The sequence below is a fragment of the Aspergillus sclerotioniger genome, assembly GCF_003184525.1.
Source record: "Aspergillus sclerotioniger CBS 115572 chromosome Unknown BO94scaffold_19, whole genome shotgun sequence".
Classification (NCBI taxonomy): Eukaryota; Fungi; Ascomycota; class Eurotiomycetes; order Eurotiales; family Aspergillaceae; genus Aspergillus; species Aspergillus sclerotioniger.
In genome coordinates, this window is record NW_020291009.1 from 226277 (window position 1) to 479090 (window position 252814).

General features: G+C 52.1%; 94 protein-coding genes and 1 non-coding gene across 95 annotated transcripts in view; 47 read left to right on the top strand and 48 right to left on the bottom strand.

Moving 5' to 3' along the window:
- Positions 1-5420: 5420 nt before the first annotated feature.
- Positions 5421-8068, top strand: BO94DRAFT_557799 (putative nuclear localization protein; the record flags this gene model as incomplete). The annotated part of the gene is made up of 3 exons (XM_025613958.1): positions 5421-5523; positions 5829-5942; positions 6147-8068. The coding sequence occupies 3 exons, from the start codon at positions 5421-5423 to the stop codon at positions 8066-8068; spliced, it is 2139 nt and encodes a 712-aa protein (XP_025465911.1).
- A 920-nt stretch (positions 8069-8988) lies between these two features.
- Positions 8989-10460, bottom strand: BO94DRAFT_536607 (histidine phosphatase family protein). Its single transcript, XM_025612051.1, has 3 exons — positions 10173-10460; positions 9877-10092; positions 8989-9804 (listed from the first exon to the last, which is right to left on the bottom strand). Exons 1-3 carry the CDS (start codon positions 10305-10307, stop codon positions 9079-9081), a joined length of 1077 nt encoding a protein of 358 aa, XP_025465912.1. The 5' UTR covers positions 10308-10460; the 3' UTR covers positions 8989-9078.
- Positions 10461-10475: 15 nt separating this feature from the next.
- Positions 10476-11015, top strand: BO94DRAFT_119129 (uncharacterized protein). Its single transcript, XM_025605564.1, has one exon. The coding sequence runs from the start codon at positions 10645-10647 to the stop codon at positions 10924-10926; it is 282 nt and encodes a 93-aa protein (XP_025465913.1). The 5' UTR covers positions 10476-10644; the 3' UTR covers positions 10927-11015.
- On the bottom strand, positions 11016-13426 carry BO94DRAFT_119128 (homeobox domain-containing protein). The gene is made up of 2 exons (XM_025605563.1): positions 12973-13426; positions 11016-12911 (listed from the first exon to the last, which is right to left on the bottom strand). The coding sequence occupies exons 1-2, from the start codon at positions 13300-13302 to the stop codon at positions 11106-11108; spliced, it is 2136 nt and encodes a 711-aa protein (XP_025465914.1). The 5' UTR covers positions 13303-13426; the 3' UTR covers positions 11016-11105.
- Positions 13427-14089, bottom strand: BO94DRAFT_119127 (uncharacterized protein). The gene has a single exon (XM_025605562.1). The coding sequence runs from the start codon at positions 14041-14043 to the stop codon at positions 13552-13554; it is 492 nt and encodes a 163-aa protein (XP_025465915.1). The 5' UTR covers positions 14044-14089; the 3' UTR covers positions 13427-13551.
- Positions 14090-14970: 881 nt separating this feature from the next.
- BO94DRAFT_119358 (uncharacterized protein) lies at positions 14971-15684 on the top strand. Its single transcript, XM_025605566.1, has 2 exons — positions 14971-15279; positions 15381-15684. The coding sequence occupies exons 1-2, from the start codon at positions 15138-15140 to the stop codon at positions 15602-15604; spliced, it is 366 nt and encodes a 121-aa protein (XP_025465916.1). The 5' UTR covers positions 14971-15137; the 3' UTR covers positions 15605-15684.
- Positions 15685-17681: 1997 nt separating this feature from the next.
- BO94DRAFT_119345 (uncharacterized protein) lies at positions 17682-18117 on the top strand. The gene has a single exon (XM_025605565.1). The coding sequence runs from the start codon at positions 17806-17808 to the stop codon at positions 18061-18063; it is 258 nt and encodes an 85-aa protein (XP_025465917.1). The 5' UTR covers positions 17682-17805; the 3' UTR covers positions 18064-18117.
- A 3154-nt stretch (positions 18118-21271) lies between these two features.
- Positions 21272-22576, bottom strand: BO94DRAFT_536612 (HAD family hydrolase). Its single transcript, XM_025612052.1, has 4 exons — positions 22459-22576; positions 22365-22386; positions 22188-22297; positions 21272-22056 (listed from the first exon to the last, which is right to left on the bottom strand). The coding sequence occupies exons 1-4, from the start codon at positions 22556-22558 to the stop codon at positions 21575-21577; spliced, it is 714 nt and encodes a 237-aa protein (XP_025465918.1). The 5' UTR covers positions 22559-22576; the 3' UTR covers positions 21272-21574.
- Positions 22577-22934: 358 nt separating this feature from the next.
- BO94DRAFT_519732 (putative GTP binding protein) lies at positions 22935-24825 on the top strand. Its single transcript, XM_025610085.1, has 3 exons — positions 22935-23008; positions 23059-23153; positions 23219-24825. Exons 1-3 carry the CDS (start codon positions 22996-22998, stop codon positions 24731-24733), a joined length of 1623 nt encoding a protein of 540 aa, XP_025465919.1. The 5' UTR covers positions 22935-22995; the 3' UTR covers positions 24734-24825.
- A 218-nt stretch (positions 24826-25043) lies between these two features.
- On the top strand, positions 25044-26591 carry cbfA (putative CBF/NF-Y family transcription factor). The gene is made up of 3 exons (XM_025612053.1): positions 25044-25548; positions 25698-25831; positions 26006-26591. Exons 1-3 carry the CDS (start codon positions 25381-25383, stop codon positions 26535-26537), a joined length of 834 nt encoding a protein of 277 aa, XP_025465920.1. The 5' UTR covers positions 25044-25380; the 3' UTR covers positions 26538-26591.
- A 300-nt stretch (positions 26592-26891) lies between these two features.
- BO94DRAFT_119445 (putative SIR2 family histone deacetylase (Hst4)) lies at positions 26892-29207 on the bottom strand. Its single transcript, XM_025605567.1, has 2 exons — positions 28481-29207; positions 26892-28397 (listed from the first exon to the last, which is right to left on the bottom strand). The coding sequence occupies exons 1-2, from the start codon at positions 28887-28889 to the stop codon at positions 27028-27030; spliced, it is 1779 nt and encodes a 592-aa protein (XP_025465921.1). The 5' UTR covers positions 28890-29207; the 3' UTR covers positions 26892-27027.
- A 2235-nt stretch (positions 29208-31442) lies between these two features.
- BO94DRAFT_625518 (mediator of RNA polymerase II transcription subunit 16) lies at positions 31443-35020 on the top strand. The gene is made up of 9 exons (XM_025617291.1): positions 31443-31843; positions 31909-32251; positions 32301-33014; positions 33064-33283; positions 33338-33457; positions 33508-33618; positions 33672-33938; positions 33996-34127; positions 34184-35020. Exons 1-9 carry the CDS (start codon positions 31698-31700, stop codon positions 34894-34896), a joined length of 2766 nt encoding a protein of 921 aa, XP_025465922.1. The 5' UTR covers positions 31443-31697; the 3' UTR covers positions 34897-35020.
- A 32-nt stretch (positions 35021-35052) lies between these two features.
- Positions 35053-36298, bottom strand: BO94DRAFT_536618 (60S ribosomal protein uL29). The gene is made up of 4 exons (XM_025612054.1): positions 36279-36298; positions 36054-36193; positions 35541-35766; positions 35053-35429 (listed from the first exon to the last, which is right to left on the bottom strand). Exons 1-4 carry the CDS (start codon positions 36279-36281, stop codon positions 35424-35426), a joined length of 375 nt encoding a protein of 124 aa, XP_025465923.1. The 5' UTR covers positions 36282-36298; the 3' UTR covers positions 35053-35423.
- Positions 36299-36706: 408 nt separating this feature from the next.
- On the top strand, positions 36707-37505 carry BO94DRAFT_557808 (putative vesicle transport v-SNARE protein Gos1; the record flags this gene model as incomplete). Its single annotated transcript, XM_025613959.1, has 3 exons — positions 36707-36772; positions 36834-36947; positions 37002-37505. The coding sequence occupies 3 exons, from the start codon at positions 36707-36709 to the stop codon at positions 37503-37505; spliced, it is 684 nt and encodes a 227-aa protein (XP_025465924.1).
- BO94DRAFT_536620 (mitochondrial ATPase complex subunit ATP10) lies at positions 37364-39014 on the bottom strand. The gene is made up of 2 exons (XM_025612055.1): positions 38530-39014; positions 37364-38458 (listed from the first exon to the last, which is right to left on the bottom strand). Exons 1-2 carry the CDS (start codon positions 38973-38975, stop codon positions 37768-37770), a joined length of 1137 nt encoding a protein of 378 aa, XP_025465925.1. The 5' UTR covers positions 38976-39014; the 3' UTR covers positions 37364-37767.
- Positions 39015-39840: 826 nt separating this feature from the next.
- On the top strand, positions 39841-40451 carry BO94DRAFT_536622 (uncharacterized protein). The gene has a single exon (XM_025612056.1). The coding sequence runs from the start codon at positions 39956-39958 to the stop codon at positions 40361-40363; it is 408 nt and encodes a 135-aa protein (XP_025465926.1). The 5' UTR covers positions 39841-39955; the 3' UTR covers positions 40364-40451.
- BO94DRAFT_536623 (type-X family DNA polymerase) lies at positions 40404-41943 on the top strand (the record flags this gene model as incomplete). Its single annotated transcript, XM_025612057.1, has 1 exon — positions 40404-41943. The coding sequence occupies one exon, from the start codon at positions 40407-40409 to the stop codon at positions 41565-41567; it is 1161 nt and encodes a 386-aa protein (XP_025465927.1). The 3' UTR covers positions 41568-41943.
- Positions 41944-42283: 340 nt separating this feature from the next.
- Positions 42284-45715, top strand: BO94DRAFT_536624 (uncharacterized protein). The gene is made up of 7 exons (XM_025612058.1): positions 42284-43205; positions 43313-43836; positions 43891-44002; positions 44051-44418; positions 44470-44859; positions 44913-45102; positions 45155-45715. Exons 1-7 carry the CDS (start codon positions 42707-42709, stop codon positions 45262-45264), a joined length of 2193 nt encoding a protein of 730 aa, XP_025465928.1. The 5' UTR covers positions 42284-42706; the 3' UTR covers positions 45265-45715.
- Positions 45716-46370: 655 nt separating this feature from the next.
- Positions 46371-47923, bottom strand: BO94DRAFT_547639 (uncharacterized protein; the record flags this gene model as incomplete). Its single annotated transcript, XM_025613341.1, has 3 exons — positions 46371-47601; positions 47681-47865; positions 47921-47923. 3 exons carry the CDS (start codon positions 47921-47923, stop codon positions 46371-46373), a joined length of 1419 nt encoding a protein of 472 aa, XP_025465929.1.
- Positions 47924-48270: 347 nt separating this feature from the next.
- Positions 48271-49286, bottom strand: BO94DRAFT_495336 (uncharacterized protein). Its single transcript, XM_025609258.1, has 3 exons — positions 49241-49286; positions 48699-49171; positions 48271-48630 (listed from the first exon to the last, which is right to left on the bottom strand). The coding sequence occupies exons 2-3, from the start codon at positions 48899-48901 to the stop codon at positions 48534-48536; spliced, it is 300 nt and encodes a 99-aa protein (XP_025465930.1). The 5' UTR covers positions 48902-49171; positions 49241-49286; the 3' UTR covers positions 48271-48533.
- A 136-nt stretch (positions 49287-49422) lies between these two features.
- On the bottom strand, positions 49423-52680 carry BO94DRAFT_495339 (uncharacterized protein). Its single transcript, XM_025609259.1, has 3 exons — positions 51554-52680; positions 50064-51489; positions 49423-50012 (listed from the first exon to the last, which is right to left on the bottom strand). Exons 1-3 carry the CDS (start codon positions 52289-52291, stop codon positions 49570-49572), a joined length of 2607 nt encoding a protein of 868 aa, XP_025465931.1. The 5' UTR covers positions 52292-52680; the 3' UTR covers positions 49423-49569.
- A 1144-nt stretch (positions 52681-53824) lies between these two features.
- BO94DRAFT_519759 (uncharacterized protein) lies at positions 53825-56344 on the bottom strand. Its single transcript, XM_025610086.1, has 2 exons — positions 55846-56344; positions 53825-55775 (listed from the first exon to the last, which is right to left on the bottom strand). Exons 1-2 carry the CDS (start codon positions 56207-56209, stop codon positions 54067-54069), a joined length of 2073 nt encoding a protein of 690 aa, XP_025465932.1. The 5' UTR covers positions 56210-56344; the 3' UTR covers positions 53825-54066.
- Positions 56345-56511: 167 nt separating this feature from the next.
- Positions 56512-58033, bottom strand: BO94DRAFT_536628 (uncharacterized protein). Its single transcript, XM_025612059.1, has 4 exons — positions 57514-58033; positions 57428-57456; positions 57212-57349; positions 56512-57145 (listed from the first exon to the last, which is right to left on the bottom strand). The coding sequence occupies exons 1-4, from the start codon at positions 57686-57688 to the stop codon at positions 56771-56773; spliced, it is 717 nt and encodes a 238-aa protein (XP_025465933.1). The 5' UTR covers positions 57689-58033; the 3' UTR covers positions 56512-56770.
- A 1196-nt stretch (positions 58034-59229) lies between these two features.
- On the top strand, positions 59230-59728 carry BO94DRAFT_599612 (uncharacterized protein; the record flags this gene model as incomplete). The annotated part of the gene is made up of 1 exon (XM_025616328.1): positions 59230-59728. The coding sequence occupies one exon, from the start codon at positions 59230-59232 to the stop codon at positions 59710-59712; it is 483 nt and encodes a 160-aa protein (XP_025465934.1). The 3' UTR covers positions 59713-59728.
- Positions 59729-60117: 389 nt separating this feature from the next.
- On the top strand, positions 60118-60682 carry BO94DRAFT_119776 (uncharacterized protein). Its single transcript, XM_025605568.1, has one exon. The coding sequence runs from the start codon at positions 60260-60262 to the stop codon at positions 60548-60550; it is 291 nt and encodes a 96-aa protein (XP_025465935.1). The 5' UTR covers positions 60118-60259; the 3' UTR covers positions 60551-60682.
- Positions 60683-60935: 253 nt separating this feature from the next.
- BO94DRAFT_567061 (uncharacterized protein) lies at positions 60936-62021 on the top strand (the record flags this gene model as incomplete). The annotated part of the gene is made up of 3 exons (XM_025614605.1): positions 60936-61113; positions 61284-61791; positions 61843-62021. The coding sequence occupies exons 1-3, from the start codon at positions 61069-61071 to the stop codon at positions 62019-62021; spliced, it is 732 nt and encodes a 243-aa protein (XP_025465936.1). The 5' UTR covers positions 60936-61068.
- Positions 62022-64355: 2334 nt separating this feature from the next.
- On the top strand, positions 64356-68689 carry BO94DRAFT_576369 (nucleoporin Nup120/160). Its single transcript, XM_025615131.1, has 3 exons — positions 64356-65090; positions 65166-67307; positions 67359-68689. Exons 1-3 carry the CDS (start codon positions 64451-64453, stop codon positions 68552-68554), a joined length of 3978 nt encoding a protein of 1325 aa, XP_025465937.1. The 5' UTR covers positions 64356-64450; the 3' UTR covers positions 68555-68689.
- A 963-nt stretch (positions 68690-69652) lies between these two features.
- Positions 69653-75170, bottom strand: abcB (putative ABC multidrug transporter). Its single transcript, XM_025614606.1, has 15 exons — positions 74893-75170; positions 74193-74730; positions 73907-74133; positions 73572-73851; positions 73274-73507; positions 72424-73214; positions 72201-72363; positions 71798-72142; positions 71621-71744; positions 71491-71562; positions 71327-71442; positions 70649-71267; positions 70504-70584; positions 70071-70445; positions 69653-70008 (listed from the first exon to the last, which is right to left on the bottom strand). The coding sequence occupies exons 1-15, from the start codon at positions 75124-75126 to the stop codon at positions 69768-69770; spliced, it is 4440 nt and encodes a 1479-aa protein (XP_025465938.1). The 5' UTR covers positions 75127-75170; the 3' UTR covers positions 69653-69767.
- A 5475-nt stretch (positions 75171-80645) lies between these two features.
- On the top strand, positions 80646-99958 carry nrps1 (nonribosomal peptide synthase Pes1; the record flags this gene model as incomplete). Its single annotated transcript, XM_025613342.1, has 8 exons — positions 80646-81143; positions 81262-81678; positions 81741-82043; positions 82109-94460; positions 94518-94897; positions 94961-95621; positions 95672-97293; positions 97346-99958. The coding sequence occupies 8 exons, from the start codon at positions 80646-80648 to the stop codon at positions 99956-99958; spliced, it is 18846 nt and encodes a 6281-aa protein (XP_025465939.1).
- A 425-nt stretch (positions 99959-100383) lies between these two features.
- BO94DRAFT_625532 (Zn(II)2Cys6 transcription factor) lies at positions 100384-103022 on the top strand (the record flags this gene model as incomplete). Its single annotated transcript, XM_025617292.1, has 8 exons — positions 100384-100430; positions 100482-100527; positions 100586-100929; positions 100978-101527; positions 101575-101613; positions 101667-101735; positions 101786-102027; positions 102073-103022. 8 exons carry the CDS (start codon positions 100384-100386, stop codon positions 102635-102637), a joined length of 1902 nt encoding a protein of 633 aa, XP_025465940.1. The 3' UTR covers positions 102638-103022.
- On the top strand, positions 102904-104157 carry BO94DRAFT_557821 (cystathionine beta-lyase; the record flags this gene model as incomplete). Its single annotated transcript, XM_025613960.1, has 3 exons — positions 102904-103080; positions 103138-103932; positions 103972-104157. The coding sequence occupies 3 exons, from the start codon at positions 102904-102906 to the stop codon at positions 104155-104157; spliced, it is 1158 nt and encodes a 385-aa protein (XP_025465941.1).
- A 465-nt stretch (positions 104158-104622) lies between these two features.
- Positions 104623-106994, bottom strand: BO94DRAFT_536635 (MFS transporter). Its single transcript, XM_025612060.1, has 4 exons — positions 106420-106994; positions 106345-106366; positions 106197-106288; positions 104623-106146 (listed from the first exon to the last, which is right to left on the bottom strand). Exons 1-4 carry the CDS (start codon positions 106766-106768, stop codon positions 104960-104962), a joined length of 1650 nt encoding a protein of 549 aa, XP_025465942.1. The 5' UTR covers positions 106769-106994; the 3' UTR covers positions 104623-104959.
- Positions 106995-107118: 124 nt separating this feature from the next.
- On the top strand, positions 107119-107531 carry BO94DRAFT_587056 (uncharacterized protein; the record flags this gene model as incomplete). The annotated part of the gene is made up of 2 exons (XM_025615798.1): positions 107119-107320; positions 107386-107531. The coding sequence occupies 2 exons, from the start codon at positions 107119-107121 to the stop codon at positions 107529-107531; spliced, it is 348 nt and encodes a 115-aa protein (XP_025465943.1).
- Positions 107463-110446, bottom strand: BO94DRAFT_536637 (TTC39/IML2 family protein). The gene is made up of 6 exons (XM_025612061.1): positions 109911-110446; positions 109816-109833; positions 109656-109732; positions 109503-109569; positions 108450-109453; positions 107463-108398 (listed from the first exon to the last, which is right to left on the bottom strand). Exons 1-6 carry the CDS (start codon positions 109999-110001, stop codon positions 107562-107564), a joined length of 2094 nt encoding a protein of 697 aa, XP_025465944.1. The 5' UTR covers positions 110002-110446; the 3' UTR covers positions 107463-107561.
- Positions 110447-110608: 162 nt separating this feature from the next.
- On the top strand, positions 110609-111199 carry BO94DRAFT_625536 (proteasome regulatory particle lid subunit SEM1; the record flags this gene model as incomplete). The annotated part of the gene is made up of 2 exons (XM_025617293.1): positions 110609-110927; positions 111039-111199. Exons 1-2 carry the CDS (start codon positions 110813-110815, stop codon positions 111197-111199), a joined length of 276 nt encoding a protein of 91 aa, XP_025465945.1. The 5' UTR covers positions 110609-110812.
- Positions 111200-111797: 598 nt separating this feature from the next.
- On the bottom strand, positions 111798-113800 carry pgkA (phosphoglycerate kinase pgkA). Its single transcript, XM_025605570.1, has 4 exons — positions 113535-113800; positions 113320-113399; positions 112804-113224; positions 111798-112736 (listed from the first exon to the last, which is right to left on the bottom strand). Exons 2-4 carry the CDS (start codon positions 113383-113385, stop codon positions 111970-111972), a joined length of 1254 nt encoding a protein of 417 aa, XP_025465946.1. The 5' UTR covers positions 113386-113399; positions 113535-113800; the 3' UTR covers positions 111798-111969.
- A 299-nt stretch (positions 113801-114099) lies between these two features.
- On the bottom strand, positions 114100-115234 carry BO94DRAFT_469673 (Mpv17/PMP22 family protein; the record flags this gene model as incomplete). Its single annotated transcript, XM_025608297.1, has 6 exons — positions 114100-114171; positions 114225-114391; positions 114450-114789; positions 114863-114888; positions 114956-115046; positions 115169-115234. The coding sequence occupies 6 exons, from the start codon at positions 115232-115234 to the stop codon at positions 114100-114102; spliced, it is 762 nt and encodes a 253-aa protein (XP_025465947.1).
- Positions 115235-115807: 573 nt separating this feature from the next.
- BO94DRAFT_536643 (TRAPP trafficking subunit Trs65 domain-containing protein) lies at positions 115808-118025 on the bottom strand. Its single transcript, XM_025612062.1, has 4 exons — positions 117739-118025; positions 117407-117676; positions 116230-117355; positions 115808-116163 (listed from the first exon to the last, which is right to left on the bottom strand). The coding sequence occupies exons 1-4, from the start codon at positions 117911-117913 to the stop codon at positions 115974-115976; spliced, it is 1761 nt and encodes a 586-aa protein (XP_025465948.1). The 5' UTR covers positions 117914-118025; the 3' UTR covers positions 115808-115973.
- Positions 118026-118188: 163 nt separating this feature from the next.
- On the top strand, positions 118189-120921 carry BO94DRAFT_495377 (snoRNA-splicing protein PRP40). The gene is made up of 4 exons (XM_025609260.1): positions 118189-118365; positions 118427-118581; positions 118640-119696; positions 119755-120921. The coding sequence occupies exons 1-4, from the start codon at positions 118225-118227 to the stop codon at positions 120793-120795; spliced, it is 2394 nt and encodes a 797-aa protein (XP_025465949.1). The 5' UTR covers positions 118189-118224; the 3' UTR covers positions 120796-120921.
- A 964-nt stretch (positions 120922-121885) lies between these two features.
- On the bottom strand, positions 121886-124104 carry BO94DRAFT_120277 (ABC transporter family protein). Its single transcript, XM_025605571.1, has 5 exons — positions 123692-124104; positions 123476-123637; positions 123326-123422; positions 122193-123264; positions 121886-122120 (listed from the first exon to the last, which is right to left on the bottom strand). The coding sequence occupies exons 1-5, from the start codon at positions 123855-123857 to the stop codon at positions 122097-122099; spliced, it is 1521 nt and encodes a 506-aa protein (XP_025465950.1). The 5' UTR covers positions 123858-124104; the 3' UTR covers positions 121886-122096.
- Positions 124105-124914: 810 nt separating this feature from the next.
- Positions 124915-125549, top strand: BO94DRAFT_567078 (uncharacterized protein; the record flags this gene model as incomplete). The annotated part of the gene is made up of 2 exons (XM_025614607.1): positions 124915-125061; positions 125489-125549. Coding segments are annotated over 2 exons (154 nt in total), but the record flags the coding sequence as incomplete, so codon positions are not given.
- On the top strand, positions 125497-130084 carry BO94DRAFT_469720 (chromatin-remodeling ATPase CHD1; the record flags this gene model as incomplete). The annotated part of the gene is made up of 2 exons (XM_025608300.1): positions 125497-129917; positions 129976-130084. 2 exons carry the CDS (start codon positions 125497-125499, stop codon positions 130082-130084), a joined length of 4530 nt encoding a protein of 1509 aa, XP_025465952.1.
- A 687-nt stretch (positions 130085-130771) lies between these two features.
- Positions 130772-132551, bottom strand: BO94DRAFT_495384 (C2H2-type zinc finger protein). The gene is made up of 2 exons (XM_025609261.1): positions 131910-132551; positions 130772-131826 (listed from the first exon to the last, which is right to left on the bottom strand). The coding sequence occupies exons 1-2, from the start codon at positions 132439-132441 to the stop codon at positions 131201-131203; spliced, it is 1158 nt and encodes a 385-aa protein (XP_025465953.1). The 5' UTR covers positions 132442-132551; the 3' UTR covers positions 130772-131200.
- Positions 132552-132977: 426 nt separating this feature from the next.
- BO94DRAFT_536649 (aldo/keto reductase family protein) lies at positions 132978-134535 on the bottom strand. Its single transcript, XM_025612063.1, has 3 exons — positions 134201-134535; positions 133712-134144; positions 132978-133646 (listed from the first exon to the last, which is right to left on the bottom strand). Exons 1-3 carry the CDS (start codon positions 134250-134252, stop codon positions 133166-133168), a joined length of 966 nt encoding a protein of 321 aa, XP_025465954.1. The 5' UTR covers positions 134253-134535; the 3' UTR covers positions 132978-133165.
- Positions 134536-134556: 21 nt separating this feature from the next.
- Positions 134557-135823, bottom strand: BO94DRAFT_120351 (uncharacterized protein). Its single transcript, XM_025605572.1, has 2 exons — positions 135331-135823; positions 134557-135277 (listed from the first exon to the last, which is right to left on the bottom strand). The coding sequence occupies exons 1-2, from the start codon at positions 135472-135474 to the stop codon at positions 134861-134863; spliced, it is 561 nt and encodes a 186-aa protein (XP_025465955.1). The 5' UTR covers positions 135475-135823; the 3' UTR covers positions 134557-134860.
- Positions 135824-136089: 266 nt separating this feature from the next.
- On the bottom strand, positions 136090-137264 carry BO94DRAFT_120384 (uncharacterized protein). The gene is made up of 4 exons (XM_025605573.1): positions 136966-137264; positions 136507-136736; positions 136238-136457; positions 136090-136130 (listed from the first exon to the last, which is right to left on the bottom strand). Exons 1-3 carry the CDS (start codon positions 137068-137070, stop codon positions 136340-136342), a joined length of 453 nt encoding a protein of 150 aa, XP_025465956.1. The 5' UTR covers positions 137071-137264; the 3' UTR covers positions 136090-136130; positions 136238-136339.
- A 3923-nt stretch (positions 137265-141187) lies between these two features.
- BO94DRAFT_120451 (uncharacterized protein) lies at positions 141188-141788 on the top strand. The gene is made up of 2 exons (XM_025605574.1): positions 141188-141691; positions 141758-141788. Exon 1 carries the CDS (start codon positions 141356-141358, stop codon positions 141671-141673), a length of 318 nt encoding a protein of 105 aa, XP_025465957.1. The 5' UTR covers positions 141188-141355; the 3' UTR covers positions 141674-141691; positions 141758-141788.
- Positions 141789-145925: 4137 nt separating this feature from the next.
- Positions 145926-147303, top strand: BO94DRAFT_120463 (C2H2-type zinc finger protein). Its single transcript, XM_025605575.1, has 2 exons — positions 145926-146089; positions 146261-147303. Exon 2 carries the CDS (start codon positions 146285-146287, stop codon positions 147122-147124), a length of 840 nt encoding a protein of 279 aa, XP_025465958.1. The 5' UTR covers positions 145926-146089; positions 146261-146284; the 3' UTR covers positions 147125-147303.
- A 660-nt stretch (positions 147304-147963) lies between these two features.
- On the top strand, positions 147964-150523 carry BO94DRAFT_495394 (uncharacterized protein). Its single transcript, XM_025609262.1, has 2 exons — positions 147964-148680; positions 148733-150523. The coding sequence occupies exons 1-2, from the start codon at positions 148350-148352 to the stop codon at positions 150220-150222; spliced, it is 1821 nt and encodes a 606-aa protein (XP_025465959.1). The 5' UTR covers positions 147964-148349; the 3' UTR covers positions 150223-150523.
- A 641-nt stretch (positions 150524-151164) lies between these two features.
- On the bottom strand, positions 151165-153431 carry BO94DRAFT_625549 (uncharacterized protein; the record flags this gene model as incomplete). The annotated part of the gene is made up of 3 exons (XM_025617294.1): positions 151910-153431; positions 151718-151862; positions 151165-151646 (listed from the first exon to the last, which is right to left on the bottom strand). The coding sequence occupies exons 1-3, from the start codon at positions 153275-153277 to the stop codon at positions 151165-151167; spliced, it is 1995 nt and encodes a 664-aa protein (XP_025465960.1). The 5' UTR covers positions 153278-153431.
- Positions 153432-157513: 4082 nt separating this feature from the next.
- BO94DRAFT_599666 (Hsp70 family protein) lies at positions 157514-159380 on the bottom strand (the record flags this gene model as incomplete). The annotated part of the gene is made up of 8 exons (XM_025616329.1): positions 157514-157716; positions 157746-157921; positions 157981-158432; positions 158479-158565; positions 158617-158661; positions 158730-158867; positions 158955-159280; positions 159332-159380. The coding sequence occupies 8 exons, from the start codon at positions 159378-159380 to the stop codon at positions 157514-157516; spliced, it is 1476 nt and encodes a 491-aa protein (XP_025465961.1).
- Positions 159381-159914: 534 nt separating this feature from the next.
- Positions 159915-161500, top strand: BO94DRAFT_576386 (uncharacterized protein; the record flags this gene model as incomplete). Its single annotated transcript, XM_025615132.1, has 3 exons — positions 159915-159935; positions 160009-160594; positions 160650-161500. 3 exons carry the CDS (start codon positions 159915-159917, stop codon positions 161498-161500), a joined length of 1458 nt encoding a protein of 485 aa, XP_025465962.1.
- A 2108-nt stretch (positions 161501-163608) lies between these two features.
- BO94DRAFT_599672 (uncharacterized protein) lies at positions 163609-165007 on the bottom strand (the record flags this gene model as incomplete). Its single annotated transcript, XM_025616330.1, has 6 exons — positions 163609-163853; positions 163913-164021; positions 164086-164167; positions 164316-164416; positions 164470-164713; positions 164877-165007. 6 exons carry the CDS (start codon positions 165005-165007, stop codon positions 163639-163641), a joined length of 882 nt encoding a protein of 293 aa, XP_025465963.1. The 3' UTR covers positions 163609-163638.
- Positions 165008-165164: 157 nt separating this feature from the next.
- BO94DRAFT_587076 (uncharacterized protein) lies at positions 165165-165920 on the top strand (the record flags this gene model as incomplete). The annotated part of the gene is made up of 2 exons (XM_025615799.1): positions 165165-165185; positions 165255-165920. The coding sequence occupies 2 exons, from the start codon at positions 165165-165167 to the stop codon at positions 165918-165920; spliced, it is 687 nt and encodes a 228-aa protein (XP_025465964.1).
- An 861-nt stretch (positions 165921-166781) lies between these two features.
- Positions 166782-166854, bottom strand: BO94DRAFT_t196. Its single transcript has one exon. It is a non-coding gene; the product is annotated as a tRNA-Phe (tRNA).
- A 279-nt stretch (positions 166855-167133) lies between these two features.
- clf1 (putative cell cycle control protein (Cwf4)) lies at positions 167134-169538 on the bottom strand. Its single transcript, XM_025612064.1, has 2 exons — positions 167555-169538; positions 167134-167497 (listed from the first exon to the last, which is right to left on the bottom strand). The coding sequence occupies exons 1-2, from the start codon at positions 169343-169345 to the stop codon at positions 167255-167257; spliced, it is 2034 nt and encodes a 677-aa protein (XP_025465965.1). The 5' UTR covers positions 169346-169538; the 3' UTR covers positions 167134-167254.
- A 144-nt stretch (positions 169539-169682) lies between these two features.
- On the top strand, positions 169683-171412 carry BO94DRAFT_536658 (U4/U6-U5 snRNP complex subunit PRP31). The gene has a single exon (XM_025612065.1). It carries the CDS (start codon positions 169736-169738, stop codon positions 171296-171298), a length of 1563 nt encoding a protein of 520 aa, XP_025465966.1. The 5' UTR covers positions 169683-169735; the 3' UTR covers positions 171299-171412.
- On the bottom strand, positions 171334-171885 carry BO94DRAFT_120563 (uncharacterized protein). The gene has a single exon (XM_025605576.1). It carries the CDS (start codon positions 171654-171656, stop codon positions 171369-171371), a length of 288 nt encoding a protein of 95 aa, XP_025465967.1. The 5' UTR covers positions 171657-171885; the 3' UTR covers positions 171334-171368.
- A 229-nt stretch (positions 171886-172114) lies between these two features.
- On the top strand, positions 172115-172903 carry BO94DRAFT_469342 (uncharacterized protein; the record flags this gene model as incomplete). Its single annotated transcript, XM_025608287.1, has 2 exons — positions 172115-172679; positions 172734-172903. The coding sequence occupies 2 exons, from the start codon at positions 172115-172117 to the stop codon at positions 172901-172903; spliced, it is 735 nt and encodes a 244-aa protein (XP_025465968.1).
- A 387-nt stretch (positions 172904-173290) lies between these two features.
- BO94DRAFT_120596 (uncharacterized protein) lies at positions 173291-174583 on the top strand. The gene is made up of 4 exons (XM_025605577.1): positions 173291-174002; positions 174053-174267; positions 174312-174404; positions 174455-174583. Exons 1-4 carry the CDS (start codon positions 173375-173377, stop codon positions 174491-174493), a joined length of 975 nt encoding a protein of 324 aa, XP_025465969.1. The 5' UTR covers positions 173291-173374; the 3' UTR covers positions 174494-174583.
- Positions 174584-174593: 10 nt separating this feature from the next.
- On the bottom strand, positions 174594-174897 carry BO94DRAFT_587081 (uncharacterized protein; the record flags this gene model as incomplete). The annotated part of the gene is made up of 3 exons (XM_025615800.1): positions 174594-174621; positions 174666-174715; positions 174760-174897. The coding sequence occupies 3 exons, from the start codon at positions 174895-174897 to the stop codon at positions 174594-174596; spliced, it is 216 nt and encodes a 71-aa protein (XP_025465970.1).
- An 844-nt stretch (positions 174898-175741) lies between these two features.
- BO94DRAFT_469141 (adenosylhomocysteinase) lies at positions 175742-177275 on the top strand (the record flags this gene model as incomplete). Its single annotated transcript, XM_025608284.1, has 5 exons — positions 175742-175780; positions 175827-175959; positions 176008-176134; positions 176183-176784; positions 176836-177275. 5 exons carry the CDS (start codon positions 175742-175744, stop codon positions 177273-177275), a joined length of 1341 nt encoding a protein of 446 aa, XP_025465971.1.
- Positions 177276-177481: 206 nt separating this feature from the next.
- Positions 177482-178923, bottom strand: BO94DRAFT_536662 (Tm-1-like ATP-binding domain-containing protein). Its single transcript, XM_025612066.1, has 2 exons — positions 177630-178923; positions 177482-177555 (listed from the first exon to the last, which is right to left on the bottom strand). Exons 1-2 carry the CDS (start codon positions 178914-178916, stop codon positions 177529-177531), a joined length of 1314 nt encoding a protein of 437 aa, XP_025465972.1. The 5' UTR covers positions 178917-178923; the 3' UTR covers positions 177482-177528.
- A 423-nt stretch (positions 178924-179346) lies between these two features.
- BO94DRAFT_519833 (TIM-barrel enzyme family protein) lies at positions 179347-180541 on the top strand. Its single transcript, XM_025610087.1, has 3 exons — positions 179347-179529; positions 179581-179726; positions 179788-180541. Exons 1-3 carry the CDS (start codon positions 179442-179444, stop codon positions 180394-180396), a joined length of 843 nt encoding a protein of 280 aa, XP_025465973.1. The 5' UTR covers positions 179347-179441; the 3' UTR covers positions 180397-180541.
- Positions 180542-180609: 68 nt separating this feature from the next.
- Positions 180610-181581, top strand: BO94DRAFT_495420 (SDR family NAD(P)-dependent oxidoreductase; the record flags this gene model as incomplete). The annotated part of the gene is made up of 2 exons (XM_025609263.1): positions 180610-180661; positions 180728-181581. 2 exons carry the CDS (start codon positions 180610-180612, stop codon positions 181579-181581), a joined length of 906 nt encoding a protein of 301 aa, XP_025465974.1.
- A 3060-nt stretch (positions 181582-184641) lies between these two features.
- BO94DRAFT_625562 (Zn(II)2Cys6 transcription factor) lies at positions 184642-186924 on the top strand. The gene is made up of 4 exons (XM_025617295.1): positions 184642-184772; positions 184827-184927; positions 184972-186381; positions 186462-186924. Exons 1-4 carry the CDS (start codon positions 184698-184700, stop codon positions 186721-186723), a joined length of 1848 nt encoding a protein of 615 aa, XP_025465975.1. The 5' UTR covers positions 184642-184697; the 3' UTR covers positions 186724-186924.
- A 2137-nt stretch (positions 186925-189061) lies between these two features.
- On the bottom strand, positions 189062-190903 carry BO94DRAFT_557848 (glycoside hydrolase family 43 protein; the record flags this gene model as incomplete). Its single annotated transcript, XM_025613961.1, has 3 exons — positions 189062-189216; positions 189265-190781; positions 190887-190903. 3 exons carry the CDS (start codon positions 190901-190903, stop codon positions 189062-189064), a joined length of 1689 nt encoding a protein of 562 aa, XP_025465976.1.
- An 84-nt stretch (positions 190904-190987) lies between these two features.
- Positions 190988-191874, bottom strand: BO94DRAFT_536665 (uncharacterized protein). Its single transcript, XM_025612067.1, has one exon. It carries the CDS (start codon positions 191605-191607, stop codon positions 191407-191409), a length of 201 nt encoding a protein of 66 aa, XP_025465977.1. The 5' UTR covers positions 191608-191874; the 3' UTR covers positions 190988-191406.
- Positions 191821-192384, bottom strand: BO94DRAFT_587088 (uncharacterized protein; the record flags this gene model as incomplete). Its single annotated transcript, XM_025615801.1, has 2 exons — positions 191821-191993; positions 192234-192384. 2 exons carry the CDS (start codon positions 192382-192384, stop codon positions 191821-191823), a joined length of 324 nt encoding a protein of 107 aa, XP_025465978.1.
- A 733-nt stretch (positions 192385-193117) lies between these two features.
- BO94DRAFT_625565 (uncharacterized protein) lies at positions 193118-194001 on the top strand (the record flags this gene model as incomplete). Its single annotated transcript, XM_025617296.1, has 2 exons — positions 193118-193586; positions 193671-194001. The coding sequence occupies exons 1-2, from the start codon at positions 193318-193320 to the stop codon at positions 193999-194001; spliced, it is 600 nt and encodes a 199-aa protein (XP_025465979.1). The 5' UTR covers positions 193118-193317.
- Positions 194002-194276: 275 nt separating this feature from the next.
- On the bottom strand, positions 194277-196207 carry BO94DRAFT_469654 (C2H2-type zinc finger protein; the record flags this gene model as incomplete). The annotated part of the gene is made up of 6 exons (XM_025608296.1): positions 194277-194383; positions 194423-194485; positions 194532-194559; positions 194611-194687; positions 194729-194869; positions 194914-196207. 6 exons carry the CDS (start codon positions 196205-196207, stop codon positions 194277-194279), a joined length of 1710 nt encoding a protein of 569 aa, XP_025465980.1.
- Positions 196208-197332: 1125 nt separating this feature from the next.
- BO94DRAFT_536667 (uncharacterized protein) lies at positions 197333-198548 on the top strand. The gene is made up of 2 exons (XM_025612068.1): positions 197333-198020; positions 198197-198548. The coding sequence occupies exons 1-2, from the start codon at positions 197775-197777 to the stop codon at positions 198356-198358; spliced, it is 408 nt and encodes a 135-aa protein (XP_025465981.1). The 5' UTR covers positions 197333-197774; the 3' UTR covers positions 198359-198548.
- An 18-nt stretch (positions 198549-198566) lies between these two features.
- Positions 198567-202355, bottom strand: BO94DRAFT_587092 (DEAD/DEAH box RNA helicase; the record flags this gene model as incomplete). Its single annotated transcript, XM_025615802.1, has 5 exons — positions 198567-198841; positions 198904-201318; positions 201373-201796; positions 201850-202149; positions 202212-202355. 5 exons carry the CDS (start codon positions 202353-202355, stop codon positions 198567-198569), a joined length of 3558 nt encoding a protein of 1185 aa, XP_025465982.1.
- A 295-nt stretch (positions 202356-202650) lies between these two features.
- On the top strand, positions 202651-204175 carry BO94DRAFT_536669 (HMG box protein). Its single transcript, XM_025612069.1, has 3 exons — positions 202651-203410; positions 203469-203771; positions 203822-204175. The coding sequence occupies exons 1-3, from the start codon at positions 202814-202816 to the stop codon at positions 203924-203926; spliced, it is 1005 nt and encodes a 334-aa protein (XP_025465983.1). The 5' UTR covers positions 202651-202813; the 3' UTR covers positions 203927-204175.
- Positions 204176-207006: 2831 nt separating this feature from the next.
- Positions 207007-214080, top strand: BO94DRAFT_557852 (uncharacterized protein; the record flags this gene model as incomplete). The annotated part of the gene is made up of 6 exons (XM_025613962.1): positions 207007-207210; positions 207290-208168; positions 208224-211628; positions 211692-212508; positions 212557-212678; positions 212731-214080. 6 exons carry the CDS (start codon positions 207007-207009, stop codon positions 214078-214080), a joined length of 6777 nt encoding a protein of 2258 aa, XP_025465984.1.
- A 212-nt stretch (positions 214081-214292) lies between these two features.
- On the bottom strand, positions 214293-215484 carry BO94DRAFT_469532 (putative mitochondrial carrier protein; the record flags this gene model as incomplete). Its single annotated transcript, XM_025608291.1, has 3 exons — positions 214293-215113; positions 215200-215389; positions 215458-215484. 3 exons carry the CDS (start codon positions 215482-215484, stop codon positions 214293-214295), a joined length of 1038 nt encoding a protein of 345 aa, XP_025465985.1.
- Positions 215485-215592: 108 nt separating this feature from the next.
- Positions 215593-217043, bottom strand: BO94DRAFT_536672 (putative eukaryotic translation initiation factor 3 subunit EifCh). Its single transcript, XM_025612070.1, has 4 exons — positions 216987-217043; positions 216897-216936; positions 216361-216830; positions 215593-216310 (listed from the first exon to the last, which is right to left on the bottom strand). Exons 1-4 carry the CDS (start codon positions 216992-216994, stop codon positions 215731-215733), a joined length of 1098 nt encoding a protein of 365 aa, XP_025465986.1. The 5' UTR covers positions 216995-217043; the 3' UTR covers positions 215593-215730.
- Positions 217044-217249: 206 nt separating this feature from the next.
- On the top strand, positions 217250-218617 carry BO94DRAFT_536673 (uncharacterized protein). Its single transcript, XM_025612071.1, has one exon. The coding sequence runs from the start codon at positions 217548-217550 to the stop codon at positions 218184-218186; it is 639 nt and encodes a 212-aa protein (XP_025465987.1). The 5' UTR covers positions 217250-217547; the 3' UTR covers positions 218187-218617.
- Positions 218618-220743: 2126 nt separating this feature from the next.
- On the top strand, positions 220744-221921 carry BO94DRAFT_599724 (arylformamidase; the record flags this gene model as incomplete). Its single annotated transcript, XM_025616331.1, has 3 exons — positions 220744-221064; positions 221142-221786; positions 221810-221921. Exons 1-3 carry the CDS (start codon positions 220961-220963, stop codon positions 221919-221921), a joined length of 861 nt encoding a protein of 286 aa, XP_025465988.1. The 5' UTR covers positions 220744-220960.
- On the bottom strand, positions 221909-223906 carry BO94DRAFT_536674 (casein kinase II subunit beta family protein). Its single transcript, XM_025612072.1, has 3 exons — positions 223540-223906; positions 222881-223126; positions 221909-222831 (listed from the first exon to the last, which is right to left on the bottom strand). Exons 1-3 carry the CDS (start codon positions 223594-223596, stop codon positions 222331-222333), a joined length of 804 nt encoding a protein of 267 aa, XP_025465989.1. The 5' UTR covers positions 223597-223906; the 3' UTR covers positions 221909-222330.
- A 369-nt stretch (positions 223907-224275) lies between these two features.
- Positions 224276-225725, bottom strand: cbhC (putative cellobiohydrolase; the record flags this gene model as incomplete). The annotated part of the gene is made up of 6 exons (XM_025615803.1): positions 224276-224320; positions 224371-224612; positions 224658-224915; positions 224967-225104; positions 225151-225404; positions 225460-225725. 6 exons carry the CDS (start codon positions 225723-225725, stop codon positions 224276-224278), a joined length of 1203 nt encoding a protein of 400 aa, XP_025465990.1.
- Positions 225726-226524: 799 nt separating this feature from the next.
- On the bottom strand, positions 226525-227940 carry BO94DRAFT_547689 (uncharacterized protein; the record flags this gene model as incomplete). Its single annotated transcript, XM_025613343.1, has 2 exons — positions 226525-227839; positions 227888-227940. 2 exons carry the CDS (start codon positions 227938-227940, stop codon positions 226525-226527), a joined length of 1368 nt encoding a protein of 455 aa, XP_025465991.1.
- A 480-nt stretch (positions 227941-228420) lies between these two features.
- Positions 228421-229674, bottom strand: gcy1 (putative glycerol dehydrogenase Gcy1). The gene is made up of 4 exons (XM_025612073.1): positions 229589-229674; positions 229354-229482; positions 229033-229281; positions 228421-228979 (listed from the first exon to the last, which is right to left on the bottom strand). The coding sequence occupies exons 1-4, from the start codon at positions 229609-229611 to the stop codon at positions 228484-228486; spliced, it is 897 nt and encodes a 298-aa protein (XP_025465992.1). The 5' UTR covers positions 229612-229674; the 3' UTR covers positions 228421-228483.
- Positions 229675-230249: 575 nt separating this feature from the next.
- On the top strand, positions 230250-231532 carry BO94DRAFT_599746 (NEFA-interacting nuclear protein NIP30; the record flags this gene model as incomplete). The annotated part of the gene is made up of 2 exons (XM_025616332.1): positions 230250-230881; positions 230976-231532. Exons 1-2 carry the CDS (start codon positions 230716-230718, stop codon positions 231530-231532), a joined length of 723 nt encoding a protein of 240 aa, XP_025465993.1. The 5' UTR covers positions 230250-230715.
- Positions 231533-231784: 252 nt separating this feature from the next.
- BO94DRAFT_536679 (MFS monocarboxylate transporter) lies at positions 231785-233791 on the bottom strand. The gene is made up of 3 exons (XM_025612074.1): positions 232756-233791; positions 232507-232706; positions 231785-232457 (listed from the first exon to the last, which is right to left on the bottom strand). Exons 1-3 carry the CDS (start codon positions 233330-233332, stop codon positions 231945-231947), a joined length of 1290 nt encoding a protein of 429 aa, XP_025465994.1. The 5' UTR covers positions 233333-233791; the 3' UTR covers positions 231785-231944.
- Positions 233792-234103: 312 nt separating this feature from the next.
- Positions 234104-235951, bottom strand: BO94DRAFT_469633 (sugar porter family MFS transporter; the record flags this gene model as incomplete). The annotated part of the gene is made up of 7 exons (XM_025608294.1): positions 234104-234773; positions 234836-235092; positions 235139-235382; positions 235437-235628; positions 235688-235763; positions 235821-235866; positions 235925-235951. 7 exons carry the CDS (start codon positions 235949-235951, stop codon positions 234104-234106), a joined length of 1512 nt encoding a protein of 503 aa, XP_025465995.1.
- A 235-nt stretch (positions 235952-236186) lies between these two features.
- Positions 236187-236446, bottom strand: BO94DRAFT_536683 (uncharacterized protein). Its single transcript, XM_025612075.1, has one exon. It carries the CDS (start codon positions 236429-236431, stop codon positions 236201-236203), a length of 231 nt encoding a protein of 76 aa, XP_025465996.1. The 5' UTR covers positions 236432-236446; the 3' UTR covers positions 236187-236200.
- On the top strand, positions 236264-238739 carry BO94DRAFT_121154 (alpha-N-arabinofuranosidase). The gene is made up of 8 exons (XM_025605578.1): positions 236264-236542; positions 236657-236807; positions 236874-237068; positions 237211-237323; positions 237373-237387; positions 237443-237531; positions 237583-237682; positions 237730-238739. Exons 1-8 carry the CDS (start codon positions 236530-236532, stop codon positions 238626-238628), a joined length of 1575 nt encoding a protein of 524 aa, XP_025465997.1. The 5' UTR covers positions 236264-236529; the 3' UTR covers positions 238629-238739.
- A 145-nt stretch (positions 238740-238884) lies between these two features.
- BO94DRAFT_625582 (uncharacterized protein) lies at positions 238885-239382 on the bottom strand. Its single transcript, XM_025617297.1, has 3 exons — positions 239201-239382; positions 239035-239117; positions 238885-238969 (listed from the first exon to the last, which is right to left on the bottom strand). The coding sequence occupies exons 1-3, from the start codon at positions 239306-239308 to the stop codon at positions 238915-238917; spliced, it is 246 nt and encodes an 81-aa protein (XP_025465998.1). The 5' UTR covers positions 239309-239382; the 3' UTR covers positions 238885-238914.
- A 627-nt stretch (positions 239383-240009) lies between these two features.
- On the top strand, positions 240010-241217 carry BO94DRAFT_557864 (uncharacterized protein; the record flags this gene model as incomplete). Its single annotated transcript, XM_025613963.1, has 2 exons — positions 240010-240042; positions 240312-241217. 2 exons carry the CDS (start codon positions 240010-240012, stop codon positions 241215-241217), a joined length of 939 nt encoding a protein of 312 aa, XP_025465999.1.
- Positions 241218-241797: 580 nt separating this feature from the next.
- Positions 241798-246455, bottom strand: BO94DRAFT_495473 (putative VPS9 domain protein). Its single transcript, XM_025609264.1, has 3 exons — positions 246095-246455; positions 245772-246021; positions 241798-245715 (listed from the first exon to the last, which is right to left on the bottom strand). The coding sequence occupies exons 1-3, from the start codon at positions 246170-246172 to the stop codon at positions 242126-242128; spliced, it is 3918 nt and encodes a 1305-aa protein (XP_025466000.1). The 5' UTR covers positions 246173-246455; the 3' UTR covers positions 241798-242125.
- A 336-nt stretch (positions 246456-246791) lies between these two features.
- BO94DRAFT_536687 (mitochondrial 37S ribosomal protein uS11m) lies at positions 246792-248000 on the bottom strand. The gene has a single exon (XM_025612076.1). The coding sequence runs from the start codon at positions 247640-247642 to the stop codon at positions 246938-246940; it is 705 nt and encodes a 234-aa protein (XP_025466001.1). The 5' UTR covers positions 247643-248000; the 3' UTR covers positions 246792-246937.
- On the top strand, positions 247946-249871 carry tim44 (protein translocase subunit TIM44). Its single transcript, XM_025605580.1, has 2 exons — positions 247946-249001; positions 249060-249871. Exons 1-2 carry the CDS (start codon positions 248118-248120, stop codon positions 249733-249735), a joined length of 1560 nt encoding a protein of 519 aa, XP_025466002.1. The 5' UTR covers positions 247946-248117; the 3' UTR covers positions 249736-249871.
- Positions 249872-250318: 447 nt separating this feature from the next.
- On the top strand, positions 250319-251583 carry BO94DRAFT_121694 (uncharacterized protein). The gene has a single exon (XM_025605579.1). The coding sequence runs from the start codon at positions 250473-250475 to the stop codon at positions 251535-251537; it is 1065 nt and encodes a 354-aa protein (XP_025466003.1). The 5' UTR covers positions 250319-250472; the 3' UTR covers positions 251538-251583.
- A 185-nt stretch (positions 251584-251768) lies between these two features.
- The window catches only part of BO94DRAFT_625587 (RIC1 family protein), a 3549-nt gene continuing 2503 nt past the window's right edge, over positions 251769-252814 (top strand). Inside the window, exons 1-2 of the mRNA XM_025617298.1 lie at positions 251769-252186; positions 252240-252814. The exon at positions 252240-252814 is cut by the window's right edge and continues 820 nt beyond it. Of these exons, the coding sequence (XP_025466004.1) occupies positions 251926-252186; positions 252240-252814 (836 nt within the window). The 5' untranslated portion in view covers positions 251769-251925. The remainder of the gene's footprint in view (positions 252187-252239) is intronic.

Here is a 252814-nt window from a genome sequence, read left to right on the forward strand (position 1 = left end):
CTTTATTCCTGTTATTACTAGTCATACAACTAGAGAATTTTGTTTTTTAATTCTTAACAGCCATAGCAGCCATCTTATACCTTAATTCAACCAGATATACAGTGAAAATAATATTATTTCTATCTGTATGCCTGCACATTCATCATATCTACTATAGTCTCTAGATATTGACTACTTCTCACCTTTAAAGCAGGCGTACGGCAGCTTAGTAGAGAAGCAGACACGCTTAGAAATTAACTATATTAACAAGCTTGATTTTCTAGAGGCCTTTCCACAAGCTCGCAAACACGCTTTTTAAATAGATACTATTCAGAATAGCTTTATAGGTGCTGGCCTAGTTCCATTCAATCTAGACAGAATACTCAGTCAGCTGAATATTTAGCTAAAGACCCCTACGCCACTAAGCAGTTAATCAACCAATACAGCTCCAAAAACGTCTTATACAACTAGGCAGCTTGAAAAGCAGGCATCTACTGTGAAGCAGCTACTTAGAGCATGTACGTAGAGTCCTTCATCTTCACTAGAAACACAGTTTGATAAGCTTATTAAAGATCATGAATTATATCTTAATAAGCTTATTCTTGCACGCGAAGAAATCCACGAATTACGTACTTCTAATGTAAAGAAGCTTCAAAAAAGGAAATGCTCTACTAGAAAGCTAGCTCTTACAGAGGGACCAGCTATTCAGGAAGGCCTAGAGCAGTTCCAGCATGAGAACGAGGTTAATGAAGCTCAAAATACGCTTCCCCTAGATCCTGTACTTCCTGCAGATAGGCCACGCGTACGAGCGCCCCCGCGCTGCAGCGATTACCATATTCTAGAACATAGGCGATTATAATGTCCTAAACGAGTTCCTAATTAATTTTTAGATAGAAATGCAATTATTTTGTTGATAATGGCCCTAGAATTTCACCTGTATATAAAAATCGGGTAGAGGTGCGGCGCTCGCTTACCGGATACGTTATATCTCATCATATTGGCCATTGTGTTGTTATTCTTTTTATCCCGCGTAGGCAGAAGCCTTCTAGCTAGTCATGTTACTATCGCCTCGCAGACAATCAAGAACTGAACTTGCTGGCGGTTATTTCATAAAAAACTAAGCGTAGAGAGGAGAGCTAACTATACTAACACACTGTAAAATAAAGTCCTCCTGGCAACACTAGTCCTAAGAAAGAAAGCGGTATTGCAGGTGTACTGGCAGAACCCATTAACCTTACAATCACACTATACCAAACTCACCTTTCAGCCTTTTTCATCAGATGCCACGCTAGCAGTCGTGACAAGTCATACCAGTATCACTCGTTTTCTTCGGCTTCATGTCCTAACATATTGTGTGGTGATATGATGTGATGGCTGGTTTTATGGCTGATTTTCTTTTGAGTCAGTGGTTTCATTGTTTACTTACTGAATGGATGGATCAATGATAGAATGGAATGAATTGGGGTTATTTGGTATGGTTGTGGTGGTGGGTTTCTGGATTGGGATGGATCAGATGTGGTGGTGGAGGGGTTGGTTAGTAGTAGCAAAAACAACTGATAGGATCTCTGCTTTGGCGATAAGGCCATTCATTCATTGACTATCATGCCATGAAGAAGATACCTAGGTTGACCTGCAAAGTATGTATCCACTGGTACGTAACAAAGGTAATGAAATACCCGACGCACGGTCCCTGATCGACGCTAGTGCCCGCGCTCGTGACCTCTCTCGTTCCCCAAAGCCCGCTGTCATCTGCCCCGGTGACTCCGTTCAACTTCTGGTCCCCCATCAAATGATGAATGAATCCCTAGGAATGATCCCTCTGTCTCAGCACGGAAGGACTGGATTCCTGGGGTCGATCCGTTCTCTCAATGGGGTATTTTTCAGATGTAACCGTTGTGGTCGGAGATGACTGGTCATCATCATCCGCCTGGGATGCTTCCGATTGCATTCTGCATGGCCGGCGCACCCGTTCGTTGCCTTTTTCCTGATCACGCAGGAGTTCATGGACACAGCAGCAGCACCAACAGCAGCACCAGCACTATCTACTGGCCCTCGTCCTTGCCATCGCCCTCAGCATGGAGCTTAAAAAGCTTTCGTCCCGGTCGCACAAGCCTAAATATAAACTTGTTGCAGGCAGGGTTTCCCCCCTTTCGTTGGGGGCTGCTGGCCTGGCTGCCTCGTTGGAGAGGTTTATCCGGATATCTATCTATCTAGTGCTCCGTACTGTGTACGTCTGTCTGCATTGTAAATGTGAGGACATTCGAATGGGGCTTAGAGCCATCCACGGTTGATCGCCACGAGAAAGGACCCCTCTTTCATTCATCGGAGGAGTCATGAGGCGAGATACCAGGCAGTGACAATACCGGACGGGACGGTACAGGGCTGGCGAGAGTCAATCAAAAGCGAGGAGAAACGCCTGTCTGCTGATGGCCCTCAATCGGGAATGGCGCCGGATTCTTCCCAGAGACCGACGCCCAAACAGGAAACTCATTCTCCCTCGTAGATCTGGTATACAGCTCGACAAGACGACAAGACAACAAGAGGTCCAGTCTGGAGCTCCCCGTATGCGAAGTACAATCATCATCAGGACTGGAATGGGTACTGCTTGTCCTGAGGTCTGACTGACTACGGACTACTACTCACTACTCACTAATCACTACTGGCCTGGTGGATCTTCATCGTCCATCATCCAGAAGGTGAGGTACCGACCCAAGTCGCTGTATACATATACACAACATATTCCTTTTGCTTCTCCTCTCCTCTCTTCTGCCCCTCTCCCACCCTTCTGTTGTCGCGCTCAAGCACCCTCGCCCCCATTCTACGAAGCAACCCTCCAAATTCCCGCCCAGGACAGGCGTGCACGCAGGGTTCTGATCTACTAGTAAGTCCAGAGTAATGAGCCATGGTCGGGGTTTGGTTTGCAGACACCCAGAAGGCTTGACCCCTTCTTCGTCTAACCTCGGGAAAAACCTGCAGCATCGAAGCTAGTCGGCCTGGAACTAACCCAGGAGCAGGCCCGAATCCTTCAACGACGGCTGCTGCTGACGATTGGCAGCCCGGATGATAGCAGAGAATAACTCCTCGATCATTCGTCCACGGCATCTCTTCTCGACACTAGGGGCCGGCCTGTTCGGATAATTTTCATGTGCTTTCTAGAGTCCGGCCAATCAGTCCAGGGCAAGCCACTCCCGCCATCCCCGGAAAGCAGCTTGATAGTTAATTCACTGCACTGGCCTGCTACCGTGCTATCTTGCCTCGTGTGCTCTGCTCCGTGCACCACATCCAGTCCAGAATAGTCAGAAACCGTTGCCGTGCAAAACTGGGAAAATCAACCCCAGAAGCACTGAGGCCCGGGCTGCGGAACGCCATCACCGACGCCCCATTTTGCTCCTCGCTCTCGGCCCCAACGGCGGCTCTCTCCGGCTCTCGATCCAAGGATTGCCCCGCTGTGGTTCTGGTCCCCTTGACATTGATTGCCTTTTTGCTCTAGGCTGTTAGACAGCAGCAGCAGCAGGATTCCTCTCATCTGCTCAGGCGTCCTGCATCCCTTCTCCCGTTTCACCTTCAGCAGGGTGGTTTCGGAGGCCATCTCTAATTGGAGGATCATATACCCTCAAGCTCTTATAGGACATTCCCCGGTCGCGATTCCACCATCGAGGGCTGGTCCGCGCCATCGATCGCGATCTGCTGCTGACGCTACCGTTATCACCGGCGGCAGACGGGATCAGTAGTCATTAATAGCTGCTCCCCTTTCATTATTCCATTGCGTACTCGATCCGCCCAAGCCAACTCCGATTCGTCTGCGTCGCGAGTATTTTGGGTGAGTCTGAAGATTCCTAGGTAGTCTTCATTTTGCGAAACAGGCCGCTGCAGCTGCCACAAATTCGGAGGATCGGGGCCAGGGCTCCTGGAGTAGGCGTGCAGGGGTCCAATCCACTGTCGCCTGGACTATCTTCCGACTAAGTTGCTTGGTCCTTCGGACGTGCGTCCGCGCTACCCGGCCATCCACATGCCGGACGCATCACGAATAAGTAGTATCTGTGATCAGCTAACGAGATTGAGCCTGAGTCTGGGAGAACGGAAGTTGGTTTGAAGACGACGACGACGCATCGATCGTCGTAGTCTCGAAGTTTCGTGAAGGTTCTAAAACGCGACGTAAGTCCAGGTTCTGTTTTTGTTTTTACTTTTCTATTTTGGGGTGGTGGTGTTGTTACCCCCTTTCCAGTCATCGTCCTCACCTCCCTCCCCAGCTGCAGCTGTTGTGTTTCGCTGTATTGCTGTGAAGATCGTGACCCGAGCAGACACAGCCAATCAGCAGGCGTGTGGCGGCGCCTCCCGCCTTCCCCTCCTATCGCCCGTCCTTGCCTTCCCCCCTCCTCCTCGCGCTCCTCCGTCGAATCGACCAACTCCCTTTCACACCCCCCCTCTGCTCGAACTAAATCCTTCTTTCGCTTTTCCTTTCATCATCCATCCTCTCCATCTCTCTCCTGTCACCCTGTGTTTCCATTTCCTGGTGCGCCCCCCTCCCCCCCTTCCCTTCCAGTCCTGTCTCCAACTTTCGTCCCCACCCCACTGCCTGTCCTCCGTCGTGGTTCTAACCCAATAATCCATCGATCTTACCTTGCACACGCACGCACACATACACATAGTCACATACACCTTCCCCCCCCTCCCCCCAGACAGGCCGACACACAGGCGGCCGGTCACACATAGCCTAACCCCCCGTCAACGGTCCCCACTGATCGGTTCCCTCGGCGGCACGCTGTGAATCATCCACTGCCCGTCTCCCTGTCTTCAGCATAGTACCGGCTGTGCTGCTCGGGCTATCACTGGGTGACTCTGCTTCTGCAGACAGGGAACCTTGGGAAAGCGATCGATCTTGGGCAGGGTACTGCCTCATGTGGCGGCGACCGTCCTGGCCATTCACTTCCTCACCAGCCACACTGGTGGTCTGCACTTCCCTTGCTACCTCTTTCTACCTATCGCTACTAGTACTTCTTGTGAATTTTGATTTTACTTGATTGGATTTTTTCCCCTCTCCTCCCTGGTCGTCAATCGTCAATCCTGTCTGGATTCTGCCCACCCATCAGTGGCCTGGTAGCCTCCTCACCGCCCTGGGGAAGCTGACTTCGCCGTCCCCAACCATCACCACCCCAGTCTGCAAAGCACCGATTTGCTCAAACCTTTCCGCTGATCCGCTTCCTGCCACCTACCAGTCCAACTACCACTGCAGGCGAGCCGTGGTCCGTCCGCGTTCAACTGTCCGAGGATCACTTGCATCGTCGCATCGTCGCTGCTTCGCCCTCCTGTCTTGCTGCAGTAGCCAACCAGGTCGCCATCCTTCCCCCGTTTTGGCATTCTGATCCCCTTCGCGTTCCTCTGACGCGCCCGCGGCCTTGCGACGGTGCCCTCAACCTTTCCCCGTCCTGCCTTGGCCCGCCATGTATAGCACCTCCCAATCCTCCGTTCCCGCCCCGATGAATGGCATCGGAGGGGAACTGGTCGATGGGTCTGGGACAATCAATCCCGCTGCCTTGAACAATGGTATGTAATTGATTCCCCTCCCTCCCTCACTTCTTTGTCCGCCTTTGCGTCACCGCTCGCTTGTTTAGTTTTTCACTTCTCTTCTGCCGACATCACCCCTCCCCCTTGTCTTCTTCTTCTTCTTTTCTATTTTATATTTTTTTGGTTTCTCAACTCTCGATTTTTTCTATCGTCGCGCTCGGTAGCGATGGGGCTTGTCCGTCGCCGCCTATGGAGGTCATAACAAACTTCTTCTACTCTCCTGCTTGTCCATCGCGACAGCCTCCAAACTGACGGCCTTCTATTAGTCGCCGTTGTACTTCCAGCCCCTCTTTATGGTGGAATTGCAACCCCAACGAGTATAGCTCCTCGTGGTGTCAAGCGAAGTCGAACCCCAGACCAGCGCGGGAATGCACGCGCGGATGGAGACCATGACGACGGTATGTGTGCGTCGGAGTCCTCTTAACGATTCGCTTCGTGGAATTCCGGAAGCTATGGGGGTTCTTTGCAGTCGCGTTCCTCGCGCGTTCTTGTTGCTGTTTTTGGCTTGCGCGCTTTGTCCTTGTTGCTTTTTCTTACACGTGCATTTGAATTCTACCAAAGGATTATTATGGCTGACGCGTGGACCTTTCCGGTGAAAACAGCAGATGAACAGGGCCGTCGGAAACGAGGCCGTCCCCCAAAGACTCCGCGACCATCAACAACGAACACTAGCGATCAAACTCCCTCGTCCAATATTCACCTTCATACGCCCCGTTTGCAGACCCAGCCTCTTCCGTCGCCAGCTACAGTTAACGTGTCACCGCCGCAGGCCTCTCCGCCGGATAAAACCACACCTACCAAGTCCACTCTCGTCAAGGCCCTCCCCACCGTCAGGGATCATACGACGGATCAGCTAAATGAAGAGGGTGATGAATACATCCCCAAGGAATTCGACGAGGCCGGCGAGAAGAAGGTCGATGCCATGGGCTACCTTCAAGGGGGCCGAGAGTATAAATGTCGCACGTTTCGTGTTCCCCTCCGTGGCACGAAACTGTTCATGCTTGCGACCGAATGCGCGAGGGTATTGGGGTATCGCGATTCGTACCTTTTGTTTAACAAGAACCGGTCTTTACACAAGATAATCGCCACTCAGATTGAGAAGGACGACCTCATTCAGCAAGACATCCTTCCGTACTCCTATCGTTCTCGTCAGATCGCCATCGTGACCGCCAAGTCAATGTTTCGTCAATTCGGTAGCCGGGTGATTGTGAATGGGCGGCGCGTGCGCGACGATTACTGGGAGAGCAAAGCACGTAAACAGGGGTTTACAGAGGAAGATCTGGCTGGCGAGAAACGACCAGGTGGCTCCAAGGCCCGGGATGCAGCGGCAGCAGAAGCTGCCGGCGCAGCGAGCTTTCTGCCTGCCCTGGCTCATGGCGATGTCATCTACAGCAACGCACTGGAGGCCGTACCAAATAGCTTGCCTCTTGGCCCCCCGTCATCGGTTTCTCTCGCGCCGCCCCTCCCCATGATTCACATGGCCACTACTACCGACGATCCTCGACTCCGGGAGTATAACAGCATGCCTCGCCCTCGTCAGGAATTAACAGGCCAGCCTTATCAGGACCGCTCGCAACCGAGCTCTGCCGCTGAAATCCTAAATCAGGCTTCGCATACGGCTGACTTCAATAAAATCCTAACGTCACAACGTAGTTATCGCCAGAAAGGGCTGGAAGAATTTTATGCGAAACAGCGGGAGATCCCCGTCTCCGCAGCGCAATCACAGCCGGGCCAGCTCGATTCGACGCCGTCTGTGTCTCAGCCCTTGCAGTCTCCGCAGATACCTCCAACTGGGATGATGAACTCGGCCCAGTCGCAGCAGGCGATGCTTCCCCATCAAGCGCCGATCATGCCCGGCCAGTCCGGGTTCCAGCCACCGGCGGCCCACCAACAACCACCTGTTGCGCCATCGCCCGTTCGGGGGGTGCCCCCAGTTCGCCCTGAACTGATGCATCAGAGGTCGAACCCTGCCTTGGCTGCAGGGACACCACAGCCGCCTGGTCCCTATGGATATCCACCTCAGTCGCAACAAATGTGGGGTCAACCACCACCTCAACCCCAACCATCTCCACTATCTGCCGCTGGCCCTCAGGGTGTCGGAATGCCGCAGTTCGCACCACAGTTGCATGCGCAACAGTCACCCTCTCCGCTCGCTCACTCCATGCCGCAGCAGCAACATTCTCAGTCACCTCGGAATCAGCCTCGCCCTTCAGCACCCCCGATGCCGCAGCCTTTTCCGATGCACCCCCAACAGGCTCCCCAACAACAACCCATGGCGACGATGGGGTATCCCGGTGTCACGGCGGCACCGTATCCAGCTGTGCCTGCCGCCAGAGGCATGTACCCTTCGACGCAAGGCCCGGGGGGGCAACAGTTCATGGCAGGCACTCCCCAGCAGCCAGGTATGGCCATGGGGATGAGCGCCGGCGGTGCCATGCCAGGATGGCCGCCCGCTGGTCCAATGCAGCCCGGTCATCCGCAGCCTGGTCAGTCTGGAACCCCACTAGGGTGGTCAGGCTATTGAACATGAAGTGAACGAGACGAAATCCTTGGTGGCGGCGTTGTCAAAATTCGGCGTTTTCGGGAATGGGAGTCGAACTGATGATGATGCTGTTGATCTATGGAAAAGAGACGCGCCCGCTCAACGTTATCTTGATCTTCGTTCTTATACTGTGGATCTTAACTGTTTTTGTTTTGCGATCGGCTATCTTTCGCATTTTCCCGTCATACCCTTTTCATTGATGCTGTATATTATCCTTGGTCCAAGGATGATGGCTAATGATAATCTGCACGCGTTTTCTTCTTATACCCTCTGTTATACCCGGTCAGTTATGCATGCCTTATCCATTGATGTTTCTCTTGTCTATTTCTTGACGTCTTTGTTTTGCGCGGTCCTGAAGAATTTCTGGGACCGAATCTGCAGTTACGAGTGTTGAGATTGTGCATTTTTCATATGTCCATGATAGAGGGACGGTCAGATGGTATGGCGGTGAATGTTTCGTTCTGTCTGGGCCGGCGTCTTCAGCCCCTTTAAAGTTCTCATTCTTCCGTGTCTTCCAAGCACTTCGAGCATTGCTGTTAGCTGCACACTCTACTCTCTTATGACCCTTTGCCGTTTATTTCTGGGTACCATCACTATTACTCCTGGCTTTGCACACAGATCTTGTCCAGTTTCTATTGTGATACTCTCGATGTTGTCTTTGTGTCTACAATATGCAGATCAAACACGGTTGCACACCCCGGGGGCTCCTAATTTGACCAATCCCCTCGCCAGCCACCTTGCTCTTTTACCCCTTCACGCGTGAGTCGCATCCCCACTACAGTAGTCGAAGCGTTCTGTCTCCTGTTGGTCTGCTTCAAAACTCCTTTCGGCTACGGCTTTTGCTGCCGGCGTTCCCACTCGGATATACCAGAATGCCCTCTAAGAATACGGGACCGGATTGGGCCGGTTGTAACAATGAATATCTATATACACTTTGGAATTATCGGATTATACAATCTCCCGTGCATTGGAGATGCCCCCACGTCATCCCCTTAGTACGCGTTGGTCACGAGCGGAGTAGTGACCGGCGCCGCCGAGGACGCACACACGCAGGAAGCGACAGACGTGACTGGGGGCGCCGTGCAATGGGCACTCGTGCTCCACGCAGTGGAAGTAGGAATGGGTTCGGGCTCACGGATAGTCTCCGCGCGGACCAGAACCGGAATAACAGCACCCGTCGACAGGCTAAACGTCCGGTGGCCGATGACTCGCAGAATGGACGAAATCTCACCCGAGTGACTCGTCACGGAGACAAAGCGACCCGACTTCTTCGAATCCTTGAAAACAGAGTCCAGCGCATCCTTGCTCCGAACATCCTGCGCAGCGCTGGTCTCTCCCGTCACACCGTTCCAGAGCTCATCCTCCTCGGTGAAGCCCTGTTCGATGGGCCAGCTGGGGAACAAATCATGGATGTAGGTGCGATTTCCACGATTGTCGCAGGTGTGGATGCTTATGCCCTCGCGGAAGAATTCCTTGATGAGAGGCTGGAAGGGAGCGCTGTCAGTGGGGTACCGCAGGCCAGTGAAGGTGATGTTTGCGGTGCGCAGGGCGCGGGTCAACGGGCTGACAAAATAGCTGTCTGGTGTGTGGATGCGCTGGGAGTCGATCTCTGTTTGCCAGAAATTATGGGCTACTTCAGCTTGCTCGACGCCTGCGGTGGTCAGGTCGGCATCACACCAGGTGGCAGTACCGTTGCCGTCTAGGAGGGACCAGTAGCACTGGGAGATGGGTGAGTGATGTGGGTTGGGTACAGGTGAGGGGGAAGGAGAGGGGGGGAGTTGTAAACTTACGTTCCATGCAGGTGTGCCGTAGTAATCTTCGGCGGCATTGTGCCAGCCTTCACCGTGGCGGCCTAAGAAGAGAACTTTGTAATCTACATTGGATGGGGCTTGGTGATTCAGCTCGACGACTTGGCGGTAAAAGCGTTCCCATTGGGTGAGGTCATGGTGGTGGTGCTTCTTGTCTGCAGGATAGGTCCGGTTGATGAGTCCGAAGTTGGTGGCCGTCTGGATGGTAGGATGGTCGTCGATGATTAGCGGTCACATGTATGGATCCGTTGGCGTGCAGGGAATGGGTGGTGACTTACGAAATCAAAGGTGGACGCATCGGTGGACTCCTCATCCTGCAGGAAATAGCCGGTGACGGTGGTATAGTTGATGTAGGACGCCTGCGTGGTAGCTGCAAGAGCCAGCGCAAGAGGCGCAACACTGGAGAGCTTCATGGTGGGCAAGCAGTCACCGGACCTGGCAAGGATTGAGGATGCTTCCAACTGGGCGTGACATCAGGAGAACATGGCTGAATGGCCACGTTATATAGCCCGACGGTGGACTCGGACGCCATCTTGGCAGTGGAAGAGCAGGGCATCTGCAGACCCTCCGGAGGCCTACCAGCGCTGCACGTGCAACGGTCGGCGGAGAAGCTAGCCGGCCTAGCCAGCCGACGGACAACCAAATTGATTAGCAGGTAATTAATCCTTTCAGGTTCCAAAAATCTCCAGTGGATAAAAACGGGAGACGTGGTGATGCTTTCCTCAGTCATCGCCCATCGCCCCCTATTATATGTATTACAGTAAGTATGTGGTGGTGGTGATGGTGGTGGTAGTAGTAGTAGTAGGTATGTGTCCAAAAACAGTGCCTCCAGTAAGTCCAAGACAAGAAAAAATCCAAGCAGCCGCTTCCCAAAGCCCACATGCTATATCCAAAAAGAAGTATTCAACAAATCAAGCCCAAACCTGGGGGGAACCGAATCGCAGACCGGGGGCAGACGCCAAGAAAGAGACACCGACACGAATGCATGAAAACAACACGAGCCCTGGGGATATATATCGGAGTCCCACGTGAAGCAACACAGATAATGCCAAGAAGAGCAATGTCCACACAGAATATTAGACCGCGGTTGAGAAGCCGTGGATGGATAAGAAGGCAGAGTGGTTAAATTACAGGCCCACCGAGAAACATTTGACTGGCGAAAGGAATGTTACGTGCGCAAACCAGATTTTTGTGGCGTTCCTGCGTGGTTTTCAAAAGTCGTTCGGGGTTTGGTTGTTGGTGAAGGTATAAGCTTTAGGCTTCTGTGACGGAAGCTGCTGTGCAACAAATCGGTGAGCTTCCTGCTGCTCCGGAAACTCATAGATGTGGAACTCGGTATGCTTCGAATCGCCGCTGAAGGCGGCCGAAGTCGACATATCAACGTCACTGGTTGGGTAGACCAGGGAGGGAGACCCGGTCACAGGCACATGGTCGGCCCCATGTTCCATAGCCTGCTCATACGACATAGCCGACAAATCCGCCTGTGGAAGTTGGCAGGGGCTCTGGAAGGATGCTTCCGGAGATGGCATTGACGTGGCATCAGTCCAACTCCTGCCCGTCAGGGGACCATCACATGCAGCGTAATCAGCAAATGACGTGTAATGAGCAGGCGCAGACATCGGAGGAGCGACACCCTGGTAGGGGTAGGAAGAGAGGACATCCACGGCCAAGGGAGTAGCCGGAGGTGATGCGATATTTATCTGCATCGGCTGTGTGGTAGGAAACAATTGGCTGGATGGTTGTGCCGACAGACAGTACCCACCATCGCTAGGAGTAGTCGGGAGCAGGTGGTGCAGATCCTCCGGGGTCAAGGGTGTTGGCGGCGCCAAACCCCCTGTCGTAACAGCGGGTTGTAGCATGGATGTTATGTCAGCTTTGGAGCCCAGAGCCCCGGCTTCAGCGAAAGTAGACAAATTGAGAGGTGAACGTTGAGCCGCCGACGCCTTTCTCACACCCGCGTAGCGGGAGTTGAGGCCCTGTGCAGACTTGGATTGTCTCACGCCATGGCCGGCGCTGTAACTCGGAAGCCTTGTAGTAGGCGACATGGTGGATGAACCCGCTAGCATGGAAGACGATCTCGAGGTGCCGATGGCAGCCGGCCTCGGGCGCTTTCTGCGGGCTGCGAGGTCAAGTTCCTTGCCATGCTCTTTCCAGGAGGACTGGTCGCTTCCATTCACAAGCTGCGAGATGCTGTGAGGGGTATTAATGCCAATTCCTTCAAGCGTATCAGCCAGTTCATCAGACGAGCCTCGCCTAGACAGTGACAGCTCTTGCTGCAGAGGATATTGCACAGCATTATAAGAAACCTCAGCATCGCTGGCCGAACGGTAGTCAGAGAGGGGCTTTGTCGATGCATGAATATGGTGCGTCCAATCCTCGCTCTGTGAGTGGTGAAACTGCACACTGTGCATGGAGTCGTGGGCGGCATTATCGTGCTGAGTGCCGTCCAGACCAGGTATAGTCATCGACTCCCCCGCGGTCACATACCCAAGGGCATCGTGGGGGCTTTGCGACGACGTCCAGGAGATAGTATTTTGAGAGAAGGAAGTACTGAGGTCTCCCTGCCCATGTCTGCTACTATCGTGGCTGCTGCATCGGTTGTTGCCTGAGAATGTTGTCGTCGGAGATACTGATCCATCCACACTGGGTGACTGGCTGTTTTCACCATCCTGGCCATATCGATCACGGGCAGCAACAGCAGCATTCAACGCTCTTTGCAGGGAAGCAAAGGTCGCCTCGCGTGCGGACTCGCTTCTCGTCTTCTGGTGCTTAGAGCGGGAGGATGAAGGGGCCGGAGTTTTTGTCCGCTCACCAGCGTTCTCCACTGATTGTTTGGGGGTATCTTTATCGGTCTCATCTTTCGAATCTTTGGCGTCCTCCTTCGTTTCTGGGCTCTCCGAGGACTCTGACTTGCCTCGAGCGGCTTCTTCAGCCTCAGCCTTGGCCTTCTGCATCCTCTCGAACTCCTCTTGCCTTTTCTGTTGCTTGGCCTTTGCTCGGCGATTCTGGAACCAGTTCTGCAGACATCATTAGTGGACTGTACACAGGGTATCCCGTGTGGGTCAGAGTGTAACTCACAGCAACTCGTGGCAGACTCAGGTTGGTCTGAGCGGCCAATTGGCGCTTGACGTTGCTACTGGGTTTGGGGTGAGCCTGAAATTGGGCCTCCAAGGTCTCGACTTGTTCTTTCGTCAATCTTGGCCGGGAAAGGTTCTCTGCATATTCTTCGTAGTCCATGATGGGTTGGTGGTAGAAGTCGACCATGTCAAACGGCGGGTGAGGGTAAAGGTAGCCATCCATTGGATGTATCATAGAAGGATGGGCCATTGTCGGGTCAAAGGCAACCGGTTGTTCCATCGGGACGGCCGCATGGCCGGTGAATGCGTAAGGATGGTGGAGGTAATTCATGGTGATGGTCGGAGATTCAGAGGTGTCACAGAGAGAGGAGAGAGAGAAGGGGGAGGAGAGAGTAGGAACTGTCGATGCGGTGCGGTGCGGTGAGGTGCGGTGAGATGTAGTGATAGGGGATTCGAGGTACTGGACAAGTTGCTGCCAACAAGCCGCAGCAGTGATGAGGCAACTCTAGACCATTGAACGATTGGATCGCTGAGGGTTGCTTGGACTCAAAGCCAGGAGGAGGGGCGGGAAGATAAGGACTTAAAGCAGGAGGAGGAGGGAAGGGATTAAGGCGGCGGTAGGGAATGATGGGACTGAAGTAGGTATACTTGCAGCCAAGTGGAGTTCACAGGGAAAAAAGGAAATGCGATGTAGCAATGAGAGTGAGAGGAAAGAAAGAGGAGGGGAACGAAAGGCAGGATCAAGGAAGGTATAAGTCCGACAACAAGGCCGAATAGGACAACACAGAAAAGGAAAAAGAAGGAACGACTGGACTAAGCTGACAGGGAAAAAGCAAGAAAAAGGGAAAATAGTAGAGAGTGGACGAAAAGGGAAAAGGAGAGTAGGAGGTGAAGGAGAGGATGAGGAAAAACAGACAGACAGAGAGAGTGACTGAGTGAGAAAGAGGGAAAGGACAAAAGGGAAAAAAACAAAAAAAGAAGAGAGGACCCAGAACCTGAAGGATTGACAGTCAGTAACAGACAGTGTGAGGGTTGAGGGACTGGATTTCGGGGGGGCTCGCTGCTCGCCCATTGGCTGCTGCCGGATGGAGAGAGATTGGCGGCGGCAGCCTGCCCGGCAAGAAGGTGTGGAGGGCGCCGCGCTGATTGGTGATCGCCGCCCGGAACTGGCTGGAGGAGGATTTGGCCTGGACGGTTTGGTATCAGGGCCGTATCCATGGCCCAGTCTTTCGTTACGGACAGTCCCGTCAGGTTGGGCGACTCCCCGTGTCGTCGTCGGCGCTTCGGCTTTTCGTTTGGACAAGTGCCCTTCACACTGTCCTTCGGCGCGGTAGATATGATCCTTCGGATTGGTTCCATCAGCCCTTGAGACGGGTCCTCTGTGTTGGTCGCTCTTTTTTTTTCCCCTTCTCTCGTTGACCCCTCTTCCGAAGTGACCTCCATGTTCCCCTCGTCACCCTCGCGGGAGACACATAGTACAGAACTCAGTAGGTACCTACCCTTTCGGTCCTAGACCAGTTTCGGGGAACCAAACCGTTACCAGGTACCGTATTGAGCACCCAAGGCATCGACCACCCAAAAATATTGGCCGACGAAGTGGGCTTTCTGGTGCTTCCGCCCGAGCGGTTCTAGGGGGTGGCGGCCTGGGCTCACACAGTCAGTCGGCTGGCGGGCGGGCACTGAGTACGTACTACTAACTTGGGACTACGGACTTAAAATAACCCCAAACTGAAATACTTGTGTGGCTAGTGGGCTTTGGAGCTGAAGAGGGGGTGATGTGGGTGTATACCTATTCCTACCTAGAGGTTGAGTTATGGATAGCTACTAGGTACCTAGCAGTACTGTATGGTAGTACCGACTTACTAAGGAGCGTGTAGTGTCAGGCCAGGCGTACTACTTACGCCATACCTTATCTTCGTACCAAGATAAATCCCAGATCCTTTCGATTGGGGGGGGGGGGGGGCGCTTGATGGTGCAGTGGTGCGGTGGCGCGGCGGTGACTGATTCTCCTCTTTGGCTTGGAGGCATGCCTGTATGTACTCCATATGATCGTATGTACGTCCGACGGGTCCGCAATGCATCCTGTGCCTCAGAGTGAGCTCAATTGCTTTTTCCTCATTGTCGTCAGACCCGTCAGGGTGGTACTGCTGGCCAAAAGTTCGTTTTATGTTTATTCTGGGTTGTGGAAACACTCTGTTTACGTTTTCCTCTTTTCGTCCAGGACAGTGTAGCGCTTTTGTTTTTCTGATCAAACTTTGTTTTTCGGTTCTACCCATTCATTCTCTCTCTTGTGCTTTATGCCCATCAGGTTTGTTTTTTCCGTTCTTCTGCAGCTCAACCTTCCAACAATGTTCCATAATCCATGTGTATACCTACAGATACATACTCCGTACTAATATGTAATGAAAGGTCCACCGCAGTTTGCCCTGAAGGACCGCCCTGGAGAAATGGATGGATACCATTGGTCGATGCGGGTCAGCCTCCCCCCTCCCGCACAAAAGACTTCGTCGTTCGTCCGAATGCCAGCGCTTCCCAGCCAAGCGAGGACTGGACCCCGGCAATGGCTTGAACGGGGGCAATTAAGCTCGACTGACAACTCAGTTGACAGTCTCGCATACTTTCATGAACCATGATTCCAAACGAGACTGAAGCTGCGACTTGGGTCGACCCGGTCCCTGCTACGGACTTCGTCAGTTCCTGCATTAGCGCCACCAACTTCCAGAGAGCCGATTTTAGCTCTTCCCAGGGGGAAGGTTCCGTTTGGGAGGATCCGGGCAGTCGACGGCCCCGAGTATGGCCCAAGACACGCCGTCGGCAATAGTGGTGTTGTTGTTGTTGTTGTTTCTTCTTCGCAGTCCGCGCTCTTTCCTGGGGGAGGCCCAGGGGAGCGGGTTCTCCCACGCGGACGGAGTATCTAAGCTCTGCAGCATATCTAGCATCTTGTCTGGCTGTGAAAGCTCCCTCCAGCTCTCATCCTCCATCGCTCATCACGGTCGACGGGGACCGCGCTATCGGTGGGGCTGCGGTGACGGTGGAAGCTCGGGTTGCGCCTGGAGAGAAGGTTGAGGAAAAGCTGGGTCAGTATGGATCGCAGTGGCCAGTAACCATGTCTCACACGGTGTCGGTGCCAGACCGGGGAGCGCATGGCCACATCCTACTGGGCCATCCACTTGCCAGCGATCACGGGGACTGGAGGAGGGTCGCGAACCATCCAATGAAGGTTGGGAAGAAGATTCACCGTACATATTCTGGATCCGGTTAGCGCCAGCGGTCCGAAGATCCCCAGCTTCCGATTGATAGTCCGTCCTTCTTACCCGCCGGTTCCAACGACTCTTCACCACTCCCAGTCCCACGGGACTCCTGGTCCATCGGTATCTCTCTTTCTCCCTCTTTAGTCTCTAGTCTCTCCTATCTTAATCTCGCAGTCGCAGCGTGGCACGTCCTGGGGAACTGGGGCATGGTCATGACCATGACGTGATCAGGTCACACCCCCACCGCCTGGCAATTAGCGCGAATACCATCACAATCGTACTTTGCTCCTCAAGATACGCGAGACAAAGAGAGGTGAAGCGGGGAACGCGCTCCGGCCAGCCGAGCAAAGTCAGTTCTGCCTCAACTTCCTCCATACCAGACATACCAGGTGCACTGGCCTTTAATTCCCGTATGAGCGTACGCCGTACCGGTAACTCAATTGGCACGGATCTCTGAAAATGCCTGTCATCCTTTTTCCGCCAGGTTCTTGGGATTCCTGGATCTGCGAATCCTCGATAGATTTTTTTTCTTCGAAAAAAAAATGAGAAAGAAAAAGAACAAGACCAGTGAAAAGACAAGAGCCAAACCAGAAAAAAAGAAAGCAATAAAAATCAAATAAGAATGGAGTGGGGGGAACAGGCGATTCTAAACCGCGACGGATGCAAAAGCGTGGCAGCAGCTCAGCCAAGGCCCACAAAATCCAATAGTCGACAGATCCTCGTCGATCCGCCTCAGGGATCTGTCGATTGTCGAACATTTCCTACCTTTCCTTTTTCTTCCAATGCTCTCGGGATCCGACGATGAGGACTCCTTCAAGCAACCCCACTCGCGACGCCCTACACGCTTAGGAACGCTCAGCAATACCCGCCATTCGTCCTAATGGGTTTCTGGCTTCTGTCAACTCAGGCCGCAATCGGCGCTAACCATGATGCAGTCACAAGCTCTCGCGCCAAGTCACGAGATGACGCAGCAGCGATCTGCAATCTTCTCCCATGCAGCAGGCAAAGGACCGGGGTCATTAACGCCATGTTAGGGGGGTCCGGGTCTGACGCTATCATATGCGTTTCCTACAGGTCTGGACGGGCAACGAGAGCTGTTAAGCCGATATACATTTGCATGCACGCATGCATGGGTATGCCTCTGGCTCTTCTGTGAGTCTATTTCCTTCGTTTTCGCTACCACCATGCACCTGCCCTGAATCCATTGACAGTCGGCGGACGTTCGGCAACAATGCCTCAGGTAGGTGCTTCAGTCTGGCAGGTCCACAGCCTAAGTTCCAGAGGATTTACCGCCTGACTACGTGCCGTGGGGAACGATGGTTATCTGAGGACTGAGTGGAACCGGAAAGGGGGAGGGGGCCAAACAATGGGGTATGCCGTACGGAGTTTCGGGCAGTGCTAAAGTACTACGTCGACGACTCCGTACACGGAGTAATACTGGCCCTTGTGGACAAAGTACTCCATCCTGATGGTCATCGACCAGCTATCTTCCTAGCCCTCCTTCGAGGACCTGCCAGGGTAAAAGGGATTCCCACCCTACCAGACACGAAAATGCACCGGGTGCCTCTGGTTCACGTGTATGTATGCAACACCTTAAAAACAGCTTAAAGCACAGGGAGCCGGGAGCACCCTGCCACAATTGTCCACCTAGCAGGAATGGCGTTGCAAGTGATGGGTTCATGTCGAGTAACCTGACAGGCCCTCAACCAAGCTCAGACCAATCAGCACAGGTATTCCATCATGGATCACATCTCAGGGCTAGAGAGCAGGTGTGCATCCATAGTCCAAGCACAAATCCCCCCCCTCCCCAATACCCAGTTATCGACATGGATGGTTTCTAAAAGCAACACGACGTAGAGGGATCTGACTGCCTACGCTGGCCCCCTGTGAGGATCCACTGGCACCCGCACGGATCGCCTCGATAGCGATCCGCATAGGCTGATTGGATCTCAGCGAGGCCGTTGTCGCCCGAGTGATGGGGATCTCAAATATTGGACCCTGGGAAAGGAAACAAGCAAAGAAAGGCACAGAACGCAAAGGAAAGGGAAAAAGCAAGAAAAATCCCCGATGATCCTCGGTGCATGGGAGTGATGGTTTGTGATACCTGGGCAGCAGATGGAGGGTGCACCAGGAAGAGGCCGCCAGAGGCCCCCCCTGAAAGCCTCACCAGTGGGAGCCGAGCTGCTGGACCGGGGCCCCGATCCGCCATGGCATGGGATCCCTGTCTGGGTATAAGGTTGACTTGGCACTGGGGGATCCTCCTCTACTGCTCGTAAACTTCCCTGCTTACATACCATCCGACTCCATCCGCCCATCCCCCTGGGTCTGATCATTCCCGTCCATCCCGTCCATCAGCCCTCCGGTTGTCACCTCTGGTCGGGATGTTGTCCAGTGGGCGCGATGGGCTGCTGCCAACCATCGCCATGTCATGGGCTCGAGCTTAGGGGTGCAACCCAGCCGCGCCATGCATATGTGGATCTACCTTGGCGAGATTGTCATGGCTCTTTTGCTCCGTAGTTACACTCACTCCTAACTACCTACCTACCTACCTATCAATTAAACAGACTTACTCCGGCCGACATTCAGCTGGGTCGCGCCACGCCACAGGAATGGGGGGAGGATGTGGCGGTGCCTTCTTGGACTTCAGCCACATGTCGATCTTCACCTGACTTGTGATGGCCTCAGGCCCGCCGCCGGATGGCCAGGGAAAGTCTGCCAGTGCAGTCTGAGCATCACCACCGGACTTGCAGGACTTGGAGAGACGTGACTCCAGATGAATGCCTCTGTGTGGTCGGAACCAGGATGCTTCACCGCGATTTGTCACGCCGCAACAATAGGGTCCCGGATTGATAGGCTCGCAGCACCGTGATCTGCCTCCCTATTCCAAGTTTCTAACCCTTTTTAACTCCGTGACTGTGCGACGGTGCTCAACGCTCAGGGCGGCTAACTTCCCTGACGAGTCCTTCGTCGTATTCCATCTTCCAGCTCGAACCAGGGCTGAAGGGGTGTGACGACTTCGGTTGCTGTACAAGAGATCACATCGTTGCTGCCTGAACGCCTCTGCTGCAGCGATGGCCAGTCCACTCCCCACCTCCTCTCGTCATCGTCTGATAATCACATCGTCCGTCTCTGATTGCCTAGTGATACAGCGTAATACCCCATAAGCATCCGGAGCCACAAGTTTCGCTTCCATGGAAGGGGAAAAAAAAGGCACGGAGACGACAGGGAAAGAAAAGAGGCGAACCCACCACCACTCACGCCCGGAAGGCCTGCTTCATCCCTTGCATAGGGCGTCAGACGCAGCTTGAGGGGGGCCCAGATGCGCCGCGCTGGGCCACGGACGAGCTCGACTCGATCTCCGGCGCCAAAGTAGCAGGGATCGCGCCGATCGAAGTTCGCCTTCGCCGTCAAGTCGACACGTCTCTTTTCCAGAACCTGATCGCCCCCTTCCCTCAACGAGGCGATTCTCTCGGGTCTGCGATGCGCAAAGGATTCCCTCCACTATTGCGGGTTTTCTTTTTCGTTCCCTTCCCCCTGGAATCTGCAATTGTGCTCGCTCGTGTCCTCCGAACGGCGGCCGATGGATGGGCCGTCCCTCCCTATGCACACATACTGTAGGTACTCCATCAATCTGGCACAATCCGTTTGTTTCGTTGTTGTTTCGCCTCGTCGCTCGCCCCGTCATTTGGACCGTGTGTTTCGGCCACCTACGTACGTCCTGATGTGCAGACGTACGGAGTAGCGTCCAGAGTCTAAGTATACCCACTGCAGCCGCCACTATGCAATAAGTCCAGCGCTGCCATGACCCTTCTCGCTACCATTCCTCCGTTCCGCCCCGGGACCAGGCCCCCGGAGAAAGCACTCCTACCTCCATCACCCCAATCGGCTGGGACTGACGATTTGCGCACCTCCGAGTTGTCGGTGAGCGCCCGTCGGTGACCTCAACAGCCAGCCGTTTAACTTAATCGTCTGATATATTGTGCTCGGCTTTCCGAAAATGCCTCAGCGGATGCGATCTGTCACGACAGGGCGAGAGAGCGGTATTGGTTGAGTTTGTTTGGAGATCGGCCGGTGTAGGATACTTTCCTAGGGCTGCCCCGACCCGGTCTATCGTACCTACCTACTAGCAACCAACTTGCATTCGAGCTCTAACTATCTCCCCAGTCTCCGTACCTACCGGGTTGTTTCTCCATGGCCTAAAAAGCAACTCCAATGATCTGCTCTGCTTCACCGCTAGCATGGGCCTTTGCGTTTGGTCCGGAAGTCCGCACTGTAGGTACGCTTCCTACCTACTTTCTGTCTCATACTTACAGGAACTATGTACCTCTGGATGGGGACTACCTGCAGAGAGCATCCAGTTCTCCACGCTATACGGACTACGGAGTATGGAGTATGGAGTACTCCATGGGCAAATCGTAGTCTATCACTTTCACCCCGGGTTTACCGTTCCAGTGACCGGTGTGGTATCTACTAATCACCTACCTCATATCTCCTCCACATCTATCTATCTCGATCACCACCTTAGTACCTACCTACTACGTACCTTCCCACCTAGACAAATACCCACATCCATAGTTATAGAAATACAGGAAATAACTACATCATACCCCCTTCCTCCCCACAACCTATAGCTATACCAGACTTCTTCCTATATATCCGAGCAACCAAGTACTCATCGCCTCCCACTCACCCACAATGAAGAGTCTCGGTACTCGACAGATAACTTTCAGTCTAAGTCAATTACCCCAATCCACTTAAACTAAGTAAATAAGTAATGAAAATCTCTCACACATCTTAGATCTTCATTTTGTGTTTGCGTAGGTGGGGAGTGGGTGGCATTAGTGGCATGCAAGGATTGGTGGGTGTGGATGTGGATGTGAGTGTAGGTAGGTTTGGGTGTTGCTGGTGTGTCATATTCTTTCTTACTTCCTTGATTACTTCGTTCTTGGTTGTGGGTAGGTTATGATCATGTTGACGGGGAAATGGAGATGGAGGTGAATGTGGAGGTGAAGGTTGCGCTATTCTATCTATCTATCTTAGAGGCAAGTAGGGTAGGTATGGTTGGAGGTATCTGTCTATGTACAACTGAGTGTATGTCTGTCTGTCTCTCTATCTAGGGACGTCATGAACTCTGATCCCATTACTGTGACCTGCACACAATAAAGGGATCAGACCAGATGGAAATGAAAATAAGGAAAGGGCAAGATGTAAAAGAAAGCAAGAAATGGAATAGTCAAAAAGATGGAAAGCAAAAGCTGCCCGCAATCTATTGCGGTCCAAGCTTTCGTCGGTTTCCAGGAACCTAGTAGGTCACCCCTTGTAGATACCCGACTCGCATCGCGCGCTCCGTGTTTATTGGAAGGCGTTGCGGATCTCCAGCTGGATCTGGCCGTCCACTACGCCCTTGATGCTGATGCTTCTCAGATCTTCCACGATCCAGTCCGCTCCGGCTTCCTGGAGCTGCGCGAGCGAGTGGGTGGTCGTGAGCGCAATGACCTTGAACCCGGCCGCCTTGCCAGCCCTGATGCCCGACGGCGCATCCTCTAGAACTACCAAAGACGAGGAATGCTCCAGACCCAGGCGCGTCCGACCCAGCAGATAGCAGCGGGGGTCAGGCTTGCCCAGCTCGACGTCCTCGGCCACCACCAAGACCTTGGGGTGGGCGAGGTTCAGCACGCCCAGCCAGCCATCCACCAGCGCGCGCGTCCCAGATGTCACCACGCCCCAACGAGCACCGGCGTCGTCCAACGCTGACATGAAATACCTAGCACCAGGGATTTCGACGGCGTCTGACCCGTATTCCTTGGGAATGCGACCCTCGATGTAGCTGACATCTGGCAGTTGGGAAAGCAACCCGTCAGTGTGTTGTTTATGATGACGATGACGATGATGTGGGTTTCAGGTTGAACTTTCGCAATCGAACTGCAGGCTGGTGTGTCCGTGTGGGAGGAGGGGGATCACTTACACTCCCAATTGGCCTTCTTCGGGTCGTACAGCTGAATCGTGTCAATGCTTCGGCGGCCATGAGAGGTGGCCAGGATAGTCTTGGGGTCCACACCCAGCTCTGCGCCGATTCTGCGATTCAGGATTAGGACTGAGGGTGCTTCGTTACACGGGTGGTGTGGTGATGGTGGGGACACACTTGTGCCAATGTTTCACGATGGCTAAAGATCAGATGTCAGTGGACCTATTTTTGGCATGGTTGCAGGAGGGGAAGAGTGGAGGGGGGGACTGACCATCGGTCGAGTCGACGATGGTGCCGTCGAAGTCGGAGAGGAGCCCATCAAAGGTGTGGACTTGGGGAGGGGCAGAAAAGGAGCCGGCTGGTCTAGACATGATAACGGCGGGGTGTAGGACAGAATTATAGCCAAAGTGGGGGAAGTGTAAACGCGAGGCAAAAACCGGGTCAGAGAGGAGGGGGTAGCGGCAGTAGTTAGATGTAAGGAGTGGACACAGTCAGCAAACGCAGGCAGCAAAGGAGGGACAGGCGAAGGAGGGGAAGTGTTCACGGCGAGCGATTAAGACGAATGGCAGCACGCGATGAGCATCATCGGTGCCTCGTCCCCCGGTCAGGCACTCAGGCCTTCAAACAGCAAGGCACCAAGGCACCAAGGCATAAATACCCCTCGGAGATCGGCCCAACATGTCTCCGGTTATCTTAGCGCCTTGCCGCCGAAATCTTCTTGGCGGCACAAAATTATTCGGGCGGACGCTCCGCCCTCGATCGTGCTGATTCGCCTTTGCTCAGAGACGGACATTGGAGATCAGTCAAGATGGTCAAGCTAGGTATGTGGCTTTCTTTCGACCTGATACCGGGCCATTGCTAACTGTCCCAGGCAAAAATTCGAAGCGGGTTCCCGTCCGCCTACGACACAAGATCGAAAAGGCCTCCGCGGCCAAGCAACGCAAGCAGAGAAAGCTTGCGAAGCAGGTACTTCCATCCTCTTACCTGCAGTCTCGTGCATCTGAACAGATCGATGCTTACGCCGTCTATAGAACCCCGAGTGGCGCTCCAAGATCAAGAAGGACCCCGGTATCCCGAACCTTTTCCCCCACAAGGACAAGATCCTCCACGAGATCGAAGAGAGAAAGCGCCTGAAGGCGGAGGAACAACAGCGCATCCGCGATGAAGCCCGTGCCCGCAAGCTGGCCCAGAAGGAAGGATCGGACGAGGAGCCCGTCCAGGCCAATGCCAATGTCATGATTGACGAGGACGACCTGATCGACGATGATATGGATGAGGATGTCGGTGATTCCTCGAACCCTATGGCGGCACTGCTTGCTTCCGCCCGCGCGAGAGCCGCGGAGTACGAGGAAGAGCAGTCTGATGAGGATGACGATGAGATGGATGAGGACGATGACGAGGACATGGATGAAATGGACGAGGACGTCGAGGAAGGCGGAGCCACTCTGAACGTCACCGCTCCCTCCTTGGCCTCCCAGATTGCGTCGAAGGAGAGCTCACGACGGGCCTTCGACAAGGTCTTCAAGCAGGTGGTCGATGCTGCAGATGTCATTCTGTACGTCCTTGACGCTCGTGATCCGGAGGGAACTCGGTCCAAGGAGGTGGAGCGGGAGATCATGTCTGCCGATGGCGGCAACAAGCGATTGATCCTGATCCTCAACAAGATCGACCTGGTGCCTCCCCCGGTCCTCAAGGCCTGGCTGGTGCACCTGCGCCGTTACTTCCCCACCCTGCCCCTCAAGGCTTCCAACGGCACCGCCAACGCACACAGCTTCGACCACAAGCAGCTGACCGTCAAGGGCACCTCCGAGACGCTCTTCCGCGCCCTCAAGTCGTACGCACACAACAAGCAGATGAAGCGGTCCATTTCCGTCGGTGTGATCGGTTACCCCAACGTTGGCAAATCCTCCGTCATCAATGCCCTGACGGCCCGTCTCAACAAGGGATCCAGCAACGCTTGCCCGACTGGCGCCGAAGCCGGTGTGACCACCAGCCTGAGATCGGTGAAGCTGGACAGCAAGCTCAAGTTGATCGACTCTCCCGGTATTGTCTTCCCGAACGCAGGCAACAAGGGTGACAAGAAGAAGAAGAAGCAGGAGGAGCACGCGCGTCTGATCCTGCTAAATGCGGTGCCCCCCAAGCAGATCGAGGACCCCGTTCCCGCCGTGTCTCTGCTGCTCAAGCGCTTGTCGACTTCGGACGATCTCATCACGAAGCTACTGCAGCTCTACAACATCCCGCCTCTCATCCCATCGGGTGGCGACCAGACACACGACTTCCTGATCCACGTCGCCCGCAAGCGCGGTCGTCTGGGTAAGGGCGGTGTGCCCAACCTGGATGCCGCGGCGATGACGGTGATCAACGACTGGAGAGACGGTCGGATCCAGGGATGGGTCAACGCGCCGGTGCTGCCGGTGGTTGCGGCGGAGGGAGCGACTGAGCCGGCGGCTGGCGTGGACACGAAGCAGATCGTGACCGAGTGGGCGGCGGAGTTCAAGATCGAGGGGCTGTGGGGTAACGGTGAAGACGATGAGATGGCCGAGTAGATGTTTTTCTCATGGATACCAAGGCGTTCTGGTTCTTAAAAGGTAGATAGTCAATTGCGAGCATGAACAATTGCGAGATGAACATATGACCTGATTTGCTTTATAAATGGTTATCGACGGAATAAGTAGACTGTAGCTGTATTCCAGAGTACATCACCTTCAAACATACTCTGTAGACATCTGAATTAATCAGGGTGGTGGTTAATCTGAACCAGAAGATATAGCCATAACATACTCCGTACCACCAGCAGATATATATCTCCGTCACCATCACCTCCACCACTGCACCTTCATCCAATAACCACCAAACCCTTCACCACCATCACCACTCATCATGAATAACAACTAACTCCACCACCCTAATAAACAATCCAGATCCCAAACAAACCAACCAGCCTAGCGAACCACCCCCCCAATCGCGAAAACCCTCCTTATCGCCGATACCCAACCGCTCAGTCGCTCGCTCGATCGATCCGATCCACACGCGCCCTCCGCGTCGCGTCCCTATCAACCAGACCTTAACCCATTACACTTTTTCCCCACCCACCCATCACCCTATACACCACCAACACCACCTTTTCATTCCATCCAAACCACCGAGAAAGAGATCTAGAGAGAGAAGAAAGAAAAAAAAAAAAACAGAAACCATGCCCCGAAAATCCACCAGCAGCACGCCCGGTGACGAACACCCCCCGACGACACAATCCCCTTCACCACATCCACATCAACCTCCAAATCCAGTCCAATTGCCCGAATCCCAAGGTCAGATGGTGGAGGCTACGGAACAGCAGATTAAGGCGAGGGCGAGTATAGAGGTATTCCTTCCTTTCCCCTTGGTTATATCTTTCTGTTGAGTTGGGGTGAAAATCAATGGATTGATATGATATCCATTAACAAAGGAATGAATGGATGGATGAATGAAGAAAAAGGCTGAACTAATGAACCGGATAATGGTATGGTGTAGGATTACCTCCTCCCTCGCTCCCTCACCCTCCGTCTGGCAAAATCCGTCTTGCCACCGAATACCTCCATACAGAAGGATGCTGTCCTGGCGATACAAAAGGCCGCGACGGTGTTTGTGTCGTATTTGTCGTCGCAGTATGTTTACTTCCCTCCTGCTTCTTTAGCCTTTCCCTGTTTATGTTGGTTTCGTTTTGGGGATGTTGTTTTTGGGATTGGGATTGGATAGATCTACCATTCACTACATCTATCTATCTATCTACATATCAACCTATGAGAGCAAGAAAGATGCTAATACCGATACGCATGCAGTGCCAACGAAGCAACCCTAAAACGAACCGTGGCGCCATCCGACGTCTTCAGTGCGATTTCAGAGCTGGAGTTTGATGGGTTTCGGGCGCGGTTGGAGAAAGAGTTGGAGGCGTTTACGGAGTTGAAGGCGGGGAAGAGACGGGCGAAGAAGGGGGAGGAGGAGCCTGGGAAGGAGGTCGGAGAGGAGGAAGAAGAAGAGGAAGAGAAGGATCGGGGTGCGAAGAGGGTGAAGCGTGGGGTTGAGAAGAAGGGGGAGGAGAAGCAGGAGGATGGGGATGAGACGCAGGAGGAGCAGGAAGTTGTCGGCAATGAGACGGAGGAGGAAGAGGAAGAGGAAGAAGAGGAGGAGGATGAGGAGGAAGAGGAAGAACATAAGGATGAGGAGGAGAATGATATTGATCGGGTGGAGGATTTGGATCGCGATGCGCGAGCCAAACGGCTGATGAATCCGGATGTTGAAGGGGATGAGTCGGATAGTGAGGATGAGGATGGACCGGGGAGTCAGCTTCGAGGGGATTTGGGGCTGGGCTAAAAGAACGTAATTTGATGGTATATGGTTACTCTAGGCAATGAATGATGTTGCATGACTATCACTCTTGATCATATCCAATGTACAATGTGTTGATACCCAACTCAACTTCGCTTCACAGATCATGTCACAACCTCTCATATTGATTAATACCCCACGAATCACCCGTGGTGACTCAAAAGAACCATAACTCCACACCCAACGCCACAAAGAGCTGACCATGTTGTACAATCAGTTGGTGCAGTCCATGCCCCCAAGTCTATGAAGAGGACCAGAGGATTCTCAAGCCAGAGCAAGAAGGAAGTGGCGAGAATCCAGGTGACTTCATTATCCCACACCCAAACGCCAACGCCCCAGATAGTCTATCATTGGTATCGCCATTAACCGTAGTCGAAAAGATTCCCCAGGAAGGTCTTGAAGGTAAGGTAATAAAAGAGAAATAAAAGAAGGAGGACGGGGCGGAGAGACACCGACGCAGCAGACCCGAGCCCAGTCATGCGGTCGGCTCATTCAGCAATCGGTTCATCCCCCGTGGAATCGAACCCGGTGAGATCGTGTCATCCCGTCCCCACTGGCCGACTCGTGGAGGTGTTGCTTCCCCTTTGCCTGCCGAGTTGGCCACTACATTCGGACCGTTGTTGCGAGCAGCGCCTGGAGCCAGTGGATGCATCGGTTTGGTATCATCTTTGTCCAGCTTGGAGGATTTATCACTTGCCGCCGCTTTTTGAGCCTTGGTGACTCTGCCGAAGCTGTTGATCTTGGTATTCTTCGCGGGTTCAGCCTTCTTGGCCCGCCCTCTTGGCGCACTCTTCTTTGGAGCTGCCTTCTTTGGCCCGGGCGTCTTGGAAGCCTGAAGAACGTCTTGAAGGCTGCGTCCGCGGCTGGCGGGGTTGGAATAGCCTCTCTTCGGCAATGGCAGGGCTTCATCATAGCTGGAAGAAGGAGTAAGGAATCCCGTCGGGGTGGGTCGCTTCTTGCTGGGCGTGACGACAACCGAAACCTCGCCTTGTTCTTTCTTCACCCGTTCCACCTCTGAAGAATTGCACTCGGCGAATACGTCGTCCTTGGCATCCCACCGCTTCAAATTGGCTAATCGCGCAACTTCTTCACAATCGCCCTTGACCATCAGATCCCAACAGTCTTCGAATTCTTTGCCGACAGGGTACTCGTTGTTGATCCACATGGTCACGCCATTGCGACGGCTGCGGATGACGGAGCAGAGGCTCTTCACCAGGCGACGCACGCCCGGAATCTTCAAGCTCGTGCCGACCACGATCAAGGCATCCGGCCGGGAGCGGATGTCAGCATTCATGACGGACGTGATAGCATCCTCATCAGGATTGTGTTCGTTGTAGAGGACTATCCGCGGCCTCATTTTACCGATGCCGTGGCTACGCTGACCAGTCTCGATGCGAAACTGGTTGTTACGCGAGCATTCTGGACACTCGGGGGCGTCGGGACGATCAAACAAGACCCGGTCAAAGTCACTCAAATGACGACACTTTTGGCAGACCATTTTGTCGAGACTCCCATGTAGTTGAATGGTCCGCGGCCAAGGCGCTTTGACGTTCAACGGGATCTGCGTAGCCAAAGGAGGCATTGAGGTCTCAATGCCATCGATATTTTGCGTGTACAATCGAGTAAGACGGTTCTCCTGGCCAAGTCGAGCCAGCATGTGGTGGAACGCGGTGGGAGAGGTATTGGCCGCCTCTTCGGACAGCGACCGTACCATGTCCTGGAAAGAGGCGGTCAACGTCTCATCCTGGTAGACGGCAGCATCGAACAGAAGCTTGCCGGAAGCTTTGAGGTTGTGCTTCTTCTGCAAAGTCTTGAAGAGACCATCGGTGGAGCGGAAATCGGGGACTATGATGGGATTAGAATGAACGAGGGCAGGGCACGAAGGCCGACGTTGGATGTGGCTCAGGAGTGGGGATGGAAAAGCATACTTCCTGCGGAGGTGGAGATACCCGCGCCGGCAATGACGACAATTTTGCGATGGCGGGTAAGGGTCTTGACCAGGTAATCGATTTGCGACTGCTGCTGGGCGTAGGAGAGATCCGCGGAGGGCGAGAGATCGAGATGCTGGGTTCGGCGTTCCTTTGGGGGGGCGACCCGACGCTTCTTCCTGGCGGGCGGCAAGTCGTCTTGGCTGCGGGCGGCGCTAGGCTCATCCGCGTCCTGCGACGGAGGCGGCGACGGATAGAACCCTGGCGGTGCCAGCGGTGATGCTGGCGCAGAGCTGAGGCTGGAACAGTCCGAGTCGTCGTCCATGCCCAGGTTGGCCAGAAGGCTGTTGGGAGACGAGCTGGACGACTTGGTGGTCATCGTCGTGGTGGCCGAACGAGGGGGCGCCATTAGGTCGAGCCGTCGCAATGACGAGGCACACGGCGAGGAGGCAGAGGAAAACCCGAGAAAATTGAATTGGGGGGAAAAAAAGGACTCAAGAGGAGCTAGCTGTTCACGGAATGTTGGGGGAGAGAGAGAGGGGGGGAATCAAAGCTAGATATCGTCCCGAGAGAAAACCATGGAGGACCGGGAAGAGTACGGAAACATCAATTGACAAGTGGGATTGACGGCAAGGGGGATATCCCGACCAGAGGATGGCTTCTTTGTTCCCCTGTTTTTCGTTTTTCTCCCTGAGTCGGGGAACAGGCAAAGAGAAGAGGGAGTTGCAGGAGGAAAGAGAAGACCAGACAATGGAGGAGGACAGAGGATCAGCCCCGTGACTGGGCTGGAGTGAAGGGCAGCAAGTGGTGAGGTCAAGTGGGAAACCAAAGAATCATGCGAGAAAAAGCCCAGAGCACCGGCCAGCACGACAACACTCTGCTTGGGAGGTTGCAGCAGTCCGGTCAGATCCTCTCGCTTGCAGTGTGTTTATTTTGACCCACGGGAATCGCTCGGGAACAAACGATCAGGGCTCTGCATCAAAGAGGGCTGAGAGGGGTCGGGGGTTGAGGCACAGGCTCGTTCGGTGCCAGACTCTGGCAACCCGATGGTATGCTCCCAGGAATGTGTCTGGCTACGAGGGGTCGAGGGGAAGCAGCACACTCCGTCAGTTGTTTGGCTGTTGATGGAGATGGTGATGATGCGGATGGATGATACTGTACTCCGTACTGTACCTACAGCTGAGGATGCGAACAATGCGAAATTTTGGTATCGCCCGCGTATGGCCAGTCCCGGTGGGGGCTGGCCCTGTCCACAACTGGCGCAAAGTCGAGTGTGTTGGCATCCTCGCGTTACCGGGCCCGTACGGCGCTAAAGGGGCTTCGGCTTAGAACCCGCCTCTCATTGGCCGTGGAAGCTTCTCCCAATTCTCCGGCCAACCACAGCCCAAACATATACTTGCCCGTGCGAGGCAATCATTGCAATCATTCACGCGTCGGCCAGAGCTCCGGCCGTGATCATCTACATCCTCACCGGGTTTGCTGAATGACTGTCTCTTTATCTGCTAAAGCTTTCCGATCGAATCTCCAGTTTCTTTGGCTGCAGAGAATCATAATCGAGCATCGCAGCCTCCACTATTCTATCAGACAATCGATCTCCGATTGTCTCCCCGAACTTGTCCAGCCAGCGTTGTGATTCTACGGCAAGATTAATGGCGCCAGCAACTTTGCTCACATCCACCCCGGATGATTTCACAACAATAGAGAGAATCCTTCGCCAGAAGGGTGAGTCTCACACTCATCGTGCGTCCAAGTGAATCGCAATTTCGTGCAGCCAACCCGACAATTTCGCAGCAGCGACCGACGACAGCCGCTGAGTGATAATGTCATCAGTTTCCAAAATCACAGGGGTGCGTATGTCATCTCCTTACGGCGCCGAGAGCTTTTCGCTGATGTTCTACCAGTCGTATAAGGACTGAATCTATGCTAGATTGAACGCTGCTTTGACTATCCCGTCGACACTCGCGCTTCCCTTTATGCGACCGGTCAAGACACGGTACATTGAGAAACACCAGCTCAGGATCGGCCAAAGCAGTTGGAGGAATTCATTGGAGAGCACGGAGTTCTGGCAAGAACTGGCATGATCCGGTTCTCCAGGGAGCCGGATTTTCCACGGGTTTTCGTTCCCCGCACTTGTTTCGCCGTACAGCTGCTTACATCTGGAAACTGAATCCAACATCGCACGCAGATTTTTTATGGAAAGGAAAAGAAGCTTTGTGGAGCATGAGCCAGTTCTACATACGAGGTGAGTTTCTCAAGGCCTTCCACATCATCTGTCTGGCCTTGTGCTTCTCTCAGACCAAGCGCCGATAGCGTTGCTGGTTAGTCCATTACAATGCCAGGAAGTAGTGCCCGGTCCTGGGAGAGCATGCGATGAACCCGTTTGGTGTTCAAAGCTGGAATCCATGCGAGCAGATTGGATGCAGTCCGCGGAAGAGGATTTAACAAATGAGGGCGGGTTGAGCCCCGCTCTCTAGACGTTTTAGTCCCTCCATCTCGACAGCAGGTGTGTGCACAGTAAGCACTTGCTTGAGTGATAGGGCCTCAACCTGGAAGGCTGGAGATAATAAGTTGGGTCCAATATGCAATCCTGAGTCCAAGCATCAAGCTTTTCCTTTGTATTCGGCATGGTTCATCGTGTATTCCAACGATTCCACCACTATCGTTGATTGTTGTGTTGGAACCACTTTCAAGGTTCCAAGTTCATGGGATCATGGCAGATTAGATATTGCTTACTGTACGTAGTAGAATCTGGTTCCTGGGATTATTGTATGCTGTAAGTAGACCTCCGATGACGGCTGATGTCGTTGCTATCGGGGGAATCGCGGGTGGGGCGGAGGTGATTGGTTGTCCCGGCTACGGGCGCACATGACCTCACATGACGCTGACTAAGAGGCGCGGAGAGCTCCACCTGACCACTAGTCCCGAATAATGAAACTATCATCTTGGGAGTCAACTTAGTCCATGATCATCCTTCCCCCGGCAAAGGGTAGCGTTTGGTTCTGGGGTTTAATGGCCATGAGGGTTTTGTCTGCCAGTAACTGAGGCTTTTGGTTTTCTTTTGGTGTCTCTCTGCAGCTAGCCCTCCATCCATTCCATTTCCATTGCAATTGCCTTCCGGGGTGCATTGTACCGAACTATGATATCTGAGTCGTGCGACCGCTTGCCCCCGAGACTACTATCTACTATCTCCATATAATCAAGACCCTTGCACTCCAACATGCCCTTAATGATGGACGATAGTATCAATGTCGACGATCTGTTCGGTGAGCCCTCCTCCTTGGAGTTGGACCTGCCACCATCTGCTTCCACCACCAAGGGCCTTGCTCAGCGTCTGGATGAAATGAGACTGCTGGGATGTTGCCAGTGAGTTACTGTTGCTGCTAGTGTCTGGAAACTTATACTAGCTCGGTATACTAATTTGGTCTCAGAAAGATCGCATGGTCAAAGCTGGGGTGTATTGCTTACATATCGCAAGACACCATGAGAGTGAATGTGCGCCATCTGCAATGTCGACCTTCGGATGGCAAATGGGTACTCAGCGATGAGACTCCATTGATGCCAGTTGCCGAAGCTCATGGTGGGCATGGCCTAGCTCATTTGAGCTGGAATGAAGCTGGCTCCGACCTGGCAGTGGTTGATCTGTCTGGTCGCATCTCAATATATCACATTCCATTCGCCCTTAACAGTATCAACGGGCTCCGACAGCCCGCTTTTGTCCCTGATGATGGGTCTCAAGTTGTTGGCATGATGTGGCTCAATACCCAACGCTCTGTAGGAAATCTTTCCTGGACACATTGGTCTCCATGCTGAACGTCGTTAGGTACATGCTTTCTACCAGGCAGCCAAAGTACAAGGTCGCTGGGCGTATTCGCCATTTCGACGCCGGCCAATAGGCCCGTTTCACCCAGTAAACAAGGCAGCTTTACTCTGTATCACACGGTCCGGATCCATGAGGCTTTTGTACCAGAACCCGGACGGCAGATGGGACGACATATCTACCGATCTGAAAAGCACGAGTTACTCAGATCGGTTGCTGTCACATGCGGCTCTAGTTGCGACCCAGAACGGAATTCTTGTCGCTACTTATTCGCTGTGTCAAAAGATTCGCTTCTATCGGGTACAAATCAACTGGAACCCTCCCCAGTGGGATCCTGCGCAGCAGCCAAAGCAGATGCCGAATCACTTTCCGGTTCCTAGCTTCCGTTTCACACACTCCAAGGTCGAGACGTCTTTTACTGTCCCAGGCACGCAACGCAATGACGGGGAGATGACAGACCTGCAATCGGCCTCGAACCCTTTATATAGTCTCAGCTGCCTGGACATCATTCTCCCAGCCTCAGACAACTCCGTAGGATCCACGGCGAACCCGTGGATTGTTGCTGTTTTCTCAACCCCACCCCAGGTTACTCCAGATCATCCTGGTCAACAAGGACCAGCAAGTGTTATTGTCCGATGGCAACTCGACACTGCCCCCTTCACTCTTCACCCGAAGTTCGATGAAATAACATCTAAAAGGAACAGTATCCAGACCAAGGTGAGAATCTACAAGTTCGGTTGACAAACCGTGCTGACTGTTGGAACAGCCTAGACCTGTGCTGCGTCGACTGGAAGACATCACTTCCGATCGATATGTCATCTCGGTGGACCAGATTGAGTACGGCAATGTGCTTGCTGTTACATATGATGATAGCTCCGTTTCCTTCTATGACCCGAAAGCTATGGCGGTGTTCAATGGAGTTGATGATGCAAACACGGTGACCAGCCTAGCTCAAGCAGGGTTTCACTATGCCCCCGATACCTCAGGTTGTTGTGCCCGAAAGTTTCTGAGTTGTCACCTGGCTAATTATTGCCTGACAGGCCAACACATTAGTTTCTCACCGAGTGCATGTGCTGCGGTCATGCTGGATAGTGACGGCCAGACGCACCTCAGGGTTATGGAGCATTCTTACGGAGCTGAAAATGGTCTCTACGATGAAAGTGTGTCTCCCTATCCCTGTCAATTGAGTTGCATGCTGATGTCATTGAAGATAAATTTTCTGCGGCCATTGCATCACTTACATTGGCGTTTTGTCGCGGATGTGGCAGCGAGGTCAATACAGATGATATATTATTAATTCTAATACAGCAACTCACGCCGGGTCAGTCCCCATCCTACCCTCTTATTGAATCCTTGACTCTAACTCGCTACCAGATGCCCAAATCACGTTCATCAACGAAGTTTACCGCGCGCTGCCTATCAACTGCAACTTCACAGTCGAGCAGGATAAGCTGATGAACCACCCCTACATACCCAAGTGTCTCAGTATACAAGCTGCGTTGGGCTTTAACAACAAGTATAAACCACGAAGCTTTGCTTCTTCCGTCTCCTGGTCGATCCTTCAGCTGCGCCATGCTTCAATACTATACCCATTCTTCTTCCAGTACAACAAAGGGATTCAGGCAGAGCCACATGACCCTGGTAAGCCCAAGCCGACATGACCACTGCGAGGTCTCGCTAACAGCAGGGGTCACTTAGATGTCCTTCGCATGGTGCTCGGAAACACCAAGTGGGCACTTGACTTTTCGCTCTATATATTGAATGAGCTTTTTGATCTTGCCGATGAATTCGAAAATCTATCCGCCGACCAAGAAGCTTTTAGCCAGAAATGTTTGTTGATACCACAGTCCGGGAGTATTGCCGCGCTAACATGTCGCTTACGATAGTAAAAACCACGAACTCGGTGGCTCTTATAATCCTCCTGTCAAGCATGTCCCGTGCATTCTTGCGCTTCATTTGCCGTGGCTTGCGAGGTATTTACGCAGGATACAACGCACCTCTGACAGGAGACTCTCGTTTACAGTATGCAGAGATCTGCCAAGCCCTGGATACATGTCCTATGCGGATCGACGTGTACGAAAAGTTTCTTGCTGGAGTGGATTCTGCCGTACGACACGCATACCATGGCGCCGGGTTCGGTGACGCCGAACGCCCTGGGCCCGAGAAAGAGCTGCTGGTCAACGCCCGCATTCCGCCTGTTCTTGTCACAGCAGTATCCACCATCCTGCGGCAGACTGTACCGGGTATTAAATCGGACGTTGACCGCATGGCCATCTACATGGGTGACTACGGATGGCTTGGGTTCGGGACCGACCGACGCTCGGAGTGGTACCGGAGGACACGAGAAGTGGATATCATCAAGAAAACTCCGATCAGGATGACAGTCACCCAGGGCTCGAATGGGCCCCAGGTCGGAAAATCAAACAATCAGGGGCTACTTCGACGGCGGTGTGTCCGCTGCTGCGACGTGTCCGAGGGTACGTACCCGCCACGCTCAGTGCTTGCATTCCGCATGATATTCAAATTGGGACATTTGCGATCGTGCATCTGTGGGGGGATGTGGACGGTGGAGTCGGGCTCGAACGAGGGGACAAAATGAGGGTAGGGTTCGAGAACTTCGGCCCTGGTGGTCGTTGGTTTGAGTTGTGTTGATACCAGATGGTAGATAGATATGGTTCCGGCATGTTTTGGATAGCGTAGAATTACAATGAACGGATATTACGAACCTACTACACCTACTGTGCGGACAGAAGCCTTGTAATCGGTAATTGTTTAAGGTCCACTGGAAACAACCGACCAAATCTGCCCTCAAGAATCGTCAGGAAGTGTTGCGTCGGGCATCGGTGCCATTCGGTTCCAAAAAGGAGACGCAGAAGGTCTGGTACACTAGACCAGAACAACCTCCGGTCTACACACATCCAAGCTGGCAATAAATCTTGTCTCGTTTATGTCATGTCAAGCAAGGCCTTCGTTTAACATCGATCTGCATCTTTTTTCTAAGATACATAACCAATTTCTTTTTAAAAAGAAACGTTTGATGAAACCGACCCCCCACGCAAGGTTAGGTCAACCCGTCATCATTAAACGACGTTCCCGTAACTCCATCCAGATCCCGAGACAACACATTTAAGCCTAATCACATCAAGACCGCAGTTAGCGAATGGTCGGGGGGTGGTGGTGTTGGTTCCTCGGACATATTTTCCTCCAGAACCGAACCGAGACAATCCAGAGCGGCTCTCATACCTTAACAGCGTACTTGCGCTGGGGGAAGTGAATCTCCTGCTTGCGCTTGCGCTCGGTCTTCAGGGTGGCCTCGTGCTTGGTGAGACGGCGGCGGAGAGCACGGGTGAGCTTGGGGCGGAGGTCAAGAGGAGTGTACTTCTTGTTCTTGTAGAACAAGCGGAGCTGAGCGCGCTGGTTGGCGTTGATGACGGTCAGAACGCGAGCGATCGACTTGCGAACGTCGTGGCTGTTTAAAAATCATATTTCATATCAGTATCCTGATTCTTGCCTTCGAGTTGTGGTGGAAATTGCGCCCTGTCGGAATGTGCCTTTCGGCTTTTGGATCGGTCGTCGTGCATTTGATATTCCCTGTCGATTCCTTATGGTCGAAAATCTCTTCACTGTTGTTGTTGTGCCTTCCTTCCCTCTTGCCCACTCGTTCTTCCCTCCCCTTCGCCGTAGTCCACAATCCGACAGGTGCAATTCTTATAGTTTCAAAAATGAGGGGCTCGGAGAAGTCTTGTTCAAACGCACATTCTGAGGGTCTTCGACGAGGCACCGCCAGTGATCTTTTGGACACGGAGCTGGCTGAGCTCGGTCTTCAATTCCTCCAGCTGCTTAGTGAGGTCATCCTTGCTCTTTCCCCAGAGCTGACCAGCCTTGACCTTGGACGACTAGACACAGAAAAAACACACGCGCGGTCAGCATTTTTCCCACATTCAACAGACATCGCGCAGAACAGCATGGCGCTTCACATACCATGGTGGGCGGCTTCGTGTCGTATCGTACGGTTGTCGACGTGAGGATTGAAGATGGACCGGGTCAATTTGGGATGTTCGTTGTGGGACTAGGGTTTGATTTTTTCTGGGTGTGCGGCGGCTTAAGCGGGCACGTGATTGTGGCTAGGTGTGGCGCGTGTTTCGGGCCCCAGAGTGCCTTTGATGGTTGATGGATGACGCCGCCTCCGCCCCGGCCTGCGTTGGCCGTAGTAGTATCTAACTAACTACTAGTAGTAAATGTGGGTGCCTTTCCACCACCCGCCGCGGCTCGCTGGATTGCTGTGATGTCCAGCCCGCAGTTCGCTGTGCTAATTCAACCTCATCTTCCCGATCTGATACCTGGCGTTGAGGTGCTATCTGTGTGTTTTTCTTGATATAATCCTCCCCTCCCTTTCAGAGTCCTCCTTCATGGCCACTTCAACCGGTACCGGCTGGGCTCAGCTCCGGCAGCAAGCCCGCTCACTTGAGACTCAAGTACGGTTATCATATCTCCCTCGTTCTCCACGATATAGACCTCCCGACTGACACCACCCAGACAGAGAACCTCTTCCACACCTACTCCCAATACGCCTCGATAACTAAGCTCCCTCCGACCCCCTCGGAAGAGGAGCAACGAATCGAATCCCAACTCCAAGACCTACTAGAACGAGTACGCAACCTCCCCCCATCCCCCATCCACCTTATCACTAACACTCCTCAACAGCGCGACACTCTTATCTCACAACTGTCCCGCCTCCTCGATTCCGAAGCAACCCTCACCTCCTCGGCCCTCAAACAAAACAACCTCTCCCGCCACCGCGAAGTCCTCCACGACCACCGTCGCGAACTCCAACGGCTGAAATCCGCCATCAGTGAATCCCGCGACCGCGCCAATCTCCTTTCCAACGTTCGCTCCGATATCGATGCCTACCGCGCCTCGAACCCCGCCCAGGCAGAGGCAGACTACATGCTTGAAGAGCGGGGTCGGATTGATGAAAGCCATAATATGATGGATGGGGTGTTGAGTCAGGCGTATGCGATTAATGAGAACTTTGGGCTGCAGAGGGAGACCCTGGCGAGTATTAATCGGAAGATTGTGGGTGCGGCGAGCTCGGTGCCGGGCATGAATGCGTTGATTGGGAAGATTGGGTCGAAGAGGAGAAGGGATGCGTTGATTTTGGGGGCTTTTATTGGGGTTTGCTTTTTGGTGTTGGTTTGGGTTAGGTGAGCTGGTGCTGTGTTCTTTGTTGCTCTCAGAATGGAGATGATGATGATGTTGTTGTTGTTGTTTGTGGGTATGGGTTTGGCGTTGGGAGATTTGTCTTGTTCGATTCGTTTTTCTTCTTACTACTATACAGAGACTAATAGTGGGGATTCTGTCCTGGTGTTGGTGTCTGGAGCATATCTTACACTCACTCACACATACACCTCAATCCCAGTATGTACATACACGCACACAAGATCAACCAGTAGACCATCCTACCCCGGGTCTACCGCACAACAACCCTAGGTTTCTTCGCAGCAGCAGCAGCAGCAGCCTCCTGACTCCACTCCTGAACCGGCATCTCCGACTCCCTACTAATCTTCCTCTCCTGCACCAACTTCCTCACCCCATTATTCAACGCCTCCAACTCCTCCCCTTCCGCCGGACCACTCCCCGCCCAGCGAATCCGACAATTCTCATCCAACAAATAAACATATCCCACCTTTCCATTCAACATCCCAATACTCTCCTTCAACCCATCATCCAACCCCCTCCTAACCAAAAAGTACCTCTCATGCTGCTCCACCGGCAACTTCGCCCTCATCCTCCACATAAACATCCGAATCAGGCCAGCCTTCAACGCATTCTCCTCCAAATTAATATCCACCTTCTGCACCAATCCCTCCCCATCCCGAACCGCCTCCCAAAGCCCAGGATTCTGCTCCTTGCCCGTAAACGTCACGACCTGAGACTCGGCCCACACGCTAGAGAACAAATTCACGATTGTGACTTTTCCACGGAACAGGGGCGTCGTGTCTTGGGGTTCTTTCGGGGATGCGAGCGTGATGCCGTGCATGTTGGGGAAGTAGAGCGCTTTGTCACGTTTGAAGAGTCGTGGGTTCGATTGGAAGGTCTTGCCTTCGTGGTACCGCATGTTGGACCATTCTCGGAAGTAGGGCTTTGCGACTTGTCGGGTTCTGGGGTACGTTGGTCTGGGTTAGTATAGTACATGATGGGTAGGTTGGGGGGGAGGGTTAATGTGTTGTACAATTCCTTCCGACGTTCAAGATGTCTTTCGTAGTTCACAAAATCGTCTCTTCTTTGCCGGAAAGACCGGTCATCGATTCCCGTGTTCTGGCCTTCTTGGGGTGAGATTGCGGACCCAATGGGCCGGTCCAGAGTCGGAGGTATGAAGTCGTCATCGCCCGGTTGGCTGGTCGGGGAGGGGACTCTTGATGCTGTTGCGGAGTAGTTTGCCTGGAAGTGGGCGACTTTGTTGTTCGACTTGGTTGGGAGGGGGGAGGGGGAGGATGTCGTGGGTTTGGTTTCGCTGTTTTTGCTGTTGCTGTTGCTGTTGCTGTTGGTGGCATAGTAACGCAGCGCAGGACGGGGGCGGATTGCGGTTGCATTGCGCAATTGGCAGCCGAGGCAACGACCACCCTTCAAGAGGGATGGCTCGGAAAGTGAAGCCAAAAGCGCCGTGGGCTTCCACATTGTTGGTTTGTGGGGAAGTAACTGTAAGGCGGTGGTTGTTCTACGGAATTGGATTATTTGCTCGAGATCCACCCCGAGTTTAATTGGGATTCCCCGATCCCGTGACTTGGCGGCGTTTTCGTGACACAGTTTTTACGCGTTGCTGCCTGGGCGTGTGTCACCGACGTCGGATTCTATCTTTCTGATGAGGGATTATTTCTGCCGGTTCAGATGAACATAGTTGTATCGTCACCTGCTAGGCAGCAGTGACGCCAAGCCTAAATGGCTCACTGGATTCTCAGTCTCACCATACCATGGCGCCGTCGCGAGCGGATAAAGACGCCTTTTTCAAGGGGTTGGAGCTGCTGGATTGTGTGACTGATGGCGAAGACGAGGAATTTCGTCGTCTGGTGAACTTGTTGGAAAATCGCGACGCATGTGCTGTGGCTGGATCGAGCTCAGTGTCGGATATAAAGGGTCTTACGGCGCCGTCGAGGGCTTCTACGGAGCCTCTTCCTGCTTCTGCGAAGGTGCCTGAGATTATTATCGAAAAAGGAACTGATCTAGCTATACCTGAAAAGATACCCGAAAAGAAACAACAGAAAGTCGTGACGAAATCGACTTCTTCAACCGTGATGCCTGCCAAAGGGAATGCGGAAGCTGCTTCCGGTAAAAGGAAGCGTAAGTCTTTCCATGTATCGGTGCCCGTAGAACGGCACATCTTTAAGGGTCTTGTCTTCTGTCAGTATCTTGGCCTCACTTTCTTCTTACTGTGTGCTTATACGTGTAATCTGGCTGACGTGTGGGTATAGTCTTCTTCCCTAACAGTGACATATCGCCGCTTCGACGCCTGCGCATTCATCGAGCGCAGGATTATGGCGCTATCTGGGCAGAGAAGTTGGATGACATTGTTACCCACATTATTGCTGACAGCGACTTGACGTATCAGGATGTTCTGAAACACCTGGGTCCAGAAAGTCTTTTGGTGAGTTCATATAACCATGACATCCAGTGCTATACTGACTTCTACCAAGGCCAAGGTCGCTATTGTTAACGACACATACATTCCCGAATGTCTCGGCTTCCGCGAAGTCTTGGACCCGACTCGGTCGCGATTTCGTGTGAAAGGTATCCCTGTTCCCTCCGAGGCCAAAGAAGCGCCGCCTGCGAACGATACCCCGTCGATCGGATCACTGCCGATAAAGGCAACTGGGAAAGGGAAATTTCGTGAAATTGAGACGCAACGTTCGGAAGATGAGGACACCGATTATCTGTCTGAGCCGCCGATCAACGAACTCAGAGAAGACTCCCCAGTTGCTCCCGCACGGAATCGGGAACGCGATGCTTTGGATGACCTGGTGGAGGAGGCCAAGGCCTTGAAGAATTTGGTAGGTTACTCCACAGGATGAATCTGCAAATTTATTGATTAACATGGTGATCTAGCCCCTGGAAATGGATTCGGATGAGGAAAATGCAGCCGAGGCATCCGATAGCGAGGCCTACGACTCATCAGGCCCCCGGCCAGTCAAGAAGAAAAGAAAAGCGGTCGGGAAAGAAGATGAAGTAGTAGACGCCTGGCAACAGAAGTTTGCATGCATGCAGAAGCACGATTCGCAATCGGCCGTGGAAAACCCGAACAGCAGGACCATTGCCGTCCTTCAGCAAATGCTGGACTACTACACCAGGACCGATGATCACTGGCGTATATTGGCCTATCGCAAGGCCATTAGTGCTCTGCGCAGACAGCCCAAGAAGATCACCATCAAGTCGCAGGCCCTGGCTATCACGGGGATTGGAGAGCGTCTGGCCGATAAAATCGAGGAGATCGTGTGCACAAACAGACTCCGCCGCCTGGAAAATATAAACTCAACGCCTGAAGACCGTGTACTCCAACTGTTCCTGGGTGTCTATGGGGCTGGAATTACACAGGCATCAAGATGGATGGCCCAAGGGTACAGAACGTTAGAGGACCTGAAGACCAAAGCGTCCCTCACCAAACAACAACGCGTCGGCGTGGACCACCACTACGATTTCTCCCAGCGGATCCCAAGAAAGGAGGTCGAAACGCATGGAGAGATCGTACGGAAGGCGGTGCAGCGAGTGGATTCTAAGATGCAGGTCATCATCGCGGGCTCCTCTCGGCGTGGGGCAGCCGACTGCGGTGATATCGACCTACTCATCACCAAGCCCGATACGAATATCGAGCAGATCAGAACCATAATGCTGGCTCTTGTAGTCCCACGACTCTATAAACAGGGCTTCCTGCAGGCCAGCTTAGCCAGCACGTCGCGGGACGGGTCCAAATGGCATGGGGCGTCTATGCTCCCAGGCGGTCGCCTTTGGCGACGTATCGATCTGCTGTTCGTGCCGGACTCGGAGATCGGGGCTGCATTGATTTACTTTACCGGGAATGACATCTTCAATCGTAGTATGAGGCTCCTGGCGAGTAAGAAGGGCATGCGGCTCAATCAACGAGGCCTCTATACGGACGTGCTACGCGGACCACAACGGGTCAAGCTGACGGAGGGCCGGCTACTCGAAGGACGCGACGAGCGGCGAATCTTCTCGATCCTGGGAGTTCCCTGGCGGCCTCCCGAGCATCGCATCTGCTGATGTGCCCGAAGTTTTCGTGTCGCGGGGGACACGTCGAGCAGAACGGGCTGACGGGTGACAGATAATATTCGGACTGCCGGGAGGGTCTGGTGGCTTTGCATTTTGCTTTTGTGGGTTGCCAGACCGACTTCTCTCCATGCGTCAGACGGCTGTAGGTATGGCGGCAGCCGCGAGGAGGCCTGAAATTCCCGCAACCAGAGGGTTTGGGAGTGGGTGTGTCAGACAGGTGACGGAGAATGCAACTACTGTGGCACGCATTGCAGGTGTATCGGACTGCTGCTGCTTATCGGAGAGGGGCCGGGGGTGAAAAGGCGGTCACAACTAGGCGCGCGATTCATGTATCAGTGACCTGGAAGCATGGAAGAGGAACGGAATGAGAGGGGAGGGGGGAAAGTGGAATTCCGGGGGGGGATCTAGTCTGTTAGCCAAGGGTAGCACAGAAACTTAGCGAATTCCTATCCCAGGAAAGAAGCCATCCAAACGACGCCCTCCAGGATGGGGGGAAAACACTGCGTAGAGGCTACCCGGTGAATCACCCGCGGGATCGGCCTGGTCTCTTCACCATTGCGGAGGATAGAATTGAATGAATCGCCAGCAGTCACCGATCTCATCACCGCCTTTCATGCGGTGAGGCGCATCCCAACCGAACCCGTGACAGCGAGGGCGGCCAGTGGCAGACCGCCCGTAGAAAAGTCGTGGTTTTGCCGTTGCTTGCTCCCAAATTCCTCTTCATCCCACTCCCTCCTGCCTTCTGCCTCATCGCTGCCCCATCATTGCGTGCCTTGTTGTGCCCCCAATCCCCTCGCCTGCACCGAGCCCTCCTCAGATCATCCCGTTGACCCCTTGGTGAGTGGCTTCTGAACGGGTGGTGGGTTCTGCCGGTCGGTGTTGTGGCCAAGCTGCTATTTTGCCATCCGTTCTCACCCCTCGTCGCTCCCCTGTGTGCGTCACTGTCAAAGCTCCAGTTCAGTCGCGGGCTGTCCCTCTCCCCTCGTCTTGACAGCTTGAGGACGCTCTCCAAGCCCTCCTAACTCTCCTTTCAGGGTGCGGTTCTTGCCGATCTCTCTGCCTCGTGAAGCTAAATCCCTATTACTCCTTGCCGAGTGCTTTCACTTGGTGCCAAACACTCTCTCACCGCAATGGGTCGCAAACCGAATCAACTCATCCTCGAGTTCTTTATTCGCGGCCAGAAACTCGAGGACGCCAGTAACCGTTACCAACACACGTGCAAGGCCTGCGGCGAAAAGTTCCCCAAGGGTCGCATCGACAGCCTGACCAACCATCTCGTCAAGAAGTGTCAAGCCATTCCGCTGCGCGATCGACAACGCGTCTTGTTGCGACTTCACGAACTCCCCGACTTGGCCGACGGGGACCAGAACAAGGATGTCACCGGACAAAACAAGGGAAAGTCGGTCGATCTGCCGTTCGCGACTCGTCAGAATTTCGATGGCCTCAATGTCTTGGCCGAGGCGTCGAGACAAGTCGGTGCCTCCGACCAGACCAAACGGGGTCCCGCATATACCCAGTCCGTGACTGTCGGGGGGAAGACGGTCGTCGTCGATCCAGCGCTCGAGGCCGAGGGCTTCCAGGGTCATCCTACACAGCCTGAGCAGGTAGAGGAAGATGCGAACCCCCCAGGTAAGCCTGTTCGATTAATGCCGGATCGTCTCGTCACTGCCCAGCAGCTACAGTCACTGCGCTTCCTTTGTTCACTTGCGGCGCGCTAATGATATCCCATTCTATAGGCACTCCCCAAGGCTCCCACACCTCTTCTATACCATCCCTGCCCAGCTCTTCTCAAGAACCGCCGCAAGCCGCATCTCCTCAGTTGCTCGAGGCCTCGGTGACCCCCGATGCCACCTCCAACGCGCGCCAGTCGCAACTGTCCATGATCGCCGCCTCCGCGAGTGAGATGGTACCTCATGGTCTTCCGATGGATCACGATACTGGCGCTGGCCTTGCCGACGGCCTACCCAAAATGAGTCCCACTTGGAATCAACAACTGTCCACTCAGGAGCAGCTCCTCTTCGACAGCCTTCAGGAGCACGACCCGACACTGACTGCTGCCACACAACGCGCGGCTTCCTTCCCCCGTCCGATCGCGATGAATCCCAATTCCCAGGCCAAGGGCTTCGTGAACGAGTTTGGCAACTCCACCAAGCCCTCCAAGCCCAAGGTGCGCGGTCGGTTCTCCGCCGCCAGACGCAGAGAGGTCCAGGAAGTGCGCAAACGGGGCGCGTGCATTCGTTGTCGCATGCTTAAGAAGCCTGTATGTCGGAATACCCTTTCGTTCTCGAAGTGCCTCTAACGAGTCTTGGTTTAGTGCTCCGGTGACAGCCCTTGCACCACCTGCGCCAGCGTTGAGAGCGCCCGCTTGTGGAAACACCCATGCATTCGTACTCGCATTGCAGAAGAATTCGAGCTCTATAGCGCAAGTATGTATTTAACCACCGTTGGTCTTTGGCACGATCTGACGTCTGCAGATTTGCACGCTACGCTCGCCTACCACGACGTGAGCGGTATCCGAAACCAAATCAAATTCGAACACTACGCTGGACGTATTGAGGTTACTCACTTCGAGGAGAGCATGGTCTACGTTACCTTCAGTGGGCTTCAAGGTCATAAGGCCTCCGCGTCGACGCTTGATCCTCAGCTCCAGGCTCTCGGAGATGATGCGCAGTTCCAGGGACCTCTTCATGAGCTGTACCTGCTCGACAGTGATGCAGATGATCTTCCTGGAAAGATCGAGATGTACATTAAGAAGACGGCGCCATTCTTCTATGAGCGGGAGACGTCAGACTTCATGAGACCTACTCTAATGCTTGCAGCGGAGCTGAGCCAGCAGAAAAAGGTATGCATCCCTATTGCTCTGCTGCCAAAACGGTGGTGTTGACTCGTCTAGGATTCATTGCTCGAACGGGTGCTGGAACTCTGGATTGCCACTCATATCCTGGCCGATGGGGAATTGCAGTGGAAGACGTACTGCAACCCGACTCTCCCTCCCACCTCGATGCACTCTCTCGCGCAGCCTTCAGACGACGGACGCACGCCAATCGATAGTGTCACCAACAGCGAGTCCTATGAACTCCTATGCAGTCAGCTGCGTGCGGCCACTGAGAAACGCGCGTCCCAGTTGAGCAAGTCGGTGATGAACGATCTCGAGCGGCGACTGCTCCAGCGCCAGCAGAGTGGCTGGTTCGAGACCTTCTTGGTGGCGCTTATCCTGCTGAACTGCGTGGAGAGAACGTGCTGGCTGTTCCGTTCGTGGGACGACGAGAACTTTGCGCAGCGAGTAAGTTCACCGCCATGCTTCTAAATCGGTCCATGGACTAACGCACCTTACAGTGGCCCTTGGACAAGCGTCCGCCTTACTACTCCAACCAGGGCGATCGCTTCTCCGACATCCTACACATGCTGCTGAAGATGCGCAGCCTCCCACCCAAGGCCAACCCCCGACCCGATACCGGCATTTTGAAGGCCGTCGACGGCAGCGACGAAAACGCCGCTCGCTGGTTCGACATGATCAAGGTGACACGTACGTTCCCCACCTCGGAAAAGGTATCCGATCATCAACTAATTTTGAATAGCTCTCTTCCTCGAACAGCGCCAAGCTACCATCTTTGACCCGTCCGATTCTCGCTCTCTCGACCTCCGCTACGGAGCCAAGCTCCTGCCCCCTACCAACGTCTACACATGATACCGCCTTGCCGCGGTTCCTTGTTGACGAAAAGCACACGATATTGATGATGACAACAGCAATAAACCGAATAACCTTGACTTAAGCGGGCTTTTTCTCTGCGCTGTCGATCTGTCTGACAAGCCTCGCTCTTGTTAGTGGTGGAACCAAGAAAGAAAGGGATGGCATGGATTGGGGGATGGATGGAATATGACGCAGCGTTTTATCTTCAAATCACACCCTGTAGTAATGTGGCTAAATTCATATTCATCATTCTGCTTCTTTCTTTCTTTCTTTTCCATCCCTTCCTTTCCTTTATTTCAAATGGACGGAGCACGGAATATGGAAAGGGGACTGGAACTGGAACTGGAACTGGAAATGAGAAATGAGAAATGTACTTTACTTCGCTTCTCTGTTAGGTAGGTGGGTAGGTAGTACTAGGGGAGTTAGGAATAGGATTTCAACATCTATCCCCACCCCCCCGATATGATAACTAATAGTAATTCTACCATGTTCTGCCCTGCCTCCCCCCCCGTGACTACATCATACATACATACATACATACATACATACATATACGTGAAAGACAGAATCAAGAATACTCACTCCTGCTATTATTGACTATTCAAGTCGCTAACTTCCTAATTAACAAAACCAAGTAGGCAAAGATGTCACTGGAGTCTGGCTACATTTCTTAGTATGATAGAACCTCTCACATTCCTCAGAACAATTTATTCATAAGTAGTGTATGGTAGGGTAGGGTAGGGTGGATTCTAAAGAGAAGTGTGATAACGGAATTGGCTAGAAGATAATAACTAAACCTTGGTATTCTTAAGCATTTCAATCGAGGGGGGGGGGTGGGGAACCAACTAAATTAATGACGAGGTCAAGTGAGATAACGCAGAGTAGAGTCAAAAGATCAAAGTAGTAACGAAAGAGTAGAACATAGTATGACGAGTGTGTGCAGTACCAATAAATCAAATAAGTAATTAAGCAGATGTGTCAAAGATGAAAGAACAGGATCATAGCAAAACTTCCGATGTCAAGTAAATTGGTTCGTGAGATGACCTCCCTGTGTAGAAAATAGAACAGATACAAGGAAGAGTAGTGGTACATTGTGTCAATGTTCACCAGTGGCCATCATAGGGAGGCACAGGATCCACGGGGGGAACGGTAGTCCTAGTAAAGGTGGGACTCACTGGACGACCAGTACGGGGGATAGTGAGAGGGGAAAGGGGGCATTTCGGGGGCGCGACAGCCATGGAAGGCAAGTAGGCAGGGTGTCTGGGAAGCTGGTCGAATGCCATAAGTGTGTGACGGCGAGGATCCTGCCAGGGGGGAATGACCTCGCCACTGACATAGCAGTCGTATGGGTGCAAAGGTTCGTAGTAACATGGGACAGCATTGGAACGAGGAAATGACAATCCCTCATGGATGGAGAAAGAGTAGGTGTCATTCTGGGGATAGGACCAGTATGGAGCGGGCTGGTGGGGGTAAGGGGACTTAGGGTAGCCATAGCAGGGGCTTTTGGCAAAATTTGGCATCTTCCCTTTTAGGCCGTCGCCGGCACGAGCGACCTTTGCAGCGAAGCTGGTCGCGGAGCGGACGGAGTCCTTGTGTGCCATGGTGGCATTGACGTTGGTATCGTCTTTGGCGTCGTTCTTGCCACTCTGGTTGTCGTTGCCAATGGCCTGGTCGGTGATGAGAGGAGAGGGGGCCATGGTTCCGCGCTCATTAGTTGATTGTTCATTTCTGAGCTCGACGTCTTCGTTGGCATCATAGTGAGATACAGGGGCGTTGTTCTCGCTGTTCGCTGTCTGTGGGTAAGTAATCCATCCAGAGTTGGAGGTAGAGGCACGCCCGTCGTCGCTATTAGCGAGCTCGAAGTCCCAGCCAGCATGCGCGGATGTGTCCTTAATATCCCAACCATCCGCAGAGGCGTTATCATTGCTGCGGGCGGTTTGTGTGGGGGCGGAACAATCCGAGTATGCGATCGAAGGAAATCCTCTGTCGCTTTTAGCTGTCTGAGGGGGAGTCTCCCAGCCATGGAGTGTAGGCTCGTCCTTGTTGGTCCAATGGCTCTGGCCCACAGAAGCGTTTCCATCGCTGCGGGCGGGCACAGACGGGGTTGACCAGCCTGAACGCATGGGCTCAGCACCATGGCCATTGTCACCAACGGTGATGGAGTCCAAAGGACGGCCGCGTCTGTTATCCCCAATCGAGTGCACAGATCTCACCCCAAGAGTTTCCGAGACGCATGAGGAGAGGGGGGTCAGGGGAGTCAGGATGTCTTGGTGTGGCATCCTCTCAAGGAGGACGTAATAGGTTTCATCTATCTTGTAACTAGCCAGATAGTTGCTATGACCCGTCAGTGTTGGTCTCATGCGGTGACAAGCGATTTCAGTCTGGAATGAGAGATAAAGAAACCACAACTTACTGGTGCTTGGGTACCAAGTCCCCGTCCATGGTGTTTGAGACGGCGAGGAGCAAGTCGGACTCATAGATGAGATATTTATCGGACAGATCTGCGAGAGGAGATCCTTCTGCTATGGCCAGGCCCGGGGCGTTGGCGAACCAGTAACGGTTATCATCTCTCTCATAAAGAAGGAGGATCTTGGGCGCCTAATCAGTCGTCAGTATATACTTGGCCACCAGAAAGTTGAAAGAAAGATCTGACCATGATGATGACTGCTTCAAGTCAAGTACGATGTGGCAGGAAGAGTTTCGAGAACAGCTATCCAGAAAAAGAAGAGGTTGAGGACAAAAAGCGAGGATGAGGAGGAAACCAGGCGGGAGAGAGATGAGGGATGAAGAGGGGGGGGGGGGGGGGGAGATGGGAGATGGGAGATGGGAGATGGGAGATGGGCACCCTTATAAGGTCAGTAATCAACTAGACAGTTGAGGGAACAATAACAAGTGAATGTCTGGATGTGAAATCCCGAAGGAAGTACTGACACCGAGTTTCTCGCAGCTTGTAGATTTATTGACTGACTGGCCACGGAACTCACCATGAAAAACCATCCAGTGGACAGGTAACAATCAAAGTAAATGGATGAGACCTCCGATACGACCTCCTTGATTACAAGTGAAATGTAAAATGATGTAACACAAAGGCCACCCACATCCAAAACCAGGGTATAGAGTAACGTTCATCAAAAAAAAAACAAGAGGGAAGAAGCGAAAGAAAAAAAAATAAAAAGGAAGGGGGGGGTGAAAGGCATCACATCATCATGATCATACAACACGAAAAAAGCATACCATCCATACATCATCATCGGCATCATCACTAGCTAAACCACCGCCAAATCCTGCACCTGCTCCAGCACCACCGCATAATACTTCCCTTCCTCTGAAGTGTCATGATATGGCCCGGCTCCTACCAACGCCCTACACCCATATCACTGTCAGCATCCACGATACGTGAACAAACATACACGACAAAGACCATCACTCACCATCCCTTATACTTCGGCTGATTGAAGATATCCGTAAACGCCCTCAAGATCCGCAACGGCAGCTCCAAGATGGACGGCAACTCCGGTCCACTGCCGCAAATAGGCAGACCCAGTTTGTTGACAGGCACGTACACCAGCTCGGCTGAATTTTGGGGATTGCGCGCCTCCTGGAAGATCAGAAGACGTCTCGAGGGAGGAGGCATGGCCACTTTGATGCCTTCTCTGATCTCGTTTCTCTTATTCGCGAAGATTCTGGCGTGGAAATTAACACCCCGCCTTGGCGCAAGGTTGCTGCGTCGCAGTCGGCGACTTCTTCGCTATTGACTTGTTGGGTTGCTTTCGATACGGGGGATACAATCCCCAGGAGCGGCTTGCTATTCACAACACGGTGTGGCTATGGATTTGCTGTCTATCCAGGTCGCTGAGAAATCGAAATGAGGTAAATGATGGAAGGTCTGGTTCTGGGACTGGATCTGGGCTAAGTGTTAGTCTAGGCACTGGGTCATGCAGTGTAGATGCACCCAACGGAGCAGGCGACTCACTAGACTGGATTGAATCAACCTGAATTAACACGGAGGTATGACAGGGTCATGCTGGCGATGCGACTGGCAATGCGATTGGCTTCACGCGGCGCGTCGCCAACACGTGCGCGGGGGCGGGGGTCCTTATCGGGTAGCCTTATCAGTGTTCTTTTACTCCCTCTTCTTTGCTCCATTTTGTTGTTATGTTGTTGGTATCAATGCAGTTCAATGAACTATATACACACATAAACAAGTCCATGCAATGGCTAAATCGAAAGTCGGGGTATCATAGCAAAGGCTTTCGCCCAGACTGCCTCATCAACAAACGCCACAAGCACAGTTATTTACATCTACGTATCCAGCTCCCCATCAAGCACGCGTCGCGCCGCATCCAACCGCCGCCTCAGCAATCGCACCTCTTTGAAATCCGGATTCTCCGAGGTGGTGATGTTCTGCAAATCCAAACAAACATTCCCCAGACTCTGGAACAGCTGCTCCAAGAGACGTGTATCGTCATCGTTTAATCCCATGTTTCCCTTCGCTGTCGCACTCGGGTGAGGGCTAGATGCTGCGCGCACAGTAGACACAAGAGAGGACACCAGAGAAGTTGGCGTGGTAGACCCGGTGGTTGCAGAATCGGATCGCCGCGGAGCCAGTCCGGCGTCGGGAAAGAGGCTACCTTGATTCCGGCGACTGGGTTGCCGGCGCATGGCGCGGGGAGTTCCTTGGGCGTCTGGATCAGTGCCATTCGACTCTCTCATGTCCACATCGGAAGGATGGTTGTTGCGCAGTTCTATCGCGTGTTAGTCATCTGCGCCTGGTAGGATTCCTTCGGAGGTCTTACCATCATTGAACTTCCGGTCCCAGTAAAGGACACTCTCAAGATCATCGCGATCGCCTTCAGTAGCCGTTGCAAATGTCGCCACGGTGGACAGGGAAGTTGTACTGTTGGCCCGTGAGTGGCGGGCGGCGTGGTGGTCAATTGGCCGCGTGGTTTCCACCGACGAGGTCGAAACATTGCTCTCCCGTCGCAGTCGAGCCTGCGTGTAGTTACCCAGAGCACTATGCAAAATAAAATTCTCATAGTCAAAAGCATCCTCCCGTTCCTCATGAGGCGTATCCTCAAGGCTTTGAGGCACCGCTGGGAAAGACTCCAACGAATCATCAAACTCCTCGTCCACGGGCTCGCGCAACATTTCATTCAAGGCCTGGCGGTCAAACTCGGGATTCGAGGGACTGTCAAGCTCGTATTCACCCTCCTCTGCGTCCTCATAGAGAGTTCCAGCCTCCGATTGCCCATCATCATGGTCTCTAGATTCGTAGGCCCGATGGGCCGGGTCAGCATGCGACGCCGGTTGATAAGCCGGCTCTCGCTTTGTGTAACGGCCAGCCCCCGCCTCAGACTCATACCTCGCGCCGCCATAGTCGCCGCTGTACCGATTGTCTTGAGTATACCCAGCAGCCCGCCCATTCCCAGCACTGATATTGGTGTTGCTCCGACGCTCTTTCAGGTCCACCGCACTGGGAAACCACTGGTCCGCTGTGGTCAGATCCGCTGCGGCGAGAGGGCTCGGGGTCCGTAGGCTTTGCAGGCTACGTCGACGCAGATTATCCTCCTGGGCTTTGACCTTCAGGCTAGATATCTTGATGTGCAGGCCCTTCATCTGATCCTGGAGATCCCGCACCTGCAGTTGCGACTGAGATCGGGAAGGAGGGTCGTAAGTGGGATAGGCCGCACCATGTCCGTTCACCCCATAGTATTCATTTTCGTGTTCTTCCCGGGAAATGCCTAAGCCTTTGGGCGACTCGGAAGCGGCTCGCTTATTCAAGGCTGGAGGTGAGGCACGGGTCTGAGGCCTTTGCATCGACGATACGGACGCACGATGGGTAAGATATGCGCGGGTCGGGTCGTAACGAAAGCTTCGTTCATCATGATTCAGGCTCGGCGCAGTAGTCGAGCCTAGAGCGCTGACCGACCGGGATAGGTCGGGCTCAACGGCGGGAAGACTCGACTGCGCTGTGGACGGTAGTTGGGTTTCACTGTACACCCGAGAGTGTCCGTTATTGATCGCATCCTGCGAGGATGTATAGGTTGCACGTGGACGCTGGTTCGGGCCTCTGCGGTCAGCACGAGAGATGGATTGGTACAAGCCACCGACTGGCTGGCCAAGTCCCAGCGTTTGGTGACCAACAGATGGCGTTGGCGATGCCGAAAGCGACGGGGATGAGCGCATTGATGTACGGGCCCGACTCAGATTGCCCTCCATGAGCTACAACGTCAGTAGTCAGTCACTTGTTGTATCTGAAAACGCGCGATTCATCGTGTCAACATACCGTAAGGCGCTTTTTCGCATTTTCTAGAATCCTTTCAGCCTCCGTGCTCAAAACAGCCGATGACAGCTCCACACCGGATCCGCCTTCCTCCGTAGTCGCCATTAGACTCGACGTCGAACCATTCCCCTCCAAATTCTCAATCGCAGACCGCACCCCTTCAGTGACCTGGTAAGGATTTTGCGCAACACCACGACTCTCCTGGCGGCCTTTAGTGGCGTCTTGCGACAAATCGCTAGCACCACTAATTGTCGAACTAGACGAGCTGCTCCACGCCGCCATTTCCCTAGCCTCCGCGTCAGCCGTCTCGCGTTGCGAAACAGGCGAGCCGGTCATCCGACCCGCCTGCGACATGAACTGTAATGTCCTGGAGTGCGCAGGTGACGATGAGATACTGTCTTCCTCCCCGATGTCCGACAGCCGACGACTAGCATCCTGACTCTCGGTCAGCCACGTGCGACGCGAGAAGCCTATCTTCTGGGGTCGAGTGCCATATGAGAGGGCAATTCCTCGAGCCTGGTCCCCGACATCATCTGACGCTGTCCGGTTCTCGTAAAAGGACTGGAGGCTGGACAAGGGAGGGAGGTTGAACGGCGGGGACGGAGTGGAGGAATCGCGCTCGTTACGGTCGAACGGTAGGATCATATCGGGATTGGATAAGGTCGGCGACGGGGGAAGCGGAGGAGGAGGTGGACGATGGGAATGTCCAGCATCCTCCGTGGCGGACGCGGTGGCCAGCATGCTTATACGGGCTCTATCTAGCTGTTGAGGCCCGCAGTCAATGATCTCCAGTACACGACAGGCACCGCCGCTCAGACCCAGGCCATCTGCAACCAGGGGAAGACTTGTCCGGTTCCGCTTGAGAGGTCTGGGCCTGCAGGTTCAGCCAGGATGGAAGGGATGAAGGTCAGTGTGGTGGCTGCACAAGAGGGGATCTGCTATGGCGATGCAGTCGCAAAGCCAATCTGAGACAGAGAGCTGCACCCTAATCAAATCAGAAGATGTGCAGGGCGTGCAACAAAGGCCAGGGGATTAGAAATTAAGAGATTAGGATTAAGCATTAACTATTAAAAGCATCGAAGGAAGGAAGAAGAAGCAAAAAAAAAGGAAAGGAAAAATGGGATTGGAGAGGAAAGCAGAACGAGAAGGAATAATAATCCTCACTTGATCCGATGCAACAAGTCGAGTTGCAGCTGAGCTGACTGACTTGTTCGGGGGGGCCAAATCTGGGCTTGCGAGATTCCAGTCCGTCGGGCTGCCATTCTGGTCCCTTTTTTTTTCTTTTCCTTTATTTTATTTTTTTTTTTCTTTTCTTTCTTCATTGTCAATCCTTTCGTCTAAGTAACCTCCTCTACCAGCCCCAAACAGGCAGGGATCAGTGCCGTCACTGGAGATCCCCAACCGTTGATGTGGACGATAAGAACCTCCAAAGTCAGAAGAGAGGGGCGGGTTATTGGTCCAAATCCATTAGATTGATCGGAATGGAGCAAAACGGGGGGGGGGGGGGGTGCAATGTGAAACAAGACAACTAAGAACACCACCACGTCCAGGGGCACCACCAGGAACAACAAGTAACATTGTTCTCCCGGCTACCGACAGATTTTCCCCATTCCCTACATTCCACTAGATACCCTGTATGAAATCAGGTATGAACATCCTCTCATCTTTCATCTTTTCATTCGCATTATCATCAACAGGCCCAGTCCAGTCCAGTCCAGTCCAGTCCAGTCCGGTTCCTGAACCATCATTTCACAGCCGAGCGCCCCAAAAACTCAAGCTGTGGCCGGAGATCGTCATTTAACGATCGGACCAACCTAATATAACTGCACCATGGAACAAACCCCCCCAGTCCCCATCCAACCAGACTAATTTAAGTCCTTGCACCTAGCATAAACCATGTCCCGAGCTTTCTCTTCAGTGTTTTCTCCCCCCCCTGAAAGTGATATCTGAAACTTGAAACAGCCTCCCCCGTGGGCTGGTTGCCCGACCTGCATCGGGGAACACTGGAGAGTAGATAGAAACTGACAGGTTCTCTGCAGGCGGCCTTCTTGACAACGAGGCAAAAAGTTAATTATCGATATGCAGTTTCAGGATCTTGGGGCCTTCCTGCTGGCACTCAGGGGGAGGAAGGGAGGGAGGGATTCGGTGTCTGCTCGGTGTCACGATTTTTGGAGCTACAGTCTACACTATCTCTTCTCTGTCTATATGATGACCCTATAATAATAATAGAAATAGGCTACGTCCCCACTACGGGTGTTTCGTCACCACCAAAATAGATAGGTAGATAGTAGATAGTAGATAGGTAGTAGTCATGAGTAACTCTCAAATGCTTTTTCTGACTCATTGGCCCCATGTCTATCACAGACCCTGTACAGATGGAGATATCACATATGGAAAAATGATTAAAGAAAAGAAAAATCCAATGAACACCTTCGTCGAGTAATGGATGCTTTTGCAGAAACCCCCAGCCAATATTACAATGTCCTGTCCGTTGTAGGATTCGATGTCAACTTCTTCTACCGGATCTTCTCCAGTAGCAATTTCGCGCCGCTGCTGACCGGGCTGCCCTTCTTGCCATCCTTACCGGCCTCCGACGACGCCTTCTCCAGGGCCTTCTTGCCCTTCTTCAGCGTCTTCAGCAGCTCGGCCTTCTTCGCGAAGTCGTCCGACTCCGCAAGGGCCACCACAACGAACACGTTGGATCCCGTGGCCCACGACATGGTCTCTTCCTGGATCTGCTCGTACAAGAGACCGTGGAAGTCGAGCGGTGGCTGCACCTTCTCGACCTTCTTCTCCGCAGGGTTGAATCGTCCACCCTGAACGAGAGACTTGAGCAACCGGCCCACGAACGGGGCGTCCTTAGTGTCAGCCTTGGATTTGGCGGCAACGGCCACAGCGGCCAAGGCGGCGCTCTTGTCTCCGTCGGCGTCGAACAGCACCTCCGAGATGAACTGGCACCCGAAACTTGTCTCGAGGAGAGAATCCGCACGGGCGGCAATGAACTCGAGCAGAGTCGGCGAAGCAGCCTTGACCAGCTCCTGTCGGCGAAGCTCCGGCTCTTTCTTCGAGGTTTCCTTCCGGATTTCACGGATCTCCTTCAAAAGCTCGTGGTCACCGTCGGGCAGAAGCCACTTGACCCGGTCTCCGGCGAATGGGTACAGGATGGGGATACGTGCGGTCAGGTCGGTGACCTGGTAGAGCAGCTCTTCGTTCCGAGCCTCGGCGTCCATTCCTTGGTTGAAGAGTTCCGGGAAAACCAACTTGGATGTGAGCTTGGTGTCATCAATAACTTCGTATGCCGCCAACAGAACCATGTGCCCGTGAAGATCGCCAGCCATCATCTTGATGGTATCTCTGTAGAAACGGGTGAGGAGCTTGCGGTCCTTGGCGTTGGAGTATGCCAGACTCAACGCAATCACCCGTGCGCCGGACTTGGTGAAAGCCAAGTTCTTGACCAAGTCTCCCTCTTCATCGCCCTTGAGCAGCTCGACGAACTCGTTGGCCTCGGAGCTGCCCGGCTTCGTGTTAAGGTAGTACTGCAGCATGGCGTCATGCAAGATAGTGAAACCGGACGACTTCTTCTGCACCAGCTGGTTGATGAGTTCGTGGAGGAAGTGCATGATGGGGCCCCTCTTCTCCGGGTGCTCCTCGAGGATCTTGGAAAGGTCTGCGGAGGGGGGTCCATTCTTGTCATCCCTGAAGATGACGAATTCCGGACCGTACCACTCGCGGAGAAGGTTCGCTTTTTGTTCCTTCGTTGCCACCGTCCGGTAGATATCATCAAGGATCCAGGATCCTTCAGGGTGGCGGATGAGTCTCTTGACATGTCCGTAGAACTCGGGAACGATCAGATCGCGGACCTCAGCATCACCGTGGACGATCAACTTTCCGACCAGGAACTTGGCATATCGGCTCTGCGCAAGTTCGTTGTAGCTACCCTTCAGTTCCGTGGCGATCATCTTCCGTTGCTCCATGTTGGCGTATTTCAAGGCGGTTTGGATAACGCGGACCGAGTCGTGCTTGAAAACAAAGTCCTTGACACGTCCAGTGATGATTTCGAAAAGCTCCTTGATGAGCTTCTTCCGCTCCTCGAGGGGAACGTGTGACTTGCGACGCAGCTGCTCCCACAGCTTCTTCGAGCGACCGATCATGTCAGCGTTCGGTTTGGCGGCCCTACGCTCTAGCAGGAGGGCCTTTTGCTTCGCATGTGATTCGCGCGACTTATCTAAACAGATAAAAAAAACCACGTTAGTCCAGAACCTCTCAGAGCATCCACAAGATAGGATCAATCATACTCGACGCCTCTGCAGACTTGATCTGCTTCTCAGTGTCTTCCTCCTCCTCATCCTCACCAGCATCCTCCTCGACATCATCCATAGCGATATCCTCCTCCTCGTTATCCAAGGCATCGATCTCCGAATCCTCAACATCATCCAAATCAAAGTCATCCTCATCATCCTCCGACTCTTCCTGGACCTTCTTCTTCGAAGACTTCTTATCCTTCTTGGCGGACTTGTCGCTCTTCTTCGACACAGACTTGGATGACTTCACGGGGGCCGACTTGGACTTCTTCGAGGGCACGGACACTGGCGTCTTCGTCTTCGTCCGCTTTCCCTTGCGCTCGTCACCGGCGTCCACTGGACGCTTTACCCCGACCATGGTGAGTTTGTTGTCCCTGGGGGTAGATGATCGAAGAAAGCGATATCGTGCAAATTTCTCTGGCGGAGGGAAAAAATGAAAAAAGATAATACGCCGCCCGCGGGTTAGCTTGATCTTTCTAACAGCCAGTCCCGGAGAATGGACTTTTTTTCTTAACTTTTTTCTTTTTTCGGGCCCGTCCTGGGGCGGTCGGGGTGGGGTTTGCATGGTTTGCATGCTGATAAGGGGAGGCGGGATACGTCTGACAAGGCCTTACTCCGTCGGTAGTTAGTAGATAAAGTGGGTGGGATGGACTGAAAGCAGGCGCATTGTTGATTTATTGCTTCTGATTTTATACAAAAAAAAGCATGCAATAATCTCTATCGATTTATCAAAAGAGAATCAAGAAAAAGCATCACAAACTACCTTTGACAGCGCGCAATGCGATTAAGCCAAAACCATGCCACGAACACGCAAGCAACCAGTTGTCGAGGGTGATTGGATGAAAACCCACAATGGTGCCCCCCAGACGCCTACAGATTATTGAATTACCCAGTATATAGTTACACACCCGTACTCGTATCACGCATCCTGCATCTCCGATTCCGCATTGGCCGGCGGTGCTTTGAAAGTGCCTAGTTCTGAACCCACAGTGCTTGGTCCCCTCTTACGGCCCGGGATGTGAAAGCCGAGAGATGATGTTTTGGAAGTGCCGGAGTTCTGGGAATCGCTCGTAAAGTCGCCGAATCGAGAGAAGATGCTCTTCCGCTTCGGTTTGACCTCTTCGTCGTCGAGCCCGACCTCCTCGAATTGCTCTTCCTCCATGGTTTCTGGTTGTTTGCCCAAGCCTGTGTACAGCGTAGATGGTGGTGATGTCATGCGAGAAACTCGAGAGTCAAGCGATGTCCGAGACGGCATCGCATCGGAGTAGCATACGGGGGACCGGGCGGAGATATCCTAGCGGGCCAATGTAAGTCACTTTATGCGATGGGAATGCGGAAAAAGTCCTGGAAGGGTACCCACAAATGACCGGCGATATGAATCGAATGATTCTCGAGATATCGAGAAGGGTTCATTCTCATCTACGAGGTCGCGATGGTGCGAAGACCTAGGAGAGCCGGGGTACTTGCGCCAAAAGCCCGGTTTCTCCGGAGGGGATGGCTATTGACATGTGAGCTATTTGGGCTGGATGCGAATTAACGCTGCCATGTGATTGAACAAGGCAACCGGTTCACATACGGGATGGTAGATTCCATTGGCGTCGACGACTGGCGGCAAGAGGAGAGTTAGCGGAGTAAGGGTCCATTGGAGAGCCAAAACCATACCACTTAGTTTATATTCGGGTGGCTCATTTTCGGAACTTTTCCTGAAGCTCACGGAAGTCGAACCATGAGTTTCAAGTGAGACATGGCTAAGCGTGCTGTCGTTGGAAGCGGCACTGACTTCCCCGCCATTGGGGGCAGCGGACTTTCTCGACAAGAAGTTGCGGAACGGCGCCATGTTGGGACAAAAAGGCAGGCGGGCAAATCCAATCGCGCAGGCGCAAGACAACAAAAAGCCCCTGGCAGGAGAATAAATAGGATGAAGTGGTCAAGCGACAATGGCGAGACCTTGACTGGGCGAGGTGCTTGCCAGGATGTACAACGCTCAAACCTCACATGATCGGCGGTTTCGGGCATCGGTTCAATTTATGAAAGGGTGGTTCATCCGCTGGGGTGGGAATCACAATCACTTGTTGGACGGAGACGTTCCGACTTTTGCGAGTAACATTGGCTGGACGCCGCCAATTTGCCACTGCGTTGGCTGCAACAATCGACTCCAGACTGGCCAGGCATTCCAAATTCTCACTAGTCGAAAACAAGGTCGGGGAACTTGCACATATCATCATCATCTTTATCCCATGCGCCGTAGTCCCCGAAATATAGCGTCATTGGGCTCCATTCATCCCTTGTTATGAGGGCAGTTATACACTACATGACTAAGCTTGGCTCTCAATTCAATTGGTGCCTGAGAAGGCAACCAATCCATCGTCTCAATGCTTTCTATAACTACTTACTACTAGTAGTAACAGTACTGTAGGTACCAGTATTACTATCCTGGTTTTCATTGCCATTTTATACCTAAACGGCTTTCGACTTTTATGAAATGGGTTGTGGTCACTGATCCGCAATGGCTATTTCCCACTGTCTTGCCTTGCTGTTGCCCTTGCTGTGACCGTTTGAAAGGCTCCCCATCGGAATGCGTTCGATTCTTTAGGCTACATAGAGCAGGGTGACATGGCTTGCTGCAGATTGTACCCCACGAGATATATCTCCTGGGAGTCAGACTTATGTGACTTGCTGAAACCCACCCCGGTTGATACGCTATCCCCAATGCCAGTACATCCAAGCACCACCAAAAATGATTCCTCGAGTCAACACCAGAATGATTTGTAGTCGTTGCCCTGGTGTGATTATATTGGACTCTCTGAAAATTTGGATCCAATAAATGAAACAAAACAAGCACCACTTGGGAGGACCTGCGAAAAAAAAAGTCGATAATATTGATTTGAGTCGATTGTATTTCGGCTCGGAGATGAGCAGCTCATCAAACTGTGAAGCTATCGATACTAACAGTTGACACATATATCCAATCCGAGAATCTACTATGACGTTTGTTCCAGTTGGTCTATCTGATATCATTAAAGGCCTTTGAGGCTGTCATTCTCGGCCTAAGATCCTTGATAGTACCTACCAACCGAGTTCTTGCCGAATGAGAGAAAGTAACGGGAGTGCCTGCCCTATTTACTTCCATCAGTATGTATTATCTGGCTTCATCATGCTGTCCGTGAACAGCCAAACGTGATTATCATCGTTTACTTCTTTGATACCCCTTCAAGATATCCGCATCTTACAAACCGAGAAACCATCGGTCGGTCTTCCCATGCTCGGCTACTAGCTACAGCATGTTTGCTGTCAGGCTATAGCAGAGCAGTCCAGCCTATGTCGAGAAGATTAAACTGACGTGGCTTTCTCCAGTCTATAGTCGTATCAACAATCACCATGCCTAAACTCCCAATCCTGATTGTCTCTGTCCTCTCCATACTTATGCTCACCGGAGGAATCTTCGCCACTGTCCTTCCCCAAGGACTCAGACGCGAAATTTCTGTGCCCTACTGCGAAGATACCCCCGAGAATTTGATCACCAATCTGCGCCGTGACGATCATGATGGCAACAGCGATGCCGGCCGCGAAGATGTCGGTGATTCCACTCAGGAAGACCTAGCAGCTCCCCCCTGCAACACAAATTTTCATTGCAACCTGGGTCAGGTTTGCAAAAAGGGTAATTGTGTCGCTGGCTGCGGAACCAATGTGGACTGCTCTCGCTTTCATACCTGCTTTAATGGCACATGTCAAGACGGCCGTGGCGGCCTATGCTCTCCAAACAAGAACACATGTTCTTTTCATGCCGACTGTTGTTCTGGTCGATGCAAGCGCTGGGGCGGTCTCATCGGAAGGAAGAAGTGCAGGGGTTCTAGAAAGTAGTGGGTTGTCTCGTCTTAGCTGCTTCAGCGAAGTTTGTGGACAGAATAGCGCCTTCGAGGGTGTTTATTGAGCCGTAAGCCTGACTTTGGGTCAATTGGGGGTGTCTACTCGTTTATTTATACAAACGTCCATTACCTGTGTTTTCTGCTTTGATCCTGTATTAGTACTAGAAAGAGGGGAGTAATGAAAGATGGCATTCTTAGGCACCATTGCTATTTGATTCATTGAACGGATAGTAGTGCGGAAAAAGCGCCATATAGGACTCAGATAACAATATGTTGTTATGGACCTACATTTAACGTGGGGGATATAACCCTAGGGGTTGCGTGTCATATGGAGTATATAGAGTGAATGGTTAATTTGGATGGGTTATGGGCTACATATAAAGCAATTTTCTCAAATCTGTCACGGATAGTCCAGTGGGAGGTCAGCCGTTAAGTCGATAACCTTGCTTAGGTAATTGCCAGCGGGACCGGTGCCTGGTACGAATCCCGGGGTCGTCGTTGTACTCGTGCGAGTAATCCACGATGCTACAAGGCGCTAAGCAATGGAAGTGACCCTTGAGGGAAGAAATTCTGCAGAGACATTTCCACCCCGGGATGGCGTCGCCAGATTACACCGTCCCGTTACAGGGAAGTTGGCAGTTTGGCTGGACAACTACTATTCTCTTCTTTTTGCCTTTTTTTTTATTTTTTTTAAAAAAAAATCCGCTTACCAGGGTTGTTCTTTTCCTTCTCCTTTCAATCAAGCAGTTAACGAGAGCTCATCTGTGAAAACCCGCGTCTTTTTTCTGTTTCATCGCGTTCGAGTGACTTCAATGTTATGGTTCGCGTTCTAGTTTATATATCAGACCGACCGCTCCTGTTGTAGATGTCGAAGCCATCCAAAAGCGACTATGGAAGCCTGCATATTGTTGATCAAGATGTGATATATTTTCTGTTTACCAACACAATATCTCAATATTGGATGCCGTGAAGAAAGAGACGCAACATAGATTCCCATGTCGCTCCTGCCCAAATAATTTCCTTCCCTCTTTGATAGCTCTTTATCGCACCTTCCCTCAGTCGACGCCCTGGGATGAGGGATCCCAATGTTCAGTTTCCTCTTCTATGCCCCTGCCTGCCTTAATCACGTATATTATGCAATGCTCTGAGATTCTCTCGTTGCAGACCCGGAGCAACCGAGCTGGTCTTGACATCTCCCTTTTCATGAAAGTGCAGGGACAGCTGCTCTCCTTCGTTGCACAGGCGCTCACCATAAGCTGCTTGTCCACTGCTCACGAGATTGTGTTCCTACGACCATCTATACCGCCACTCGACCAACGAAGCACGCGAGAGATACCTCCGAATACACACCATGCAGTTCTGGGTTGGTTGGGCACTTTGGCAGAAGTTGAGCTTCGTAAGTCCCATCAACCACATTCGGAGGGAGCAAAGCATCGCTGATCAATGGACTAGGTGCTTGCAGGGCTTCTGGTAATAAATCCACCTGGATGTTATTAATGGCGCTAATATGTCAAGGCATTGGTACTGCTCTACTCATTTGGTGTCCTGGCCCACAATAGGCGGAAGACGAAGAAGTATGCCACCGCCGAAGCACGCCAAAGAGCCGAGACGCAGCCCATGCTGGCCGAGCCGAGCGAGATACCGTTTGGCGCTAGAGCTCTTGAGAAGGGAATCCAAGTGGAAGGCATATGGACACCGGACTGTCACTCTGCGAGAGAATCCACTACTCATTCGGAAAGTAGACCCATAAGTATCGCTTCAGCACCAAAGCAGCTGTCGATGATGCCACCGGGAGATAGCATCCAGGGACCAGAGCGAACATATCAACCGGTATCCATTCCCAACCTCTTTGACCCACGCAGTCCCTCCAAGGTCTTGGATATTGAACATGGACGACCCGGAGACATATACGCCTCACAGATAACGCAGTCTCCTCAGCTGGATGCCCGAGGGAACGCTGGAGGAGAGGATTTTCCCGAATTGGAGAAGCACCGCTCAAGAGGGTGGTTTGGTACGCGAAGCTCATGGGTTAAGAAACCCTTCGAAAGCTACAAGAGAAGATCGGCACACGAGGGTAAGCCACAAAGTATTGTTGGACTTGTCGCGAAAGCTAAGTATTGACCAGGGCACCGGCGGACTTCATCGGAAAGCTTCAGACGGAGGATCAGCAAACTTATTGATGAAAATATTCGAACAAACCCGGACGAGATATATCAGCTAAGGGCAATCAACCAGGAGGCCGCTGAAGGTCGTAGGACGGCGTCATTGACAAGATCGCCAGGCCCTACTTATGCTGTGCCGTGACCGATTGGAACTAGAGATTGCTTTGTTATCTTTTATTGTGGCCGTTTTACGCGTTTCTTTTCAAGTTCGATACATGCAGAAAACAGTGACATTCTCCAGGGTCTTTCAATGCTCGGTTGTTGGATATTACTTAGCCATTGACCTGCCGCGACTATGGCGACAGACTATTGTGCGAGATTACGCCTTTCTGGGAGTACAAATACAGCCAATGCAAACATAATGTACTTCCTTTTTGTGATACAGAGCGAACTATGCCTTTCATATGCTGGTGTGGCTTTGATTGACATTTCATTGGGGACGCAAAAGAGCGTAGTTGCAAGCCAAACTTATCCTGGAATAGTACGCTGGGCCCCTGAGGCAGCAATCCGATAGGTAATCACGTGATGTCGTGACTGCCTGGACGCGTCCACAATCGCAACATGACAGTCAATGGGATTGCGACCACGGCAATTTGCCACACTAACATTAAAAATCACTGGTTCTCGGCACTTAAATGAATTCCTGCCCCCGGAAGCTGAATCATACCTCGAGGTCCATCCAGTGGAGAGACTTGAACTAGACTAGGAAACTGCAACTGACCCAAACGCGTGTGTTCGCGTCCAACAGGCTTGATCCCACTGGCATTCATCTGGAACTGCTTGTCAGCGAGGCCATAAAATCACTGATCCAAAAACTTGCAGAAGGTTGAAATCTTGCGAGGAAGATGACGGCCGACAACGATACCCAGAACGAATACGATGATGGGCTTCCAGGTCCTGGGGCACCCACCCCACTTTCAGCCCTGGAGGTGAGCATTGCCAATTGATAAAGAGATCTGATGCGATCTTACGCGAAAACACGATGAAGTAAAGTGTCATACTAACGATCTCTGCGACAGGGGCTTGCGGGTTTGACAGGTAGGGATATCAAACTGTTTGTTGATGCCGGTTATAACACCGTCGAGTCGATCGCATATACGTACGTCCTCTGTTCTTCTCTGCCGGCTTGGTGCAATACCAGTCTGTCTCCTACAGCTTTGCTTATGGGTGCATCATTGGGTGTGATACAGGCCAAGACGTCTATTAGAACAAATCAAGGGCATCTCGGAACAAAAAGCCCAGAAGGTCCTGAGTGAGGGTGAGTGGTCTTATAACACGGGTGATTTCTGCGCGAAGATTTGATCTGACTATGATATTCGATAGCTGGCAAGCTTGTGCCTATGGGTTTTACCACAGCGACGGAAATGCATGCAAGACGAAGCGAACTTATATCGATCACGACAGGCTCCAAACAGTTGGACACACTCCTCGGAGGTGGGTTTGAGACGGGCTCTATCACGGAGATATTCGGAGAGTTCAGAACAGGCAAGAGTCAAATATGTCATACGCTCGCAGTAACCTGCCAGTTGCCTTTTGACATGGGTGGAGGAGAGGGCAAATGCCTGTACATCGACACCGAGGGCACTTTCCGCCCAGTGCGCCTGTTGGCAGTTGCGCAGCGATATGGTCTCGTGGGAGAAGAGGTGTTGGACAATGTGGCATATGCCCGTGCATACAACTCAGACCACCAGCTTCAGCTACTCAACCAAGCTTCTCAGATGATGTGCGAGACTCGGTTCTCGCTCCTGATCGTCGATTCTGCCACGTCTCTGTATCGGACTGACTTCAACGGTCGTGGCGAACTGTCTTCAAGACAAACACATCTGGCGAAGTTCATGCGTACTCTGCAGCGCCTGGCCGATGAGTTTGGTATTGCGGTCGTCATTACGAACCAAGTCGTTGCCCAGGTGGATGGTGGCCCGAGTGCAATGTTCAACCCGGATCCGAAGAAACCAATTGGTGGTAACATTATTGCACATGCCAGCACAACGCGGTTGAGTCTGAAGAAGGGAAGAGGTGAGACTAGGGTCTGCAAGATCTATGACAGTCCCTGTCTCCCCGAATCCGATTGCCTCTTCGCTATCAATGAGGATGGCATTGGTGACCCGAGCCCCAAGGACTTGGAGAATGACTGAAAGAGTGGAGGGATATTCTCAGACCACGATATTATGATTGTACTTGTATTTGCTTGCATGACTGGGTTGCATACATAATAAGAGTTCTCAGTTTCTGAGTACATCTCGACATGGTGTACAATTTTAAACCTGTAATGGCCGTAGATGAGACGGTCAAGTTTCGAGCCTAAACCTGTATCCTTTCGGACCCAATCAAATGGGTGATTCGCTCGAATCTTCTAAAATAACCTTGTCCTTCAGTTTGCGGAGATGCGGCAAGGCGGTGGATGGATGCAATTGCCAAGACCTGTTTTTTCTGGAGCGCCGAAAGAGCTTCAGCTTCTGCCCTTCAACTCCGCCGTGTTGCGACCCTCCCTCCAGGTACAACCACTGGCCATGGAGACCTGAATTGACCATTATCTAATGATCGTGAAAGGTGGTCTTTCTTCGTTACGACATGGCAAAAATCTATAAAGATACCCGGGTCGACCTCCGGCCGTACTCGCCGAACACCGTCGTCAACATCCCGATCCCAACCCAAGCGAATACGCAAAGCCGCGCCCGATTCTCCATCTCCACTACCCCCAGTCGCGATGAGCCGGTCGCAAAAGACGAAGACGAGTTCTCAAGACGATACTTAGCGACCCAGGGTTCAATCTATTTCCGCAAACGCAATGTCTACCCCCGAACGTTCCTGTGGAGGGTGGTCGATGACAGCAAAGTCCTGGAAGTCCAGTGCGTGGATTTGACTAAGGCCGGCATTGAGCATCACGAATACAATGTGACCTTGCGCTTGGAGTTCGGAGAAGAGATTGTTCCTTCAGGTGTCGAATTTTCGGATTTGGAAGAACACGAAGCGTTGAGCGTGTTCGTGATCACCGCCTCTAAGCATCTACACACCTTGACCCTACGCCCTGAATTCTTCCGGAGGACAGAATCGATCGATGATAACATCTCAGATTGGTGCAAGATGTGTATTCCGGCACCGCTTACGTTCTCCCACCCTCACCGTCTGCATGCGAGCAGTCCGTTGGAGCTGTTCATCTCCCTAGATAATGGCGCTCTTCTGCGCTTGACTCGGAAGTCCGGCGATGATGGTAATTCTACATTTTTTCCAGTTCTGGTCCCTAATGAAATAGGATCGCGATGCTGACTTATTTGATATGCTTCAGGCTCACACTGGTCTCCCCTCACGTTCGACGAGAGAACCTGGGGTGCGTCGTTCCGCGGCTTGGTAAAGTGGCATGCGCAGCCGTCGATCAAATTCAAGGGACGCAATCTCGAACTGAGCACAGCAAATGCTATCGCCACTACGACCGATCAAACTTATGTCTTTGCTGTCTGCTTGAACCATACCCTGAAGATCTGGAACCTTGCGACCAACAAGCTGGCCGCTACGAAGGACCTATTGGATCGTGAGGTGCCGGAATCGGATGAATCATCATACTCGTTGAATCCATCCGAATCATCTTTCATCAGGGTCTTCAATATGGAACGTGCGCTTGATGGTGAATATCGTTATTACGTCGTTACCTACTCGCCGTTTGAGGATGGACTTTTCAAGTTCTGGGCTGTCAAGGGAGGTCTGACGTCGCCGCTGATTGTCGAGGATCTGTACCCGGGTGTTGCACTGAAACCACTGGACCCAGACTCGACCGGAAGTATGTTCTGGAGCATTGCCGACTTCCAGATCAAACCGGCAGAGGAAGGCAAGCGCATGGAGCTATGGGTTTTGTGGAGGAACAGTAGCCTGTACCAGCTGTACACGCTGCATTTCAACTTTGAGACTCTGGCGACGGACTGGAGCTCAAATTGGGTATCCACAGTCATGGACTCTCGCGGACAGGAGCCCCCGCCTGTTATAGCTTTGTCTGATGTGGTGGACCCGACTGAGAAATGGCTCAAATTCCTCTTGCAGCCCAACAGGCTCTCGACGGAGGTTCTTGAGACTGCCCTTTTTATCTATCAAGAGGCACTCAGACCGTTGTCTTCGTCTGTTGTAGTGAAAAGGAATGCCCCTCTTGCGGAAAGACTTTGCTCTACCATTGCCGCTACCGTGTCTCTCCGTAAGTATGCCGAGGATGGGATGGACTTCACACGGTATCGAACGGATACAGACTCCAAGTGGCGCCAATTCTGGCAAATTGCGGACGATGTCAATAAGAGAAGATTCGAGCCGGTCTCCCTTGCATACGACGTCTACCATGAAACCCCGTGGATGGTCCTTTCCGACAGCTGTGCAGTGATCCGCGAATGCAGCTCCACCGAACTAATTCTACACAACTCGGGCCCTGAGCTCCGCTCGGAAGGACCTAAGATTGTTGATCGCTGGAGGCATAGGAACTTGGATTCGGAGATCGGCAGCCTGTTTGAGCAGGCGTCTCACCTCATGACAGTTGCTTCTGGCTTCCGGAGGAACTTCAATGCTGAGCTCGAAGTGGCATGCCAGGGTGCGCTTGAAGCAGAGCTCTTCACCGAGCCCTCCTCATCCGTGCAGGATAGAATGGATGCTTTCCGCGAACGATGTGACTTTGGGGAGCAGATCTCCAACAAGACATACGATGGCTTGGTTGCTGCCATCAACGAGCACTTGAATATCTTCAGCTTGCAAAATGAAGTCTTCTACACCCTTGTGGACACTATTCCACTGGGCTTCCCTGCCAAGGACTCGGACCTTGTTAACACTCACTTCGGTGTGAAGGTCATTGTGAACGGTGTACAGGAAACGATTTCATTTACGCACAAGACCCTGACGGACCTTCTATACCTCATTCTCTTCGTCGATGGCGAGGTTCAGCAGGAGGAAGACTCGACGTTCGATGCCGCAGACTTGTTTGTCACTATCATTACTCTGCTGAGGGAATACGAGATGATGTCTTGGCTCAGCTCGCACTCTCGAAAGTCCTCTGACAAACCGATTAAGGCCACCGACGACCCGTCTGCCACCCCTATCTCTGCCAAGGAATCGTCGGCGAGGAAGAAGGGGGAGAGAATGGCAACTATCCTCGAGGATCTGTTTGCCAGTGATATCAAACCACGTCAAGCTATCGGCCTGTCTCAAAGCTACACGATATCTCTTGGGATCCGCGATATTCTCTCCTGGGTGACTCGTCAGGGCGAGGTTGCCTACCCCAATGCTCTTGTCTACATACAATGCGACCTAATCGCCAAGAATAATATCGACCTGGCCTGGGACTTTCTCCGTTTCCAGGCAAGCACATCCTGGGCGACTTATGTCAAGGGTCGCCTCTACGTTGCTATGTCCGAATTCGATACTGCGGCTTTGTATTTCCGCAAAGCTGCGTATCTCCTTTGTAAGTCCGCGTGTTTATCCTATCGCATAGTGTCTGTCTAACCTTACCCAGCGTGCGGCAAGCCCCTTGGCAACTTGCACGAAATGTCGTCGACCTTGCTAGATATCGTCTCTGTGGACTGCTTCCACAACGGTCTCCCCAAATACTTCCAGCACATTCTGACGATATTCGAACATGCACGCTCATTTTCTCACGTTGCCGACTTTGCCAGCCTGGCACTACAGGCATTGGCGAGTGAACATGGAAGCGAGAAGGATGCGGAAACCGCCAGCTTACGGTCCGACCTTCTTTCACGCTTGTTCTATGCTTCTCTGCAGAACTGTCAGTTCGACCAGGCCTATTCGGCGCTCGCCAGATACAAGGATCGCGCCCTGCAGAGGTCCGCTCTGAGCTCTCTCATCACAGGCATCCTGGCCGCCTCAGGACCAGGCACCGCTGGGCTACAGAAGATTCTCCATTTCCCGACGACGCTCGTTCCAAACATCGCCTCCCACGTGGATGATATCCTGGCGTCGCTTGCTCGCAGACAGACCTCGTTCAGCTCCTACCTCGACACGGAGAGCAAATGGGCCGACAGCACTCCTGACTACCAGCGCATCCTACAGGCCTACCGCATCGCACGGGGCGATTACCGCGGCGCCGCCGAAGTGGCCTACCGAAACGTCCAGCGCCTACGCCACGCCAGAGACCACTCGTCACATCTGGTCCTCACCAAATCTCGAGAAACCGATGACACCCGGCCCACCGAGGAGGACGACCCAGAGAGCAAGGAGATCCGCCACGAGCTCCTCTCCCTAATCAACCTCCTCGCCTGCGTTGACAAGAGTGAATCCTACATCCTCGTCGAGAAAGACGGCCAACAACAGCCCTCTTTTGACCGACGCCGCAGCCTGCAACCCGACGACGACGGCAACGTCTTCATGGACGACGCCGAAGGCAGCACCGCCGCCGCCGCCACGGGCTCTCCCACCCCGAACCCCTACAGCTCCCACCGCCGCCTCAGCCTCAGCGCCAGCCCAACCGCCATCCGCCCCTCCAGTCGTCGGGACAGCAAATCCTCCATCCCCGCCACCTCCATCCCCCAACGCCGAGTCATCGTGACCCTGGACCACCTACGTCGCGAATTCCAATCCGAACTCGACCGTGTCAGCCGGATCGAGCGTGGCGACTGGGAATTTGGAATTCTCGATGACCACCACAACCCCGCCGGAGACCCGGATAATGACGATACGATGCTCCTCGCCTAGAGTTGCTACATCCATCCATCCATCCACACCCTACACCCAATACTACATATCTACATGCACCTACGGAGCGGAGTCCTAGCTTAGTTACCTTACCACTTAGTCTACTTAAGTCATTCAACCACATCCATCCCTGTTTTTTTTTTTTTCCCTCTCCCATTACATACATACATACAACAAGTACGTACCATGTAACCAAAATACACAAGATCTCCTACTATGTAAATACTCCGTACGGAGGTATTCACGATCACGATCTCGATCTCATTCATCCCATTCGATCGATTCTTGCAGATCCAAATCAAGTTTAGATCAGGTCAGGTCAGGTCAGGTCAGCTGAACCCCAGGAACCAAGGATACACTATTATTCCCTGTATTGATAGATACATACATGTGTACTATCCTCCTCTAGGTAGGTAGGTCTAGATCTGGGAATGTCTCACTCATTCCATCATCATCATCATTATTCTTCCAGATCTATCCAATTCCTACTAGGATCAATTCAGCAATTCATCTTGAATATCCATCTACAAGAAGTGAGTGAGTGGGCTGCAAAATGACGAAAGTGGCCGGACTAACTACTGTGTAATATGTGTAGCTACCTGGTTAGTTGCATGTCTGCGTTGGACCCTACCGTTCTTTTCTCTTTCTCTCTTTTTTTTTTTTAGGGAAATGTTTCATTTTTTTTTTTGTTCTGTTTAGTTATTTTTGGAGATTTTAAGCGAAGAGGGTCCTTTTCTGGACTAGATACTGTGCTCAAGTTCCTGTTCCTTGATTCTGCATCTGGATCCACGTATATGCAACCGAGGAGGAAGATCTACTTGATTGTGTTCGTTCTTGGATGCCGGGTGTTTATACCGGTGGAGTTCGCACGGGTTAGATGGGGGTGGATGGGGTCTGTTTGCCTTGATTTTATCCCTGCCATGCTTGGTGGTAGCGCTAGCGCGTCGGGCTGGTCGGGCCCTTCCGTCCTCCGTTCAGGGAAATCGCGAAAGGTGACACCTCATATCAACCATTCTCCGAACACTAAAATCTCACTTTTGTCCATGTTCGCATGAACGAAACTCAATTAGATTACCGAGTACCTATTGCATGAACCAAGATTAAACTACTATTAATTGTCCCTAAATTTACGTAATAATAAAAAATGAACCATACTATGTACTGTTACCCTTGCTTTGCGCTCCGCGCCATCAAGCTAGCCAATCGCGCTAGCCTAGGGCGACTCCTCCTGTTCATCCATCGTCAAGCTCGCATAAAGCTTGTTGAAATGTGACTTGTCCGAGGTGAGCAGGGTATGCGGGTTTCCGCACTCCACTATCCGACCCGCATCGAGGACGACGACTTTGTCGTAGTCCAGGATAGTGTTAAGTTTGTGGGCAACAGTGAGAATGGTGTGGGAGCTGAACTTTTCGCGGATAATCCTTTGCATTATTTCATCGGTTTTGGTGTCGACGCTAGGTAGGATAGCATGGTCAGCATTATCCACTGTTGCTTGAATGAAATGCCATGTACGTACCTGCTTGTAGCTTCGTCAAGAACAAGAATGTTCCCTGGCCGGAGGATTGCTCGTGCGAGGCAGAAGAGTTGTTGCTGTCCATGAGATAGGAAGAGGTCGTCTATGTCGACCTCTAGGCCGCCTTTTTCTTGGACCTTGGAGTACAAGCCGACGCTCCTGAGAGCATTCTCAATAGCTTCGTCGGAGAAACAGCCGGTTGGATCAGCATTTGTTCTTACATCGCCCTTCATGAGAAGGGGGCTTTGAGAGACTCCGTTGATCCGCGAGCGGATCTCCCGACGTGGCAGCTTGGATATGTCGAGCCCATCAATCACAATCTGACCGGAGCTGATGTCGACCATCCGGAACATGCTCATTATGAGTGATGTTTTACCACTAAATGAAGTTAGCGGCTAAGCCGACCGAGAACCTATCCATCAATCAGGTATCTTACCTTCCGGTTCTCCCGCAAATTCCCACCTTTTCACCACTCCGGATGGACAGAGACACGTCACTAAGAACTGGCTCAGAGGACCTATATGCGACCTAGGGTTAGTTTCGGCAGCGTGATGTGGGTGGGTTGCCAGTCTCCTTCTCACCTATACTCTGCAGACAGAGACTTAAACTCTATGCCTCCTTGCGATGGCCAATCTGGTGGTGTCTCATGATTCTCTGTAGGCAAATCCTCCGAGGGCACATCCTCTGTGAACGATCTGACTCGTTGTATTGAGCCAATGTGCGTTTCGAGATTCGTCCAGAAAGTTATCAGGAGTTTGATGCTCTGGCTGAACTGAATGACATTCAGGAGTGCTACTCCAACATATCCTGCACTGATGGACCCTCTCAGCGCCACGACGAGCACGATTAGCAAAACTGCAATACCCGCGACTACCATATCGAGGCTGAGAGTAAGCCAGCGCTGAATTGCATATAGGAGATAAAACGGTCTTTGAGAATGATCGAGCAATCTATCATTCTTTTCTTGTAAGGCGCGCTGCCACCCGAAGGCCCTTAGGGTTACCAGACCACTGAGGCAATCGGCGAAGTGTGAAAAAAGTGGTGCTTTCTCTTCCAGATCCAAGAACCGTAATTGCCGAGATGTACGCAGATACATCTTCTGGATCAGGTAGACGATGAGAATGACTAGGGGAAAGGAGATAGCGGCGTATTTCGAAGCAATTGCCATTAGGATCATCTGAGCTATGCAGAGGGTGAAGGCTAGTATGAAATAAATGTGAGTATACCGAAGACTTAATCAGGGTGGCCATGGAACATACTCGCAAAAGTGTTTATAGCGGCGATGGGGAGCTCCATGTCAATGAGCTGCAAATCTTGACTGAATCTATTGAGGATAGCCCCGCTATCGGTTTTGGAAAAGAACAACATCGGGGCACTATCAATGAGTTAGAGTGTATTTCATAGATGCCAGCGTGAGATATACCTAAGGACTGTGGACAGAAGTTTTCGGTGAAAGACCTCACCAGATTTTGGAACCATGGTAATGACCATTTGCCTGGACATGAGTTAGCTAAAGCTTTGGACTGGGCGGCTGTCTGACTGCAAATACTGACCAGCAGCCAATCATGAGACAAAGCATGCCAATCACACCAAGCATGGCATATATCCCAAGATAATATCCTGTGTGCTTGCCGGGTTCCGCTTCATTTGAGCTGGCCCACCATTTTACCCAGATGCCTGCGTCAGGTCAGTTTTAGCCTTAGGGGCAGAAAGTGCCTGTAAGATCGTACTTGGAAAGGAGATGCAAAAAGCAAAGCCGGCAATCGCCACGATAAAGACAATGGTAGGAATCCAGCCAATGGCCTGGACATAGTATAAGTAGATCGATAAGTCTCCGCCTTTCCCACGAGTGTCAGCGTCGATCTCAGTCTCAGGTTTGTCCGGCTTTTTCATCACTTCTACTTGCATGCCCGATGCAGGGAATAAGTCTGCCTTGTAACCCCACTCGGGAAGACCCAGAGCGAAGCTCGAGACATAACCGCCAGCTGAATCAAGAGCCTTGAAGCTTCCTTGCTCAATGAGGTGGCCCTTGTTGTCAAGTACGACAATATGATCGGCATAAGGGGCGCGCTTCACTGTTCAGTAAGTCAGCACCACTATGGAGATAAAACTAGGAAATGAGGTGTGACTTACCAGAGGAAGATGCGAATATAATCGTTGAGTCTATTGAACGTAGAAGACCCTGGTTCCCAATTAGGTGATGGAAAATGTGATCCTCGGTTGTTGCATCGAGGCTGCTAAAAACATCATCAAGAATGATAACCTCTTTCCGGGCATAGACTGCCCTTGCAAGTGCCTAAAAACGTTAGAACTTCTACCGCAATGTCATGGTGCGACAACATTGTTGAATACTTACAATGCGCTGGCTTTGACCACCACTAAGAGCGACACCCTTACTCCCGATCACGGTCTGATCACCACGTGGTAATTGCTCAAAATCCTCTGCCAAAGCACAGGCATATATGACGGAGTTATACCACTGGCTGTCGAAGTCAGACATCGCGATAATGCAATCACGAATTGTCCCATTCATGTGCCAAGGTGTCTGTTCGCAGAAGCTGAGGCTGTCCAGAGAAATCTCGATGTCTCCATTCAAACAAGGGACTTCTCCAAGAAGAGCTTTCAGCAATGTTGACTTTCCACAGCCGGAAGGCCCAATCAGTATCGTGAAGCCACCTTGCGGTATCGTAATCGTCAGGTTCTTCAGTAACGGTTCTTCCGTCGTATCCCACCCAAAAGCACCATTGTGAATAGCAACAACGTTTTGGTTCGAAGACGGAAGGCTTTCTTTCAATGAGTGGGAAGAGAATGATTTTGATTCATCGGTGCTGGTCTCCGTGTCGTTAACCACGGTCATCTGTGTCTTTTCATCGAGGGTATATTGGGGAGGCGCGGAAGCCTTATTTCTAAAATCAGTGTGACCTTCCTGCTGGAGAAATTCCTGGATTCTCTTGAAAGACCCGACTGACCCAGCGAACGTCATCAAAGCCATGACAAGGGAAAGGAGAGGATCTGACAAAAGTGAGAACAGTGATAGTGACGTGTAGACGACGGATGTGTTCAAGGCAGCATCATTTCCTTGATCGTGAGAGATCCCGACGAAAGCGCCAAATGCACAAACTGGCGCAAATATGCGCGTGAGCCAAGCTGCGACGACCATGTCAGAATATACTCTCCAGACGCTAGCTCGAGATCTCTTGGCCTACCTAAAGCCATATTCCAGACCAAAAGCTTCCGGAAATTCCTGGAAATGCTCATTTCATCGAGTCGTAAATTGTGGACACATTTCATAAGTGCTGATTGAAGGCCAAGCATCTTGATACCTTTCATAGAAGCAAGCATTGAAGAAGTCGACGAGATGCGCCTCTCAATGGCCTCGAGCCACATAGCTTGTCTTGACATCACGAAAGACATTCCTATAAGCGAACCTACTAGGGCCACTGAAGAGGGTGAACAGAGTGTCAACTTTATGCTGCTTCGTGAGGTGGGTAAGGGAATACTTACCAACAGCGACAACGACAGGGACTACACAAGATAATCCCAACTGTCTTTCGAGAAGGTAAATCGCTAGACCAATCTCGAGGGCGTTGCCCCAGATATCATGCATAGTTTGCCATCCTTGCACAATTCTCTCAATATCTGCACTCATCAATGTGACAGAAGACGCAGGGTCTGCATCTTTGGTACTTAGGGTGCACGCCTTTTCGTAGATCATGGAAACAACCCCACCCCTGACCATCGTGATGGAACGATACGTCCGATGTTGGTATTGACCCATGGTTACCTGATTTCACGCCGTGTCAGCGATTGAAGGGTGAAGAATATCCCTTTCGACTTACTCCCAAGCCAGTGTAAACAAGAATATAAGCCCCAATCAATCCATAGCCGATGTTATCGGTGTTTTTGTTCACAGCCTGCTCGGAGAATGATAGAGACCTTTCCAGCAATAGAGGTTGGCAAATATTAAGGGCGGCCAACATGACTCGGGGTGGAATAACGGATGAGATCTGCCATTTGAATGCCTTCAAGCAGGCGAAAAACAATGCATTCTCGCCTTCCTTTTTGCCTGCCAATTGTTAGCGTCGATAGACTTTGTGAACAAATGGTGTATAAGGTAAGTTTTACCCCCGTCCCAGACGCCCTTTAAAATACGATACAGTCTCCTGGATTCTAATTGCTTGTCGAGGACAAATAGATCATCGACCCTCAGAACCTTGGAAAATCCGCGATAGAACAGTGAATTCAACCACCAGAAGAATGACTTATTGTAGATCCCCGCGAGAGCCTCGGGTGGGTAGCTTTTGTATTCCTGTCTGAGGATGCGTCGCTTCTCTGTAGCCTCGAGGAGAAGGAGGAGGACTTTAACCCCGACGTTTACTGAAGTGATGATCGCAATAGCTTTATTGATCTCTTCTAGATGTCGCAGCCAGAGCGTTCGCGTCTTTGCTATATCGAATAGCACAGTTGCGCCGAGGTAAACGTTGAGGAGGAAGGACGGTTGGGCGGAGAGGTTGTGTTCTGCGTAAGAAAACAGACAGAGAAGTAGGATTCCTACCGTCATCACTGCGTTCGCAGCGATTGAGGCATCCGTTCGCGTCGCAGACGGAAGGGCCCATAGGACCGTCAGAACCAAGTGCACGATCGCTAAAGCGATCCATGCGGCCTGTGAATGGTGTGCAATGGTCAGCCACCCGCCGACTCGTGGGGTATTGAGTAGTAGTAAGGGAGTAAATGTCACGGAGGTGGTTCAATCCATCCCCAACCTAACCGCGTCGTGCCTGCCTACCTAGGCAGGTGGGAGGGAATGGACGGGGTAGGTACGCACTGTCTTCGCCCATGCCAGCCAGGACGCTACAACTTTGCGCGGTCTTCCAAACAGATGTCCAAGTCGAAAAGGTGCCAAAGCGAGTACAATGCCCAGTGGTAGGATCCCCAGAATCAACTCTTCAAAGAGCAGCGAGAAGTCAAAACCACTCCGACAAGAGGAAGGAGGGATATGTAGAGTGTTGTCCACCTGCTGGCATGATGGAAGTGCCGCCATGCCTACTACACTCGGCATTCCATTTACAACCGCAGAGGTAGGTATCCTGGATGGGATGCAATGAAATCGTTCTAGAGCGACAAGCAATCACTGTGGATCGCTAGATTTTATGTCCAAAGCCTTACTGCTGTTGATTTGCAACCCTTTCTTTTTTCTGGGTCGCATGTGAAGCCTAGACTACCAAGTTTCCAGGGCTGCGTTTTTTTAGTTCGTGACGATTGTTCGTACCTAATGGGTATACCTCATCGTCAGGGGGAGGACTATTAGATTCGACCTCGCATGAAATTAGTAACCCTGCTATTTTTATTTTCCCACTCGCCATTTTGATTTCTCCCTGTTTATTTTGCCGTCATCTGATAATTTGTTTACTCTCCATTTTAATGTTTTCCTTTTTTTCCTTTTTTTTTTTTTTTTTTTCCTTTTCTTTTTCTCGTTTTAGCCTTCCCCCTCTCTAAAAAAAACTTTCCGACGATGGCGATTAGCTACGTTGCAGGTTGCCAGGGCTCTCGGCTGAGATCCACCATGGACTCTGCATCAGCGTATCCATGGATAGTCAAGGAAAGCGAGCTTCTGAGCCAGATGATTCGGCCCGTTCCATCCAATTCGTACTAAAATGCATGTTTGCTTTTCCCCTGGTCTTCTTCGCAGCGTTTCCTCTTGCCCCGGGGCAACGTTATAGGCTATTAATTCTCCTTCCCCTCGCATGTAACGTAATGATGACTTGGGTGAATGGGGCTGTGACCGGTCAACACGAGTTTGGTTCAAGCCTACAAAGCCATCGGGATGACGACTTGAACTCCTGGAGTTCGCCAGGCACATGCAAACCCCGTGCGATTTGAGCACAGCCCGTAGTTTGCCCCACCGCCCCCAGGGCTACTAACAATCCCATCTGCCCGAAGACTGGCGGGGCCCAATAGACAGTCAAGCTCGCTAGAATAGTAGTATACCTTCCTGGCCATTGTTTTCAAATCTTTGTCCCCTCAGTCCGACGTGGGTAGAAAGCCACAAGCGGGTCGGATCGAAAATAGGAACATGTCTAAAGCACACTTCTGCTTCTACCCCGAAACTTGTCCACTGAGGGAGTAGGTGAGCTGTTAACCAGTGACTCGGCGCTCCCTCTTGTGCTGTGCACATAGTTGCATACTTCAAATCCCGACTGGCGCCAAATGCCGCCACTGGTCGCCAACCTCTAAGTATTGAATCTTATTCCTTACAAGGCTTCCAAGCCGTGCCCTCCGCAGTGAGAATTGACAATTAGATACGGAGTACAACGGATAACACCAGATAGAGTTCTCCCTGTGAGCACTTCGCGTTACCCCCGCCGACTGTGTACATACAAGATGGCGTCATCACGGTAAGGCAGTTTTAAATCCCCCAAGAAAAGCAAGAGAAGAGTAGCTGAACTTGACATCTCGGCTAGTATCCTCCACTCCACTCGATGATGATTACGAGGAGGATTCTTATCGAGTCAGAGCGATCGCTCCCACAGCGCTCATTTCCGGGCCAGATTATGGTGGACTGGCGCTCACCCACTAGTAATCTGCCATCTGACAGGATATACATAAGTAGGTACGTGCAGTAGTCAATTGAGGATGTACAGCCCCACGGTACAAAGTACTGTAGTGGTATCCTGGTGGCAAGGCGCCTTATTGTACTCAAGTGGGATGAATACGACCATAGTCCGAAGGCGAAAGGCGCAGCCCACTCAAGCTAAATGCAAGAGGTGTAACGTCGCCTCCGTACGTATGTAGAAGCACTCAGCGTAGTACCTAGTGGCTGAAGACCTAAGGTAGGACGGAGGGGCCGGTCGCCACAAGTTGAAATGATAGCAATTGAGACATCGGCCAGGTCCAGGATCTCAAGGGGCGGGATTCTGGTACCTGCTTTGTCGGTGTCTGTGAATGCTGGAGAAAGTAGACACTACTCGATACTACAGGCAGGTGTCCAGGGACTAGGACCGAAATGAGAAGGAGCTCTCGAGAACTAGGACACAAGTAGGTTAGTGGGTAGATGACTAGTAGGCAATCAATCGAGCAGGAATTCCTTGCATCTTGAAGAAGGATTTAGTGGCTGGAGTTAGCTGGGCAGCCACCACCATGATGGAGCGTGCTGCTTGTTGCTACCTAGTTGCTAGTTGCTAGACGCGGCGGCTTGGGGGAGAGACTTGAGACTTGAGAGAGGAGACTTGGTTAGCAGCGGCAGCGGTGGATCTAGTGCTGCGGAAGACTTCCGGCTGCCGTGACCCGCCTTGGGAGCGTTCCACTTCCCAGTGCCTTACTAATGGTCCGGTGGTAGTACCTGGTTGATGAGCCCCTATCCCGTATCCGTTCAAAGAAAAATCCTCCCCCCAATCGACAGTTTTTAGCTCCGAGCCTGGGCACTGACACTCTGGCAGTCACAGGTGACTGGACAGTCCAGACGGCCTAAAGCCGGGGCCAACATGTTTATGCTTACTTTTTTCTCTAGCCTGCAGTAGTGAACTGTCAACCAAGACATCGACGCACAACACAAATGCTTTTCCTTTCCGTTACCTACTTTACTGTACGTTGTAGGTACCGGTATTGTCCTGCCCGCGGCAATACCGAAGCATCCTGTCAACTGACAACCACCAAGGACTACCTATAACTTGATACTACGCGTGATACAACCCACCACGGCAAGATCGAGATGATACCTGCCTGCACTTCCACCGTTCAAATGAAACCTGCTGCACTTATTCTCCGGAATCTTTGGCACTCGTTCACTCCCTGAGTGCGATGGTTCGATCTTGTCCGGACCAGGTAAGGATCGACTCCTGGAGATTTATCCGCCCGTTCCTGACCCCGTTTTCCTTGCTTTTCCCCTATTGATCTCCATGTTTGCACCTCCATATTCTACTCCGTACGATGGAGGTACTCCATCGATGACGAAGGATCGGCCTCCGACCAGAAGCAAAGAAAATTTTACGAGCGGTGATTGTCGTGACAGATGTGATATGCAGCTAATCCACCTAACAGTTTGTTAGGCTGCTGGCAACTACGGAGTACCTACATACATACTCATCAAGTCCATGGTCGAGTCCTTTGGTATGGTATAATTCACTCGCAAGCCCTTGTAGTCCTTGCAGGCTTATTGATTTTTAGCTCACATAGACTGCCTTAGTGGTGTCTGCTAATTTAAGAGAGTTTCGATTTTCGATCTCCCGTTGCGATAATCAAGCGGCGCGACCGGGAACCATCCAGAATCCAGAAGTTCGTACCGCCCGGGCAACAAACTGACGGAGCCAGCCTGAAAAAGTCACTCTAGGCAACCAATGAGAGAGGGCTTGGTGCGAAGGTTTTGCAACCCAAGTGCAGATTGACGACAGGGCGGATTTATGAAACTCAATTCACGATCCCTAGGTAAGCGAGGTTGGTGCCTCTATCGGAGATCGACTGTAGATTCACAGTTACTCCGTATACTGTAGGTATATGTACACGCCAAGTAGCCACCATGTAGCAAGGCAAGGGCTGGATTCTCGTGTCAGGTGCAGAATCGATGCAATGCCGTTGATGATAGTATTACCCGTCTAGTACGGAGTACATAATCAGCCTCGGAGGAAGGTTGTGATAGCAACTAGCTTTCAGCTTTGAGGGCTTTTCAGTTTCCATCCGGCTTGGTTGCGGGCGTAGAGGAATTCGTCATCTTGTTTTAGAAAATCCCTCTCTCCCCTCACGTTAGGTGATCTGTCTGTTTCATTCTCGTCCGTGAATAGTTCATCTTATACGATTATTGTCACCCATCGCCTTCATCTACCCTATCCTACTACGCGTATCCATCTTGTTATTAATTTTTGCTCCGAGCCTCCGACGGTCTGACCGTCTCAGCTACCCGAAAAGGGAAAAGGTAAACTCCGCTGTTAATAACTTTAATATAATCTTCCCGTTAGGATAGTCTACCCGCCCTAACCTCTGGGCGACGGTACTCCATCTGGAGTAGAGAGTCTATTCTCGTTACGGAGCACATCGGATCGGAATTCACACTTTTTCAGGTTAGGTCTTATGTAGGAGAAAGATACATATCAACATCCGGGAGAAGTAGAACCTTATGTGTAATACTGAGAGCCCCTCTCCGAGGTGTTTATTAATTCTCTTTTTTCTCTCTCCAAGGATTCAGCTTTTCACCTTGGAGGAATGTTAGCCCCTGTTTGTGCGGGTGTGTGGGGAAAACTAGAGACCCATTAGACTCGGGATTCCGTTGGACATGAGATTCATAATCATAACAAGGCACATTATTATCGGCTTCAAGCGTGTTAGGGTACGGAACTGCGGAAGCCCCAATCAAATCCAAGCCATGGCTTCCCGATCAGGAACCGGACTTTTGTAGCTACGTACTTACTGGATTCAGTAAGTAGAAGTGACTCGACCATCTACGCCCCGCCATGTCCATAGTACACCTGGAGCTTGCCCAGTTCTTACTCCTCCTATTTGCTAATTACATCCCGACACTGCCCTGAGTCCTGATAACCTACTAGTACTCTGTACTCTGTACTAAGCGCGGTATTAATTGCTAGGTGCAGGTAACACTCCTGATGACCTGGCCAAATCTCGGGGACTAGGATAGCCAAGTCCCTCCACTTCGCCGAGTTTTTTCCCGCAGCCCTCACTACCGGTCAGCATGCAGCTGGTCATTCCTGTACTTTCTTTTCCGGCATATAGTGGGGCTCGATGCCAATGCGGCGCCTCTTTGACAGGCAAAGTTTTGATCGAATCTTGTTCGAGACCGACCTCGAACTTCCGGCATGGCTCATGGCCGGCCGGCACAATGCACCTCCAGGGCCAGATACGCCCCCCGTTATGCGTCCCGACTCTGTGCACTAACGTCATGTCATGCCCTCGCGTGTACTGTACTGTTCAGCATGTCAAGCCTGGTTTCCTTGATTTCCATCTTGACTACCGAGTACCCAGAATCGTGTCCCGATTTTTATCTTCCTGTTATTTATTTATTTATTTATTTATGTTGATTCAATTTTTTTTTCCCTTTTAGGTTCCTTGTATCGTCACCTTTCCTCTTCCTTTCTTTCCACCCCTGAACATGCTCCACCTGGCGAGCAAACCAAGTCGAACAGTTTCAAGCCATCGACTTTTGGGTTCAAGCGCCCTGCAGAGGCTTGCAAGCCATGGAATCAATTCCCTGCGGCCTCTTCAGCTTCGCCCTAAGCAAGGGCATCTGGAGTATGCTATGTTAGCGTGGTGGCCAATGTTGACGCCATTCATCCAGACCGGCTGATTTCAGACTGGTTATTGGTTGCCGTCGATTTCGTATTCTAATGCCCGTAAGCAATTGAAAATGCTGCTAAGGGAATTCCCTGACTAGGGCTACCGATCTATTTTGGGCCGTGAGGGTCGGGGCCCCATCATGGAGGTGGCTCGATGGGCATGGATTCGGCTCCAATTTAAAGGTAGAATGGTGTACGGGGTTGGGAGTTTGTAGACCTCCCATCGACTCCCACTCCTTTTCCCTCTCGGTGGCCTGTCCCGGATACTCTGAGTGATACCTCCAGATACATCCCCTCCACCATGGCTCAACCTGTGTCTTGCTGTTTGCCTAGGTTTGGCACAAGCCTTCACGGGCCAAAACGGCCTGCCTCGTTGAGAGCCAGGACAAGTCCGTCCCACACTCTCCAGTTGCTGGCCGCTTGGGATCGAGGCCAATTAGATTCCTTACTCAAGGCCTCATGGGCTTTGCTTCTCCATCGCTATACTGGTCTGGAAGACATCTGCTTTGGCTATCAACCAATTGGGGTTGATGAGCACAATACCGCCCTCTCGTCAGATATACATAATCATAATCTCTTAACTTTTAATTTTACCATCACCGAGGACGACTCCGTCCATAGCATTCTGCGCCACTTGGAGGGGACGAACAATGCTGAGAGATGCCGATGTTCGAGCTCGAGTGGCCACAGTTATACGCTATGCAATACCATTCTGATGCTGCGCAACTGTCGCAGTCCCGCCAAAGATGCGCGAGCCCCTCTTGTGCAACCGGCCTTGGCAATTCCCCTCCCCTCCCAGGTCCGTTTTTCACTTTCTTTTCCCTTTCCTTCCCCTCACCTCTCCCCCTGTGTCTCACAGGTCCAGGCTACCTGCAGCCTGGACCTTCTAAACTTGACTGGCTGACCCCTCTCCTTAGTGTCGCGTTAGACTTCACGTCAAGGTCCTGCAAGAAGATGTTGGCATCTTCTTGGAGTGGTGGAACAATGACATGTCCACCGAGCATATGAAGAGCATTGCCGACTACTTCGAGCAGATTCTTGCACGCGTCCTCTCGGCACAAGATACCCTCGCAAAAGACTTGAACCATTTCTCGGATAGAGACTGGTCCCGAGTCTGCAAGTTTAATTCAGCCATTCCGACGGCTCACGATCGCTGTATACATGAAGTCATTCATGAGCAAGTCCTCATTCGCCCGGAAAGTGAAGCGGTTTGCGCATGGGATGGAAGTTTGACCTATCGAGACCTGGACCTTCTCTCATCTCAAGTTGCCTATCGCCTCTATGCACACGGAGTCGGCCCTGAAACATGTGTCGCGCTCTGTTTCAATAAATCAGTAAGTAAACACTTCATGCCGATATGCTTGGATAATTGTATGGAGCTGACTGTATTCCATAGAAATGGAACATCGTGGCAATGCTAGGTGTTCTGAAAGCTGGTGGTGCTTTCGTCCCCCTTGACCCGACGCATCCAACCTCTCGCTTACAGTCACTGGTGCGTGCCGTAAAGGCTAAGGTTTTGCTTTGCTCTAGAGGCCATGTGGGAGCTTTGACCGGGATTGCAGAGACCCTGGTCCCATTAGATCAGATCGCCATAGACGAATTTTCTCTTCCAGCTGAAGAAGTACCTCAGTTGCCGGAAGTAAAAGGTTACAATGCAGCCTACGTGATATTCACTTCAGGGTCCACAGGAGAGCCAAAAGTATGTTCCCCTGACATTTTGACTCATTTTATCTCTTCTATTTCATATTGACGGTCCACTTATAGGGTACTATGTTGGAGCATAGAGCCTATGTATCCGGTGCTTTTGCCCATGCAACACCGCATCATATGTTCTCGACTTCACGTGTCTTACAGTTCGCGGCACACACCTTTGACGCGAGCCTGGTGGAGATATTGACTACCCTGTTGATAGGTGGTTGTGTCTGTGTTCCAAGTGAAGAAGAACGATTGAGCGACATAGTCAAGGTCATCAACGAGATGAACGTGAACCATGCCATCTTAACACCCTCTTTTGTCGAGTTTGTTGACTCCTCGCAAGTTCCGGGGCTTGAAACCTTAATTCTTGCCGGGGAGGCTATGTCACAAGGTCAGCTAGTGACATGGTCATCCGCGCTCCATCTTATCAATGCATACGGCCCTACAGAAAGCTCTGTTGCTGCCGTCGTTAATTCGAAAGTCACACCATCTTCCGATTGTCGGGATATTGGACTCCCGGTGGGGGTGCGTTGTTGGCTTGTGGACCCAAGCAACCATGATCAACTTGTTCCAGTTGGTTGTCCGGGTGAATTAGTGCTTGAGGGACCGACACTTGCTCGATGCTATCTCAACAATCCGCAAAAGACGAATGAAGCATTCATCCACAATCCAGCCTGGATAAAGAATGATGACGTGGAGGGCAGCGACCGGAGGATGTATAAGACGGGTGATTTGGTAAGATACAACTCTGACTGTGGCTCATTGACGTATATAGGAAGAAAAGACACCCAGGTTAAGTTCCATGGACAAAGACTTGAACTGGGAGAGATTGAGAACACCCTCGCTGCCGACCCAATTGTCAAGCATTGTCTAGCTTTTCTTTCAAAGTCCGGTTTCTCTGCAGGCAAAATAGTAGCGGTCATACCTCTGTCTGTTCATTTCGAAAGCCAGTCAGACCCAAACGCAGCACCACTGAAGCTCCTCGAGCCTTCCAAGAAGGCCCCAATTGTCGCAGAAGTTCGCGAGAGGCTATCGAGTCAGCTACCAACCTACATGATTCCTTCTGTTTGGTTATGTGTGGAAGCACTACCGTTGCTTGCGTCCGGCAAACTAGACAGGAAAGCAACCGCAAACTGGATTGGAAACATGGAAGAAGACCCGGATGCTCAACCCATCAAGAGTAACTCCCTGTCTATGGAGAAAGCAATGTACCCATTCAGCGCTACAGAGGAGCAGCTCGCTTTGATATGGAGTCGCGTTCTCAATATCCCCCGAAACCAGATTGGTCTTGACGAAGGCTTTCTGAGTCTTGGTGGTGACTCGATTGCCGCTATAACGTGTCTGGGATACTGTAAGAAGCAAGGAATGGGCCTGACAGTACAAGAAGTGCTTCACAGCAAGTCTATCAGCGAGTTAGCGACTCGCGTTAAACGGGTTGACCAGTCAATTGTGTACAAAGAACAGCTGGACGAGCCGTTCGACCTTTCGCCAATACAGAAACTTCACTTTATGGTCCGGAATGAGGGCCAAGGTCATTTCAATCAAAGTATTGTCACCCGTCTAAACAAACACATTGAGGAGCACGATATACGGCGCGCCATTGAGGCCATTGTTAATCGCCACTCGATGCTCCGTTCTCGACTGATCCAGTCAGAAGTCGAAGGGGGCCTGCAGCAACGCATCACTCACGATGTAGCAGGGTCATACCGTTTGCAGTCCCACAGTGATAGCGATCAAAGCGAGACCGACGCAGCCATTTCAAATAGCCAGTCATGCATCGATGCATTTGTTGGCCCCGTACTTGCTATCGATGTCTTCTACAAAGACAACAATTCCTGTCTGCTATCGTTGGTAGCGCATCATTTGGTAGTCGACATTGTTTCTTGGAGGATAATTCTAGAAGACCTGGAGGATCTACTGATCAATCCCAATCAAACGACATCACAAGGCGGCTCTCTTCCGTTCCAAAGCTGGTGCCAAATCCAAGCGGACCGTTGCCAAACATCGACAGCTGAGTGGGCAATGGATTTACCTATCGTTCCAGCACCGGACTTTGCTTATTGGGGATTGGACACCCACCGGACTACCTACGGAGATGTTGACTGCGAAACATTCGAGCTTGACAGCGATGTTACTCACCACATACTGATGGGATGCCATCGAAGTCTCGAGACCGAGCCAATTGACGTGTTTCTGGCAGCATTACTGCATTCATTTGGACAGACATTCAAAGACCGATCGCTGCCAATCATATACAATGAGGGACACGGAAGAGAAGTCTGGGATTCATCAATTGACATCTCGCGTACCGTCGGCTGGTTTACCATCCTATATCCCATACTTCTTTCTAGCCTTCCTGCAGAAGATCCGACTGAAACGGTTATACGTGTCAAGGACCTACGCCGACGAGTTTCAGATAATGGTCGGCAGGATTTTGCACGTCGCATGCTATCTTTGCGTGAAGATGGCTCTTGTCTACATCATAGTCCCATGGAAGTATCTTTCAACTATGTTGGCCAGCATCGTGATCTACAAAGAAAGGACGGTCTCTTTCAGCTCATGGACCAGATGGCTGGAGAAACCGGCCGAGGTGGCGGGGCGGCTGACTTTGGCGAGGATACTCCTCGCTTTGCGCTATTCGAAATATCTGCGATGGTCGTGCAGGGAAAACTTCGATTCATCTTTTCCTTCAATAGGAACATGCAGCATCAAAAAGCCATTCGTGGTTGGGTTACATGCTGCCAAACCCTATTGCAATCCTTGGGTGAACAGCTACAGTTCCTTCCGCCGAGGCCAACGCTGAGCAGTTTCCCCATGTTAACATTGACATATGAGGAGTTGGAAACTCTGGTATCCAAAAAGCTACCAAGTGCTGGTGTGAATGCTATGGATGATGTAGAGGACATTTATCCTTGTTCAAGCATGCAGCAGGGTATCTTACTCAGTCGTTCTCGCGATAGCTCACTCTATGCCGTACATGACACATTCGAAGTTAAGGGGTCAGGACACAAGCCCGACATTGGTCGGTTGACGCTCGCCTGGCAAAAAGTCGTGGATCATCATGCAATGCTGCGGACTATCTTCCCGGAGGGCTTGAACAGCCGCGACTTATACTGCCAGGTGGTACTCAAAGCCTTCGATTCCCAACCAACTTTTGTGATATGTGCAGATGAAACCGAGGTGCTGTCAACATTTGACAAGCAACAACCAATGATGTACAATGACAAACAACCACCTCATCGGCTCACAATTTGCCAAACGACTTCTGGCAAATTATTCTGCCGACTGGAACTGAATCATGTCGCCATGGATGGTGCGTCGATTTCCATCATCGTCCGGGACCTGCAATTGGCCTACCAAGGAAAACTCGAAGACCCCAAACCAAAGTTTAAGGAGTATGTGCGCTATCTTCGTGAAGTTCCTCAGGAGGCCAGTATTGACTACTGGCGCACATACTTGTCAGATGTCGAACCCTGCAGTTTCCCTGTTCTCAACGATGGACACGGTTCTGTGAGGCGACTTCGGACCAAAAGATTGGAATGTGGGCCATTTAAAGCGCTTCAAAGCATTTGCGAAAAGAACGGCCTGACTCTGCCAACCGCTTTCAGCGCTGCATGGGGACTAACACTTCGCTCTTTCTGCGAAACTGACGACGTTTCCTTTACATATCTGGCATCGCTAAGGGACGTTCCAGTGGAAGGCATTGAGTCTGTTGTCGGACCTGTCATCAACACATTGACCTGCCGCATAAAATTCCCTGAAGGAGCTTTGCTAAAGGACATTCTTGGAAAGGTGCAAGAGGACAACTTGGATAATCTGCCACACAGACATGTGTCTCTCGTTACTATCCAGCAAGCTCTGAATCTATCGGACTCATTGGCCAACAGCGGCATTTCGTACCGGAAGCTTCCAAATCAGGCCATCTCGTCGCGGGAAGAAATACAACTCTCGGAAGTTGGGACAATCCACGACCCTGCAGAGTCCCCCATTTTCATAAACGTTGAGGCCACAGATGATGAGGCGCATATTGACCTGAACTACTGGACGGATCACCTCTCCGAAGGACAAGCAGCTAATGTTGCCAGCACGTTCCTTAAGTCACTTGAGAACATTGCGGAGCATTTTGAGGATGAGATCCACCGGATTGATAATTTAAGCGAAGCGAATAAGCAACAATTAACACTTTGGAACGCCAAGGTGCCAGAAGCTGTCGACAAATGCATACATGAGGTACTCGACGAATATTCGAAGTCTGAACCCAATGCTGTGGCAATTGCTGCTTGGGACGAAAGTCTTACTTATTCCAAGCTCAGCGGACTGTCCTCCCTTCTTGCAACTTACCTGACAAAGCTCGGTGTGGGCCCTGGAACTCTGGTGCCAATTGATTTCGCTAGGTCCTCGTGGCAGATTGTAGCCATTTTGGCGGTTTTGCAGGCTGGTGGGATATGCATTCCCGTCGATCTGAATTGTATGCCGCAGCCTTTTGAGACTTGGCTCACCGATAACGAGATCCAAATTGCTCTTGCGTCCCCAACCCGAGCGCAGCTGCTTGAAAATGCCGTTCCATATGTTATCCCTGTGGGTAGGTCTCTTTTCGAATACCTTCCAGACACTGAGACAACCTTCAAATCACCTGCTCAGCCATGGAACGACGGATATGTTGTGTTCAGCGCCGCGATCTCCAAAGCCATCACACTTGAACACCGTGCGGTGACAACTCGGGCGAGGGCCTTCGCTTCAGCCCTTGGGCTTAGTGCCAAAACGAGAATGCTTCAATATGCTCCTTTTACTTCTGACATGTTTCTCCAGGAAGTGTTCGGAACCTTGGTATGCGGTGGATGTGTTTGCATCCCTTCTGACGATGGCTTGGGCGATCTGCCAAAGGCGATCAACATGGCACAGGCAAACTGCGTCAGCATCACTCCATCAACAGCCATGGCTCTACAACCAGCAGATGTTCCAGGGCTTGAAGTACTTGCCTTATGGGGTGAACGCTCATCTGAAATGCTTCTTGCCACCTGGTCCAAGAAAGTTCAATTGCATGCACTCTATGGTACGCCAGAGTGCTCCTCCACTTGCATTCAGTATTCGAAGTCCGATGAGTGGAACGGACTGCCACTTATTGGATCAAATGCCGGATGTATCTCATGGCTTGTCGATCCTTGCAATCACGACATCTTGGTTCCGATAGGGTGTGTTGGTGAACTGATGATAGAGGGCCCTGGCCTTTCTCGTGGTTACCTTCACAATGAGGAGCTGACACGCCGCAAGTTTGTTGAAAACCCTGCGTGGAGACTGGCTTACGAGTCCCAGTCAGCAACCGGTAGAGATTTTGAAAGTTCGGAGTCACATAATGCCAGACATCGTTTGTTCAAGACTGGGGATCTGGCCCGCTACAATCCTGACGGCACTTTGGTTTACGTGGGGAAGAAGGGAAGAGGGTTCCATTGGCAGCAACAAACAGCTGCCATGCACCTTGAACAACAGATCGCATCGCTTTCAAACCTTAGTACCCAATACGCCGTCGAAATAGTCGACCAAATCAGTGAGGCAGTTCCCGCCTCATCACTGGCCGTCTTCATTTTCGATGAGACTTCCGATTCGAAGAATACTGAGGAGCAGCAACTCATCGCACAAATGACCCCTGAACTGCATGATTTGACAATGAAGCTGCATGCTAAGTTGTCTGGCGCTTTACCAGAAAACATGATTCCAAGTCTTTACTTCCCGATGCTTAGCATGCCGCTGAGCTCGTTTGGCAAGCTGAACCGCCAGCTCTTGAGAGATGCAGCTCAACGCTTGCCAGGAGCAGCACTACTTAGATATGATATCAAGAGCTTCAATGACTTTTGGCGAGCTCATTTGGCTGACTCAACAGCTTCACATGAGTTTCCTTCACCACCTCGCTCCCCGTCTTTGCAAAGTGCATCCATCACCAAGCAAGCAACAAAAACCGTGCAGGTGTCTTGGTGTGATGCACTCAAGTCAACGACCATAGGTCTAAGATGCGCTCTTCTTTCTGCATGGGCTCTGACCATCCATGGCTACACCGGCTCTGATAATGTCGTTTTCGGGGAGTCGCTGCTGAACGCGGAGATAGTCTTGACCGACAGCCGTGATAGCCACACGCAGAGCGCAGCCATCGTTCCCAGACACTTTAAGATCGACAATGGGTGGACTGTTACTGAGTTACTGAACAGAGTAAAGAATCATCTGACCGCAACCGAACCTTACCAGTGGGCTGGAGTTCGTCAGATCCAGAACTTGAACGCCGATACGGCACGGGCCTGCAAATTCAAGAACTCAATTACAATACTGGACATGCGTAACCAGCGATCAGGCTTCACACGCGAGCAACAGGATATCCTGAGCATTGAATGTGCCAAACGTTACCCCTTGGTGGTCAGTTGCATCGTTGACGACAGTGGATTTGAACTTGTGGTTCGTTACGATGGAAGCACGCTATCTGATACCCAGCTTGAACGCTTGACTGCTCAATTCCTTGCCTGTGTCGAGCTTCTCATTTCCGATGCCAGTATGGAAAAAACAATCAGTGACTTATCCAGGGACAACAAAGACTTCTGCTCTTTCCGCCACGATGTTGCTTACTGGAAGAATTATCTGGACGACGTCGAAGCTTGTCTTTTCCCATCTCTACGTGCAAGCGCAGAGCAGACGACTTATGCCGAGGCAAAGCTGGTACTCAGTGATGCAGAAAAATTGCAAGCTTTCTGTGAAAGTGCCAATGTTAGCACGAACTCGCTTCTCCAGCTTGTTTGGGGGTTGGTTTTGCGATGCTATACAGGTTTGCGAGAAGTCTGCTTCGGCTACCAAGTATCGGGTACAAGCCACAGAAACGGAGTGTCCGGCTTTGCAGATTCCCAGGTTATCGCGGGCATTTTTGCTTGCAGGATGCTCTTGGAAGACGAAATCCAGATTGAGGAGGTTTTGAAGAAGCGTCTAGACGGACTAGACCAAATGCTGCAGCATCAGTTGCCTTTCCCTGAGGTCCAGCAAGAGGTTGGGTATGGTGATGGCGCCATCTTCAACACCGTCTTCAGTTACTCAGAGAAATCAGTTGATGCTTGCATTTCGCAAGATGTGGATTGGTCCACTGGTCTTGATACAATCACATGCATGATTGCTGTCAACGCCGTCCTCTCAGGATCATCTGGAGAGATCTCCTTTGAATACTCCACGAGGAATTTCTCAGATGCTGACATCAACGGTATACTCGATTGTTTCAAACATATCTTGGACTCTATAGTCAATTCTCTTAGCGTGGGCACCATGATAGGCGATATTGACTTCGTGAGCGAACTTTCTTGTCGAAAGATAAGTGAGTGGAATTCAATGTTGCCAGATCGACCTATGCTATGCGCACATGAACTCATCCAGCAGCAAGCGCTCAACCTTGCTTCATCAGCTCCTGCGATATGTTCGTGGGATGGTGACTTTACACATGAACAACTCGATCAATTGTCGACGCGATTAGCGCACCATCTGGTGCGTATGGGCGTCAAGCCAGACGTCTTTGTGGCGTTGTGCTTTGAGAAGTCAGCGTGGGCTGTTGTTGCACAGGTTGCTGTTCTAAAAGCCGGGGGAGCCTTTGCTTCCTTGGATCCTACTCACCCAGAAAGTCGTCTGAAAGGCATGGTAGAAGACCTCGATGCCCAGGTCATTCTCTGCTCTGAAACACACTATGAGAAAGCTTCCGCAATCTGCCATTCTGCAGTTATCGTTAGCAATAGCGCAATCCATCGGCTTCCCCATGCGCCTTCTGCCGCACCAACCCAAAGGGTAACCGCGGACAATGCAGCCTACGCCATATTTACATCGGGGACCACAGGAAAACCCAAGGTGACGGTCCTTGAACATGTTGGGCTCACCTTAGCTTGTACCGATCTCGCCAGGGCCTTGCATATAGACTCAAATACCCGCGCCCTGCAGTTCTCAAGCTATACTTTCGACGTCAGCATACTGGAGATTATCATCGTCCTCGCGGCCGGTGGCTGTGTTTGTGTTCCTAGCGAGGATGAGCGCTTGAACAATCTGTCTGGAGCCATCAGAAGAATGGATGTCAGCTTCATGAGCGCCACACCCTCCATAGTGAACACCATGGATCCCAAGGCCGTCCCGTCTCTGAGAACCTTGATTTTGGGAGGAGAGAAGATGACAGCAAGCCATTTTGAGCGATGGGCTGATCGGTGTATCTTCAACGCTTACGGTCCGTCTGAGGCCACTATCGCGTTTACTGCCAGTGCCAAGTTTGATCACACAGGAGCACAGCTTAATGATGACTACGGTTCTATTGGCACTGCCATTTGCGGCAGAACATGGGTCGTCGATTCTCGCAACCACAATCGCCTTGTACCCGTCGGTGCTGTGGGAGAGCTTGTTCTAGAGGGTTGCACTGTTGCGCGTGGTTACCTCAATAATGACGAGAAAACCAGGGCGGTCTTCGTCCGCAATCCGGAATGGACCCAGCGTGATGGACTACAACACGTTCTTGGTCGCAAAGAACGGATGTACCGCACAGGAGATTTAGTGCGCTACAACTCCGACGGTTCGCTTGGCTTCATCTCGCGCATAGATACGCAAGTCAAATTGAACGGCGTGCGCATCGAACTGGAAGAAGTTGAGCAACAGTGCATTCGTATTCTCTCAGCGGACACTCAGGTGGCTGTTGAGGTCGTTGCTCCAGAGGCGAAGACAGTCGCCAAGTGTCTGGCGGCATTTTTCATCGTTGACGAGCATGAAAACCAAGAAGATATGGATGAGCAATTGATACTTCCAATGACAGCCTCCATGGTGGACGTTGTCCAGAAGCTGCACGAATCCCTCGTTGAATCCTTGCCGCTCGCTATGGTCCCCAAGCTTTACTTCCCTATGCGGCGCCTGCTCTTTGGTAGCACTGGCAAGACTGATCGGAAGGCACTTCGAGCCATGGTCGATACATTGAGCAAGGAGCGCTTGAAACCTTATGTTATCTTCAATATTGGCGCAGAACACTTCTCGAATGTGGGAACGGAAGGAATGGAGGGCGCTCTTAGGGAGCTATGGGAGGAAGCTCTCAACCTTGCCCCAGGGTCTATCAGTGCTGAAGATAACTTCTTCGGTCTGGGTGGTGACTCATTTTCTGCCATGAAACTCGTCGTATCAGCGGCCTCCCTAGGAATTTCACTTACAGTGGCCGACATATACAAGACCCCTATTTTCAGGGACATGGCAAATAACTGCGGCGCTCTAGAAACACAAGCTGGGGTATCGACAGTGGAACCATTCGCTATCCTGCCTCAATCACTGTCACTCGAGGATATCCTAGAGGAGGTTTCCAGCCAATGTGGCGTGCCTAAGGAACAAATTGCAGACCTTTACCCTTGCAGTCCAGTGCAAGAGGGCCTGCTCACACTCTCTATCAAGCAATCTGGGGCTTATGTCGCTCGACCTGTATTTCAACTTGCAGAGGGAGCTGACCTTAAGAAGTTCAAGGTGGCATGGCAAAAGGTGGTTGACGAGATGGATATTCTGCGGACTCGGATTGTACACACAGAGACCGCCAACTTCGTCCAGGCCGTGCTTACTGATGCCCCTATTTCCTGGGACTCGGCAACAGACTTTGATTCTCTATCAAATGAGAGCATTGACTTGGCAAGAGACAACGGAGGCCTGCTTACTGGATATGGTATTGTGGAGCCTGAAGCGTTTTCTAAACGTTATTTTGTCTGGACTATCCATCACGCTCTCTATGATGGATGGAGTGTGGCACAGATTCTACGGAGAGTAGAGGAGGTTTATGGTGGCTCCTCTAATCCCAGTCCAGCGCTTCCTTACAAGTTGTTCATCAAGCACTTGGTTGAACAAGATGCGCCATCTTCGGACGAATTCTGGAGGACCCACCTCGCAGGCATCTCCTCCTCGCCTTTTCCTCAGAACAAGCCGTCGCCTGATGCTATCCGTGTAGGCAACCGGCATTACAGCTCAGTTGAAGTCTCGCGCGCACCAAATGGTCCCAATTTGACAGTACCTGAGATGATTCGAGCTGCGTGGGCAATGGTGGTCTCTGTCCATACCGGATCGGGTGATGTTTGCTTCGCTGAAACACTCATGGGTAGAAATATCGATATGCCTGGCGCCATGGATATCGCAGGACCCGTCCTTACAACAGTCCCCACACGCATTGCTGTTGACAATGAGCTCTCGGTCATTCAATACTTGCAGAGTGTTCGTCAATTGACTACAGTTATGATGCCACATCTGCACGCCGGACTTCAAAGAATACGCAAGCTCAGCAGTGATACCGCCCTTGCTTGCGAGTCCCAGAATTTGTTAGTTATCCAATCTGAAGAGGGTCAGCCCGACACCAAAATTTGGGAGCAAGGGCACAACTTGACCGAAGGGGATTTTTTCACTCACCCAATTGTTGTTGAGTGCAAGATCGGCGAATCACAAGTGGCCGTCACACTTCACCACGATGAGCTTGTCTTCGACAGCTGGCAAGCTCAGATGCTCATAGGACAGTTTACCCATGTTCTAGGCCAGCTATTTTCAATCTCTAATGATGAAACTAGGAAGGTTGGAGACCTAGAGGTTTCTAGTCCTCGGGATAAGGAAGAGATTACCTCCTGGAATCAGAGAGACCTGACTTGCATAGACAGATGCGTTCACCATATCATTGAAGAGAAAGTATCCCTCCGACCGCAAGCCCCGGCCATTTGCTCTTGGGATGGACAGCTTTCATATCAGGAGCTATACCATCTTTCTTCTTCATTCGCAGCCTACTTGAGAACTCGCGGAATTGGCCCGGAGACCCTGGTTCCGATTTGCATGGACAAATCCCTATGGGCAGTGGTCACCATCCTGGGTGTTCTCATTGCCGGTGGAGCATTTGTTCCCCTTGACCCTGCCCATCCAACTTCAAGGCATAGGGAGATCCTGGCCGAGGTCGAAGCTCGTGTTGTTCTCTGCTCTCCCAAGTATCACAATCGGTACGCTGGTGCTGTCAAGGCAATTATCCCTGTCAGTAAGGAGACAATCAAGGCATACTGTGCTCTTATAGCGACAAGTACCAGGGGATCCGACAGCGCTACGCCCACAAACATGGCATTCGCTATTTTTACCTCTGGCAGCACAGGACGTGCCAAGGGTATCATCATCAACCATCGGGCGCTTGCCAGCAGTGGCATGGCATTCGGGCCCATGGTACACCTTAATGAAAATTCCCGAGCCTTCCAGTTTGCTTCCCTGACCTTTGATGCGGCAGTCATGGAAGTCCTTGTCACATTGATGCATGGAGGATGTGTGTGTATTCCAAGCGAGGACGAACGCTTGAATGATGTGGCGGGTGCCATCCGGCGGATGGATGTCTCTTGGTCATTCCTGACTCCATCCATAGCCAGCATCATTGAGCCATCATCTGTGCCATCCCTAAAGGATCTCGTGTGCGGTGGAGAGAAGATGTCGCGCGAAGTGATCACTAAATGGGCGCATCGGGTAAACCTGATGAATGGCTATGGACCGACTGAGACCACCATTTTCGCGGTCATCAACACAAATGTTGCTGCCAATCCGGATCCTGCGTGTATCGGCCATGGCATTCCATGCACTCTGACTTGGGTCGTCGACCCCGACGATCACAATAAATTGACCCCCTTGGGTGCTGTTGGTGAACTGGCACTGGAAGGCCCCGCACTCGCGAGGGAATATCTCAAGAACCCCAAGAAAACTGCCGAAGCTTTCGTGGATGAGCCGGAGTGGATAAAGAGCTTCCCAAGTGACCTTCCTTCCCCACGAAGGATATACAAGACGGGAGACCTTGTTAAGTACAACTCTGACGGCTCTGTGGAATACATCGGCCGCAAAGACCATCAGGTTAAACTCCATGGTCAACGCATGGAGCTTGGAGAGATTGAGCACCGGCTATACGAGGATCCGCGAGTCCGTCACGCTGTGGTCATATTGCCAACGACTGGACCTCTTAAGCAACGGCTGGTCACGGTCCTGTCGCTAAACTCTGTCACCGCGGAGAAAAGCATCATTTCGGACAATGCGTGTGAGCTCATCGGTCGAGATGGATCCGCGCAGTCGGCATACCAGGAGCTTGTCACCATTCAAAAGAGCCTGGAGACCCAGCTTCCTATCTACATGGTCCCGCAGGCCTGGGCTCTTATCAAGCAGCTCCCTATGCTTGTGTCCGGAAAGCTGGACCGGAAGCGGATCACCGCTTGGCTGGAACGCATTGACGACGCCTCCTACGATCGCATAATGGAGGATTACGATAGCATCAAAAGGGGAGAGGTTGAGCAAGAAGAGGAAGAAGATGACAAAGAAACATCAGTCAAGCTAATCAAGGACATCGTCTCCCAGGTTCTCAACCTGCCAGCCCACAAGGTTGACTCGGACCGGTCATTTGTGAGCCTAGGTAAGCAATTTTAAACTCAAAACTTGACATTGGAAGACATCTGACTGTGTGGTGCAGGAGGCGATAGCATAACTGGAATGGCTGTCATTTCTCGCGCCCGTAAACATGGGCTCGCAGTGACCCTTCACGGTGTGCTTCAGACAAAGTCGATAAAGGAGCTTGCTCTGGCTACCGAAACAAAAGTCCAGACCGTCCGAAGGGAGGAGAAGTCCCATGAGTCCTTTGAACTATCGCCCATTCAGGGATTGTTTGTGCACTCCGCAACTGGCTTCCGGGATTCAACCCGCTTTAACCAAAGCATGACAGTGCGCGTTACTCGCAAGATTGAGCCAAAGGACTTGGAAAACGCCATCAAAGCTGTTGTCAAGCAACACTCTATGTTCAGAGCACGGCTATTCAAGTCTCGTGATGGAAAATGGCAGCAGAAGATAACTGATGTATGTCCAATCCCTTACTTATATTTACCGTTTACCAAAGCAGGGGCTGATCTATTGTTTTAGGAGGTTGATGCCTCTTACAGCTTCCATCATCATGCTGTTGACATGGAAAATGCGATTATGCCCAAGATCGCTGAAAGCCAACGTTCTGTGGATGTCCAACATGGACCTATTGTTGCCGCGGATTTGTTTGAGGTCCGCGGCGGCATGCAGGTTCTGTTCCTAGTAGCCAGTCACATATGTGTCGACATGGTGTCCTGGCGCATTGTCCTGCAAGATATTCAAGATTTCCTCGACACTGGATCGTTGTCGGTCGAGAAGCCCTTGTCATTCCAGGCTTGGTGCAACCTTCAACTTGAAGAGAGCAAAAAGCTCAAGGGCAGAAATCAGCTTCCTTTCTCTATTCAGCCTCCCGATCTGAGCTACTGGGGAATGGAACAATCACCAAATCTCTATGGCCATGTCAAAATGGAAGGATTTGCTCTGGATGCTACGACCTCGACACAGATTCTTGGGGCGTGCCATGGAGTTCTTCGCACCGAGGCCATTGAAGTTATACTCTCGGCTGTTGTCCACTCCTTCCGTCGAACCTTCACCGATAGAGCGGTGCCGACAATATACAACGAGGGTCATGGTCGCGAGGCCTGGGATAGTTCTATTGATCTTTCAAGAACAGTGGGTTGGTTCACGACCATGTGTCCTCTGCATGTCGGTGATGGATCAGGTGAGTCTACATTCGAACCAATGATTGAAGATGTATCTGACATTTAGTAGACCTACTGGACACCCTGAAGCGTGTCAAGGATATGAGGCGTCATCTCGCTAGTAAGAGTCGGCCATACTTTGCGGAAAGCCTGCTTGACCCGGAAGGTAAACAGGCTGGTAGCTTTCCTGTTCCGCTTGAGATTCTGTTCAATTATCTTGGACAACTTCAACAACTGGAGCGTGATGACTCTCTCTTCCAACATTACGGCGATGCATTCAATGCCGAAACCTTCGAGCTGGCAGGAGACATGGGTTCCAAGACCTCCCGATTTGCTCTCTTCGAGATTTCGGCCCTTATCATCAAGGACAAGATTCAGGTCTCTTTCACTTATAACCAGCATATGGGACATCAACAAAAAATCCATGGCTGGATATCTGAATGCAAACGAGTGCTGGAGGAGGATATGCTTCGCCTCGGAGATTTCGCGCCTGAACCGACGCTCAGCGACTACCCCTTGCTTCCAATCACATACGACGGACTGAACAGTATGGTCAAGAATACCTTCCCCAAGGTTGGACTCGAGAGTTGGAGTCAGGTTGAAGACATTTATCCTTGTTCTCCGGTGCAAGAAGGGATTCTTCTCAGTCAGCTCCGAGATCCGAAGGGCTACCTGTTCCATGTCATTTTTGATGTGCGCCACTCCAAAGGCAACGCGGTGGACACCAACAAACTCCGAAAGGCATGGGCCATGGTTGTCAGCCGGCATCCTGTCTTGAGGTCTGTTTTCATCGATAGCAATTACAAAGGCGGGTCTTTCGACCAGGTGGTGGTTAAGGCACTCGATGATGCGGTTATTGAGTTTCAGTGTCCCGATTCGGATGCACTGGGAACGCTCGGAGAAATTCAGCTTCGCGATATCAATGCTGAGAGATCGACAAAACTTCCTCACCAGGTGACGCTCTGCAAGACGTCGTCGGGGCGGGTTCTTTTCAAGATTGAGATGAACCACGCTGTTATTGATGGCGGATCGGTTGACCTGCTCCTGCGAGATCTTGCGCTTGCATACAACGATCAGCTTCCTGCTGGAACCGGGCCACTTTTCAGCGACTATGTCAAATACATCAAGGGGCAAGCCCAGGAAGAGACTGCCGCACATTGGGTACAGTATCTCTCTGGCGTTCAACCCTGCCATCTGTCGTTCTCTTCTGCAACAGGTGGTAGTCACCAGCTCGGTGAGCGCATGATCAATTTCAAGCGCTTCCCTGAGCTGCAGAAATTCTGCGAAGAGAACTCCGTTACACTTGCTAACTTGACCCTTTGTGCCTGGGCTATTGTGCTTCAGAACTGCACGGGGTCAGATGATGTCTGCTTTGGATACCCCTCTGCTGGCCGTGATTCCCCTGTTCCCGGAATCCAGGACGCAGTTGGTATTTTTATCAACATGTTGTGCTGCAGGGTCAAGTTTGCTCCGGGTCAGACCCTTCTTGATATTGCAAGAAAGGTGCAAGATGATTTTATCAAGAATGTGCCGCATCAACACTGCTCTCTAGCTCAGATACAGCATGAGCTTGGATGGCACGGTGAGACACTTTTCAACACAACCCTTTCCATCCAGAATCGCTCGGCCCATGAAGGCGCTGGGAAACAAATACTCGAGTTCGAAGTCCAAAAGGCTCATGATCCGACTGAGGTGGGTAACTCCGAAGTTAAATGCACAGACACAAGCTAACATCCAGAACTAGTATCCCGTGACGGTGAATGTTGAGACTACCAAGGGCAGGGAGGGAGTGTTGCTCAGGTACTGGAGCAATACCGTGACTGGCACTCAAGCGAAGGACCTAGCAGATGCTATTACCAAGGTCTTTACATGCTTCGTTGAGGAGCCGTCGAAACTTGTTTCGAGCTTGAATCTTCGTAACAAGCTATCGCAGAATCAGATCTCCCGCCCCAAGGAGCCTATCATTGTGGATCAATTGATTGACAGCTATGCCTTGCAGAAGATGATCGACGACCGTGTTAACGAGATCATCGGCCAGATGCTGAAGAAAGGCAAGCTCGCCATACCTCGTGCTCAGAGCCAAGAAACCAGGTATTCGCATGGCTCTCTCCATCTCAAGATGGTCGAGGCTTCATTCCAGGAGAACGAAATATCCGACGAAAAGGATCTTGCAAACTCGACGCCATCCCTGACTGATGATGGCAGAAGCTCGACTGACAACGATAGACGCCTCTGGGACCTGTGGAAGTCGACGTTGGAGCTGTCTTCCGACAGTATTCAATACCGGAGCAGCTTTTTCAAGCTAGGCGGTGACAGTATCACCGCCATGAAGATTGTCAGCGCTGCGCGAGAGGAGGGCCTGCAGATGACGGTGGCAGATGTGTTCAACAACCCAGTGTTCGAGGACATGCTGGCTGTCGTTGCTCCCAGAAGCAGTCCGACGTCGAATGCCGAAACCCAATGCGGAAACAACATCGAGGAGCTCCTGGAGGCTGACGATGCTCTTTCAGACCCTACTCCGCCACAGGACATCTCCGTGTTAAGACCGATGCAGCTCGACGCTATGTCTCTGCTGGATGTGATCTGCCCCAAGATTGGTGTGTTCAAAGGAGGAATCGCCGATGTTCTTCCCGTCACGGATTTCCAATCCATGTCAATCGCCGCCACTCTCTTTGGGTCGAGATGGATGTTGAACTACTTCTTTCTCGATGGGAATGGTCCATTGGACATCAGGCGACTCCGAGAAAGCTTCTTGCGGGTTGTTGATGCTTTTGACATCCTTCGGACCGTCTTTGTCTGCCATCGCGGGCAGTTCTTCCAGGTGGTGCTGCGAAAGATCCGACCAGACATTTTTGTGCATGAGACGGAGCAGAGTCTGGATGAATTCACCAACAGCTTGCAAAAGCGGGACCGCGAACAAGATCCCCGGCAAGGCGAGCAGTATGTGCAATTCTACATTGTCAAGAAGAAGCAGACCGACCAGCACCGCATTCTGATTAGGATGTCACACGCTCAGTTCGATGGAGTTTGTCTGCCAAAGATCATGAACGCCATCAAGCTGGGATATGAGGGCAGTACTCTGCCTCCAGTCTTCTCGTTCTCCAACTACATGCGGATGCTCCCTGGAAACATCACGCCAGTCCATTACCACCACTGGTCCACTATCCTCAAGGGCTCCAAGATGACCGAGATCATCCGCCGCACTAAGCCCAACACCTTCATGCACATCGGTGCTTTTGCAGAGCAGAAGAAGACTATTGTGATCCCGTCGACAGCGATTGGAAATGTCACCCTCGCAACCGTCATGCAATCTGCGTGGGCTGTGACGTTGGCGAAGCTGACTGCCCAGTCTGACGTGGTCTTCGGGCTTACTGTCAATGGCCGGAATGCCAGTGTGCCTGGTATCGAGACGACCGTTGGGCCCTGTCTCAACATCCTTCCCATCCGGGTCAAATTCCGGGAACACTGGAGTGGCCTGGATCTGTTCCGTTACCTTCAGGACCAACAGATTGCCAACATGCCATACGAGTCGCTAGGGTTCCGGGAGATTATCCGAAACTGCACCGATTGGCCCGACTCGACGTACTTTACCACGTCTGTCTTCCACCAGAACGTCGAGTACGAGGGACAGATGCATCTGGACGGCAACCCATACCGGATGGGAGGCGTTGGCGTCCTTGACAACTTCACCGACCTAACACTGGCCTCCAAGTCCTGCGGTCAGGAGAAGCTAGATGTCTCCATCGGTTACTCGCTCAAGGGGCCTATTCCACCCGCCTTCATTACCAAAGCCCTGAACATGGTTTGCGAGACCGTCCAAAGTCTAATCGCCAACCCTAGCGTCCCACTGGCCTCCCCAGCCACCATTCGTTCCCTCCCTAGCCAGGTGATTCACGAAGCACCCAGCACATCCGACGCACCCTTCCTCTCATCCAACCTCAACAGCCAGAAGATGTCGGAGATCGTCATCCACTCGGACATCCTCACCCGGGCCTGGCAGCAGGTGCTGCCCCGCCGGACTCACAACGTACCCTACCAACTCGACGCGTCCTTCTTCGGCCTCGGTGGAGACATCATGAATGTCGCCCAGCTAGTCTGGATCTTGGAAGAAGAAGGCTTCCAGGTACGCCTGGAGGATCTTCTGGAGCATCATACCTTCCTCGGTCAGATGGCCGTGATGGCCATGCACCACCAGAAGGTGGAAACAAACATAGCCGATGCTACAACAACGACTGAAGAACCTGCCAAGGACATGTCTATGACCATGGCAAAGTCCAACAGCTGGAGCTCTCTAGGCAAAGCGATGACGCTGGCTAAGAGATTCACCAAGTGGGGGAGTGTAACTTCGCGAAAGTGATGCATGCAATGCAAGCATCCCTCCATTCCTTCATTCTATCAAAAGATAAAGATCACACTCTTTGATACACTTTTTGTCTTTCTGTCATGTATCCATTATTACCCTTTGTTCAACTTGCATATGGTTTGTCAAGCACATACATTCCCTGTGATCCTATCTGGATCCCACCATTTTTTTCTCCTGTCCTTTGATGTTGACTGGTTTAAACCGAGTATAAAGTTAGATTGTTCTCTTAATAATTCAGAATTTATACATTTTCCACCTTCCAAATTCATTTCCATGGCACGGTAATATGCGGTAACAATACCATACTGAAGGCCGCCCCTTCGGCGACCCAGGCTCTCTATGATTGGCGGAGCCAAGCCCAGGCCGGATGTCGAAAGGCAACTTGAGCTTCTCTCCTCCATCAATCTTCTCCATCAACCATGCACCCCATCCGGAAAACTCCAAGTCGAGCAGCCTGTCTTGCTTGGTTAGCTCTCTTATCCTACAATTCCTGCACAGAAGACTAACCGCTGCTCAGTCGCGCCCGCAAAATCCGATGCGATGGGCGGAATCCTTGTAGCAGGGTAAGGCTTGGGTCTGTATCCCGAGGTGTATGGGGTGTGATGGTTGACTCTGTCTCAGTGCTCCCACAAAGGATTGAACTGTGTCTACCGTCCAAGTCGTCGCGGCGGCTTGCGGCGTGGTGCCGAGTCGGCCCCCTATCGTCCTGTCGCCCCTCAGCCTTCGCCTCCGAATCCTATTCTGTATCCTGCTGTGGCCCAGCAAAGTTTGCCAATTCCCACGCAGAGATTGCCCATACAAGGTCAATTAGAGGAACATTGTGATTTAACGAATATCCTCAACCTTCTTAGTCCTTTCAGCGGCATTCGGAATTTGGATGTGGATTCGAGATGTGGTTATCATGAGAACGATAGCTATGGTCCAGGACCTTTGTATCTGCGCGCTTATATTTCTGATGAAGACATGTGAGTATCAGGCTCAAGTTGCGGTGTACGTGACTGACTCTGGCTTAGATTCAATGCCTACTATATCCATATTCATCCGTTTCTTTCGATACTTCAGTCTCCGCTGTCAGATCAAATCAGCGATCGATCGGCGCCGGTGGAATTTCCGCACACCAACCTTGAACATATCGAAAGATCCTTCCTGCCACACTGGCCGAATTCTGCACTCACACTGGCACTGTCTGCTATTCTGGCATTAATACCACTCCCTCAGGACCCATATCCATCCAGTGACTCCAGTATTCGCTTAAGACGCTCATTCGCACAGCTACTTGCAGAAACAGCATTCGGCGAAGTGGAGAAGGAGATTGATCGTATTTCTCAAGAACTCTCGCATGCAAACGGCCCGATGAGACAGGGCTTTGATGCCAGTAGCCTTTCGACTTTATCTCCCGTCCTAGCTCTTGTCATGCTCAGTATCTATGAGTACTGTCAGAGAGGGAACATGTCTCGTATGCGGAGTCGCGCCAACCAGGCCATCACTGCGGCTATGGATTTGGGTCTGCACAATTCAGGGCCTACGGCGACAGAGTCTCAGCGCCGGGCATGGTGGAGTGCCGTGAGTGTCCTGTCTTATTATTTGTTAGGTGCTAACAGGTTCTCCAGATGTTTGTGCTCTATCTGTCATCTGCTGATCAACAAGTAGTAAGCCTTTTAGTACATCTCCCCCTTGTGCCTTGCAACTCATAAAGCTCTAGTCGCCCATTATTACACTCGATGATCAGAAAATAACAACCCCTTATCCTTCATTCCGCGTCTCTTCAGAGGTATGTTATAGGCCCATGAAAGCCCTATTGAAGTTTAACTAACCTCTCAGCCATGGCCATTAATCTTACAGGCCGAACAGGCGATTATCTGTGTCTCGGAAGCCATAAACGACTGCGGGGCCCAGTCAACGATGGCTGTGGCGTCTGTGTCGGAGAAGATTCTGCAACTAGACTCACAGATTTCAGCTTTGCTAAGGGACTTGGATTGTTCGCTACAGCTGGAACTCAGGACGGGCGCCGATGCACGTGCGATGCAGGTTATGCGGATAGTTGCACGAGTATTGACCCATTCGTATGTGCTGTTTCCATAATCAGATACACCGCTAATTATCTCTAGAGCCCGTTTGAGACTTCATCGATTCCGTGCATTCATGGATATCCCTCTGTTTCTGAACAAGCATTGTGATATCGCCGCCATCCAAAGGAGAGACGCAGCCAATCCGCTTTCTAAACAGAGATTTGAATCCGCCTTTCCTTTCACTGAGCAGCAATCATCTGTAATTTGCCTCAAATCATCACTTTCTGTAGTGCGCGCCTTTGAAGATTTGGCGTCTCCGGATCAGTCACGATGTCCGATTGGCGGAACGCCTGTGGCAGATGCACTTATCTTACCGTTCTTTATGTGCGGAGCCATGCAAGGCTCTTACGTCCTGCTCATGACACACTACCGACTCCGTGCAGCACTGCTCTCCGATCAGGTCTCGATTTATCACCACCTTCTTCACCAGCCAGAACCGGCATCGGAGATCCAAGATGCGGAGAGATTGTTGCGGGAGCTGCGCCAGGGAATTGAGTCAATACTTGGGTCCGTGAGATTGACGACCATGTTTGAAGGAGTCGGTGGGATGAGTCATGAGATCCAGGCTGCATATCAAGCTGCCTTTTCAACGGTCATTTTGTAAGAATTCGCGGCATCAGGGCGGCCTTTGATGTGGGTCTATATGCTGTCAGCCAATGAGAAAGCTGAATTACTACTCGAGCGGCGTTTGGCACAGCAATCACCGCGTCCACTGACTCTCAGGATCTATGCACATATACTACGTGAATCGTCCTCAAAGTCAATCTAATCCAGTCTCTTAATTGCAATCATCTACTCTCTTTTGCATCAATTAAATCAAACTCAAGCCTCCATAGCCTAACCGGCTCCATGACATCTCAACCCCCCGACATGGCAGCCGCCGAAACCCTAGCAGAAGCCCTTCCCACCATGGCTCTAGCCACCAAATCCATCCACGCAGACGATTGCTTCAGCGCGCACCGCGCCATCGCTCCAGCAATGCATGTGGCAGTCACATACCGCTATGCGCGCTCCCCGAATAACCTCATCCCACTGGAGAACAAAGATGTCCCTCCCCCTTCCCCTCCCCCTCCCTCACCCCTCAGCTCTTCTAACTCTAACCAGCCCAACGCCCCCTTCGACTCCCACGTCTACGCACGCTACGACGCCCCCAACTCCAGCCGCTTCGAGACCGTCCTCCAACAACACCTCGGCGGCGGTATCCTCACCTACGCCACTGGTCTCGCCGCCTTCCACGCCATCATGGTCCTCCTGAACCCCAAGCGCGTCTTCCTCGCCGACGGCTACCACGGAGTCCACGCCATCATCGAAGTAATGAACAAGTTGACAGGCGTCCAAAAGCTTACTCTCGACCAACTCGACGAACACCTCCGTCCCGGCGACATCATCCACATCGAAACGCCACTCAACCCCACCGGCGAGGCACGGGATCTAGCCTACTACAGTGCCAAAGCACACGCAGCAGGCGCATACCTCACAGTGGACTCTACGCTCGCACCACCACCCCTTCAAGACCCACTGCACTTCGGCGCCGACGTGGTCCTGCACAGCGGAACGAAGTATATCGGGGGCCACTCGGACATGATGTGTGGGATTCTGGTCGTACACCCAGATCGCGTCGCACAAGGGTGGCTCGATACACTCTACTCCGAACGAATGGTCCTCGGCAGCGTAATGGGGAGCTTAGAGGGGTGGTTGGGATTACGGTCACTACGCACGTTGGAATTGAGAGTCAAGCGACAGTCAAGCACGGCGGAGAAGCTGGTAGCGTGGCTGGACGCGGAACTGCAGAGTTCAGAATCAGCGGTGGGACGAGTCATTAGCCACGTGCGACATGCCTCCCTACAGAAGGAAGATGCCGCGTGGTTACAGAAACAAATGCCCGGGGGATATGGCCCGGTATTTGCGATGTAAACGAAAAGCGCAGACCTAGCGAAGCGATTACCCAGCAAGATGGTCATCTTTCAACATGCGACTAGCCTAGGGGATGTGGAGAGTTTGATTGAGTGGAGAGCGATGAGTGATTCGAGGTGTGATCCTTGTCTATTGAGGGTGAGTTGTGGGTTAGAGGACGTGGAGGATTTGAAGGGGGATGTGAGGCGGGCGTGTGAGGCGTTGGTCTAGTACTGTCATCTGTTTTTGTTCTGATTGCTTTACGTGATATACAACTACTAAATACTGCGATGTCCTTGTCTGGGATGTTAAGATGGATATGACATTGTATCAACTTTGTTTTAGTATTGATTTTGGGTAAGAAGAGGGGGGGGCATATCACTTTGGGAATGTATTAAAATCAACTCATTAATTAGTATAGCATACGGTAAGGAAATTGAACCATATACCAATCAAATCTCCTCCGTACTTTCTTTCTTCCTTACATACTGTTACTCGTATGTAGGTATGTCACACTTGGAACCAAACGCGGCATCTGCTGTGGGTCACCCTTGCCCTATCTACTAGGTATATCCTAGCTCAACCAATCATATCGAGCCTGGGACGCCGCGGTGCGGCCTTTCCTTCTTTTCCTTCCTTACACTCCATAGTCCATATCATTCCGAACTCTCTATCTATACTGAATAATCAAATAAAGTCTATTTATCTATTACCTAATCAAACCCATCTATATGTTAAGTTCCTAGACATTAATCGTAAGCTATGTAAAGTAAAGTAAATCATGCTGTCTATCCATCCCGGCCGTTGCAGGCGTATGCGTGAAACCCAACAATTAGATCAGAGGTATCTCGAACGAAATAGCGAAATGAAATGAAGAAACTTTTTCGGCCTGGTGAGGGTTATCCTTCCCCTTTTGGTGGGGGGGGGGGGTTTTCCAGGGTGGGTAGGTGGGTATATGCGCGTTGCGCACTCGTTATTACTTCCGAAGAGACAATGTCTCAAGGGTAAAGGAAGGTAAAGGTAAGTGTATGGATCAGTAGCCATAAACCGAAGCCCGGGACCACTTGCCTCTCGCGCGGATGCGCTTCCCGAAAATGTAAAACAAGTACGGGATTGGAATCAACGCGACGGCCACGAATCCCAATACACTGGATGCCCAGTCCACGCCCAGACGATGGAACATGATGTTCGCGAACAAGGGGAAGCAACCTGCAAACAGACTCCGGAGGAAGGTGTTTGCAGCGACGGCACTAGCGGATACTTTTTGAAAAGTGTCGATGAGGTAGTTCAGGGCTGCTTGGAAGATGGTGAAGAAGCCGAAGCCGATGCATACGGCTCCGATGACGGGGGCGATCCATGGGATGTGAGGCGGGCTGGTCCAGCCGAAGATGAAGAGGCCGGCGGCGAAGAAAATAGATCCCAGCATCATTGGGGGGAGACGGGCCTCGGGGACGGGGAAGTTATTGTTTGCTTTGAAGCGGGCGATGTAGAATTTCTGGTTGAGGAGGTTGATGCAGGCGCCGAAAAGGATGCCGACGAGGTAGGCGAGGAAAGGCAGCGCGCCGACGACTTGGTTCCAGCCGCGGACTTCTTGGAATTCGATGGGGAAGGCGGCCAGACTGAGGTAGAGGATGCCGTAGACGAAGGAGGCGTAGATGGCGACGAGGAAACAGATGGGGGTGCTGAGGAGGGCGAAGGGGCGGATGAGGTACTTGTTGCCGAGTTCTTTGAGGGTCACGTCCCATTCTTCGTGGCGTGCGTGGAGGGCCCAGTTGCCGGTTTCGAAGCGGAGGCGTTGTGCCTTGTAGACGAGGAGGACAGGCGGGTAGCTTTCGTCGAGGAAGGTGAGGTCGAGCGTGAGGAAGAGCATCATCATGATTCCCGTGATGTACTCAGTCCAGCGCCAGCCGAGGTAGCTCTGGCAGATGGCGCCGCCGACGATGGGACCCAGGACTGGTCCTCCTACGACGGCCATGGCGTAGCCGACGATGGCGGCGCCTCGCTGTTCGGCGGTCCAGATGTCGCTGAGCACGCCGCCGGTGTTGGTGACGGGGGCGGAGCCAAAGAAGCCGCAGAAGAAGCGGGTCAGCATGACGGTTTGGAGGTCCTTGGATGTAGCTGTCGCGAAGGAGAAGATGGCTGCGATGAAGTAGGGCGCCAGCACGGCCGGTTTGCGTCCGTACACCTCCGATAGCGGAGCCCATACAAGAGGGCCCAGTCCTGACCATGTCAGCGTCTGCATAGAGAGCAAAGGATGTCGCGCGACCTACCGAATCCGAACAACAGCAGCGTGGTACCCAGTGTGCCGACCTCCTCGCCAACATGAAACTCCGCATCGACCTGCTTGGTGCCCGTAGAGAAACTGCGCTTCGTCAATAACTGTTCGTAGGTCAATCGGCGAAAGAGGAACAAGCATACATCGAACTAGCCCAAGTCGCACCTAGCAAACAAACGGTCAGTCAATCGCCCAGTCACGAGGGGTCTCGCACATACCCATTGTAGTCAACCCATACAGCAGCGTTGTGATGGCCTTCTTGCGGAAACTCCAATTCATCGGCCGATACGGATCGTCGGGCCCTTCAAAGTCGACAATCACATCCTCGGAGGTTTTGGTATGCGACAACGGATGCGTGAAGCGGGCGGTTTGGCCGGGATCGCGACTGCGAATGCGCGAAATCACCGAGTGCGCGCGGTTCTCGAATGCCGACAATCCTGAGGCCGCCGTGGTCTGCTTCTCCAATGCGGCGGGATCGTCGGGGTGCATCGATGATGCGCCGTGGGCGTCGGACGAGTCCACATCGTCGGACGAGAAGGACGAGCGAGTAGAATCGTGTCGCGACATCTTCAGGAACAATTTCCGTAAATTTTGCCTGCAAAAAGCCAATCCACACCCAGCGTGCAAGAATGATATCACACGGCAGGTCCCAAAAAAGTCCAAAGCCGGTAAAAAATCTCCTATCTCCGAAGCGATGTGGGAAAGAATATTGCCGCCCGAACAATGGTCCGAGCAATACTACTTGAAGCACGACACGACTAAGTGCTTCAGGTCAGAAGCAGTCAAGAGAGAGCAGGCTCAGGTCAAAGACTGTGCCAAACAGGATGTGCCAGTACCTTTAAGGCACTGTTTCGCGTTGATCCGAAGCCCGAAGCCGTGTTATCCGAGCCCAGCGTCATAGCATCGGACGTCCGACCATGGCCACCATCCACGCTGATTCGACTATTCGGTGGACTGTTCCGCCGGAGCGACGTCAATCGCTGCATCGCTGGATACATCATGCCTTGATTGCCCAGGCACATCATGAGTCACATCTGCTGCTGCACACACGGGGGCCTGGACCGCGACAGGGCGAGAAGCACAAAGGTTGTCATGGACGGATGCATCCGACGGAGGAACGTGACAGCCCGGATACTTATCCGCCCCGCTGCGATCGTCACCGCTAACAGTCGGTCAAACTCAAGGCATCAAGCTCGATAAGAGATCGACACAGGTCACCCACCTCCTCTACCGTCTCTACGCGCTCCTACGTGGGCTCGACCCCAGCAAACAATCATCCATTGCTCCGTCTATCCATAGTCTTATCGTTATGTCAAATGCTCGGCAGTAAATGTACAGCGTCATGATACATCAATCATCATCAACCAGAGGTCGTCGCGTGCGCGCTCTCCCATTTTTCCACCGCCTCCATCGCCGCCGTCACCTTGAGCCCAACCCGCGCGTCTAGTTCGTAGCTCTCCCATTTGGCCGCCTTCTCCAAGTGCTCCTTGCACTCCCGCACTTGGCGCCGCTCCAGCTGCGTGTCACTCTCATTGCTGCCCGTGACCGACTTTTCAGACGAGTCTGGCCCTCCGTGGACGGCACAATAGGTCGCACGCTCCATCCACAGGTTAGCCGCCATCTCAAAGTGCGCCACCGGGTAGATCCAGTCATCCTTCAAGTGCCCCGTGAACTGAGACTTGTCCTGGCTGAAAATGCTCGTGCGAATCATCTCCTTCGCCTCGCCATGCCGGCGCATCGCACGCAGGACGGCCGCTCGCAGAATCTGTAGGATGGCCTTCTCCTCCGGTCCCTCCCGCGACCACGTCTTGTTGGCATTGCTTTCAGACCACGCCAACTTCGTCATGGATTCCTCCAGCTGGTCCTGCGTCATCCGGCTGTGTCCGTTCCAGAAGAAGATCATCTCCTCGATCGGATCCACCCCGATAGCGTCCACCAAGGGCACCTTCCACTCCTTGGCGCGGGCCTCCCACTTGGCGATCTTGCGCGAGACAAAGACGTCGAAGGGTAACTGCCGGGCCATGAACTTTTTCTTGCCAGCCAACGGTGGCGCCTTTCGGAAGTACTCCGTAGCCTTTTCAGCGTGCTCGGCTGCCGCGGTGGCATCTGTCTCGGCAACGCTTCGATATAAGCTGAGATGGGAGGATCCCGCAATGTAATAGTAAAGTGATCGAGACCACGAGTTGAGGTCCACGCACTAGCAACAGTCAGTCGGTGTAGACCCCTAAGTGAACCCAATACCGCTTACCTCGAGGAATGACTCGGCACAGAGCTCGTACTTGTGGAGATACATAGCATTTAGACTCCGTTCAAAAACCCGCAGCGCTTCGACCTGCTTGAGGGGACTGCGGTCTTTACCACACAGCAGCTCCAAAGCCACATCAAGTTTCTTGTTCGCACCGTTCATCCGCGACTCCTCTAACAGCCACAGCTGACTCTTCGGGAACCGCTTCCTCATGAGCGCCAGCAACGCTTCGAGCCGCTCCTGGGGATACCCCTGTACATCGTCGCCCGAGACGGGGTCGGGCATGATGTCGCAGTAGCGAACAAATCCATTGGAATATCCGAGAATGGCGAACGCGGAGAGGGCTCCAATCAAGTTGTTAAACTTGCTGGCTTGCCAAAGCATCCTCAGCCCGCGATCCTTATCCCCGTGAAAGCCAATAATTCCCAAAAGTTTGCTGAACGCGGGTGGGACCATAGAGATCAGGAGCAATAGGATTCCGAAGCAGAAGTTGGCACCGGAGTGGATGAAAACATCAATCTGGTTCTTGAAGATGTCCGAGTCAGGATCATGGCTCAGCATATCAGAAGGGCTCGGCGTCGATGCCTCGGAATCTGTGGAGAGAGACAGGTCCGAAAGCTCTTTTTTGAGGCCAGTAACTTCGACGGGCGATGCGGGAATTGACTTGGATCCCGCTCCTTGCCCCGAGGCCCGGGTCAGACTCTCTGTAGAAGTACTGTTCCCCGAGTTCCGTGCCTGCATGATGAACTTTTGCTCCATCTTGAGAATGGCGTCTAGGGCAATGTAGGCCTTTCTCAGCTTATAGAACCCTTTGATACTTTCCGTCAGGCTTTCATTCAGAACGCCGACGACTGCGCTCATGAGCTGCGCCATTGCCTGGCAAAGCGCGAACTCCGTGCCGGGAGCATATATCTGTGAGTGATATGAGTTGGGCGCATTGGAATTATGCTGCGCGCGATGCTGGTCGTTGGAAGCACTAGTCTCCGCGGCATTGAGTCGCTCCGAGGCTATAGAACATCAGTGGCGAGTCGACCCAATAAGACGATAGTTACACACCCTGGCGCATGATTTCCTGTTCAAATCCCAGAGTGGCCCGAATGAACGCAACAACGCCTCTACCAAGCTACACACAAGGCAAACGGCATAGGTCAGCAGAGGCTCAAAGAGTGTTTCGAAACACCGGCAGTTGTCTAAAAAAGGCATACACACATTATGAAACGAAGATATGCCTTCAGAAAGGCCATCTTCGGCGCCATCGACGTCGTCATTGAGAATCAAAGTGGCGGCTGGTGCCCAACAGTCAGCATAACGCCTCAGCACTGACCCCGGAAGAGCGGGGATTCGATCACGGATGAGAATATGGACATACCCCTCATAGCATCCTCAACTGTTGGGCCCAAAATATCCATGGTCAGCATCATTTACATCGTCGGCAGCGCGAAGAGGGCCTCCGTAGTCACTCACGATCTCGCAGTTCGGACAAAGAGTCCAGAGACTGAGTGGAGGCATTGGCACCCGGCTTTTTGCCATAGAGCCACGAGCCTACGCGAAACATGTTCACCAAAAGGGGCCGGGTAAGAATCGAGCTAGAGAGAGAATAATAGGCTAGAAAAGAAGTTGTGCACGAGATGAATCGGGATCAAATTCCCACCACGAGCCGAAGGGGCCCGAAGCCCAAAGGAAGACGTAGACGAAATGGGGAGAGGATCGAATCTCCCATCAGAGACGCACCGAGAACGTCGCGAGATTCCAGGAACATACCCCAAGGAAAGAGAGAGAAGAAGGGGTGAGATAATGATAGTTGAGAGTGGAGGAAAGAGTCCGGGCTAGGCTGATGGGCCAGCGATTATAAGCAATGGACCAGAACAATAATAGCGTCGAGCCCGCGGTCCACTTGCGGCGGCGAGGCGGAGCACCGGCCAGCGAAGGAAGTGCCGGGAGTCGTCGCGAACAAGGCAGTCAACGTTCACGAACCGTCCGGACGGTCATTAATTAGCGCATCGGGGGGGGGGGTTGGAAGAGGGCCCTGGGTTAGCCTGGAAACTGGAGAGGAGGGAACGGCAATGTCCGGTATGTCCGGCACGACCAGAGGGGGGAAAAGAAAGATTGGGGGAGATGTCGTCAGTTGGATTGCCCGACTGTGGCCTAGTGCGTGAGAGCCGCCGAGCTAGTTCCTCTCCGCCGCCGCCGCGCCTGCAGTCACTCACTATCAACCACCACCACTACCACCGCCACCTCCAATCCTCTGACCTGTCAATTCTCATCCCTCGCGTCCCCTATTACCTCCTCCCATTATACCACGCTTACCCCCCCTTCCACTCCTTGAAGCCACCTGTCCGCTCACCCCCTCTCCCACCCCGCCCATCATGTCGAATCCCACCCAGTCCCAGGACACCAAGGCCGAGCCTACCCAGCAGCCACAGCAACAGAAGCCCCCCGTACTGGAAGAAGACGACGAGTTTGAGGATTTCCCCGTTGAAGGTTAGACCGACCGCCATTCCTCTCTTCTTCCACGCAGAAGAGAGCTGCCCCCGCAGCCATCGAGCTAGCAGTTACGTGATGACGGGTTGCGCTGACCGACGGAACTTCCAGACTGGCCTCAGGAGGAAACTGAACAAGGATCTGCCGCCAACGGCACGAGCGCTCATTTGTGGGAAGAGAGCTGGGATGATGACGATGCGGCTGAGGACTTCTCCAAGCAGCTGAAGTACGTTTCCTCCCCGTCCACACCGACCCGCACCTACAGCGCTTAGACATCTGACCACCTTAATTAACCTGTGTATCTTTCTTCCTACAGAGAGGAGCTGAAAAAGGTCGAGGCCTCCCATTAATATATCACGTTCATTGGCGGGCTGTCGGTTTTATGAGATGAACACGCAAACCCACGAAGCAATCATCGCTTGATTACGCATGCAGCTTGCCCTGACGGGGCTCGGTAGAGAGAAAATGGACAAAATCGGGACTAGATCTCCTTGTTCGAATAAGAGTTTGCCTGATTGATGTGCCCGCCTCGGTGGTTTCGGACCAGTGGCGGGAGCGGTTGTAGAGGATGCACACCCAGCCTTAAGGATCTAGTCGGCCACGATGAAAGATATGATGGCAGGCTCGCGCTTCGATTGAAGCGGGGTGTGTCGCACACCACATTATATACCTCCTACGAGTATTTACAAAGCTGTTAATGAAAATCCAAGCCCACCGACCGACCGTTTCTGCCCTCATATCCCTTCCATCACAGCTTGGGGCCCGTCACTAGTCACAATTGCATCATCAGAACCTCTCTTGGAATAAGAAAAACGTATCTTGTTTGATTAATTATCATCCTTGTACATTACATTCGTCCAGACGTAGAATTGTTCCCCGCCTTGAAGGGGGGCCGGGAAGGCCGACAGGTACTACACAAGGCGCCTGTCCACTCGTCCACAACATGGAAGCTCAACCACAGCCCGCCCTCCTTCAAGAATCATGGGCGTATGCCTCAGGCAGCATCTCCGCATATCCAGTGTGATGGTATGTCTTTTAATATTTACTTACTTGACAGGGCAGCAACACCGGGCAGCTCCTTGCCTTCCAGGAGCTCCAACGAGGCACCGCCACCTGTGGAGACGTGGCTGAGCTTGTCCTCGACGCCGTACTTGGCGGCGACGGTGGCAGTGTCACCACCACCGATGATGACAATGGAACCGGACTGAGCGGCCGCGACGGCAGCATCGAGGGTCTTCTTGGTGCCGTTGGCGAAGGGCTCCAGCTCGAAGACACCAGGGGGACCGTTCCAGAGGATGGTCTTGGCCTCGGCAATGGTCTGCTTGTAGAGCTCAACACTCTTCTCGCCCACATCCAGACCCATATAACCATCGGGGATACCCTCAGCGTCAGTAGCAGTGCCGGTCGTGGCATCGGCAGAGAACTTGTCGGCAGTGACGTAGTCGACAGGCAGGACGATCTTGACGTCGTGCTTCTTGGCCTTCTCAACGACCTCACCGACGATCTTGCTGCCAGCCTCGTCGAACAGACTGTTTCCGATCTTAACACCCTCCAGGGTCTTCTTGAAAGTGAAGGCCATGGCACCAGTGATGATCAGGCTGTTGACCTTGGGGAGCAGGTTGTCAATGAGCTGGATCTTGTCAGAGACCTTGGCACCACCCAGGATGGCAAGGAAGGGGCGCTGGGGGCTCTCGAGAGCCTTGGCGAAGTATTCGAGCTCCTTCTTGACGAGGAAACCGGAAGCCTTCTGGGGAAGGTCAACACCGACCATGGAAGAGTGAGCACGGTGGGCAGTTCCGAAAGCGTCGTCTATATAGCATATCAGCACATCGCTCGAGATTGAATATTCCATAGGGAAATTGGGAAGGTATCTTACTGATGTAGATGTCACCAAGAGCAGTCAGTCCCTTACGGAACTCGGCAACCTTCTCCTTGTCGGCCTTGACCTTCTTGCCTTCCTCATCCTTGTAGCTGCCCTCCTCCTCGGCGTGGAAACGCAGGTTCTCAAGGAGAACAATCTGGCCACCAGTGGCCTTGTTGACGGCCTCCTCGGCCTCGGGGCCAACGCAGTCTTCGGTGAAGACGACGCTCTTGCCGAGCAGCTTCTCGAGCTCGGAAGCAACGGGCTTCAGGCTGTACTTGGGGTTCTTCTTGCCGTCAGGACGACCCAGGTGGGACATGAGCACAACGGCCTTGGCACCATTCTCAATGGCGTACTTGATGGTGGGCAGAGCACCGACGATACGCTGGTTGTTGGTGATCTGCTTCTCAGCATTGAGGGGGACGTTGAAGTCGACCTGTCCATTGAGAGGGCTAATTAGTATGGATAGCTTATCCGTGTAACCCCGCGAGGGGCACTGATGGCGGGGTTTCCGGAGCAACAACGACATACCCGGATCAGGACACGCTTGTCCTTGAGGTCGACATCGGTGATGGCAAGCTTGTTGGAGAGAGACATAGTGAACGACGGTTCTGGGGGTAGTCGAACTTTGTCAGAGAGAATAGGGGAGTGGGGGAACGAGAAGGGGAAGGGGAATTCGAAAGGGGGGGGAGGTGGTGGTATTAGTAGGACCGCCACAGGGACGAGGGAATTGGAAAAATGCCTACTTAATAGGACCGCGGTGAGCGAGTCTGGTAGTGGTCAGACTCGCATGGAAGCTACTCTTCGGCTCGGCGGCGGGGTAAGTGGTTTGGTCGGTGGTGGGGCAGCCGGTGAGAGTTTCGCCCACGCATCGGGCTGATGCGGGACTGATGTCAGTCGTCGTGGTCGATGACGGAAGGGTCCGGGCCCTCAGGGGTGAACATTGTACCTCTTAACCCTCATAGCCTCGGATCAAGTGCTGCGATGGGATCTTCTTGGTCGCTTTGGCTGCGTCCGGGGGTGGATCTATCAAATACCGTTCCGAATCTTCTCGTCTAGGACTGCCGGCCCGCTCGTGGAGAACCCCGCCTACGGGAGACATCATCAATCATTGACTCCGGTGTAACCATGTTGCTGGACGAAGACGACCTATACACCACCCATGAGAGGAAGAATAATACAACCCCCCAGAAGCTCATTTACAACGCCCAGTAAGCATACAATGACGCAGCAAAAGAAAAACGACAGACAAATAAGAACGAAAGCGTCTGAAAACCTTGCGAGAACCAGTATATGGGCCCTATTCTATCCTTACTCGTCCTCCGAGGAGTTGGTCAACGACAGATACGCAGTCCAGGCAATACCGACGGAAGAAACGAAGGGCTAGATAAAATGTTAGCAGGAGAGCACGGAAGATTCATCTTTCAGGGACTCACAATCTGGAACTGAATAGGAACAACCCGGAAGTTCAGAATTTGAACGGCCGGCCAAAGAACGAAATTGGCCTTAAGAGTCGGAAGATAAACGTCTTGGAACTTGCGCGTCAATGCTCTCCTTCCCCCTCCCTCGGCAACGGTCATGAACGAAAAGAAACACGCCAATCCTACAGAGTCTGTTAGCCACAAAAGCACCCTTTTATTCCTTCAAGGAAATTCGCATACCAAAAGGAGCGAACATGAGCTGATCCACGACAACTCTCTTCAGCGCCGGAATGGAGGGGTTTCTCTTAGTGAGAGGGAATGCCCTGGACAAGAAACCGAACCAGTGGAATTGAATGGGGGCCATAAAGAAACCATACGACATGAAGCGAGTCAGGCGCTCAAAGTCAAAGGGCGGCGGCGAATGTCTCGCATGACCCAACTCCCCAAGAGCCGGTGGCTTCTCTTTGTCAAGCTCATGGATCTCAATCGAGATGAGATCGCTGTCAGAGGGCCTGTGTCCTGCACGAGCCTTGAAAGCCGTGATCAACTGTGCAACCGTATCTGCAACTCCACCAAGAATCTATCATGTCGTCCACAATCAGTCAACCATGTCACCAGGCATCTTCAAATGCTGGGTTTAGAGAAACACTCACCGCATTGGTCACCATAGTAGTCAGGACTAAAGACGAGACAGATGTCAGTCAACCAACCCCTTGAGGCGCTTATAAAGTGAGCGTGGACCTTACCAGGCTTCTCCGCATAGTAGGAGTTGAACTTGGCCGCGAGGCGCATTGTCGCCGCCATTTCGATGAGGAAGATTATGGCGTGAAGCAATGGCTATAATTAAAGAGAAGGGAAAGGGAGAAGTCAGTAGTTGTTCTCAGCATTGAACGAATCTAGATTAAATGCCGGTTTACAGTATGTAAGGGTCCTTAAGGGTTTATCTTTTTTCCACATACCAGACGGCCGTATATGTACCTCCGATTAAGTCCATCCAGGATTCTTCGACGTCCAGCGGAGAACATGACGAAGGCGATAAATAGAAAGGAGTGATTGACGGAATGGAAGGGGATCGAAGGCGAGGGCACGTAAATCCCGGTTGGCGGTATCGGCGAGTGTATGACGCAAAGGACTGTCAGAAAGGGCGCACAGGCGAAATAAGAGCAACCTGGCCGCAGCCCCCAACAACTCCTGGACTTGTAGGCGCCGAGGCGGGTAGTCTCGGTGGGTCTCGATGAAGCAACGGGGCGGATGGAAGTGGGTTAAATATGGGTATTGGGTAAGGTCAACCAGCGATTCAAGTCCCCAGAAGTCAACAGGCAGCACCCTGAGGCTGTGAAGAGTAGACGCAAGATTCAGGTTGTTCGACCTCCAGTCATCTGCCGGTCGAACGTCCCCCGCCCCTTGAACCAATCCACTCGCGTGATCACCCGCCGTACCCTTCTCCGCCCTTCCGCCGCTTTTACTAGGGCGGGGGTTCCCTCCTTTTTGCCGCTTTACTCCATAGTACTGCCGGAGGTCCCGGCAGGGTCTTGGTAGCGGGTGGTTATTATAGCTTGCATGCGTGCATGCTTGCAGCGTGCAGATTCGAAACATTCCATGATATTCTATGATATCTGATATACAACTAGTCGTTCCTATTTTCGAACATCGATTACTCGGCATCGCGTCCTAATCATGCTGTCACGGCTTTTCCAGCCGCAGAAATAGCCAAGTTCTATGGAATATGCATCGTAGGCGGCGTTTAAGCTATCATAACACCCTCTATCCTGAACCGGTTGCCTCAATCGGTACACCCTTCCTATCAAAGGAATGGATATCCGGAAGATCTTTGATATCGATCATTTCGTTCGTGTTCACATCCACCAGGCGCACGGCTTCCAGACGGAGTGCCCCCACCGCCAAGGGAAGCAGTTTCAATTCCGTCGCAAAGCAGGTTCCAGGTAAAAGGGGACTATGATATAGTCATATTAGCCAAAGGAATACGAATACGAACGGCACAATATCAGAAGTTACTCACCCAGCCCGAACATCTGTACTCAAAGAGACGAGCTCTGCTTCCTGGCCGGCTACACTCTTCTGCAGAGCATGAACAATGTTGTCATCCATCACAGCTTCCGCAACATGGCCGTCCTTACGGCTCGTTGCCGATGAAGAAGACGGTCGCACTACATGCCCCCTTGGGTCCGGCTTCTTCCTGCGAGGGATAGCAACCATGGAGAACTTGCGGGAGGCGGCCGACCGATTCACGATGAAGACATTCCACGCAAACGGCTTTCCTACTTCCACGTGTGGGGGCCCACTAAATGAGACAGATACACCGAGGTCCGCTGTTGAATATGCCCTCTCTCTCAAGGAGCTTCGATTGGGTGTGGCATTTCCCGCTATGGAGTTGCTCTGGCTAGGCGTCATAGGCAAACTTGCAGGGCGGTTATTTCGTTGTAAAGCCTGGCTAGGTCCGCCGAAGGTTGGGTTAAGGACCATCGAGAAATCGACATTGGTCCTCCATTGCATCAAGATCCGCGGGTTGCAGTTGTCCGACAGATGGATGATTGCTTCCAATGAGATATCCAAAACACTGACCATCACAGTTGTAGATGGATTTGGGTCTGGTGCATAGTCAGGCGTCAACTTGTATATAAGGGTAACATCATCTCTAGGTAGACAACGGATGGGCGGAACAAGCCCGGGCGCGTCCGAAAGCGTTTCGATTGTCCCGTCTGACATGTGAAGTTTTGCCTTGTCGAATGTGACGTCGCAATTGAGGAAAGGTGTCACCTCGAAATCAAGACTGGCGACAGTGGTAGGCCGTCCGCTATAGGCATTCAACCGAGAATAACGTATCCTGGCACTGGCAGCAGGGACTATCCGTATGGGGTGCCCGGAGTGTTGCTGGATATGATATATGGGGTCTTCACTATATTTCGCCGGTACAACTCGTAGAAGCCTAGACGCTGGGAGGAAGGGATCTTTTTGGTCCAAGGACTTGTCGGTCGATAGTGGCTGTAGAATGTTTGCCGATGCAGGGATCAGGGGGGGGAGGTAGTCATCTCCACGAGACTCATGCTGTCGGGTTTCTGCGGGGTTGAGACTGGCGGCGGCGATGAAGACGAGGGAAGGGTGCTGGATGCGTATACGAGGCCGCTCTGAAGCCAATCAGCACAGGTAGATGCAAAAAGAAAGGATGAAGTCCTTACTGAGGAACGCTTTGACACTCCAAATCACATATACGTGGTTTCCGCCACCGGTCTCTCCCTCAAACTCGTTCACCACCACTAATGGCTCCTGTGAATCTACAACCCCTGAGAAGATAAGGTCTCGGGTTGGGGTCGGATTCTCCGCGACCGTCTCAGCGGGGTCAATAGCAAAGGCATCAAGTCGGACCTCGAGGTGTGGAAGGTGCTGTTTCAAGCTGGACGGCGAGCAATTGGAGAGTCGTAGGACAACGCGAACGGTACAGAACTCATCTATATGGCGCTGCATATGAGTAAGAGATAGAGCTCGGCCAGGACAACGGGCCGTAGCGTACCAAAGAACAGGAGGGAGCGCTGTGGTATAAGCGAGAGGACAGATGTTACATCCTCGGCGCCCTTTTCTAGAGCAGACGTCAGAGCTGCTTCCAAGTCGACATCTGAAGCATGCGGGACAACTGTGGCTAGAAGAGCATGTCTGAGGAATTCCCCGGGGATGTCGAGACTCGGCATGGCGAGACCAACAGCCGCATGCTCCTCTTCCTGTGATGCGGGTGGAATTTATGGCGTGCGCAGGTAAGCGACCGGGGTAAACTAAAGGAAGACCACAGACCGAAGCCCCTCGGTGCGCAATCTAATTAAGAGCAGCCAGGGACCAAGCGCGCCCGGTGGAGGTGATCGATATGACGAGCCGGGGGCTTGCAAACACGGCAAACACCCTTAGCGCAGGAACCCCGGCCAGCTTCTTCGAACGCGGCTTTTTCCATCCTTCTCTCATCGCAACTGCAGTAGTGTCTGTCCCTGGCACCTTCTGCATCGACGAGATGAATCCAATGAACGGTCCAGCTGGCGCGTCCTCCATTTGGCAGGAGGCGCGCAACTCCGACGGAAGAGTTTATTACTACAATGTTCAAACGAAGGCGACGCAATGGGCAAAGCCCATCGAGCTGATGACGCCGGTTGAGGTATGTATATTTTCGCCATCTTTGGGCCTTCGGAAGCTAATTTCTTGGATTTTGTTTATAGCGCGCTTTGGCAAACCAGCCATGGAAGGAATATACTGCTGAGGGTGGTCGGAAATACTGGTACAACACCGAAAGCAAGCAAAGCACTTGGGAGATGCCAGATGTTTACAAGAATGCTCTGGCACAGGCTCAGGCCCCTCAGCCCCCTCCGGCAGCGTAAGCCATCTGGAATCCGCTTCAACTATCAACATGAAACTGACTTTTGTGACTACAGGGCTCCAACTTTCGTTGCAGGAGGTGTTAGCTCGCTTTCCTCTTACCCACAGCAGCGGGACCGCGATGACTTTGATCGAGGCTATGGCGACCGACGCGGTGGGTATAATTCGATGGATTCCAATGGTATCGCGGCGGCTTCTCTCTTAGGCACCCAGCAAGCCGAGCCCGAATACGGCTCTCTCGAAGAGGCAGAAAACGCGTTCATGAAGATGCTGAAGCGCCACAACGTTCAGCCCGACTGGAGCTGGGAGCAAACCATGCGTGAAACCATCAAAGACCCTCAGTATCGTGCCCTGAAAGACCCCAGAGACCGCAAGGCAGCATTTGAGAAATTTGCGGTCGAGGTTCGCATGCAGGAAAAGGATCGGGCGAAAGAAAGATTCGCTAAGCTCCGAGCAGATTTCAATACCATGCTGAAGCGCCATCCTGAGATTAAGCATTACAGTCGCTGGAAGACCATCCGACCGATCATCGAGGGCGAAACCATCTTCAGGTCTACGGACGATGAGAGTGAGAGGCGCCAGCTCTTCGAGGAATATATTGTCGAGCTCAAGAAGGAGCACGTCGAGGTGGAAGCGGTCAAGCGTAAAGCCGCCATGGATGAGCTAGTGACTATCTTAAAATCCCTGAACCTGGAACCTTACACACGCTGGTCTGAAGCACAGGCGATCATTCAGTCGAATGACAAGGTCCAGAGCGATGATAAGTTCAGAACCCTTAGCAAGTCTGACATTTTGACTGCCTTTGAGAACCACATCAAGACCCTTGAGAGGGCATTCAACGATGCCCGTCAACAGCAAAAAGCAGCAAAGGCGAGAAAGGAGCGCCATGCTCGCGAGCATTTCACCGAGCTTCTGAAGGAATTGAGATCACAGGGCAAGATTAAAGCCGGAAGCAAATGGATGAACATCTACCCGTTGATCCACGAAGATCCCCGATACATCGGCATCCTGGGTAACTCCGGATCATCTCCTCTGGATCTGTTCTGGGATGTAGTTGAGGAAGAAGAACGGGCGTTGCGTGGTCCGCGTAACGATATCTTGGATGTGCTTGATGTAAGTGTCTGGGCTGCGATGAATGTGTTACTCCTTTCACTAACCGCTCTTCAACTAGGACAAACGCTTCGAGGTTACAACCAAGACCACCTTCGAAGAATTCAACGAAGTTGTGTCTGGTGATCGCCGCACAACCAATATTGATCCAGAGATTCTCCAGCTAATCTTCCAGCGTATCCAGGAGAAGGCGCTCCGACGAAGTGAGGAAGAGAAGCATGCCGCGGATCGCCATCAACGACGCGCTATAGATGCCTTGCGTTCCCGGATCAAACGCCTCGATCCTCCTGTCCATCCAACTGATACTTGGGAACAGGTGCGGCCCAGAATTGAAAGATTCGACGAGTACAAGTCTCTAGAGACCGATGAGCTCCGACAGGCCGCCTTTGACAAGGTCCTTCGACGCCTGAAGGAGAAAGAGGAGGACGCGGAGAAGGACCGCGAGGCCCGTGACAGAGATCGCGGGAACCGTCGGGATCACCACGATCGTGACCGTGATCATCGCAGCGGGCTGTCCTACAGAGGCGAAAGAAGAGGAACGTCAAGCCGCCAGAGCCGTACGCCAGAGCCGGATGCCTACGAGGCAGACCGTCGCAAAGCCCAGGCGGACCGTGAAAGATCCTATCGGAAGGCCAGTGGCCTATCGCCTGTCCGAGAAAGGCGGGAGGAGCGTGATCGTGACCGGGACCGTTACCGTGAGCGTGAACGGGATCGGGACCGCGATCGCGACTGGGACCGAGATCGCAGTGCCCGTCCTCTCAGCCATTACGAACGCGAGCGTCGGGAGCGTGAGGAAGAGCGTGAACGTCTCTACCGTACTCGTGGTGATCCCCGTGGAGGTCGGGATGAGCTGGATTATGGTGCTGACACCCGCAGCACCACAAGCAACGATCGTAGGCGTAGGCGCGACAGCGACACGGAAAGCGTTGCCAGTCGCTCTGCGAAGCGATACCGACGCGATAGTCGGGAGCGGGAGCGCAGCAGGGGTGCCAGGCGAGACCGGGAGCGTCGCGAACGCACTCCAGCAGCAGCGGATGAGTCCAAGAAAGAAGAGAAGGCTGTCCACTCCGGCAGCGAGGAGGGAGAGATTGAAGAAGATTAGGTGCATAGTGATACCAGTATTGGCAGACATCACATAGGTAGATGCCAATGAACGCCAACTCTACGCCGTACTCCACACCCTATACTATGAACATATCTAGTTTTATATACCTATCGCGTTGACAACTTTTTTTTTTTTTTTTTATCCGTCCTCTCTCCTGTGTATAGAAGTATAGTAACATGCGGAATTTCAATACAGGTAAATAACGACTGGCACTACATCCCTTATGTTCCCTACTATTCAGCGCATTTATCAAAAATATATAATCTTCACGGTGTCCATTCCCCCATATCAGTGGCACCCAAACACCTTATCGAAAGAACAAAATAGACCTGTTTCTTTATTTTCTTTTCTAATATCCATCGTAGTTTTGTTTTATATGAATAATAATTTGAGTATTTATTGTTGTTTCGGTGGCAAATGGAAGGCTTCAGAGCCGACGAGATTCCTCTGAAGTCAGGTGATGCTTCATCCAGCCATGTCAACATCGTCTTTGTTCAGGTGTGTCGGAGTTCTGTGTCATCTTCGTAAGATGTACTTTGTAGTCAGTGTGATTCAACAAAACATGGATCTCGCTAGCAGCTAATATCTAAGTCCTGGACTAGTGGTATGCGTTGACACGATATATAGCGGGGTTACCCGGTGGAATACTCGAGACATTACGCAAACACCGGTCAGACGACATACATGGACAAAAATAAGTGATATATACGATTGAATGACTAACAATAGCACGTAATACAATGTGTTCAGATCTTTTGGACAGTGGTCACCTAGCTTGACCTTACCAGCTAATTTTTTCTCACCGAACCCGTTGTCGGTGGACCATCCATGTCGTAAATAACCTTGGAACTCTTGGGGAAACTTTAACTCCGACATGACTGCGCCATCCAAAAACCGTTACCCAAACATAATCTAGAGACAAGTCTCGTGTCTTCACTCCATAAGATCGTGAATATGACAATATCGAACTATGCAGGCGTAGATGGGCTTGGAAGGGACGACCATGGGATGACGACATGGGGGCCAGAGAGGATTAACTGGATCAGGTAAACCGCTGCTCCTAGCCAAACACGTCGTCCATTTCCTCTTCGTCCTCCTCATCCAAAGCACCATCCACATCACCAGGGAGGCGCGCGCCACGGCAGCGGCGGCGTCTAATCTGGGCTGCAGAGGCCTTGGTAACGCCGAAAAACGCCACTACCCGAAGGTGCCTCCAGCGACGATACCGACGTCGCTGGCCCGAGTCGCGGCCATCACGTTTGTGAGGCACGCGGTCATACTTGCCAGGAACAACCTCTTCATTTCTCTTCTTCCAAGAAGAACTATGACCGTAAGTTAGTAAAATCCAGACAACAACACCAACGCGGGCCGAGACAGGGGGTTAGTAGACTTACGTAGTTGCCGCTCAACTTCTGCTCCTGGTCCATTTGACTCTGGTACTTGTTGATACGAGGGCGGTAGCTGTTGGGGTCACGGCGGAAGGTAACATCCAGGTTCTTCAAGAAGGTGTTGCAACCGGTGACCAGAGACTCGGGGGTGTTGGCGTGGGCATCAACGGAGGGCTTACCATCGAACACAATGACACGATCGGCGAGATAAGTGGCCATGATGAAATCGTGCTCGACGATGAAAGCAGTCTTCTTGGTGTGCATGATGAAACGCTTGATGACCCTGGAGGCCACAATACGCTGCTCGGAGTCAAGGTAAGCACTAGGCTCGTCAATGAGGTAGATATCAGCGGGCATTCCCAGAGCGAGAACGATGGCAACACGCTGCAATTCACCACCAGACAGGTTCTGGACTTCCTGGTCGATGAAGTCATCGATCTTGAGGGGCTTGTAGACATCAGTCTGGAACTGAGGCGACAAGAACGCGGCCTTGATACGCTTGAAGAACAATTGACGGACGGTTCCCTGGAACTTGGGGGTGATCTTCTGGGGCTTCATGCTGATGTTCAGGCGAGGAATGCTGACGCCGTTGTCGGGCTTCTCAGCACCAGCAAGCATCTTACAGAAGGTGGTCTTGCCAGTTCCGTTCTCACCCATCATGACAACGATCTCCGAATCGGTGAAACTTCCAGCATCGATCTTCAGGTGGAAATTGCCAAGAGTCTTCTCCATGCTAGGGTAGGTGTAACCGCGGTTCTTGTCAACCAAGAAATCGTCACCGGCTTCAGCAAGGCGGAAGGTGAGAGATTCGTCACGGAATCGCAAGTTCTCAGTTGGGATGTGGCCATCCAAGAAGATGTTGATACCTTCACGGACGGAAGAAGGGAGAGTGACCACACCATAAGCGGCGGGCCTTCCGTACAGCACACAGACGAAGTCAGAAAGGTAGTCAAGCACGGACAAATCGTGCTCGACAACAATGACATAGTCGTCGGGGCGGAGAAGCTCTCGGATGGAGCGGGCGGCGGCGAGACGCTGTTTAACATCGAGATAGGAAGAAGGCTCATCAAACATGTAGCTAATGCATAACGTCAGCGTCTGTTTAGTGACAGGTCAACGGTCCTAGAGGTTGTCCTTACACATCGGCTTTCTGGACGCAAACCAGACCAATGGCGAAACGCTGGAGCTCTCCTCCAGAGAGGTGGTCGATATCACGGTCCTGGACCTGTCTCAACTCTGTACTCATCATTAGCACGACAGTTACAATGTCCATCAGTCGACTCTCATACCGAGGGTGTCCAAGATGTGGTCGAGGTTGTCCAACTGAGTGCGGGCCTTGATGAGAGATCCCACGTTCTTGACAGGGCCCTTGACGGCCCTGGGGATCTGGTCGACATACTGAGGCTTCACGACAGCCTTGAGATCGTCCTCCAGAACCTTGGTGAAGTAGTCTGCACGAAGTTAGAAGTCCGCGTACTTTTCCCTGGTGCATTGTCTATACGTACTCTGCAGTTCGGAACCACGGAAGTACTTGAGGATCTCTTCCCAATCGGGAGGGTTGTCATAACGTCCAAGGTTGGGCTTCAGCTTGCCGCTGAGAATCTTGAGGGCGGTACTCTTTCCAATACCGTTGGTACCGACAAGACCAAGAACCTGTCCAGGACGGGGCATAGGAAGACGGTGAAGCTTGAAGCTGTTGGCAGAGTAACGGTGGGTCACCTGGGTTTCCAGGTTGGTGGGCAGGTTGATGATGTGGATGGCGCCGAAAGGACATTTCTTGGGGCAGATACCACAACCGATACAGAGGCGCTCGGAGATGAAGGCGATCTTGGACTCGGGGGTGACCTCAATACAAAGCTTACCCGTGCGGACGACGGGGCAAGATTTTTTACATTCCTGGCGACATTTCTAGAAGACGATCGGACGTCCGAGTTAGAAAAGCGTTGCGGCGCGAGGCAACATATATTTGGGGTGCTCGCGTACCTTGGGTTTGCACTATAATCCGCGAAGCGAGGTGTCAGTAAACGTTGATGCATCGACGGGGTTGGCAGAGTATGCCGCGGGGTACAAGGATCTTACCTTGTCACTGTTGACAATAGCAACACTGGACACCAAGATCTGTTAGTTCAGGTGCCCAAAAGACACGAACGAGGCGGAGCTGGCGGGCCATACCGGGTAAGCTTGTCAGACATGATGCCTGATGTTCAGATCACGTCGAACGCGCGAAACAGATAGTGGGGATAAAGAGCAGCAGCAAAGAAGCAGCAGCGTTGATGAGGGCGGATTCTCGAGTGTATGAGACCGATCACACCGCGACGGGTTGTACTGGCAGAATGCGAACGCGCCAGATATCTGCACAGGCAGCACCGAATAGAGAGCGAGGAGAAACGTTGCTGGAGAACCCCGATGAGGAGGGGCTCTCGAAAGAAAACTATGCCGGGCATTGTGGGCAATTACGGATGCCTCAGGCTAAAACACTGGTCTGCATTATTTCCCGCCCTGCTGATTGGCCCACCGGTCACCGCGGTCGAGTCTGCCCGGAGTAAGAGTTGATCCGGGACTTTTAAGCACGTGATAAGAGAACCCCGCTAGGCCGGTTGGAGCCTCGCTTGAGGTGCGCTAAACCCCAGCGGGCATGGCGGGCGGTGGCAGCCTGAGGGATCAGGCTGGGGCCAATCCCTTCACGGCGACTCGTCCACCTCCAGCCGACGTTACAACTCTCTTCCTCTCCCTCATCATATTCTCAGCGGTCTCCCATCGTTCCTTTGCTGCCTCCACCATTCCATCTTCCCCTTCCCCCCCACATTTTCCCTTCAACTTTTTCACCATTCTCTTCTCCATTTTCCCCTGATCCGGGGTCACCAAGCTATGGATTGTAAGTATTTTATTCGCCTTTCCTAGCTTTTTCAGACGTGTCCTGGCACTGTCGGCTGGGGTACTTCTCCACGGTCTCGACCCACCGAACGACTCCAGATATCCCCTACATCTGGAGTGTCGAGGGGTTCTCGAGTTCCTACTGGTTAAGGTCTGGCTGGTTTTCTTCTCCTGCACCTGATTTTGCCATTGGATTTGTCCCTACCATCTCCATCTCTCCCTGAACACTCTCCGTCGCGTTTCATCCAGCCCGCCATCAAAAACATGCCCATCCATCATACCTTCATCTCCTACCTTGTTCACCTACCTATTCTGTTCGGTCTTAGTGAAAACTGAGTCGCGTATTTCTGTTTTACACCATGCCGTGCCTTCCATCCCTCTCCGGGCTCATGTTGGGCTTCAATGCTGATGCCTCTCATCATCGATAGCTACTAGCATGGTGATCCCATCTACCTCCGAACCATCGGCCACAATGGCACTGATGAATGGGTACTCCGCCTCACCTGCCTCCGATGCTGCCAGCAGCAGAGATGAGCTAGCAGCTAGTGAGAGTGGAAGCCACCTCTCCGACACATCTGCAAACCACGCCGCACGCGAATCATCATCCTCCCCCGACGAAGACGCCGCGGACGAGTCCTACAATGCCGGCTCCCCTGAACCGGAGGGAGATGAGGATGGCTCTGGCACAGAAAACCATGACAACGAGAGTAGTGCCTCTAGCTCTGAAAACTCTTCATCATCAGAAACCAGGCGAGGCACGAAACGTAAATCGTCGTCGGTCAATGAATCAGACTATATCCGACAGAACCCAGATTTGTATGGGCTTCGTCGAAGCGCAAGAGCCCGCACGACGCGTCAAGTGGTCCAGTCCGACTCCGACTCGGACTCTGATGCTGTGGCTCCCCGTTCCAAGCGCCGGCGCCCCGCAGCCTCACAGCCATCCTCGAAACGTCCATCCCGTTCCGCAACCCAGTCGTCGTACTCTGAAGACTCGGAGAGTGATGAATACGGCGGGCCACGCGCTCGTACAAGCAAGGCGAGACGCCGGCGACTCCTTCAATCCTCCTCAAACGATGTACCTTCGCATCCCGAGGTTCGTTTCTCGACGAGGAACGCCTCACGGATCTCAAATTACAATGAAGACGATGACGATTCCATGTTCGAGGATGACCCTGACGAGATGACGCAGAACTATTGGGCGAATACCATAGAGGATGATCGCCCAGCTGTCGACATCGTGCTCAATCATCGCATCAAGGATGGCGCGGACCCAAGTAGCATCGACCTCGGTCGGCACGACTTTGAGTTCTACATCAAATGGCAGGGCAAATCCCACTACCATGCCACATGGGAAACGGTCGAGAGCCTTGCAAACTGTCGTAGTACACGCCGTCTTGACAATTACATTCGCAAGGTCCTGTCTGAAGACATCCGCCTCAAGAATGACGAGGACGTCGCTCCCGAGGATCGGGAAAAATGGAACCTCGATCGGGAAAGGGATGTAGACGCTATTGAGGATTACAAACAAGTTGAGCGAGTCATCGGAATGCGCGAAGGCGACGAAGGAACTGAGTACTTCGTCAAATGGAAACGCCTATTTTACGACTCTTGTACATGGGAGAGTGAAGAGCTCGTTAGTAATATTGCTCAGCGCGAGATAGACCGCTTTCTAGATCGTTCCTCTCGCCCCCCGGTTTCAGACAAGTCCGAAACAAACCCAGCCACGCGAAAGCCGTTCGAGGCGATCAAGGGTACCCCGAGCTTCTTGCAGAACGGCCAACTGAAGGAATTCCAAGTGAAAGGTGTCAACTTTATGGCCTTCAACTGGGTGAAGAACCGCAATGTTGTGCTGGCGGACGAGATGGGGCTGGGGAAAACCGTTCAGACGGTTGCCTTCATCAACTGGCTACGCCATGTGCGGCGTCAACAAGGGCCCTTCGTGGTGGTTGTGCCCCTCTCGACCATGCCATCCTGGGCCGAGACTTTCGACTACTGGACGCCTGATCTCAACTATGTTGTCTACAATGGCAACGAGGCCGCGCGCACAGCTCTGCGAGAACATGAACTCATGGTCGACGGAAACCCCAAACGACCCAAGTTTAACGTGCTCCTTACGACGTATGAGTATGTTTTGTTAGACTCAACCTTCTTGAGCCAATTCAAATGGCAGTTCATGGCCGTTGATGAGGCACACCGGTTAAAGAACCGCGAATCCCAGCTGTATCTGAAGTTGCTCGAGTTCAGGTCGCCGGCTCGCCTTCTCATTACAGGTACACCAATCCAAAATAACCTCGCCGAGCTTTCAGCCCTGCTGGACTTCTTGAATCCGGGCTTGGTTCATATCGATGCCGACATGGACCTCAACGCAGAAATAGCCTCCCACAAGCTTGCAGAGCTGACGAAAGCCATTCAACCATTTATGCTACGCCGGACCAAGTCTAAGGTGGAGTCTGATCTGCCACCTAAGACAGAGAAGATTATCCGCGTCGAGCTTTCCGATATCCAGTTGGAGTATTATAAGAATATCCTCACCAAGAATTACGCTGCGCTCAATGATGGGGCCAGGGGTCAAAAGCAATCCCTTTTGAACATTATGATGGAGCTGAAGAAAGCAAGTAATCATCCGTTCATGTTCCCAAATGCTGAAGCTCGAATCTTGGAAGGCAGTGCTCGCCGAGAGGATGTTTTAAGAGCCATGATCACGAGTAGTGGTAAAATGATGCTTCTTGATCAGCTTCTGGCTAAGCTGAAACGTGACGGTCACCGCGTCTTGATCTTTAGTCAGATGGTGAAAATGCTGGATATCCTTGGCGATTACATGGAATTCCGTGGCTACTCCTATCAGCGTCTGGATGGAACAATTCCGGCGGCCGCTCGTCGTTTGGCTATTGAACATTACAACGCATCCGGAAGCAGCGACTTCGCGTTCATTTTGTCGACCCGAGCTGGTGGTCTCGGTATCAACCTCATGACCGCGGATACCGTGGTCCTATTCGATTCAGACTGGAACCCCCAGGCTGATCTTCAGGCCATGGCTCGAGCGCATCGTATCGGACAAACCAGACCAGTCAGTGTGTATCGTCTAGTCTCAAAGGATACAGTCGAGGAAGAAGTGATTGAGAGAGCGCGGAACAAGCTTCTGCTTGAATTCATCACGATCCAACGTGGTGTTACCGACAAGGAGGCGTCGGAGATCCAGAGCAAAATGGCTCGCAGTGGAATTTCCGTCAGCGAGCCGAACTCGACAGAGGATATTTCGCGTATTCTTAAGCGTCGTGGCCAGAAGATGTTTGAGCAGACGGGCAATCAGGAGAAGCTTGAACAACTGGACATCGACTCAGTTCTCGCAAACGCTGAACTGCATCAGACTGAACAAGCGGAGGAAATTCAAGCCGATGGTGGTGAAGAGTTCCTCCGAGCTTTTGACTACGTCGACATCAAGGTCGATGACCTTAGCTGGGACGACATTATCCCTAAGGAACAGTTGGAGGAGATTAAGGCGGAGGAGAAGAAGAAGGCTGATGAACGTTATCTTGCGGAAGTCATCGAGCAAAACCGACCTCGCAAACGCAACGCTCCTGGGGACGCACGGGATACCCGTGAGGAACGCAAAGCCAAGAGACAAGCGAGAGCGCAGGTCAGCATGGAGGGCTTCGACGATTCTGATTCCAACTCCCAGTCAGACCCGAAGCGACCACTTGTAGAGAAAGAATACCGTCACCTTTTGCGATCATATCTTCGCTATGGTGATATTGGAGAACGTGAGGAAGACGTCATTCGCGAGGCACGCCTCCTCGACCGTGATAGGGAGACCGTCAAGGTTGCCCTCCGTGAAATCACCGACAAGGCTGCCGCCCTTGTGCGGGAAGATGTTGAAAAGCTTGAGGCTCTTGAACACGCCGGTAAAGTGCCGACGAAAAAAGAAAAGAAGGCTGTCTTGTTCGACCTTCATGGCGTCAAGCGCCTCAATGCGTACACTATCGTGGAACGTCCGACAGAGATGCGTATCTTGAAGGAGGCGACGGCTTCGGTGCCTGATTTCAAGAATTTCCGTGTTCCGGAAGCCACCAAAGCGGCGGATTATACCTGCCCATGGGGTGCACGAGAAGATGGGATGCTGTGTGTCGGTATTGCGCGTCACGGATATGGTGCCTGGACCCAAATCCGAGACGATCCCGACCTCGCCCTTGGTGATAAATTCTTCCTTGAAGAACACCGTGTTGAGAGGAAAAACGAGCGTATGAATGCAGAGGATAAAACCACAAAGTCCCCGGGAGCCGTTCATCTCGTGCGTCGCGCGGATTATCTGTTGTCTGTCCTCCGCGACAAAGTCACCAACGGTTCCAGTGTCAGCGCGAAGAGAGCCGTCGAAAATCATCACCGGAATAACCGGAAAGGCTCCCGCGCGCATGCGAGCAACAGCGTGTCGGCCTCCCCAGCACCGTCACTCTCTCGAAGAGGTCATCGAGAATTAGACCGGCCCAGGCATCGGTCCCACACCCACGGGGCTAGGGATAGTGTCGAGAGACACCACACGCCGAGCCACGACTCTCGCCCCAGGTCGATGCATGATGGAGAACGGAGCCGTCATCGGACCTCCGACGCTTCTAGCGAGGATGTCCGGCGTCGTAAGCCTAATGAGAATGGCTATTCTGCGGGTAAGGAGGACATGGCTCGCTTGTTCTTCAAGCCCATTCGTGAGAATCTCAAGAAGGTATCCGCCGTGACCAAGGAGAACTTTCCGAACAAGGCGGAACGGGCCACGGAATTGAGGCGTCTACTGGGTAAGATCGGTGAATTCATCGGTCAGAATCTGAAAGGCGAGGGCTCCATGGCTTCTTTGGAGACTCGTTTATGGTATGTCAACGCACAAAATTTCCAAGACTGAGTCGAATACGTCTAACTCCAACAACAGGCAATATGTTTCGGTGAACTACTGGCCTAACAAAGATGCCGGGGGAGCTAAACTTCAAGAAATGTATCATAAACTGATCGCTGCCCGTAAGGAGGCGGCTACCAGCTAGCCCGCTTCCAACGGCGAGTAGAATCTGGTCGAGTCCGACATACAGCAAAAGACGTCGACGGTCCTGTTTTTGTGGAGTTCTTTGCTTTTATTCATGTTAAAGGTACATATGCATCATTTGGGAAAGCATGGCGACGGCGTCTGGTATGATCTACGAAGGAGTGTTGTTGACCCATGAGTGGCCTTCATATGATGTTTGCATGGCAGCTTTCTTGGCTCTTATGTCTTATCTGCGTCCGCGTATTTGGAGCATCGGGCTTTGTGATGTGTTCACATATATCATTTCTCCTCATCTCTGTTCCCTCTCATCGCTCCCTTCTTCCATATACCTGAAGTGATGAGTTTGTTGTTGTTGCTGATGACCCCAGCTGCGTGTCTATTGGGCCCTCCGATTGGGCAGCTCCTTTATATCCTTCGAATTCATGTATCTTTTTTCACATCGGGCTTATATTCCCAGGAGTTTGATTCTTTTTTAGCTTGGGAACATTCATCTATTCTGGGTGTCATATCGAAGTGTCCTTAGACCTCGATTGCTCTTGTTATTGCTTCTTTCTTCATCCCTGCCAACGGGAATGGCTGGCTGGTGTTTCTAGGTTTCCATTATTTCCCCCTACTTATTTTGATGGGCTACCATGTCTTTCGACCGTGTCGGAATTCACATGAAAAGAGGAGTGAAATGCATATTGTTGAGACTTTACTGCCAAAGCTTCTATGGCTATAAGCTATTTTTTAAAAAAGGCAGGGACCCTGCATAATTGGTATGGACAGCTGAAGGAAACGATGTAGCGCCAATCCCATTTCATAAGGTACACACTAGTATAACAAAGTCCAGGATATTTTGCGAGACGAAAGCAGACGAATTAACCGGAAGTGGATCCATGGCCCATGATGTGATGAATAAAGAGTTCGAGTAGGGGAACAGGGAGAGGAAGAGATTTTTAGAAAGGAAGGGCCAAGGAGAAGAATGATGGGTGCCAAAGTGGACGCGTTAGACGGCATGTCTGTTGCAGCAGAGACATTGCTCGATAAAAGTGTCAAAGTCATTACCAAACCCAAAGGAGAAGGTGGTACAGAGGAAGGGAACAAGACCGCGATAGGCTAAATGATAATAATCGCGTCATAGCGGGACAGACCCGGACTCAGGATCCTGTCCAAGATCCATCTCTGCTTCTGACTGCCGTTGCTCCGGCTGGTGTGAAGTGGCCTTCCCATTGGCAGGGACAGGATTTGGAACGCCGTATCCGCCATCCGGGCCTACAATGGCTCGGAACAGTCGCAGCTCAGCCTCTACCAAATCATCGAAGATAGCTTCTTTCTCCATCCACGACTCCTTGCGTTTGATGCAAACCTTGTCCCAGGCATCACGTAGCTCCACACCCTCCTGCTGTGCCCAATGGATTTGCCGAAGAAGCAACCGGTACAGTTGTGGTCCTTCAAGTAGCATCTCGTAGGTGTCGAATTCTTTCTCCAAGCCACCGGGCGCGACCAGGAGATCCTCTTCCGTTCCCGCAGGGTCGTCATTGGCGCTTTCACTGTGATCTCCTGCATCGTCTTTAGACGGGTATGACAGCTTCAGCTTGATTCGGACCTTGCCAGCTGGTGTCGCGGTCGGAGTTCCCGCTGCCGAGGCAGCGATATTATGATGTTTAGGCACGGGGTCCGATGGCCGCAGCGCCTCAGTTTCGTGAACGGTTCTCATATGCTTTGCGAGTGCATCTGATCGAGTGAAACTGCGATCACATTCTAATTGCGAGATAAGATGAAACATGTTAGTCGTTGCACAGAACGGAAGGGATAATATGACGTGATTGTGAGCGTGATCTCACCTGGGAGAGCGCAATAGAATGGTTTTTCGCGTGTATGGCTCCTCATGTGTGCGCGCAGCGCGTAACCACTGGCATGTGTTTGGCCCTTTCGACTACAATCAGACCATTCACAGGAGTATTTCTTCTGTCGGCTCCCGACATGTTCTTCATGTATGTGTTTCACCAGACCGTCCATGTTGCCTAAATCGCCGGCGTCGCATCCATCCCAGCGACAGATGGTGACTTGGTCGTTGCCCTGGCCGCTGTAGTCGTCATCCTGGCTGCCGCCGATGAGGGCGAGGGTGTTTGGGGAGTTGGGAATGTCGCCGGAGGTATCGGACGAAACGGAGGTCGAGGGCGAAGGTGGAGGGATGTCATCCTGGAAAGTGGTGGAGACGGGGGTATTGCGATCCCAGGAGGCGACGCCAGTACGACGACGCTTTGAGGGAGGCATGTTGGAGCCAGAGGGGGAGAAGCCTTGCTTCAGGTCCTCGCGATCCGACATGTCGTCGGAAGCAATGGAGGAGAGGGGGGAGCCCGGGGATTCCGTCATTGTGGTAGACCAGAGGGACCCGCTTCAGAGATTGGAGGTGAATGGCGGGGGTTTGAGCGACAACGGTGGACCTCTGAAAGTGTTACTGGCAATGCCTGGAGAGGTGAGCAACATTTAGGGTGTTTGGAGGTGAATCCGGCGCCGGAGTATACACTGGGCTGAACCCCGGCACGTGATGAGGCTATTGCGCCGCCAATTTTCTCCCGCCGCTTTCCCGCTTTGCTTTCTTCTTTCCTTCTTTCCGTCCCACACCTCGCAATGAGATCCGATGTGCATCTCACTTCCTCTCGCAGGCATTATTGACCTGCTTGGATTATCTTTACTACCGTTTTAGTGATCTGTCCCAACAGATCCTGCCCATCTGGCGCAGGGTAAGTTGCTGTCATTTCCTACCGACGCGTGTCTGTCTGTTGTTCCCACTGTATTTTCCGTGATGAATGAATCAAGAATTCTGCAATTCGGACAATCTCCTACTTTCTGTGAGATTGCATGTTGACTCTTCTACACTTGATCTGATCAATCATTTCTTTGTTTATTATTATGTTCATGAAGCTTCTTGCATCTGCATGATCAACATCCGCTGACAGTCTCGGACCATTCAGGACCATTTTATCTCATATACATAGCAATGGAAATACGTTCAACCTCAATAGCTGTCTATCCACATATAATTACCTTCTGGGCCTCCCTAGTGAGCGCGATCCAGCATTGCATCACCGTAGCTTTAGTAGCGAGCCCCAACCACCGGAATCCGCTCCAGGATGCTCTTGAGCTCGTCCATCTCGCTATCGCTTAGGCGGGGGACTCCTTCCAGGTTCTGTGTAACCTTGTCGACGGTCGTGCCACCAGGGATCGGAATAATAGTCGGCATGCCAGGCTTGCCGCTCAGAGTGAGAATCCAAGCCAGTGCAATCTGTACAGGAGCCACGCCCTTGCGCGTGGCCAGATCCTTGACCTCGTTGACCAGCTTGATGTTTTCCTTCATGGCTTCGTCCTGGTACTTAGGCAACGTCTTTCGGAAATCGCCATCTGGGATCTCAGACGCGCTGGTGAAGGCGCCCGCCAACACACCTCGACCCAGAGGCGAGTAGGCCACAACCGGGATGTTGAGCTCAGCGCAGACCTTGGCGACGTCATTGTGAAGGATTGTGGTGTCCCAAAGGGACATCTCAACCTCTACAGCCGCGATTGGGTGGACCTTGTGACTGCGTCTAGTCAGCTGCCGTTCTGCGTATCCCGCTTTTGTAAGGGAGGGTTTGAGGGAACGTACGCTCTTTGAATGGTCTCAGCATTTACTTCGCTCAGGCCAATGCCTCCAATTTTGCCCTCCTTGACCAACTGCGCCAGAACAGTCACTTGCTGCTCCACCGGCACGTTGGGATCTTGCCTGGCGCATTCGAAGATGTCGATTGTCTTCTTTCCGTCTAACACGCGCAGGCATTCATCCACACTCCGACGGATGTTGACCTCGGAGCTATCGGGGGTGAGTTCGCCACGCTTCGTCCCGCCCTTGATGCTTAGAACGACCTTGCTGGCGTTCTCGGGGTATTCGGTGAAGTACTTGTTCAGCAGGTGGAGCGAGTTGTACTCGGGCGTACCGTAGAGCTCGCCTGCGTTCCAGAAGTTGGCACCCAGATTGAGAGTGGTGTTTAAGGTTTCGAAGCATTGCTCTTGTGGGGGAGGCTGGGGGACCCAGGTCATTCCTGGGTTGACATCATCGTCAGCTACTGCAGGATTGGTGGTGGCCGTAGAAACATACTCATGGTTCCATAGCCGGTGGGACCGACTTCTCGTCCGTTGAGGGAAGGCATGCTGTTGGCTGTGGTGTAGAAATTCACGGGTGGTGTTCTATCGAGGGGTCAAAGGGAAGAGCAAGTGTGGTCCATGAGGGGCTTTTTATCTCTGCCCGCATCTGCTCTTGCTTTCCGTCTCCCTCGTGGATCCATCCTGAACTTTCTTCTTCTAACATCCACACATGTCTTTGAATGACGAGCCAAAAAGCCCCATGACTCGTGGATTGGCCAAGACCCAGCGATCACATCTCAAACTCGGTGACTTTCTCAGCATTCACGGGATCTTTGGCGGTGATAATCCCAAGGCCGAGCGGATGACTCGGGGTTAGGTGGAGTTAAGTTTTTGGTCCGTCCGATCGAGGCGGAATTCCAAGGTCCATGGAAGCGAAGAGACGGAGACCGATCTATTTACGAAGTACTCGTGTTCGTTCCAGGTAACCAGTCAATCATGTTAACTAAGGGACTAACTAATCATACAGATTCCTTGCCATTGGTCTTCGTCAATCGTCACACGCCGCTGAATACTTTTCACAAACAGAATTTCAAGCTATCAATAAGAGTGTAGTGAACCACTTGCCAACTCAGCCCCAAGAGAATCACAACACTTGAGTCTTCCACAGCATCACTCAGTTGAGCGTGTGCTCATCGCTGCTATCCAGAGCCTCGTTAAAAGTGTGCTGGATTTGCTGCATCAAGGCCGTCACGAAGCCGGCCGGATCCGTGGCAGGGTTCGGAAGCTGGGTGTCGTTCTTGCTGTCCTTGTCACTCGAGTCCTTGTCATCCTCCTTGTCCTTGCTATCATCACTGTCCTTGTCATCATCGCTGTCTGTCTTATCCTCGCGGCTGTTATCCGTGTGGATATCGCCATTGTCATCAACAGTGTTGTCTTTGGTGGTCTCCGTCCTCGTGGGGACGTTGCTGTCATCGATGACATCGGGCTCATTGTCGGATTTCCAGTGGTTGAGATTGGCCAGAGCGCTAAACCCCAGCGAGTTGAAGAGGGAGTTGACGAGATCACGGTTTTCGCTGTCGGGGATCATTCTCTGGGAGCCAGTTAGCTAACTTCGATCTGTGCCGAATAAGATGCGACACATACCGGATCCGGCGATCGCGAATCCAACGATCTGGATAATGTCTCCTTGTCTGATGTGGAAACAGGGTATGCTTGGACAATTGACGAAAAGGTAAGGCATGCCAGAAGGACGCAGGCCACTGACGAAGCTTTGGTTAAAGACAGCATGATGATAAGATCGCAGCGTGACGTGGCATGTGAAATTAAGAGTAACCGTCTGAAAAGGAGAGGCTAATAAGGGAGTTCGATGAAAAGTAAGTTTGGAAAGATGTCTGGTCATCATGTCTGAAGAGACATCCGCTGCTAGATATAGCGCTCATTGTTGCCCTGGACTCCTGCGCGATCATTTTGCCGCCGTGTGGAATGGAAAAGGTCGGAGGAGCGTCGCGAGAGAATACCACACGTTTGGAAGATCGCGCCTGGCGAAGAGGTTCAGCCATTGAATGGCCTTTACATGCTATGCTACCCACGTCTGCTCCGGAATCTCGAACGCTCTCCCTATGAAAAAGCCCTTCCGTCCAAGCTGGTACCACCATCGGGTGAGAACATGGGAGTAAAGCATTTCCAAATTGCATCACTCCTTCCAAAGCATATAGCGTGTCCTTTGTTTTATCCAGTCATTCACGTCCGGACATTATGAGACACAACGAGCCTTGACTGGCAGGGGTTATCCACCTTACATTCCAGGGTCCTCAAGCATTCCAGTCAAAATTCTGTGACTGGCAGGGATACCTTCGCCACACAGCATTATGAGATGATTCAAGGGCATTTGAATCATACACACATAGAAATGCATTCTATCTCCGTGCCAGTGACCTGTGTACCTGCTGGTTGGGAGATATTAGCGGAACGTTCATGCTAAACAACACTGCAACATGCACCCGTCGCGGCTATCAAACGATGTACACGAGATGAAATGGCAAACACTCACAGCCGCGACGCGGGTGATACCAATATCTGTAGCCTATACTCGATGGCTTCTGTCCGTAGGATGGACTTGCCACGCCTACATTTATCAATAACGGTCCCACAATCAACTTGGATTCTCTTGTACGGAGTACTTAGCACTAATCCATCCTTTGTTTGCCCTATTGGTGCAGGATCGCAGCCAATACTTTGGCTCTATCACAGAGACACTTTGCAGCGAAGGCCTGAATAGCATCAACCCCGGCCTGGGCATCACCACCACATGAGCACTACATCTCACCTGCCCCTTTCAGACGTAAGCGGCAAGCGACAAAGCCTCGTGGGCATTGGGGCGCCGAGCTGCATATCCGACCCAATTGTGCATGACCGAGGTGGGCCGGCGGAAATAGGGGCGAACTTCGCAACAAGATAATTTGGGGTGGATGGGAGCGAAGCGTGAGTTGAGGGGCTTGGGCGAGGCTGAGTCCAAGGAAGATGTTATCCGGTGGATTCATCATGTTCCACTGGAGTATGGGTCACCAAGGGCCAACGTCAGCTGTTAATTATGAACAGGTATCAAATAACGACGAGTAATCAGTGATATTGAACTTGATATCACAAGTCCATGGCTCTGTCTGACGATAGGTGAAACATGCAGTTGTCAAGGCCACAGCATATGCAGTGTTAAAATGGCTTTGGCTGGCTGAGCGCATAACACGGTGCGTTTATTGGGCAGGCAGCCTTGACACCCACCTTGATAAGACACGTAAGGCCGTCCTTAGGCTCTACACCATTGTCAAGCACAATAAAAGCAGAGGTAAGCAAACTAGTTCCCAATAACGGGTAGTCCGAAGCCATCCACCAAGGGTCCAGCGTAACTAACGCTCACAGCAGAGCAAGACGTCGTCCCTGCCTGGGACCTGCAAGAGGCCAACCGAGCCAAGACCATAGTACGCATGCAATCAAGCCATTTTTCCCTTGGAAACGTACCACACCGACGCACGAACCAACCAAGGCCCATGAATAACGCCTGCGTTTTGGCATACGTGATCAGTCTTAAGCAGGAGCCCAAGGCACCCCAATCCAGGGTCCTCTCCGTGGCTGCTTACTAGCCTACCATCACGACTCACGGGGCCATTATACTTTGCTAGACGGTAGTCTGATCCTATCACTGACGGCGACAGTCGTCACTACGACAGAGAAGGAATGATCTTCTCTGCAGGCTGCGCCGTCGAGATTATTCCGGATGAATGATATTGGGTTAATCCTCCGCGCTGTGTCTGGTACAGCACAGCGCACGAGACCTCCGAACTCGCTAGAGATGATCGAGATCAGTCAAGCGAGCCGCCACCATCTGGTCGCGAGGTACTCCGTACGCGGTACAGAAAGAAGCACTGGGACACAAGTAGTCATGCGTACATCGATCCGAAGGCGCGTACTCCATACACATACGTACTCAACAGGAAACGAGTCGGAATCCGAAACGTCCGTCCGCGGTCTTTGTCGGAACTTGCTCATCACGACATCCCATTATCTCTGATGGGATGAATGAGAACCCGCTACGTAGGCATCTTCGGTGCCTTGCGCCTATTCTGCTAAACCCGAGACTAGCAGGAGCAGGCAGAAAAATTTCGATGCCTCGGCGCAGACAGTATGAGGCGAAAAAGAAAACAAGGGAACCCTTAAATGAGGTCCGCCCCAATGGCATCCCCGCCCAATCTTGGAGTCATGTTCTTTATACTAGTCGCGAGCCCTAATCATCGCCAGGCGGCGCTAGACCGGCCCCACCGGGCGCCGGAGGCATTCGTATGCACCTACGTAGGTAACGTAGGTGACAAGAGGGATGCCTCCCATCGGCGATCCGGAGACATGAGGATACCATGATTGCCGGCGGGCATCCTATGAACCGTGGTTGTCGCAGGGAGGCGGGAGGACAGTATAGATGGATGGCTGGATGAGGGCATGCGCCCCGTGGGCAGGTGGTTCGACACCTGATGTATGGGCGGCGGTCCCTACCCCGTAGTTTGTGGCTTACGTATGTTGGGCCAGGTAGTTACTTCGTGTTGACCCTCATTCGGGGCCAGGTAGGGGCATGGAGTCGAGCCCTGAAAAGATTGAAGCGACTAACAGGCCTTAGCCAACCGCCACGGGCGACAGTCTAGAACGGCGGGCAGCGAGTTAGCCCCCAAGCAGACTAGTCTCCGGGTAACCCATGCGTATCTGAGGACTAAACTAATTCTACGCGCGGCATGTCAAATCTCGGACCCCACTGAGTGACGTCTCTGCTTACGCAGCTGGCGTTGCTAGTGGTGGTGGTGGATGTGAAAGTGTGGGTTATGGATGATGGTGGGTAGATAGTGGACGGAGGAGACAAGGCGTCTTTGCATGGTTGATATCCAGACAGGTACTACTACTAGTACTTAACTACGAGTTAACTACTGCACCATCGTCAATGTCCTTCCGACGAGAACAACAACAATATCAACACAACCCCAACATCCTCATTCATGTCACCCAATAATCCATCACCACCAGACAAGACCGAAAGAAAGATGTCTCTCTCTCCACCGGAGTTCTGCACGATAACCCAACCAAGTGAACCAACCCTCACTAGCGCGTAGCTAAGAAGACACTAGTGCCGCCCCACTCCCTGGAAGAAAGTATATGCGGGGCCGGAGTAATCTTACTGTCTCTCCCGCTTCGGAAAGGGTAAATTACCCGTTGTGGTATACAATACGGTATCTTCCCCCCCCTCAGTTACCCTCAGTTGCCCTGACTTGCCCTCTTCTTGCTCCGTTGCTCGGCTCCCGTCCCTTGGATGAGGCCCGGATGATGGGTCACGTTCGGATATCAACTACCGTAGACAGCTTAGTCGGGTTCGGTGCTACCTTGGTCCGACCTGCCCAGCTACGGTTCCGAACTTTCTTTTCGGACCCTGAAGATCGCAGGGTCGGCGCAAGCCATCAATAGAGAACGAGGTTGCGGGTGCTTCTCAGCTCTCTTCCTCTGCCCCTGTGACTCAGCGGGCTGATTTGATCCGTTCATAATCTTGATCCCATTCAGCAATGAATGGAACCGACCATACGATGGATGCAAAAGACCCAGCCAATTACTACTACCCTTTCCATCTTACTTTAGCTACTCCCCTACTGCTCATTCAACCATGAAATGATGAGATGAGATACTCACCCCCTATCTACCTACCAACCAACCAACCCCTCCTCCAGTCCCAGGCCCTGAGATCCCGTCGAGATTCCCGCTCAATGGCGGTTTCAGAGCCCCCTCCCCTCCTGTTAGGTACCTAGTTGCTCACTCACTACTACTACTCCCCTTGTCTGCTCGCTTGCTTGGTAGATCAGATCTGCTACGATGATCTACACAGTCCTCCGTATTTCATCAATCCCGTATCCGGAGAAGTGGACTGTTGTCTCAACTCACGAGACAATCCTAAAGATAGAACCCACCATCGCGATTCGCGACAGCAGCCACCTACCTACCCTACCTATCTACGTAGTCTCGTGTCGGGGCGCATGGCTACCCGCCCTACGTAGATAAGTATGTCCTAGTAGTACGTACGCTTGCCTCAACATCGGCTCGGGATTAACCCAACTACTCATAGTTAGGTTAGGTTAGGTTAGATAAAGGGATTCGGGAATGCCGGAATATCCGGCTTATGTATGTGTGTGTGTATTGGTCCATACGAACTGAACGCTTATCGTGGAAAAATGAAAAATGAAAAACAAAAAGTGACAGACGGGAAAAGCAAAGAGAAGCTTACCTAGTAGGTAGTTTCTCGCACCCAACCAAATGATGATAAATTATCCAAGACATGGATGGATATTATTTATTGTATGCTTCTTAAATTGAATAAAGCAGGAATAATACTAACACCTAGATAGTAGTGTAGGTAGTAGTAATAGATAGTAACAGATCGTAGATCATCCCTAAAACAGCAAAAAGACACGAAATAGAAACCCCCCCTCTGTCTCCCCTGGAAAATTTCAGGAAGCTAGACAAACTAGAACTACTAGTTACTAGTACAAGTGAAATCCCTGCATTGGTCTGGCACCGGTTGTTCGACTCTCCGCCGAGCAGTACCCAAGCCGGTCTAGTGCAGCCGGGTCAGGGTCCATAGGGCTCAAGCCACAGTAAGGTACTGACACTTGGCAAAATAAGGGTTTTTTTCAGGTCCATTCCTTTCTGTCTGTCTTTCTTTCTTTTTTGTTTTTTGTTTTGTGGGTTTGATCGTGGTTTTGTGTTTGGTGGGTTTGGTGGTATCCCGGGTAAATAATTAAGAAGATGGAAAAGTTTATTTACGGAGGGTGTCCGAGTTGACACAAGTATTCTATCATTGTTCAATTGTAATTATTGTGGTTGAGAAAGAGACCGACCGACCGGTTCGAGAATCAGAATATTAAACATTGGTTGTTTCAGATGGGGTTCTGTTCTGGGTGTGAGTGAGTGAGGACACTCAGGGTAGGGAAGGGAGGAAGAGGGTCCGGGTGCATTGACAGCGTCGTTCCCTGGCTCTGGCGCTGCGATCTTCAAGACTCGATTCTTTGATGCGTCCACTGTCCACTTTTCCAGGGGTTGAAAATGTCTGCAGACTTGACCTAGGTATCTAGCCGAGGATAGATGGAGAAGAGTATGCTGTGCCACGGTAGTATACGTACGTTCATGCTTGGTAGTCCCCTCTTTTCAAGATCTGGCCCAGAGACTTGAAGGTAAAGGTGGACTATAGCCAAGCTCATCGGGCGGTGGAGATGCCGCTTACAAAGCAATTCTACGTAGATACGATACGCGTCCCGTAATCTGCCAGATGATCTGCCGCCGATTTGAGGGCTGCTTCGGTTGACTCGGCAGCTTAGTCATGGCGTTGCTCGTATCGTCGTCGTATGCGTAGATACATGATACGAGTACTCTAGATAGTAGGCCACGACCCTGATCTTAGTCTCTCCAGGCTCTCTCCCTCCCTCTCTCCAAGAGCCACGGTGGCGTCCCATATCCAATCCGAACCACCTGACTCGTTCTCGGTTCCTGTAGGGACTCGTATAGTCTGCTTTAGCCCAGCCACGCCAGCTCAATCATCCGATCAATCGTGCCTTATTCCCACTGCAGGACAAACTACTACCTCTCATGTCATATGTGCAATTGTGCATGCACCATGGTACCTGTCCTGGGGCTATTTGAGATGGCGGTGATTTCATGCTCTGTTCGGTGTGTGTGTGAAAATCGCTCTTATCTCTCATTATTGTCTCAGCCAACACCGCGTCTGGAGGGAATCCCGTCGGGAATTCGGAACACGGAGTCCCTACGGAAACGGACCCCGTCAATGTGCATGGCACAATCACCATCAGGCCGCCACCAGTCACACCCCCCATCATGTCTTAGATCAATCGAAATATTTGTCCCATGTTATTATTGCTCCAACATTATTACCTACTATGTACCTACACAGTAGTATCTGTCTATTGTTTAGGTGTGATCCGCGTCATTGACCCCAATCTTGGCTTTTTCTTCTTTCCCACTGCTAATTTTCGGATAGCTTAGCCGCTGCTGTCAGGGTTGTCGACTCTATACCGCAGTGCATGGATTGAATGAACCACCACCATCACCACCAACAGTCAGAAGAATGATGCCCCTCCTTCAAGTCCACTCCCCCTTAACCCGACACAAACAACCATCTGCACCAAAAATAAAAAGAAAAATGAAACAAAAAACATCCCCTCAATCCAACAACCTTTTGGTTGTATTACCCACCCACCCAACCGGCCCTCCATCACATATTAGCCCCGATCTCCGATGCCGCGCCTTGCCCTGCCCTGCCCTGATGCGCAAGCTTTCTGCTTCCCCTCCTAGTACGTAGCTACCAGTGCTGTAGGCATCAACATTTCGTATCCGGCCAATAATGATCTCCCATGCAGGGTGGAAAACACCGGTTCAGGGCCCTCTCCTCGGCAACGTCAAGCGCTTGGAATCGGGGCCTGACGTTATCCCCGGGAGGGGGGCCCTGACGCGTATGATGGATCAAGTTGGTGGTCGGTCCACATTCATTGTTATTATTATTACATCCGTGCCTTTTTTTTTCATCCCTCGGGGTGAGGAGACTAGTCCTCAATGGTGAGGCTTGGATGACTGTACTGCCCCGGTGGTGGGTGGGAGCCGGAGTAAGTATATTCAGGTTATTGTACTGTATGTATACGAGGTTGCAAAGTATAGGTAGGTAGGGTGTTGAGATGAGGGAGGATAGGGTAGGGTAGGGGGAAGGAGAATCAGGGTTCGCCAAGCTTTCTTTACTCACCTACTACCTGCTTGCTGTATGTAGACTACGTATGTACGTAGATATGGTGTGAGACCACCAGCCAAGCAAACAAGTAAGTAAGTACATGTCTACTTATTGCCAAGAAATAGATTGCATCGGATGAGAATGGGGGAGATGCGTCCACGTATGCATTCGTAGATTAAATTGATTGACAGTTTTCTTGGTATCTACTCCGTACCTATCTAGATTGCAAAAAGCTAAGACTTGCTTAGTGTTATGGATCATCGTCAGATGGGGAAGAGGGGTCCGGATGGAAACTGTTGGTAGGAGGTTACTGTGTACTAGATACTAGGCATCGAAGTAAAGACCTGGAACGAACTACTATCTCCGTTCTTATTGGTAAATTTTTATCCCTGTTCCCTACCTACCTAGGTAGACACCCTTGTTGTCCTGTCTTTGGGTCTAAGGGATTTTAGTATCTTCTACGGAGCACGGAGCAATGGGACATACTTTCTTATTGTGTAGCGATCGATCTATGTACCATGTATGTAGTAAGTGTACATTGTGGCTTAGATAAGTCATGGAGGATATTTCTGCAGGGTTCTCCGTATTGCATCTAACATCTATTCATAGCCAAATCTGCAACAACCACGGGGTCGTGGATGATGAATGACTGTTTGACAATAATTTTATCTCAATTCCTAACGGGCTATTATTGGCAGGACTGGGGGGAGGAGGGGGGGATTGAACTGTGCCCCCCTCCGCTATTGAAATCGAAGCTATTTCGGGTCCGAGTGGGACTGCGCTGCTGTTTTCCAGAACGTCGGGTTCAGTATTTTGGCGGGCGGGTGAAAATCAATCAACCTGAATAAAACAATCAAGCAGAATTTAACAGATAAAAAAATTAAAAAAAAGGACAGACCAATAAATCGACGTATACTCCTCCAGGAGTAAAAAAAGGTCTACTACCACGACCGGCCCCTCCCCACAGTCCATACATTTCCTACTCTGTAACTTACCTCCGACCTACTGGCGGCCCCCCCTCGACCATCGAACAAGCCCCGAGTCGCACGAAACCTCTACCTCCGACCAACAATCGGACAAGAATACCCAAAACGGGGGACGATCTGAGGAATCCGATCATCATGTCATGTATCATCGCCACCACGGAACGAACTTACTTACGTGTTATGTTATGAAGCCAGTCAGTCTCCAACGGTTCCGGCCTTCGACTGGCTGGCCCCCCCCTTCACTGCAAGTCTGCAACCCTGACCTGACCAAAGCAACCGGTCGGTATCATGACTAGTGCAAGATTACACCGTGAGGAAAAGGACCCAATCATGGCTCAATCCACCCCATCCATGGATTCCATCCCTCCGTGGCTAAAAGCTTGTCCGTAAGCCTCTTCTGGGGATGTAATCAGGGGCCACTTTACCCTGGCTGGCAGGGATCGACATCCTTTGCATGGCCGCACGAGCGAGGCGTCCTGGCGCGCGCGCGGCACTGGCTTGATAGATCCAGTAGGATTTCTGTCATGGGGGGAGTTTTTTTTTTGTGGCGGCTCGGCGATAGGTAGGGTTTTGGATTTCAGTTTTTTTTTTTTTTTTTTTTTTTTTTTTTTCGTAGCGATGTGTTTACTCTTGTTTTCTTCAAGTACATATCTACCTACCTGTCAAGCAAATGATGTGATGATTCGGGAACCCTGGAAAGTCTATGTATGCATCTTTGATGATTAGCGTCTTGAATGATATAATACACGGAGTCGGAGTCGGTGATGGATTCTCATTGGATGACCCCCCTTCTCTCTCCCCGGTCCAAGGGACTAGATACTTCCGGGCTGCGACCGGACGAGACTAATTCCGATTAGTCAAAATGTCTTTTTTTTTGTCTCTTTTTATTAAAAAATTATTTATTAGTACAAGTGGTTTTATTATTATTATTCTTTTTTGGAATAATAATCAAACCAAACCAAATAATTAATCGTTATTCTTACTTATGCAGCCTTTTCTCTCTCTCTCGCCCATTCAGCTGACGACAGGGAACACGTACCAGTCAGGGATCTAATCAGTTAGATTGAAGTCCAGTGGGAAGTAGAGGGAAAAAGGTGGAGGGGCTGAATTGGGCCCTGAAAGGGGTTACTTTTATTATTCATCCTCAGTTACTTGGTCTGTAAATTCTAGAATCAAATAATGATAATATACTCCGTGGTAAGAGAATTTCTAGTGACAGGGCAAAAGCCACTGGGTCTCTCTTCGCATACAGTTTGGTTGATCCGCGTGGCTACTCGTGGCTCGGAGCCTGAGGAACCTTTGGTACGGGAGGGTTCCATCCAGCCTGTCTAAGGCCACTGACTAGTAGTGCCGAAGGATGGATTCTTTTTATTTTTTTTTTGGGGCTTGGATTGGGTTGGGAAGGAATTTTGATAATAATGACAGCAATAATGATGATGGCGGTAGAAGGATTAGGTTGTAGATAGTAGTAGTAAATGGAAGATATCTATCCATGAGTGAAGAATACGATTGAACCTGAAGTATACTGTCGACTGCAGACTGCATAGACCCTTGGTTCCCGCCAGTTAGGGTCTTGCGTCTTGTAGCGACTAGCGAGGAACAAGCTGATACTCGGCCAGAGCAACAATAATACCATGAATGATGATGCCTATTTTCTGCTCCACTCCGGCGAACTAGCGTCGTGGACTTCGCTCCCAATCCACCGTGAACTTACCCACTAGCGAACTAACTCAACGGACTTTCCAGATGGCCAGAGCTTCGGGAGGGACCCTGGACGGGTTTCAAGATGCTTCTTTCTTAGTCGCCTGGCCTGGCGACGTTCTTTGCCTCTCCTGTCGCTTTTTAATCTTCGCGTCCTGCCCTTCCCATTCGACCTCTTTCTTCCCCAATCCTCCAATCCTTCCCTTTTCCTCCCCTTGCCAGCCGAAAAAGCTTGGTCTATCGTTTTCTTGGGGCCTCTCCTCGATCCCCGATCTACCCTATCTCCTCCATCCATCCATCCATCCATCATCTTACTTATCTCCTCCCGATCAACCACCTTCTCTCCCTCCTCTATCTCCACATTTACCACCACCACCACTACCATTACCATTACTACCACTACTACTATCACCAACATCTATCTATCTGTCAACTTTTACGCTACTTCTCTTCTCAGTGGATTTAAAAAGTGTCATTCGACTCAATCCTATTTCGGTCTTCTCTCGAGACTCGGCACTTCTGTGGAAGACTACTGCTCTGAGTCTTGATTGATTCGAGCGTCAAAAAGAGCAAAAAAGAAAAAGAAGAGAAAAGAAAAAGCGTGCTTGCTTTTTGCTGGTCCCTGCAATTCCACTGGGCCAGTTTGCAATTGCCATCTGATTCGCCTGTTCCCATTATCGGCGGGTCCTTCTGTGACGACCTTGTAGTGGGTTGGAATTGGATTATCGGCTCCTCTTTGCCAGATCGGCGGGGAAAATTGTTGGATACTTTCTCCATTGTGACCAGAGAAGTCAGGGGTCCCCTTTCGACTTCTCACCCCAGTCCTTCCTATCCGGGAGGCTGTCTACAAGTCCAGCGGTCTGTTACACGACAGCGAGCAGGCAAACATTCTCGAAAAGTCCTGGTGCGTACTCAAGTTCCCTCGAGTTTTTTCTCGCTCTGGTTTCTTCCCCCTACCGTCCATCCGGATCGATGGCGCCCTTTCCAGCTCCTCCGTCTGTGTGAAGGATTGTGTGGAATAGGCTGAGCAGGAAAAAGAAAAATAAGAGACTATCAACTAACGAGCCCCCTGCAGGCGATCTCATCATCAGTCTTGAACATGGCGAGCTGCAAAGCCAGTTTTGTGTCGATCCTGAACAACGACGACAACCCGGCCTTCACAGTCCGCTCAGCCCCGAGGCTATCCAGACACCAGACTGTTTCGCCTTATCCTTACCACTACGAACCTCAACAGCCCATCCCGGCGCCAGAGTTCCGTTACCACCACGCATATGTGAACTCCCCGTCGGTATCACCGGGGTTGATCCGACACCCATTCGACCCGGTGTCCGAGACCACGCAGCCCACGTCTCCTGGTTCCTCGGATTGCTCCTACGACTACATGAGCAGCACCAGCGCTCGCTCGCACTACCACCTCACCCGCCAGGATCCGAGTGCTTACCGTCCGCTATCCGAAAAGCGCATTAGCGGCAGCTCCGTCGCCGAGCCTCCGTCGCCGCAACCCTCGATCAGCAGCACCAAAGAGTCCATGGCGGCCAAATCCGGGGTCCGCAAGAACAAGTATCCCTGCCCATTTGCTGCCAGCCACGGCTGCTCGGCGACGTTCACGACCTCTGGGCATGCCGCCCGTCACGGGAAGAAGCACACGGGGGAGAAGAGCGTCCACTGCCCCATCTGCAACAAGGCCTTCACGCGGAAGGACAATATGAAGCAACACATCCGCACACACCGCACACACTCGGAAGAGATGCCCGCCGGTATCGCGACGGATCGGGATAGCGATGGCAGCGGTAGCTGGTCGACTCGGAGGAGCAACCCTTCGGTATACAACCATCAACGCTCCATCAGTGGGACGCAGATGGACGGAAGCCCGTACGAAGGGCCGATGCCCGCCAGTGGCAGTCATCGGGCCTATGAACCGATGGCGTCACGAGTATGATGAGTGAGCGGATATGTGAGAAGAGCATGACCTTTCCATTCTCTGGACATCCTTAATCTTTACATTTTATCTTTCCCATGGCGGGCCCAGCAGGTCCCGTCGGAGCAACGGCGTTATACGGAAAAAAAGGCGCCGGGGGTGGCTGCTGTGCGGCGCTCTCGCGGGGTCCCGGTGGTTTCAATTCTCTCTGCTGTTTGCATTATTATCATTGTTCTTCTTCTTTCTCTTGTACTTGTTGAAATGGCTTGTCAGCGTGTATGTGTTTGTCCTGTTTCCTTTGTCTGCCACGAATACCTCTGTTACCGGTTCTTTTGGGAGCGACGGCCGAACCTGTTTTCTGGAATGTACAATAGATCATCTACGAGATTGGGTCCAAGTGGGATCCAATGAATATCAATGGGAGGAAACCCCTCACGACGCAACCTTGTCTATTTTTGTCTCTGTAGATTGACCGACCTCCGAACCACGGATCGGGCGGGGCGGAACCGGCGTGGAGGACTGGATCAGGAACCGGATGAGGGACGTGTCAAAAACATGGGGAAATTCCCCGATCTGACATGGATTCTGGAGAATTCCATAGGTAACTACATATCTAGTATCTAGTACATGGTATGTAGTATGAAGTGAGGGTTGCAGGGGAGTGGGGGAGGGATGATGTCAGCGACCGGACCCTTGATTTCATGGGACTACATCTGATTGACTACATCCTGCATACGACGAGGAGTATCTGCTCGGAGTCTTGGGGAGGTACTTGTCACACTCGTAGGCTACACCAATTCATCATGATGCGTTCAGTCCGTCTTCAATGCAATGCGACCGTCCGGGTTTCAGCCGGGGCTGTCCGAAACACTGGCCGCCACGGGGCAGCCAATCAATCCCATTCAGCTCGCCGTCCGCCGTCGTACCTGCCTTAACCTGTCACTACCTTGGTACTCTCTCTCTGCCTGCCTTCCCTCTTCTTCCTTCGTTCTTTCCTTTTTCTTATTCTTCCTCCTCCTACGTCACGGGTCGTCCTGCCCCGCCCCGTCGCCACTCTTTTCTTTTCTTTTCTTTACTTCCCCTTCACTTCTTCCTTCCTCTCCCTCTTCCTCCTCCTCCTCTCCATCCACCATCCTACCAACTCTTCTTTCCCATCGTCTTTCATCAATCTCATCCATCACATTAGTACTCTCCTCGTCCTTCCCCATCTAGGCTCTCCCCTGGGACAGCTCCCTTCGCCCAGACCATGGCCTACTACGAAGGCCGCCAGTACCCTCGGCCGCCCGCTGGCTACAATCCCGACTACTACTACGCACCTGCTCCCCACCCCTCTAGTCGTCACCAGATGGACGTCGTCCGTCGCCGCGATGGCAGCGTCGACTCCTATGATGCCCCTCCTGGCGACTATGGTTACGAATACGGCTACGGCTATCCCCCTCAGTCCAGACCATCCCGTGTCTCCACCGTCTCGGAGCGCGTGCGCAGATCCCACTCCATGGGCCATCGCGATCCCAACCATGATGACTCAGACCATTATCGTCGTTCCCACCGCCGTTCCAGACGACATGATGACCGATGTATGCATGACTACAAAATTCTGGACAATCACTCCCATGCTGACTCCCGCAGATGATCGTCACAGGTACTCCCGTTCGCCATCGGATAGTCGCTCTCCTCCCAGGCGCCGTCGCAAGTCCATCTCAGAGCAAGCCCTAGGCGCCCTAGGTTTAGGATCGGTTGCGTCGTCGAACTCTAGGCATCGTGATCGCGGTCGCTCGCATACCCGGGATCGCCGGTCTTACTCCTACTCGCCCTCGCCCACTCGGGACAGAAGCCGTCACCGTCGGGACAAAAGTGAGCAGCGGATCGCTCAGGCCGTTCGAGCGGCCCTAGCCGCCGGCGCGGTGGAGGCTTTCCGGGTCCGGAAAGAGCCTGGCGAGTGGACCGGTGAGAAAGGCAAGCGCATCCTTACAGCGGCGATCACGGCCGGCGGTACCGACGGACTGGTGGATCGGAATCCGGACAAACATTCCAGGCGCCATATCCTTGAGTCTACACTGGCTGGCCTGGCTGCCAACCACTTCATTAACGGATCGAGGTCCCGGTCGAGGTCTCATGGCCGGGGGCGCTCTCAAAGCCAGGGCGGGCTAAAGAATCTGGTCGCCACAGGTGCCCTGGCCGCAGCGGGTAAGGAGGCCTATGATCGGTTCCGGTCCAAGTCTCGCCCTCGGAGCTGGAGTCGGGGCCGATCCAGCTCTCAGGATAGCTATGATGACCGTCGCCCTCGGAGACGGAGCAAGAGCGTGTCCGACTACATTAACCAAGGAATGGAAGCTCTAGGCCTAGGAAACAAGGATAGCCGTGACAGGAGAGGCCATGGCGGCCGCTCGTCTCGTCGTGATGATTATTCAGACGACGAGCCATCCAGCGAGTACGAGTCGCGACGCCATCGAAGCCCACGGCGCTCCAGGCACTCTAGAGATGTGAGTCGACCTTTATCCACTGCCACCACCTCGACACGACCTTCCGCACGCACCACATCCAAAGGAATCGGCGAAGCTGGTCATGGTCGTGTCAACCCGCATGGGGATCGTCACTCCGAGGATTCTGATTCTGACCTGGGAAGTAGTACCGATGAGGAGAACCAACAAAAGAAACTTACCCGGAAAACACTTGTGAAAACGGGCCTGGCCGCAGTGGCTACCATTCACGCCGCACACAGTCTACATGAGAGCATGGAAAAACACAAAAAACGAGCCGAATTGCTTCGAGAGGGTGAGATCACGCCAGAAGAAGCTCGCCGCCGTCGTCTTAAGGGTCAGATTGGGGATGTAGCCAGCGTCGGCCTCGCTGCTCTGGGAATCAAAGGTGCAATTGGGGAATGGAAACATGCCGAGGAAGCTCGCCGCGAGCGACATGAGTTTGCGAGAGGATGCGATGAACGACGAGAGCGACGACACCGCCGTGTCCAGAGCCAGGGTCCCGCGTCTCGACCGCCGCAGACGGTGTATCCAGATGAGATTGAGGAACACCATCCTTCCGAGTATGGGTCAACTTCGGATATCCGGTCTCGGTCCGTGGGTAGATCGTCGAGGACCCCCGTTGTACCGTATGCGTGAATAACCGTGAGGAAAATTGCTTATCCAGACATGTGCCACGATAATGATTGATGATTGATGACGTTCCTTGCACCAATATTGATTTGATTTATGACTTCTTGTTGTATACGTATATCGCTGGCCTCTTATAATGAGTTTGTTGTGTTTGTTGATTGGTTCACATCTACCCATTTGACTGTGCGAGCCTACGGGTTGTATAGTACATGGCAGTCGATATCAAAAGTAGAGATTGCTGCCATCATATTGTGTACCAAGCGCTACGGCAAAGATATGAATGAACAGCATAATCCATTCCCGGCATGCAGACATATAAGCATGCCTGTAGAATCTATCAAGGGGGGCCGTAGACCATCCCATCCACGTAGCATCCGACGGAATATTTACAATACAGACATATGGGTAAAAGACAGGGCAACACAACACCGGGTATGATATCTCAACAGGCAGCCACACCCCTGCTGAATAGATGGGCAGAATCATCAACGGAACAACTAGGAATCAGATCGTCGATCGGGAGAAACCAAACAACTAAATGCAACAGAACTCGGGCAGGGAGTAGGGGAATGTGGCCAAACACGAACAGAAACGGGTGGACGGACGCAGCAAGGGAGAGAACGGAACGCTCGATTCTTTTGCCAGCAGTGGAAGCAGATGCAACAGGATGCGGGCACCATTAGACAGGAGAAAACCTGGCAGGGAACATGTGTAGAAGAACATAAAGGAAAGGTCAAGCGCAGCTAGCTGTACATCCCAACAGGGCGAAGGGAAAGGAACTTTTGCAGATGGCATTTCCCAGACTGGGTACCATGAAGGAGCCAGGCCAATGCAATGAAGGTATCAGGTCGGAGCTGACGGCGATGGGTGGGGAAATGAGGGTAAATAGACGCGACATTGCAAGGAAGGTGTTGGTCGCGTTTCACGTCCGAGAGATGCCGTGGGCGATCATCGATCAGCATTGAGGTTCAACCAGCTCATGTCCTCGTTGACGTTGGCGGCCTTGTGTGTTGGCATGGGTTCCGTGACTTCGGGTATGAGGATGCTAGACCCCCGTGTGTTGGTGCGAGAAGGGTCAAACAGTCGGTAGTCACTGTCGGACGGCGCTGCTATTGAGGGAACATGGGTGCTGGGGTTGTAGAAGCTTCTGCTGTAGGTGCTACTTGGAGGCCGGCCTGCCCAGCTGCGCTGCTTCCATTGTGGGTCACCCTCCAAGTCTGCACTCATCGAGGAGGCGCTAGAGATACGAGCAGACTGGCTTTCTTGGATGGCAACATGGCGGCCCTCGGAGGAGATGATAGACGAGGCATGCTCAGTTGTGGGGCTACCGCTTATCACCTGTCCCAGCGGCTTGGGCTCTTCCAAGAACCCAAAATCCAGTGGCGTGAGCGTCTTCATGGCCCAGCCTTTCGGCTGCGGCTTGGCGGCCGCTGAGGGGGTTGGAGAGACTGCGACTGCGTCCCAACCAGACTTGTCGCGCTATTGTCCTGAAAATACCGACTCCACCCTTCATTGGTCCTCCGGTCACCTGCTCGGCTTCCGGAGTTGGAGTCTTGGATTTCGAGTTCTTTGTCCAAGGCAGCGCTTGAGTAGATGCTGGGTGAAGAGGACTCCTCAGTGGAGTGGATGGTCGTCAGCGGACTTGACTTCAGCGGAGTCAAGTTCTGTGCAAAGGCGGGCGGGCGCCAGCCACCCTCGGTGTCTTCTCATCACCCAAACCGCCCGAGAAGATTGCGAGCGAATCCACCGAGGAAGCTGCAAGAGGCACCGGGCTCTTTGCCATGGGATATGCTGACTGGGCCAAAGGCTCCACGCCCTGATCCTGGAAACTTAGCCGATCTTTATCGTTGTCGCCTCTCGCCCTCTTCATGTTCTGCTTCTTGCGTTTTATGAGGAGAAGAATGATCACCAGAATGGCCGCGACGCCCAGGATAGCTCCCAGGGTGGCGCCGACGATGGTGCCAACATCGCTATCGGACGTGTTACCGCCGGCTGCGGCGCTAGAAGAGGTGGTTGAACTTGTCGTTGATGAGGACGCGGTCGTCGTTGTCGATCCGAGAATCTGCTGTTGGCTCTCGTCACCGTAAAACAGTTTGGTGGCGTTGACCCAGCTGTTGGCGGTCTGGTTGAATATGGCCAGAGAGTCAGTACCACTGCCACTCGAGATCACCACTAATCCATCCTCTCCTTGGGCCAATGAGTAATTTTGCCGTGTGGTGGATCCCGCCAAGCTACTATCGTACGTCGGGTAATTGCTGAGGGTGATCTCCCTCTTTCGTTTACGCGACGAGGATTGGGAACTCAAGGCGGTAGCGGGATTCGCATCCTCTCCGGATGAATTCACCAACACCACGCTCGTGACCGTGTTGGGTGCAACGTCCATATCGAATGATTCTAGCACCTTGCTCCCATCGGATCCGTCCAGGATTGCACACTGCACACCAGTGGACAGCGATTGGGCAAGTGTCACGTTGGAGCTATACCAGCCCAGGGTGGGGTCGAATAGGTGGACCTTTTTGGGAGTTGTCGTACCACCCACCAAAGCTGCCTGGCGACCATTCCAGGGTAGGAGAACGGGCGCGACGGCCGGTGACGCTTCTGTCGCATTGTGAGCCGCAACCGAGTATGGCGAGGCCGTGCTTAAAACGTATGTATCGGACGATGCGACATCTTCGTCGGTTTGGTGACCGCCGTAGACCAAGATTGATGAGGAATTCGACAGGTAGACGGCCCTGTGGTGAGTGCGATTTCCCATAACTGATTGCGGGGGTTGAATAGTGGTCCATTTCTTGTCTTGAAACGAATATCGCTGCAAGCCCGGTTGATTCGACGAGGCGGTTCCGCCGACTATGTAGAGAGCTTGCTTGGTTTCATCGCCATCGGTGCCACCTATCACACACGCCGCATCCGAGACGGCCTCACCCATGGTCAGTTCGGTCCATGTTCCATTGCGCTCGAGAGGTATCGATGCGAAGCCGTTGGCGGAGTAGGTGTAAAGAGTGTTGTCGTATAGAGCAGAGCAGTGGCCTTCCAAATCCACAGGGGGCTTCGGAACGAGCATATCGAATGATTCCGAGCGGGGGAGAAACGAGAGATTCTTCGAGTGTACCAGCCGAAGACGATCAGGAAACAACCAGCCGCCCGAGGTCACACGCAGGCGCAAGGACGGAAAAGGAATGGAAGATGACAGCCGGAGCACTATCGCATGGTCGACGCGGTAGAGGGTCGTATTGTCGCACGAGGGGCGCAACCGGGGTTGATCGCGAGTCGGAGCTGGGATTGGAAAACGTATGGTTCTATAGCAAGCGAGGGTGCGTAGTGTGCTGATGAGTTGGGGTATACAGAGACCCGAACGACCGAAATGTTGCAAGAGGGATGTGCTTTGGGTGAGAAACGAATGGCGGCCTGGCAATGTGGGTGTCAATTGGGGTAAATTCAGGGGGGGGAAGAGAGACAGAAACGATGGACGGAGTGCACGATATCAAATCGGCAGCAAACGTGAAAGAACGAAGGGGAAGCGAGGCAGCAAAGAAGGAGACAGGAAGCCAGGCAGAGCCAGGCAGAGGACGAAAAGCCAGCGGGCGGAGGGGATGAGAAGGAGAGTGTCAGGAGAGGGTAGAGACGAGGGAGGATTGTATGGGTGAACGATGGAGGGTGAAACGCCGGCGGGCAGCTTAGACCAGCACTAACTAACAGACGCAGCCGAGAGAAACTCACCCTTTCGGCTAGCACGGGCACGGCATCGGCGATCAGTGAAAGGGGGGGAGGAGATACGGAGTAAATGAGACTGAATTGAAAAGCAAAAACAAGAAAGAGAGAGAGAAATATAATAGGTGTGCACAGCACAGTGCTTGGTGGAGAGAGAAGAAGAAGAAGAAGGAGAAGGAGAGAGAGAGAGTGGAGTGGAGTGGATGTGAAAGTGAAGTGGGAGAAAGAGAGGGAGAGAGACACGAGGGAAGGAGCGAAAAAGGAGGAGGCGGCGATGGGAAGGAGCGACCAATCCTGGACTGCCTAGATACCTACCGAGTAGTACTGCTACATACTTACTATGTATTTGCTGGTACCTCCATGCAAGTACTACTATCGAGGATCTAGTTAATCTACAAGTCACCTACTTAAGCTACATCCATGACCTGCGCCCGTCCCCGGTCCAAAGGGTGGTTTATTTTGGTCGCGACCAGGGAAACCGGGTAGGTCCTTACCTCACAGTGGAAGTGTACCTGCATGATGCTGCTGCAAGGTGGTGCCGCATCGCATGTGGGATGATCCAACATCCTCTCCCCCAGGGTGTCATGGACTCAGTCATAGTGGAAGTCAGCCCGTGGAAGGGCCAACAATAATAATGAATGAATGGATGGCCTTGCTGTGAACTCATTTAGGCATAGGTCCGACCCCCCCGACCCCTTGGGCCCCCAATGTCATCCTTTAGTTGGACACCCACGGGTCTCGCACCCTTGGAACGCAGCTGAAGATCGGAGGGGGAATGATCCCGGATTCTTGCTCAACCCAGGCTCTCCGATCGAGCTGAAAACCATGCGATCGCATCGGACCAAAAATGGTGCTGCCTTTATCCGAAGCAAGTTCAAGCAACGTCGAGAGAGTGTGAAAGAAAAGGAAAGGAATTCACAGAGTCCCCACCGTGGAAATGCCTAACGGCGGCCACTGGATGGTGCTCTGATTGCGCCATCATCCTGGGTCTTATCAGTCAGCAACAACCCTGCTGAATTAATATACAGAGTATTAAATTGACCGAATCCCTGCAACGGACGGCGTGGTGAAGAGATAAAATGATAGATAGCTAGATAGGTACGGAGGTAAGTACATGACCGTTGGGGGGTCCTCGTGCGCCGACCGGATGGTGCCAGTTGCAGCCCGATTATTGGCCTACGCGACTAGTCAGGAACAGCCGCGGCCTGACTGGATGACGCAGGTACAATCAAATACTACTACTAGTAGTGGCCACTGCAGCGGAGATATGTCTGTGGCAATTGGCAATATTGATATTTCGGGATCTCTCACACTTGCAGTCCCGTCTATTTATAGGTCCGACGGCCACCATCTCAATATCTGCTCCGTACTGCGTCGTAGTCGTGTTCGATAACGGTACCTGAAGCGAAACTGACTCGTGGCCGGGGGAGCGGTACCTACGGGTCACGGGTGGGTTCACGGCCAAGTCGTTTCATCCGCCCCACTCCGGTTGACGGCGCTGTTGATTGGGTGACGGGAAGCCCTGACGTAATCTCTCCTCCCCTTGACCATGAATGATCATTGATACCTATGTATCTACTCCATACTCTCGAAATAATAAGAACAAGCAACGACTGACTATCTTCCCCCAATCAATGAACAGTATCTGAACTACTGCGATGGGTTACCAAGTCAGTGAAACAAAACCTAGTATAGATCTATATATTATATATAACTCCTACTGTCAATTAATACTCTCTACCAGTCTAAACATAATCCCAGCCCCTTTAATGAAATATAAAATCACAATACTCATAATCTAATAGATCCTAATGACTCTACTCCCCTAAACTTAACAAATCATAATCATAGAGATTAGATAGAAGCATCAACACCAGCACAAGACAAATCCATGATCCCTGATCAAAGTACACCCACCCGTCACCCATCACCCATCACCCATCACTGAACCATTTAGACTCTTTGAGAACAAAACCAAAACCAAACCCAAGACCAACAGCAAATTAAATAATTAAACCGTATAGTTCTAAACCAGCCACCCCAAGACCCAAGATGAAGACCAAGACGAGGACCAAGACCGAGACCGAGATCAAGCCCAACACAACACAACACAGCACCCTACCACACCAAAACCCCAAGCCCAAGCCCGCCTGATACCAAACCAAACCAAACCAAACCAAACGAGAGGTATCAACAAACCTACCCGAATAACCCAACGAATGACACCATCCCTTTCCTATCCGCATGCGAAGTCTTCTACACCGCTCCATTCCAACCTATAGCCAGCATATGAATGGTGACACGGGCCATTCACCTACGTCACTTTTAAAAAGAAAGCGTCAGGAGTAGCGACGTGCAAAAAGTACCACCCCTAACCTCTCCCCCCCCCTCCTACCTCTACCCGGAAAACAAACTCTGCCTAGGTCAGGCCAGCTTGCTATTTACTCTACCAGGTTAATCGAGTGGAAGTGGGGGGTGGGGATGTAGAGGTATGCCCGGAAGGTTAGATCTTAGAGGATTACCCCAGTAGGGGGACATTCTAGCTCGTGAGGGCTGGGACGGTTGACTACGACTGCATCTCATGGCAGTGATTGACCTGTCGAGTAGATGGGTAGAGCTGAGGTTGAGGAGGAGAGTGGCTGGCGGACACGTCACTACTTAGTACTACTTACTACCGGAGTAGTCAGTAGGAGGTAGGTAGGTAGTACAACAAACACTAGGTAAGAGATGAATACGAGGAGATGGGCCCGCATCCCTGTTCTCATGTAGTACTCACGGTCTTTGCTTTCGAGTGTCATGACATCATTACATTCATCCATCTCCCAGTAAGCTATCCATTGGGTCATCAATACATTAGCAATCCACCCACTTCTCATCAGTCTCCCGGTTCCATCAATCCATGTTCCCCCCACCACCCAAAAAAAGAAAGAAAGAGCCGCTTCATAGCTTCTTCCAACGTTCACACATAACCACCGGTAAGATTACCAGGTAAAGGTGCCAACACCACCAAACAGGCGCATCCATCCAAGCTTCCAAGGCAAGGCGAAGAAAAAAGAAAACAAACAATAGCTGACTGCAAACGAGGCTCCTATGGGTCAGGGTAGGTAAGGGATCCTTCCCGATTGCCCTATGACAGGGTGTGGCGTTTGCCCTGTGCGACGTTGGGAGTCATCAATGGGCGATAACTCCAGGAATGGGAGAAGGAAGAGGGATAATCGAGTTCCCCCGCGGAAAAGAATGGAAGGTAATGGAAGGAAAGAAACATACCATGGAGTTCACAACTCAGGAAGGTGTCTCGCTGACTCGCCTTACGGTTGTGTCGCTTAAGCCCATGCCGGATAAGCCGTGCAGCCTCCACAACGATTCCCCCCCTCTCTGGCCTCTGATATCTCAATTTTCTCCTCCCCTCGGTTGAGGTTGATGGAAAAATTCACTATGAGATGGATTTGATAACACTTTTGCTCCTCTAAGGTTATTGAGATGTGTTTATCAAGGTCAACATCCCTGAGGTCGAGTGATATGAATTCTACCTTCTCCCCAACGTCCACTAAGAACACGCAATTCTGGGATTAGTGAATGACTGGTATAGTCAGATCTGATGCAGCTCACTTGTAGTCTCATAGCTTGGGCGGGGATTCGGATTGTCAATCGACAGCACCTGGACCTCTTGAATTTGTGGCATGGCAGCGGGGATATAAAAGAGATTAAAGATCATCGAGTCGTGGTAGTCTCCCTCGTAGACAAGGTTCTGAATATCAATGAGCCTCAAACATGTTAGGTTTTGAGCCAAGGCTACTTGCCTTTTTAATGATCCAAGATACCTTTCTTTGCTGGCCTTTTGTGCCACTCGAACTGTTTACGGATGTCCCTCATCGGGCTCTTGGGTGAAGAAAGGAGAGTGGGATGATAGATTCCATAACTGCGAGCACTCTTTGTTCTTGTATGAATCACATCGCTAATGCCTTTAAGAGCTGAGCCATACGAAGTTGCAAGCTCCCTGGCACGGTGTTAGACTGCCGTTCCATATAGCTCGACTTGAGCACATTGAAAACTTACGGGCTTTCAGGGTACACCAGTCGCAATCCACTATCGTGGAATACATTCCCATACAAACTTTTGGCATAGGCAGAATCCGCGAAGCCGCCGGTGATGCACAAATGATTCACTGCCTCTTCGAATTTGCGAAGCTCGCTCTGGGCTTTACTAACGATTTCGTGGATGGCTTCGATTGATGTAGTGACGGTTTGCATAAACAAACCTTGCAGCTCTTCATGGCTTATAATAATACACCTACCCCTTGAGCCGTAATGAGCTGAATTAATTGTTCCTAGATCGAATGGCAAAACATATCTGCCTGTCGATCCGTCGAAGGACCTTTTGAGATCTTCGAGACGCTGCATGAACTCACTCTGTAGGCCACCAGCCCCTTCAAACACATATTCAAATCCCATGAACCACTCGTTCATCAAGCGCAAAAAGTTTGTGTCGATTGTCATCGACCCGCCTATCTTCCCTATGAGTGTGTTAGATGTTGAATTGCAGCGGTTAACGCACAGGATGGAAGACTCTTACCGTGAGATTAGTAATCTGTTGCAGATTCAAAGTTGGTTCTTTGGAGATAACTTTGTAGCATGCCAAATCCTAACGCATGGTTAGTGTTGAGAGCCCAAATGTGAGCACCTGGAAGCTCACGATAGTACAGCCTCCTATATCACAGAGGACAAACGTATGACCAGTCTGTTGTTTCAAAGGTCCCGCCCGTCAGTCAAGTATATTTTCTAACATCTTGCAGATTCTCCACTCACCTTTATATTCTCCTTCTCCTGTTGCAAGACATACACTGCAGCCGCATCTGATTCGGATGAGAGATGCACATCTCCCGGGGTTTCCGTGCCGAAGCCTGCATTCCTGATTGCTTGACGCATGGCATCTTGAGCATTTTCCTTCCAAAGGACAGGCGTAGAAAATCAGAAGTTCATATGCGTGTCAGGCTGGTAAGAATCGATACTAGATTGCAATTCCTTGCACACAAAGAGCCGGATTTGTCGGAGGAAGTCGGAGACCATCTGCGAGGCAGTCTTGTTCAACGGTCGTCTTGCTAATCTTTGACGCGTGTACTTCTCTAGCTCAGTGTCTCGGATGTCATCGGGTTTCGTATCATCACCAAGCAAGATTTTGAACCAACTGTACGTAGGAGGGTTGCTGCGTGCTTGGAAACCCCACTTAGGCTGCTCAGAGCCCGGTGGGTAACTGATGCAAGTAGGCGTCTTCGATGTCTGTGGCCCCTGTGCGCCCGGCCACCGCAGCACTTTAAATTCATGGTGTCCTTGCGGGTTGACAAGAGCCACAACAACCCCTGAAAGTGATCAGCGCCTGGATGAAGCCCAGACAAAAAGCTGGTACTCACCGGTAAATGTGAACCCCAAATCGATACCGACGGACACTGTCTGGGGCATTGTGACGGGTCTACAGACTGTATACAGGGGTTGCAGGGTATTTGCAGGGAAAGTTGGGGAAAGAATAGAAACGCGGATGGATAAATGAAGGTGGGGGGGAGGGAACAGGAAGAAAGGAAGAAACGAAGAGACAGGTCGATGAGCTAGTTAGTAACCTTCCGTTTGCCAATTCCTCCGAACCCTCCGAAGATGTCGCTCATACAGCCAGTTCCATGCTTGGCGGCTTGCCACCCGGTGACCTGATAGGTCTTCTCCGGAAGACCATGGGAAATCATAGGCTGGTACCCTCGCACTGGCTCGTTTGGAGAGCACTAGTCGAAACCGGGCTGACTGGAGGGAGGAGGAAGGCAGGAGAATAAGAAGAAGAAGAAGGAGGAGGAGGAAGACGGAGAAGAGAGAGAGGAGCGGGGAGAGAGACGGAAGAAGCAGAGAGGACAAAGAAACCGAGTTACCCAACCCCCCTCCCTTCCCTCCTATCCTTTTGTCTTCAATTCCTTCTTCCCACCCCAGTATCACCATCACCGCTGTAACATAATGGGAGATAATCAAGTCAGGGTAAGCATTAATCCTGATCTCGTACTTATAACTGACTTATAGGCCCCTTGCTAAATCCTACCCATCCTTATAGGACGCATCCCCCCAGGGCCCTTCGCCGAAGCCCATCCACGAAGAACCCCAGCCTGCTTCGAGGAGTGAGACGCAGGAACAAACCGACGATGTCGGGGCCCTTAAGACCGATATTGTTCGCCTCAAGGCCGCGCTGCATGGGGAGAGAAGGGAGGGCTCGAAGCAAGGGTGGTCGAAATTCCCCGGAGAAAGTAGCTGGCCCGCACCAGATCCCACATATCCTCCAATGGGATTTCGAGATCTCTTCTTTGCAGCAAAATCATGGGCCGAGTGCTACGTCGAGGAAGATACAGCCGTTCTGGCAAAATCCTCCACCAATGAGAAGCAAAGCATTCTCCGTGCTCTCGAGGGCTACTGTGTACAGGACTTAGACTGGGATACATTCATAGGGTCTCTTCCTTATCCGATCTGTGACACTGCGCCCCGAAAACTTGCCCAATCCATGTTAGTGAAGGATGTCATAGACAAATTCTTCATAAACCCTTTCTATTACTTGGACGAAATGACATATCATGAAGAGAAACAGACTGAAAAGTCTCCATCTTTCCCTCAACACCTCCAGCATCTGTTCCAGCAGTTTTTGACGGGTGGGACCATATCACCACATTTCCATTACTCGTTATGTACTGACGAAGTATACAGCAAGCCCTGCGTCTGCCATGAACTGGAAAACCGAGACCGTTCGTCTTGCCAACTCGGCTGAAGATAACCAAGCTCCCAACACCGAACTGGGCATGCGTACCAAAAAGCGGCGCGAGGAAGCAGCTCGGTCCTTTGCTTCCTCCATGCTAACTTACCCTCCGTTCCTAATACTACTGCGTGAATGTGAAGACCCCAAGCGTAAGGCGGATCTCGTTGGTTATTACCAGAAAGCCCAGGAATTGGCTATCTGCCTCGACCAATGGGGGGAGACCTGCGAGTGTACGGATCTCAAGCGGTTGAGCCCGTCCGTATTCTCTCATCGGTCGGAAAATATGAAGGCTCACTATAACCATCATATAATGCCTGCCGACAAAGACGACCGGTTAGATGGGCATCAGATTCTGTTCATTACTCAGCCGGTCGTATCGCGCCTGCGGGGTGCCGCTTCAATCAGCATCGAGGAACGATGGGCCATAATAGAAGCAGTGGTCGAGGATGGCAAGATGATCAAGGAGGAATACGAGAAAATGAGCGAGGAGCAAACTACACGAAATCATGAACGGGGAAGGAGGATAGCGGAGGAAAACTCGAGGCAGCAGGCAGAGTGGGCGAAATTGGAAGCTAGAGACGACGACGAAGGGGAAGAGGAGACTGAGAAAGGGGTAAGCACCAAAAAGAGGGGGAATAAGGAGAATGAGGAAGACCAAAAAAAAGAGCAAGATGATAAGGATGATGACAACGAGGGGAAACGACCAAAGAGAGTGACCAAGGAGGTGAAAGTGAAAGAAACAAAAAGAAGAGGGCGCCCAGTAAGAAAAGGCAAGCGAGTGGCAAACAGAGAGACTTCGTGATATAACTTACTCTGGCTTGTTTGAGTCTGTTCTATATTCATTTCATTGTGTTCTTTATCTTTTCTGCTTTGCTGCTTTTCTCCACTCTACGGACCGTCAAATCCTCTTTCGGTAATCCCAATGCTTAGCCCCATCTCATTTAAAAAAAAAGAATGGGAAGAAAAAAGGACACACTAATCACCCACCTATCTATCCCGGTCTTCACCCTAAGAAAAATCGAGTACAATCCTCCTATACAACATCCCAATACCCCAATAATCACTACTACTCCGTACATTATCTTCACTTCATCTTCCACCTACAAAGCACACAATACGTATCCAATACCACTCGCCCAGCCCAGCCCAGCCCAGACCAGACCAAACAAACCAACAAAACACCACCATTACACATCCCGCCTATTCATACACCCCTCCCTATTTGACACAGCACAGAATTAGGCAATCGGTTTTCCCTCTCCAGTATGTAACTCACCAATTCTAAACTCTTCTTCACCGCTGGATCTGGTTTCTAACCAGAGAGATCAAACGGTGTGGTTACATGAAAGTATAGGTTGTCTCAGACCATGATGGAAAGTAATACTGTTACCGTTTGAAAGGTACAATGGATGATTACAATTACAATAATCCCCAATGACGGTTCTGGATGGCAACTCTCAATACTTGATGTTCTATACGGTACGGTATGGTACGGGAGACAAGAGAGGGAGTGCAACAAAAGTATGTGCATGCTATGGCTCGGCTCCGGCTCCGGCTACTATACCCCCGGGAACAACAAACAGCGAAACTCAATATTCACTACTACCAACCTACTACCCGAATTTGAGACATGGATTGGGATTGGAGGTTACCTATTTCCTAGATGTTTATTTATTTACCGAAATTTATGCACGCACATATACATACGTATACCGACCCACTCACCTGCTCACTCAAACGCAGTAACAAAAAAAAAAAAAAAAAAAAAAGGAGGAGAGAAAGATAGAGATAGACAGAGAAACCAACCCTCACCCCGGGCCACCCCCATCCCAACTCCAATCCCTCAGACCATAGACACTAACAAACACCAAAGTTAAATACAAAAAAAATAGACACATCTAACCCGACCCAGCCCCCACCACACATATATGCACTATGCAGGTATGCACATACGTACGTATGTAATCCAAATAAACTTTTTTTCCCGGGGAAGTCGGATCCCATCATCCCTGAAGAAACCCTAATCTGATTACACACTGTACTACCTACCCAACTCAAACGTTCCCGTCCCCGTCCCCGTCCTCCCCTCCCCCCCCCACCCCAAACAGATTTGAGCAGAATAGGATGATGAGATGGATTATGTGACCGCATACTCTCATCCCCAAATAAGTATATAGAGAGAGAGGTAGGGAGGGAGATACAGGTAACTTGGTACCATGCTTGGGAACTATTCATTGATATGAGGTATTAATACAGGCATTATCTGTTAATCTGACTTGCCCCCTCCCTCCGTTCCCCAGACGGAATTTGACCTATCTACACGCCAAGAAAACCCCTCCACGTAAAATTCGGCCCAGTGAGTACGGAGTAATATAACTCCGTAGATTAGAAAGTAGATTTTGTTTGTCAGCCAGCCACGATGTAATCCTACCCAATAGCCAGAGAAAAAGAAGAGGGAGAGAGGAAAGGAAAGGAGGTGAGGAAAAAGAAAAAATCAGAGTCTAGATCACTCTCTGCAATCGCAACTCCGACGGTCGGGGAAGCGGAAGGAAGCTTCCGGGTGGAGAATCCCTGTCGATCGAGCCATGACAGCTCGGCGCTTGGTTTGTGATGGAGGGGTGGATTGTTGTCGTTTGAACAGGAATCCGGGGAAGAGGAGATGAACTTGGTGGAGATATACTCTGTAGGTATGGAGTCAGTGAAGGGGAAAAATAGGTGGTTTTTTCTGGTGTCAATCTAGGTACGTATCCTAACTGTAGGTGCCGAAAAAAAAAGGAAATTATTGGTGTCAGTCTGAGTACGAATAAGAGATTTTCAGACATAGCAAACAAGGAGATTGCGTCAATCTAGGTAACCACTGCAGCATTACTTCCTCCCAAAAAATAACAACAAAACAAAAAAGAGACCCCCCCCCAAGCTTCCAGTCTACAACTTACCCCTCTAACATCCAGGATTCGCTGACCACACTCTTAGGGCCTTTGTTGTGCCCAAGGTCGTGTTCGCGGAGCTAACCTCCACTTCCAAGTACCCGTTGGCGAGAAAAGTCGTGGCTACGACCACACGATAATGGCCATATTCACCACCCTGGGGAACAGGGTGGATGGTATATGACCCTACTGGCAACTTGGCCAGGTTACAAGTGAAGTATTCCAAAACTAGAGTCCCGTGCGGTTAGTTCCAGTCTCATCGCGTAGCACAATCAGCGTAAGCTTACCTCGTCCATTATCCGAGGAAAATTCGAAGACTTTGTAGGAGAGTTCCGTGGGGCGGGAATACAGGTCGAAAACATGCTCGTACGGATGATTTTCCTCGTAGCGGTGTTCCTAATGATTCGTTAGTTATCTAGACAGCGAAGGTCTGGGGCAGGTCACTTGCCTTCGCCAGTACTCGATGTGGCTGTGCAGGGGTGTCCTCCTCGACCGCCTCCATGAAATCGCGCAGGGACGGGCCTGGATGTCTGCAGAGTCCCCTACAGGAGATGGAGTAACTCTGGTGGCAAACTGAATTAATGTTGAGTCCACGCAGTGCCTTGTATGCAGCTCCAGCGGATGCAGAAGTTTGGCTTGTCTGATGTCAGTATGCCCCTGTATTGCGACGGGTAAAGATACGGAACCTACGGTCGAGGCAAGAATTGAACCTTTGAAAAACCATGCAAGTTCTCCGATAGTTGGCCTCGTGCGAATCTCGAATTTGTGATGCCTCCCGCCACAAAAATTTTCTGTATAGTCAGTCTATTGATGCTCGCAATAGTCCAGGGCAAGTCAAACGTACCTGAATTCGGAAGGCCCCTGGGGTGTCCTTGGCTCTACTGACTTGTTTGTAGATAGTTTCGATGACTTGGCGGATAAGGCTGCCAAAAAGCTCTCGCATGTCCGTGTCTGATATGATAATTTCTCGGCTAATGGCATCATAGAATTGCGAACCCCTGCAAAACATCGGGAAGGGTAAGCGGTATACTCTACCTGTGCCATCGAATCTACGTTTGATGCCTTCAAATTCATCCATCAGCTGTCCCCTACACACAGCAGACGTAGTGAAAGGCAAGGTAAATGCAAAATCAAAGCGATCCCGCATTAACTTCAAAAATTCTCGATCGATCGCCGTAGTGCCGGACCGGGGGCCTATCGATGGATCATCAAATGTTGGCTTGTATCAAACAACACACCGGAACAATTTACCTGCGGCGCTGCATAGCTCGTGTAGAGACAATTTTGACCCGGTGGCATTCACAACAGCATAGCAGGCCAAATCCTAGCTCGGTCAGGGTAAAGAGGACAAAGGAACCCCCCCATCCCCCCCAACGAAACATTCCTCATCCCTCATCCATCATCCATCATCCATCATCCATCATCCATCATCCATCATCCATCATCCATCATCTCCCATCTCCCACATCCTACTTTCTCCTCTGTTGTCAGCTATCGATCACTAGTTTTTATTTTTCTTACACATCACTAAACGCCCCCATGGACAAGAATCCAACCGGGGTACGGATAGGCCCCTTAAAGAGTAAATGGACTGACTGACTGGCTGACTGGCTGACTGGCTGACTTTAGGATGCATCCCCCACAAAATCCCCGATCAAGTCCACCCATGGCAGTACTGATCCTCCTCCCTCAGACAAAGAGACTTTACCCCACACCCAGGACGTCGAGGCCCTCATGGCCGAGATTGACCACCTCAAATGGAAAGTTGCAATTCTTAAGGGCGAAGCAGGAGAGAAATCATCCCTTTGCAATGAACAAAGCCTCATACTATTCTCCGGGGGGGAAGGTTGGCTCCCGGTTTATAACAGGGAATTGGAAGCCGAAGTCAAGTCCGTTCTGCAAGACGTGGGAAATTGGTGCCGGCAATATGCCCTAGGAGGTCCGACCGAGGTTGCACACCTGTCCCCCTGTGAGAAGCAAAGTATCATTCGTAGCCTGGAGGGCTACTGGGTACAGGATCTCGACTGGGATACACTGATGAGATCTTTTCCTTTTCCAATCTCTCAGAATGTGCTTCAGCTGGTCGCCCAAACCATGTTGACAAAGGACATCATAGAAAAGGTCTTCGAGAATCCATTCTGGTATTTGGAAGCGAGCGACCAGCAGGAGAAAAGCCAACGCTCTGATTGCTTTGCATGGCATCTGCAGCGCCTGTACCTTCCGTTCGTCGAAAGTAAGCCTGTCACTCTGCACACTGACGCCCCTCCCCGCTTTTTCTTGCTACATGTCTGCTGATCAAGTGGCATTCAATCTTGGGTGGAACCACGGACACTGCGAGTATAGGAAACTTGCAAGTGTGGAATCCACTTTCGCTTGCGACTCTGAATTGACAACAGTCCGCCCTGGGCATCGAGTTGATGACGCGGTCGATAAGCCCAAATTGTCCGGGCGTCAGATCATAGGCATGACTTGGCCGGCTATATTGATACGTTGTAGTGATGAATCCCCGGGAAAAGAGGCTATAAACATCAAGGCAGAGATATTGGTGGAGTACGCGGGGTGGACAGAAGAGGATTCTAAGAGATCCCTTCAGGAGTTCAACGAGAAGTGTATTGAAAAAAAAAGGCTCGGGCATAGTTCGGTTGTTTTGTTTCCTTGCTTTCTGTTATTGCTTTCTTCGTCTCTTCCTTCTACAGACTGTCAAACCTCTCTTTCAGTTCTCCAAACATGTACATACGTACAAAATATGAACCCACCGCGTACGATCAACCCAAGACCACCCCTTTAACTCCAACATACTCCGTACAAAGTAGTACCTCTTCACCCCGACCTCCATCAATTCCATATCCCCAACCCCTTTATGTACGTACGAATCTCAACCATGGAGATCATACCCCCCTTCTCCTCATATATCTACTTCAGGAGAATGAAATGAGATAAAGCTTACATGAATTACCACACCATCATACTACAGTCCTATGTCAGCCACGTAGACCAAAAACAATATATCCCTGATGGGTAATGGCGACGAAAAGATGTCCCAATGATTTTTACGTTTGCCCGCGGGGGAAGATGACAAAGAACAACCGTCCCGAGAAATAAAAGATGGAAAACAAAAACAAGGGAACGAAGGGAAAAAAAAAGATAAAGAACGATTGGGACGAGCCGGGCTTGAACCGGCCACCTCCAGATCTTCAGTCTGACGCGCTCCCAGATGCGCCATCGTCCCGGGTGATGGGATGTAGCCGGGGATTGAATATATGAGAGGGCGTGATGTACAAAGAAGAAGAGAGAAGAAGGGTGGGCACCTGATTGGTTGGGTAGGTGGATCATAGTACTCTCTCTGTACCTAGTAGGGTAGTTTACGTAGGTAGAGAGACGGAGGGGTTGGGCTGAGTATAGTGTGGGTTGGTTAAGTGCATATGAATAGCATACGAGGTGCATGTAGGTGGTGAAGGTTGATGGGTCTTGGGAAGATGATGGAGGATTATGAGTGTTAATTAGTAGTATGGGTATTGAAGATGAAAATCACTGTGACTGATAATCATGCAGCAGATGAATTTAGCATTATCTGTCAGGCTATTACCCCAGCTCTGTTTACTACAAATCCCCCCCCTTTGCACCTCCATCTATGCTCCACCCCCCTGTTGCTGCTGCTTCCACTGGTGTGCTCTCTGTAGCAGCTTCGACAGATTCGCTGCCGACTGGTCGTCCGCCGGGAATACGTAGTCCATGTACTCCTCGTACCGGTCGTCGTCCAGCTTGCGCCGCTTCTTGACCCGCCGCGGCATCTGTTTCTCGATCTTGTCAATGTCCTCCGGCGAGCCGTGTGTGTGCTCGAATGACCGCCAGGCATTGAGGAGTTCCACGCGCTGCAGAACGGTTAGACCTGCATGGCGCGACATCAGAAACGGATGGTGGTGGCTTACCTCTTCCTTGAGATCCTTGTCCTTGAATACCTTGTGGGCCCGCTCGAAGACGGCGCGAGCACGTCGCTTGGCATCCTCGCTGATCGGCCGTTCCTCCTCCTCCTCCTCCTCCTCTTCCTCTTCCTCCTCGTCGGGGACATTGATCTCGAAGCGCGCGTAGTTGATCCAAACCTTGACGTGGTCCGTCTTCTCCAGGAGACGCTCGTAGAGTTGTCGCACCCGGTCGTATTCGCCCTCGTACTCCTCAAAGTCGATGTATGATTTCCATACCAACTCGGGCATGTCGAGGGTCGACTGGTCAATGCCAAGCTCATATATGGCCCTCGCCCGGTCGGTATCATCCAGACCGCGCTCCAACTCGGCGTACTTGATCCACGACTGGCTGTTGGAGGGATTCCACTCAATCTGCTTCTCGAACAGCGTCCGGCACCGTACGAACTCGAACAGCTGGCGTTCTAGATCAATGTAGCCCCGGAAAAGCTTATCCTTGGGGCACATGCCGATGGCCTGGCCGAGCGTCTTCCGGGCTGCTTGGAGATTCATCTGGCGGATTTCAAACTGCGCCTTCATGAGCCATATCTTGGCGAATGTGAACTTTTTGTGGGGAATGAGCTTGAGACACTCATTGTAGATCTGGCGTGCCCGTTCAATGTCCTTGGCCTCCAGCTCCTCCCAAATGGCGTAGAAGATCCAGAGGTAAATATACCGTCTCCAGTGCCGCTTCTCCTGCGACGGTGGTATCTGCGCGATTGCTCGCTCGTAGATGTCACGTACCCTGTCGGGATCACCCGAGGTCTCCTCGAGCCGGGCAAAGTCGAACCATATGTCGTAGTTCCGCAGGTTCTCTTTCAGTTGCTCCTCATACTGGACCCTGCGTTTCGAAAGGATCACGTCCTCAACGCCTTCTCGGTCACCGAACTGTTTCTCAAAGGTCGTGTAGGCCTTGTGCAGCGTCATGGACTTGGAGCGCGGAAGTCGGTCCAGGGCATACTTGTAAATTGCCCGAGCACGCTCATATTCCTTGAGCTTCGCCTCAAACTTGGCGTAGGCGATGAAAAGCTTCTCGTCCATAAAATCCTCGCCCAGCGTCTCAATTGCCACACCGTACACTTCCCGCACCAGATCACTCGTCCCATACTCCTCTTCAAACCGAGCCCATTTGATCCAGTTCCTCGGTTCGGGGTGAACAATCGTGAACCGTTGGAAAATGGCCCGCGCTCTCTCAAACTCATTGTACCGCTTCTCTAGCTTGATGTATGCGCTCCAGGCGCCCTCCTCCGGCTCCCACGACATCCACCGCTCAAAGACCTGCCGCGTGCCCGGGACATTGCCCAGAGTCTCCTCCATGTAGACATATTTGTACCAGAGCTTATCTACCCGGGGTAGGATCGTTACGGCGCGGTCGAGCAAGTTCCGGGCATGGTTGATGTTGCGATTTCGCATCTCCGACTCGATGTATCGAATCCACAGCACCACGGAGGTCGGGCTGACGTCCAGCGCCCGTTCGAAGATCGATCGTGCCCGTCGGAATTCCTTCTGCTCCAGCTCCCATGCGGCATACCGCATCCAGTTGTTCATGTTGATCCGATTCCGACGCACATAGTCCTCAAACTCCTTTCGCTTGCGACCCTGGTATTCGTGCAGTTCTTCCAAGTCGGCGAAGCGCTGCGTCGGGGCCTGCAATGCGGGCTCCTGGCGGTCCACAGCCTCACGAAGCAGCTGCTCCGCTGAGATCTGGACAGGCGCCGCGGCCTTGTTCTTGACCCGGGGAGGGCCTCGAGACGACTCCATCGTGGCTTGTGCGTGTCGACGATGATCTATCGGTAGGTGAAGAAAGAATCGACCCGGCCACGGGTATCAAGAGGGCCCCTGCTGGTGCAGAATAAACCAAATCGGGTCCAAATGGAGACACAGTACAAATAGACCAAATCAATGGCGTTGTGCTGGCTACCGTCACGGTAGTCGAGGTTGGCGCAGATGAGATTCTGGAATCGGCGCTGCGACCCAAAGTCGGACAAGCTGCGGGAGTGGTCCGTTGCGCCACCCCGAGCTTCTCATCGCTGACTCAGCATGGTGGTCAGGCGGCAAAAGCAAGCAGTTCGCGGAAACCTCAATTCCATCTCCATCTCAACCTGCGGTCCTTGTCAGCTCGCTTGCTGGTCACGTCACCGCTTGCCCATCATGTCGAATGCCGAGGAGCTGCTGAGAGATTTTGAAGACGACGATGAGGATCTTCAGATGGACGATGGCCTCGAGGGGGAGGGCGAGGGGGTGGATGAGGAGCAGCTGGCACAGGGCCCCGAGGTCACCAATGAGTTTGATGTCGCTTTGTCGACCGCCGACGAACTGACCCGCCTACACAAAGTGCTGCGCGACCACTATTCGATCCGATTTCCTGAATTAGAAACCCTCGTGACCACTCCTATCGACTACGCGAAAACCGTTGCTATTTTGAAGAATGGCCCGCTCAACGATATCAAGGCCCTGTCGACCTCGCCGGACAACATGGTTGGCGTGCCGCTGAGATCGATACTGGATGGCCCATCCTTGATGGTTGTTGCGGTGGAGGGTACGACTACCCGCGGTCGGGAGATGGCGGACTCCGAATTGAAGATGGTCCTCGATACCTGCGAGCGGATTTTGACGCTGGATCGCGAACGGACGGCGCTTACGGAGAGCATTCAGTCACGGATGAGCCAGATCGCTCCCAACTTGGCGGCCTTGATTGGGCCGGAGACGGCCGCGCAGTTCTTGAACCAGACAGGAGGTCTGCTCGAACTGGCGAAAATACCCGCGTGCAATCTGGCTGCACAGGGCTCGAAGAGATCGGAGGGATTGGGCTTTGCTACGAATATCGGTATCCGGTCTCAGGGCTTCCTCTACAATTCACCGATCATCCAGGGCGTCCCGAATGATCTCAAGCGTCAGGCCATTCGTATCGTCTCCGCTAAAATGGTCCTTGCTACTCGAGCGGATGTCTCTAAATACAGTCCCGATGGTTCGTTGGGTGAAGACTTGAAACAGCAGTGTTTCCAGCGACTAGAGAAGCTCACGGAACCCGCGCCGAACTCGGGCGCGAAGGCACTTCCGGCCCCGGATGACAAGCCGTCCCGCAAGCGCGGTGGAAGACGGGCTAGAAAGGCCAAGGAAGCAGTCGCTATGACGGAGCTCCGCAAGGCGCAGAATCGGGTTGCTTTTGGTAGGGAGGAGGCAGAAGTTGGTTATGGTGCTGGAGAGGGAACAGTCGGACTGGGAATGCTTGGTCAACAGGACGATGGGCGCATTCGTGCGACCCAGATTGACCAGAGAACCCGGGCGAAGCTCAGCAAGAACAACAAGGGCTGGGGCAACGCAACTCCCGTCAGTGGCACTTCTACCTCTCTCCGCGCATTCGGCTCTGGTGCCAGTGGGACGGCGAGTGTGCTTCACGCCAAAGGTCTGCGGACTTCGGGCATTGGCACTTCCCTGGGAGGGTCTGCGGGCACTGCCAGTACTATCGCTTTCACGCCTGTGCAAGGCCTGGAGCTTGTTGACCCCAAGGTGCAAGCGGAATTGAGTCGGAAGCGCAAGGCGGAAGAAGACCGATGGTTCAAGTCCGGCACTTTCACTCAAGTCGGTGGCCAGAGCAGCACCGCGCCCCAGGGGGGAAGTGGAGGCTTTAAGGTTCCGGCTTTGCCTCCGAAGAAAAAGGTTGATACAGGCGATGGCAAGATGGCGCCGCCACCGCCGCCGATGAAGCAGTAACGGGGCGGCTGTCTGTTTTCAGGGTTACGAGCATTCACAAGGCGTTATAACCGGATTTTGCATGATACCATCAAGAACTGTATGATAGGAATAAATCAAAAATACCAGTGTCTAATTTATGAATTCCTCCTGCTGCAACGGCGCCCGGTGCAGGGGGTGCTTGGTTCCGCGTGAACCACAGGTTCGATTGCCATGGTTCAGGCGGATGGTGAAATTTCTTGGCTGGGCGATAGGGTTGTGAAGCAGTGCGCCCACAGATGGCGTAAGTCTGGGAGGATGTCGTGCAATCATTCCGAAAGGCAAAGCCGAGACAGAGGATGGAAAATGTGGCAAGAACAATGCTGGGTTGCCATCTCATCGTGTGGCACCGGTTCTTTATCCTCCATCCGGCATGCCAGCTGACTGACCAGCCAGGTGACTGTCACCGGGACATCATAACCCTAATCATTCTGAGGGATGAAACATCGTGAAAGGTCGAAACTGGGGACGCGATGATAAGCATAAAACTAGCCGATGATCATCTAGGCACCGGTCAGACTCAAAATTCAATCATCCACCGGGCTGTGGAACATTCCGGCTGACCGACTCGACCGTCGGCATATGGCGTGCTTTTTGAGGAATCTTCTCCCATGGGCGTGAATTCGGGTGGGCCTGTCGTGCTCTATAATCCGTGGTAGACTTGGTTTTCACCTTTTTTTTAAATGCCAGCCTCTGGCCAGGCTTGGGTTCTGTTTCATTTCTCCCTTTCTACATCTGCCATACCAGTCGTTATTGTCGTTTCCTTAGCGTTGTGATTCCACATAGACGAAGCAGACCATGGCCCCCGGCATCGTCGAACCTCTCCCAACGGCGGAATTAGAAACCATCCCAGCAAAGACCTATCCATCCCACTCACTCTTTCACCATACTCTCATCACGCCCGACCCGGATGCCTTCAAATTTCACGCTTCCGCGTCGCTGCAGTTGCGATTCGGGCCTCATACGCCGGCATTATCAGATGACCGGCTCATCGTATCACCGTACAACGACCAAGCCCACCTGCTGGACCTGCGCCGGCTCGACCGCCCGAATCAGTTGCTCGCCAAGGCGCTGACGATCCTCCAACCCATCCGGCCAGATTATGCCACAGCCCCCTACACGGAGTCATTCAATTGGACGGCCGTGTTCGACTTTCTGCGCACATTGTCCCAGGTCGAAGGGTATCGATGGACCCAGCAGGACTTCTATGTGGTGGTGTTTCGATCGGTCCTGAATGCGGACGCCGACCCGGAGCGGTTGCACGCGCTGGACGCACATTCGCATCAGGAGGCCACGGCCAGCGGGGGGTTGTTGAAGTACTGGTTTGGGACGAAGGATGAAGAGCGACGCAATCTGGCTACTTGTGAGTGATCTGGAGCCCCCTGGGCAAATGTTGTATGTATGCTGACTGGTGTAGGCATCTGGCGCAGTCGGGAGGATGCGCGCCTGGGAGGAACGGGCCCGTGGCATAAGCGAGCACGTGGAGCAGCGCGCGAATTGTATGAACGGATTGAATTCACCACGCTGAAATTGGTGGTGGGGGAGGATGCTGGGACGTGGTCGATTGCCGAGTGGGAGGAGGCGTAACCGTGGTTGGCGACTTCTTTGATGACTAGATTGTATAGAGTTTATACCCCGTGATCAATTCATTGTTACTTACTCATGAAGCCATTGGATGCCTGGACGGGGAGGCAGTGAGGCACCGGCCAGTCGGATCCCTGGGGCTGGCCAGGCCCGAAGGGGCAGCATTGCCCGCTCAGTGGGGACGGTCCCGCCCTTCGAGAAGTTCGAAAGGAGTATCTTTCCACGCGGAGGTGGGGTCGGTTACTCCATTTTCACGATGCCTTCGCGTCTACAGTCTACACAATAGTACACTGACTCCTGAGTAATGTCACCCTACGGGATGGAGCATCTGTCCTCAATGCGGGGCACAGGCCATCCCCCGGATCTTTCATACGTCACAAAGGGTGCATGCAATGGAATATATAATCCAGAGCACCTGGTCTGATTCCTGTCCAATCTAACCATCATCAATCAGTCTGTCATCTCCTCCTCACAATGCCCGGTGTCCTATCTCAGACCTTATCCGTCAGCGACGGTCTACTGACCGCCGAGAACGCGGCGCTCCTGCGCCCCTCCGACCCCAACCTCCCCCTCGACGAACTCCGCCAGCGCTACAACGAAGACGGCTACCTCTTCCTCAAACAGGTGCTTCCCCGTGAAGATGTCCTCGAAGCCCGCAGACAATACTTCAACTACCTGGCTCCCACGGGGGTCCTGAAGGACGGTTCCGACCCCGTCGAGGGTATTTTCAACCCCGAGAAGACCCCCGATGACTTCCCGGGCATCGGGGCGGGCGCTGCAGGCGGCAACGGCCGACCGGGTGGAGAGAGTGCTGCCCAGTTCGTCGATCGCGCCATCGAAGCACACTACAAGGACTGGTATGCCGAGAAGCTGTGCCAGCATCCCGCCCTCTACGACTTTATCGCCAAGTTTACTGGGTGGGGCCAGAACACCTTGACGTTCAAGCGCACCCTCCTGCGGAACAACATCCCTGCTACGAAGCCGATCGGGGTGCACTACGATCAGATTTTCATCCGACATGGCGAGCCGACCAGTGTGACGGCGTGGGTTCCTATCGGGGATATCAAGTTGACTGGAGGAGGGTTGATCTATCTTGAAGACAGTAGGTGGATATGAGACATTAAGCTGGATGAGACTGACTGGCTGTGCTAGGTGCCTCGGCGGGCATGAAAATGGAGGACGACTTTACGGCCAAGGCCATGGCGGCGGGCTTGACGGAGGAAGAGGCCAAGTATGCGTTCAACTCGAATATGATGTCCACGGGAATGCTGTCGGAGAATCCGGCGGAGTTTGCTAAGCAGCACGGGCGTCGATGGCTGGTGTCGGCCTACGAAGCGGGGGATGTGGTTCTGCACAAGCCTCACATGGTATGTTATCCTCTGCGGGATGGGTTTTGATGCTGATGAGGTAGATCCACGCGTCGACGGTGAACAACGACCCGGACAATGTGATTCGGCTGGCGACCGATCTGCGGTTTGCAGACTCGTCCCGGCCGTATGATAAGGTGGGTGTCTAATTGTCTTGACACCTTGGATATGAGCTGACGTTTTGCAGAGATGGATGAACTTTTACCGATTCAATGATGGCGTTTGATACAGTGGATATGAAGACAATTTAGTTTATTTAATCGAATGTATTGTTATGACAGCTGCGTCCTCAATTGATTGCTCATCCACCGACGCTATCACCCATCTTAAACATTGAACGTGCAATGGCATATTCTAATATCGTCAGCATCCATGAGTCAACACAGGACACAACTTACTGCTGGCTGTCACAGAACCCCCCGGTCCATCCTTCACCCTGCTCAATGCACTAAAAGATCAGTCTGGCGTCTGGAATTGACCCGAACCACCTACCGTATTGCGACAAGCCAGATTCGCGATGCTATCCCCTCCGTAGGTCTGGCACGAGGTTGAATTACTCAGGGTGACTTCCATCAGGGGCGTAGCCAGGACCGGCAAACATAAAGCTAGACAATAGAGGACGGACTTCATTTTGGGTGATATGGTGGTCTGGGAATGATTCGAGGGGTGAAAGCCAGAGAGAAGGTGAGCGACCCCTTGCAAAGTCGGATTGATGTCACTGGACTGGCTGCATTCTGTAGGGGTGTTGATCTGCATGAAGGGAGCTCAACTCGAGGTTGGCTATGCAGATTGCAGACTACGTGGACTGGACTGTCTGGACAGCGCTACGAGATAACATGAGGGTATTATCCGGAAGATTTCACTCGACCGACGATCTCTCGCACTTGATCGGACCGTGTCTCTCTGATTCCCGGATCTATTTATCCAGGTGGCCGTTGGCGTGAACGTGGCCCCCATCCCTTGCTTATGCGCCGCGGACTTTCTTATGTAAGAGGTCATAGCGAGTTGGGTCACCACGCGCCCAACCCGACCAGCCGAAGGTCGGCACGACCAGTTGAGTTCAGACAGGGATCCGCCGACCGTTGTTGATCAAGTCGGAACATCATTTTCAAGTTTTTTTCAGCAGGGTGATTCGGAGAGAGTTCGGGGACCGAGCCATACCTAGGTAGATGGATAGGTTGGTGGTAGAGCAATCAGGAGGGGCGCCGTCAGCACGCATGTCGGAGCGACAGAAAGTCCGACGGCAGCCGCCCCGCAGGCTTGGCCAAGTCTGCTGAATCCTTCGTCCCCTCTCTTCTCTTCTTCGCCCCCTCTGCCCTTTTTATTTATTCTCTCTTCTTCCCCCTCTCCTCTTCTCCATCCTCTTTCTCTGCTTATCCCCTTTTCCTCGTAAGCTATTCCCCCCCACCTTTTCTCTTCTTCCCGTTTGTCTGGCTAGACTGACCCCTCCAGCATCCTTCACAACATAGCAACCATGGCTGCCCCCGCTCAGAAGTTCAAGGTCGCCGACATCGTATGTTCATCCATCCTCCTCTATCGGATTCCATTGACCATCACAGTCCCTGGCCGCCTTCGGTCGCCGCGAGATCGAGCTCGCCGAGATTGAGATGCCCGGTCTCATGGCCATCCGCCGCAGATACGCTGCCGACCAGCCTCTGAACGGTGCCCGCATTGCCGGTTGCCTGCACATGAGTATGTCTCCTGCTCGATACCACCACACCTCATTCTAATTCCTTCCAGCCATCCAGACTGCCGTCCTCATCGAGACCCTCGTTGCCCTCGGTGCTGAGGTCACCTGGACCAGCTGCAACATCTTCTCCACCCAGGACCACGCCGCTGCCGCCATTGCCGCCGCCGGTGTCCCTGTGTAAGTTCCACCGTGTATCGACCACTGCCACCACGCTAATTGGCATAGCTTCGCCTGGAAGGGTGAGACCGAGGAGGAGTACAACTGGTGCTTGGAGCAGCAGCTCAACTCTTTCAAGGATGGCCAGAAGCTCAACCTCATCCTCGACGACGGTGGTGACTTGACCTCCCTCGTCCACCAGAAGTACCCCGAGCAGCTCAAGGGTTGCTACGGTCTGTCTGAGGAGACCACCACCGGTGTCCACCACCTGTACCGCATGCTCAAGGAGGGCAAGCTCCTCGTCCCCGCCATCAACGTCAACGACTCGGTCACCAAGTCCAAGTTCGACAACCTGTACGGTTGCCGTGAGTCCCTTATCGATGGTATCAAGCGCGCCACCGATGTCATGATCGCCGGTAAGGTTGCCGTCGTTGCCGGTTACGGTGATGTCGGTAAGGGTTGCTCCGACGCCCTCCGCAGCATGGGTGCCCGCGTCCTGGTCACCGAGATCGACCCCATCAATGCCCTCCAGGCTGCCGTCCAGGGCTACGAGGTCACCACCATGGAGGAGGCTGCTCCCCAGGGTCAGATCTTCGTCACCACCACCGGTTGCCGTGACATTCTCGTTGGCAAGCACTTTGAGGTGATGCGCAACGACGCCATTGTTTGCAGTATGTTCCCTACCATTATGTCGTGATTTCAATGACGTACTGACCAAATAGACATCGGTCACTTCGACATTGAGATCGACGTTGCCTGGCTCAAGGCCAACGCCAAGTCGGTCCAGAACATCAAGCCCCAGGTCGACCGCTACACCATGGCCAACGGCCGCAACATCATTCTGTTGGCTGAGGGCCGTCTCGTCAACCTTGGCTGTGCCACCGGCCACTCTTCCTTCGTCATGTCCTGCTCTTTCTCCAACCAGGTCCTTGCCCAGATTGCTCTGTTCAAGGCCGAGGACGTTGCCTTTGGCAAGAAGTACGTTGAATTCGGCACCTCGGGCAAGAAGCCCGTCGGTGTCTACGTTCTGCCCAAGGTGCTCGATGAGCAGGTTGCCCTGCTCCACCTGGAGCACGTCAACGGCAAGCTGTCCAAGCTCACCCCCGTCCAGGCCGAGTACCTGGGTCTGGAGGTCACCGGACCTTTCAAGGCCGACCAGTAAGTTGAATCCATGCTTGGTTTGGTGGGACGCAACTAACAGGCATACCAGCTACCGCTACTAAGCCAGTCGCATTCGGCATACCTGGACGCTAGATTTCAACATTTACGATGTTACGAACGACATATACAGGGTTCTTTATCAACATGGGGCTCAAAAGCATTGTCTTCAACGGCAACTAAAAGTGGCTGGGTTTATGGATACATGGTGTGGAGTATTGCATTCAACAGTGCGGATGATACCACTTGAAATAGTCCTACATTGTAGGAAATAATCGTAACTTGTTCGTGTTCTGCCTTTCCACTTGTGCTGTAGATGCTAGATTGGACCGGTAGATTAATTGGGACCATCCAACAGGCGGACCAACGTCGTCCCGATGGCCTGCGCAAAGTCGGGATGATTGACATGGCGAGGGTGCCTGGTCACGGTGACCCGAGACCCCTCCAGCTCCTTCTCCAGCGTCTCAAACAAGGCCTCATCGGCCCCGGGATCCTGAAACTGCTGGCCCGGCACATCCAACAAACTCACCCCGCCCTGGGGCAGCAACACCACCACCTTCTCCGGCCGTGCGGCATCCCTCAATTTCCCGGCAATAAACCTGGCCACCTGTCGACTTTCTTCCTCATCCGTCCTCACAATCGTCACCGTCGGATTATGCTCGTAGATCCTCCGTCCCGCCAACCGCTCGGGCACCGTGTCGGGGGTCCCAAAATTCACCATGTCACAAGCACCCAGACTGACCACCTGCGGGATCCCTTTTTCCGCCGCGGCCGACAGTCGGGTCGGACCCGCACTCAACACTCCGCCCACGATTTCGTCGACAATCTCCGAGGTAGTAAGGTCAACCACGGCATCCAGATGGCCTTCGCGGATGAGTCGTTCCATGGCTTTTCCGCCTGCACCGGTGGCATGAAAGATGTAGATTTCACAGCCTGCCTCTTTTTCGTTTCCGTTGGTGTTGTTGTAGTGGGCTTCGAGATATTCTCGCACGGCGGTAACCCCCGGTGTAGTTACTCCAAACATGGTAATTCCGATCCTCTTCACTTCCACTTTCCCCTTTGCCTCACTCCCGTCAATCCCGTCCTTCTGATGATAATTAGAATAATAATAAGTCTTCGCCATGCCCGCCCCCGCCCCCGCCGCATTCCTCAACACCCGATTCAAAATCCCATTCATCCCCGCAACATCCACTACACTATACATCATGGTGATATCGGTTTCCTGGACATAAGGCGAGACATCCCCCGCGGCCATGGTCGAGACCATCAGTTTGGGGAAGCCGATGGGAAGGGCATCGCGCATGAGCGCCGTCGCGATAGATGTGCCGCAGCTGCCGCCGAGGGAGATTATGGCGTGGATTTTGCCTTCTTGGTAAAGAGAGGATATGGTGGGGGTGCGTGTCTGCGTGATGGTTTGGATGTAGGTGTTTCGGGGGAGGTGGCTGTAGTCGGGTTCTTTTTTCTCTTGGGATTGGGATAGGCTGGGGTGGTGGATGTCGATTAGGGGCGAGGGGTGCGGGGTGCGGCCCACGTCCATGAGGAGCGTGGTGATGTTTTGGGAGGTGAGTTGGGAATGGAGATACATGCATTCGGACCATTTGGTGTCGAAGGTGCCGAGGAGGAGGATTGTTGGTTGGGATGACATTGTGGTGGGTTGGGATTGCTGTGGAAAGTGGGTGGGTGGGATGTTTTGATCTTTTTAATGGTAATAGTGGTAGTGGTAGTGGTAGTGGTAGTGATATTAAAGATGATAATGGTAGTACAGCAGGTGGCAAAGCACCCGTTACACGATCTGCACTCGGGATCATCCCCAATAAATTAATCACGCATACAGAGTCGTACAGCAGTGGATGTGGTTCTGCAGCTAATGCACCTGAAGAGCTTAGTTAGGGCTAGTGATGGCTCGGAGATAGTTAGTCGACGGGTCAGACTCACGATGAAATCATAGCTGAAGACCAGGCATTGAGCAAGGCTCCACTGACGAACTGTCGCCCCCTCTTTGCCCCTCATAGATACCTCATCGATATTTCCCCTCCCGTGAACTTAATTACATCTGCCCATCCCGCTCGCTCCCTATTGATTTGACCCTATCTATTTACTCATCACCGACAATATTTACCCCCTTCTCTCAACCAAACCAAACCAAAGTTCACACACAGATATAAACAAAATGCCCCGCCCCACCACCAGAAAAGAAGTCCTCGCGCGTCTCCGCAAAACCATCGCCGATGGTTCCATCATCGTTGGCGCAGGTGCCGGTATGCAACCCACCTCCCTAGTTCAACACACACCAACACTAACAATCCCAGGAATCGGACTATCAGCCAAATTCATCGAAAAAGGCGGTGCCGATCTAATCCTCGTCTACAACTCGGGCCGATTCCGAATGGCCGGTCGGGGATCTCTCGCCGGCATGATGCCCTACTCGGATGCCAATGCCGTAGTATTGGAAATGGTACCCTCCTCCCCCCCCCAACCCATCACCCAGAACCTAATTAACAAAAACCGGGAACCAGGCCAACGAAGTCCTCCCTATCATCCAAGAAACCCCTGTCCTAGCTGGAGTGTGCGGCACCGACCCCTTCCGAGACATGCGGGCATTTCTGCAACAGCTCCGCAACACGGGGTTCGTGGGCGTGCAAAACTTCCCCACGGTCGGACTCATTGATGGGAATTTCCGGGCGAATCTAGAGGAGACTGGGATGGGATATGACAAGGAAGTAGAGATGATTCGGATCGCGCGGGAGATGGATCTAGTGACGACGCCGTATGTGTTTACGGTGGAGGAAGGGGAGAAGATGGCGCGGGCGGGCGCGGACGTGATTGTCGTGCATTTGGGATTGACGACGTCGGGGACGATTGGGGCGCAGACGGCGTTGGGGTTGGAGGAGAGTGTGGATGTGGTTCAGAAGGTTCGGGATGCGGTGGTGAAGATTAATCCCGAGGTGATTGTGTTGTGTCATGGGGGACCGGTGGCGGGGCCCGAGGATGCGGCGTTTGTGTTGAAGAGGACTAAGGGGGTGCATGGGTTCTTTGGGGCGAGTAGTATGGAGAGGTTGCCGGTGGAGAAGGCGATTGAGGAGAATGCGAGGTTGTTTAAGGGGATTAAGGTGGGTGAGAATTGATCATATCCATGATGGTATACTGTATAGGGTTGGGTGGGTGCCGCCGGAACCCAATCGGGTAATTTCCCGGGGTGCAATCATGAATGTAATTAACCGAGTGTGTTTTCCCGAGCATGTCGTTGAGTATTTATATAATGTGTCTTCCTACATCACTCCCACATTCCAGATCATATATTCATATACTATACTCATAGTACAGCCTCTATATTCACCATGTCTCGTCCCCTCGAAGGCAAACTCGCCCTCATCACCGGCGGCTCCCGAGGTACCTCCCCATCCCCATCCAAACCCTCTCTCCCCACCCCCACATCCCCCACTAACTCCCCCAAAGGAATCGGCGAAGCCATCGCCCACAACCTCGCCAGCAAAGGCTGTTCCCTCCTCCTCAACTACACCTCCACCAGCTCCTCCCCCCGCATCACCACCCTCTGCACCACCCTCTCCACCACCCACTCCATAACCTGCATCCCCATCCAAGCCGACCTCTCCGACCCCGCCCCCGCCATCAGCACCATCCTCACGGCGGCCAAAACCCACTTCACATCCCCCACCACAGGCACCCTAACAATCGACATCCTCATCAACAACGCCGGCGTCAGCAAAGACCGTTTCCTCAACGACCCCTCCCCAACCAAAGGCCCCATCGACGCCCCCTACTTCCACTGGCACTACACTATCAACGTCCTGGCCCCATTGCTCCTCACCCAGGCTGTGGCGCCCTATCTGCCCACGTCCCCACCCCACGCGGGCCGCATCGTCAACATCTCCAGTATTTCCTCCTCGTTGGGATTCACCGGCCAGTCGGTGTACGGGGGCACCAAGGCGGCATTGGAAGCCATGACGAGGACGTGGGCGAGGGAGTTGGCTGACGTGGCGACGGTGAATGCCGTCAATCCGGGGCCGGTGGTCGGTGATATGTATTTTGCTACAGGGGAGGCGTTTTGGCAGCAGATGCAGGGGTTTCAGGATAATACGCCGTTGAGTAAATTGGTGGAGGGGGATAAGGGCGTGGAGGAGGGGTTGGGGGAGGAGGAGAAGAGGTTGATTAGGGAGAAGATGGGGGGGAGGAGGCCCGGGTTTACGGCGGAGGTGGCGGGGGTCGTGGGCATGTTGTGTACGCAGGATGGGGGGTGGTGTACGGGGAGTGTGGTTTGTGCGAATGGGGGGTTGAAGTTTACGACTTGATTGATGGGTTGGTGTTGGTGTTGTATCTTTTGCGATATATTAAATAGAATGTTGACTCACATACTCACTACATAACTAACCAAATCATACTCTAAGACTAGTATAAGTAAATCTACATAGAAAAACATATATATGTATTTCATTCCAATAAGGAAGAATAAGAAAAGATGTCTAGATACTTTCCCTGAAAGAACTATCTTATCCCTGTACTTAGGGCTTCTATATGCACGTTCCCGTGCGTGACTGCCCTAGCCCTAATTCACCCCAAAACATACCTACCTGATGATACCGTTCAATATACCATTGATTGTACTATGTGGAGTGCATAGTAAGGATTTATTAATGCGATATATCATATCACATAATTTGAATTCCCATTCTGGATAGTTTATCACCTGCCATGATACATAATTATAGGATTGGGATAAGTGATGTGCGTGAATAGAAGATTATGCTGTGGGAGAGGGAAGAAGTTAGTAGTAAGGAGAGTAGGCATCATGAGATAGACGGGGTAGTTAGTCTATTGCTATATGATGGAGACATGTCTGGAATCATGGTCGCGCTGGGACTGGCATCTACCAACATCAGGTTTTGCATGGCCAATAAACGAGAAATAAATAAAAACTTGGCTAATTGGCGACTACTTGGTTGATGACTCTGCGGTGGTTCTTCTATGTACATGATACTTGAAGGCAGGGGCAGAATTGTGTTGGGTGATGGATCTAGCACCCGACAAGAATGATCTCCCCTCTGAGGGTAAAGTCCCTTGTGCAACGAGGTATCGTGTAATTTACAATTTTTTCTCGAGGCGGTGAGTGTAGGCCTCAAGCGTCAACTTGGCGATGCTACGCTTGTGGATCTTCAAACTGTTTAATCAACTCTTGTAGCAGGGTAGTGATAGCATGAGACTAGTCCGACAACATTGCGGGGTTTGGGGAAGCTGGTAGGACAGGTTAACTGGAGGAGAATATTTTAGTACTGGATCACCTAACGCCTGGGCTAGTTTCCCAGGTCGACATCTTGTATGGTTCTGTTCGTAGTAGAATTTAAAGGGTTTATGTGTGCCGTATACAATTCTATGTAGTAAGAGTGTTATTCGACGAAAATATGATGGAAAAGACTAATAGTTCATATGGACATATTCTAGAATGGGACCAAGACGGTGGCCATAATTGTAGCAACCCAGACAGCAAATATATCGTTATCAAACGAGCAGAAGTCATCAAGCTATATATTCGTCGCTGCTAGAGATGCGTCAAGTATTGCTGTGGTGTAGTCATGGCTGGTATTATCCTGGGCATAACGAGGATAGTAACATTGCTCTTACAGACGACAGCAACTTGATTGCTGTCCCACGTTATTAGTATCTGTCGTTAACTGATCGGATTACCGGCTGACGTCAGTCACATAGTGATGTTTCTGTGTCTCTTGTATTATGTCGATCGTGACCGTCTTTTTTGGTATTTACCTTCCATCAACTTCTTATTCTTGGTTATAGAAGACATCTCTTTAAGTTCTCCTAGTTTTCACGAGTCAGCTCAATGAGAATACGCACGATGTCTCCATTGACCATCCCTAGCTGTGAAAAAAACCAAGTATTAATTATCTTGGATAGGAAACCAGTATATTATCAAGCCTTTTCTCTTATAACAAGTCCAGTTGAGTTACCTACTTGAGTAAGAAGCTCTGCATGTCATAACCACCCTCCCCAAAGCTGCAATCTACCGTAATAAGACCAGTGGACAAGACATGAAGAGCAACTAGACTTCAGAGATAATGGAATGTACTCTATTCCCATCCTTCATGCACAAGTTCTTGCCATATGAATATTATCCACTCATAGTTTGATAAAATTCCATATTTATGTGCGCTTTGCACATATGTCAGGGATGATATAGAATAGCTACGAGATTAGCCCACTAGAATATGTTTCTTATCGATGGAAAGCACTCTCGTGTTGTTATTCTGCTGGCTCTGTTTATTCAGGCATGATCTAGTTGTATATGTTAGTCGAGGTAGATTTTATCAGCGCGTAGTGACAATCTAACAATGCCGCGTTAGAGAGATTGATGGTCGTTTTGAGGTAATATTGCATGAATATGGTTTATACATGTCGTAGACGTATCGTAGTCCTTTTTCTCGATATATTCGTGGAGTCTCCGATCCAAATAAATCCATTGTTTGTTCGAGCCCCGTGGTTGGATTGAATTGAGTATACACACCGGACAAGGCTGGATGTGCCTACCTGAGGCACAGATAGGGGACGGCATTTGCAGCTTTGGTATTGATACCAATATAATTTGGTCACTTGAACTGTGAAATGGGAGACATATTGCAACAGAAAGTGAATGTCCATAAGGATGAGCTGCTCTATTGCATTGGTTATAATTGGTGGTATTGAGAGAGCGGATTTCATAGGCAGGCAAGAAAGGGATATGCTTGGATTGACGTGTTGTCATATTGGCGCAGTTTCCTTTTGATCATGTTTCGCTTTATTGTGGAATGTCATAAGATGTTGAAGTGTATTGGGAAATGCTAAGGTGTTTTATGTAGTTGGTTCATGATATGCTTAGTAGGCCGTATGATAATGGAACTGTGGAGTGGATGGAGTGTAGGGGGAGGAGATTTATAGTTCTCTGTCATTAGTAGGTAGGGAATTGGGATGGTGAAGGTATGTGCCGATTACTACGGGGTGATTGGTGTAGATTCACCCAGTAATTAGATTGGTATTGTGAAAGATAAGCTTTAGGGCTAAGGAACAATTAGGGCTGATGATCACATGCTTGTATTCACATACCAGTCATCCACTTCCTCTCCAATTCAATACATTTACTCTGTAATGATTTCATCTAAAATTAAGTTCCCCTCCATTCACCTCCTTTCAATCATCCTGTCCATAAATGTGTCTGGACCCTGAAACGCAGACTCAAAAAGAGGCCGAGAATCCCGCCGCCAAGCCCCGAGTGGGGCTCCGCCGATGACGACGACCGCTGAGTCATCAACAGTGGCCAGGCAGCGATCTTTCATTTTCTCCTGATCCCACGATTCTCCATGCCCCAACATGCGGACATTTAATTCCCGGCCCTAGCCTGCGGGTTCACTCCATTGCAGCCAGGATGGATGATGCAGATGCATTGGCCCCACGCGGCGGGAGGGCGCGGAGTGCATGTGACCTGTGCCGCCATAAAAAGGTACGGCATCTCCAGGCCCCGCCATCCATCTACTACAACTCTAACCATGCATAGATCCGCTGTGATGGAGAGAAACCTGCGTGTGAGAATTGCCATTTTGCAGGTGTCGTCTGCACCTTTACCTTTACGGGGCAACCCCGGAAGACCATTCGAGAGTACGTCCCTTGATTCCAGCCCAGACCATGCTAACCCCTCCCAGGCAGCTCTCCGAGGCCAAGGCTCGCGTGCGTGAGTTAGAAGAATTCATTGCTGCTCGAGACCTCTCGCTATCGAGCTCTCCCCTCCGCGACGAGCTGCAGTCGCACGTCTCTTCCTCGCCATGTCCGCCGCTGTCACTCAGCTCGGCGCCTTCCCACCCTCAGGATTCGTCCGTCTTTGACACGGCCCTGGAGATCTTCCAGCAGCATTTGGAATGGTCGTGGCCTGGTGTGGCCCATTCCCCTCAGCGGTCCTCCTTTTACGCCACCATCTATCGACAGACGGGCACCATCCTTGACATGTCCGGCTTCTGGGCACGCGTGAGCGACTCGTACAAGTCGCAGTATCCCGCCACTCAGCCGAAAACTACCTCCCCCAAGTGGCCCAGCTACCAGCTCGTTCAGCAGTGTCTCAACTACTACTCGGCCAATGGTCTATACGCCGTCTTTCCCATCATTGATGTCGCCGCCGCTCAAGCCATCATCACCGATCATGTCTCTGGCCGCGCCGATGCCCGTCCCCTTGCCGAAAAGGCCTGTCTCTTTGCCTTGACGGCTTTTGTCACCAAACTCCATCATCACCAGCCCATGTTCGCCGACACCGACTCGGATGGCTACGTGCAGGCGGTATTGACCCTTGTGCCCAAGCTCATGCTCGAGCCAAACGACGTGCGCAAACTCGAAGCATTCCTCATCATAGCCCTCCACATTGCCCCGGCCGGCAAACCCGAACAATCCCAACTGTTTCTCTCCATGGCCATCCGCATCCTTTACCACCTCGGCGCCCACCGCAAATCGCCCCTCATCCCCAATGACGAATCCCACACTCACCTCCGCGCCATGTTCTGGCTCTGCTACACCATGGACAAAGAAATGTCCATCCGCTCCTGTCTGCCTCCTCTGCTTCAAGATGTCGATTGCGACCTCAACTTCCCCCCAACCTATGTTGAATCCTTCGACCTTCAGTTCCTTCCTACCACGCCATCCACTCCCCACCTTCTCCTCCCCACTGATATCCGGGTCGCCATGCTCAAATCCAAAGTCTACCACGGCCTTTATTCTTGCCAAGCTCAGAAATTTCCCGAGGCTCGTCGCCTCGAACACATCCGCCAATTGGACCAGGAACTCAGCGACTTGAAAGCCAGCTTTCCGGTGGGATTCCGTCCGGACTCGTACAGTCCGGGCGGTACAGAAAGGAGCCACAGCCCTGTCAACGTTCATAACCTCGGTCTTCGGGGGATTAACATCCACCTGGAGTATTATTATTGTTTGCGTAAACTGCACGAGGCAAGCTTCACCGGCAGCTTGTCAATGCCGTTGCCATCGAGTTTGGAACTGTACTATCAGGCATCGAGGTCGACACTGTTGTATTATCTTCGTGCGAGTGGCCTAGTTGATAGGTTTAGTTTTTGGTACCCCCCCCTCTTTCCTTCATATGACCCTTGCCCCTCTGAAAAAATAAACAGGACAGAAGCTAATGATGTGGTAATAGGATCCACGCTCAATTCATCCTCTCCTCTATCCTTTCCCTCTTCTGGTGTCTCATTGACGTTCCCACCGCATCAACCTTTAGCAGAGATCTCCGCATCTTGCAAGATACAAAGGACCTCTTTGCTTCATTTCAGGGGAATATGAACGGACATACTCATACCTCGGATGAACAGTTTTTTCCACCAGCGTATATCATGCACGAGTTTCTGGAATTGTTAATCTCGTTGGCGAGACAGGTGTTAGCGAGGACAAAGGATGGATGAGACCACTACTTCAATCCAGAGTAATTACTTGTTTCTATGTGTTGTCATGTTCATTGTATATAAATATACTACATATTTTTCTTGTTTAGCATGCATGCATTACTATAGCCTGATTAGAGAATGGAGAGTGAGAACACCACACTCACCCATTCATTCATTCATTCTGCGGTGTGATTCCTACCTCATCAACAAAAAAGACGCAGATAAATCTCACTAAATAATTGACCAGTCAATCTTGAATTTTCTACTATTGCTATACAGATATTGAGATGACTTCTGTAGATGGAAATTCTTTTTTTGATTTATATAAAAATTACTTTGTATTTAAACTGGATAATCTAGCACATGAGTGTGTTATTTTCATATTAAATACTGGTCTACAGTTTGATTACTGTTTTATTAGTCCTTTTATTAACATTTATTTTATTATTCGTCTGGGTTTGGGATATTGCATCTGGTGAGACTATATCACTCATCCACACATATACCCACAGATAGAGAAAGAGAGAGAGAGAAAGACCTAGAAAGAGAAATCTCAACCCCCTATCAAACACCAACACAAACGCAAATAATCTAACTAATCACACCCTTCCAGAACATTAAAGTATTCTAATCACACACTACCAACAATAACATAAACACCCAATCCTTCTCACAATCCAGTCCCCAAAACCCCCTTTTACAAAGAACTATCCCCATCCAATTCATTCACATAGCTGCTCATATCAAGCGACAACGCTCTCATTGAGTTTCCTTTATCGTTTCGAATATGTCTTACTTCCTCAGACCTAGCATAAATAGTCCAAATGACAATGGGCTCGCTTCCATTGAGATAGGTCGTCCGTCAGGATGGATGAACCGAGGTATAGGGTTCTGAATGCACCGCCGATTAAAGAGGTTTGTGCCGGTGGGGTTTCCGAGAAGATGGTGCGGAGTATGGTGGATAGGTTAGTGGTGTTAGGAGATGGCTTGGTGAATATTACTGACAGTGTTGAGTGTTGGGCTTCGCCCCGGGATAGTGAGGTTTGGTAGTGGGTTGGTTGTGGATGGGGTTTTTATGCATATGGTATTGAGAGTATTCCATGTTGGGGTCTGTTGAGTCAGTCCAGAGGTTGATAGTAAAAGACTGAGACGTACACGTTTACACTTGGCTAAGATCCAAGATTGTTGGTGCTTCGAAGATGGCGATGTGTTGATCATGATGATCTATCTGTTCCGGTCAGCTTCCTTCCACGTGGGAAGGATCTGACTGTGTCTATGATTGGGGCTGTACACATCGAAGATAAGACGGGTTCCGCTGTACTGAAATTGTCAAGATCAATGACAGCTCCCATAGTTGTATCGGTGTTGATGTCCCGCAGCCTAGCTGGACATGTCAACACATGTAGCACTGGGTTGATCGAGGTAGGAATATGTCACAAGGCTGGGAAGATGTTGGACATAGGTTATCTATTTAGATGTTGGAAATCAATGTCGTGTCGGTATGGTAATAGCTCGGGTTTATTATAGAAAACTAACGGAACGATTCTAGGCTCCACTATGTAGAAACTGAGGAAGGATGTTGCTGATATGCTACTTGTTCGGTCCTATCCTCTGGTGGATGTGTGAAGAGCATCTAGGCACAAGGGCCATTGGGCCAATAGTATAATGTAGTAGTTTAGGTTATCCAGACGAGAAGGAGGTACCTTCAGTTTCACTCGAACCAGATCTCAATGCAGTCTTTGTGAAACAACTATGCAATGCTATAAAGCCCATCCGCCTGCAGTGGTGTAATGGTAGAACACCATGAGGAAAGGCCTTAATTGTAAAGAAGAGGTAGGGAGATCTCTTCCTAGCAGCTAAGGGCTATGGGTTTGATTCCTGTTACAGACATCTACTCTACCTGGAGGCACCCAATGAAGAAAATCTAGAGAAAGTTAACTTCTCTAAAACCTGGATGTTGGATCCAGGATAGAGTATATTTACTATAGAAGGTAGGAGGGAAACACAGTCTTAATATAATTCTAATATATCCTGTATAGTTAGTAGACCCAAGCAAAGCTTTAAGATTAACTCCTGTATAGTAAGTTATATGTGAGTAACTGTAAAATAGAGACAATAAACATGGATCTAGGTTCTAGAGGCATCTAGTCTATATATAGTATTATTAATATGAAAAAAAATATGTATATCTATCTGTGTAGGCCTCTTTGGTATCTATCAACTACCACTCATTTAAGTCTGAATTTAAGCGTTTAATAAGAGGCCTTGGTGCCAGGCAAGACACACTACCTACATAACTACTAACGCATAAAAGCAACTCCATTAGGTTAAAGAACGAATCAATCAATCAATCAATCTATAAAGCCCATCCACCCTCCGCAACCTCATAGCTCGGCACTATAAGATCATAGTCAATCTTCTGGCCGTGTCCTTGATATCTCCACCGACTGACATAAGCCGGTGTAGAGCCAGAACCGCCATTCTTCGTCGCGTAGGCACCCACAAGAGAGCCTATGCTGATCAGTACTCATAACAAGTATAACCACAGTGCAAACTTACCAGTAAATGGCCCAGTACCGCCACTCACAATCCGTGTATCTGCGTACCCGATAATATTTCGCTGACTCGGGTTGTTCAATGGTGCAGCCGCAAAGGTATACGTCGTGTCGTTGACAGCCTGAATTTCCAGCCGAATAGACTCTCCTTGCCATGTCTTGGGGACGGAGACAGTACGTCCAGGAAGAGTACCGTTGTAGTTACCACGGCCTTGGACTCGGAATCTAACTGCCAGGTCATCAGATGACAGCAGGACGATACCCAGGTCGATGTGCTGATCCTGGGTTAGGAAAACTGTTACTCCGGCTTCTTCATCAATCACCGTGGGATCGAAAGATATGTCAACGCCGTACGTGAACAGTGTGTCTGTCTGTCGACGCATGATCAGTGTCAAGCTATCATTTGGCTGGAACGCTGCATTTCCTGTTAGATTGTGAAACGATGGGGTCAGTTCGAGGGTGTTTGGATGGCCCTGCGGCGAGATGGCAAAGTCATCGGGATTCGGATACCGCCAGTACACAAAGTGTTCTGGAATTGAGGAGCCCGGGGTGAAATCGACCATGTCGGGCTGGTCTATCCAGTCCCCTTCGCCCAACGAAATATTCCTGCTTCTTGGAGGCAGAGGCCCGCGCATCTCTCCCCGAACAGGATGCACAGCCGGCCACTCACCCTCATCCCAGACTGCCGGAGCCAGAACGGTCTCTCTACCCATGGGATAATTCTTCCACGCTGGGCCAGACCGGGTACTTAGAGCGACAGCCCACCAGTTCCCACTGCCATCTTGAAATAGATCTGCATGGCCAACGGTCTGGAAATACTGGGTGGTGTTCCTGTTCGTCAACAGCGGGTTCTGGGGATAGGGCTCCCACGGCCCGGTCCGATTCCTCGATCGGGCTATCATCTCCGAGTGGCCGAGTTCTGTCCCTCCCTCGGCGATCATGAGATAATAGTATCCGTCTTTGCGGAACATGTGAGGGCCTTCCGGACTGGCCCCGCCGGTGCCATTCCAGAGGTAGTGAATCGGGCCGGTTTCTCCCGTGTTGAGATCAAGTGAGTACTGCTCAATGTGGTTCCCGGATGTTGCGCCGCTATTCGCAGAAGTGACATAGACGGTGCCGTCGTCATCCCAGAAGATATCCGGGTCGATGCCTTGGACATCGAAGACGAGGGGATCGCTCCATGCAGAATCAGTGTATGGGTCCGTGGTTGTGAAGAGCAGACCTTTGGTTTCGGGGCCGAGATAGGAGACAATCAGGTAGAAGGTTCCATTGCGGTAGCGGAGGGTCGGGGCGTAGATGCCGCCTTGTTGACCGGTGGTGTTCCAAAGATCGGGGATCTGAGTAGGGCGGTTGAAGACGTTGCTGGCGAGCTTCCAGTTCTGTAGATCCTTACTGGCATAGACAGGGAGTCCTGGGTAGGCGATAAAGGTGGAGGTGGCGCAGAAGAAGGTGTCCTGCTCCGGGACGTGGGCACAGGTTGGGTCGGAGTGCCAGCCAGGCAGGATGGGGTTGGTGTAGTAGCTGTGGTTGAGACTCGTCGGATGAGAACATATAGGGGCTGCCAGGAGGAGGGCCGAGGCAATGGAGAGCCACATGGTGAAGTGAATAGTAGGGCAATTATCATACCGGGACGGGACCAACATGGATATAGTTGTAGGGCTTTTATATTGAAACACCCGTCTCGACTAGTGACTGCAGTCAAGGACCCACCCATTTTAAAGGGTTATTCGCGGCTAGGATATATATCTAGCCCTGGCTAGACATGAAGTATGTACATTGCGTCCTTCGTAGCGGTCCCAACCGGGTATGACGACGGGCACCTGGTTTAGGCTAAACAAGGTTAAATACGCCAACAACATCTATCCCTTGTCCATCATGGTCCTTGGCTCTTCATTCAGGCTGATCCGGATCGGAATCCTTGGCCGATCTCGGCTCCACCCAGAACCCTCGGAGCTGCGTAGGAGCAATCCAGCCATGCTTCAACATCCATGATTGTTCATAATAGCTCTGAATGAAGGGTCCTGCAGAAGCTGGGTGGCGGTCAGACGTTTCTCGGGACAGTAGGTGAATACTCTCTTCATCAGGGAGAGTACATGTTGTCGCTCAATTGGATCGGCATCAGGGCGATAGTATGCAATTGTTGATGTCAGGCTCTGGTTGGGGTCGGGGGTTGTAATTGGTCATACCAGGAATCACGATCATTTGAGAAAATGTATAGACGTTTCCACTGGTCAGGCAGTGGTCCCAAAGATCCGGTGATGGTAGTCATTACTCCACCATCATAGCAGTCGAGAAACGGCACATGACGAAGGTAAAATTCGGAGACGAGGACCATATAACTCCACATATCACAGGCAAAGCTTGGGTCTTGCCCATGAAGGCGTTCTGGGGAGAGCAACACTGCATGTGGTCAAGCTTCTGCGCCAGACCATAGTCACCGAGATAGAAATCATCGGTGCGTAAGTTGTCAGGAACCTGTGTGGGCCAGCCAACACCCACCTGTTTGCAAAGACCAACAAAAGGTATGGTTCCCCTCGATGATCAATTGAGTGGCTCATATTTAGCACTTCTGCTGAGATTGGGGAATGGAATCATCCTCCGCATATAGTTTCTCCCTTTTCAGGTTTATGGAATGTTCGTTAGATGCAGACCAGCAGACCAAGGATGCAGGTTTCACACACTTAAAGTCAACTCGGTCAGCCATTTTGAGGTTGAAGAGTATCTCGACAATGTCTGTGAGTTGTGTCGTGTGTCAGAACACATAATCAGTGTCGAGCTATTGTTCGGGAACGCCGCGGTTCCCGTCAGATTATTCAACGAGTAAGAATCGGGCCCTGGCTAGTCCCAGTATATGTACGAGTAGATTTCTTTTAACTAAACACGCCGTATTAACGAGAAAGATAGCCGCCGCAGGTCTTATGGGGTTCCGCCCTAAGCCAGCACAGTGGCCATTTCTTCCAATGGATCCAACACCTTCGAAATACTCGATGATCCTTTTCATGACACGCAGGTCCCAGTTAAAGCGGTGCAGAAGTGATTCTGCATCGTCGGAGTAGGCGGCACTCGCGCGGAGAAACTTGATGATAATGTCCACGGAGGTCACCACCGTTCCAAAGATATCCATGATGGCGAGATGTCTGTAGAGGAGGGCTTTGACTTCTGGAAGTCGGTTGCAAGAGGGAAGAAGCCCTCCGTAAGCGCCGTGAGGTCATCATTCAAGGCAACCACTTTTTCCAGTCAGAGACGGTCCTCGGCCAATCGTAGCAATGCACGTGTGTGTGTGCAGTGACACTATATGCTGTTGCACAAGGCGGGGTTCAGCTAAAGCGGGCGCGTACTTGAAGTCACGAAGTATGGAGTGGGCGTTCAGTTTATGAAGAGATCCTGCAACTCGGCCAGTCCGCTGGAAGCTTGATGGATCCCATACTCCATGGTGTTTTCAACAATTTCAACCTGATGCAGTGTGTTATCAGCATATGCTATCCATACTAGGTAGTTCCTGGCCTGCGGGGAGTTCGCAGCTCCAAGGCGTTTCGAATCACCTTAATAAGCACCACGCGGCACATCTCTAAAAGCATGTAGTTAAAGGCAAGTGCTTGATTCAGATCTACAGCCTGAATCTACATAAAGACCTGGTCCAGACCGCAGGTCTGAATGTATTCTGGAGGCCCTACTACCCTTTAGAGAGACAAAGCGGAGAACAGTAGCAATATAAAGCAACCTTCTAGTTATGTTGAAATAAAAGCAGCAACCAATAGAAAGCTATGATTACTGCTGCCTAGTGTTTTCTCAGCGCTGCGTGCTTCGAAAATAAGCCTCCAGCTCATGCCCAAAACTACAATTTACACAAATATTCAATACTGAGGAGATCAAGTCGCTCAATGATCTGATATCGCAGACAAAGCCATTGTTGACCACAACAATCTTGTACAATAGTTGGACATCGGTTAGTCAGCACAGACCACCCCCGACCCGACGTCATCCCCGATCCCCGTTTCTCCAACCAACACCACATCCTCAATTCACCACCATCACCATCACCATCCGGTCTATCAAAATGTCCCTCCGCGCACCTCTCCGCCGAATCCATCTCTCTCGCGCCATACCCCGGCGCCAAATCCCCGCAATCCGCTCCCTAACCACCGCCTCCCCCCGTCTGGTTCTCCCTCGACCTCGACCTATCGTTCCCGGTCACCCCGGATACACAACCCCAACCCCAACCACATCAACCCCCAGAATCACCACCCCCACGCACCGAACCTACTCAACCTCAAACTCAACCGGGAAACCAACCGCCGATCTCATCGTCGATGAGTTGCAGGAACTGTTCGTCCCTCAGCACCCATTCCCTAACCCTCGATCTACACCCCCCCGGGAATCCAATGCTAATAATAGTAATAATCTATGCAGGTACGAAGTCGCCAAAGACGAATTCGAAATCGCCACCGAAAGCACCGATTCGGCGACTATCTACGCGGCTTCGGATCGGGAATCGGCCCGCGATGCACTGGATGAACTCGTGGCTGTGTATACGGTCTATACCCGGGATGGGTCGTTTGTGAGTCAACAGGGGATGGGGATTGGGCAGGGACAGGGGCTGGTAAATGTGGATACGGGGTTGAATCCCGAGGAGGTGGAGGAGGGGGTTAGATCGGAGGTGAAGAGGAGGGTGGGTACAAGGGTTAGGGAGTTGGTGGGGGCTGTGGAGGCTTTGGAAGAGAGGGCGAATGCTCATGATTAAGTTTACTTCTGTTTTTCATCCTGGGTGGGGGTGTATACTAGAGGTATTTGTGGATGTGGATGGGATGGGGTAATATGAAGGTAATGTATGTTCATTAGCTGTACTGTAGTATACACATAACATATTATGTGTTGTGATGGATAGATAGTAAGATTATGATGTCGTCCACTCATGACTGATCTTTTATCAAAACAACTCTTCACTCGTTACCTGCGCCGTCGGTTCATCGCTGTACTCCATTCCAAAACTCCTGGTTTTCTCTGTATCCTGGCATCTCACGCCACTTCGGAAAAGGCGAGGCCGAATTGCTCCGCCACTGGCGACGGCATCGTGATGTTTTCTTTGTGGGTGGTTTTTAAATGTCGTTTGAGTTGGTCTGTGGCTTATTAGGAGGGCTCCTGGATTATGGTAGTGGACGTACCGTGTCGCGTGAAGCTCTTGGTGCACCCGAGGTGGTGGCATTTGTGTCTGCGTTCGCCGTGTGCTGCGCTTGTTAGTATCTTGAAGCAGAAACTGGAAGAAATGCATACTTAAGCGGTGGCTAGACATGTTGGATGACTGATAATCGGTTAGTCTAGCTCGATGACTTGGATCTTGGACACCACTTACATCGCCAGTCTGAAAGTCACACCCTGGGTGTGTACACTTGAACGGCTTCTCTCCTGTATGCGTCCGTGAATGTGTTTCTATCCAGTCAGCTTGATACACAAAATACCGGTGAACATACTCAGCTCGCTACTATCGGTGAATGACTTGCCGCACTCACTACACTTGTACGGTTTCTCCCCCCGATGGCTCCGCTCATGTCGCTCCAATGTCGCCTGTCGCGCAAACATCTTTCCACAGACGGAGCATTTGAAGTTTTTATCTGCGCCGTCAGCTATGTTTCAACCATGGTTGAGTAGCACTTACAGTTGCTGTGTGTCAAGAAATGGCCCTGCAGTTTCGACTTTTGCGAAAATGGCTCGTCCGGTCGATGACACCCCTCCCAGCAGCAGTAATATCCCGTGCCCTTGGCGCCCTCCACGGTCGCCATGTGGCATCCCACCAGATGTTCCTGCAGAGCGCATGCGTCGGCGAAGGTGGCGCCGCAGCGCATCTTGACCCCGTCGGTTGTTGTGGCCCACTGGCACATGAATAACTCGGTGTCGGGGGCGTATTCCGGACTGGTCAGGACAGACGAGGTGCCCCCATCCAGCGGGGGCGGGGTCTCGCCCGGACTCAGTTGCGAGCTCACGCTGGACCGCGAATGACGGGAGTATGGCGAGTACGGGCCATAGGGGTGGACATGAGCATGTCCGTGCGTGCGACACCGGTGCACATGCGTGCGACATGGCTTCCAGTTGTTGGTCGGCTTGTGCGGGAGAGCCGGGCTCTTCATTTCGGTCGGAGGGTGATGGTGGTGGGGAATATGAGGGATATGAAAGCAGGCAAACGGGTTCGAAGCACTGTCATCAGCGGGTTTGTCCGGAACAGGACAGGCCTGCGCCTCGTGGACGTGGAACTGATGGCATCCAGACAGGTCAGGGCATGCCATCATGTGAAACACGTCCGCCGGGTTTACCGCGTTCTGTAACGGTAGCCATGAATTCGCTGCATGGTGAGCATCCTTGGAAAAGTCGTGACAGTGGAAATGCTGATGGCTGTGAGAGTGGCAGTGGGACACGGGCACGGCATAGGAATTGAGGAACGTATCATTCGACGAAGCCGGGGCCACAAGGCCTGCGGCAGGTTGTGTCACTGTCTTGGGCTGCTCGACCTGTGACGGTGGGATCGTGGTCGGTGATAGTAGGTCGTTCGTTTCGAGGTTGAGAGGAGACCCCAGCCCTAACAAGGACTCCAGACTGTGCTCGCCGTCTACATTGCTGTCATCAAAGCAGTGTTCATCAAAGCAAACCGGGTCGACGTTCTTGCAATGATCCTCGTCGCAGTGGGATTCAGAACACACTAGAGCTTCATCACAATCAACGAAGCCGTCGCAGACAGATGAACAGTTGACGGAACAATCGTCTACATCACAGCAGTCCTCGTCAACGTGGCACTGCTCATCTACCTCACAATGAGGTAGCGGGGTGTGTACCTGGTCGGGACAGTTCCATTGATCCGGCTGAGCCTCGGAGGGATCTTCAGTCTCTTTTCCATCCAGGTGGAAAGCCTCCCAGTGGCATTCGAGACAGAAATCGTCCTTCTTCGTGTGAGAAGCCATGGTGCCGATTGAGCACGATCGCCGGCTTCAGCACTTGATAAACAAGAGGATGCCCCCAAATGCCCCGACAAAGAATGAAAGTCACACTGAGGGATGGGTACGTCCGTCTAAAGACCAGGCGGGGAAGAATGCCTGTCTTTGTCTGTCACAGAGCACGCAAGTGGCAAGTTAGTCGTGCCCTCCACACCACGCGAGCGGGAAGTCGCCCTTACCAATGAAAAGGAGGGAAAGGTCAGGTCATGCAAAAGATCGTCCAACAAGGTTAGAGGCGGTGGTGCGACTGGACCATGCACAGTGATCAGGAGTGAAGAATGGCCGATGCAATAATCGGAGAGAGAAAAGACAGACCGCCTAAGAGCGAGGGGTTGAGGACCTTGGGAGCTAGCATGAGGGCGCGTTGCTGGAGAGCGTCGAGAGCAACAGTATGGAGCAGCAGGTTGGTAGTGAGACTCGGTGGTGGAGTTGGCTGGAGGCGATGATTGCTGGAGGAGAGAGGAATAGGGCAGTCTACAGCAGTCTTTTTCGGTAAGGTTACCGTCGTCGTACGGCCACAAGCGCAGATCTAATCGGCGCTGGGGACCTTGCGGACGAGGACCTTGGGGGATGGCGTCATTAGCCCGTTGGCCCCAGAGCGAATGACACGCCCCCAAATGTCACTCGCGACCCTCCTTTTCGACTGCGGCGTTGCCAGGTTGGATTCTACCGGAAATTATCCTCAAGAATCTTTGCCCCGTGTTTCTGGCAATTATTCTGCTTGGTTGCATCCCCCGAGGTGAAACTCGGGTCGAGGCGGAAAAATTCTGTGGCCGAATTCTGCCTGCAAAACAGTGCCGCCTTGTTTGGTTCTGCCGTACGGAGTACCATGGACAACAGTGGTCCCTCTGCATAGGGTTCGTAAGAGGTTGATTTGATTCTAATGTGTGTGGACTGCGCCAGCAAATGCTGGACCGGACTCCGGCACATCATTAATTGCCCTATTAAACCCGGCAAGATCCCTGTAAATTGCAACGTCACCTGACTGGTTCAGAAGTGTTGACGAGGCCAAACTTACCACGAAACCTACCACACACTCAGTATCACATAAACCAGGTAAATCAAGTAGAAATCTATAACCAACCAGAACCCCTTCGAAATAGACAAAATATAACTCGAGGCACGCCAATAAAATCCCCAGGAAGATAAAAATGCCGTGCCCCTCGACTGTGGCACCCAACCCCATGTGCTAGCGGCTCCCCACGTGCCCACCGCCGCCGTCTCCGGCTCTCCTCCGCGGTGAGATGTACCTCCGCGTCACTCCTATCACTATCACCCTCTATCTTAGCTACTATCTATCTCTAGGTATCTTCTAGCTCTATCGCAACCCAGCCAGTCCTCACCCAAACCCCTTCCACATTCACTTCATCCACATTCACCACGCCCTTCACACCCACACCACCCCCATCTTCAACACAGTACACCAACCCAATCCAACGACGCCCACCCCGCACGTCCCACCTCCACCCTCCTCATCCCCAAAACCACATCCAACCCACCCAACCAAAACAATCGCGAACGCAAAACCAACACAATGGGCAACATCTGCTCCCGATCCTCCAACCCCTCCGACTCCGAAGCCTTCTCCACCCCCGGCCGTGTCCTCGGCTCCCACCCACCAGACGATCCCGCCCCGCGCGCCCCGCTCCCCTCAAACGCCAAAGCCAATCGAGCTGCAACCGGTCCGGGTCCGGGTCGACCAGTCGGTCCTGCTGCTTCGGGGGGTGCGGAGGGAGGTGCGAATCCAGATGCGAGAATGAATGCGGCGTTGGCGGCGCAGGTATGTTTCTCTCTCTTTATTTCTTTCTTTCTATCTTTATGTGCATGTGCATGTGTGTGCATGTGTGTGTGTGTGTGTGTGTGTGTGTGTGTGTGTGTGTGTGTGTGTGTGTTTGATTCCTTGTGTGGTTGGTTGGTTGTTGGGTTGTGTAGGATTGAGCTAATAGGTTTGGATAGAAACGAGCAGAGTCCGCGTCGACGGCAAACAAAGGGAAGCTGGGGAGTAAGTTGGCGGCGCAAAAGGCTCAGACACAGACGCAGACGTTGAATGAGGTCAGTCGGGATGAAGTGGCTGCGAGAGATGCGGATGGAGCGGCCGAGGCGAGGAGGTGGCAGTAATGGACAGTGGTGGATCTATCAGGTGTTTACTGGGTATGGTTTAGGTCTACGGAGTTAGCATGGAGTATCCAGTTTAGCGTGTTTATCTAGAATCGTTGGCCGGTTTGTATGCTGTTGATACCATAGCTGACTATCTTTACATGTGTTATTCGGAGGTAATGTCTCAAACAGGTCATAAGCCATATGGTACAGCGAATATAGTCTAAAGTTAAACAACATTGTATCGTCCTCCCACTGGTGCCCTGGCGTCGCTGTCGGCTGCCGCGATGGTGCCCTCCTTCAGCAGTCGCATCAGCTCGCGCATCGCATTCGTCACAGCCAATTCTGTCTCGCCCTCAACAAGAATATATAACTTCGGGTTCTCGCCGGGTCCAGGCTCCTTGCCCGTAGCATAGAAACTGCCTTTCGTAGTAATGGAGGTGCCTGTGGCTTCCAGAATCTTCGCCACGTTGGTGCGGTTGGTGACGGCCCACCGAGCTTTTTCTATAGCAGACGTTAGTATCCGACGGGACGGACTGAAGATAAGGCATATGGAAGAAACTTACGGGGAAAGTCGTTGATCTCCAGTGTAGCATGGAAAGCTCCCGCGTCCGGCCCGCGATTATCGATAGGCACGCCAGATCTCATCACACCAGCCCGACTCAAGCGCGCGTGGATATCCGCAACGGCCGAACCCACCTTGTCCAGAGGATTCTTGGACGTGCTATTCGGATCCTTCTCAGTCTTGTGTACAGTGATCTTACCATCAAGATCAATGCCCTTCGGAACACCAGGCAGCGATGCACTGGTTGTTGTTGCTGCAGATTGCACAGACGAAATGGCCTTGTTGAACCGTTCTTCTGCCTGCTCGTTCTTCTCCTCCTTCTCCTCGTCATCCTCGCCCTCTTCTCCAGTCTTGTATGTCCGTCGTTCACGCATCCGAGCGGCATCACGTTCCTGATCCAGACGCTCCAGACCCTTGCCGCCGAATCCGGAGGCACCGGCCTTCTCCTTGCCGGCCTTCACCTTCTCCAGGAATGCATCGACCAGCTTCTGCACCGGCTCTGGCACCTTTTGTCCACTCTGCTTCAATGCCTTGGCGATATCAACCGAGTACCGCTCCTGATCTTCAGTGAGGAAAGTGACCGCCGTTCCGGTATTACCGGCACGTCCAGTACGGCCAGCACGATGAACATAGTCCTCCAGATGGTTTGGTGCATCGTAGTTCACAACGAGCTTCAGCTGCTTGACGTCGAGACCACGGGCGGCAACGGATGTGGCTATCAGAACCGGGAAGATACCGGCTTTGAAATCCTCAATCGTCGAGTCGCGGTCAATCTGATCCTTACCTCCGTGGATGGACATGCATGGGTAGCCTTTGCGCATGAGCTCACGCAGGAGGGTATCGGCAGCCTCCTGACGATCAACGAAAATAAGCGACCGCGCATCCTCGTTCTCGTCACTTGAATATAGGTTACCCAAGAGCTCCAGCAATCGCACAAACTTCTGATCATCGTTGCGCACTTCAACAATCTGCGTAATCTCGGGAGCGACAACACTCTTGCCACCAACCACAATCTCAATCGGTTTTGTCAGGGTCTTGCGGGCCAGCGCTTCCATATTCCGGGGAAAAGTAGCTGAGAAGAGCACCGTCTGCCGGTCGGGTCGGATGTTGCCCATGATCTTCATCACCTGAGGCTCGAAGCCCATGTCGAACATGCGATCAGCCTCGTCGAGGACCACATAAGTCACCCGGCGGAGGTTGGTAACTCTGCCAGCATTGGCTGCCAGAAGGTCGATCATTCGGCCCGGTGTGCAGACAACGATCTCAGCACCACGTTTCAGATCAGCAATCTGGTCCTTGATCGGGGCTCCGCCATAAGCACAAACGGCCCGAAGGTTCAGAGCCTTGAGGAATGGCTTGCAGTCTTTGTGGATCTGCGTAGCCAATTCACGAGTGGGCGTCATGATCAAGCCAACAGGCCCTTCCATATTGTCTAGAGGCCTCTGGTCCTTGATGTGCCGAAACATGGGGATAAGGAAGGCAATGGTCTTACCAGACCCAGTCTTGGCCACACCGATCACATCACGCCCAGACATAATGGCAGGAATCGCCTGTGCTTGGATCGACGTAGTCTTCTCATAGCCCAGTTTGTCAATCACGTCCAAAGTCTGCACTCCCAATCCGCATTGAGACCATTTTTGTACTGGTTTCGGAACGTCAACACCACGAACTTTGATTCCGTCAAGTTCCAGGCGCAGACTAGCCGCCTCTTCATCCGACATTTGTGCCAGATCCGAGGGTTCAGTATAAAATTTCTTCCGAAAGGTTTCATATTCGACCTTCTGATGGTTGACGGCCGGAATGTCCTTCTTCTTCTTGGCCTTGTTCGCAATGGCAAGGAAATCATCCGCATCTCCATCGCCGACGGCGGTCATGCCAATATCGTGCTCGTCACCGAATAAGGCCTCAGGCTGCTGCTGCTTGGTCCGCGAGAATTTGGCGCCAACCATCTTTTTTGGGGGCGCCGACTCGGCTAACTCGGACATGAACGCATCCAAAGGATCGACTTCCTCCTCTTCCTCCTGGACATCAACCTCCATCTTGTCGGGTTCTTCGATTGGAGCATCGTCCATCACAGTGTCGTCATTGGCTTCTTCCGTAGCAGTGGACTGGGCTTTGAGAGCTTCGCTCTGCAAGCGCTCTTCCCGTCTCGCACGTGCAGCAGCAGCATTCTCTTCCTCGGTCCCTCCATCGTGAATGTCGGCATCGTCCTCTTCCTCTCCCTCAGCAGGGACATCTGCAGATCCATTTGTCTCCGAGTCTTCTAATGGGGGCGTAGGCAGTTTTTCGAGTTTCCTCCGCGTCGACTCTTCCTCTCCGAATCCCAATGTCTTTGTGGCGGTCGATTTTTCGGTATCTGCGGCCTGCTTGGTTCCTAAACCAAACCTGCCCACGTTGCCTTTCGCTTTCAGGGTAGCTATGAACAAGAGTTTAGTTTCAGTCACAATGAAGAACAAGGCAGACGACATACCTGAACTGCTTGTAGGAGCTTTGCTCAACTTTACCTGGGTAGTAGAAACGGTTGTGGCTGGTTTGACGGATGGTGGAACGGCAACATCATTGCCCAGCACCGCTGGCGTCGCTGGTGTAGAAGACGCACTTTTTGCAATCGCCTTTGGATCAAACTTCCCAGTATATGTACCGGGGGTAGCATCAACGCCTGGTGTTGCAGTTGCAGGAGACTGGGGAGAACTGACAGCTGGTGACAGACCAGACTTCCGATCGATCTCTTCCAAAATACTTCTCGCACCGCCTGCCGCGGCAGCTTCTCGCTGTTTACGTTCCTTCTCAGCGGCTTGCTTTTGCTTCCAGGCTTCTAGCTTGGCGAGTCTCTCGGCCCTCTTTTCGTCTTCCGTCGGGGCGGCGGTTGCTGCTGGAGTTGACGGCTTCGACGTCTAAGCTGTGTTAGTGAGCTCAACCAATCGTGCAGATACCCGAGTGAACATACCTCACGAGATCTGGAGGTTGCATCTTTAGCCCGGTCGCGGCTATCGTCCCGTCTAGACTTGTACTTCAAGTCAGCAGAATCATCCGCCCGCCTCCGAGCCCTGTCGCGGGAATCTTCTCGCCTGCTTCGATAGTCTCTTTCGCGGCTTCGTCGACGGTGGTCATCTCGATCTCGAGACCGTCGTCGATCGCGAGAGCGTTCTCTCCGACTGGGACGGTAGGAATCTTCATCGCGGTGATCATCGCGTCTGTCTAGTGAGCGGTCACGTCTCCGGTAAGCGTCGCGATCACGGTATCGTCTCTAAGCCGGGTAAGAAATTGTTAGAACCGTATGAAATGTCCGGGTTGGATTATTAGACGCACCTCAGGACTGCGAGATCTGCGGTAGCCCCTGCCATCGTCGCGCCGGCTCCTCTCATAGCGATCATCATCTCTGCGACTCCGTCTGGATGAGGAATACGTGCTGCCTACAGGTGATGGTGAGCGAGTATCCCCGTGGCGAGCCATTGTTGCAGGCCAACGATGAGTGAGTATTACTGAGACTCAAGAAAGCTCGAGCACGTGGACGGGATACTAAAGTGAGTTTTACCCTTCCATACAATTTGAGAACGGTTTGGTTTAAAACCAGTCAGTGCCGATAATCCCTGGTGGCGAGTTCTAGCTTCAGGTGTAGATGTTGGTGTCCGACCAGAGGATTCCACGCCTCAGGCGGACATGGGCCACCTCCCCATCACGTGATAGATACCGATATCAGCGGGTTCACGTGAGAGCTCCGTTGCCCGATTCGGCATTACCCAAACGACAAGCGAAGCGACCCCAACCTCCCGCTTTCGTCACTGAGCTCCTGTCAAGTGGAACTCGCAACAAGCGCTAATCCCCCCAGCCGGTGCTTTCTGCAACTTAAGCTATCCCTTTCCTACATCTCACCTTGGCCCTGCACCTACACCACTGTCATTGTTCGGACCATGCCTTTGAATCTAGCTCGGTGCGGAGGGGGCGTTCTCCAACACCTCCAGCTTAGCAGCGCCTTTTCTCGTCCCATTCGCCAGGCCATCTCCCAGAGCCATGTTAGGTGCATGTCCCTGGCCACTCTCGGCCGCTTCTCGACCCCCAATGTCAGATACGCGCCTGTCTCCGTTGCGCTTTCCGGACGCCTGACCAACGGCTATGCGACTGCAGCTACCCCCAAGAAACGCACCACCAAAAAGGCGGACCCTGAGTCCCCCGAGGCCCCCAAGGCTAAGAAGGTAGCCAGCAAAGCTAAGAAGGCCAAGACCACCAAGAGCAAAAAGGCTACCAAGAAACCTCGCGCGAAGAAGGTTTTGACCGAGGAGCAGAAGGAGGCCAAGAAGGAGGCGAAGATCGCAAGCGACCAGAGAAAGCTGGTGAAGGAACTGAAAGCAGCCGTCCTCTCGCCGCCCAAGAGGCTCACAAACTACTTCACCTTGGCCATGTTCGCCAAGCTTGAAGAGGTCAAGAAGGAAGGAAAGGAATTGGCGGCCACAGATGCTTTCAAGGAGGCAGCCGAGCGTGCTAAGGCCATGAGTGACGCGGAGCGCAAGGTTCGTCTTCTGTTCTTGGAACGAGGGTTGTTTCTGGGTTAATAATGTGATGGTACAGAAATTTACCGATGCTGCCGCTGCCAACAAAGAGGCTCACCAGGAAGAATACGAGAAGTGGCTCAACTCACACACCCCCCTGGAAATCAAGCAGGCCAACATGGCTCGGCGGAGACTTGCGCAGATCCAGAACAAGAAGTTCTTCCCTATCCACGACCCTCGCTTGGTCAAGCGCGCCAAGGTCGGCTATCTGTTCTACGCCGAGGAACGCCATCAGGCCGGTGATCTGAAGCACATGACTGTCCCTGAGCGTGGTGTGAGGATTGCTGAGGAATGGCGGGGCATGACCGATGCCGAGAAGCAGGTATGTATCCTGAAACATTGGACCAGAAGAAGTGCTCATTCCGTGAACAGAAATATGTGCGTCTACAAGAAGCCGATACCGAACGTTACTTCCGTGAATACAAGGAAGTCTATGGCGAGGATGCCCCCAATGTCGGAAAAAACCTGTCTAAATGAACAATGTAACATGTCTGTCAAGCAATGGTGTTAGGCATTTGTTTTATTACCGGGAAGGCTAATGGTGTTTAAAGATGAATATTGGGCGGGTTCTAGTGGTAATGGAGTCTACTGTAAACTCGGTCTCAGCTGCTTGCCTACCATGTGCCATTAGCTCCTGTATCCTCCAAGGAACTTGATCTCTACCAAGGAGGAATTGTACGCTATGAAGATACTTCCATCAATATGACCGCCATAGGAAGAACGGGCGATTGGCTCAACAAAAGCCTCATAGTTGCGATATAGTGACGTATCCAAACCACGTGCGCGGGAGCGATCTCAGCCCGTCCGTCTCAGATTGTTAGTCGCGTAGCTCGAGGCGTGAGATATTTCTGGGAGACTGAACGAGTCTGATGAGTCTTTTCAGACGGGTATCTGCCTGGTCAAACTGCAGATTGCTCGTGCGCCGCCTAGGATCATCGAAATCTAGACCAACGCCGTGTTCGAAATGATGACCGGTGAAGAGTCTTGCCAGGGCAGTCCACAGCCGCCGTAGGACACCGCATGCTGCTCATTAGTAGAGTAAGAACATATGACAGACGAGGCCCAGCATGGTGATGTTGGGCATGCAGGACCGCGTTTATGTGGTGGGTACGCGTTTCCTGGGATTCCCTGGAGGGTGCAGTAATCTGGACTGAAGTATGAGTCATTGTCAACCGACTGTGCCTGACTTGCTCAGGTCCCAGAACACCTGCTGTGTAAGCTGTAGCTAAAGGCGAAGTAGCTTATCCGCACCGCACACGGGCTGACCCGTTCCTGCCGGGCGTTTCATTCTAATGGGCGATCTAGCGCGTTGAGCCAAAACATCCCAATCTGGATGCATGCAGAGACCGGATGGAGTGCAAATGACATTGACCTGTTCTGATCCCAATCCCCCAGCAGCAGGCGGTCGTAGAACGGGGTCGCAGATGCTCCGCGGCGGGGTTTCGGAACCCCCAGGGTCCAGAAAAGCATGCGATGCAGCGATTACGGACGTCGGAAATTCCACAGGATGGACAACTGTCAATCACCGGACGAGAGGACGTCCAGGCGGAGCTGATGTACGATGTACATGGTGGTGCATCCGGACTAGCCTGACCGGACTGACTGAGACGGTGTCCTAGAGCCCCGACGAGGGGAGCCTGAAATGGCCAGTGGTTGGGTCTCCATTGTGCAGGGCGCCATGCCATAGGCCGGTGGCGGGGTCTTGCCTTCGATGCGGTGAAGAAAGGACCCCCCCAGCACAAGCTTCATTCCCATTCTGGGATTTTTCTGACACCCGAGTTTCTCGCTGAATTTCCGACGCGGGCGTTGGCGGCCTAATGGACGGGCTTGGAATCTGCATGATGATGAGTGCATGCCGAACCACTGTTGGGATTTGTTCTGTTGTTTTGCATAGATCTGGCGGCACGTGCGGTGGTGGATCGAAGGGTGGGAGGCTCTGGTTGAGTCAGTGCCACAGCCTACAGTATACAGTATACAGAATCATCTATCTACCACATCAGTTTCAGGTCTTTGGGGCTTTTCTTTCATTCTGCCGATGCTCTATTCTTTCACTCCCACTGACCAGCCATTGATTTGTTTACTGGTTCACATAGTAGATAATCGTGATTCCCGCGGAGAGTACCAAGGAACCGGTGTTCCTTAGCTCCCTTTGGCACGGTTTCCTTCAGCGAGTCCCCCCACTTGAGGCCGGGAAGGACATGCCAACGAATAACTGCTGTTAAGCCTGTCTGGGTAATGCCCATAATCGCCTTTGTCGGACCCCTCCTATGTACCTACTCTGTATGCACTGATGCACCGATGCACAGAGGCATGACCGGGCAATGGAATGACTGGATCTGGGAATGGATCCCAGATGTGGTTGACCTACATATACTATACATGGACCAGTTACTTACCCGTCGGAAGGCATTGTCCCTCTCTGTGTGTGCTGCATCTGCATCATCATTGTCCGACCACTACGGAGTCCTCGTTGTGTCTGTTCCACCGAAGGAGGGGCGCTTTCTTTATCGATAGGAGCATCGGCCCACCGCCCCCGTCCTTGCGCGCAACCCAACCGGGTGTGTGACTGGCTTGTGCCTGCGTGACTTTGTCCCCATTTCCCATTACTGATTGCTTTGACTACTAGGTAGGTACTTCTCACCTCGCAAGCAATCGCTGGATGGCCGATCGGATGCGCCAATAACCTCTTCCACCCAGATTCCCCCCGGTGAATACTACCATTACTATCCTACCGCGGCGTGCGACTATAGCGGCAGCCTCCCAGCGATCCCGCCGCCTCGTTGGCCGACCACCTCCCCAGCCACCGGGTTACCTTACTGGCTTCGGAGAATCAAATCAGACGGTTTTTACTCCGTATACGTCGATCAATCGGATTAAAGCGTCGCCAGGAAAAAAAATAACGTGAGCCTACGAACCTTTTTTTCATTTTTCCTTTACTTTTTATGAAACTCCCGCGACTCGTCCTCGACTTGTCTTTCCGACCCTCGAGCGACCGCTGACTTCCCTCTGTATGTACGCAACTAGTTCACATTCCTACCTGTCTATCGCATACCAACTCATCCAATCCCATTCACTCCTGAAGGGATCTTCCGCAGCTTTGCGCTCTCCTTCCTTTTTACCTCTGCCACCGCTTCGGGGTCATGAATTACATGGCCTGTCCTTCTATCCCTGCCTGTCCCTGCTAAACTTTTTAATTACTACAGATCTCCTCACTTATTCCTACATTCCTTCCGTGGTCGATCCACTCCTTTCTTTCCAGGCCTTATCGCAAGTTTCGGTCAACCCGCCATCTGACGTGACGTTTCGCGTGGTGTAACTACCAGCGGTCTCAGTCGGACTTTCGGGCGAGGCCTTCTTTTAATCGCTGCTCTTATACTTCTGCATACTCTCACGTCAGTCTCATCGATCTGCTTCTGTGTTTATCGGTTTCTTGAACCTGCGTTGGAAATATCTGCGAGAAGAGAGTTCTGCCTCAATTGGGGCTGGTAGCAATTGATATCCATGCGCCTGGCATAGAGCAGCCGCTGGCCGTCATACGAGTGTCACGCATTTCCAGTATGGATGTTGTGCGAATGTTCCTTCGTGACGAACTCGCATTTCCATCAAGTGGTCACGCTCATTCCCGAGTTGGATTGAACAAACATTGCAAGGGACCATACGACCAGTCGAAAGGTTGGTTGCGCTTGGACTCCCGAGCAAACGCCAGATGCGGTTATGTGCACGACAGCAAGACTACTCAGGCGGTGGAACACCAGAACCAGGTACGTTGCCGATAAATTATTAATAGTGTTAGTCATGTGAAATCTTGTGCCTGGGCTAATGGCTGTGGCTTGTCATTAGGATGCGAATATCCGGCTAAAGTCATGCTACAAAACCTCTCTGGCCCTCGAGGCTGACATTCGTCTCGTTGAGCCTGAGGTTTATGACGCACCACCCCCAACCTATGAGGACGCAATAACGGATCTGCCTCCAGAATACTCCGCCCTTGCTCCCTTGGCTCAACAGAAGAACCTGATCCAAGATTCCGCGCCAGCACAGGCTACAGAAGATTCCAAGTTCAGGAGTGCGTCTCGACTGATTGACTTCGAATCGACCTCTGGCATCCGGGGACATAGGGCGGGGAAGAAAAAGAAGAAGCCAGCAGCCCAACCCCAGCGGCAAAATTCACCGCCAGCTGAGGAGGGTGGTGGTGACAAGGCTGACGAAGGCGCCGGAGATGAACAGAACGGTGCCGGAGATAGCGGTGATGCTGGAGGTGACAACAATGGAGGCGATGGTAATGGTGGAGATGGTAATGGCGGCGACGGAGGTGGTGATGGGGGTGACGGCGGTGACGGCGATGACGGAGATGATGATTGGAACGCATGGAATCCAACCTCAAACAAGAAGAATAAGAAGAAGAGAAAACAGGAGGAAGAGGAACGACTGAAGAAAGAAGAGGAGGAGAAGCAAGCCAGGGAAGAAGAGGAGAGACTGGCCAAAGAAGAGCAGGAATGGAAGGCTAAAGAAGAGGGGGAAAGACTAGCCAAAGAAGAGGAAGGACGATTGGCCAAGGAAGAGGAGGAGAGAATAGCCAAAGAGGAAGAAGAGAAAAAGGCTGCTGAACAGGCCACAGCTGCATCCAACAACCTTAGCTGGGCTGACGAGGGTGCTGGCAATGGTGACGATACCTGGGGATTTACTACTACTAGTAGCAAGAAAAAGAAGAAGAAAGGCAAGGTGCGTTATGCATGCTCGCCAAGATATCTCGACAATCGATTTCCTAACCTACTAGCAGGCTGAGCCGGTCCCAACTGAACCGGCGTCGAACGGGTTTCTGGATGTTAGCTTAAATGACAACGCGCCGCAGCTAGATCTGAGTCTCCCTCCCCAAGCCCCTGGAAACAGTTTCAACTTCGGTTGGGGCCAAGGCTGGGGCTCTGGTGATAAATGGGGCCTCAACACTTTGAATGGCGCGGACGACAACAAAGGGAAAGCAGACAACCCCTGGAATTTCCCAGGAAATAACGGCCTAGCAGGTGCCTCGGTCGGATTCGGCTTTGGTGCTGATATTGATATACCAGGTGCTAATGATGTCGGTGCTGCTACAGAAGAGAAGACCGAGGACGACATCTGGGCCAACCTGGACTCGACTCCGAAGGACAAGAAGAAAAAGAAGAAGGGAGACGAGGTTGAAGAGCCAAAATCAGACAACGCCTGGACAGCTGTTGGGGAGAAGCAAGAGCCAGAGAAGCCGCTGGAGGTTGCCGATGACGATTGGGGCTGGGGCGCGCCTGTCTCCAAGAACGACAAGAAAAAAAAGAAGGGTGCTGTGGTTGAAGTCGTTCCTGTAGAAGAGCCCGTTGCAGAGGAGCCTGCTGCAGAAGAGCCTCCTGCACCTGAGCCACCAGCTGCAGCTGAACCACCACCTGAGGATGATTGGCCTGCTTGGACTTCTGGCTCGAAGAAGAAAGACAAAAAGGCGAAAAAGAATGTTTTTGAGGCGCCGGTCATTGAGGAGCCGGTTATTGAAGAGCCGTCACCTGCTCCGGAGCCACCAGCGGAACCCGAACCCGAACCCGTTGAGGAGAAGAAAGACGAGGATGACTGGTCAGCTTGGAATGTCCCCAAGAAGGAGAAGAAGAAGAAGAAGGGCAAAGCCGTTGAGCCGGAGCCGGAACCACAGCCTCCTGTGGAGCCAGAGCCTGAGGTAGTACCAGAGCCAGAACCAGAACCAGCACCAGAAGCGGAACCAGTCCTTGAAGCTGAACCTGAGCCGGAGCTTATGCCGGAGCCAGAGCCTGAGCCTGAGCCTGAGAAGGCCCCCGAGGTACCAGACAACCCTCTTTATAATAACTGGCACACTCTTTCCTCCAAAGACCGGAAGAAACGGGAAAAGCAACTTGTGAAGAAAGGACTTCCTATCCCTGGTAAAGACTTTGAACTACCAGTGCCTGGAGCCGAGCCTCCTGGGCCTGAGCCAGTGCCTGAACCAGTTCAAGAACCCGAGCCTGTTCCAGAACCTGAGCCGGAGCCTGAAGTCGTGCCGGAGCCTGAGCCTGAGCCAGCGCCAGAACCGGAACCGGAACCAGTCCTTGAGCCTGAACCTGAACCTCAACCTGAGCCTGAGCCTGAGCCGGAGCCTGAGCCGGAGCCGGAGAAGACGGCACCTGAGATACCTGAAAACCCTCTTTATAACAACTGGCATTCTCTCTCATCCAAAGACCGGAAGAAACGAGAGAAACAACTTATCAAGAAAGGACTTCCTATTCCTGGTAAAGACTTTGAGCTTCCAGTGCCCGGAGCTGAACCTCCTGAGCCAGAGCCCGAACCAGTTCCTGAACCAGTTCAAGAACCGGAGCCCGAGCCTGAGCCAGAGGTAGTGCCGGAGCCGGAACCAGTCCTTGAACCCGAGCCCGAGCCGGAACCAGCTCCCGCCGAACCTGAGCCTGGGCCTGAACCAGTTGCCGCTCCAGAGCCAACAGAACCTGAGCCTGCGCCGGAACCTGAACCTGAACCTGAAGTCAAAGCTCCTGAGATCCCAGATAACCCTCTCTATAACAACTGGCATACTCTGTCGTCAAAAGATCGGAAGAAACGAGAGAAACAGCTGGTAAAGAAAGGGCTGCCTATCCCTGGCAAAGATTTCGACCTACCACTGCCAGGAGCTGAGCCTAAGGAGCCAGAGCCGGCGCCAGAACCAGTGCCAGAACCAGTGCCAGAACCAGTGCCAGAACCAGTGCCAGAACCAGTGCCAGAACCAGTGCCAGAACCAGTGCCAGAACCAGTGCCAGAACCAGTGCCAGAACCAGTGCCAGAACCAGAGCCAGCTCCAGAACCTGAACCGGAGCCAGAGGTAGTACCAGAGCCGGCAGCAGAGCCCGAGCCCGAGACCGAGCTAGACCCAGTACCAGAGCCAGAGCCAGAACCGGTGCCAGAGTTAGAACCAGAGCCCGCCCCGGAGCCCCAAGAAGAACCAGTCCCTGAGCCGGTCCCCGAGCCAGTTCCTGAAGTTGTTCCAGAGCAGACCTATCCGGACGATAGTTGGGGAATCTTGAACCCTTCGAAGGAGAAAAAGAAGAAGAAGAAGAACAAGATCGCCTTGGAACCTCCACCGCCCGCACCTACTCCTCCTTCTCTGGGCTTTACTGCCGAGCCAGAGGGTTTCGTGCCTACCGAACATGTGCCCCACGAGCCTCTCTGGGATGATTATGACAGCAAGCCTTCGAAGGGTTTTCAGGATGATTACGCGACGGAAGAGGCACCCAAACCCAACAAGGGATTCTGGGCCAGCTTCGGCGTTCCAACCATGGGCAAATCCAAGTCTACCAAAAAGAAGTCGGCAGAAAAGACCAAAGCAATCGAGGCAGCGCCATGGCTTGAGCCTGAGCCAGTACCAAGTCAACCTGCCGATGATGACTTTCTTATTGACGTTGGCGATGATCCAAAGATGCCCGAAGCGCCCGAAGCGCCAATCCCGCCAGTTGTCGAGGAACCACCCGCGCCAGCCGCGCCGCCAGCGAAGACTCCTGCTGTCACCTCTAAGACCAAGTCACCGGCCAAATTGTCACCCGGAGAGCGAATCAACGTTTTGGAGCTAGCAAAGAAGGACAAGGCAGCAAAGGCAGAGCCTACCCCGCCCCCAGAAGAACCTGAACCTCAGCCCGAACCTGTGGAGTTTTTCGACACTGAACCGGCTCCGTTTAAGAAGCCCTATAGGGATGTAGTCCCCGGGAGCTTTCCGGATGCATTTGACGACGACTACGAGGAATTCTACGACGTACCACCGCCACCTGCCCCAGAGCCGCCTGCTCTAAATCCGGAGCAATACCTTGACCTTGAGCCAGAACCAGCGCTAGAACCCGAACCCGTCCTTGAGCCCGTCCTTGAACCTGAACCTGAGCCCGAGCCCGAGCCCGCGCCTGCGCCTGTTCCGGTGTCCTTGTCAAAGAAGGCGAAGAAGAAGGATAAAAAGAAGGCAAAGGCTATTGTGCTGGAACCTGTGCCTGAGCCGGTACCTGAGCCGATACCTGAGCCAGTTGTGGAACCAGAGCCAGAGCCGATACCAGAGCCGGTACCAGAGCCAGTTGCGGAACCAGAGCCACAGCCTGAACCTGTGCCTGAGCTCGAACCCGAATTTGTTCCGGCACCTGCTCCCGTCTCAAAGACCGAAAAGAAGAAAAAGAAGAAGAAAGCCGTTGTACCTGAACCGGAACCGGAGCCGGCTCCTGCCCTTGAGACTGAACCTGTGCCCGTTCCTGAGCCTGTTCCCGAGCTTGAGCCAGAGCCAGAGCCAGAGCGCGAGCCCGAACCCGAGCCGGAGCCTGAACCTGAACCAGTGTTTGTTCCTGCCCCTGCTCCTGAGCCACCTCTCGAACAAGAACGGGGATTCCAGCCAGAGTTCGACGAAGCACCCGCTCCAAAGCTTGAAAAGCGGAAGAAGAGGAGCAAAAAAGTCACTAGTCTAGAACAGACAGCACCAGTCATGGAGCCAACGCCTGCCGATGCTGAGACAGGTGAAGCATTTGATGTAGACACGGGCAGCCCTCCTACACCTCCACCAGAGCCTGCTGAACCAGAACCTGCTGAGCCTGAGCCTGTACCTGAAAAGCCAGTAAAGAAGGAGCGCGTTAGGGTTGAGCGTGCTCCCGGTTCTACCTCTTGGGGATTCTGGAGTGCCACGCCACAAAAGCAGCCTTCCCATAGAGAGCGTAGGCAAAGACGGGAACCGTCACCGCCACCCATGGTTAGGTCAAAGTCGACCAGACAGCCGAGGTCTAGAGAGGAGATTGAGGGAGAGAATCCTATCACTGACAAGGATAGGCGACGGGAGGATCGACACAGCCGAGGTATGACTTTCGCGGACTTTGTGCTGGGGGCGCCGCCGCCCACCAGGACAAAGTCGAGTCGAAGGACCGGAGCACATGCATCCAGACGTGCATCCATGGGCATGGAGGATGCTGGATTTCCAACTCCACCGCCAGATGACAGTCGGGATATGCCGGATAAGGCAGCCCGGATGATGGGTGTGAATGGCTTGTCCAGGAGGGAAAGACCACATGGATCTCGCAGAAGATCTCGTAAATTCTCACCTCTAATCTCATTGCGACACTGCTAACAGTTCTTAGGCAACCGCGATTCATATGCTATTGAAGATGAGGACATGGTCATGGTAGACAGGGATGATTTCTCTGCTCCAAAGGACGGCTCGAGGGGATCGAGACATTCCGAGAGACGGTCAAGAAGAAAGGTAAGCAAAAGTCCCAGACATATAATGTAACGATGCTAATGTGGCTCCTCAGTCTCGGTCCAGACATGGTGAATTCCCTGATGATGCTGTTATGCTCGACGCAGACCAGCCCCATCAGGGGCCCGAAGTCTTCTCGGGACCCGACGATGTTGCCTTCGTGGAAGCACCAAGGGAACGACGTGTAAGGCTGTCGAGTGTTCCCAGGAAACCAGAGTCCACAGGCCTTATGGGCTTCATTGGTTCTTTGCGGAAATCCGCTCGTCCGGACCCGCCAGAACGTCGCAAGTCCCGGTCTTATCGCGATGATGATGCCAGGTACATGACTGAGCCGGAGCGGGATGAGGCACGCCGGGCGAGGCGTGAAGAAAGAAGGAGACGTTATGAAAGACAAGATGCTGATGGTGAAGAATTCGTCGAAGGCGGTCCGGTAGGTGGTTTTCCGGATACAGATGTGGAAGAAGCCGAGGCCAGGAGGGCAGCGCGTAGAGCACGGCGAGCACGACAGGCAGCATCTGATCAGCTTCGTGAGAGCGAATGGCGCGAGGCTGAAGAAAGGCGAGCTCGACGGAGGGAAAGAGAGAAAGCCCGCGAGCGTGAGATGCAGGAGCGTGAGATGCAAGAAAGAATAGCCCGAGAGGAGGAGGAGAGAGAAGAAAGGCGCCGAGAGGAAAGAAGAGCTCGACGGGCTGCTCGTGAAGAGCGTCGTGCCCGAGAGGAGCAAGAGGCCCGCGAGGCAGAGGCCCAGGCAGCGGCCCAAGCAGAGGCCGAGGCCAGGGCTGCAGAGCGACGCGAACGCAGAAGGCGGAGGGAAGCAGAGATGCAAGAAGCCGCCGCGTACGAACCCCGGTCCAAACGACGATCCTCTCGTCACCCGGTCGATGACCGAGCTGCCCGAGAATTCTATCTCGGCGGGTACGAGGGTGACAGGGCGTATCGTCCAGAGCGTTCTGCGGACGACGGGGAGAGGCCTAAACGTCGGAAATCCAGAGCCCCCGAAGTGGAGCGGGGACCACCGATGATGTCCGGGGGACGCAAGGATAAAACTTCGTCCTGGGTGCACTCTCAAGAGAGCAATCCGCCTGAGCCACCACCGGTTGTAGCCACTGTTCTGGATGTGCCACCAGGCCCCGACGAACCGATGCAAACGCACTCGGTGTCGTCGGATGAGGAGGCCCGACGTGAGCTGCGACGTCGAGCCCGGAGACGAGCCAGGTACCCTGGACTGACGGATCAGGAGATTGACGAGCTGCGGACACGCAAGCGCGAGGCCCGACAGTCTGAGCGGAGTTCTGGCAGTGCCGATTATGAACGGGGCCGCGGCCAGCGGTCGTACGACGATCGATATGCGCCGTCAGGAGGAAAGATGCCGAATTGGTTTAAGAGACTGACCAATATGGGGTGATTGGGATGAGACTATGATGATGATGAACGATTGCTATGATGTTGGATTGAGCGATTTGCAGCCATGATGTACGATTAGAATGACTCTTCTCAGTGGAATACCTCTGATTATACCAGCACCCTTGTCTACAAGTAAACAGACCAAGACTAAACCAGCTCAACAGGGTCGGTGTAGTTGGCATATACCAGAACTGCCCAACCAGCCACAAACCCCTAATCCGATTCTCCCTCCCTCCTTCTCTCCAAAAACCCCCTTCCCCCCTCATACATACATAGATAAATCCCAAACGACACCGCCGTCCACAACGACCGAATGGCCCCTCCTTTAAAGAGCCCTCTAACACCCTCTTCTCTAACCACCTTCTTCCCCATCCCCCACGCATTCCTACTCCCCTTTCCATCCCCAGAAGCAGAATCAGCAGAACCGGTAGAACTAGCCCCTAACATCATCCTCGTCTTAACCACATCCACCGGCGTCGTAACAACAGACGAGACCGTCCCCGCCATAGCAGCCGACACCCCCGTAATAAGAGCGTGTTCCACACCACCGAGACTCCCACCACCATTTAAATCAGTAGTACCTTTCTTGTTCTCCTTCTTCCTCCTTCTCTCAACAACCACCCCCGAAAAACACGACCTCAAATACTCAAAAACCGGCCAATTCAACCCCGTAAACGGTAAATTCCTCCCCAAGAGAGCTGTATATCCACTCCAGAGTTTGTATGGTTGGGAGCGGAATCTAGCCATGGTTTGGAGGAGGGCGCCACTACCTACTTTCCCACCTTTACCTTTACCTTTACCTTGGGGATTGCTAGTGGGGTTAGTGGGGGTGGTGGTAACCACCTGTGCATTTTGCTTAAGGACTTCTGCGGGAGTGATGATGAAGCAGGAGATTGCTTCTGCGGTGCAGGAGGAGAGGGAGTGGATTATGGGGGTGGGGAGTTGGAGTTGGAGTTGTGGGATTGATTGGGATTGGGAGGGGAGATTGTGTAGGGTGTGTTTTAGGGCTTCGTAGGTGGTGAAGAATGCTCCTGCTTTTTTTTTTCATTTATTTATTGTTAGTTTGGTGGTTTGGGTTAGGGTGATGTTGATATACGTGGGAGGGATGGGGGAAACATACAAGCAGGGATAGTAGCCAAAACAACGCTTCCTACGCCCTGGTAAAGACCCCTGAAGAGGAGAGAGCGGTTCACGGCTCCGGTCTGTGGGTTCTTGTATATCTTGGTGTAATTGGGGGACTGGATGCGGGTTTTCAAGGTGTCGAAAGGGTACACGAGAAAGTCGACGACCACGACGGCGAAGGCGCCGGACTGGGTGGTGTTCTTGTTAGTGGGTGGGATATTAAGTGAGGTGATGGTGATGGTGATGGTATTCTTACAATCCAAATGTCTGTGTTGGTGGACATGTTACAATGCTTGAATGTCTAGTCTACAGCAGGACAGCAAAAAGCAGAGCAGAGCAGCTATGCTGGAATGCGTCGATGAGGTCATACCACGTGCCCTAAACGTAAATAGGGCTGCGAACTCGAACAAGTAAAATGCACGGGAATAAGCAAAGAGATATGTATTAACAGCCGTCAGATACAGAATTTTCCCTCCCTACGCCGTAAGGTCATGCAATTCCCAAATCCCCACAAATCATCACTTCCCGCTTATTTGGCAACCTCGCCAGGCAGCAGGTTGCCCTTGACCGCAAACATCTTGCCCGTCGTCGCCGACACAAAGCTGTCCACCTGGCGCGCGTACTGCTCCACCTGGCGGCTGTTGAGCATGCTGTCCAGGCGGCTGGGCTCCTGGGGCAGCTTGAACAGCCGCTGCCACTCGTCCTCGGGCAGCAGGGGCTGCTTGAGTGTCGCACGGCTGGCGTTCTCCGTCTTGCGCTTGTTCTGCCACGCGGTGATCTTGGCCTGCTCACGTGCGAGCGACCGCTGGTAGTACTGGAAGTTGTTGGTCTCGGTGTGGTGCACCTCGATGCTGTCGAGAAGGAGGTCGCAGTTCTTCTCCAAGAACGGGTCGATGCTGAGGGAGAGGTTGTCGTAGTTCGGGGCCAGGACCGACGACTGGGCGAAAGGAGCCGACTCCAGAGCGGCCAGAGACGCGGGCAGATCCGTGGGAGCAGCCTGGCTGGGGCACTGAAGCTGGTGAACGAAGGAGGTGATCAGGTGGGAGTTGTGGATCTCAACGGGGAGCTCAACCAGGATGTCCTGGTATCTGAGGTTGGACTTTTGCAGTCTGCCAGAGTAGCATTAGCATGCGTCAAAAAACATATGTATCAGACATACTCCTCAGAGGTGAACTTGTTCTCCTTGAAAGCCGCCATGAACTTCGGGGACAGGCGGAAAGCGCGCAGGCTCAGACTTCCCTGTGCACTGCGGCTGACGTCGTGGACCAGAGCGACCGTGCGCTCGTTCATCTCCTTCTGGTAAAAGAACTGGTTCTCAATCACGTTCATGTTGACAAAGTTGCCCATGTTGGCGCTGGTGTACCAACCGACGCTGTTGGCGTCGACGTTGACCTCGCGCAGCATGCGGATCATCTCGGCCTCGTAGGCAGCGTTGGCCTTTGCGCGAGGAGCAGCAGCAGCCGGGTTGGGAGCGGTGTTGTCAAAGTGCGATTCGGCGGGCATCTCGACGACGGGGAAAGGGAAGGAGTTGGTGATCTCCAGGGTGCCGTTCACGTCCATACCAACGATCGAACCGGTCGCAGTCGTCGGGAAGGCCTGGGAGCCGTGCTTGATGATCTTCATGACCACCTGTAGGCAAGTTGTAAGCATCACGCCGGGTGAAAAGGCGGGGGAAGATTTTCAAGGCGAGCATACCAAGGCCTCGACCTTGACGGCCGTAAGGGGGACATCTTTTCTGTACAGGAATTAGCATGATGATATGACCACCAAGGGATAGACACCTACTCGGCCATGTTGGATGTGTGTCAGGGAATGTGTATACAGACGGCTTTGATGGTGACAGTCGGCGGCGAGGTTTGTGTGGATGGAATTCAGCATTTCCCACCGCCAATGCCAGATGCGGTTAGCGCGCCAAGCCCCATCCCAATCATCGTCAGAAATTCGGAATCAATTAATTCCGGAGCAACTCACGTGCCTCACGTCTATCATGGCTGTTTCTTAGTCAGCCACGCAACCGCCTGCCTGATAGTGCAGGCAACAGAAGGAACATCCTCAACGTGCGTGCTATTAATGGTTCCATTCAGTGAGACGTCGCCACCCCAATTGTGCCATACTCTCTTCCCTATTATCGTGACGCTGGTCAACTGCCAGGGCCTCTTCATGATCAAAATGAGATTGAACAGGCAACACGAACCCTCCCCAAGAAATCAGATTATGGTGGGCGCCTAGTCGTAATCAGAGACCAGTATGTGGTGAAATACGGCCCACTGGTGACGGAGAATGAGGGATATGCTCTGCTCTTTTGTCGAAGAATGACTCAATATTCCAGCCCCCCGACTCTATGCCATGTATCGCGATCAAGACACCCTATATATCGTGATGAAATACATCCCCGCCATGTCTCTAGGGACGGCGTGGCCCTCAATCACCGAAGCAAATAAATCTTCGATTGTTGAACAACTGCGATGCATTTTTGATCAAATGAGAGCGCTGCCATCGCCTGGATTTTACGGCAGTGTCAACCGAGGACCCGTTCCCCATAGGTATTTCTTTTCGGGTGAAAGAGACCCTGCTGTGACCGGCCCTTTTCAGACAGAAGAAGAATTCGGAAAAGCCATCACGCTTCGCTCACAAACTATGTGGATTGAATCAAATATTCATAGCTTTTTCTCCGACTATCTTGCTCGTCACCTTCCATCAGCACTTCGCAATCACCCGCCTATGTTCACCCACGGAGATCTCTATAGAGAGAATGTTCTTGTCAGAAAGACCGTTGATTCTGTCACGAATGAAGAAGCGTATGAAGTAGCTGCTCTTGTGGACTGGGAAGCGGCTGGCTGGTATCCTTCCTACTGGGAATACGCCCATATTTTCCCCTTATTGCAGTGGACTGATGACTGGCCGGCGTATGTTGAGAAGATTCTTGATCCCTTGCCAATGGAGGGCGTCATTATGCGGCTGGTCTTTAATGACCTGGAGTTCTAACGTGAGATGATATCACATTAACCCGGATGTCTTTGTTTGGTCCTAATGAATGGTCTAATGGGTGATTTGATGTCCATCATACTCGGACTCAGAGCTCAATAGTCGAAGTCTTGATTATGCTCCATTTGTTTCAGATGAGTGGTTTCCATTTCGAAGATTCCCCCAGCCTTGATCAAGCCTCGTCAATTTAATAGTTCGCCCCTCAGGAACATTTTAAGAAGCCTGAACACTCGATATCATAATGATAATCCAGATTAAAACAGTGCATCTTCTCCATTTTCAGTCCCACCCCTTCTGGATCCGCATTATGAATTAGCGCCATGAAGATCCCGGGCAGTAACCAGTGCGGGTTGACTATGAAGGTAATAATAATGAACAGGAAAGGTGGACTGTTAGTTAAGAATCACCCTTCTATCCCTCTACAAATTAGCGCTGGCAGGGACCAGACTCACTAGGAGTCTAGTTCTAAGTCTTAAATGTTACTTTAAAAGGGTTTCCTATACATTTGTTTAGAAGTATCTTGACGATCACTGTTGACGAACCATGATTGGCCTTCTTGAGTTCTCGCAAAAGCTCATCGAAGGCAGGTTGGACTATATTCTCAGGTAGTATACTCGTGATTCAGCCCCACTCTAGGTGCGGAGCTTACTGTAGAGGTAGACAGTTGTGACTACTGCAGTATTGGCAACCATGTAGATAACCTTTTGGGATCCATCTGGCTGGTCTGTGACTCGTGTGCCAGTACGTACAGGTATCTATATCTACGTCCATTCCTACGAGGTACAGTTCAAGTCTACTTACTTTGCACTTATCTTCGAAAGGCTCTCAAAACTTAATACCTCCAAACAAAGGCCGAAAAAGATACAGGGTGAACGATTGTTCATTTATGATCTACCACACTCGAAACATAAATAGCAACAACAACGACGAACATTCAACGAGCAGCACATGAAAGCAGGATAGCGGAGGATACAATGGAAGAAAAAGCAGCCTAAACGAAACCCAGAAAGCAGAACCTCATATCAGCCTTCTCATGCTATCATTGCTTCCACCATAACAGCAATTTATATACTTTATATACCAGTACGCAAAACCAAAAAAAGAAAAGAATCATGTCCTTCAAAACAGCAGCCAAAAATCCGAAGCACCAACCCACAGTCTGGTCTATTGTTGGATGATAAGCCCGTTGGCCTTGAGAGCAGGTAGGGCTCGCTCCAAAGTCCACTCAGTGCACTTCACCAAGGGCTTTCGGGGCTCGCCTGGCTCGTAGAAGGTCAGTGGACTCTGGGTCTTGAATGGCTCGGTTTTCATTGTCTTGATGTTGAACGCTTTCTGCTAGGGCGGCGCCGGGACACTCCCACGGACCCTTTCCCAATCCGCAGGATGCTTGGACACTGGTGTAACGCCCAGTTTCTCAAGCTAGTTGAAAGTCTGCGAATACTCGGGGGAGCGTCTTTTCTGGGGGTATAGGTCATCCCATTCGCAGACCAATGATCAGACTCTGGACAAAGATGGTAATGGCTTGGGGATGAGATGATGAAAGAATTGTGATTCAAGAAAGATGATTTAGGTTCTTATATATGTTGAACGAGGGAATAGACATTCTGTTCCCTTGCTCCGAGGCTGCGAGGCTGCGAGGCTGCGAGGCTGCGAGGCTGCGAGGCTGGCGCTTAACTCGTTCACCCTGTCCATCCACAATCCCAAGACTGCCTTGTGTCCAACTCATTCTGCGATTTAGCCTCATGATACTCAGGACTCCAGCTGAAACTAGAGAGAACCACTCATTGGATAGAAGTTTGCAGGAATGTGATGCTTCTCTGCGTCATAACACAAGGTCAGCTCAGTACTACGCAGCATGGCAGCCAATGGTTTAGACAGCCCCAGCTAGTAGCGTGAATCAGGATGGATTTGATGAGGGCGCGTATGCAAGGCAATGAGCCACTTATTTGGTCAAAGACCCACTGAGAATATAAATATATCCGGTGGGCGTTTAATGAGTATTTGGACGTTGATATCGGAAATGTACTTGGTTCCCCAGGCGTTAATCGAGTCGGTGACCCACCCACATGAAGCCCGAACATCGATAGACCAATGAAACGTTGGTTAGTGGGCCCAGGTATAACCCTTTGATTGGTGTATCAAAAAATCATGGATAATAAGCGCCGCCTGCAAGATCTCAGCTCTGTCACATCACGGATGAGAGAAGAGCCTCTCAAGTCTCCTCATGATTTCGCGACTATTTTGTCCTTGCCACTCACATCAATAACATACCCAAGGATTCGGCTCCTCGGCCCCCCCTTAGCAGGCAACTATCATGCCATTCAAAGTCAATGGCAGTGACCGTGGCTACTAGGCAACCAACCGAAAGTGCTGACTCATCATGGAGGTCACTGAAGTCAACCCCCCAGAATTTGAAGAACTTGGAGCGTCAATAATATCAAAGACTGGAGTAAAATGACTGTCACTACATTCCCAGGAGATATGTTTTATCCATTTCTTATGCAGATGGATTGTAATGATGACTGTCTTCACTGTGCATGCCCATGTCGACACGACATTTGTCTTATTCCATCATTGATCAGTACTACCGGCTACCTACAGGCAACTAACGGCACAAGAACAGTTCACTAAAACTACTAGTTATAAATCATGAGCACTGACTAACCAGGTCATTTCCCCTCACTAACAATAGACACTCACATAAAAATATACCCATATACACAAAAGACCTTGTATACCATAGACAACCATCTCACCAATCCCAGAAACCCAAAATGTCCACCGAAACCTTCCAATACGGCACCGATCACGACCTCCAAACCGTGACCGTCACCACCCTCAACACCACCACCACCACCACCACCGGCTACTGGGTGATGTACACCTCCCCTCCTCCCCCTAATTCCCCCTACACACCTACACACCTACACACTCAACTAACCCCCTCATCTCCAGACTAATCCACGGCGGCGCCTGGCGCGACCCAACCCAAACCTCAACCACCTACCTCCACCCCACAACCACCACCTTCCTCAATCCTCACGAACCCTACCCCAAAACCACAACGCCCTATATCCACTCCATCGCCTCAATCTCCTACCGACTCAGCGCCCACCCCTCCCACCCGCAAGACCCCACCTCTACACCCCCCTCCCACCTCCGCACCGCAACCCACCCAGACCACATCTCCGATATCCTCTCCGCTCTCTCCTTCCTGCAATCCAAGTACGGGTTTGGAGAAAACTACCTCCTGGTGGGTCATAGTTGCGGTGCCACGTTGGCGTTTCAGTCTGTTATGGGCAAGTTTCGGACCCTGTCGTCTGGGCCTGCGCCGGTGGGCATTCTGGGGATGGCGGGGATATATGATTTGCGGTTGTTGAGGGATACCCATAGGGATGTGTCTGCGTATCAGGAGTTTACGGAGGGGGCGTTTGGGAAGGATGAGGTGGTTTGGGATGGGGTTTCGCCGGCGGTGGTGCGTGGGGTGGATGGGGTGAGTGGGGGGTGGGAGGGTGGGAGGGTGGTGGTTTTGGCGTATTCGGCTGAGGATGGGTTGGTGGATGCTGGTCAGAGGGAGGTGATGAGGAGGGCGTTGGGGGAGTGGGTGGCGTTGGGGGGAAGAGGGTTGAGGGGTTGGATATTAGGGGCCAGCATGATGATGCGTGGATGGAGGGGAGGGAGTTGGCGAGGGGGATTGAGTTTGCGATTGGGTTGTTGAGGGAGGGGTCGGAATAGATGTGTTTTGATTTGGTTGGGTTGACAAGCAGTTCATTATGTGTCCTCGTCGTCACGGACGGAAAGAGTATCAACATAAACCTAAACCAGCCATGCGAGGAGGAGGTCCGTGGTTAGGAACAAGACCCAGAAACTAGTACATTAGAAGCAACGAAAACAGACCCGCCATCTTCAAACTTCCAACGCCACCAGTGTTCGTTATCATTATTGCAGTGCACATCAGAGAGGAAATGGTAAGAACCTGTCATACGCCCGGGGTTGCACAAGCCGTTAGCCGGAGGACGTGATCAAAGAAACGCAGAACCGGCGATGAATCCACACGTGCAGACCATGCATGCCCCTATGCAAGTGGATATGAGGAATGAGGAAGATGAACTCCAATGAAGAAGATGAGACCAGGGAACGCCTATCAGTTGCCGAGATCCATCCGGCCCGAAGCGGCATCCCCAGCGACCTTCTCGACCTTGGTCTCAGCCACCGGTTCGTTGTCGTCGTCGTCATCCTCCAGTTCGTCATCCTCGCTGGCATCCTCCACGAATTTGGCCTCCACGCCCGCCTCGCGAAGAGACGCCTTCATGTCTTCCCGGAACTGATCCTGCCAACGGGCAAGAGCAGCACTCGCGTGCACCTTGAACCCGAAGATACGGGGCTCGTAGCGGCGGATGCTCTTCTCCGGGAGCAAGGCGGGGTAAACCTGAAACAGCATACTGTGGAACGAGGTGCCGAAGTAAGCGCCGTCGATCGAGGCATGGCGGGACGACTTGGGGTTATAGACATCCTCGCACTTGGGGCAATAGAGGCGGACGGTACTCTGGTTGGGAACGTCGTGCTGGCCCATGGGCAGGAGGGGGTGTCCGTCGCACATAACACGAGGGCATTTGCCGAAATCACCGCGCTTGTATTTCTCAACCTAGACCATAGTCAGAACCGTTCCTCCAGTATTTGGGCGCACGACCTACCATCTTGGCGAGACCACGGGTAGTCACAATGTATCTGGCATGAACTAAGCCGTAGAGGTGGCGCGCCGACTTCTCAATTTGCTCGCGCAGGTCGTCATCCGCGTCGAGATCGAACACGTCCGTCACGAGGTCCAAGGCATACTGGTAGTAGGCAACCTCGGTGTTAAGGCCGGTCAAATTGAAGCGGTCGGTCAAGTAGTCCTCGTCAATTTCGCAGAAGTACTCGTTTCCACGGGAGGAGATGAACTGGGTTCTATAGTCAGCCACGCTCTGCGAAAGCAGCAAGCCGTAAGGATACGACGACGACGGGCGCATATGAAACTCGGGCTGGGGACGCGGTTGAGCTTTGATCGGAGGGCAGATCGTGGAGTCTGAACCCACACTCTCGGAGGGGGGATCGGAGGGGGCGGGTCTCTTCCATCGTGTTGGCAGTATTGATAGAAAAGAGAGCCGAATCGCAGGTAAAGGACGTGTTCCAGGTGAAGAAGAGAAAGAAGACATTGGGAGCGACGAGATGGTGTGTTTTGATTCTCCTGGTCCCTCACCAGCCGCGATGACATCGTTGAGCGCAGGTGCAAGCCACGCCTCTCCTTTCACTTGCTCCCCAGCCGCGGTCCCTATTTCGCACAGAAAATCATGGCAGCGCAGGATGGACTTACCCAATCTCTCCAGTAGCTAGTGTAGTCACTGTCGGTTTCACTGTTAAAGTCCTCCATGGCTCCCACTTGCAGACTTCACTAAGAGGATGTGATCAGGAAAGATTATTTGTGCTTGGCTGAGGCAGTTGCTGAGACCCGGTCGGACAACTCCAGTGCAGGAGAGCCCCCAGAACTGTATGGTTGAACACTCGTCTTTAGCGCATCCAACGATGACGACCTCCGATAGAATCACAGGCTGGGTTCACGGGCGATAACGAGGAGCGTGGCTAGCAGGTGGCAGTGTGTGTTTCTTGTCCATCCAGCCGGCCTGTTATCAGTGGAGCGCCCTCTTCCAGTTTAGCGCGGGGTTGGCGGTGAGTTTTCGCAGTTCTATACTCACCGCCTGGTGTCTACTTGTGCAGATATTGTTGGGATCCCCGATGGGCTCCCACGCCGGTAGGCAACGTAGGGTCACGTGACACTCCTCCCTACACCGCTAGTTAGTCCATATAGATGGCCTACGAGGCCCCTAGCTAGATCATCATCCATCTAATTCTACACGGTTGAATCGCCTTAGTAGCTACTCCAACAGATATTCATTGGAGATGATCTTAGATTGAATACGTGATGATGACCAAAGCTTGTGTCTTTCTGCTTAATTTTCACCGATTGTTATAATCTCACTGTCTGCGACATCACTGCTATATACAGCTGGAGCTCCCGTCTTCAAGATGCTGAGAATACCTTCAGAATCAATTCACAGAGAAGGGTTAGCGTTTGTCAAAAGCTGCTCGAAGTAGGCCTACAACTCAACGTTAGTATAATGATCGTCACATCTTCATCAATACCCACCTGGAACCAAGTCCCAGCCTCCGGAGCAGGTTGCAAGGCATCACTATATCCGCAGTGCGCATCGTAGCGCTCAGCAGAGGAGTCCGAGGTGCCGTCACTTTCTCCGCCTGGCTTGACCCAGACAAAGGCGTCGGTCAAATCGTCTCCAGTGTCAGTGGATGGCCGGGCACCGAATCCTGTGCCCTTTACATTGCACCAGTCTCCCCACGCGCTCTGGCCAGTGGGTTGCTTTCCGTTGCGGCCTGAACCAGTAAGCTAAATGGACATCCTCGATGAATACCACTCACCCGTATCAGTAATAAAGTGGGCGTCAAATCCGGCGCTGGACAGTTCTGGCGCAATGGCATTAATGTAACTCTTCTCATCGCAGACATCATCACCTGATGTATAAGAGGGGCATGTGTCGATGCTCCAGGCGTTGTAGTTGGCAACATTGGTGGCTAGTCCACGAACAGCAGCCGGCGATGATGCATTCGCATATACAGAAGCGAAGAGCTGCGCTGCCGGTCCGATGTTAGCAGGCCATCCTAGCCAACCCGCATGGCCTGGAACATTGTTAGCTGCATAGACGAACTAGATGCAGTAACAAGACCCACCAGCATCCAGATACATAGCCACGTTTCCCAAATTCAGCTGCTCAAGTGCATAGTTGGTACATTCCAAATAAGCAGATTCAGCATTAGCGCATTTAGCCACATTGAGATTCGTCACCAGGTTGGCCAAGCTATCCGGTTCTGCAAAGATCAATATTAATCCATTCTCACCCATGCAGCAACTCACCAATGATCAAGATAGTCTGCACATCCGAGTATGTCTCAATCTGCTCCCGGATAGAGTCAATGTACGCTTTATATTTCTCAACACCACCATCACTAATCGAGTATTCGCCATTGCTGGCCAGTGCAGCGCAGTCCCGGTCAGGAAGGTCATAGACAACAAAGATCCCAGCGATAGGAGGATTCGCTCCCGCAGCATTCTGTGTCTGGATATCTTCCAAGTATTCGCCCATTACAGGCACCTTGTCCGCCGTATCCCTTCAACGAACAGCATATAAGCAGCCAGGCAGAAACACACCCATGCGATACTCACAGCCAGTAAAATGAAGGCACATCAGCCACGGCACTTGCTTGCGCCACCAGCGAGCCAGTCAAAGACGGAATGGCCTCGCTTTCCACTTCGGATTTGTAGTAGGGATTCACATAGAGCTGGTACCCCTCGAAGGGATTGCCGGTTGCACTCGCTGTAGGCGCCGGAGAGCTCGACGCAGCAACGGACACCGAAGCAGTCGCGCTTGCGGCGGGGAATGCCTTGACGGCGGAGAAAAGGAAAGGGGACAGCGTCCAAAGGCCTCGCATATTGGCAGCACGGATAATGATGAATCTGAAAGAGACTTGATCCTCACTCGTTTTTGGCCTGGTATGTACCAACCTACCGATACATTCGTCTCACGGCTCATTTATATCAACTCAATCCCATTATGTCTATCCATTACCAAAAACAACAAGGAGAGAAGGAGATACCCGGCTAAACATGACCATGCACTGACAGGCCAAGGCGCCTGAATAAACAGATCACTTTTTTCTGGATCGGAACGGTGGTGGTAATATTTCGTGACTCAAGACGGACTCTCCGTATCTAAACGGGTCAGGGCCGGATGATCCTCATCTGCGATGAGATGGAGGGGTTGTCTTTGTTCCGATCTATTGACGAATCCAAGCACTAATGGTTGTGGTAAGAACGGTTTCAGGTACATTAGTTCAGGGTCATCTCATCTTGCAGAGAATGGGGTCATGTCGATCTCCTGTAAATGGCTCAACGTTATATGTCACTGTACTCTGGGCAATCTGGGAAGAATTGGGAAAGCTGTTGCCAAGATGCGGAGGGGAATTGTCCTACGACGAAGGATATAACCGTACGGTTTGACGGCCCGGTTCCCCATTCGGAGGGTGAGATGACATGTTTGTCAAGAATGGTCACATTTGGAGCAGGAATACAGCTCTGAACTAATCAACCATTTTTGACATTTCATTAGTTCTGTTCTGTTCTTGTACTGGTGTTCAAATCAAGAATTAAGTGCTTCAAATTAAATCACAGCAATAGGAAATAACGACTGTCAAAGCCTGTATATGTTCAAGTAATTATGCCAGAGCCCGCTCAATAATGTCGCCTAGCGATATCGCACTCTGCTATGAATTTGCGAATTCCATCCGATCCGTCGTATTCGGAGGTACTCTCGGGCACACCGATGCTTCGGACCTCGGCAAAGAAGGCACGATCACCGAGCTCGCTGACATTGATGCTGGAATATCCTGATGAAGAAGACACCCAGGGATTCTCTGCAAACATAGTCACGTCCTCAAAGCTGAGTTGGTTGGATGGCTGTTTGTAGAGTACGGGAGATGCTTCGGTAGCCTCATCAGGCGACATCATTGCATGCCAATCCACCTCCTCGGGAGCCTGTGACTTCAGGGTCCCAGGGCGATAAAAGTAGTCGTCCATGTCGGGAGATGCGGGCACACTGGGGGCGAAAGGAAACAGAAGAGCAAGATCGGCACCCATACGGATGTCGAAATCTTCATCCTGCATTACCTTTCCCCTCCGAACGCCGGCCTCATCACAAAGACGTTCAACAGTACCAGCATCGCAACCAGGGAACCGCACCCGAATGGTAGACTTATCATGCAACTCAATGGGCAAGTCACCCAGCGCGGCCAGTCGCTTCAGGTCGTTGAGCACAGCGGCGAGATCCTTGAGAGCACGGGCGAAGTCCGCAGACAGAAAGTCCATGAGACCCTCCGAGTTGACGGTCTGGACGTCATAAGCTCCGGTCGCAGCCAGGTTCTTCTGCAACCCGAAAGCGGTGATGGTCGGGGAGATCTGGAAATCGATGAAGGAGCCGGGAGCCGTGCGAGGGATGGCTGCCATCTTCCGCTCAGCCTCATCTTGGAGCTTGCTCACAGCCTTGAATCGCTTGTTGCCGGTGATGGGATCGACTCCATCGAACCGAGCCTTCTTCCCGGACAGGAAAAATGCCCGAACACCTACCGACACATTGTTGAGGACCTGTGCAGGTGCAGCTGCGCCATGGGAGAAGTATCGTGCCCCACCGATGCGGCCGGCACCAATAGCATAGCCTCCCGCCGTACGACCCAGGGTGCCGCCGGTCAAATTCGGACGAAGGGTTGAGGCAAAAGGAGCATGGCTAGTCAAGCGGCTGACATTCGATGCAACGCGAGATGTCTTGTAGGCAGCACGCTCGCCTTGTAGTCCACTCCGAAGGTAAGAGACGAAGGAACCTGCTGCACGGGTAGAGTACTGGCGAGTGCGGGCTTGGCGGATAGCAGCGGCACGATTGATGGGCTGTCTGTTGACTATACGCGCATACTCGGGTTGAAGACGAAGTGAGCTCTGTTGGAATTGCTCCGGAAACCTTGACTTGATAGTCTTGTAGGCCTTCTCGTAGGCAGACCTAAAGACGTTAGCGGACGGAAGTACATCCGAGTGGCAAATGACTCACCTGGCTGCTCTCCAGAACTTGGGGAGCAGCAGGTGCCCGTTCGAAGGCGGCATCCTGACCGCAATTGTAAAGAAGAGTTACAGTAGTTTCTTAGATGGAAGAACCATCCTAGGATGATGGAAGATGGAAGAAGATAAGGGGATGACGGAGGAACTGATCTGATGACGGAGCAATCCGGGGTGGCGGTGCAGCATGTGATCCAGGGCCACGTGCCATCTCGGATCTTTGGGTCATCCCGGAATGTTTTCCAGGGGAGCGGTCTTTCTTGATCCCATGACCATTACAATATGCTGGCCAGGAGATGTGCATTAGAGAGCTGTCCCTGACCTATTGTGATGTATGACGATATCGGCCGATAAGGAACCTTAGCCTGGACACTAGGGGCGGCTTTATCTCTCAACCACCAGCAGATCTCCTGAAGAATCCAAATCTGGACCTCGGGTAGTTTTCAATTTACATTGATGGTTCATGTTTATGGGCTTGAGATCATCGTGTCACATAGGCTGATTACAGTGGGTGGCCAAACGTATGTACAATTGGTTTGAAATCTATAACTCTAGTTCACATGGATATCATCGTCGTCTCATAGAATCAGTTTACTCGTCATCGCCGAAGAAAACCTTAACGGGGAGCCAGTCATCGCTGCAGACCTTGAAGCGGTCCTTCAGGTTGTCCAGCTGGTCGATCTCCTCGGCAGTCAAGTCCCAGCCATCAAGCTCGAAGTTGGCGTCGATGCGGGACTTGCTGACGGACTTGGGGATGACACTCCAGCCCTTCTGCACACCCCACAGGAGCAGAACCTGCTGGGGAGTCTTGCCCTTCTTCTCAGCCAGCTTCAGCAGGGTCTCGTCCTTGTAGAGAGGAGAGTTGGTGGAGCCGAGGCAAGAGTAGCCGGTGGAGTGGATGCCCTTCGAGGTGTTGTAGGCAACCAGCTTAGGGGAGGGGTTGTTGGGGTGGAGTTCGATCTGGTTGACAGCAGGAACGATCTTGCAGCTAGGGTCGTTCAGGAGCTTCTCAAGGTTCTTGATTCCGAAGTTGGAGACACCAATGTTACGGACCTTGCCGGTGGCGGGAAGCTTCTGCATCTCTTGCCTAGAACATGGTCAGCAAGAAGATTGTTTACGCAACAGACAAGGAATTCGTACCAAGTCTTGATGAAGTCCCAGTCGGGAAGGTGCTTCGACAGGTCGTTGGGGTCAGTCGAGCTGGGCCAGTGGACAAGGTAGAGATCGACATAGTCGAGGCCAAGGCTCTTGAGGGAAGAGTCAATTCCCTCAGCAACACGCTTGTGCCAGGGGTTGTCGAGCTTGGTGGTAACCCAGATCTCACTGCGAGGAACACCCGACTCCTTGATACCCTCTCCAACCTCGGCTTCGTTGCCATAGGCAAGAGCACTGCAACATACATCGGTCAATGTGGGTGTTTTCGAAAGACAACGAAGCAATTGGTAGCCGGCTCCAACTTACGTATCGATGTGACGGTAACCCTTCAAGAGAGCATTCTTGACGGCCTCTCTAACCTCGTTGGGCTTGGATTGCCAGGTACCAAGACCGACGGCGGGAATCTTGTCACCGGTGTTGAGGGTGTAAACCTTCCTATGAAGCGGAGAGAATGTGGTTAGTCAATTCGAACTTGCTGATTATTAAGACACTTTGCTCATCTTGATTCCATGGTGTAACGAAATGGGATTAGGTGTCTTACTTGGTGTGCTCGAGGGTCGACATTTTGTGTGGTTATCGGCGCGGTAGTGAGGAATTGGAGAAGGAAGCGGAAGATTAATAATTGGGAAAGATTGAACAATTGAAAAGATTGATCAGTCAGGGTAAAGGTGGGCTTTATAGCAAGGTGGGCAAGAGCTCGAGGGCGGACCGCGCGCATGAGAGGCAGGTCCATCCAGCACACCATGAGCGGGACGATGACGATGGAGGGGCACGGTTGCCCCTCCATCGCGCAGTGGGGAGCCTCTGAAGATGTCGCTGGCCAGTGGTCGCCGACTAATAATTCTCCTAGCGGATGGACCCAAGGGTCGCATTTCCTGCATGGCAATTGGCAAGGTCAGCCAACGAAGCTACGGGTCCAATCAGTCCCGATCTGCAACCAGGAGCTCATGCTTTGTTGTTATCAAAGAAATTACCGCGCATCCACGATATCTTTCCAATTGCCCTTTATCAGGCAAACCAATTTCCTATCTAGTACACAGAGCCCAGAGCTACATGATACGGAGACAGCAAGATTGATACCAGATTCTCTCTATCGGATTATACCATCGAATCATCAATTGAATTACATTGTCGGTTTCTACTCCGTCCACGAGTTTCAAGGAATTGGAGCATTGTATTCCGACCACTGTACCTAATAGTGCCACAATGTACACAATGGCCCGAGGGCAATACAAAGTCGTACACCGGAGATGCCAGATAGGAAAGACTGAGTGGCACAAGAGTGAAGGCGTCTCATCCAGCCAGCGTGGTTCTTCAACAGCCCTCAATGACTAATGAGGCATTTTGCCTGAATGGCAGAATGCACCAAGGCTCCGCCGCAGTGCGGGTCTGCCTCAGGCCCAATCACCATGGGGCGCAGCACTCTCACCGCCTGTTTCTGCCATCCACCGTGGCTCTCAGTCGGTTGGAAACGGTGGTGAAGCCGCCCGGCAAGACACCGTGACGTTGTGGTGCCGCTGTTCTCAACCCACCGCGCCCAGTCAATTGCAAAACAAGACAACTACTGCGATCGGTGTTCTCGGGCCGGCTCAAGCTCTACTTTGACAACCGCCCGCCGACCGCACATTACTGGCGCGAACAGTCGTGCTGGTACCAAAGCGAATAACCATGTCTTCCGGGTTTGTGTCCGCCGGAACGGACCAGGAGCCGGTTCAGCGCGACGATGAATGGCATCGCGTCCAGCAGGAGCTCGAGGAGGAGCGAAGGCGCAAAGCCGAGTTGGGAAGGCAGGAAGATGGCAAGAGCTTATATGAGGTCCTCCAGCAGAACAAAAGTGAGTCTCCACATCGTACGGAGATGCCATGGGTGTGAATGCTAGTAGACGCCTTGGATTGACATGTTAGGGTGATGTGTTTTGTGTCGAAAAGTGGCCAAGCAGGAAGCTTTCGAAGAGAAGATGAAATTAAAGAACCAATTCCGTTCGCTGGACGAAGACGAGGTCGACTTTCTCGACTCCATCATGGAATCCACCCGGGCCAAGGAAGCCGCGGTCAAGAAGGAGACAGCCGAGCAGCTTGAGGTGTTTCGTCGACACCGTGAAGAGGTGGAGAAAGTCCTGCTTGAGGATACAGCTGCAGATGTTACCCCGGCCGCTGAAGGAGAAGATTGGAAAATCCCTGCACGCAAGAGACGGCGAGAGAAGAGCAAGGATCTTCTTATCCCCGGCAAAAAGCGCAAGTCTCTGGGCGGTGATCTTACTCCGGATCAGATCGCGGACAAGGATTCCAATAGCAATGGCCAGAAGAGCAAATCAGAGTCAACACAGAAGAAGCCTGAGGAGCCAAAACAACCAGCGAATTTGCCTGTCGCAGAAAAGCCTATCAACCCTCCGCAGACGAGCCCGGACCAGCCTGCATCGAAACCAGCAGCAAAACCCGCTTCGCTGTCACTTGGTCTAGCAGACTACGGCTCCGATTCGGAATGATTGTCTAAACATGATTGTACAATACTGCGCATGGTGGCATCCACGATCATCATTGCCTGCCCTTTCATATTTGCGGTCTACTGATGTGGTATCATAGCATCCCAATATCTGGTAACAAGTCTGCCAAATCCCCGGGGATTTCTAGATTGCACACGAGCTGAAATATCGAGGGACTTTTGGGTCACTAAAAATGGATAGGTGATTGATCTCCATATCGTATACTTCTCTAATCAAAATATAGATATTTTAATGTCAGATATCAAGACTTAATTCCATGGCCCTGTCTCTATAGGGTTGTACTTGAGTACACCACAGCATAATTCTTAAATCTTTTCCCATCCTACGACAAGGCTCTATACTCACTACGATCGGTTCTATATCTATCTGCACTCTATACTGCCAATCATATCAGCTAGATTCTATGCATCAGTCTCCAACCAGATACAAACACTCTAGCACCTATCAGAGCCCCCGCGCCCACAAGCAAAGCCGAACCAGCCCAGATCTGGGCAGCAAGATACTTCCCCCCAGTTCTGGCGATCAGCACGCCAGCCACAGATGGCCCCGTCAAGGGTCCCACGCTCATCAGCGTGAGAACCATACCCACCCGCGTGCCTATCTTGCTTATATCCTTTGTGAGAGAGGGAACTGTCCCCGCAAACAATCCCATCGCGGCAGCAGAGGCGAGGCCAAAAAATACCGCGAAGAGATATAGTCCGGCCACTGTATGGACAGCAATCCAGCAGTACATTAGAACACCACAGATGGCTACCCAAGGGATCAGGCAGTTCAAGGGACCGGTGTATCGATCTGCGAGATAGCCACAGGGTGCTCGGATTGGGATTCCGGCTGCGTTGATTACGATGACGAGGTTGACGCCGGCTGTTTGGGACAGGCCTAGCTTCTCTGTGGCGTAGACTTGGATCTGGGGGTGTGTTAGCGCTGATCCGTTCATGAGACGGGGGGTTGCTCACGTAGAAGAATGCGAAGTAGAGAGTCCAGTATAGGAGGAAGATGCCGAAAGTGAACAGCATGTAAGAAGGTTCCTTGAAGGCGGACCATTCGACCAAGGGGCCGGATCTGCGAGGTGGAAGACGTGTTCGGAGGAGGAGATTGATAATGATAGCCATAAACAGGGCTAGGAAGCCCATGCAGCGGACGGCCCAGGGGAAACCTCGTGTGGGATCAGACCTTTATCAACTGCTTAGGGTGGGTTACCTTACCTATCTGAGGAGTCAGGTATTGAATCATGGCAGGGAATATTATCCCTCCAGTGCTCGTACCTGTTGCTGCAGCAGTTACGGCAAAGACGCGATTCCGTGCGAAGTATGTTGATATCACGGTGACACTGGGGAGCCACATAAGCCCTTGCCCCAGTCCGATGCATAGACCCTGTGCAAGGAATATCTGCCAGTACTGGCTTGCCAGGCTGATCATGAACGTCCCGAGCAGAATCAAGATGCTTCCAGCTAGAACAACGGGTCTTGCGAGGCCTGCATCGGTAGCACGGCCTGAGAAGGTAGAGACGAGCAGGAGGCAGAAGACTTGAAACCCCCCAATCCAGGATATATCCGACGAGGATTCCGAGAGCTGAGTCTCGTAGTAGTTCTGGAAAACGCCGAAGCTGGAAGCATAGCCCCAGGTGAGGGCTACAACCAGGTGACCTGCCACGACCTGAGCCCATGCTTCGATGCCGCCATCTGGAGGTAGTGGTGGTTGCAATGCGGTAGGTGTCAGTTCTGATGATGTGCTGGGCTTCTCAGAGGCGTTGGGAAGTGTGTTTCCTTCCGTACGAGTCATAGTCAGGGTCATCGGCAGCTCAGGAGGGCGATGAGCAAAAGACTTGTGAGCAGCATGATGATAAACATATATCTCTATGCGTGGGCTCACGGCGAAAGCTTCTGCCTAAAAAGCTGATAAATCAATTTACTCGTAACCATCAAGGAGCTTTATCTCTGGGAAATGAAGATGATACAATGCTATGGATGATGGATCACCGGCATATGCTACCATTCTGGGCTGTGATTCGTCGTGGCCGCCGAACGGATTGACCCCGCGGAACTGACGCAAATGAGGGATTCTCTTCCCTGTCTGAACAAGCAAGAAGCTGTAGAACCTGTTATCCTGTCCTATCTTTATGGGCCGAAAACATAATGTGAGGGATAAAGTAGCCACCTTGTACTTGGAGAGAGACGGTGGTAAGGTCAAAGAGTACTGGCTGTGGAAAGGTAATAGAGTGACCAGCGGATGGTTTCGTCTGCTTGTTTGGATCTTTGATTGACTGGTTTGATTTGTTTGAAAGGCATGCTGTCAGCTGAACATGTGACTCGATAGGAACTTACCGGATAGCTATAAGAGTCATTATGCCTTAACAAGCTCCTCGTCTATGTTCTGAAGTACGACCAGATATGCAACATCAAACTACTCATTAAGTCCGAATCAGGATGAGCTAGGTAGTCACAACGACAAGGATGGTAGGCGATTAATTTAATGCAAGTGAAAAAGCACCCTCCCAACCAAAGCGAATTCTACCTAGTCGACTAACCTGCTATTTGATTCATTCACAGAATACTAACTCACCTCATTATGGGTTGCAAACGCCTCTCTCTTCTCCTGCTGCTCCTCAACTCTTCGTTCCAGATCATGACGGACAAAGTCCTCCCTGCTACGTCCCGCCACAATCCACGGAGAGTTCGAAAACAGATAGTTCATCTCTTCCAGTGGCAACTTCTTCGTCTCAGGAAGCAATAGCCAGAAGAACACCGCATTGGTGAAGTTGCAAATGATAAAGAGGAAATAATACCGATAGCGTACTCTCTCCATGGCAATGGGCGTTACCTGCCCAGTCATCGTGTTGAATGCGTACGATGTCATGGTGGCCAGTGAAACGCCCTTGGAACGAGTCCGAGTGTCAAACACCTCTGCTGGAATGATCCAAGAGAGAGGACCACAGGTGCACGAGAACGAGAAATTATATAACCAAGTCATGATGATAAAGCCCCAGTGGGCTCCGGTATTGTTGCTCTCTGGCGGGAACTGTGCCAACAGTATGCAGGCGATGATAAAGGTTACCATGTTACCTAGATTGCCCCAGATCAAACTCCAGCGGCGACCAAGTCGATCGATGAAGAGGATGCAGAGAAACTGAGCGACTAGAGCGATGATGGAGTTGATGGCCTGGTATCTTAGAGTTTCATCACCACTGATGCCGATTTGCCCATAGATGGTCACGGAGTAGTATCTGAAAAGTTGGAGTGGTGAGCCTTAAAGGTCCCCTGCTCTTCATGGTCATTGAGTACTTACTGGATCGCAGATACACCAGTCATCTGCACAGATGCCTGTAATGCGCAGCACAGGAACAGACGACGAAAGGATGAACGCGATGTGAAAAGTTCTTTGTAGGATTTGGCTTCATTTTCGTGCTCGTACACAATGCTCTCCTGAATCTGATTATATTCGGCCTGTACCCAGGGATCATCTTCATTTCCGTGGGCGTGAAGCTCTGCCAAAGTCTTCAAGCCTTGCTCGTGATGACCGTGGTCAATGAGCCAACGTGGTGACTGTCACATATCAGCATGAATCTAGGTGAGCCGTATTTTTTCTCACCTCGGGAAATAGCATAATCAAAAATCCAAGAAATACAGCTGGTGCAATCTGCAAACCAAGAGGAAGCTGCCATTGGGCGTCATTGGTGTTAGCGAAACCAATATATGTGCCGTAGGAGATCCAAGCGGCACATAGAGAGCCAACGCCTAGCATAAATTGTTGCAATGCTGTGACCCGGCCTCGAATGTTAGGATGGCAGATTTCCGCCTGGTAAAGGGGGATGACCATGGTGAGGAAGCCAACCCTATAAGTATATCAGTGCTTGTTCTCTGTTGCAATCGGGCTCGATAGAACATACCCCAGACCAGCAATGAATCTCCCGCTATAAAGATAGGCAGTTGTCTGTGCTCCAGTCTGAAGGCCACCTCCAAGACAGAAGATAATGCAACCAACGGTGATAGTCCATCGCCGACCTAGCATGTCGCCAGAGGGGCCTCCGAATGCTGCACCACAGAAAGCGCCTGCAGTAAACATGGACACCACAAGTCCGCTGTCAACTGTCAGAGAATATCCAATGCTTCACCCCTATTGCATGTGGGAGAGGCTTACGATTGCGTATCATCTAGGTTGAACCTGGATATGAATGATCCGGAGGCAATGACTTCAGCAATGACGCCGAGATCGTCTGCAAGATCCACTGTTAGAATTGAGGTATCTGGAACATGAGACTCTGTATACTAACATCCATACAAGAATGAACCTAGCGAGGCGAACACGCCCACCAGAAACTGGAAACACAATCTGAATCAACATTATCCAACAAGGCTTTTCAAAGACATCACTTACCTGATACCATGCTGGAGAGAGACGCATGATGAAGAAAAGTACCCACACGGCTCCCGTGCCTCGGACCACTAAGCACTTAATCAGAGTTATGGAGAAATGCGGAGATCAAATCTGGGGTACAGGACCCTTTATGAACATCCGGGGATTGAGCCGCGCACCACATCAAAATCATATTAACCTCATCTCTCATCGGTATCGAATCAGACATCTCGGTTAATTTGAAATTAAACGAGGCGTCGTCAAAGGGATAATTTGTGATCGTGTCGTAAGTAGTTCTCAGGATTCAACCCAGCCGAAGCCACTCGAACAACATGCCATGCGTGACCTATCGCCATTGTAATCCTGGTCAAGCCAAGAAACGCTTGGGCACTGCGGGAAGTGACATCTGTATGCATGGTTTCTGGAAGAAGAAATAATGCCCGTCAGACAAGCGTGCTGATTGATGGAAATTTGCTGTGGCGTTGCCTCGGCTTGACCCCAAGCCAACGGCGTCAGAGCACCTCGCATCTCGACCGCGCCCAACCGCCTGAGGGCCTATTGTTGCTTGTAGGGCACAGGAATCAGCCCCCGGCCTGGACTTCCCCCGCAGGGGATTTCCCCAATTTATGCGGTGTCAAGGTAATATCTCCAGCACATTAATATCCGTTGCCAGTCTGCCATCGTATCCGACTTTTGACAGATCCCCTCTAGTAGTGTGACATCTTTACTTTCTCCCATACTAATTTGTACTAGGCTTATTACTTCCCTTGGTTGATACTTTGAGCATTATTGCCGCCATGACCACGTTCACGAAGCTTGGTGCCCAGGGTGCACCGAGTATTTCCATCCACCCAACAAGACGCCTTTCCAAGATTAACCCAAACATCTATGCGGGGTTCACGGAGTAAGTTCAAAGACCATGACTCATCCTTCCTATAGGTAACGGAACAGTGGGCTCACGTGTGGGCAGACATATGGGTCGATGCATCTACGGGGGAATCTATGACCCGGGTAACCCATTGTCGGACGAGAATGGCTTCCGAAAGGATGTCCTCGAAGCTCTGAAGGAGCTTAACATACCTGTCGTCCGATATCCCGGCGGGAACTTCATGGCGACATATCATTGGATTGATGGGGTTGGACCGAAGGAAAAACGGCCTGCCAGGTATGTCCATATGATTCTTGAACACTTGTCACCACTATCTTTTCACTTGTACCTTCTCTAGCATCATTGCTATTATACCTCCCATATGACATGTTTTGTTCCGATTTCCGATGCCATAGTCTTGATCTAATTATTGTTATAGACCCGAGTTGGCATGGCTGGGAACGGAGACGAACCAGTTCGGAACTGATGAGTTCTTGAAATGGTGCGAAGTCCTTGGAACTGAGCCTTATTTCTGTCTGAACTTTGGAACAGGTAATGTCATTTGTCTGACCAACAAGAAATGGTACTAACATATGAACAGGAACTCTTGATGAAGGTATTAATCTTGATGAACTTCGTACATAGTACAGTGCTGATGAACTATCCTGCAGCGCTGGCGTGGGTGGAATACTGTAACGGCACCAAGGACACCTACTATGCCAACCTTCGACGGAAGAATGGACACGAGGAGCCATACAACGTATGTGGCCCTAAGCCATACGTTTACCCCATACTCATCTAGTACTCGCAGGTCAAATACTGGGCCCTTGGTAACGAGACCTGGGGCCCCTGGCAGGTCGAACAAATTACCAAGGAAGCATATGCTCACAAAGCCTATCAATGGGCCAAGGGTACATCCTCACTGCTATTCTTAAACACACCTGCTAACCTCTCAAAGCCCTGAAGCTCCTTGATCCCAGTCTGATCCTGGTCCTTTGTGGTCAGGACGGCACAGCTTCATGGGACTACTATACCCTAAAGCACTGCCTGCTCCCAGCCCACTCACCCCTATCCACCAGCACTGTCCCCCTCATCGACATGCACAGCATCCACCTCTACACATCCTCCACCTCCCATCTACCAAACGTCACCGCTCCCCTAGCCGCAGAGCGCGCCATTGAAATTACCTCTTCCCTGATCGACCTCGCCCGGATCGAAAACGGGGTTCCCCCGGACCAACTCCGACCAACCATTTGCTTCGACGAATGGAACGTTTGGGATCCCATCCGCGCAGAGGGTAGTAAAGGCGCAGAAGAGTCTTACACTCTTTCCGATGCACTGGCCGTAGCCGTCTACCTCAACGTGTTTGTCCGGAAAAGCAAAGACGTGGGCATGGCCTGCATTGCGCAGACAGTTAATGTCATCTCCCCCCTTATGACCAGTAAGAATGGCATCACTAAGCAGACAACCTGGTGGCCTCTGTCTCTGTTTTCGAAGTACATGCGGGGCTGGACCATCGGTGTGCATCTTTCTTGTGCTGCCTATGAAGGTGAGACGTCTCCGAAGTGGGTGCGTGGTGTGAAGGACACGCCCTGGCTGGATGTGAGTGCTACGCTGGGTGAAGATGGGTATGTGAACGTTGCAGTGGTTAATATCGATGCTGAGAGGGGCATCCAGAGTAAGATTGAGGGGCCGTCGGGGAGTATTTCTGTCTTCACTGTTACTGGTGACAGTGTGGGGGCGTGTAACATGAACGGCAAGCAGGAGGTTGGTGTGACGGAGAGTACGTGGGAGGCCACGGGATCATATCTATTCCCTAAGCACTCTTTGACGTTGCTGAGATGGAAGGCAGAGTAGCTGATAAACTTGAGCTTTGCTATAGAGAGGGCTAGACTGGCTACAATACAATCTCTCACATCCTATCATATCTTTACTAGACATATCGCGATATCTTATCAGCCAACTACACTACGCATAGGTCCAGAGAAGTGTCAATCCCACTTATGCTGCTATAGCCAGAATAAATAATATTATTGTCATAGAACCGAATCCCCTCCATCCATAATGCATAGGAAATCATCCCAGTGTGTATCTTAACAAGTCAACGTTACGTCATCATAGAAAATCGACCATGTATCATCGTCTAAGCAAAAGAGACATGCTGGACGATACCCTCATCGTCCACATGAACATTCATCCTGAGAATAAAACCCCATCAGTATGTGTACCATTGAGATCAAAAAGCCGAGAGATGTATGCTCACCGTTCGGGTCTGAAATCCATCGTGACAGCGTCTCCGGGCTTGATGACGCGATGGCCCTCGGGAAGATCCTTCTTCGCGAATGACTGCCCCAAAGTACATTAGCATCACGTAAACCACAGGTGATAGACTGCGATATGAGGTAGACTAGGAAAAGAAGGCAACGTACAGTCACATCGCTATCCGACTCAGTGATCTTCTTCCCCGCAAGCTTGTGGAGCCATTCCTCTTGGTTGGGACCAGGGGCGCTGTTGATTCCGGGGACGACGAGAGGCATGATGAGAGATTTTGTCAAGTATTTTCGATATTGAATATGTGGTTTTCGGTTGTAGGAGAGGAAAGAGAATGAGATGATTCCTGGGGTTGCAAATGGTAGATAAGGTTGACAGGACGGCCTCTACCTATATATGCAACGAGGAACGGATATGACATCATGCTGTTGATGTGGCTTGATTGCGGCGGTGCACGGGAAGTTTGTCCGCTTGCGGTTAGTGGGATCGAAATGGGTGAGGCTGGCTGTCACATGCCGGGGAGAGTTACGCAAGATCGCGTCTGGCTTCACTGTCTGTTGTAGTCGTCGCCGGTTGGATGGGTTGTTTCATTGTCAATCTCATGGATTGGGATTTCTCTAGAAGGTTCTATGCTAGGTTGCAGTTCTATCATGTTGATTCATGGTGCCCGCCACACTGAACTCGAAGAAAAGTGACGATATATATATTCACTTGAGTTTAGCATCATCTGGATATTCCACCAATTTATCAGGAGTCATTTGTATTGACAATCAGTGTCGAAAGGGGCATCTATGCTGAGGACTAAACCGTCCACTATGCCAGTTCTATCGTCTCTTCAGTGGACGTGGCTAGGAAACCACGACCCAGCGGCGCTTCTCCCGGCAACTTCCTCTGGGTTCAGCCAGCATCCCTGATCCGAACCGTATCGATGCCTGTTCCACCTTAAATGCTCTATCATATTCTTTACATGCTGCTAACCCCGCTCTTTTCTCTGATGAGCGTTAATTATCAGTACGCAGGGTACCGTCATCTAAGAGCTGTACTGCATCTGCAATCTTTACTTGAACCTCACAGTCCATTCTTAGAGCTGTCCCTGCCTATCTTCGGTGAACTGCAAGCCAACAGGTGCTCATGGCTCCATACGCCTTTCCCACGCAATCGACTTCTATTGCCCCGTCAACACCAATCGCTGAGAACTGGCCGTGGCTAAGTCCTGAAGGGATACTGGAAAGCGCTTACAACTTGTTGGGCATCAATCTGGCGGATAAGCGGCTGTGGGACGAACACAGCGCAGACGCCAACCATGGCCCAGGGAGAACCCTGAATGCAGCTGAATATACAGAAGAAGCTCAGCCTGCAACGCCCTTGAACAACCTGTCAGAAGCCATGGTCGCAATTCAGGATGGTGGGACACGAGTTGGGAGATCTCAGATAAGCCCACGTGCAGACTCCCAACAAGCAGGGACCACAAACAGAAACTGGATACCCCATTGGAGTTATAAGAAAAGCTCCATTGCTGCAGCCTGCATATTCACGGCTATTACAGTCATGGCCTTCATTTTCTTGGCCATCTTATCCATAAGGAAGATCAAAAGAAGCTGGGAGCGACATAAGCGCGAAAGGTTGAACTACGCAAGCTCCAGATACTCCACCCTCTGCTTGCTCGAGGACGGTCACAAGATGGAGTCAACAGGAAGCAAGCAATCGAGTAGAGAGTCCTTGATGTTCAGTCGTAATCGTTCGCCATCTTCGACCTATGTCGTCGAACAAGAAGGTACCTCTGTGACGAGGGTTTACCGCGCGAGCAAGAATGTTTCTACACTTGCGCTGGATCTACCCTCTTCTCACCTGGGAGATGGAAGCTCCACCCCCCAATTAAGTTCCATACCGGAACGTCCAGTCAACGCCCTCAGGCCCTCCCGGCATGAACGTCATGGCTCGAAGGCTAAGTCGATTGTTGTTGTACCATCTCCCTTGAAGCCGGTGGCATCATTCTCAGTCAAACCGATGACACATCGGTCAGAGCCCGCTGAAAGCTTCGAGCGGACACCTTTGAGGCCCGACAGTGAGGCAGGTGATACCCCGTCGAACAACAAGCGCGAGTCCTTTGGTGCGAATAGTTTGTTCAAGCTACCAGCAATACAAAGAACAATGTCGCCTCTTTTCTCATTTTGATTCCATAGACCCCTGGGATGGAATGACTATTGCATACGTGTTTGGACTAATCACACACTACACGACTTTGGATGTTATATGCAAAGCACCGGTAGTGAGGTGTCTTTACTTTCTTTTCCTTCTCTTCCGTCTATAGATTACTTCTCTGTCTTGATGGGCGGTGCATCGGACGTGTATATGAACATAGTTTGTTTCTTTACCTGCCTGAGTCCACTTGGGACTTCTCCAAGGGCGTGTCTCAAATTACAGTAGTCTACGCATTCCACTACTATCTCTTCTCTCCAAACATATCAGCTTTGACCCCTTTCTGACCTCTCTAGCTCCAAACCTATGCAAAAGTAGACATTACTCGTGTGCCCACGATCATGTCGACCAAGGAAATGACCAACCCAATCAACATGACAGAGATGACAGCACCTGTTCCCTTCCTTGGTAGGTTAACCAAAGACTCTACCTATATCACCCGACCTTCATTCCATCCCCACTTCCACTCACTACATGAAAACATCTTTGTATCACATATTGAACACCCCCATATCATCACGTCATCGAAGTTATATTAAGAAATATAATATAATATGGTTTAGTTAGGTAGTCCTCGGGACTCATAAAGTAAAGAGCGACGATTATAGTAGAGTAGAACAGCACACACACACACACACACACACACACAAAATAAGCAAGAGAGTGCCTGAAATGAAAGGAGGCCAACAAATCACCGCAAACCAGTCAATAATAAGTCTACAATCTTGCCATTTATGAATAAATAAAAGGGAGAGAAACAAAAAAAAATAGGAAGTTACGCAAACAAACAAGATTCAATCAAATACACCGCCTCACATGCATACGTAAAAGTACTAGAAAAAAAAAAAAGAGAAACCATGATAGATAAAACAGATTGTCTCGGCTCAGCTCATCTCTCGCACACCCCTTAAACACCGCTCTAGTCGCTTTCCTCGTTCTCGTTCCCGGACTAAGGTGGCCCGGACGAAGGAGCGGATGGCATCTCGACCGACTTTCTCGCGCCAGGTCGTCCAGCCTGCGAGCTCGCCGACAACGACGTCCTTGTTCCAGGTTATTTCGCGGGAGAGACGCGCGATCTGGGTTTCGGACTCTTGGATCTTGGCTTCGAGGTCGCGGGCGGACTTTTGGCGGGATTCTTCGAGACCTGGGAAATTGAGGTTGAATTTGCGGGGAAGGGAGGAGGCCACGAGAGATGAGCGGTTGCGGGAAAGACTTCTGTTCGTGGATGACAGACTGGAGATGAGCGATACGGGGCGGGAGAGGGAGGATAGGATTGCCGTTGTGGTGTTGTCGATTGAGGTTAGTGCCGTGAGGAATTGGAGGAGAGGAGAGGAGTCTGAGGATGAAGTGGACAGGTGGGTTGCGTAGCGAGTAAATGCATCCACGTGCGAAAGTGGAAGGGCGTTGGTGGGTTCCTTGAGGGTTGAGACAATGGAGGCGCAGAGGGCGACGGCGTCCGCGATATCAGAGGCGGCGTTCTGCAGAGCGTGGCCGCGGCGGAGGAGGCTGCGAGTGTTGACGTGAACGGCGCGGACCATATCTTGGGCGTGCGAGACAAACTGCTCCGTCTCGCGCATCCCTTCGGGCGTAACTGGTTCGTAGTCATCATTGATGGACTCCGTGAGGACCTGGGCTTTGCGATGGGAGCGGTCTGCCATCATTTCGGGCTGCAATTCCGGGACAAGGAAGAACTCCCAGAGCATTTCGTGCGTGGCAAACGTAGGGTGAGAAAGCAGGACCTTGAGGAACCTGTCGAGCTTTTCTTGCATGTCGTGGAGGACGGAGCGAGACGGTTTGGAATGGATTTGAAACGGGCTGCGGAAGTCGGAGAGAGACGGCATATAGGAAGCCGGGTGCTCGACGGACAGGCATGTGGCAAGGTTCTCGAAGTCAGCAAAAGTGCGACGGCATGTGGTGACAGTAAACGTTGTGCCAGAGGCTGGACGCGAGTCCGCCAAGTTCGCTGCTGGGTTCGGGGCACCAGACTTGAGAACAAAACGCACTGTCGCATCCTCAACAAAGTACGAGCGCACCACGGTCGTCACACGACCAGACTGTTCATCGTAGGCTAAAGGGGGGTTGGAGAGAAGGATGAGATCGTCAATGCGATTCCGCACTTCGTCATCTTTGGCAAGTTCGACAGCAGTCAAGCCACGACTTTCCTTGAGGTGAACATCGACTCTAGGGTCCAAGAAGAGGATCCGAACTTGGTCAATGCGGCCGTACTTGCTGGCCATCATAAGAGGCGTAAATCTCTTGTCGTTTGTCGCATTTGGATCACAGTCACATTCCTGCAGGATTCGGATCGTGATTTCTGGGTCACTGACGATATGCAGCAGCGTATTGCCCTTGGAATCGACATGGTTATCAAGCCGCAAGGGTTTGCCATCGCCTTGAGCGATCTGCGCGGCCGTGAGTGCCTCAGTTACCATTGACTTGTAGTCCGGGTGGTCATAGGATCTGCACAGAGCGAAAAGCGGCGTTTGACCATGCTTGTCACGTTGACACCACGGCAGAAGCCCTTCGAGCTTACGCATCACCGACGGTGTGCTGAACAAATAGTGAGCAGCCGTGCGTCCATGCATATCTGACTTCTGCAGGTACGAGGAAATGGTGTGCTTGTCGGTTGAACTGAAGAGGAAGCTCAACAGCAAGTCGACCATCTCAACATGAGCGAGCTGAACAGCAGCACTTAATAACGTCGTCCCATTGGTGTTTGTGTCCTCGAGAATATCCGCCAGCGGATAGTAGTCTTGTAGGCTGAGCAAATATTTTAGGGCCTCCGGTTGGCGGCTTTCAACGGCCATCATTGGAATCGAATCACCTGCGGGATCCTGTGTCTTGGTCAACGTCTCAATTGAGCTGTCACCTTCGATCGCACTCGAGATGGAGCCCATGCCTGTCGTCCGAGAAGCTAATGATATGCCAGATGATTCGGATAGACTGCGGACGTCCATGGATACCTTCTTTATGGGACGTCGAATCTCTCTCGGAGGGGAGGCGCTCGCCCATGTCTGGAAAGGAAACACGTGGGAGAGAGGAGGCGGTTCGGAGGGCGTCTCAGCATGTGCCATGTCGCTGAAAGCATTTGTCTCGAGCCGTGCATCCGGTATAGGCAAGGGCTCATGTGGAGTTTGACACAGTACATCATCGTCGTGGGTTCGAAATGCAACGGTCCTTTCTTCAGACTCGCTCGGAACGTCATCTAGCGACTCCTGATCACCATTCGGTTCCAATATCGCCTTCATGTCCATGACACGTCCGCCTTTCGTCGCATTCCATAAGCGCCTATTCCTGATACTGGCTCGTCGGAGGCCCGCAGAATCAGTCACTAGGTAAGTCAGGACTGCTTCGAGCGTGCTCAACGCATATCCCATTTCACCGCTGTCGACATCATCAATATAGATGAAGTGTTGCATGTACATCAGCCTCGCCTGCAGGTTCTTCACTTGAGATCTGATGACTACGACCAACAGCAATGAAACCAGGATGTCAGCATTGATGGTCATCGGCGCGTACTGCTTTTCCGACGTCTGCGAGCCCACCCTATCGTAGGTTCCCGGATACGACAGAAGCTTGATTGTCTCAAGCAAAGTGTTCAGCATATCGTGAGGGCATTTAGCGTCCAGGGTTTTGCGGAACTCTTCCACTGCTCTCCCAATGCGCCGCAGCAATTCCCGCTTGCCCTCTCGCCCACCCTCAACAGCTATCCCAACCTGCGATATATCGATGTTATCCATATAGCGAATCCTAGAATCCAGCTCTGCATCTTCTGGCTGACGGAAGCTGCAGAGACGAGGGAAGAGAAGGGATTCGTGCACCTGTTCAGCGACGTAGCGCTCAATGAGCCTTTCAACCAGTGGGCCTGTCAGATCGGTGGTGGCACCGAGGAAAGACAACTGCTGCTTGTCCACTAGCCGAAACAGGTCGATCGCGGCAGTAACAGCCGTCTCCAGACTACGACGCATCAGGTCCTCGTCATCCTCAAAGTACTCCTCGGAGTTGAAAGGAAGCCCATCCCTATTACGGGATGACGAGCTGCGGATGGAAGCGGATTCATCAGCGGTGATCTCGTCGCCGTTCTGTTTCCGCTCGTAGTCGTCGAACATCAGAGGAGAACGGGAAGGGGGCGGAGGCAACGGTTTCCCCAACTCTTTTCCAAACTCTTTAAAGAGCCTCTCCAAGCCAGGTTGCATCTGACGTGCAATCATTGGGAAGTTCGCGAGCAGTTCTCCGAATGTCTTGATTTCCTTCTTTGGTGGGGACGAAACAGGCTCTCCAGACTTGGTGCCGTTGCCTAGGATATTCCTCTTTGGTAGCATCCCCGGCACAACAGCGGTGACGATCTTTCCGGGGTCGAACGAGCCGATCAACGGCCGAGAGATGTAGTAGATCAGCCATGGCTGCGAGTCGTTATTGTTGCTGTAATACAACGCATCGGATAATAGCTGGGCCTGACTCAGGGACTTGAAGCCTAAAAACCACGTTCAGTGCATGCCAAGCCGAAAGACCTTCCAGATACCTTCCCACCTTTATTGCTGTACACCGAATTCTCCTTGATGATCACCGTCCGCCCATTGACAGTCGTTACTTGTTTGGCTTTGCCGCGACTGTCACGTATATTCGAGTCATCCTTTCCCCCGCCGGCCCCGGTGGACACTGGTATTCGCAAGGTATGGCTGCCCAAGAATTCTTCGGACACGACGAGATCGGCGTAGTAAAGGGATGACTCGCGGTCGCGCGAACCGACCAGAGATTCTGTGACCGGTACTAAGAGGACCTAGATGGCGAATGTCAGAAGCCGGCTTCAGGCCGGGGAGGGAGGGGGACCGATAGAGTTCGGCGGGACATACATGATTCTCGGTGGGTATACACTGCCCCGGAACGGTGCTTCGGAAGAAGGCACGGAGAAAGGGATTTAGAGGGTGCATCCAAACGGTCTTGGACGACGGCCCAGCACAAAATCACCGGCACTCATGAAGCCGTCTAGACCGGTCTCGAAAGGGGGGATCCGCTGCTCGATCGTCGCAGAGGAGCAGCTCCGGCGCATGCGCCCGCAGATAATCCGAGCCCGTGCAATCCCAACAAAGAGCACAAGGAGAAAGCGCAATGGGCCAAGCAGAGAAGAGAAAATAGACGTCACGATGCACAAGCTGGACAAGCTGGAAGCGCAAGCCGAACGAGGGGGAAGAAGGTGAAACTAAAGTGGGCAAGTTGGGGGGGTTGAGACTTGAGAGGGACTCAGCCAACAGCTTTCGCGGACTGGCCGACCTGGAAGCTCCTCGCGCTATTCCGTTTTGGGTCGGCCTAGATCCCAGCGTTTCAACTTATACTTCAACTTCTAGAACTTATACATCCAACCGTCCAGTCTACACGTGGTAGAAGAACATGGCATGATATACATTGGACACCCGTAGAAACTCGCATCAACAAAAACAATCCCATATATGCCGGGAACAGGCTGGCTAGTATACAAATAGAGAAAATGAGCTGAACCCTGAACCACCCCCCGGCGGTACCATACATCAAGGTGCTTGGGCCGGTAGAATGCAGAGTCACCATCTGGCTGGACTAGTAGGGCCCATCGCGGGGCATCACCGATCAATCCCATCCCTTGCTCTGGTGCCAGATGTTCTAGCAATGCACATCCCTCTGTCAAAAGCAACAAACAATCCCCGCCAACCAAGTCGGCCCTCTTAAAGACGACGGACCCTGGGGCTTCTCGAACCACCAAACTTCACTCGGGATGCGTCCGTCACCTGGCAAACCAGGCCGCGGATGTTCCGTCCCTCGTTGCCCAGCAAAACCTTGGTGAAAGCCTCACGACCGGGTCCAAAGTCACGGAAGATAATCTCCAAGCGCTTGATATCCATCAGGTATCCTCTCTCCTGTATTTGGGCGAAGACGTGGGCCGACAATTGATGGGCCGGTTCGTAACCCGCACGCTTTCCTTTCCGGAAACCAAGATGACCGCAGCTCAGGGCCATCATGGGGTCTCCGTTTGGCCGGGTCAGCGTCAACAAAGTGTTGTGCTTATGGCAGTAGACATGGAGGTGGTGGGGAGGAGTCCGGTCGGCATAAGGCTGTTTGATCATCTCGTCTTCTAAGCTCTCAGCCATTCTGACGTAGTCGCGACTCACGTTCTGCTTCGTGCGACCCGACTCGCCCTGCATCATCTGAGTGATTGCAGAGATCGACGCATTGTCAGAGGAAGGTTGTTGCTCCGCAGGGGTGTTCAGAATCTGCCTTTCGATCTGACGGTTCTTCTCCTTCGCACTTTCGAGAATGGTTGGGGTCGAAGAGAACGGCCTGGTAAGACGGAAGGCAGAGGCACGAAGCTGACACGAGCGGCCAACAGTAGGCAGGGCCCTTGTCAAGGCAGTGACGAAGTTCGAGTTCATCTTCGCGGTAACTGTCAATGGAGGATGTCGGGGAGATGCGGCAAAAAAAGCGGGTGGAAGAACCGGACGTGGCCGTTATACCGGCCAACGCGAGGAGGCGCAGGACAGAGACGAGGCGAGGCGACTGAGCGAAGAAGACGGAGCAAATCAAAGAGCGTCGCAATTGCAGACAGCCGGGGTTGGATCTAGTCGTGGATGCGGCGCAGGTCTGGGCCGGGACGAAGGGCGGCGGAAGAGGGCCGAATTTTCGACGGATGCTTGGCGTTCAGCACCTCAACTTTTTTCCCTTCCTTCTCTCGTTCGAACCAGCTGCCGACATCGCTTCCTCCCTCTTCTTCTTCCTCAACCTCCACCTCCACCATCTCAACCTCACCTCCCGCCCTCTCTTCGGGGTTGACACACGCGCGAACTCGGTCCTTTTCGACTCGGTTCTCTCTTTACATTGACTGGATTTTGTTGGTCTTACGCCTATAGCATGATCTCGGCTACCAGGATGTCGGCTACCGCGCGGGCGGCCACCCTACGGTCCCAGATATCGACTCTGAAGACGGCATCCGGCAGTGCTGCTATCTCCCAACGCTCCCTGATTCAGTCCTGCTCTTACGCAACATCACGACCCACCCTTCTGAGCAACCAGCGCGCGGACCGTCCCGTCTCCCAGCTTGTATCCCCGTATGCTGCTCTTCCGCTGACCAGGTCCTTCCACGTTGCCACCCCTCGCTGGCAACAACAACAACAGCAAAAGGATAAGCAGGAGAAGGAGGAGCAGCAGGAAAATAAGTCCGAGGAATCGAAGGAGGAGAAGACTGAGGAAGAATCAAAGAAGGAAGAGAAGAAGGATGCGCCTCCGCCGCCACCCCACGGTGACAAGAGCCCTTGGCAGGTTTTCACGGAGACTCTTCAAACAGAGTTCAAGGCATCTAAGGAATGGAATGAGTCGACAAAGGCCCTTGCCTCCTCGGCTCACCAGTTCTCGGAGAACGAGAACATCAAGCGGGCTCGTGCCGCTTATGAAGCGGCCTCGGGAGCCGCTACTTCCAAGACCGCCACTGCCCTGAAGTCGACCGGTAAGGCCATTGGCACCGGAGCATCCTGGACCTGGAATACCCCCGTCGTGAAGGGTCTGAGAAAGGGTGTCAACGCGACTGGCTCCGGTCTCGAGAAGGCCACCAGACCCGTGAGAGAGACCGAGGCCTACAAGAGTGCCGTGGGCGGTGTGAAGAATGCCATCGATGATGGTAGCAGCTCTCGCTACGGTGGTTACATCGATAAGGAGGAGCGCCGGAGACAGAGGAAATTGCGTGAAGAGGAGGAGCTCAAGTCTGGCCGCCGTCTTGAGCCGATGGTTGAAGATCCTGAGTGAGTCATTCTTACAGATCTTGTCGTGAAGTCCTCTAATATCCCTTTTTCCTTCCAGTGCCGGAACCAACGTTACACTTCACAAGGACTCTGCTTGGAAGGAGTCGTGGCGCGACTTCAAGGACTCTAACCCTATGATGCAGAAGCTTTTCACCCTGAAGGAGAATTACAACGAGTCGGAAAACCCCCTGATCAGCACCGCACGCAGCATTTCGGACCGTGTCGCTGGATTTTTCGCCGAGAACGAGACTGCCCGGGTTATCAAGAAGTTCCGGGAAATGGATCCCAACTTCCAGATGGAAGCGTTCCTGAGGGAAATGCGTGAATACATCCTGCCCGAGGTGCTTGACGCCTATGTCAAGGGAGACGTCGAGACCCTGAAGCTCTGGCTGTCCGATGCGCAATTCCATGTCTACGCTGCTCTTGCTCAGCAGTACACTACCGCTGGCCTCAAGTCGGACGGTAGGATTCTCGATGTCCGTGGCGTTGACATCTCCCACGCCCGCATGTTGGAGCCCGGTGACATCCCCGTGTTCGTGGTGACTTGCCGCTCGCAGGAGGTTCACGTCTATAAGAATGTGAAGACTGGCGAGCTGGCCGCCGGCATGGAGGACAAGGTTCAACTGGTCACCTACGCCATCGGTCTGACGCGGATACCCGAGGATGTCAACAACCCCGAGACCCGGGGCTGGAGATTGATCGAGTTGCAGAAGGCTGCTCGCGACTACATCTAAGCTACTCAAACGCACCTCCTTCTTCGATTACCCCTACGCTCAACGATCATCACACCTCTGCTTGATTCTTGGTCTATGACATGCCTCTATTCTCTTCTCGATTGTTTTGATATCATCCGACTGTACAATATTGATTTTTAAATAGAGACCAGGCGGAACTGGCGCTCCATGGAATGTCTGTGATAGTAACTGATTAATCTCGCTGGACGCCCTCTTCGTTCCCACCTTTCGTGGTATTCTTACCTCTGCTGTGGCCTTCCTCCCCAGGCCAGCTAGCGGAATCTGTGCATCTGGGCATTTTGCTTCCCTGGGCGTTTCGGGAGTCGTGTTCTTCGATCTTCAACCTCACCCTCCACTCTTCTGATGAAAGTCTTGCATCTAACTCCGTGTTTATCTGTTCCTTTATGTTGTGGCCTGTTTGGTAACATTTTCACCAACTCTGGCGGTTGTTGATAAGCGACTAGTTACGTTATGTGACCTAACTTTTTGGTACGTCGTGGATCATTATGAGATTCTGTAAATACAAAGTGAACGAAGAAACGTGTCCCCTCGCAAGATGGACGTCAAGTATAGCGATGTCTATTCGCTTTCAATATTAATATCATACTTGCACGGGTACGAGGCCGAGTGCCCTCGGCGATCAATAATGTTTTTACGTCTCATCAAAGCTCAGACATTAGAAATTCGGGATATCTTCCCATCACTGGCTTCCACGTCCGGCACCGCCACCACCCATCATGTTGCGGGCCCTAAAGACTAGGTTAGTCTGTAAACAATGGACAGCTAGGTTCTGTCACTTACATATCGGCAATGTTGGGGTCGCTCATCAAAGAAGACATGTCCGGCATACCACCGCCGCGGCCAAAGTTCTCGGCCATTTGTCTCAACTGGGGGTTGCTCATGAGGTTGCTGAGCATGTCGGGGTTGCTCATCAGGTTCTGAGCCATGCTCGAGAACATGGGGTTGCTCATGATGGATCCGAGATCGGGCATACCACCGCCGCCACCGCCACCACCACCGCCCAGCATGCTAGCAAGGGAAGACAGATCGGGCATGCCGCCAGCACCACGGGATGCTCCAGCGGCATCATCGACCTCATCGGCAGGAGGCTCGGTGCTACGCTGGGCCTCCTCGATCTTCTTCTTGGTGGTCTCAAGACCCCTCTTCATAGCGTCACTACCACCGTTGCCCTCGGCCTCGATACCCTTCTCGTACGCCTCCTTGGCACCGTGGTAATCGGCCAAGTCGAAACGAGCCAGTCCCAGACGGCTCCAGGCCTTGGAGTACTTGGGGTCCACGGCGGTGGCAAGCTCGGCATCCTCCGCCGCCTTCTCGTGCTGTCCGGCTGCGGAATAGGCAGCAGCCCGGTTGGAGAGGTAGATCGGGTTGGAGGGAGCAATGGCCAGGGCCTGGGTGTACAGATCGATGGCAGCGGGATAGTCCTTGCGAGCCATGGCACCGTTGCCCTCAGACTTCAGCTTATCAGACTCGGGCGTAGGGGCACCAGGCTGGGCCTTCTGTTCACCGGTCTTGGCAGAGTCGCCCGCGGGCTTGTTCCGCAGCTTCTCGTAGACACTGTAGATGCTGGCCAGCGACTGTCCACCCAGAGCATCCTTCATAGCAGCCTCGTTCGACGGGTCGACCTTGAAGGTATCGGCAATGCAGGACTGGGCGATCTCGATGGATTCGGCGTCATCGGCGGTCAGGGTGCCATCCTTCAAGCTGGCACCGAGGAAGTCGACGATGGCGAGCGCCAGGCGCTTCTTGGACTCTGTGGGGGCCTAGAGAGTGGGATGCATTAGAATCTGCGACCATTGAACCGGTCGGGGTCTGCGCGATAGAACAATCTTACCATTGTGCTAGGGAGATGGGTATTTGAGAAAAGGAGGGCTTATCACGGACAAAGCAAATGGCGTCGCGGGGGATTTTGGATGCGGGGACTTATAGCGTTTGGCACGTTTGCTTCGGAGCTCCCCAGCACGTGATACCCCGTGCTCCCGACCTGGATCCCATCCATATCCAGTCCCCGTCATCTTCCATCCATCGCTGTCAGAGAGGCTTGGGTGGATATGGTCGGTACTCGTGGGATCGCATCTGTCCCGGCTCCGACGGTCTGAATTTCCCGCGTTTGACGAAGATGACTCGATGTGAACTCGCTCTACTCCGTGACTCTCGCGCCTTTGTCGAGCCATGTACTGGCCCAATGGAGTTCCCCGGGTCTATGCGATCAATGGCCCTGCCATCCCGGTTACACCTTCCGATGACGATGATTCAATAGATTATGAGAGCTCCACGGAGCAGGAGTTGTCGTTGAGAGAAAATGAACCCGAGAAGCCGATGGGGACGGACTCGGCCTGGGCAGATGAGCCCATTGCCGGTCTCTGCGTCTCGCGGAGTGGGTTTATGTTTGCGACGATGACCAGCTCGTCGATCGCCATCTGGCAAACTAGAGTACGTCCTGGTGTCCTTCGTGATGATGCGCATGTGTGTTGACTGGCGGTTAGCCCACCGCTGTTGTTGCTGCGGTTGCTCGGTCTGCCTCGTCCCTGGAGAACTATGGGCCTAATGTAGCTCTCCTGATGCATCCAGATTCGACGATCCTCGTGGTCCAAACGCTGAATGGATATCTCTTGACGTATACGATTGCTGTCGGCCCTAATACTCGTGTGTATCAGCAACATTTCGATCAGACTAGCTCAACCCGCCGGCAACAGCTTGCTCGCTTGACCGCGGAGGAGGAGGCCACTGGGATCCGAGATGTTAGCATTCGCTTTAGGATGGCTATCAAGATAGAGTCTGGGATTGCTAAGGCCCTTGCATTGGACAATGAACTTGTCGTCGCCACGGTGAAGCCCGCAGCCATCCAGTGCATTCGGTGGACGCCCGATGCGGACGGCTCCCAGACCACGTCGGAGCTTCTGAGCCGTATCCTTGGCGTGTCCAAGCGCACGTCCATTACGGATATGGTGTATGATCGGGCCATCAATCTGCTGGTGTGGATCACCAACGAAGGGCAGGCGTATGCGGTTCAGCGCACCCCAGACGGAGCACCGGATTCGGAGTCTCCGAAGAAGCTTTT

Excerpts from the sequence above, each read along its gene's own strand:
- BO94DRAFT_536607 (XM_025612051.1), bottom strand. The coding sequence starts at position 10,307 with ATGAAGCTCTCCAGTGTTGCGCCTCTTGCGCTGGCTCTTGCAGCTACC. Across the intron at positions 10,093-10,172 it reads ATGCGTCCACCTTTGATTTC|ACGGCCACCAACTTCGGACT; the intron begins GTAAGTCACCAC and ends CCTACCATCCAG. Across the intron at positions 9,805-9,876 it reads ACGGCACACCTGCATGGAAC|TGCTACTGGTCCCTCCTAGA; the intron begins GTAAGTTTACAA and ends CCCATCTCCCAG.
- BO94DRAFT_119129 (XM_025605564.1), top strand. The coding sequence starts at position 10,645 with ATGTATTACAGTAAGTATGTGGTGGTGGTGATGGTGGTGGTAGTAGTA.
- BO94DRAFT_119128 (XM_025605563.1), bottom strand. The coding sequence starts at position 13,302 with ATGAATTACCTCCACCATCCTTACGCATTCACCGGCCATGCGGCCGTC. Across the intron at positions 12,912-12,972 it reads TGAGTCTGCCACGAGTTGCT|AACTGGTTCCAGAATCGCCG; the intron begins GTGAGTTACACT and ends TGATGTCTGCAG.
- BO94DRAFT_119127 (XM_025605562.1), bottom strand. The coding sequence starts at position 14,043 with ATGGGCGAGCAGCGAGCCCCCCCGAAATCCAGTCCCTCAACCCTCACA.
- BO94DRAFT_119358 (XM_025605566.1), top strand. The coding sequence starts at position 15,138 with ATGTTTATTCTGGGTTGTGGAAACACTCTGTTTACGTTTTCCTCTTTT. Across the intron at positions 15,280-15,380 it reads TTGTGCTTTATGCCCATCAG|GTCCACCGCAGTTTGCCCTG; the intron begins GTTTGTTTTTTC and ends ATGTAATGAAAG.
- BO94DRAFT_119345 (XM_025605565.1), top strand. The coding sequence starts at position 17,806 with ATGCAACACCTTAAAAACAGCTTAAAGCACAGGGAGCCGGGAGCACCC.
- BO94DRAFT_536612 (XM_025612052.1), bottom strand. The coding sequence starts at position 22,558 with ATGTCTAGACCAGCCGGCTCCTTTTCTGCCCCTCCCCAAGTCCACACC. Across the intron at positions 22,298-22,364 it reads ATCGTGAAACATTGGCACAA|AATCGGCGCAGAGCTGGGTG; the intron begins GTGTGTCCCCAC and ends CCTGAATCGCAG. Across the intron at positions 22,057-22,187 it reads GAAGAAGGCCAATTGGGAGT|ATGTCAGCTACATCGAGGGT; the intron begins GTAAGTGATCCC and ends CCCAACTGCCAG.
- BO94DRAFT_519732 (XM_025610085.1), top strand. Across the intron at positions 23,154-23,218 it reads AGAGAAAGCTTGCGAAGCAG|AACCCCGAGTGGCGCTCCAA; the intron begins GTACTTCCATCC and ends CGCCGTCTATAG.
- cbfA (XM_025612053.1), top strand. The coding sequence starts at position 25,381 with ATGCCCCGAAAATCCACCAGCAGCACGCCCGGTGACGAACACCCCCCG. Across the intron at positions 25,549-25,697 it reads AGGCGAGGGCGAGTATAGAG|GATTACCTCCTCCCTCGCTC; the intron begins GTATTCCTTCCT and ends GGTATGGTGTAG. Across the intron at positions 25,832-26,005 it reads GTGTCGTATTTGTCGTCGCA|TGCCAACGAAGCAACCCTAA; the intron begins GTATGTTTACTT and ends ATACGCATGCAG.
- BO94DRAFT_119445 (XM_025605567.1), bottom strand. The coding sequence starts at position 28,889 with ATGGCGCCCCCTCGTTCGGCCACCACGACGATGACCACCAAGTCGTCC. Across the intron at positions 28,398-28,480 it reads TATCTCCACCTCCGCAGGAA|TCCCCGATTTCCGCTCCACC; the intron begins GTATGCTTTTCC and ends ATCCCATCATAG.
- BO94DRAFT_625518 (XM_025617291.1), top strand. The coding sequence starts at position 31,698 with ATGCCCTTAATGATGGACGATAGTATCAATGTCGACGATCTGTTCGGT. Across the intron at positions 33,015-33,063 it reads GGAACAGTATCCAGACCAAG|CCTAGACCTGTGCTGCGTCG; the intron begins GTGAGAATCTAC and ends CTGTTGGAACAG. Across the intron at positions 33,939-33,995 it reads GGCAGAGCCACATGACCCTG|ATGTCCTTCGCATGGTGCTC; the intron begins GTAAGCCCAAGC and ends GGGGTCACTTAG.
- BO94DRAFT_536618 (XM_025612054.1), bottom strand. Across the intron at positions 35,767-36,053 it reads TCGTCGAAGACCCTCAGAAT|CCACGACGTTCGCAAGTCGA; the intron begins GTGCGTTTGAAC and ends ATTTTTAAACAG.
- BO94DRAFT_536620 (XM_025612055.1), bottom strand. The coding sequence starts at position 38,975 with ATGTGGAAGCCCACGGCGCTTTTGGCTTCACTTTCCGAGCCATCCCTC. Across the intron at positions 38,459-38,529 it reads CTTGAACGTCGGAAGGAATT|AACCCGACAAGTCGCAAAGC; the intron begins GTACAACACATT and ends AACGTACCCCAG.
- BO94DRAFT_536622 (XM_025612056.1), top strand. The coding sequence starts at position 39,956 with ATGACATCCAGTGCTATACTGACTTCTACCAAGGCCAAGGTCGCTATT.
- BO94DRAFT_536624 (XM_025612058.1), top strand. The coding sequence starts at position 42,707 with ATGGGTCGCAAACCGAATCAACTCATCCTCGAGTTCTTTATTCGCGGC. Across the intron at positions 43,206-43,312 it reads GGAAGATGCGAACCCCCCAG|GCACTCCCCAAGGCTCCCAC; the intron begins GTAAGCCTGTTC and ends CCCATTCTATAG. Across the intron at positions 44,419-44,469 it reads AGCTGAGCCAGCAGAAAAAG|GATTCATTGCTCGAACGGGT; the intron begins GTATGCATCCCT and ends TGACTCGTCTAG.
- BO94DRAFT_495336 (XM_025609258.1), bottom strand. The coding sequence starts at position 48,901 with ATGCCTCCTCCCTCGAGACGTCTTCTGATCTTCCAGGAGGCGCGCAAT. Across the intron at positions 48,631-48,698 it reads CAGCCGAAGTATAAGGGATG|GGCGTTGGTAGGAGCCGGGC; the intron begins GTGAGTGATGGT and ends ATATGGGTGTAG.
- BO94DRAFT_495339 (XM_025609259.1), bottom strand. The coding sequence starts at position 52,291 with ATGCTGGCCACCGCGTCCGCCACGGAGGATGCTGGACATTCCCATCGT. Across the intron at positions 51,490-51,553 it reads ATGCGAAAAAGCGCCTTACG|CTCATGGAGGGCAATCTGAG; the intron begins GTATGTTGACAC and ends CTGACGTTGTAG. Across the intron at positions 50,013-50,063 it reads GGACCGGAAGTTCAATGATG|AACTGCGCAACAACCATCCT; the intron begins GTAAGACCTCCG and ends AACACGCGATAG.
- BO94DRAFT_519759 (XM_025610086.1), bottom strand. The coding sequence starts at position 56,209 with ATGGTCGGGGTAAAGCGTCCAGTGGACGCCGGTGACGAGCGCAAGGGA. Across the intron at positions 55,776-55,845 it reads CAAGTCTGCAGAGGCGTCGA|ATAAGTCGCGCGAATCACAT; the intron begins GTATGATTGATC and ends TTATCTGTTTAG.
- BO94DRAFT_536628 (XM_025612059.1), bottom strand. The coding sequence starts at position 57,688 with ATGGCGCCGTTCCGCAACTTCTTGTCGAGAAAGTCCGCTGCCCCCAAT. Across the intron at positions 57,457-57,513 it reads ACCCGAATATAAACTAAGTG|TCGTCGACGCCAATGGAATC; the intron begins GTATGGTTTTGG and ends TCTTGCCGCCAG. Across the intron at positions 57,350-57,427 it reads CCAATGGAATCTACCATCCC|CCATCCCCTCCGGAGAAACC; the intron begins GTATGTGAACCG and ends ACATGTCAATAG.
- BO94DRAFT_119776 (XM_025605568.1), top strand. The coding sequence starts at position 60,260 with ATGGAAGTGACCCTTGAGGGAAGAAATTCTGCAGAGACATTTCCACCC.
- BO94DRAFT_576369 (XM_025615131.1), top strand. The coding sequence starts at position 64,451 with ATGGCAAAAATCTATAAAGATACCCGGGTCGACCTCCGGCCGTACTCG. Across the intron at positions 65,091-65,165 it reads TCGGAAGTCCGGCGATGATG|GCTCACACTGGTCTCCCCTC; the intron begins GTAATTCTACAT and ends GATATGCTTCAG. Across the intron at positions 67,308-67,358 it reads CAAAGCTGCGTATCTCCTTT|CGTGCGGCAAGCCCCTTGGC; the intron begins GTAAGTCCGCGT and ends AACCTTACCCAG.
- abcB (XM_025614606.1), bottom strand. The coding sequence starts at position 75,126 with ATGCCGAGTGTAGTAGGCATGGCGGCACTTCCATCATGCCAGCAGGTG. Across the intron at positions 74,134-74,192 it reads AAAGGGCGTCTGGGACGGGG|GCAAAAAGGAAGGCGAGAAT; the intron begins GTAAAACTTACC and ends AACAATTGGCAG. Across the intron at positions 72,364-72,423 it reads GTGGTCAAAGCCAGCGCATT|GCACTTGCAAGGGCAGTCTA; the intron begins GTAAGTATTCAA and ends TAACGTTTTTAG.
- BO94DRAFT_536635 (XM_025612060.1), bottom strand. The coding sequence starts at position 106,768 with ATGTCGCGACACGATTCTACTCGCTCGTCCTTCTCGTCCGACGATGTG. Across the intron at positions 106,289-106,344 it reads GCGACTTGGGCTAGTTCGAT|TTTCTCTACGGGCACCAAGC; the intron begins GTATGCTTGTTC and ends GACGAAGCGCAG. Across the intron at positions 106,147-106,196 it reads GCTGCTGTTGTTCGGATTCG|GACTGGGCCCTCTTGTATGG; the intron begins GTAGGTCGCGCG and ends TGACATGGTCAG.
- BO94DRAFT_536637 (XM_025612061.1), bottom strand. The coding sequence starts at position 110,001 with ATGTTTCGCGTAGGCTCGTGGCTCTATGGCAAAAAGCCGGGTGCCAAT. Across the intron at positions 109,570-109,655 it reads GCATATCTTCGTTTCATAAT|CTTGGTAGAGGCGTTGTTGC; the intron begins GTGTGTATGCCT and ends CCTTGTGTGTAG. Across the intron at positions 108,399-108,449 it reads GTGCCGAGTCATTCCTCGAG|TGCGTGGACCTCAACTCGTG; the intron begins GTAAGCGGTATT and ends GACTGTTGCTAG.
- pgkA (XM_025605570.1), bottom strand. The coding sequence starts at position 113,385 with ATGTCTCTCTCCAACAAGCTTGCCATCACCGATGTCGACCTCAAGGAC. Across the intron at positions 113,225-113,319 it reads ACAAGCGTGTCCTGATCCGG|GTCGACTTCAACGTCCCCCT; the intron begins GTATGTCGTTGT and ends CTCAATGGACAG. Across the intron at positions 112,737-112,803 it reads TCTTGGTGACATCTACATCA|ACGACGCTTTCGGAACTGCC; the intron begins GTAAGATACCTT and ends TATGCTATATAG.
- BO94DRAFT_536643 (XM_025612062.1), bottom strand. The coding sequence starts at position 117,913 with ATGCCGAGTCTCGACATCCCCGGGGAATTCCTCAGACATGCTCTTCTA. Across the intron at positions 117,356-117,406 it reads GAGTGTCAAAGCGTTCCTCA|AGCGGCCTCGTATACGCATC; the intron begins GTAAGGACTTCA and ends GATTGGCTTCAG. Across the intron at positions 116,164-116,229 it reads AGTACAGATGTTCGGGCTGG|TCCCCTTTTACCTGGAACCT; the intron begins GTGAGTAACTTC and ends ACTATATCATAG.
- BO94DRAFT_495377 (XM_025609260.1), top strand. The coding sequence starts at position 118,225 with ATGAATCCAATGAACGGTCCAGCTGGCGCGTCCTCCATTTGGCAGGAG. Across the intron at positions 118,582-118,639 it reads CCTCAGCCCCCTCCGGCAGC|GGCTCCAACTTTCGTTGCAG; the intron begins GTAAGCCATCTG and ends TTGTGACTACAG. Across the intron at positions 119,697-119,754 it reads ATATCTTGGATGTGCTTGAT|GACAAACGCTTCGAGGTTAC; the intron begins GTAAGTGTCTGG and ends CTCTTCAACTAG.
- BO94DRAFT_120277 (XM_025605571.1), bottom strand. The coding sequence starts at position 123,857 with ATGCCCCGTCCTGGACAGGTTCTTGGTCTTGTCGGTACCAACGGTATT. Across the intron at positions 123,265-123,325 it reads TGCGTCCAGAAAGCCGATGT|CTACATGTTTGATGAGCCTT; the intron begins GTAAGGACAACC and ends GTTATGCATTAG. Across the intron at positions 122,121-122,192 it reads AGAAGTTGAGCGGCAACTAC|TTCTTCTTGGAAGAAGAGAA; the intron begins GTAAGTCTACTA and ends TTACGGTCATAG.
- BO94DRAFT_495384 (XM_025609261.1), bottom strand. The coding sequence starts at position 132,441 with ATGACGGAATCCCCGGGCTCCCCCCTCTCCTCCATTGCTTCCGACGAC. Across the intron at positions 131,827-131,909 it reads ATTCTATTGCGCTCTCCCAG|AATGTGATCGCAGTTTCACT; the intron begins GTGAGATCACGC and ends TCTCGCAATTAG.
- BO94DRAFT_536649 (XM_025612063.1), bottom strand. The coding sequence starts at position 134,252 with ATGCCTTCCCTCAACGGACGAGAAGTCGGTCCCACCGGCTATGGAACC. Across the intron at positions 134,145-134,200 it reads CACCGGCTATGGAACCATGA|GAATGACCTGGGTCCCCCAG; the intron begins GTATGTTTCTAC and ends ATGTCAACCCAG. Across the intron at positions 133,647-133,711 it reads GCTGAGACCATTCAAAGAGC|TCACAAGGTCCACCCAATCG; the intron begins GTACGTTCCCTC and ends GACTAGACGCAG.
- BO94DRAFT_120351 (XM_025605572.1), bottom strand. The coding sequence starts at position 135,474 with ATGCTGTCTTTAACCAAAGCTTCGTCAGTGGCCTGCGTCCTTCTGGCA. Across the intron at positions 135,278-135,330 it reads ATTCGCGATCGCCGGATCCG|AGAATGATCCCCGACAGCGA; the intron begins GTATGTGTCGCA and ends ACTGGCTCCCAG.
- BO94DRAFT_120384 (XM_025605573.1), bottom strand. The coding sequence starts at position 137,070 with ATGGCTTCGGACTACCCGTTATTGGGAACTAGTTTGCTTACCTCTGCT. Across the intron at positions 136,737-136,965 it reads GCCTTACGTGTCTTATCAAG|TGGAACATGATGAATCCACC; the intron begins GTGGGTGTCAAG and ends CCCATACTCCAG. Across the intron at positions 136,458-136,506 it reads CTGAAAGGGGCAGGTGAGAT|GCCTTCGCTGCAAAGTGTCT; the intron begins GTAGTGCTCATG and ends GATGCTATTCAG.
- BO94DRAFT_120451 (XM_025605574.1), top strand. The coding sequence starts at position 141,356 with ATGTGCAATTGTGCATGCACCATGGTACCTGTCCTGGGGCTATTTGAG.
- BO94DRAFT_120463 (XM_025605575.1), top strand. The coding sequence starts at position 146,285 with ATGGCGAGCTGCAAAGCCAGTTTTGTGTCGATCCTGAACAACGACGAC.
- BO94DRAFT_495394 (XM_025609262.1), top strand. The coding sequence starts at position 148,350 with ATGGCCTACTACGAAGGCCGCCAGTACCCTCGGCCGCCCGCTGGCTAC. Across the intron at positions 148,681-148,732 it reads CAGACGACATGATGACCGAT|ATGATCGTCACAGGTACTCC; the intron begins GTATGCATGACT and ends TGACTCCCGCAG.
- clf1 (XM_025612064.1), bottom strand. The coding sequence starts at position 169,345 with ATGGAGTCGTCTCGAGGCCCTCCCCGGGTCAAGAACAAGGCCGCGGCG. Across the intron at positions 167,498-167,554 it reads ACAAGGATCTCAAGGAAGAG|CGCGTGGAACTCCTCAATGC; the intron begins GTAAGCCACCAC and ends ACCGTTCTGCAG.
- BO94DRAFT_536658 (XM_025612065.1), top strand. The coding sequence starts at position 169,736 with ATGTCGAATGCCGAGGAGCTGCTGAGAGATTTTGAAGACGACGATGAG.
- BO94DRAFT_120563 (XM_025605576.1), bottom strand. The coding sequence starts at position 171,656 with ATGAGATGGCAACCCAGCATTGTTCTTGCCACATTTTCCATCCTCTGT.
- BO94DRAFT_120596 (XM_025605577.1), top strand. The coding sequence starts at position 173,375 with ATGCCCGGTGTCCTATCTCAGACCTTATCCGTCAGCGACGGTCTACTG. Across the intron at positions 174,003-174,052 it reads GTTGATCTATCTTGAAGACA|GTGCCTCGGCGGGCATGAAA; the intron begins GTAGGTGGATAT and ends TGGCTGTGCTAG. Across the intron at positions 174,405-174,454 it reads CGTCCCGGCCGTATGATAAG|AGATGGATGAACTTTTACCG; the intron begins GTGGGTGTCTAA and ends GACGTTTTGCAG.
- BO94DRAFT_536662 (XM_025612066.1), bottom strand. The coding sequence starts at position 178,916 with ATGTCATCCCAACCAACAATCCTCCTCCTCGGCACCTTCGACACCAAA. Across the intron at positions 177,556-177,629 it reads TCGGGACGACGTTGGTCCGC|AAGTTACGATTATTTCCTAC; the intron begins CTGTTGGATGGT and ends CAGAACACGAAC.
- BO94DRAFT_519833 (XM_025610087.1), top strand. The coding sequence starts at position 179,442 with ATGCCCCGCCCCACCACCAGAAAAGAAGTCCTCGCGCGTCTCCGCAAA. Across the intron at positions 179,530-179,580 it reads CATCGTTGGCGCAGGTGCCG|GAATCGGACTATCAGCCAAA; the intron begins GTATGCAACCCA and ends TAACAATCCCAG. Across the intron at positions 179,727-179,787 it reads ATGCCGTAGTATTGGAAATG|GCCAACGAAGTCCTCCCTAT; the intron begins GTACCCTCCTCC and ends ACCGGGAACCAG.
- BO94DRAFT_625562 (XM_025617295.1), top strand. The coding sequence starts at position 184,698 with ATGGATGATGCAGATGCATTGGCCCCACGCGGCGGGAGGGCGCGGAGT. Across the intron at positions 184,773-184,826 it reads ACCTGTGCCGCCATAAAAAG|ATCCGCTGTGATGGAGAGAA; the intron begins GTACGGCATCTC and ends AACCATGCATAG. Across the intron at positions 186,382-186,461 it reads GTTGATAGGTTTAGTTTTTG|GATCCACGCTCAATTCATCC; the intron begins GTACCCCCCCCT and ends ATGTGGTAATAG.
- BO94DRAFT_536665 (XM_025612067.1), bottom strand. The coding sequence starts at position 191,607 with ATGTGGAGTTATATGGTCCTCGTCTCCGAATTTTACCTTCGTCATGTG.
- BO94DRAFT_536667 (XM_025612068.1), top strand. The coding sequence starts at position 197,775 with ATGGGCAACATCTGCTCCCGATCCTCCAACCCCTCCGACTCCGAAGCC. Across the intron at positions 198,021-198,196 it reads ATGCGGCGTTGGCGGCGCAG|AAACGAGCAGAGTCCGCGTC; the intron begins GTATGTTTCTCT and ends AGGTTTGGATAG.
- BO94DRAFT_536669 (XM_025612069.1), top strand. The coding sequence starts at position 202,814 with ATGCCTTTGAATCTAGCTCGGTGCGGAGGGGGCGTTCTCCAACACCTC. Across the intron at positions 203,411-203,468 it reads TGAGTGACGCGGAGCGCAAG|AAATTTACCGATGCTGCCGC; the intron begins GTTCGTCTTCTG and ends GTGATGGTACAG. Across the intron at positions 203,772-203,821 it reads TGACCGATGCCGAGAAGCAG|AAATATGTGCGTCTACAAGA; the intron begins GTATGTATCCTG and ends TTCCGTGAACAG.
- BO94DRAFT_536672 (XM_025612070.1), bottom strand. Across the intron at positions 216,831-216,896 it reads CCGTCAAGGTCGAGGCCTTG|GTGGTCATGAAGATCATCAA; the intron begins GTATGCTCGCCT and ends ACTTGCCTACAG. Across the intron at positions 216,311-216,360 it reads AACAAGTTCACCTCTGAGGA|ACTGCAAAAGTCCAACCTCA; the intron begins GTATGTCTGATA and ends CTACTCTGGCAG.
- BO94DRAFT_536673 (XM_025612071.1), top strand. The coding sequence starts at position 217,548 with ATGTATCGCGATCAAGACACCCTATATATCGTGATGAAATACATCCCC.
- BO94DRAFT_536674 (XM_025612072.1), bottom strand. The coding sequence starts at position 223,596 with ATGGAGGACTTTAACAGTGAAACCGACAGTGACTACACTAGCTACTGG. Across the intron at positions 223,127-223,539 it reads CTAGCTACTGGAGAGATTGG|TTCATCTCCTCCCGTGGAAA; the intron begins GTAAGTCCATCC and ends TATAGAACCCAG. Across the intron at positions 222,832-222,880 it reads CCCGTGGTCTCGCCAAGATG|GTTGAGAAATACAAGCGCGG; the intron begins GTAGGTCGTGCG and ends ACTATGGTCTAG.
- gcy1 (XM_025612073.1), bottom strand. The coding sequence starts at position 229,611 with ATGTCGACCCTCGAGCACACCAA. Across the intron at positions 229,483-229,588 it reads TCGACCCTCGAGCACACCAA|GAAGGTTTACACCCTCAACA; the intron begins GTAAGACACCTA and ends TCCGCTTCATAG. Across the intron at positions 229,282-229,353 it reads GGTTACCGTCACATCGATAC|TGCTCTTGCCTATGGCAACG; the intron begins GTAAGTTGGAGC and ends TGTATGTTGCAG.
- BO94DRAFT_536679 (XM_025612074.1), bottom strand. The coding sequence starts at position 233,332 with ATGACTCGTACGGAAGGAAACACACTTCCCAACGCCTCTGAGAAGCCC. Across the intron at positions 232,707-232,755 it reads ATACCTGACTCCTCAGATAG|GTTTCCCCTGGGCCGTCCGC; the intron begins GTAAGGTAACCC and ends ATCCCACACGAG. Across the intron at positions 232,458-232,506 it reads TCTACTTCGCATTCTTCTAC|ATCCAAGTCTACGCCACAGA; the intron begins GTGAGCAACCCC and ends ACACACCCCCAG.
- BO94DRAFT_536683 (XM_025612075.1), bottom strand. The coding sequence starts at position 236,431 with ATGCGAGGTGCTCTGACGCCGTTGGCTTGGGGTCAAGCCGAGGCAACG.
- BO94DRAFT_121154 (XM_025605578.1), top strand. Across the intron at positions 237,532-237,582 it reads GACACGAGGAGCCATACAAC|GTCAAATACTGGGCCCTTGG; the intron begins GTATGTGGCCCT and ends TAGTACTCGCAG. Across the intron at positions 237,683-237,729 it reads AGCCTATCAATGGGCCAAGG|CCCTGAAGCTCCTTGATCCC; the intron begins GTACATCCTCAC and ends AACCTCTCAAAG.
- BO94DRAFT_625582 (XM_025617297.1), bottom strand. The coding sequence starts at position 239,308 with ATGCCTCTCGTCGTCCCCGGAATCAACAGCGCCCCTGGTCCCAACCAA. Across the intron at positions 239,118-239,200 it reads AGTCGGATAGCGATGTGACT|TCATTCGCGAAGAAGGATCT; the intron begins GTACGTTGCCTT and ends ACTTTGGGGCAG. Across the intron at positions 238,970-239,034 it reads ATGGATTTCAGACCCGAACG|GATGAATGTTCATGTGGACG; the intron begins GTGAGCATACAT and ends TTTTATTCTCAG.
- BO94DRAFT_495473 (XM_025609264.1), bottom strand. The coding sequence starts at position 246,172 with ATGCACCCTCTAAATCCCTTTCTCCGTGCCTTCTTCCGAAGCACCGTT. Across the intron at positions 246,022-246,094 it reads GTATACCCACCGAGAATCAT|GTCCTCTTAGTACCGGTCAC; the intron begins GTATGTCCCGCC and ends TTCGCCATCTAG. Across the intron at positions 245,716-245,771 it reads TTCGGTGTACAGCAATAAAG|GCTTCAAGTCCCTGAGTCAG; the intron begins GTGGGAAGGTAT and ends CGTGGTTTTTAG.
- BO94DRAFT_536687 (XM_025612076.1), bottom strand. The coding sequence starts at position 247,642 with ATGAACTCGAACTTCGTCACTGCCTTGACAAGGGCCCTGCCTACTGTT.
- tim44 (XM_025605580.1), top strand. The coding sequence starts at position 248,118 with ATGATCTCGGCTACCAGGATGTCGGCTACCGCGCGGGCGGCCACCCTA. Across the intron at positions 249,002-249,059 it reads CCGATGGTTGAAGATCCTGA|TGCCGGAACCAACGTTACAC; the intron begins GTGAGTCATTCT and ends TTTTCCTTCCAG.
- BO94DRAFT_121694 (XM_025605579.1), top strand. The coding sequence starts at position 250,473 with ATGTTGCGGGCCCTAAAGACTAGGTTAGTCTGTAAACAATGGACAGCT.